The following is a 236,040-nucleotide window of genomic DNA, read 5'->3' as shown; positions in this document are numbered from 1 at the left end:
TAAATATGTTATGTAAGCTTCTTCTTTTCTTTATGTGTGATTTTATGTGTGCACTCTAGCAAGTTACCAGCTCACCATTTCCCTGAAACTAATGTATCATAATCCTTTTTTGAGTGTGTTGAACTCGAAGCATGTGAACTGTCACGAACTGCGGAAGGACAGGGACATTTATCAGGCTTGATTGCCTTTAGCCCATGCCGCTGCCGCGAGTTTTGCAATTTGCTCACTGTAAATAAAGCGCTTACCTATTAAAAAAAATTGAAACTGATCACAGCGTACGTTTATTTGCGACAGCTAGTTAAAATGCAACATTCACGCTAGTTCGTGACTTCTGTCTCGAGCCTCTTGTGCGTCATATGTGCCCCCCAAAAAGTACAAATCACCCCCACTCAACTTCTTTCACCCCCCCCCCAACCAAAAGAAAGGAAGAAAATCTGAGGCGAAAAAAGACGCGACGGCATACGTCAAAATATCGGAGGCTAAAACAATCATTCGCCGCGCACGCGCGGAATGTGCCTCAGTACCGCGATGCAGCTAACACAAAGGCTTCACCAAAATCAGAATCAGAATCAGAATCAGAATTTATTGTTAGAATTTGGGTCAAATTACATGTATTTAGTATGCAGGAGGAGGTCCCATAGTCAAAGACTGTATCGGGACCTCCTGTACAAAAATAGTTATGATAATTGACATCGCAAAGCAACAGTAGCATATAATAAGGTATTATACAAGCAACAGGAAATGAACGTGAACAGGAAAATGCGGATTATCTGCACCTTGGTCCAGTAGAGTTGGGCACATCATGTGACCCGTGAAACGAATAAACGCGTGGTCTATGGCTACTAGGAAAAGGGAAGTGCAGAGGAACTCAGGTGACAAATTGATGGAATGATGAGATTAGAAAATTCGTGGGCAATGACTTTGGTTGATGCAGTACAGAGGTAAACGAAGACCTTAATTCTTGAAGGAGGAGGGAATTTCGTCATGTGCTGGAATTAAATAGGCTGATTATTATAGTTAGCCCACGTGAAGGCAGCGTCTGGCAGCAAAGAAAAACACGTACGGAATCCCGCAAAAGAAAGTTCCGAAGTTGAAGAAAACTTGTTGGTCCGGAGATTGAAACCCGCACCTGTGCCATTCCAAGGCCGTCGCTGGCCGAGGAGGCATCGATCAACAACCTGACGTTTCGTAACATTAATCTATCAACGAAGTGAGTTTCCTGACCTCATGCAAGGTGTAGGAAGACTGAAAAAGCAAAACTGCAAAGCTTGCCACTCACCTGAATGCCTGCTTCTTCAGTTACTCCGGATATCGTGTAAGATTACCCCGCTGCTTCCTGTAATGCCTTCCGAGATTAGCTAAATAAATAACTGCAGATTTTAGATGCATCCTACCTTTCTCCTTCACGAAACTGCGCCTTCCACCTTTCGGACCTCCGTAGAATTCATCCGATAGGTGTTATGTCGGTAGCTACCGTAGGCTACGTTAATTATTTTTTGTATTCCTTAGGGCAAAAAGAGGTTTGCTGTAACAATAGCGTGTCTACTGTGTTTCCCTCTTTCCCCACGCACGTCACTCAGCCTGCACCGCCACCACCGCAGCGCCGGACCGTGGCCGTGTATCGGCCGCCACCCAGTCCGCCACCGCAGCGGGAGGTGTACGCCTTGAGGACGGTCACTGTCGCAACCGTGCAGCCCGCAGAGGAACCGGGACTGTCACGCGTGGCAACGTGTACGCTGCGACAAGTTGCCGTCGTGCACTGACGTCACGCGACGCGCTCGAAGCTCACTTGTGATGGACTTTTGGGATGGACTTTTGCGATGGATTAGTTCTCGCGGACGCTCCACCTCGTATACATGCTCTCGGTGTGTGATTATACACTCTAGGTGACGAGGTGTCGAAAAAAATGAAATTGAAAGAAATGAAAGAAAAGAAATGAAGCCGTCTAACTGTCACCGACAGATACGTTCAGTTTTAAACACGAGATCACTTACCGTCACTACAAAAAAGGGGAACAAATAGGCTAACATAGTATGAAAAGGCTTTTCATGAATTGGCTGCAGTAAGACTACAGCTTTCCGAAATCACAAAATGAATGGTTACCGAATACAGATCAGAAGTTGTGTAAAAAAAAAAGAAAAAGCTTCTGAAGAACTTGTGTGTGTCGTAGACACATGTTCGAAGTCCCGTTGTTAGGACGGCGTCATTGGCTGTAGCGTAGAGTATGAAACTGCTACATTACTATGCGGGCTGCCGAAAACACTAAATGATAAGCTAAAAGAAAAATTGCAGGTTGTCATGCAGGCTTCCGCCACAAAATCGGACATGAACGTTGCATCACCCATATTGTTTCTGGAGTGCTTCTAAAGTGTCTGTCGTTGTTTAAGTTAGAATTGGTGCATGTAACGCGACATATTTTTACGCTCATGTTGCCACGTACGCCAATGATTGGAATGAACTTCCTTCTCACATTTTTTTCATTAATAACAATGATAATTTTCGAAAAGCGCCAGCTAACACTGTATAATAGCAAACATTTGTACGAACTACTGTTGGTGTTTTCCTTTTTCCCTGTTTAATGTTACTTTTATGCCATGTTCTATTACTGTATTTATCATACTTCCAGCTAACATTGTATAATGAGCAAATATTGTGTATAAGCTCGTAATTTATTCCCTTTTTAGTTGTTGTATAACCCACTCCCCTCTCTAATGCCGAAAGGCCCTGAGGGTGAATAAATAAATAAATAAGTTGTCATCTGCGGTATTATTTGTTTTGAACACATATACACATATACACAGGTATTAGGAAAGGGAAAGCGAGGAGCAGGCTGGCAACTGCCACCGGACGAGGTACAACGCCTGCCTACTCTTCTGAAGGGAGGTGACAGCAACACAAAAATAGACGATAGGAAGGAAGGGAGGAAAAAGGAAAGAGGAAAGGAGAGCAACAGGACACTGCAACAGGACAAATCTAAAGACTAAAGTAGAACTCTGCAGCCGGAATTAAAGTGACGCCGCGTCGAACAGCCTCCACAATTATCAACCACATCCATGGCTAGTTCGCTATCCGGCTAATTGTGTTCTCCACGATGAGACGCCAAGTAAAGCTGCACGTAATCACCGTTTCACCGTTAGTCGGTTCACAATATACACCATAAGGTGTTTTAACCCGCCAACTCCCATCTTCGAAGGAAGAAGCGTTAGGGTACAGTACTAATCACACACAGTAGGGCCGGTCACTGAAGGTCACGCTACTACAGAATGTTCAATGTTCATGCTACAAACGTGAACCTAAGTTAGCTCTATAAAGGTTAGTTGGGCGCGATGGGCCTGATCACGTTTAGATGCACAGCCACTGGGGTATAAACATTCCTCGAGTGTCGCACACCGCAGGCCAAGGAGATGATAGTTTCTCACTAGCGACATGCGCTGCGCACTGAAAGCGGGACACTCAAGTATAAGGTGCTGAAGTGTCTCGCAGCAGCCACAAGACGTACACAATGGACTTTCCGCACGCCCTTGTCTGTATAAACGTTCGTGCACGTTCACGCAACCAACCCTTAGCTTGGGCAGTTGTGCTCTAGCGCGACGAGGCAAGCCTCGACCACGAACACGGGGCGAGAACGTTCCATTTGCGACGCGCTGATGCTGCTGAAGCTGAAGCATATGCTGAAGCATATGCTGCTTGAGTAGGTGGCGACGAATCAGCAGACGAGCGTCATCAAGCTTGCACGTAATTTCTGGGCAGTCACAGTTGTTATGAACGCAACTTGAAGCGAGCCGATCAGCCTCTTCATTTCCGGTGATTCCTACGTGTGGAGGTATCCATTGAGCAACGAGAGATACCCCACGTGATGTAATTTTGCTCGCAGAGTCATTAATGCTGCGCACAAGTGGACAATCAAGCTCACTGCGTTGTAACCTGCTAAGGGCAGCACGGGAGTCCGTAAAGATGACAACCTTCGATGTAATTAACTCCTCTAGCACGTATTTCAATGCAACATTAATCGCTGCTAGTTCCGCATTTGTTGACGAAGTTGGATGAGGTATTTGAAAGATACGTCGTACTTTAGTTGAAGGGCAGTAAAAAGCTGCAGAGGCGCCTTGACCGTCGTTGTGTACAGATGAATCTGTGAAAACTTGAAGATAATCTGGAAACTTTTCGAACAAATGAGATTGAACCAATTGTAATATTGCCGAAACAGCCATATCAGACTTTTTGTGCATGTCAGGGATTGTGAGGAAAATGGGGAATACGTGTTTCGTGGTACCTTTTGGAGGCGGAGACGTATCTGAAGCAGCATGCCCAGAAATGGTAGTGATATCCACAAATAATGCCGCCATTTTTCCCATGCGAGATAATGGGCGGTGAATCAGACGATCAAGGAGCGATTGACCATTCGATGCGCGGTGCAGACGCTCAATATGATATAGAGCTCCCTGATCTGCTTGCAGCCTCAGGGGTAACTGATGCGCTTAAGTAATGCAATAGATTGCGCCTCACGAGGTAATCCAGGCATTAGTCGAAGGGCAACGCGATGATCTCGCTCCAGTTGGGCCATCAAACTAGGTGGTATGTTCAAAACGGGTAATGCGTACAACATGCCTGAGAGTGCAGATGACTGGTACACCTGAAGAGCCGTTGTTTGGTCGCAGCCAGCACCTCGAGCAGTGAAGGCGGCCACATACTTGGGAGTGCGATTTGCGTCGTACAGATTTAACGGCAGGACGCCAAGAGATGCGGTCATCCACAATTAACCCCAAATAACGGTGTTGTCGCACCCAGTTTATAGGCGTTTCGTCAAGATACAGTCGGCTCATTGTTCGACGAGCGCGTTGTTTAGGGTGATATGCTATTGCAGCCGACTTAGCAGGTGATATGAGCAGGCCAACTTCACCCAAGTACTCCGAAGTAGCGTTGAGAGCTCTTTGCAAGCTTGCACGAAGCCGCGGACCAAGGTGCGAAGGGCCGCTTATCCACAGAGCAATGTCATCTGCGTAGACAGCTATGCTCACAGGGAAGTCAGTGTCTCGAGGCAAACGACTTGGAAGCGCGGCGAGTACCGCGTTAAACAAAAGCGGCGATAATACGCTGCCCTGTGGAACACCGCACTTCACATTTCGGTATTCACTGGTTACTCCTCCGACACGCACTTTCATCCGGCGCTCCGATAGAAAATTATGCACAAACTGGAGTAGACGACCCGAAATTCCCGCGGTTGCAAGTGCGAAAATAATCGCCTTATGCGGAACTGAATCGAAAGCTTACTGTATGTCCAGGAAGAGCATGCAGGCGGAATGCTTGTTTCCTTTAGCAAATTCGAGTGCTGAGACAAGGTCTGATATGCTGTCCAGAGCCGAACGGCGGCGACGAAAGCCACTCATGACATCAGGGAAAAAATTCAGCTCCTCTAGCCTGACATCTAAGCGAAACAAGACCATTCGCTCCATTAACTTGATGATGTTGGAAGTTAGGGATATTGGTCGGTAGGACTTGAGGTGTCTTGCCGGACGCCCGGGCTTTAAAATTGGTATTACAACGGACGATTTCCACTCAGCAGGGATTACACCGGTTCTCCATACTTCATTATACTCGTCCAATATACGGTCATGAAAACTCTTATCAACGTTCCGCAATGCTTGGTACGTCACACCATCTGCGCCTGGAGCAGTGCGGCGTTTGGAGAGGCTCAGAGCGTGTCGCAGCTCCTCAAGAGTGAAATCTGCCTCGTCCATCTGGCAAGCTGGACCGTAGGAAGCGGTTACGGTGCTGTGAGTTGTCAAAGAAGGAATGCCGCTAATTGTGGTGTCTCTGGATGCAGGAGAGACGAAAATGTCTGTAAATGCCTCTGCTATTAATTTTGGTGACTGGTCAGTCGCTATGCTCAATGTAGCCGTAGGATTCTTGCAGATTTCATGAGTGCGGAGAGCCTTCAGTATGCGCCATACATTTCCAAAACCACTTCCAGTATGCAACGAACTGCACAAAGCTTCCCAGCTCTTGCGACGAAGCTGTTTTGTATGCCGCCGTATGGCTGCATCAAGGCGATTGTATGTAGTCCAGTCGGTGCGTCGTTTAGAGCGCTGCGCCCGTCTATAAGCGCGCCGTCGACATGCGCGGAGCCGCAAAAGCTTTAGATCGGGATTTGGTTTGCCGATATTCCGTCTTCGTTGTACTGTAGCTTTTTGTAAACACTCACTCATAAATTTAAATACGGAGAACAGTAACAAGAATTTAACAGCCGGTTGTCGCGATATGTTTGGTAGGTTTGCATATTCGAAAATACCGAATTGTTCATTTTCGAATACAGATTCAAATAGATAGTGCCTAATATTTGATTCCTATTTGAAACTTCGAATATTCGCCTGCCTCTGCTCATGATATATTGTCTCGCTACGCTCCCGCCATCACTGCGACTGTCGCACGGAGTAGCAGCCAGAAGAAAGGCACGTAGCTTTCATTATTATTATTATTATTATTATTATTATTATTATTATTATTATTATTATTATTATTATTATTATTATTATTATTATTATTATTATTATTATTATTATTATTATTATTATTATTATTATTATTATTATTATTATTATATCAAAGCGTACGCCTTCTAGTTCTTGGGTACGCCTCCGTGGTTTGGGGTGGCACTTGAAGGTCAAATTGTGAACTTCTCGAAAGTGTGCAAAAAAAGTTCACATCTATATTTAAACACCGATTCTGTCAAAAGCCTTCCATCTCCATAGAGCTAACACAGGCATCCACGTTACCTACCCTCACCTGTAGACGCAACAGATCGGACGTCCATTTTTTTTTTCACAAATTAATACATAAAAAAATCTGCTGCCCGCACTTGGTGTCTAATGTGAGCTTTTACATTCCGCAAAAAAGGCACAAGGAAACAGCGCTCCTTTCAGCCTTCAGATTTTTGTGACCCTCTATCTTGAATGGAGGCGACATATAATGCCCATTCAGAGTGATTGGATATCTCCGTGCCTAATTTTAATACTTTACTGAAAGGAGTTGCAGAGGAATTTCAATAACTGAACAAGAACTCTCATGTCTGTTGTGTGTTCCGTCATTCTGTAATCCTTTTTTTCTGTTTCTCCACTATTGCTTTGTATTCTCTTCGTGTACGTATTTTATTTTCTGTTAAGATCTGTGTTCGCGAAATTATTACTTTTTTTATGTGTGCGTGCGTTTGTATGTACGTGCCTGAGCGTGCATTGTTGTTCCTGTGCATTGTTTTGCCGAGCGCGCCAGTACCATGACCCTTGAGATTGTTTCTTGGCACTTTATTAAACGCCTTTGATTGACTGTGTTATTGATTTATTGATTGACTGATTATTATTATTAGTAGTAGTAGTAGTAGTAGTAGTAGTAGTAGTACCACTGCTACTATCACTACTACTGCTAATTACGTGCGCCAATACCAAGGCCACCAAGTTGTTTCTGCGCACGTTATTAAATTGATTGATTGATTGATTGATTGATTGATTGATTGATTGATTGATTGATTGATTGATTGATTGATTGATTGATTGATTGATTGATTGATTGATTGATTGATTGATTGATTGATTGATTGATTGATTGATTGGTTGATTGATTGATTGATTGATTGCACCGTCATAATAACTATAGGCTTATTCCTACATGATGTAAGCAAGTTCTGATTTGTGTCATGACGTCAGGATAACGTCGATGACGCCATGCCTTGTATTTTGAGACCAATTTTCCTATCTATTTAACATATATTTCAACATATCTCCATTTTCATGTTTCTCAGTGCAATCTTTTCAGGTGCGATGAGCTTGTACAAAAAGTTTGCGCATGTTTCTGTACTTGCTTATGCAGGGTATCCCAGCTAACTCCAGCCAGAGCTTAAAAATATGCCAGAGTTAACCAGAGTTAAAACCTCCGGTTTGCTACCCTGAGCTGGGGGAAGGGAAAGGGGAAGTAAAGACGGAAAGAAGAGCGTGACAAAAATAAAAGCGTGAGAAAAAAATTATGAAAGGGGACGGAATGGGGTCATTACAGACTTTCTCATAGGCCGCAGTTGTCACGTAAAAAGGTCAACAAAGCCTTGACCGACTTTCGCTGCGACGACAGTTCATGTCGGCATTCCAAAACTGACTGTTCTTAAAGTGGCCTGTCGTCAAGGCGTGCCAACGCGGTCGCTAGTTCCGCGTACAAACGAACGTAGCACTTAGCAGGGTGCGCTGCCGCTTAAAGGGCGACAGGGCAGCGATGCAGGCGCTGCCTGTGTGATTACGCCACCGACATGCTTCCCTTGCGGCGGTTCATGATAGCGATAAGCAGACGCCGCGGCAGCATACGCGGCTAAATGCTACGTTCGTTTGTACGCGGAGCGTTTGGGAGCGATGAAATCACGGCGCGCAAGCGGACATGTCACGTGGCACTTTTTTTTTTATTTCACGGGCATCTGCAGTAAGCGGTAAAGCACTGATGCCTAATGGAAAGTTAGAAACTGTTTAACATGGATGTTTTGCAAACCGCTCTACAACTTTCTAACTGGATTTTTTGCCTCGTTGCCTCAGAAGTTGGCTCATTCATCTTGACCAATTATGCAATTTAGCAGAGTGAAAAAAAAAAAGAGTGTGGCTTACATCATGCAATAGTCAGCAACATGCATTCGCTCGCGTCGTCTTAGAGTGCATCGGCATATATTTAAACTCTGGCTAAAGTTAACTGGGACATCCTGTATAGGCAGAAGTGGGTCACCGTGCAATCTCTGCCTGATTATATACAGTGTGTTTCGCGTAACATGAACCAAGGATTTTAAGAAGGGGGTTAACCGCAGCTGGGTGAAACCAACGAAATAAGGTTTGCCGGCATGTGGCGCTCTTCAACATACATATATTTTTTTGTATTCCGCCTAATTAGTGGGTAACTGAGTTCAATTATTCAAAAATTTTAATATTCCCTCTCGGGCGAAGCGCGTTTCCTTTCGTTGTATAGAGGGTTCAGAAACGAGCGATCCAATTTTTTTATGGCAACGTACAGTCGCGGACAGAATAAGATGGACCACGGGATCTCCGAAAACGTTCAATCCCCGAGCAGCCTGTAGCAGTAACCAGTAAAACTGCCCACGACAGCGCTGTTAGCATATTCTAGTCGAGGTCGAAAATGCAAATACCAGATTGCGTTGTGAGGTTGCGGAGATATTCAGCTTTTTCTTAGATTTCATGGTCCGTAATATTCTGTCCGCGACTGTACATGCTTCGTGGTGATCTTCTTGGCGTTTAAAGAAAGCCCTCGTAGTATGATATAAAACCACGTGACTGCGTTCATGCGCTATCGCATTGCAGCGCTCTTCATACGTGCTTCGAGGCAATCGCTTTTCAGTTACGTCGGCGCTTCCTCTCCGTGCGCCACCGTCCGAGATGCTGACTCATTGTGAAGCCGATGGCCAGAGCCGGGCCCGCTCACTTCGCCGGGGTGAGCGCGAATGGTTATTTCGCACGAACCGCAATTGAGAGCGCAAGGGCGACAGCGCATGAGCGCAGTCACGTGGTCTTATTTCGCATTTCGCTGGCTTTCTTTAAACGCCGAAAAAAAAGTAGCCACGCAGCACGTATGCCTTGCCACAAAAAAAAAAAAAGAAAACTGGATCGGTCGTTTCTGAATCCCCCTCCTCTGCAACGTAACGAAACGCATTTGGCCCAAACGCGAATATTCAAAAGTTTTCATATTCGATCTTAGTTAATTGCCTAATTAAGTGGATTATAAAGAAATACTCTAAGCAGCGCCACATGACAGCAAACCACACGTCCTTGGTTTCATTCAGCTACAGGTGACCATTTCTTTTTTTTTTTTTCGTAATCCTTAGTTCAAGTTACGTGACACACACTGCATCCGCCAATCCGCTCGTTTCTCCGCGGTTGCATAGTGCATTGCGCGCGTACGCCTATAGCACGCGTAGCGTCGACGCACAGGTGCGACGTAAAATTGCGTAAAAGCGGTCGCATTGTGGCGACAGTAACAGCTTTGAGTGCGATCGACGGCGGTCAGACTAACGTGGATACAGAGTGCCTATTGTTACGGTATCCTATCTCGCTTTCCTCGCAGATCGCAGGAAGCCTGGCCGCAGCGGCGTGTTACGTCCCCCCTTTCTTTAAACCCGGACTCCACGTAGCTACACGTGTATGGGCTATAAAAAAATAACGCGTTCTAACTTGTTTAGTAATAAGGCGAGAGGTCAGCCCTGTCGTGAGCGCGCGGCTTCAAAATCCCACGACGTGAAAACGGCGCAAATGAAACGAGCAGAAAGTATAAAGTGGAACAATAAAGGCTTGGAAATTGAGAGCAGCGGAACGGGTGGCTTATAGCATCCAAGGTATCAGGCTGAATAGAAGGATTAGGTCCGCAAATGGTAGGAGTATTGTAGGCTGTTGTTTACATGCTTATCGGCAGATAGTGAGCTTAATTTTTATTTTTTTGTAGATATTCGTTTCCTTTTCTTTTTCAGGCATGTGTTTTATTGTTTGCGTCCCTATCAGCACCCTTCATAGATGCTAGCGAAATGAGGGTGCTAGCACACGCCACTATAAGCCCGTGCGACGAATGGCGGGCGTACGGGACGGCATGCTGTAAAAAGGCACTGCAGCGCTATTATGTCCTAAACTGTCTGCTCTCACACTCATATACTGAACTCTGCTGCCGCAAATTATCCCGTGTTCCTCATGGCATCGAGAATGCTTGTCATTGTCACTGCGCTTGCGATAGCTGAGCACAATTGCAGAGTGTTTTCCTCGAGTTGTCGGTCCTAAGTTAACCTTCATGTGTGTTGTTCTCTAATTTTCCGCCCTACAGGTGTATTCCGCTATCTTACCTTTTCAGTGATGTACCAGACGGCCCAGCTATCTACCCTTCCAAAGCTGTCTCCCTGTAAGAGACCCGGTTTGATCACTGCAGTGATATCAGTTGAAAAGAAACGCACATAGAAACGCGAGAGCGCCTTATCGCGACACGGCCCACAGTTAGGAGACATTGCGGAATAATAATAATATATGGGGTTTTACGTGCCAAAACCACTTTCTGATTATGAGGCACGCCGTAGTGGATGACTCCGGAAATTTCGACCACCTGGGGTTCTTTGACGTGCAGCTAAATCTAAGTACACGGGTGTTTTCGCATTTCGCCCCCATCGAAATGCGGCCGCCGTGGCCGGGATTCGATCCCGCGACCTCGTGCTCAGCAGCCCAACAGCATAGCCACTGAGCAACCACGGCGGGTGTACATTGCGAAATGCTGAACCGGTCGCTGTCCCCGCTCGCGTGCAGCTTCAGCGCGACGCGCACGCGCAAGAGCGTTTGTGCCGAGCGGGGGTGTAGCTCAGTGGTAGAGCGTTCGCTTTGCATGTGAAAGGCCCCGGGTTCGATCCCCGGCACCTCCATACGAATTTTTTTAAATTTCTTTTCAGTAAATTTTTATTTAAGAGTAGCATGTGTGTTCAGGAGAGCACGTTGTTGGGCGAGTCGGTCGTACATACTTAAAGAAGGGAATTGCGCTAAAAAAAGACACGGACGAGTATAAGGACATGGACAGGCGCAAACTCGCGACTGATTTTATTCGGAAAGAACATAACTATATATATACCTAGATTCTTATTCAATCATTGCCTAAGCGCACATGCCAAGAACATTTCCTCTTTCTTATACAAATTGATACTAGAATCGCTTACGCATTCATCACCTGACTTATCAATGTAAAAAGCCTCTGCGAGTTCACGTGCTACCTGGTAACGGTTCTTTCTGAATAAAATCAGTCGCGAGTTTGCGCCCGTCCATGTCCTTACTCGTCCGTGTCTTTTTTAGCGCAATTCCCTTCTTTAAGCATGTGTGTGTGTGTGTGTGTCGTTTAGAGGTGGCAGTCTATGTATGTATCTCTCTGAGTGTTAAAGAAATAACACGGAGAGGCGCCAAGTCACTTCAGACAGGTAAAGCATCCTTTCAAAAAATTCTAATTTTCGTTTATTCATATCTTAATCACGAGAAGAGAAAATGAAAGCAACAATCTTTCTTTTTCTTTTTTTTTTCAAATTTCGCGTCTAAAGTGCAGCGCCAGTACGTCCGTGTGAGGTCCCTGATAACAAGGTATTTTCTCGTATTTGGGGCGCATTGGCTCAGTAAAAGGTTCCCCAAAGTCGGCAAGTTCAGTTTTTCGGCTCCTTAAGAACACAAGGTAGTTACACCTCTGCCTTTCAGTCACGCCCTAATAGAGGCCACCGACATCTATGACGTCACGGATGGCTGGTGCGGGAATGGCGACGTCGCCATCTGTATTTAGTTTTTTGCGCATTTTTCCAGTTTATGAAGCCTCGCTTTCATGGAACGGTCGAGTTGTTTCGGTGATGTAGATGCAAAAGCAACAAGCGCAGTCTCACTTTTTCTTTTTCCTTTTAGCGTCCCGTGAACGTCTGCGTAGGCTTTTGAAATTTTTGCGTCTGTTTAACTACATGAAACCGTCCTACACCCGCTCCGTTTTAGACAGTAGTACGTTGTGAATGAAAGGAGGAGTAATGTAATTACTCCTTGGAAAACACGTGCGTACGCCGGTGACGCTCTCCGCGTCGTCTAGGCGAAGGGGAAGCGTGCGGACGGACGTGCATGCCTGCGGGGGGTGTAGCTCAGTGGTAGAGCGTTCGCTTTGCATGTGAAAGGCCCCGGGTTCGATCCCCGGCACCTCCAAGTTTTTGTTTCGTCAGTTCTTCCTTTTTTTTTACGTTACGTTGTGTTTGGAAATCCATGTTCTTCATTCAAATGTAATTATAATTTTCGCTCATCGCTGTCCGTCGTCCGGTATGTCTACAGAGGCGCTGCTTGTAAGCTTGCCGATCCCAGCGGTGACGTAGAAAGTTTGATTCTGGGAATTCTTTGTGCGTGTTTCTTTTTTTCTCTCTCTCAGAAAGATAGGTAGGACATCAGGCAAAATAAGAACAAGAGCTTGGCGGCGCAAGACAGGCACCGCGTGAAGGAAAGTAAATGGTCATCGTCACCTATTTCAGTCGTCAAGCCGCACTGTCGCAATATCGAAGGGTCTGACGGCTTAGTCGAACAGATAAAATAATAAATACGATATAGTAAATATGTTGAAAAAGTATATATATGAGAAAATGCGAGAACCTAAGAAACATGGTGCGGCTACAAAAATTTGTCTGAACTTCCCCGAAGAGTTATCAATGTTGAAAGAAAAAGAAGGTGTGAGTTGTTTTAATATCAGCCATGGACAGGGGTACTTTAAGTACGCTGTAAGGGTTGAAGGGACGGACGTCGGGATGAAAAACAAACTTGGGAGGATTTATTTTACATTATGTACAGGGAGGTGGCGTCAATTAACAGTCGTACAGACATTACGGGCCGGCAGCAACTCGGACGCTGCTGCCCGCGGCAAGACGTTCGAGAGAGGTGAATCAGGGAATCAGGGCATGTCCCAGCATGCTCAGGTCTCTCTGGAGGGCTTCTTATAAACCCTTCGAGCACTGTAAGTCACGTCATGTTTGACCAAAGGGAGAGTCCGCTCCGATGACGCCACTTTCAGCCAATGGTAGGCGCCCGTGTCGCGGTGTCACACCTGGCGGCTCCCTGCGGTCTTGCCTCGCAGACTGGCAATGCACTTCTTCTAACGAGGAGAAGGGGAGGGCTGCTCATGCTCCATTGTCCGAGCCCCCTTCTAATCCCGGCGGCGTACGAACTTGTTGGCACGTGAACTTGTTGCCTTAAACTTGTTTGCTCGGCCGCTCCTCTGGAATGTGCTTTCCTGCTTCGGCATTCCTCAATTAGCTGTGCTGCGACTCGAAGTGGTTTGGGGAACTCGAAGTAGCCTCAGGAAACGGCGCCATATCTAACAGCTCGTCCGCGCCCCGGTAGTTCTGAATGGCCGGTGAACTCAATTCGCTGGCCATGAGGAACGCTGAAAGAAGCTGCAGGGTACTGGGGTCGAGCCTCGTTTGACAACCCTCGGGATCCTGGGCCCTGGAGAACATACGTCAAACAAACCAAACAACACAGCGCTGCACCACGCGTAAGCGCAGGCTCTTCACCCCTGACTCTCCAGGCTATTACTGAGTCAAAATCAACCCTGATCTTTTAGTTCCCCAATTTTGACAACAGTTCCAACCACCCTTCCAAACAGCTATCCATTTCTCCTCGATTGCCGACAAGACCAGACCACTATTGTTGTTGCAAAACAAAAAGGTCGCCGACGATGCGAACAACAAATGAAAACAGCCGAACATAACTTAAGTGGCCTAACTACACGAACAGCATGTTTCCAATCTATCGCAGTGGCGTACTTATCGCACGTATTGGTGCCGCTGAACAATCTGGTCAACCTCACAAGTACATAATCACAAGCCCACTAGCCTTGTGGTCACTAAACAGAACGCGTAATTGCGTTGTAGGCAAACTTTTCACTTACGCTTACTCACGTTTCTTCCCTGAAAGTCCTACAGGACACGTGACGTAAACGAACAATTAAACTCGCGGGACTTACACACTCCGCAGAACTCTTAAAATGATGCGTCTTCTACTAACTCTTTCCACGCACGTTCACTAAAGAAGTCAGAATACGGCTGCCCTCACACACACTAGCAACCCAGTCATAAAGTCTGCTTCCTTCCGTCCACACAGGACACGCGCTAATGGAACTAAGAACGCTTCTCCGTGCAAATCATGCACTTACTAGAAACCTACGCGCTTAACCTTACAAAATTCAAAAACACTTAAAAAGAAAGAAGGTTAAATAAAACACACGCGCGTTACGATAGGCCTCTCAACAGTAACCTTGACCCTCAGGTTACTCACACACACAAAAAAAAAACCTATCTACTTATTAATGAGCATCTCGCGAGACTACATGTTTACATAAACCTTATCTTTCAAATCACGGAGCTTCTCAAACGAAAACACAAAACAAAGCTCAAACCTTACACATTCAAAGAAATCCTAGTCTCAAATCGCGAAAAACTTTCCGATGCTCAAAATAAAAAAACAAGACACTCCATTTCTACGGAAGGGCTCTTCGCCTCCCTTTCCAAACGCTTATGTCTGACTCATACTCTGAGCCGTCCTCGCGGTGGTCGCGGCTTGAAAGCTACTCTGGCTGCCGAGAGACAACAAAAGGGCTGACTAACTATCAGCTCCCCCAAGACGTTACGGTCTCCTGCCAATTTGCGTCCTCGCGCCCCGCTTTCAACACAAACTCGATTGACCGCGTCGCTACTCCCCACCTGGTCTCGTCCTGCCACCTTGCGTTTCTTCGAACTGCACGCTGAGCTGTGAAAAGAACTACGGAACGACGAGGAGATTATCTGCCCCGTGCCCTTTGTCCGCGTCCGTGCAGAACATGCTTCGCGGTCCCCTTTTGACCTGTGGCTCGAACGTTCTGGATGCGTCAACATCGTCCTAGACGACCGCACCTTCTTCCTCGCGCCCTGCCCTTTTGGGTTTCTCGCCATTTTTGGCGGCGCTACATTATTTACCGACTTTCGGTCTTTACCGCGCTTCTTTTTACGGCGCTTTCTCTTTGCACTCGCCTTCATGTCGCCTTCTCGTGCCTCGTGCTGGCCGGTACACATTTCGTCGGCCCGGATCGGTCTCTTACCCGCACAGTCTGAGTGATTCTCACTTAAATCAACACTCTCTCTGCCTCGACTGGCGGACAGCTCAACCGACTCTGGCACAATGCAGCAGGCTTTACTCGAGTTAGACAACTCGCACTCTTGCGAACTGCCCTCTACTACATTGCCCAGCTCACGCTGTGCATCGGCACACAGCCCGTCGGTATCGATCGCTGTCTCACGCGCACAGTCCGAATGATTAACCACGGAATCATCCCTATCTAGGCTATCTTGACTGGCGGAGAGCCGCACCGATCCCTGAACAATGCAGTTGTTCTCTCGTGGACTACGGAGCTCGCCATCCCGAGAACTACTCTCAACTGCATCGCTCAGTTCGCACCTCACTTCTGCACGCAGATCTGACCTGACATGGGTGCTCGCGTCTGTCGGGTCAGCAGTACCCTTTCCTTCGCTAGCAACCTCGCTAACATTACCAGCGACGCACACGCTCGGTAACTGTGCCAATTTGTTCGCAGCTGGCCTAGCTGTCTCCACAGTCATCTGTTGGCACAGCACCTCGTCGCTCTCCTTGCGGCCTTTAACGGCCTCTGTTGCCACTAAGGCATCGTTAGCAGCTAGCCTTTTCCCTTCGCTTATGAATCGGCAGCCAATCTCACAGGCACTACTCTTCTCGTCGGCTTCTGGCGAAACTCCGCTAGACACTTCCCCATTCTTTCGCTCTGTACTACCTACAGAATTCTCAGACAGCCGTTCTCTCTGTGCCAATAACTGATCACAATACTGTATCTCTTTGATCAGTGCTGCCTTCTCTCTCTCATACTTTTCCTCTCGCTCAAGCTTACGTTCCTGATACTCCCGTTCGCGTTCATTCTCACGTACGTGAAGCTCACACCCAAGAGTAAGTTCTTGAAGCTCCTGCTTCCGTTCATTCTCGCGTTTTCCACGCCTACTCTTACTCTTAAGTTCACGACGCTCCCGCAAACGTACACGACGCACACGCTCCCGTGGCTCCTGTATCACCTCCCAAGCAAGCCTAATGCTTTCATCATCATTGCCACTATCAATAATCGCCTTTATGATAGCTGGCGTTTCCATCCGTTCGTCCGCCTCAACTCCCAAATCTTCGCACACCAACAACAAGTCTAACCTCGTCAACCTTCTAAGATCCATGGCAGCTGCCCCGACAGGTGGTTAAAACTGTTTTCCTTAATTAATTTGTGCAAACACACAATGCAACAAACTCCCGATTCCCAGAACTATCAAAATGAACACACAACATTTGAGTCTGGCGAATCATAAGGAAAAAACCACGCGCTCACTTACGGTTGCAGCACCCTGCCATCCGGTTCATTCGTCCGCTGTTCCCGGTTCCTCCGGAATCCCTGGGTCGAAGGCTCGCTCCTTCTTCGCTACTCCCAGTTTCTTCGGACCTCTTTCGACGAAGGCTCTCTCTTCTTCGCTCTTCCCGGTTCCTTAGGATCTCTCTCGACGAAGGTTTCTCTGTAGCGCTGCCACCAGCTGATGCATTCGGAGGCGATCCCACCGCTGCCACCAGATGTAAGGGTTGAAGGGACGGACGTCGGGATGAAAAACAAACTTGGGAGGATTTATTTTACATTATGTACAGGGAGGTGGCGTCAATTAACAGTCGTACAGACATTACGGGCCGGCAGCAACTCGGACGCTGCTGCCCGCGGCAAGACGTTCGAGAGAGGTGAATCAGGGAATCAGGGCATGTCCCAGCATGCTCAGGTCTCTCTGGAAGGCTTCTTATAAACCCTTCGAGCACTGTAAGTCACGTCATGTTTGACCAAAGGGAGAGTCCGCTCCGATGACGCCACTTTCAGCCAATGGTAGGCGCCCGTGTCGCGGTGTCACACCTGGCGGCTCCCTGCGGTCTTGCCTCGCAGACTGGCAATGCACTTCTTCTAACGAGGAGAAGGGGAGGGCTGCTCATGCTCCATTGTCCGAGCCCCCTTCTAATCCCGGCGGCGTACGAACTTGTTGGCACGTGAACTTGTTGCCTTAAACTTGTTTGCTCGGCCGCTCCTCTGGAATGTGCTTTCCTGCTTCGGCATTCCTCAATTAGCTGTGCTGCGACTCGAAGTGGTTTGGGGAACTCGAAGTAGCCTCAGGAAACGGCGCCATATCTAACAACGCACATATAAGGTTTGACCATATAACAGGTTGATAGAAAGTCTAAAAATTATATTGTGGGGTTAGGATTTTGTCCTAATTAATCACTACTCTCCACCTTGCGGATTTCCGCACAACTATTGCGTCAAACTATTGCCTTCACTTCGAGTTAAATTTGACTTCGCCCTGCTATCTGCTAGCCGCCTGGTTTGCTCAGATGGTAGAGGGGCGGCTGCCCCGGAAAGGTGGTGGTCTCTGGTTCGAGTGCCGCACCAGGACGAAGTTTTCTACAACTGCGAGGCTTTTCTTTCAAGGAACCCGTATGGTTTACCTTCGTAGCAATTGCTATGGACGGGTGGATGCATAATTTTCCATTACTTAATATTACGCGGTTTTTCGTGCCCGAACCACCATCTGATTATGAGGCACGACCGTAGTGGAGGACTTCGGAATAATTTCGACAACCTGGGGTTCTTCACCGTGCACCTAAATCTAAGTGCACGAGTTGGTTTCGCATTTCGCCCCCATCGAAATGCTGCCGCCGTGGCCACGGGATCCTATCCCGCGACATAGATTCGACACCCAACAACGTAGCCACTAAGCAACCACGGCGGGTAAAGCTTGAAATTCTCGGAACTGCGGAGTAGTTGTGGCGTAGACAGCTAAAACAATATTTTGAAAAAACACGCAGATCGTACAGGTGCACAATGTACGGCAGTGGTTTCATATGTCGGTCGGGACCCGTTTTCCACGAAAACGCATCAAAGGTATGCGGCTTTTACCCGCGACTGTTTGATCGGTAAGTCAACGAGCCGACGTGGCATATTTCATGCCATGCGGTATCAAACTGTCGTCCTCGTGCGTATCGTTCAACGGCGCATTACTCCGTCGATAACCGAGCTTTATTGGGTCTCTCCAAGATGCCAAGTGCCCGACACCGCAACCTCAGCTATATAGAGAGATATCGCTAGCGGTGCTCCGCAGCAGCCGAAACCTCGGCACAGGCAATGCGATATGTGCGATACGTGAAACATGCCACTTATAAAATTACAGAGGCCATTGTTGGCACAGCTGATTGCGCAGCGCTTGCGCGAGTCTAAAAAAGCGCAGTTTGCATCTCCAGCGATCTACGCTCACTCCGGTCTCCCCACGTTGCCAGCCCTTCGAGAAGAAAACGAGTGGCGGGAGCCCTCCACGCTCAATCTCGTTCCAGGTAAGATTCTAGCTACGAGCCGAAAATTATTTTCCGCTTGCCTAAATGGAACGGCCTTTCACATAAAATCGCAAAATGTGCCGAACGGCGATTTAAAAAAAAAAGGAAGTCCCTGGTTTTACGTGCGGACACCGCGATCTGATTGCGAGCCCCGCCGTAGTCGGGAAAGGAGCTCCGGATTCATTTTGATCGCTTACCTGGGGGTTCGTTAACGTGTACCTAGTCTTAAGTACGCGACTGCTTTTGTTCTCTTTCTTCTTTTTTTTTTTCACTTCGAACCCTACCGAAATGCGGCCGCCAGGGTCAGGATCGAGCCCAGGACCTCGAGCTCATACGCACAACACTATATGTAGCCGCCGAGCAACGGCGGGCATGAAACAGCGAGCCACGTATTTGAAGTGCTTGCTTTGTTGTTGTTGTTGTTGTTGTTGTTGTTGTTGTTGTTGTTGTTGTTGTTGTTGTTGTTGTTGTTGTTGTTGTTGTTGTTGTTGTTGTTGTTGTTCTTGTTGTTGTTGTATCCCCAATTTTAACATATTGTCTACGTCAGATAGCACTATTCCAATCTTTGAACTGAATTGTTGGAAGAGGCGGACGCAACGCTCTTCCATAGCGAATCACATTGTAAGCAAACATTAAGAAACATTTGTTAATTATGTAATGAGTAATTTCTGTGTACCACACATTGCAATAGGTCTTAACAAAACTTGGTATCGTCAGTATACGCACATTACAGCACATGAGCAATGACACAGCATAAAATCGCTATCCAATGAAACAACTGGTGAAATATGGACAAAATGATTGCGTCACCGCAACATGGCCGCGCAAGAACCTCTCCTCGCTACCAAACGAACAAATTGACGCATCGCCGACGCATCTATAACCTTGGGAGGCGATACGAAAAATTCGGCAGAGGCACTTAAAACTGCTTACGCGTAGGAACGTGGAGGTATCTGATACGTTTGTAGACCTCGGAACGTCATGAATGCGCTCATTTTATGCACCTCACGACGTGGCGTCACCTCCTCTTCATTGACCGCGCTGTCACGTGCTCAATGACGCACACACTATAGGTCACAGCCTTTAGTTAGCCAGATAACTGCGACGTGGCGCATGCAATGGCGTACACACTAGGGCACACCTTCAACGAGAACCGTGGAGCCGCCGTGGTGTCTGGGAATCGTGCCGGTCTCGCACCCAGACCGGAATGTACCGAGTTATCTTTTCAAAGCCATTAATGTACTTTGCTTACAGGAACCTCCTTGAGAAATGTGAGGTCAATCCGAGCATTTGTTGTACGTTTCTTTATGGTCCTTGGGGCGGCGGCCATTTTTGGTACCATCTTTCGGTCACGCCGACGGATTCTCGCGTAATGGCCGTACAATGCTTTCGCGTTGTGAACTCGAAAGGCAACGTATGCGTATTTTGTCGCACTCTTCAGGAATCTTACTGCCTTTATTATTTACCGTGTCGATGCAGAGCACTGCACCAAGGAGCGATGTACACGTACCCTTACACGTACCGTCACGTGACTACGCCGGCCCCGACTGCAGAGACCGATGTCGGAGTGGTCGGGACCATCTACAATATCACCTCCGTCGTCCTCCCAGTCATCATCGTTGTCGTTGTCGTGTGCTGCTTCCTATGGTGGTTCAAGCGCACTTTGCAAAGCTGCTGTCAGCGCTGCCGCAAGAAGGTATTCAGTTAGTTAGTTAGTTAGTTAGTTAGTTAGTTAGTTAGTTAGTTAGTTAGTTAGTTAGTTAGTTAGTTAGTTAGTTAGTTAGTTAGTTAGTTAGTTAGTTAGTTAGTTAGTTAATCAGTTAGGTAGTTAATCAGTTAGTTAGCTGGCTAGTTAGTTAGTATGTTAGTTAGTTAGTTGGTTGGTTAGTTAGTTAGTTAGTTAGTTAGTTAGTTAATTAGTTAGTTAGTTAGTTAGTTAGTTAGTTAGTTAGTTAGTTAGTTAGTTAGTTAGTTAGTTAGTTAGTTAGTTAGTTAGTTAGTTAGTTAGTTAGTTAGTTAGTTAGTTAGTTAGTTAGTTAGTTAGTTAGTTAGTTAGTTAGTTAGTTAGTTAGTTAGTTAGTTAGTTAGTTAGTTAGTTAGTTAGTTAGTTAGTTAGTATTGTGCATCACAAGGTGTGTGTATCGATGGGGGCATGGAGGGGCCGGGTAGAGGGAATGGTTAAATCATAAGCTCGAACTCAGCCTTACCCACTGTACTCATCGCTACTTACCGCTCGCCCCGACTTTCCCGTGCCCACACACACGTTCTCTCTGACTGCTCATTTTGCCAGAATGAATGCGCATAAATTCTCGTTCTTGCGGTAAACACATTTAGTGTCCGGAATAATATGTCCCCCACTGGCCTCTCATCAATTGGATGCCTGGGCGCTGTGCTTCTAAAACCTCTTCCCGCCCCCTACTTTTTTAAAATCGTTCCTGAAGGTTTTTTTTTAATATTTTGTTTCCACCAAATATGTTATTGTGTGCAGTGTCTATGTGTTTGCATATACAGGTTGTCAAACTGGCATTCATTATTCCACTGGCATTGTTATTATTCTGTTGCACTAGATCCCCATCTCTTGCAGGCAGTTTGTCATTCTGACTTCTTTTATTATCCTTATTGCATACGTCCCCGCGTAGTCTCTGTGGCCTGCAGCATCTTTATAATTAAATGAATAAATAAATAAATAAATAAATAAATAAATAAATAAATAAATAAATAAATAAATAGCCAGGTCACCTCTCACGTAATCGATAGCAGAGAGAGAGAAAGAGAGAGTAAAACTTTATTAATGTAAATAAAACAAGGCACGATGGTTGGAGCCCCTATTCCAGGGCCCCACTGGCACGAGCGGCTCGCTGGCCTTGGTCCAGAAGAGCCAACTGGCTCTCCCGACCCTCGTCCGCAAGCAATGCCTACCACTGCCTATTCCTCATTAGTGGATGTTGGTGTAATATGGGACTGTCTATGTGCGGAGGCCTCCTGGGGCACTCCCATGTGATGTGTTTTAGTGTGGGTGTGTCTGTGCACCAAGGGAACTCGTCAGTGAACCTCGTGGGGTGTATTCTGTGTAGGTGGTGCAGGTTGGGGTATGTATTCGTCTGAAGTGTATATATCTTATTGTTCCAGCAAGCGGAACAAGGATTGGCTTGTCCACATTGAGGTTTGCTGTAACAACGTTTTTACGCATACGTGGAGTCCCCGTGAGAAGTGTCACAAGTGGGTGAGGAAATCGGCTTTAGTCGTGTGGTATAAAGTTAGCGTCTAAAACAGCGCGAAACATTGAAGCAGCACAGCTACATCAACAAATTCACCTCTCGTGTATATTTTCTCAGAACACGGCGTTCACTATAACAGGCCGCGGAAACAAAACTCATCATCCGCTGTCAGTGCGCCGAAAAGCATTTTTGTACCTTTCCTGCCTCGAGTATTCAGGCCCCAGGTTTGTAATGGTTGCGATAAATGCATTGTTTTATATAAGTACTTGTCCATGAGCAACTGATTCATTTTAAGCTAGGAAAAAGAGTAGTAAATGTGCCGTGTACATGTAAACAAGCACAAAAGCCATGCAGAGCTGCTCTTTCTACTTTTGTCACTTGCAACGAAGCGAAAGAGCAGACGACAGGAAGCATTGTGGAACGCACAGGGTTATTTTTTGTCGCGATCCGGCATGTGCTGTAGTACATGAGAGCTCTACTAAACCAGTGATCAAAATACAAAAGTATTTGTTTATACCGAGAATTGCGCGTATCAGAAGCACGATTTTTTTAGCGGGATTATTTTAGTCGCGGAGGCAATCGGCTGTCGCGCTTCGGTCGTCTGGGCGGTGCCAGTGGGGCCTCCCCTTTTTTCTAAAGTTGTATCCGACTACAGTCAGCTTTGCGAAATAGGGAACGTGACTCCGTTGAACCGAAGAATGCGTGAACCGCAGTGTGAGTTTTGTTCCGTTCGTGTCTGCGACCAGATTTGAATGCCGGGTGCATTCGATTGACCCTGCACTTCGTCAACTAGTTCCGCAGGTCCGGTGCCAGTTCTTCCTCGTTGCGGAACCGGCACGGCACCTGGTGCACTAAAACTGCACTATCTCTTCGACGAGTGCAGGGAATGCTTCGAACTCGTCGTAAACGAAGCCTGCACGTAAGTGAAACGAAGGGCGACGCGCAGACTCCACCGTGTGGAGCCGGGGAAACGAACAACGACGTGTGCAGCTCCTCTTCCCCCACCCCCCTCTCCCCTGAACCAGTTCGCATAATGCTGGCGAGTCGAATGGAACCGTTAATCACTGCGGTAAATCGATAAGTTCGACGAATAAAAAAATACACTTCAAAGACTCTTGCGAAGAACGTTTATTCGCGAGGGAAACGTTAATTTTTGCTTGTGTGGACTTTGTGCGGCTACAAATTCGCGGTATATTATCGCAATGAGAATAAAATTGATAAATTTTAGTGCCCGCTACGTACCTTAATGTCCACGGTGATGTTGGGCACCGAGTCATGGTAAGATTCTTTTGCATTTGATTCTGAAATTTTCCCGGCAAGCTACCACTCTTTTCGGCACGATCCGAATTCTCACGGTGGAGGTGTTTTTATTCTTGTAAAAAATAGTATGCTTTGCGTTCGCCTGGCAAGCCCCCTTCTTGTGATCGAGGCAGTTTTTTGTAGGACTCGGCTGGCAAACGGAAAGCTTGATGTTTGGTGTTTGGCATGGTGTTTGGGAAAGCATGGTGTTTGGCTCCTACTATCGTACACCATGCAAGCGCGTCGTATGAGCACTTCATCAAGCTTTCCGACTTTCTGGAGTGCTTGAAAAATGACCGTGTCTTGGTTGGAGGTGACTTTGAACTACCGGAAATTGACTGGTCACGTGCGATTTCCAGGAATTCTGTTTGTGGTCGTTTGTACTCCTCATTTTTTTTTTAAGTCTAATGGACACTCACGCATTTGAACAATAGGTCCCCAGTGCGTCGCGTGACGATGCTTGTGGCCGTGTCTTAGACTCGCTGTTGCGTAATGGGTCTAGTACCGTATCAGACGTTCATGCACAACCCGGGTTGAGCGACCATAACATTTTTGTTGCTGACGTTAGTGCTAAAAATGTACCCGTGGTGAAGAAACCACCTAGAATAGTGTTCTTGTATTGTAAGGCTGATTATCATTCTATAAATCATTCGTTAGATTCATACTTCTCAACGTTTGACACATTAGCGGATGATTTGAGCGTTGAACAGTTGTGGGGAAAGCTTTAAAGAAAAGCTTTTCTATCTTTGAGACAAATTCGTTCCGACGCGGATTCTTTGACCTAAACTTGATAAAGATAAACCGTGGTTTCATCAGGAACAGCGCATCTTGCTGCGGAGGGTATACTTAAAGTATAAAAAGCAAAGGTGCCTGGAAAACTTATTCGAACTAAAGAGGCTGAAGTTTGATTTTGAGAATTCAACCAAATCGGCTAATGAATCTTACTTTGCTCGTCTTGGGGAACGCATGGTAGAAGATTCCAAAGAATTTTTTGAGGTATGGCGTAATGGACAGAACGACAATTCTGTCCCTCCTATTGAAGATTAGGCACGTTAGTCGATGATGACAAGTGCAAAGTTGACGTATTTAGCAGTTATTTTTCTTCCGTGTTTAGTAATCGCCAATTTCGGGTTGCGAGTGTGGATTTTTCGCTATGCATTGAAGAAATGCCGGAAGCTGAGTTCGCTTTGGAAGGCGTACGTAAGCTCTTAGCAAATGTTTCTCCCAGAAAGGCAAATGGGCCAGACGATATAGCAGTAGCAATGCTTAGTAGTTGTTGTGAATTGTTATGCCGGTATCTAAGCCGTCTTTTCCAAAAGTGTTTAGGTATGGGTGCCGTACCTACCGACTGGAAATTGGCAAATGTTGTGCCTTATACAAAAGTAGACCTAAAAACGGCGTTGAGAACTACAGGCCAGTGTTCTTGACTAGTATTACATGTGAAATAATGGAACACGTTGTATATAGTTGTATTATGTCGCATCTAGTTGAACACAATCTACTAAATGCAAACCAACATGGATTTCGGCAGGGTTTTTCTTGTACTACGCAGCTAGTAAAATTCACTCATGATTTGGCCCTAGCAATAGACGAAAGGCCGATAATTGATTGCATCTTTCTGGATTTTCGTAAAGCTTTTGGCGTTTGTGGCTGATGACCTACTTATTAGCAAATTACACGCCTACAAATTGCACGAAAAGGTAATTGCATGGATGTTTGAATATTTTTCACATAGACAACAGTCAGTGGTTCTCAATGGCATCTCCTCTGATCTTGCTGCAGGGACCTCTGGAGTACCCCAAGGCTCTGTCTTGGGGCCTCTCTTATTTTTATTGTACATAAATTATATCACTAGTGGTATTACGTCATCTTTCAGGATGTTTGCAGACGACTGCATAGTGTATATGGTTATGATAGTGATTGTTATTTTTATGCACTTCAGAGGGATTTAGATAGTTTTAGCTTGGTGTGCGAAATCAGAAATGTCGCTTAACGTTTCAAAATTTGTAAACATCACCTTTACATGGAAACATTCATACAAGACATGTGAGTACAAATTAGATAGCGTTACTCTACGCAGGGTTACGGTATGCAAATACTTAGGAGTTTTGTTTACCTCGCGTTTAAGGTGGAACAGTGCATGTACAGAAGGTAAGAAGAAAGGTGGCACGATTATTCGGTTTCCTACGTCGAAATTTTGGCCAATTACCTAGTAAATTGAAAGAACGGCGGTATTTCACTCACGATGTTGAGTACTTGAGTACGCGTGTACCTGCTGGGATCCTTATACGTGTCAGTCAGTCGATTTACTTGAAAAAAATCATTCTGATTCGTTCTGGGAAATTACGACCAAAAACCTCATTATCGCTAAAAGCAAGCGCAGACTTCATTGGCAGGATCTAAAGGACCGAAGAAAGGGCCTTAGTCTCAAATATTTTTTGTATCGTTTACCATTCTAAAACATTGACAGAAACAAATATATTACATTACCATCATATATCTCGCGTAGAAGGGACCATGCCTTGAAACTTCATGAATTTCCTTTTAAGGGTGACACCTTGCCTTATGCATTTTTTATAGGACCACGAGGGAGTGAAATGCTCTCCCGTCAAATATTGTAGGTATACAGTGCAATGAAAACTTTTACCGCGCTTTGTGTGTTGACATGAGTGACAATTGATGTAGGTATGTATATACCCCCCTGCTGTAATGCCTTTCAAGGCGATGCAGGTACTGAATGAAGAAATAAAGAAAGGACACAGATTTCAACTCAGCTGTGACAGAGCAGCTGGCGCCATCTGGTAAGCAAACGCAGAGCTTGCAGTGGTGACGCTGCGAGGGGCAGTTTCGTAAATGAAAAAAAAACGGCCTCCTTCAAACCAGCCGGGCCATTGGACAATCTAAAATTCCGCGTGATTGTCAGGTTTTGTGATGCCGGCATCTTTAGCCAATCAGAGAAACTGTATAGCAGCCCTCTGGACCAATGAGAGATTACAAAATGGCTAATTCGGCAATGTGGCCTTACTCTGACGCTTCCCGCAGCTGGCCATATTCGGTGGCGGCGTTCAGGGGAGCTAACCTTCAATGCCTCGTTTACAGATGGTTTGGGCACTTCTTTTACTTATTACCCGCCATGGTGGCGTAGTGGCTAAGACGTTGCGCTGCTAAGGTCGAGGGTGCGGTATCAAATCTAGGTCACGACGGCCGTATTTCGATTTGGGTGAAATGCAAAACCGCCGATGTAACTTGTGTTGATCGCACGTTAAAGAAACCCAGGTGGTCAAAATTAATCGGGAGTCCTCCACTACGGCGTGCCTCATGATCATATCGTGGTTTTTGCAAGTAAAACCTCTAAATTTATTTTTTCTGTTGCTTACTGTAAACGTATTAATAAACGCTTAGCGTTCGTTGCTTCTAACAGAAAAGAAACTTGATACATTCAACTGAACAAGATACATTCAACTGAACTACATCAAATAACAACAGCGCGATAACTGCAAACAGAGAACAGACGGCACCGGCTAAATCTGTGACTACGGCCGCTCTACACTCCATTGCCTTTCTGTATGACGATTACGACGCCGGCGGCGTGCTTTTGGGTTTCATCTCAGTTTCACTATCGAGGCAGCGCCAACGCAAGGGGCCGTCCGTTTCCGTGCTTTATTTGGCGCAGTCTGCACGGTTGTTCAGCCATTGTAGCATGGATCCCCACTAGTATGACGCTAAGGATTCAGATGCTTCTTCCGTATATTTATCTCGTGTGTATGCATTCAAGTATATTTTTTGTGCATTTGCGATAGGCAGGCTAACAAGGTGAACATTAAAATTCTGACAATAACGTCCGAGGACGTAGCCCGCCACGTGCTTCTGTCAGAGAGCATATTACTAGCCGCAGCGGCGCGTATGGTCATCCATATATTTTGGCTGCGTAGCGAAAATACGCTTGGGCGGACCAACTCGAATCGAGGCGCTTGTTTTTTTTTTTTTTAATCTCCAACTCGAGCTGCCAAGTTGACGGTACGGCTGTTGCGCGGGAGCGTGAGTGCATTCTAAATACAATTTAAATACACCTCAGTAGCGGCACGCAAAGTTGAGCACCTCTCTCTCTCATGTCGCGGCATGGACGGAGCTTACAATACCAAAGTAAGAAAAAAAAAGGTGCAAATATATGTATATATATGCTTTCCCCTCTACCTCACCGCACCATATGTAAAACACCCGACCTTTCCTTCGGCAGCCACCGCCACCTCGACCGCAGCGCCCGCCGGCGTCCGTGGTGGTCTACCGCGCTCCGCCCAGCCCGAAGCCGGTGCAGATGTGCGCAGTGAGGACTGTCACGGTCACCACTCTCCAGCCCGTGGCGCAGCCGCAGGTTGCGCGAGTCGCGGCATGCACCGTGCGAGAGGTGGCCGTCGTCAACTGACGACTCCGTGCTCGAGCCGTCTCCAGCAGTGTATCCCCCTTTCTCGCCTTTGTCGTTCCGCTGAACCGGCAGCTTCTTACCCGAATAAATTTTCAACACCTATTTGTTGACCAGGCGGCGCCTGAGTCGCGACGACGAACCGTAGAGTTTCCTACAGTAGTTACCAGGGGGAACTCTGGCGCTGCGATCGTTAGCGATCGTTAAGCCACCGCGGGAATGACGGGTAAGTGCATGGACTCGTCTGCTCGTCGTGCTTCGGACTTCGGACGTTCTTGTGGCTTCGTTTATTGTGCGTCGTCTGCTTTCAGTTGCCTAAATTACAAAGCGATCTATGCATTTTTTTTAATTGCAGAAGGCACCGAGACGCTGCGAACAAGCCTAATCGCTGCTAATTGCAGTGGTTCCGCTTGTTCATGCGTGCGTGGAGTAATCGTTTCAAGGTGTGCTGTTCAAATCCTGCCGTCGAACAATTTTAATAATGGTTATTTATAATTACTGTATTAATCATTTTTCTTTTTCCTTGAACAGCTTGGGTAAAGCTATAGCTTTACCCAAGTTGTAAAGCTATAGCTGTACCCAAGTTGTAAAGCTATAGCTTTACCCTGCGTTAGCATATAGAGGTCCCCAGCTATAGCTGGGACCTCTATATGCTAACGCTGCAGTAATCGATGAAAGGCGGGCTATAGTCTGGTACTGCATCTATAAAATGACACAATAAAGGCAGGGCTCCTTCATGGGCGACCTACTACAAGAGACGCGGAGCTAAGACCGATCAAAGCAGCCCCCAGAGAAGCATTCCTTGGAACTGAACGACCGACACAAATCTATATGTGCTCGTACACAGACTCGCAGGAGGTCGTCAGGGCTTGCGCATCTCGCAGGACAGAGAGCCGGACAGTAAGAAAGATTAGGTTACTGACGCGCGAGCTGCAAGCACGCGGACACGTGCTAACCTTACACTGGATTCCGGACCGTACCGAGACTCCGGGATACCAGCGGTCCCACGATGCCGCGCGGGAAAACACATTGGACACCCCCGCGCAAGGCTATAACCGCGCAAACATTACAGATATAACGCCACCCGAAGAAGAGTACGACCATGAAGAATACAGAAGAAATCGGAAAGCACGACGCAAGGCTCCGCTTAGAAGTCTGCTGCCGGAAGAACCTGACCCCATCCGTCAAGGGTACGTACGAACGACGAAAGACTCCCTGCGCGAAGCGCGAACTATTATAGCACAAGTAAAACTCTTGCTTGGGCTAGTTGGTTCATGCTTGAAGTAGTAAAGGCAGGGCGTCTTCTGCGCCTTGCCTTTAGTACTATTATTGCACGGCCCTTGCGCCGGCGAGATTAGCGCTCTTCCACAAAAGAAACTCCAGTACAACTGCGACGCGGATTATTACAGACTGCTGTTTAAGAATGCAGCAGAAGAGCACAAGCAGACATCGTCCATCTTGTGTGTGATTGCCCAGAACTTGCGAGGCACGCGGATGCAAGGCCAGGTGGGAAACCACAGATCACAGAAAACGCATCTTGGACTCCTTCATAAACTACTTCCAACAAGCACAGTTGCTCACGAACTTATGACCGTACACCCTCCTTAGAACCCCGTTCTTTTTCCCTTCCTCCCCAGATGTTAACTACCAAGAGGGGAGGTCGCACTCATGTAAAAGAAATAAAGCGTTTTAACACCACTACAATGCGATCTGCAGGTAGCCCGCATTAAACATCACTACGCCCAGCCAAATTCACTCACCACCAAAACCAAGCACTCGATCGGCTGGACTTCAACAGCGTAAGGGATAATGAACGAGAAAAAGGGGTACTGAGGGGCCAGATTATATATATATATATATATATATATATATATATATATATATATATATATATATATATATATATATATATATATATATATATATATATATATATATATATATATATATATACGTGTGTGTGTGTGCGTGTGTGTGTGTGTGTGTGTGTGTGTGTGTGTGTGTGTGTGTGTGTGTGTGTGTGTGTGTGTGTGTGTGTGTCCAAATATTATGTAATTAAGTTAAGAAAGAAAAAGAACAGTAGGATGTCACTGCATTGCGAAGCCGAGGCCTACTTGCGTTGAGAGTCGATCCGTGAAGCATGTGCGGTATCCCACTCCCAAGAGTCGATGCACCGGCAGACCCCGAAGGGAGGTTTCACGTGGAAGGAGAGCGGCGACGGCGTTAGAGGAGGATGCCTGGCCGATACCGGAGGCCTGTTCATCTGACGCTCCATAACAAGGGCTTTCTTCGTTTCTCTCTTTCTTTCTTTCTTTCTTTCTTTCTTTCTTTCTTTTTCGTATGCGGAATAACCGCAGTCAGCCTGCTCGCCAACAGAAGGAGCGCAAAGGGAAAACACGCAATGCTACACCGGCGTCGCTGCGAGACGTAGCAGGCGTGAGAACGCAGAGTGAGAGACCAGAAGCCCTGTTGTCTGGGGATGGCGCGCGCGTGAGACAGAACACGATCGTGCAGACGGAAGTGGAACCCGTCTGGTTCACTCCGTTCAAGGTACCCTGGGAAGAGCACCAGCATAGGTAGTGACAAGCTTTTGCAGAAGGTGCGTAGCCCAAGGCGAGGGCGAAGACGAGGGAAGAGAAACGAGAACGCAAACTTCCAACTCAGATTCCTTGCGAGACGCGCTTGTGAGACGCGTTAACGAAAGGAAAGAAGGCGTCGCCCAGTGAGATAGCAAGACATCGTTCGGAAGTTGTGACGCACTTGTTTGTTCTTTGACCTGTTCATCCCCGCCTTTCAGTAGATACAATTACGACAAGATGTTATCAACTAACCCGAATATGCCGCATTGAAGGGACATTAAAGAGAGGAACAGTTTAAGCCATATTAATAAATATATCCTTCTACGTACAATACCAAACGAGCCACTATTACCTTGAGGTGCTTCATAAGCCACAAATGACAGAACGACTATTGAGGCAGGTGGCGACGCCGCCTTGAACTTCGCGCACCACTTGGCAGTGACGTCATGGTTTTTTCACTGCGTCTGGTAGGGCCGAGTTAAAATCTTTTTTTCTTTTTTTGGTAAAGAAGGAATACGTTGTAACAAACCAAACACTGCACTTAGCAAGCTTCTATATTTTTTTTCCTACGTCGCAACGCTCCAAAACGACAGAGAAATGCATTGAAATATGAGGTGTTACACGGCAGCTGGTGCCATCTAGCTGAGTCGACGCTCAGCTCAGCTTTCAAAGCTAATACCATGCAACGTGCGGTTTCGCGAAAGGAAAATGGCCGGCCTCAAACATTTTTTTTTCTTTTTCTTTATTCATTCGCTCGTTCAGACATACAAACTGTCTTTTACACGGTGGTTGTGTGAGGAAGTGCGAGTGGCAAAAATGCAACTAACTATAAATGCCTGACAATGTACCTAAAACCGGCATGGTCCTGCGGTTACTGTAGCAATACTTGAATCAATTTCGAGGTGTTTTGTAAATAGCAGATTTCTTTGTGACCTCTCATTTATCCACATTTCCTGGCCAAAACTTTGTTAAGTCATGTGAGACATTGAGTTCACTTCGTTGCTTTGAAATTTTCAACCACTTGGGATTTGCTAATGCACCAGTATAGGGCGAATCAAAAAACACTTTGTTAAACAGAAGATTTGCTGAGATTACTTTCTGGTAAGTTCAGGAATAACTGTGCGTCATTCATTGTTAGCGATGTGGTCCAAATTGCGCCAAGATATTGCAGCAAAAGAAAAAGCACCATGAAAATAATGATATCCGAAAACGTGTCGAACACACATAGACTTCTGCTTAGAATATGCTGCAGGTTTCAATTATCAAGTGTAAATTGTTTCAGTAAAAACGAGTTTTAAGATAAATGACTGGGTGTTTTGCTCTTGGCGGTAACGTGTTATCACGTATAGCGGGATCACTCATTTTACTGCTGCTCGCAGTGTTTCGCATCACGTATGTCTCTTGCAAGCGGCTGTCCAGGCATTACAGTGTATGCTAGACGTGAAGTAGCTAACATTTTCGTATCGGTAATTCCTGTAGAGAGCATGGGGCACAAGTTCTGAAAGCTTGAGAGAACTCACCGAAAAAAAAATAATTCTTCAATTTGACTTGCCACTGCATGCTTTTTTTATGGTTCTGAAGGTGAAGGACAACACGAAACTATGGAGGAGGCGCTGCGCAAGAAATTCATTCAAACTAAATTTGGAATGAATATAATTTATTGGCGCCTGAAGAGGTTATATGGCAAAACGCTTACCAACTGTTCGACGCGCTCTTTTAAGTCGAGATCGATGTTCTATTTTCTTCCTTTCTTTCTTTTTCTTTTTTTTTCTTTTTTCATATCCAATTGCCAGCGGCGATACGTCAGTGTGACGACACAGATTTGAATGTATCTTTTCGTATTAAAGCCGTGTTGGACTCAGCGAAAGTTTCAATACCTTGCCAAGTTGCTCCATTTCAAATTCAATGCAGTCATTTTTTTTACCAATAAACAATTAACTGGCTCTAGTAGGCGCCATCAAAATCCGTGACGTCCCAACGACGTCATCCGCGAGCTTCGAGGTGGTGGCGCCCCCTGTCCTTCTATTTTTGCGTCTTGTCTAAGTTAACAGGCCTCTTCTCGCAGTAAAATCGCTTTCTTTTGGTATTGTAGAAGGGTAATTCACCTATTTATTTATTTATTTATTTATTTATTTATTTATTTATTTATTTATTTATTTGAAGATACCGTATGCCAATATGGCTCAAGCAGGAGGGGCAAGTACATGATAATAAAGAGGATGATAGATTGGTACACATAATGATACAATAGTTAAGTAATAGACAACAATACGCTATAAACACAATACATTAAGGATTGAACAAAAACTACAATAATACATAGTAATAAGGAGCTGTCATGTAGGTAATCAAACCCAACATCATCAGGAAAAACACTCCTGAAATCTAACGTAAAATGCGTTCTTCCAGAAACTGAACGAAATTTGGCGACATGATTACTGAATGTGGAAGTATATTCCAGTCCGCTATGCGTTCTCGGAGAAAAAACTGTCTTGGAATGCTTTAGTTTGGGCGAAAATTGGTTGCTAAATATGAGCTCTAGTGCTCTTGTTTGTGTTGTTGCTAAAGGGGAAGGTAGGTAACCAGCCACTATACTATGAATAAATTTTATGCGATGTAATTTCATTTCTAGAATGTAAGGAAGAAAAAAGGTTTGTTTTTATTGGTGAAATACAGGGGCAATAATTCTTTCTACTTAGAGTTTTTTTTTTTTTCGAACGCTATCCCAGAGGCTTGGTGAGAAGCGGTACACGCTTCTCCCCCTCGCGTCGGCGATCGTGGGGTTCACATTTTGCGCTCTCCGTTTGCACGCGTGCGACCGACGGGTGGACCGACCTGGTTGGTGTGCTAGGATGATCGAGCTCAGTCCCACGTTCGACGTCGTCGACGAGGCCGGGGGCAGCGACTCCTCGTCATCTCGAGCTGAGACAAGGGCGTAAAGCTTGGAGAAGCACACGTGAGTTGCGAGCTCTTCGGTAAAAACAGGTCGCGATTTTTATTTCAACTGCGCGAGGCCGTGTACGTTCTTAAGCCCGGACCACACGTACGCTGGCGGACGCGCGCAAGCTCGCGCTCAGGCGCCCGCGCATGCGCAGACGGTGCGGCGTGGCTCGCACGCGTCGAAACGCGGCGCCATCTCGGGGAACAGCGCCTCTCCGTTGTCGCGCGCTTGGGTTGCCTCGCGTCGGCGCGCCTGGCTACGCAGATACGGCGCGGAACGTTCAACTCTCAGTGAAGCAGATTTGAAATTGAGGACGACGCAACGAGCTATGGAAAGAACAATGATAGGTGTAACGTTAAGGGATAAGAAAAGAGCAGATTGGGTGAGGGAACAAACGCGAGTTAATGACATCTTAGTTGAAATCAAGAAAAAGAAATAGGCATATGGATAGGACATGTAATGAAGAGGGAATATAACCGATGGTCATTAAGGGTTACGGACTGGATTCCAAGGGAAGGGAAGCGTAGCAGGGGGCGGCAGAAAGTTAGGTGGGCGGATGAGATTAAGAAGTTTGCAGGGACGACATGGCCACAATTAGTACATGACCGGGGTTGTTGGAGAAGTATGGGAGAGGCCTTTGCCCTGCAGTGGGCGTAACCGGGCTGATGATGATGATGATGAAGCAGATTTATATCATGCAAGAAAGGGCTTCTTCTTTTCCTTTTTGCGTTGACCTAACACCTACAAATATATAAGAGTTACGTTTGTAGATATCGAAGCATGTTGAAATACTGTCGATAACAAAGTAAGAAGCGGCGGCGTCTGTGAGTGAGCCCAGTGAGCGCGCGTTGACGCGCGTCTTTGTGGTTGCAAACCGCCATTTCTCGCGAGGCGTGTCAGCCGCTAGGCGCGCGTCCGCAAGCGTACGTGTGGTCTCGGCTTTATATACGCTGTTAGCATTCCTAGACCTCTTGCAAGTTAATTTCAAAATGCCTTTAAGAGGAAGCTTTAGCTCGGGTGCTCCTATATATAAATGCATGTAAAAGGAGAATTCGTTCTTCTTGGCAACCACTGCACCAAATTTGACGAGGCTTGTTGCATTTAAAAGAAAAACTTAAAATCTAGTGACCGGATGGTTACGAAGTTTCGATTTGTGTCGTCAGCGGTTTATTAAAAATTGGCAAAAATCAAAAATTTCTGGAAAACGAAACTATCAAGTTTACAACTCTCTAACTCAGCAAAGAAAAATGGTATCATAATTCTGTGAAGTGCAACTAATCGTACATTTAAAGCGTACAAAAATTATATGTTACAGATTAATCTATTCAGTAATATGGAGATGCAGCTTTTGCGGAACTTTCTACACAACGTAACGAATTCACGTAAGACATAAATTGACATATCGAATTTCTCCGCTTTGAATGATCTAGTGGATGCGTTCACAGAACCAAGGTATCTCTTTTTGGTGCACAGCTATTAATTTATAAGCTTCGTGCGTCTACATATTTCGAACTTTTGAATATTTGAAAGTTCTTTTCACAAAATTAAAGCCTTGAATCTAAATTTCGCTCCCAACAGTCACTACAATTTAACTTTTTCCCTCAAATTCAATAAATTTCATTAAAATCAGTCCAGGGGTTATCTCAGAAAAGTGTTTTTGCGTTTTACATGTATTTGAATAGGCCGCGTTGGAGTTGGACCCGAGCTAAAGCTTCCTCTTGAGCCTTCCCAAAATAGCTGGAAAGTGATTAGGTAAAATGTTTATTCTTTTTCATCATTTATATATACTGTTCATCCCGATAGAAATTATTGCAGGAAGGGCAAAAGAAAGAAGAAAAAAGCACGCAGACGAAATACAAATGCAGGATACAGAATAAATCTAACAGGTAGGCTAGGTTTTAGTACGGCAATGTATCTATATACTAGTTTCGTGGATGCCTATAAGAGCATGCAGGGGCGCTATAACGTAAAACTATTCCAAACTTTTCTATTCTAATTCTGCAATCAGCCCACAGCGATTGGTCAAAAGCTTTTTTGGATCACCCCCACTTCACCTGTCTGTCACGCGACGTCACGAAAACCGCGATAGCTCCCCATCTGATATGACGTGTACACACTGTTTATGCATAATTTGACCGAATAAAACAAATATAGTTATTTCTGATTCGACGCCTTTTTGCCATTAGCCCTCGGAAATTGGCCAAAGTTTTGGGGCTGCATCTACTTCGCCTGCCTCTCACGCGACGTTACAAAACTGCAAAAACTTACCGCGTCAAAGTGACGCGACCGCGTTAAAGATGCATTAATATGCCCAACAAAACTGAATTTCCTTCTGAATAGCCGCAGGCTGCGCCGTTCCGAAAGGAATAAAAGATGGCTTCCGCCGATCGCTCCGGCACTGACCCTCTTCATCCGATATTCAGTGCAGTGGCTCGGCCCCATCGAATACCTTTCCACTTGAGCATGCTCCTCGCCTCTTGTGAGCCTATTAGATAAGTCAAGCCGCTCAGTGCAGGCAACGTTATTCGTTTTTCCGACTACTACAAAGTTCAACAGCACCCCCGTACACGTTCAATCCACCGTAGTTCAGCCACAAGAGGCGATACAGGCCTCGTGTACCTATTAAAAGGTGACCTCCATCAATCGCCAGGGTCAACACGCGTCAAGAGAGTGATCGGTTTTTAGAAGAAGCACAAGTATTTTACACTAATATATTTTTCTGGTCTATAAGTGGTACACATGTACTCATAAGAGAATAATTTTTTCCCCTCATCGTCATCCTTCGTGCCTCTATTGCTCGTGGGTTCTCATTCCTCAAGCTCAACGTAGCAGTCTAGAGGACCATAATGAAATTCCCGGCAGGATAGTGAAATGATCTTGTCGGTACATCCTAACGTTGCGTGGAAGCCACACAAAGAAGTGGACAAGACATTCTGGAGTTTCATATATGAAAACCACGATCTGATTATGATGCACATCGCTGTTGGGAGACTCCGGATTAATTTTGACCACCTAAGGCTCCTTATGGTGCACCCAACGCTTAATACGCAAGCGATCTCTTTTTTTTTTTGCATTCCGTCTGCGTTCCGGCTGCATTCCGTTTGCATTCCGTCGCTTCCAGAGTCGAACCCATGACGTCGTGCACTGCTGCGCAGGGCCAGAGCCACTGTGCTACCGCGGCGGATAAGAGGGCAAGAAGTTACACTTGTGCGTTGTCTGCGTTGTGCAAGCCACGTGTGCGTATGTGTGCGTGTGTGTGTGCGTGCGTGCGTGTGTGTGTGTGTGTGCGTGTGTGCGTGCGTGCGTGTGTGTGTGTGTGTGTGAGTGTGTGTGTGTGTGTGTGTGTGTGTGTGTGTGTGTGTGTGTGTGTGTGTGTGTGTGTGTGTGTGTGTGTGTGTGTACGCGCGCGCTTGGCGTACGTCTGTGCTAGATGGCGCCGAGTGTTCTTAACGAGAGAGAAAGAGAGAGAGAAAACGGTAAAGGCAGTGCGGTTAACAAGAGGGGAAGATACGGTTTGCTACCCTACGCTGGAGGAAAGAGTGGAAGGGGAGGTAAAGTGATAACAAAGTAGAGATAACGAAAGAAAGGAGCATAGACATACAATCACCGTCGACACTGTTGCCGCATAGCACAGCACAGTAGCACTTGCAGCACTATAAACATCAGTTCATGCTACAGCCGCTTGTCCAATTCTGTTGCCTTTCTTCTGTGCTTCTCTTGCGGAACACATCTCGCCCGTCTCTGTGCTTTTCTGGACTTCTCACTGCACCTGTGGGGTCTACCGCCCCCTCCATCGCGGTGATGGATGTACAACACCCCGAGGATCCTCCCGGTTCCCGTTCACCCGCGGACATCGGTTCGAGGAAGCGAGGAAATACATCGAGTGGTAGCGAAGACACAGAGCTGTACTCCGCATCAGGTGACGAGTCCTCGGAAGACAGCTTTCGACTTGTCCAGTACCGCAAGGCCAAACGAAGAATTATCAACTCATCTTCGGCGTCCAGCTCGAACACAGTGAAAACAGCGCCTCAACGATGGCCTCACTCCATCCTGTTTGTGCCACAGAACGCTACCGACAACCTGCGCGTCCTCAACAGGCAAGCACTCTCCGTGTATCTCGAAAACACTGTGCCAAACGAGATTAAGGATGTCAGGATAAACACTAGGCGAAACATCCTGGCAATTGATGTGATGAACCCGAGCGCGCTGACCATACTACAACATGTAACGCAGCTGGGAAACATCAAGGTCCGATCCATCATGCCAACGAATGGTGCCACAATAACAGGAGTCATCTATGACATTGACAATGAAATTCCTAATGCAGACCTCCCAGTTCTTATAAAACCAGCAAGTGAACGCAACGTCATTGTGCATGTTTGTCGCCTCGGCAACACACGTTGTGTGAGACTAACGTTCAAAGGCGACTGCCTTCCACCCTACGTGAAGGTCGGCCACTTTCGCCATCAGGTTCGCCCATTTATTCCAAGACCAATGCAATGCTACAATTGTCAGAAGATAGGCCATGTGAAGGGTGTCTGCAGAAATTCGGCCGTGTGCCCTCGATGTGCCGAACCCCACTCAGAAGACAACTGCAGCGCAATCAAGTTGAAGTGTCCTAACTGTCAGGGTGATCACTGCGCCTCCTCCAAAGACTGTCCCCAGATCAAGAAAGAGATCACCATTCTTAAACAAATGGTGAGAGACAACTCTACCCACAAAGAGGCTGCTGTGAAAGTACGGCGAAGACGACGTCACCGTCGAAGGTCTTCACGACGGAAAACATCAAGTTTTCAAGAACAGTCAACTCGTCAAGCAGCATCACCAGCGAAAGTTTCCAGCCCTCCGAACACCGATGTTGGAAGGGAGAAAACTGCCAGATCTCTCTCCACAAAGGAATGGCCGCCACTTCCACGTACACGACCGCCAGAGGAGCCGCAGCAGAAGCCGCCCCCAGTGCAGCAAGGTGCTGTACCCGAGCAGTCGCGGAACACAGATGAGCAAGTGATAGCACTTATTAGGCCTTTAATGAATGCCATTCGCGTGCTGCTAAGCAACATGCACACACCGTCTGCCAGAAGTGCGCTTCAAGTACTGGACGCTCTGAGTCCGGTGCTGGCAACCCTTGAGTAGATCATGGCTCCACAGCCACGGTCTTTTAGGGAAGAGGTCCGACAAGCAGCTATTTTCCAGTGGAATGCACGCGGACTCAGAGCGCGCCTTTCGGATTTCCGTCGCTTCGTGTACGCCAATATGTTTCCTATTATTGTCATTTGCGAGCCGAACTTAACGAACACAATCAGGCTTTCTGGATATGAATTATTTATGTCGTCAACCGTTTATGAAAACAGTAAGGTTTTGGTGTGTATTCGCCGTGACCTCACCTACACTCGTCAGCCTGTACCACCTAATGACAATAATCAATATATATGCCTAAACGTAAGGAAAAAGAATTTGGCCTTTACCTTTGTGGGCGCCTACCTATCTCCGTCAAGTCGATTTGATTACAAAAGACTGCAAGACATCCTTTCCTCAACCTCCAATCCCTGGGTCATCATTGGAGATTTCAACGCCCATCATACACTCTGGGGAAGTCCGATGATCAACGCAAGAGGCAGAGCTCTGGTATCTTTCGCCTCCAGTAATGAACTTTGGCTGCTGAATGATGGAAGTCCTACCTTCTTACGTGGCTCCACCTACAGCAGCTGTCTTGACTTGGCTTTCGTCTCACGAAGCCTTGTCAGACGTGCAGGGTGGTTTGCGGACATAGAGACGCACGGAAGTGACCATATCCCCACGTACATCAAGATCAGAGGATTGTCCCCTTCCAAAATACGGGATACGATCCAAAGAGTGGACTGGCCTAAATTTCAGTCTATAATGGAAGACCACTGCGACGCCAATCCATCTTTCGACTTGGAAGAGGCAATTAAGAGCGCGGTGCAAGACACTATGCGCACTCTCACATGCTCTTCGAAACTGAACGAATTTGACGTGGAACTAGAAAGACTTCGAGCAATCCGACGACGTGCTGAACGAAGGTACCGACGTACGAAAACAATGGACGATCTACGGACCGCCAGGCGCACGCAAAAGAAGATACAGCGCCGGTTAGACAAGCTCGAATCGCAACGTTGGGCTGCCTTCTGTGAGTCGCTAGATCCACGCAAGCCTTTATCGCAACTATGGAGAACGGTGCGCGGACTGCGGACACTTCCCGTACAGCGATTCCCATTCAAGGCACTTGCCCTCTCTCAAAAGAGATCGGAGATTGACGTGGCAGAGGATTTCTGCGCCAGATTATCCAGCCAACTCATAGCTACCAACACTTCGTCGCCTTCGATCAGCTGTCCGCCACCACGTGATCACCGGTTGGATCTACCATTCTCGATCCACGAACTTAAGGCAGCATTAGCTTTGTGTAGCCGCACATCAGCGCCAGGACCTGACGGAATTTCCTACCGAGCTCTGTGTCACCTGAGGGAGCGAGCGAGAGGTGTTCTTCTTGAGGTTTACAATGAATCTTGGAGAAATGGCACGCTACCAACAACCTGGAAGACAAGTCGCCTTGTTCCACTGCTGAAGCCTGGCAAGTCGCCGTTGGAGCTCTCATCATATCGCCCGATCGCGTTGGCGAGCTGTGTGGGCAAGGTAATGGAGAGGATGGTCCTAGGACGCCTGGAGTGGTACTTGGAGTACCACAACACCTACCCAGATGCCATGGCGGGCTTCCGACGCGGTCGATCATCGATCGATAACGTCGTCGACCTGGTCACCTACATTCAACATGAGAAATGCCGTAAGCGTCTCTGCGCGTCTTTATTCCTCGACGTTAAAGGGGCGTATGACAACGTTACGCATGAAGCCATCCTCTCTGCTCTCGCAGAGGTAGGAGTGGGTGGGCGGATGTTTCAATGGATACGGAGCTATCTATCCATGCGATCCTTCTTTGTAAGCACGGAGGAAGGCCATACGTCTCTACATTATAGCTACCGCGGCGTCCCCCAGGGCGGTGTACTTAGCCCCGTGTTATTCAATCTAACACTAATTGCTCTGCTTGAGCACGTGCCAGCCACAGTCAGGGTATCAATGTACGCGGATGACATCTGCATATGGGCATCTGCAGTAACACGCCTACAGCTGCGAGCGAGAATCCAGAAAGCCGCCACACAAACTGTTCTCTACCTTCGTAATCGAGGCCTGGAAATTTCCTCAGAGAAATGCGCACTAGTGCCATTTACGCGCAAACCCATGGCCAACTACAGTGTAATGATAAATGGCCAAATAATACGACGGGTCCGATCGTACAAGTTCCTAGGTGTAATAATCGACAGGGACTTGTCATGGAGCCCACACGTATCATACATGAAAAAACGGTTAACAGGCATCTGCCACCTGTTCAAGTTTTTCGCTGGCAAGACCTGGGGAATGTCGCCAAGTGCGATGTTGCAACTGTACAGGGTGCTTTTCCTAGGATTTCTGCGATACAGCTTGCCAGCAATAAACAACACTGGTAAAACAAATCTACGCACAATACAAAGTCTTCAGGGTCAAGTGCTCCGGATCTGTCTAGGCCTGCCTCAGAGTGCTTCAACAGTGGCTACGATAGCAATCGCTGGAGATCACCTTGTCAAGACCCACATTGAAATTGAAGTGCTCAGGACCCATATAAGGCATCTGACCAGGACTCCTCGTCACCACTTGGCCTCCCTAACAGCGGACAGACCACACACATCTTTCAGCCGGACGATAAACGCATATGACGAATCATTGCCAGCTTGTTTTACCCCGGCTGCGAGACCTTCGATTCCTCCATGGTGCCTCGCTCAACCAAAAATCAACCTCACAATACCTGGTATCTCGAAAAAAGCTGATCTATCATCGCCAGCACTCAGACAACTCACGCTACTACATTTGTACGAGAACTACCGTGATTCTACGCATATTTACACTGATGGATCTGTCCTTCCAAGTAGCACCGCGGCGGCAATCGTCATACCGGCGAAAGCTACAACAATCAAGTTTAAGACGACCCACGCGACAACATCGACGGCAGCAGAGCTCGCAGCGCTCTTTACTGCCCTTCATCACATTGGTGATGAACCACCACATAAATGGACAATATTCTGTGATTCGAAGGCGGCACTGCAGTCTCTACTGTCACCTCTACGACGTGGACCACACGAGCAACTAATATTCCATATTACAGAGACTTTGCAACATATAAGTGAAGCAGGCCATGAGATAACCTTTCAGTGGCTTCCAAGTCACTGCGGGATTATCGGCAATGAACGGGCGGATCACGCTGCCCGCTCAGCCCATACTGAGGAGCGCTGCGTCCCGATTCCTCATTCTAGACCTGACGCAGCACGGAAGCTCCGCCTACTTGCTCGGCAGTGCACCGCGTCGCAATGGAATGAGCCACATTTAAGAAACACGCGACTGTACTCACTTGACCCAACATTAAGTCTTCGAGCGCCATCACAGCTTCGCCGTAGAGACGCCACGCTTTTATATCGACTTTGGTTGGGCGTTGCCTTTACTCAAGCCTATGCATTCCGCATAGGGATGACCGACAGCCCAACCTGTGACCACTGCGGCCATGAAGAATCAATTGGCCATATTCTGTGTGCCTGCCCGCAGTACAGTACACAGAGGGCATGCCTTCGCCACGAACTTGACAAACTGGACGACCAAGCGCTATCCGAAAACAGAATTCTACAACATCGAAAGGACCTACCGTCACAGAAGAAGGCCGTGCAAGCGCTATTGCGCTTTTTGCGATCTACCGGCCTGAGTGAACGACTTTAACTGGAACGCCTTTTTGTGTGTGTGCCTCCATGTGTGCGTGTTTTTTTTTTTTCCTTTTTTTTTAGCGTTTTCCTCTCTGTCATCTTTCTAACCCCTATCCCCCATCCCCAGTGTAGGGTAGCAAACCGGAGACTCATATCTGGTTAACCTCCCTGCCTTTCCTCTTCATTCTCTCTCTCTGTTGCCTTTAAAAACTGTAACAGTACCTCGTAGCCCCCTGTTGCGATGGCTTGTGATGGCAGCATGTTAAAATAGGTTCCTCTGTTAGAGCGTTGAAATACAGTTATGTCAGTTATGACTGAACACGCTGAAATTCTGCTTGCAGAGCCAAGAAGGACCAGTGTGACGCCGTGATGAACTCGGCAGACGGTACCGGCGAACTGGCTGCGGGCATTGTGGTCACCATCATCACCGTCGTGGTGGCCGTGGCCCTAGGCCTCATCGCCTGCTGCGTGTGCTGCATCCGCGGCTGCTTCAGGCCCGAGAGGGTAGGGCTTTGCTGCTTCAACCACTTGCTTTGCTGCTTTAACCACTTGCTTTTGCTGCCTTAACCACTTGCTGCCCTTGTGTGAAGCACTACGGCACTGCGCCACGTTTACTACCGGTTAAGTGGCTAGGCTTTAGCACGAAGCAGATGACCCCAAGAGGAAAACACGTGGACGGGACGGCGCCTGTCCCGTCCGCGTGCGGATTCCAATTTTTTGTAGTCTTCTGTTTCGCGCAACAATCTGGCTGTTTGCCGGCGTGCACCAGCTGACCCAGGGACGTGTTCTTCCTAAAAGAAAAAAAGCTCGCATGACATTTTGGACTTCTAGCGTTAAATGGAGGTCATTGACCTCGAAACACCAGAAAACATACTGGTAAGCCTCGGAGCACCCTAAATAGTTTACTGCAGTAGCTTTTCTACGAACCGGTTTCGGTTTTGCTTCCCAGGATGTGTATGTGTCATGACGTCATGGCATTTTTTTTTTCCTGATCTCTCGAGGTCAATGAAACAATGAATGGCAATAATTTCGTGTCAGTACTCCTTTAAGTTTTCCACTGGCACATCTTCCAAACATCTACGATATTATAGTAAACTTCTCGAATTTCGGAGCTTGTTTACGCATGTCCTAGGGATATTAGGAATCTTACGAACCTTAAAATTTGCATCCAGCTTTCTGTAAAACTGGTTTCAGCAGAATGCAGATACAGCCGCCTGCCGATTTCTTCAGAGCCTGATATTTCGGACCCTAGCTGTTACCTATACCCCTTAGAACCATTTTATATCTCCTCCCCATCTTTCATCCCCCCCATCCCACTCCCATGTGAAGAGTAGCAAACCGGTTGAGCTAAACTGGTTACCCTCCCTGCCTTTCCTTCTCCACTTTTTCATTCCTTCCTTATATCAGCAAATAAAATTACGGCTTCCGTTACGCGAATATTTTATTAATAATCTTCATAAACATTTGCATTTGACTGTCCAGAATATGACAGACTCGGTCCGATAGATTCGTTACAGTCTAGAAACTTTGTAATCGGCCGTGCCATCTGCTTTTGGTATTGGTAGCTGAGACCCTGTTTAATCAATAATGGTAGTAATTCTATATTTATCAACTGCGTATATACCAAAGTAAGAAATGCTGTGACAACTATGTAGTAATTACAACGAAATTTTCTGTGAGAGCACAGGCCTAAAGGCCCGGCTTAGTCTCCGTCCCCTATATCAGAGAATGTTGGCCAGACACCATGATGTAAGAGAGGAGAAAATTCAAATTGGGGACCACGAAACCGCGCCCCGGATGAACGAAAAAGAAAGGTAAAGACAAGGGCAAATAGCCAGCCTATAATTTTGAAGCCTATCCATTAAAAATGGGAAGCGAGGAGTAGGGGAATAAAGGACCTTCACCACGCGACATGTCAGGGTTCAAGTTCTGTTTATTTGCATTTTTACAATGTGTGCGGGCTCGGGCGATACGTGCAAAACTATTTCACTTGAGGTCGTACCAGCCCCTTATGTACAAGGCACACAACAATGATTGCACCAAGAATACAACAAAGACACAACAGAACTGGTTAAAATTCTAAAAGTAACTTCGCATCTTAAGACAGCGTAATGCAAGATGAACAACATCACAGTAGAACGCAGAAGATCCAGCAGAAATACATAGTGACGAAAAATGTAATTACATCAAGAAGGGTTCTTGAATACCGCGTATGCTGCGTTTTCCAACCCAAATATTTGCGAGATTCGTTTGTTTAGCAACAACGTAAGTACATGACGTAAAGTCCATGTTCTGTGCAACAAAACAGAACGCACAATGATACTTTGTTGCGGAATAGATACAGTATGGCGTTCGCTTTCGGACAGGATATATTTAAACAAGTATGCTGCAATTATAGCTTGACTTTAACGCGAAAGCGTTAAGGAATCTGTGTCGCAGAAAATCCGGCGTCGGCGAAACGCGGCCTCTTGCGTGGGCCGAGCCCGGAGGTGGCGCACAGCCGAGCCAAATTAATTCAATCATTTCCGCGTTAATTGTTTTGCTTCGCACTTTTAATATTTCATTCTGTGAAGACTTAACATAAAAGTCATGCGCTGTGGGTGTTTTGTTTCATGACATTTGTTTGTGGCCTGTCATTCTCATAATTCCTAGGAATAACTTTTGTCAAGAATGTAAGCCAAGATATGAACAACTTTGGGGATAGAATGCTGTGCCAATATAAGCGGCATATACCGCATGTCACATATCAACCACATATCATGTCACATGTCAAACATACCAGCATGCCATATACCAGCATACATACCAGCATGCATGCAAACATACCAGCATGTCAACTATCAAATTCCGAGGAATCCCTTTTGTCAAGAATGTAAGCCAAGATATGAGCAACTTTAGGGATAGAATGCTATGCCAATAGAAGCCGCATATACCGCATGTCGCATATCAACCACATATGTCACATGTCAAACATACCAGCGTGCCATATACTAGCATACATACCAGCATGCATGCAAACATACCAGCATGTCACATATCAAACATACCTGTGGCATAGACATGAGCCTAATATATATACGGGAACATTTGCTCACGGAGACGCGGACGCCGGACACCGACACCTGATTTTCTGCAACGCGGGGCCCTTAACGCTATCGCGTTCAAATCTGATTGCAGACAGCCCGGCAAGTGTGTCCCACTACTTGCCGTGGCACGTGGGGCTCTCTCTGCCATTTCAACGCGTGGAAGACACTTATAGGAGTTAGTGCGACACGTGGTAGCTGCGAGTCGAGGCACTCACACACATTATCTGTGTATACCGGCGCTTTAGTGCCGAGATGCAAGTGGTCTGCACTGTTGCTGGACTGATTGGGTAATCGTCCTTACGTCTCAACACCACAAAGGCGTTAATTAGACGTTTTTCACGAGGCAAACCCCGCCAATCCATCAGCGCCTGCCAAGATGTCAACGCAGCGTTGACACCCACCCCACCACTACCTGACAGCCTGAACTAATGATGAAAAGGGCCAACTTCGAATGCTAACGAAAAATGACGCCGATCGTGGATTCCCAGGTTGCTATCATGTCCCCTATTCTATGCTTAGGGTGAGTGGAGGCTTCGGAGAGGGGGAGGCCGCGGAACTATGCGATAGTGTGGGCGTGGTATCGCAACCGATCCAACGATTGTGATTGGCTGCGATATACAGTCATCAGATTCCCTAGTCAAGTGGCCTAGGGAAGATGACGGTATTAAAAGCGGATACGTTTCGTGCAGTGAGCCCGACGTGTCCTGGTGTAAACTCGGACGTTCAACCTGCTCCTGCATGGAGTGTGCTTCCGTAACTGGAGCCGTGTAGCTAATGTCAAATAAACCCTTTTTCCTTCATTCCTACTACTGGACATATTCGTCGATAAGCTTAGAGGATTCCTTACCCTAACCCCCCGACGAGCCGCAACCTCGTCCACTGTCAGAAGTAATTGTTCTAGGCCCAGTGCTCCCGAAGAAACTCCGTGCCGAAGGCTTCATTCTCCCTACTCAGGTTCCTCAGGTTCTAAGGGTCTTTATTGTATGCTTTAAGAGCACCGTCTGCTAGCGCTCTGTAGTGTACACGGTTATTTTGTTTGTGTTTGTCTTTTCTTTCTTCTTCTTCTTTTATTCTTCTCGTTCCCCTTTCGCTCTCTTTCTCTTTTTATCCGCGTACTACTTGTTCCTGCCCCAGGTAGTAAACCAGAACTAGCTCTTAACCTCCCTGATTTTCTTACATCATCTATCTATCTATCTATCTATCTATCTATCTATCTATCTATCTATCTATCTATCTATCTATCTATCTATCTATCTATCTATCTATCTATCTATCTATCTATCTATCTATCTATCTATCTATCTATCTATCTATCTGTCTGTCTGTCTGTCTGTCTGTCTGTCTGTCTGTCTGTCTGTCTGTCTGTCTATCTATCTATCTATCTATCTATCTATCTATCTATCTATCTATCTATCTGTCTGTCTGTCTGTCTGTCTGTCTGTCTGTCTGTCTGTCTGTCTGTCTGTCTGTCTGTCTGTCTGTCTGTCTGTCTGTCTGTCTGTCTGTCTGTCTGTCTGTCTGTCTGTCTGTCTGTCTGTCTGTCTGTCTGTCTGTCTGTCTGTCTGTCTGCATACCTACCTATCTATCTCCCACGGCACTACGCAGGACATTCGCGCGGTAGTCGTCCAGCAGGGCGTCGCCCCGGACCATTTCATGCAGCAGCTCGGCCCGGTGAGCGGTCGTGCACCACTCGGGGCGGTGGCTCCGTCCTACTGCCAGATGTAGGCAGCCACGGAGAGCCCGCCGAGGATGACGCCGCACAACTGCTTCCGGTCGTGAAAAGCGAACCGAGAACCTCGCAGACCTCGGAAATGGGGAGCGGATCTCGGAAGCTCCACTTGCCGGGAGTGATAAAATTGAATTGCGGACGCGTGGCCATGGCGTCTCTTTCTAGCACTTCGTTTTTTCTTTCTTTCTTTTTGAGTGCAGTCGTCTACGCATCTATTTCATGCGTCAACCCTGTTTTCTGGAGCATCGTCACATACGTATGGACAACTACTATGGTGGGGCCCAATGCAGAAACAAAATAATAAAGGCGTAAGCTTTCAACACCCATTGAAGGCATTTCCCTGCGGTTGAGTCTTCAAGCATCCAGTCGACAGAATCATGATGGTCGACACCCTGCTATTAGTTAGTTAGTTAGTTAGTTAGTTAGTTATAGTTAGTTAGTTAGTTAGTTAGTTAGTTAGTTAGTTAGTTAGTTAGTTAGTTAGTTAGTTAGTTAGTTAGTTAGTTAGTTAGTTAGTTAGTTAGTTAGTTAGTTAGTTAGTTAGTTAGTTAGTTAGTTAGTTAGTTAGTTAGTTAGTTAGTTAGTTAGTTAGTTAGTTAGTTAGTTAGTTAGTTAGTTAGTTAGTTAGTTAGTTAGTTAGTTAGTTAGTTAGTTAGTTCTGGTGGCTGCCTCTTGGGGGCCAACGCAGGAGTGATTCGAAACAAGTGCATTCACTTGCACTGCATTGTGATAGGAAAACACAAGGAAGAACAACGTGAGAGCCAAGCAATAATTATCCCCGAAAATGTTCCCGAGCACAGAGCAGCAAGAACAAGAAATTGCGGTGCACAATGGAAAAGACAATCGTGCGAGACCACCTAATCAAGCTTACATAGAAAAGCGGACAAAATCACAATACGGATTTCACAATACGATCTATATTCCAGTACGACTTCCGATTTATTCCGGTTTTCACGGTATATGGAACCAGAGAAACCGCTTCTCTTGGAAGGCATTGCACCAACCATGGTGAAGTCTGTTGCGTTTAAAGAAAAAAAATTAAATCTATTGACGGTAGGAAGTGGATCATCAAGCTATATCATCAATTTGTTAGAAGAATTCTTGAAAATTGCAATATTTCAGAAAACTCAAGTATCCAGTTTGCAACTGTGCGACTCGACAATAAAAAGCAAAATCACAATTCTATACACCACACCTAATAATGTATCTAACACTGACAAAGATGCATAATTTGACACCCCTCTAAAATATACCCAGAACCTGTAAGTAAGATTTTCGCAATACCCTACGAAACACTGCGACAATTTCTCGTATGCCACGAACTTACATATCAACCTTGTCTGCTTAATGTGTTCTTGCAGTAAATCTTACAGTAGTGCTATATTTGCTCTTGGTGAAGTTTCATTTGTTAACTTTGGCACTTATGTTTTAATATCCAATTTTAATCAGTGTGGTTCTATTTTTTAATTTCGTCGTTCCAAATCAAGATTTCTTTTCTATATATGCAAGAATTTCTCTTCTTTTTCTTTCTGGCGTTCTACGTGCCAATACCACGACTTCATTATGAGGCACGCCGTAGTGGGAGACTCCGAATCAATTTTTTACCACCAGGGGCTCTTTAACATGCCTCCTAATGCATGAGACACGGGCGTTTTTCCATTTCGCCCCCATCGAAATGCTGGGCCGCGATTCGATCCCGCGACCTCGCGCTTAGCAGAGCAATACCATAGCCGCTAAGCCACCGCGCCTGTTTGCAAGAATTATGACTTTCTCTCTCAAGTGCCACATATTTCTTTCAAGCGGATTCAACGATTGTCCAGTGGTGGGGAACATTTTGTCATTTTACAAGTATTTCAAACAGGGAAAAAAGAAGGTGAGCCAGAGCTAAGAAAACCTTCGTCTTAAACCGTTAAAGGGTTCCACGTTCGCCTATAGTCGGTCCATCACAGTAAGCGTGGGAACAGCGCAAGAAACAAGGACTACGACGCGACACCAAAGCAGTACCACGCTTTCGTAAACCGGTGTCTGTTGCAAGCATACACAATGTGTACGCGCGCTCGTTGAAGCGATGCGCGCGCGTGATCGTTGCTCAGTGTTCCGTCAACACGCGTCGATTTACACATCCCCGCGAGCGACTCACCGCACGCTCACGTCCTCTGCCCACTGACGCCGGTGTATCACCGTCCGGGACGCGACACTGCTACGTCCCCCCTTTCCCGTCCCTCCTCTCTCCTTGCCACCGCTGCCACGGTTGTGTGCAGGCGCGCGGGACGCCCACAGCTGTTGTCTGCTTTCGCCGCCAAGGTCGACATTGAAACCCGGCTGCACGCTGCGTAGCCTACACCGCCCGTGTTTTTCCGACCTCGACTGGCGGGACGATCAGTCGCTGCGTGTTCAACTGCGCGGGAACGGTGAGCGTACGCGCCCTGGCGCGAAGAGAAACCCTTCGGACGCAACGCGCGCGACCCACGGTGTGGCCAATGGTGCGGCGAACGAAAAGCACCGGCCTAAGGTGATGGTCAGCGTATAGGCCTTCGCTCGACGAATTCGCGCGCGCGCTAGAAGTGCGACGAGCGTACTCGTCTTGTGAGCGCCCGTCGTGGGTTCCGTGTCTATGGGGCTGTCGCGTGCCCTGCTGGTGGTCTGCGTCGTCGCGCTGATCATCGTGTCCTGCCTGGTCGGCCTCTACGTGGCGGGCATCCTTCGGCGCCGCGGAATCTGGCCGCGAAGGAACGGCAACGTGCCGGTAAGGTTCCCGCGAACGATTTGTCTAGTTATGGCAGCGCGCGCGCGTGTGTGTGCGTGCGTGTGTTTGTGTGTTTGTGTGTTTGTGTGTGTGTGTGTGTGTGTGTGTGTGTTCTCTCTCTCTCTCTCCCTCTCATCTGCTGATACTTCGTCACATTCTCGGGTCGCTCTCGGATCAACGAGTTTCAGCCAGGATACCATTTGTTCCGTGTGTTCGTGGACGTGGTTTACCTCGTTACCGTAGAGCCAAATTACTTAATCCTTGCCACATCTCCATCAAATATTTCGCACATGCGCTGGAAGTTGTAAAGAACAGTCTCGGGAACGTTCTACTGCATTTTTTTTTTATAAGACGGTCTTTCTTGGCGAGTTAACCTCACTTTTTCGTATCGAGCATGTTTCTAACCTATGTTTCTAGTCGTATGTTTGATCCCGGAGATGGTGCGGTCTAAAAATGTGCACCGATGCCGAAGATTGACCCAGCGGTAACAGTGCTACTGCTGGTACCACTATGCAGTACCTATGGTATCGGTGCCACTGTTGCCACCGTACAATATACCACCGCACGGTGGCGGTACCGCCGTGACGTGGTCGACACTGGTGGTACAGGTGGTGAGGGGGAGCGTTCTCTCATTTCTCCCTTGTGTGCGCTAGTGTTTTCAGACGATGTCGTTGAGACGCTACTGGTTGAGGCGCTACTGGCCGAGAGGCATGGGTATAGTGTACTAGAACAATGTTATTATAACCCTATTCTCACCTCCGACCCGCTCAGAAAGACTTTCATCGACTTCACTAAGATGTTGAATCGACTTCAAACTTTTCCATTGTTAATGATCAGAGGATATAAGAGATAACACACACACCCTCCCGCTTTGCCTCGACTAGCGTCCGCAAAGGACGTTCCGTCGTCTTTTCCACACCGGAGCCGAGGCACACGTCACGCTTACGTCACAAGCCCCACCGCTTTTTCTTTCATAAGGCGAAAGCTTTATACGTCCTATGAGGCAGAAAATCCGGCGCGATCGTGATGGTACGAAATATCATCATCATCATCAGTGACGTCATCAGCGTCTTGTATGACGTCTTATACAGTATATAGTAACATGCTTGCTCCTTCTATGATGTCAGCTGTAATACAAAAGATAGTAAATTGTATAACAACGTTCATTAGCCGTAATTATAGCCACTTATGTGAATTAAAGTGAAGCAAAGTGAATTAAATTTAGAACAAGTTAGAGTAATTTAATAGTGTGGTTTGCTGGGCCAGTTGGTGCATGGTGAACGTATAAGGGGTTCCAGCAAGTACGGACGCGAGCACAAATAAGAAAAAACGGACAGGACAACGCTTTCCAGCGTTGTCTGTCCGTTTCTTTTTACTTGTAAGTTAACCTTACTTGTAAAGTAAGGTGACTTAAGGTGGAGTAAAGTGATTTAAGATGAAGAGAAGTGAATAAAGAATAATTGAAGGGAAATAAGGTGGATTAAGTGCATTAAAATGGATTAGGGTGGATTGACGTTGATACAAATTAGAGCAATGTGTATTAATGGGGAGTAAAGCAGATTAAGGTGAATTAATAAGGATTAAAGTGGATTAAGGTTCGTAAAGTTAGAGCCAGATGGATTAAGGTGGATTAAGGTTGGTGCAAATTGAAGTAAGTTGGGTCGAGGTGCAGCTGTAAAGGACAAGTCACAATGTATGACGTCATGTATAATGGACGTAACCAATTAGATAAGTTATAATGCTTTCGTGTTCAAATCACGTAAGGATGCCTAAGTGACTGTCAATATTCTTTCTATCTCTTTTTTTCATTCTTGCTGCGCGCCACGCTTTCAGTGGCGGTTTTCTTTGTTCTGCATGCCTAACAGTACTGGAGTGCGTGGCCGGGTGGAAAACTCGTTCAAGGAAGTCACTCCGCAAGCCAAGTGTGAATAGCCTAATTGCTTATATAGTCGATTTGGGGGAGGAGGAAGGGAATTCTGCAAGCGTCCACCTAGTGGACATGTCCATTTTGTCTGCAGCTAAACTGCTGATTGGCTGTCTTTTTCTGGCGTTTACCCCCTCCCAGTCATTTACACCTTCAGAAGCAGACGAAATGGACAAGTCCCCTGGGTGGACACTTACAGAATATCTTTCCCCCTGATGCCAATGCTATAATATTACTGAAACTTTGCAAAAGACCGCATTTTATGGTACGGATCATTCAATATAACATTTGTCACAGTAACTCGCCTGTAGTTTAAGAAAAGAAAATGAAGCTAGCATGCTGCCAAGGCGGCGCCAACATGAACTTCTGTCACCACCTCTTGGTAGCTGCCGAACGCAGCCGTTGCGAGAAAACCTGATTTAACGGTATTGACCTTTTATATGCATTTTTATTATTCAAGCATCATCTATATACATGTAGTCACACGCGTGAATTCCTGGCACAAAAAGTAAGCGCATATATATATATATATATATATATATATATATATATATATATATATATATATATATATATATATATATATATATATATATATATATATATATATATATATATATATATATCAGGGCTGTTCTTCGCTATATATGCAGCCGAAACTTTAAAAAGATAAAGAAAGAAAAAGAAACACATGAATTACTGCAAACGGTGTTTCACATTTTGTGCAGTTAATACATTCATAAGATGCCTCCAGTGCGCCAATCAAGTGGAACGCCAATGTATTCCCTAACATGCTAAGTGTACATGAACTTATCATATACCAGATTGAATTCGCCGTAACGGAATGCGTTCGTAACCTAAAAATAAAAAAAAGCATGGTTAGTGTCATTACCTAAATGGACATTGCGATTTTTCGCTGAAGTATTATCCGCCTTTCAATGTAATCTCTCTGAAGATATAGAAATTTTATATCTGCTAGGCGCATTTTCTACAATACTTCTACAACTTTTTAAAAAGGGTGACGCCTACAACATGGCAGCCCTGTAGTGCCTCCTTGATAATCTGAAGACTCGTTTCAGCAACGGTAATTTGAAAAATTAGTACATCTTTTTTCTTCTTTTTTTTTTCTTTCAGGGCGCGAACACTGGCTACCCCGGCGTCTCCGAACCCGGCTGGCCGCAAGCAGCGCAGTATGCGACGGGAACGCCTGTAGTCTACTCCTCTTGCGCGGCCGTGCCACTGGCTACCACGCGGCAGTATCCGGCGCCAAACGCGTACGGAGCGCCGCAAGGTTACTCTGGACAGCCGTGGACACCTCAACACCAAGGCTACCCGACACCGCAGTACGCGCCCGGCACTGTGTCTAAGAACGTTGCGCCGTTGTACCCCGTTTAGTGCGTGCCTATAGGACGAAATGCCCACATACCAAATCCCATCGTATGGACAGTAACCACATGACGGTGTCAATCACGCGCCATCGCTCGCCATCGCGCGTCCGCATGCGTCATCACGCGTCATCGCGTCTCATTGTGCGTCACCGCGCGTCATCGTGCGTCATCGCGCGTCTAACTGCATATACATTTTGCAGGCGACGCCTGCAAGATGGACAGGGTGGTAGTGGCTTCCGTGCATAAAGCGGATAACGCTATGGCGCACATCTAAGGCTATACCTACAATGGCCGAAACCCCCTCTTTGATGGTGCCGCCAAGCAGACGACTACTAATAAACACGCGCATTTTTGTTTTCTTTGTGACTATTTGCTTCTGAAAAGCTAATAAAATTGCGAATTAATACCATAGGTGCTATTTGGGAAGCTATGACAGATGAAGTCTGTAGGCAAGCGTAAACGCGAGTCAGAAAACGTAAGCGTAAAAACACTGTGAGTTAATCTTTTTTTTTCATTGTCACTGACAACAAAAATATTGATGTAATATAACTGTTCTTAGAAGTGCCCATCTTCCTATGAATTCAGGAATACCCGCAGCAATAGGTGGTGTTGAAATCCGCGCATCAGCTACGGCTACCCCTGAACAACAAGAACCGATCTCAAAGCCTTGCTGCAAGCGAGAAAAGTGACTGCAGGAGCCGAAAACGCGTCATGGTCGCAATGTTTCGAGCATCATCTGTGCAGTTTTTAATTTCATGAAGTTCCCGAACATATACATTATCTTCTCATAATTCTGATGGGTGTCGCTGTAAAATTCCTTTCGGGAAAGAAAGGTCGCTTCTGGCGCTTGACGATGGCTCCCTTCGATGACTACGATAATGAAGACGAAGATGAGGATCTATTGCCATCTCTTTCGAAATGGGGCCGTGAAAGAATAGTCACCTAGCCTGCTTGAGCTAATCGGGTAATCTATTCATAATTATCAGTCTAGGGGTTCTACTTATCTCTCCTTCGTCTTTTCTCTCTTCATTAAATCATATCCATGTAACGACCCCGCCTCCATCAAGCTATTCCTTGCTTTCTTTCCATCCACATACTCTAAGTGTATCTTGCTTATCTGGACTAATTGACCGGTTCATGCTTCCATCTCGCTTTCGATCCCAGCGATTCTGGAAAGCGGACGTTCCCATCGGTTCTAACTGAATAAATATATTGGCACTCCTTTAAAGTGCCCTGAACCTTCTCAGGAGTTTTGCTACAGCGGACACATGCCTTATCTATTTCCGAATATTTGTTCCGGTATGTGTTTGTCCTTGGGCAACCAGCTCGGGCCTCAAATATAGCAAGGCACTGCCCTTTGTGTTATCGCACAGATTTTTTCTTCTAATTTCTTTCTTCCCGCTTCTTGTAAATCTCAATACTATTTCTCGTTTCCCTTCGTTGCATTCGAATCGCTATTTCTGTTCCTCTCACTTACTTTCTTATGACTCTTGGTTGTCTATTTACACTTTCCGTAACCCTGTACTTGGTTTACAACTTTCTTGACCTCTTACTCCATTCTGTGTGCACGCTTTTCAGGTACAGATGATTGTGTACTTTAGCCACCCATTTCTTCTGATCCATTGTTCTGAGTATTTGTTCAAAACTAATTTTGCTTTGCGCTTCTTAGACGTCAGGAGAGGCCCAAACCATGTCGCCCTTCACTGCCTCATTTGTGGCTTTACCGTGGGCTCCCAAAGCCACCCGGCCTACCGGCCTTTGGCCAAGTTCCAACCCTGACAATAGACGCGGTTTTAGGCACAGAATGGCATTCGCAAACGCTAGCGTTGGCGCCGTTACTTCTTTCCACATTCCACGCATCACCTCATATTTATTGCGGCCCAAAATCACTAAGTTTCATTATTGCTGTATTCCGCTTCCCTTATATTTCCAAATTACCTTGGCGCGTGCTTGAGTAGGTCTTTCTTCGTTTATGTATACGCCGAGGTATTTATATTGCTTGACAATCGGCATGACTTGATGTTGAATTGACGCCACGTGGTTACTCGTCTCTTCATTGAAGATGATAATTCCCAATTTCTCTGTGCTAAACTTAAGGGATAGATTTGTCGCTGCGTTGCCACACATATTCAAAAATGCCCGTAGATTTCTCGCATTGTCCGCTAGTAGCACTGTGTCATCAGCACACATGAGTCCGGGGACCTTCTGTAGCACCATTTGTCCGTTTCGCACGTAGGATAAATCAAACCCTAATTCACTGTTTTCGAGTCGTCTTTCTGTGCCCCTAGCATAAAGCGTGAATTACAATGGAGACAGAAGACATCATTGCCGCAGTCATTGGTGAATTTCCACCCCTTCTTTGCGCGTTCGCCCTGCTTTAACTTTAACTTAGGAGGAGGAAACAACTTTATCAGCCGTGACCAGCGAAAGAACGCTTACGCCATCCATCGGCATTTGGGAAAGAAACAACGATTATACATTACGCTGTCACCGCAAAATGACGCCACTGTGGCGAAATCCGTAGTGTCGGACACGCTTTGCCATCTTGCGGAGGAAAACAGAGCCAAGCGACAAAAAGCGTGGCCTTCGAGACTTTATGCGTGGTGCCATCAATTCTCGGAGGTCCTACAAGATGTACAAAAGATACTAAGGATACTAGACAGTAGCTTGCGGCTGCTATCGTTAAGGTGCCTAGACAAAACAAATTGGTACATGTGATCATTCTGCAATTTCCTTTCCGATATTGCTTTTCCTCTCATTCTCAATTGGCACATCACCCTTTCTCTCATAGTACCGCCTCTCTTGCAACGTTATGCTTATGCTCCGCCGTGTTGTCGTATTTGGCTAAGACGCGCGGCTAAGACTGAGGACGCTGGATCAAACCCCAGCGGCGGCAGCCGCATTTCGATGGTATCAAAACGCACAAATGACCATGTGCATTTCTTGCGCGTTAAATAGCACCAGGTGGTCGAACTTATCGGGAGCCTCCTCGCTGCGGTGCGCCTCATAATCGTGCCGTGGCTTCGGTGATGAAAACTCCGGAATATATGTACATCTGTGATTTCCAGTTTCGTCGTTTACTGTTTTGTCCCATAAGTAAATACTGGATACGTGGCGGAAACCTGCTGCACCCCATGCTGCAACGTATGAAAAATAAACCACATGATTCATCTTTACACTTGTATTCACTAACGGGTTTCAAAACGAAACTTTCTCACGACTCCACTGAGCGGAGTGCATCATGATGACGATGATCATGATGATTATCGCTAGTCGCACCTCCGTTAAACGGAGTGGCGGCAAATTGCTACCTAGGTTGCGTGATTTGCCTATGCGTTACGATGTAACCACAGAACTTTAGTATTTTATGACTGTTTTAACATGCAACACTGCCTATGCCACTTGGCATTCCCGTCCGAAGTTTTCTGCTGTCTTTATCCACTGATATTCGAATCGTGTCCGGCTAGACTCCCACAGCCGCTTTCCAGTTACCTCCCCAGTCAGCTTTGAACTACGGCATTTCTGCGAAGGAGACGTCACCTGTACGCCTTCGGGCTGGTGTCGGCATTCCACGACACTAGGCCGAGTCGTGACCAGACTGTTTTTGTGCAGTAGACACATGCCTCAGCCTGTTGCACATATTTGTTCCTGTGTGTTATTCCAAGACAATTGTCTCAGACATAAAAAGTGAACGCCATACCTTACGGTGTTGTCAAATTCTTTTCCAGATTTCTTCTTCGCCAACCTTGTAAAGTTCCACTGAAAAGCTTGTTTGTTTGTTTGTTTGTTTGTTTGTTTGTTTGTTTGTTTGTTTGTTTGTTTGTTTGTTTGTTTGTTTGTTTGGTTGTTTGTTTGTTTGTTTGTTTGTTTGTTTGCATATCTTGCCGTAGACACAGTGCTTCACCAGTGGAACTTCCCGGCGATCACTGCAATGGGAATTTGATCGACAAACATGTCTTCATAACCATGCAGGCACTGAGAGTTCATAATCGGGAAGGCACTGAGAGTACAGGGTTACCATAATTCAGCTTAAAAAGCGCCGAGCGGAGCGAAGTGGCCGGGGCGACACATACACTGCAAACCGATTTACAGCCTGAAGGGTTCTCAAGGATGCAAATCAATCTATAGCCCACTCCCTTACACCCCCAAAAGGGAATAATCGTGCGATTAGTAGACAGGAAGCACCCTTAAGGGTGCTAGTCGGTTTACAGTGTAGATCACTCAGCGGAGGAGTCCGCCAGTTTCCAGTAAAACCTCTTCATTCTACAAGGTTAGGGTGCCTTAAGTTTGAAGATGCGAGGCACAGCGCCAGGTTGAGGAAAGAACGCATGAGCGTGCATTTGTGCTCACCGCGTGGTCATTCTGTCGAATTCACCATCAACTCGAGTTACAAACTAACTGTCGCGAGTAAAAGCGACCGACCTGGTCAAGTGCGTGCCTAATTTCCTTCTTTTATTAATAACGTCCCCGCACTGTTCTTCTTCATCTCCGTCATCAGCCTGGCTACGCCCACTTCAGGGCAAAGGCCTCTCCCATACTTTTACCCCGGTCATGTGCTAATTGTGGCCACGTTGTCCCTGCAAACTTCCTGATCTCATCCGCCCACCTAACTTTCTGCCGCGCCCTGCTACGCTTCCCTTCTCTTGGAATGCAGTCCGTAACCCTTAACAACCATCGGTTATTTTCCCTCCTCATTACATTCTCCCAGCCCATGCCCATTTCTTTTTCTTGATTTCAACTAAGATGTCATTAACTCGCGTTTGTTCCCTTACACAATCTACTCTCTTCTTATCTCTTAACGTTACACCCATCATTCTTCTTTCCATAGCTCGTTGCGCCTTCCTCAATTTAAGTCGAACCCTTTTCGTGAGTCTCCAGGTTTCTGTCCCGTAGGTGAGTACTGGTGAGACACAGCTGTTATACACTTTTCTCTTGAGGGATAATGGTAACCTGCTGTTCATGATCTGAGAATGCCTGCCAAATGCACCCCCGTATATATTCTTATTGCAATTTAAATTAACAACCTTTAACATCATTAGAAGCTACGACAAAGCGTTTTTTTTTTCTTAAATTATGCAAAACATGCACGTAAGGCAGTGGCTTCTAGTTTAATCAGGTGTCATCACGTGGTGAGACCATAAGCAGCGAAGTGAACGAGAAATGGCGGTGCCGCCACTTGCGTCGTGCGAACGTCCGCGTGTGACGCGCGCATTGCTATCAGTATTTTACCGTTATTTTACGCTTATATTGACGCTGATACTTACACCAGCTCTTACGCCAATATTCGAACGCTTCTCACACAGCAAAGAAGGGCTGAGTCAATTGCAATTCGCAAGATGATGCGGCCCAAAACGTGCGCTCTTCACCTCTGGTTGGTCGCTTATGTTGTCTGGATGTAAAAAAAAAAAAAAAACTTGCGTGTTGCGCGGTGGGACCAGTATACGATAAATCATTTCTCATCACGCCGTCTGGCTGATGTAGCAGACGATTATTCGTCAGCTTATTCTTATTATAGATTACTGTAGATTAGACGACAGCTTATTCAGGCGTCTCGTGCAGCGCTTACTGCGTCGAGGCAATGAAGTAGCCACCAAATTGCCAGCTTTCTTCAGCTGGCCACAAGTATCGGCGACATGGCAAGCGCATCGCGCGATTACGCCGAGTCCAGCTTCGAAGTAAAGCTCTACGTGTACGACCGGTCCAAAGGACCCGTCAAACAACTCTCTCCCGTTCTCCCCGGAAAGCATCAGGCCGGCAGGTGGCAGACGAGTATCGTCGTCCACGGCACGGAATGCTCCTACGGACCGTCGGGTATCGGCAGCTGCCCACTGCAGGAAAAGACCGCCCTCGGCAAACCGAGCCAAGTCATCAGCCTTGGTCGCACGGAGATACCTCGCGACACCTACTTGGAGTACGTTCGCAAACTGGGAGAGTCCAGCTACAAGGCAAGCTCGTACGACCTGTCCCGTCTCAACTGCAACCACTTCTCGCAAGACGTCGCCTTGTGCTTGACCGGCAAATCCATTCCGGCAGAGTTCCTGGAACTCTCCGATGAGTTGAAGTCACTTGGTAGCACTCCGGGGACTTCCTTTGAGTGCACCTCGAGCAGGGCTAGTAAGGGGCCGAGATCTCCATGCGCAGCACGTGAAAGAACGGAGACTTCGCCCTCCCTAAAACGCCGGCCCCGTCCGCAGCCCGGCTTGGCTCGCGGTGGAGCGCCACGAGAGACTAGTTCCGATGCAGCAAGGAGTGAAGAGAAAGAGGATGAAAGTGGCGTGGAACAACCCGTCTTCTACCCTCAGGTCGACGGCATCGCCGCTTTCAAGGAACTCGAAGGACACCTGAACACAACCGCAACCACCGAAAACGAGCGGTCGCAGCTGCACAAGCTCTGCGATTTCGTCGCCACTGGCGACAACGCTTGGGAGCTCGGCCCAGAGCTGCTCGACCTGCTAGAAAAACTGTTGACGTCGCGCGACGTCACGTGCGCGGCGCGACTGTCGCTACTGCGCATGCTCCAGGCGGCGGCTCTAGCTGATGACGTCGTCCTCCTCCTGCACCAGGACCGCAGGAAGCACGTCGTCATGAACCACGTCAACCGAATCGCGCAGCTTTCTCCCCAGGAGCAGGACGAAGTGCTCAAGTTGCTCTGTAACCTGTGCAGCCACGACGCCAGCTGCGAGTGGCTGCTGTACATAACCGAGTGGCGAGACAACAGCGACCGGGTGTGCAGCAACGCCAAAGCCACTGTACGCGCCGTAGTCCACGGGCTCCTCAGCGACCGGCCGATCGCGCAGGAGTTCGGCGCCGCGCTCGTCTTCAACCTCGCCACGCGGCAGCTGTTCGACGACGCTGCCGAGAGGCTGTCCGCAGCCATCGCGCAGTTTTTGCAGGGGGATCTCGGCGAAGAACAGGCTTACCGCTCTGTGACGGCTCTACGCCACCTTCTGCGGGTCAACTACGATTACGTGTCCGCAAAGATCCGGACGATCATGCCGTACCTACGGAAACTGTCCGGCTTTTCCGAGCGCGTCAAGAAGCAGGTCGGTCGTATCAGCAGTAGGATTTCGGCCTCCACATCAAGACGACATAAGTGATGGGACGTTTCCGTACACAGCGTTTATTCCGTGGTAAACAGAGAACTGAGTTGGCACTGTGTTCGATACGTCATCTACCACAGTGCAAGCTTTTTAGTCGCAGTGTTGTGTGTTTTATGTTGCTCTCACACACGAACAACTTCGGCCGTCCTTTGATTTCTGTAACGTCAGGTGCCAATCAACATAAACCGATAAAAAAAGGGATACTTTTGTTTTCTTTGCCGAGTTAGATTCTGCAGTTTGGAAAGTATGCTTCATGTAACCGCTGTTGACTGCGCATGTGCACAGTGACGTCAAGATGCCGCGCTCCCGAATGTCGTGGAAAACGAGCAACAAGGTATGCAGTGTTCTATCGTCTTATAAAATGCCCGATTCGGGCCATTTATCCTGTATCCATTCTGCACGCTAAAGTTCTCACGCATATGCAATCAATCCTTGTCGGCTGCGTAGTTCGGTTAAAGGTCGTGCGCTGTATTTGTTCTTAATTCCCGCACGCAGTTTTTAGCGCATGGTAGGAAGAGATGTAAACCTGCGGAAATCGCCAGCACCGGTTGTTTCGGCAGTGGCAAAAGCAGTTGCACTTAGCAGGGAACTCTGCAAAGGTACTCCGAACTACAAACAAATCGGAACTATGCATTCGGCGCCATCAGACATATATAAAAGATACTGCAGAAGACCCTTTTCTCCGATTTGTGAATGGCGCCACCTCGAAATACATAGGTAAAGGAAACAACCGGAAACTATGGACATGACGTAACCTTTACATAAGGAGATTTGTACCTTACTAACCGTTGCAAACTTTTTTTAACCGGAACGCGTGATCGTTGACCCCACGGCATCTCAGCGGCCCCGTCGGCGCCAGACACACCCGAAGCGAATAGCGCAGCAGATTATATTGGAACTGCAAGTGGCCTTGCGCGCCCGTGGATACAGTCGCCGTAGCTCGCCGCTACCGCGTCTTGCGGTTCACGCTCACACGTTCTGGTTTTAAAAAATTTCAAGGGTGTACGCACCACGTGTTGCGCTTCGATGCGCAGTTCTTCAACACTAAGAAACCTTCGCTTACATGGATAGAAATCGGGGATATGATCTGCGCATATTTATTTATTGTCGAAATTTGGTCCTGCATTGCTAATAAAACTGCAAGGGAATATCGTACACGTTATTTGTGAAGCTACGATGGAAGAAGGCCGGCACAAAAAAAAACGGAACGAAGAGGACCCAAAGAATGTCGCAGTTCTGCCGGAAAGTCGAAGCATCGATAGCGATAGCAAATGATCACAAGCGCAAAGCATTAGATTCGTACTTTTATCACCCGTATAAATATGCGGTGAAAATTCGCTTACTAATTCGCAAATATGGTGTCCGACGCGCACATGCAAATGTGAACACCTCTGCCTCGGTGGCCGCGAGCACTCGTTGACACAACGTTGTCGGGATGAAAAGCTGAGACAGAGCGGAGCGACTGCCTTTTCTGCCTCTCCGTTCGCAAAAGTTCGCAAGAACTCACACGCTCGGAACCATATCAAGGTTTACCTGCCCCAACATGGTGGCATAACTACTGCAGGGCAGTTGTGCATTTGTGCGTGGCGCTTCTAAAAATTTATTGCCTATAGAATGATTAAACCATGAAATTTATCTTTGCACGTGTAATCATTAACGAGCATTTACTCGAAACTCGTATTCAAAAGCACTGACAATATTACTGGTGCTGACGATGTATCGGTAATGACATCCGCTTCTAACAGTCGCCTAACCTGTCTGAGCTAAATGTGTGTTACCATAAATCCAGTAATCCAGCATTCTGCCTATCCCTGCTTTATCTTATGCCCATGGCGATCCAGTTGTCAACTTTTGCTAATCAATATTCGCGTCGAAACCTGGCTGATCTCTATCGCTACCCACTTAACGTTCCTATCAACTTTCTCATTAATGTTTCCTACAGTTCTGGCTCGCTGAATGTGTGTAATCCATTACAGTGAGCTGAGTCGTCTCCGCAGTTTTTGCGCACCAGACACATGCTTCACCCTCTTGCGCAAATTTGGTGTACTGTATATGCTGTACTGGCATAAAAAAAAATCTATAGGCACTCAGTGTAATCCAACTAACTATATTTCCTGATATTTTAACTGCCATGCTTGTAGAGCAATTAGTACATTTTGTGCCCATTCCTTGCATCCAATTTACCTCCTCCGTTTCTCTAACTTTCGTGTCACCGACGAATGACAGCGCCACCTTCCGGCCACGGTAGACGCCGCGCTTCAATAGCGGCTCCCAGCAGCCAACGCGATGAGGATTTATCGCGAGACGTGCCTCAAACTCTGCGCCTTCGAGTAGACGCTGACAGTGCTCGGTTATGAGATTTTAGCTTAGAAAGCGCCGCCGAGCAGAGTGAAATGGTTGAACATCTTGATGAGGCAGGCATCGTCGATTCTTCTAGACTTGGAAGTGGCCAGGGGGACGTGCGCCACTCAGTGGATGCGGTCCGCCACTTTCTGTAGAGCACAGCCTCTTCATTCTGCAAACTTAAGGGGCTCCAGTATTGAAAATTCGACGCAGAGTACCAAGTTGAGTTAAGAATGCGCGTGCATGTATTAGCCCACTGCGTACTCGTTCTCTCGAGTTAGCCAGCGTTGCCAATTCGAATCGCCGACTAACTGCACGTCGGGGGTAAAAAGCGACGGACTTCTGCGAGCGCGTGGCAAATTTCCATTTCCCCCATTAATTAAGGATGACCCCGCATTACCCGAGGATATCGTAGCAGGAAGTTTACTAAAGGTTACAACATAAATGCAAACACGTCTTCATTTTGATAGCCCACCATCGTTTCAGACAAAATTCTAGACAGAATTGCATCATCGCGCTACCTAACACCTCGGCGCAGCTAGCCTGACCTCGACACCCCCGCAGTGCGCATGTGCGACCAATATTACACGCCGCAGCGAATGTTCACTCTGTGTGATTTTCCGCAGCATCGTCTCGCGAGGTATGTGAGGGTCACCAATGCCTAGCAGGTATGACTGAGCGGTTTCTCGCAGTAGCATTCGCGTTATACGTCACGGGTCAGCCGCTCTAATCAGCTGTAACCACGGCTCCCGCATAACTGCAAAAGCGATGGGGCGAAGCATCGGATGAAAAATGAACAGTCATGCCAGCAAGTAACACACAACGTACACGCCCACTGCTCTGATCTTGACTCCAGGGGAGCCCCAGCGCTGGGGCACCAGGTGGCGCGATTGGCAAAACTGCGATATTTTCGCAGCAGAACCACCCACAAGCGCGTGACATTCTTCCAAGGGCCGTCATCGTGAGCAAAAGCAGACAGTGATGCGTGGCACCGAACGAACAAAGACGATGGCAATGGATGGTCCGCGTTGATCTGGAGGCATCGAGGCGCAGCCGTCCTCTTCACTGGGAGCCTGAGCTTTTGCCGTGCTCAAGACAGCCTAACTAGGCGTCTAGTGCAGTGTTTGTTGTACCACAACGCCGAAGCAGCCGCCGCAATTCTTCCGCTCGCCGGGAACGTCGGTGTCATGGCGAACGAATCGAGTGGTAACGCCGAGACCGGATTCGAAGCGCTCCTGTACGTGTACGACCTGTCCAAGGGACTGGCCAAGAAACTCTCTCCCGCTCTCCTCGGGAAGGAGCTGCCCGGCGTGTGGCACACGAGCATCGTCGTCCGCGGCACGGAATACTTCTTCGGCTCGGCGGGCATCGACAGCTGTCCGGCGGGAAGGACCGCCCTCCAGGAACCGGACCAGGTCGTGAGCCTCGGTCGCACGGAGCTGCCTCACGACGTCTTCTTGGACTACATGTGGCAGCTGGGAGAGTACGGCTTCAAGGCCAGCACGTACGACCTCTTCCGCCACAACTGCAACAACTTCTCGCAACACGTCGCCGTCTTCCTGACCGGCAGCTCCATCCCGCGAGATATCCTGGAACTCCCCGACGAGTTCTTGCGCACGCCGATGGGCAGCACGCTGGTGCCTCTGTTCGAGCGCCTTGCGATTACTGTCGATACGGCGCTAGGACAGGATTCTCTAGGCGGACAAAATTCGAAAAGGCTGAGCGCTAGGAGAGATGACTGTTGATGCAAGAACTGGTGATGATCCCTTATGACAATTTCTAGCAGAATTCAGTAGCATTTGTTTTTTTTTTTTGTTGACCGCGTTGTTACTTGAACCTACCAATAGCTCATTGAAATGTTTCGATTGTTCTTTATGCTTCCCAACAACTCGCTAATAAATCCCATCGATAATTGACAGCCAGCTCTCACTTGAAACGTGTTTCGCGAATAACAGCTGTGTTTCCCAAATAACCAGAAAAAAAAACTGTTAACATAAACAACTCTAGAGGAAAAGCTCCCCATATCGTTCATGCACTGAAATCAGCAACCGCAAGGGCGCCGCCATGTTGCTACTCTGTGTAGGCGCGCAGGCGCATGACGAGATGCGATTCAGACGAGAGGTGCAGTCACCGCGATCCCTGGGCCTTCATCAGTATGGTGGCACCATCTAGCTTATACGCTCCTGCAAACGCATCCTTTCGCGCACCGTTCATTTTACGACAAAATGTTATAAATAATTATGCGATCTTTCCGAAAAATATGGGGATGAACTTTACACCTGTTCCAAATGTACGTGCACCTATATATGCTTCTTCTTGCCTGACATTTTGAAAACTTTAGCGCTGCAGAAATTAGTCGTAGCAACAAGGCAGCACCTTTGCAGTTTCCGATTTTTTTGCCAGCTTTTCCTTTAGAGTTCGTACACTAACTCTATGAAAAGAGAGATACTCTGCACTACTGACCAATAATAAAGGGGCAGTTGAGGCCACCAGGCGTGTACAAAGGAGACGACAGAAGACCATTTTTCTCGGTCGTGAATGACACGCCCCCTCGAAAGATTCAGACAGCTGCGCAGCAAGAAGAAACGAATAGAAATCGTGCGCAACTGATAAACTGCAAATAAAGTGGCCTAAGCGCACATTGCATTAAAGTGCTCGGCGATTCAAACAGGATATTCGGATCGCATTGCAGCCGGAACTTGTTTTCGTCCCGGTTGAGTGCCGGCTGATCACTGGGAGTACAGATGCAGCCACAAATTCTTCCAATGTTTCGCAAAGGATCTCGCTTTCACCGTTTAGACCCTTTTCGCGGAACGGATTGTTCTAGACAAACGAGATGGTGCTTTCGGCTGCGCGCCGCACGTCAACTGCCTCGGCGATAGCACACATATACGAAACCATTAGCGCTTCTGCCCTGTTACTGCGCGATTAGCTGTCGGTAACGCAACTGGGCTTTCGCTAACGCACTGTGCTGCACTGTTGCTGCAAAACGTGGAATGGTAGAGGGAGAGAGAGGAAGCTTTGTAGAAAAGAGCACACGAGCGTAGGTCTCTCTTCTGCTCTGCAGTGGGTGGAGCCCTCAGTCTAGTTGTCCTGCGGCCTTAGCTGCCCTTCTCGCTCGATTGACCAGGTTGAGCTGGTCCGTCGAGTCTGAGCTGTACAGCGCCACCTCCCATTGCCGTGTGGTGGGGTGTGTTATGGGTGTGAGCTGTGGTGTGCTTGCGCAAGCCCATACCATGTGGCAAAGCGTTGCGCATTGATCGCTGTGTGGGCATTTGTAGGAATACAGCGCAGGGTGTACAGCGTGTTTTAGACCCACGTGAGGATATGTGACGGTAGAGGGAAGACGTGTGCTGTAGTTGGCTGTGAAAGTAATGACTTGCATATTAAGGAACGAAATAAATGACCTGGTACACGGACCTCTGCTGCGTAAGGAGTCTGCCCTTTTTTCGACCCTTCTCAATTGACGGCTTTCCTCGGGGATTAAAAAAAATTTCACTCTTCCACCGGCGTTGTACCGCTAACCTTCAGCGTAAGCACTTCAACTACAGAACGTCGGCAAGAGTTAGCACTGTCGGCAAGCGCCTCGCTTGCGTAGTATGAGGGATAACGCGACGCGCTCCTCATACATGTTTGGCTGTTGGCGCTCGATAATAACACCACGCGGGAGCCCTCCTGGGCATTTCTGTAAGTACTCTCGAAAGGACAGAAGTTTTTACTGTCAAAGTAATGATATCAGGCAAACAGAAAACGCAGAATGGTTTACAGAAGCTCTCTCTTTACTGAATACGTACAGTGAACGCCCACTCCGTGTGGTCGCCGCCATGGAGTCCCGCGAATCGGTTTCTTACTTGAAAGGTAGGCAGTCGCCGAAAGCAAAGAATGTGAAATATGTTCTTGTAGTGGGCTATCTGTATAGCGAAATGGAGTATAACAGAATGAAGCCGCAATGCAGCGATCGCCCGGGTTCGCAGTGAACGACTGCGCGTCTGCATGCATGCATGTCCGCGCACAATGTTTCGTGGTGCGAGCACGTCTTCGTACCGTGCCATGACGTTTAGACCGCTTGATATGAGCATTTGACCGTACACAAGCAACGCTATCAGAACTATTCAAAAATAATTTAACTATAACTAGAAACTTCGACGCCTACGGATGCTTTTGATATGGCGTCGGGACGATTCAATCTGTTATTTTTTTCTAAATTCTTGGACGTTTCAATATCATTATTTCTCAAGTTGCATCGCATTGTATGTTTATCGGTCTTCTCAGCAAGCAATTTGCCGCTTTTTTTCTTAATCAAGTGTATTGATTGTTTGGTGCTGAAACAAACATGAGCATATGCCATTTTTTGTGAGCTTCTTACCGTTCCCTTTCCATCCCAGTGAACGTGCCAGCTTCTAGTATCAACAAGGTCATTCATAAAAGAAAGCTTCATGACATTAGCCGGGGAACGCGCGCTGGCGAGCGTCTGAGTGAGCACTTTTTGCTGCTCACTGAACATCGCAGCCCCGACGCCGTAGCAGAAATCATCCTGGCGGAAGTGCTGGCTGCACGTCCGAGTTGTAGCCAATGGCTGCTTGCCGGTCGTAAGTTTCGCGAGGCTAGCTTCCCACAGCTTCTTGTCCTGTGAATACGTGAGAAGGCTGACACCGGGTTCCGTTGCGTACGTCCGGCACTGCTGCACCGAGCAGTAGCCTACGATGTTGCACGCCTTCAAAGACAACCACTACCTATTATAGCTACTGGTTTCAAGTGTTCTCAAGCAGGCACCGGAAGCAGGAAAAACTCCCCATTTAGTCAGAACCACAGCGCAGGTGGGACTTTAAACTTTCGTTTTCAGCCTGCTTCGGCGCTTCCGAAGCAGCGGATGCGGCTGCTGTGTCCACGTGATCCCTCATACCACGTCACGCCGACGGCAGCGCCAGCTTTTCCAGTGGTGGAGCTCGCCCTCGATACCGCTCGTTAAACAGTGAGAAAGGGTATAGCGCCGCTTCCTGGCACAGTTAGTTTCTCGTGCTTTATCTACACACATCCACTTCACCTCACACTCGAACATGCGCCCACTATATCGCCAATGTATCAAGAATTGGTGAATGGGATCCTACTTTAATCAATACACTGAAGCATGGTTGACGGGCGACTACAGCGACTACACACGAATGTTCGAACATAGGATGTGATGTGTTAACATGCACCGTTGTCGAAAACTTAAAGAAAGTTCCTCTTCAATCGATAGACACCAGGAATTTGTTCGGCCTCTTTTTTTTTCCTTTGTGAATATTTGATGATGTTTTGCAAACGAAACTGCCACGCGATACTTGAGAAGCTATGACTGACGAAGGCCAACATAAACGCGCGTAAAGAGAAAAGGTTAAATGTAAAAAAACAAGGTAAAATCATCGTTTTCGATGGAACTCACGGCACAAATCTGAAATATACGCTTTTAGAAGTCACATTTTATTCTGCTAATTTTGCAATGCATACAGCCTGTAGCTATGTGGTATGTGGTACAATAAATGTAAGCTATGTAAGGTATGTGGTACAATAAATGAAGAAGAAAATCGGTAGAGTCTCATGATCATGATGATCATGATCTTCAAATACTTTCAAATTCTTTTAAACTCGAAGGGGACTGAACCGTCAACTGAGCTTGCGCCACCTGTCGACAAGGCGAAAAAATAATAAAGATTATGCTTGACGACGTTCCGAAGAGAGGCGCCACCGTTGCGAAATCTATCGAGCCGTCGAGAGTTTGTTCTGCCCACGGTGTAAGAATAATAATGTATTCTTACACCGTGGTTCTGCCTGATCGATAGGAACGCGCGGAAAGTAAGGAGCCATGTAGGCAGAAAAGAATCGGGAGAGGATTTTACTTCCACCACGCGAGGGATTACGAGGTGTGGACTAGCTTTGCCATCTGGCGGAGGGCAATACAGCCAAGTGGAACAAAGAGCATGGCCTTCGAGATTACATTCGTGTCGAATTGTGTGCTCTCGGCGGCCGTAAAATGCCTTCTGCCACGAATACTAGACGGCAGCTCGAGGCTACGAACTTTTAGCCGTCATAAGGATCACCGTAAGGACGTAGTGGTATGCAATCATTGTAGAATTTCCTTTCTTATTCTGCTTTGCCTCTTAACCTACACAAGAATATCATTACCCGCTTTTATTGCTTTTATTCGCAGTGCTTTCTTCCCATCTCTGAACATATATGCCGACCTTTACCCGTTTCAGCTCTCATTGCGTTATATAACCTTTATTCTGCTTCCGTGCTGGCGTGTCTGCATTGTTTTGTTTTTCTTTTTTTTCAATTTATTTTTTTTACGTTGTCTTATAGGTCTTCTATCTAGGTAAATACTAAAAAAAATGGTGGAGGTCGCTATCATCCCCTGAAAGCGCGTTCACGATTCTATCAATGTTCAACTTCCTCAAAATGGCGGAAAAGCTTCCACAAGGCGGCTATGCATTTGTGCATATGTTTCCGAAAACCAATCGCCGACAAAATGAATAATCTATGAAATTTACTTTCCCGTTTGTAATGACCAACGAACTTTGACGAATAGCTCTTCAACACCTCTCGGAACTGTGTTGAAGATGGTGACGATCTCTAAAAGCCTCCACTTCGAACCAAACCTGCTTGAGGTAATTGTGTGTTACAATAGCTATGGATTTTTAGCATACTGGCCATCCCTGCTTTATCTATGTCACCCTATGGCTGTAACAATCCCATTCCCAACTCTTCAAGACTTATTTTTTCAGCAATATTCGCATCGTCCTTGGGCTGATCTTCACTGCTGTCCGCTTAACGTTCTCATCAACGTTCTGATTAACGTTCCTCGCGGTACAAACTTGCTGAGTATCTTGGCATTACATTACAAATAGCTGAGTCATCTCAGCATAAATATGACAATATTATGCCGCAGACACCCCAACCCTGTCGCAAAAACGTGATAACCTACGTTCTTCTCACGCAACTAGCGTTGACACCGTGAGTGACATCAAAGCACTTCGCGTTTTACAATTTATCTTTATTGGTTTCTTATTTCCTTCCTTTTAAAGCTCCACAAACGTCTTTTTATTCATTTTTTTTATCTTTTACGTCTAATTCACTGCCTACGTTTTTCTTAACATTCGTGTCACCGACGCATGACAGCGGCGCATTTCGAGCACGGCTAGACCCTGCGCTTCAGTGGTGATTCCCAGCGGCCACTATATATGGGAATTTGATTGAGAGACTTGCCGCCGAGTAAATGCCGGTTCTCTGTGCCGTCGAGTAAATGTCGGTTACGAGATTTCAGCTCAGAAAGGGCCCGGCAGAGGCATGAGGGCCAGGGTGACGTAAACAGTGGCGTAGCAACAGGGGAGGCCGGGGGGCCGTCGGCCCCGGGTGCAAGGGGCCAGTGAGGGGGAGGGGGGGGGGTGTCATATACGTCTGAAGACACCCAGAACTTGATATCCTCGCCTTCCTCGACTACAGCCGGGGGGGGGGGAGGAGGGGGTTGACAGAAGACTTATGGGCCCCGGGTGCCAGACGACCTAGCTACGCCACTGGACGTAAACCACTCATCGGATGGGCCCTGATCCCGCAAGATGAAGAAGCGTCGTCTTGGAAATTTGAGGCCGGTTGTCACATTGAGAAAAGAACGCGTATGCGCGCATTAACCCGCTGCGTATTGTTGGAACCTCAGTGCTGACGCCCGTTATTGCAACTGGGTCGCAAGCCCCAAGGGTAGCGTTGGCCTGGCGGCCTGGGGCACAACTGGAAGCATCCGAAGGTCCTGGCAAAGCATGAGTCGACTGCTAACAGAACAACTTGTTTATTCTAGCATCGCAAAAGAGCGGCCGGTCAGGTCGACCGAAGTGGAGAGACGGGAGAGCACGTTACTCAACAGAAGAAATCGGAGCCTCTCTCCTGGCGTCCGGGGGCAGCTGCTCTTATACTCTTGGCGTCGCGGGCAAGAAGGAAGGTCACGGGACGACACCACGTGACAGCGAGGCACGGACGGACTGAGACATGTAGAGACGAGTGTAGTGACGCATCAGCCGGGCCGGCGCCGGTCAGACCTCCTCGCTTCACACTTGGGGAGCTCCTCTCCCCGGCTGCCGCGCTTTGACAAGCGTGGGCACACACACACGCACACACAAAGACACGTGGCACTGAACATGCCGGGACGCGCTCGGCGGGGATGCGTCGCGGCCGCTCCGAACGGGCCAAAATGTCCGCCGCTTTGAACGAAGCTCCGGCGTACGTTGCATCCGCGCCGGCTTTACCGCGCGTCGTAGGCGAAACGTAACAGTATTCACTACGTAGAACTCGCCACATTTAGCAGTTCGTGTTGCTAACTAACTGCCGTAAGCGAAAGCGAGAAATCGCTAGGAGCACGTGTCGAATTTCCACTCACTCTATTATCGAAAACGGCTCCGGCATAACGCGAGGGCATTATAGCAAGGGGTTTACTGGAGCTTACGACATGAATACAAACGGGCCTTCATTTCAATAGCTTCGGACAGGATTGCATCATCGCGCCAACTACATCGCCGGCGCTTCGGCAAGCCTGGCCTCGAGACTCGCGAAGTGCTCATGTGCCTCCCATTTTGCGGGCTGCAATGATCGTTCGCTCCGTCGGACGCTTCACTGTATCGTCGGGCGAGTGGACCACCGCTGTGTGACAAGTATGGCTTAGCGGTATTTCGCATTAGTGCAGCCGCTTTACGTCACGGCTGATCCGCACTTATCAGCTTGCGGCGACTCGCGCATAACTGCAAAAGTGATAGGGCGAAGGCGTAGGATGATCGTTAAGTCTGTATTTTGAGTGTGTGTGTGTGTGTGTGTGTATGTGTGTGTGCGTGCGTGCGTGTGTGTGTGTGTGCGTGTGTGCGTGCGTGTGCGTGTGTGTGTGTGTGTGTGTGTGTCACCAAAGATCTCCCACAAAGCTATAATAGCACATCAGATGATGTCACTATAATGTAAAATGATAGTATTGGATATAACGCTTCCTGGTGGCACGCCATTTGCTGTAATTAACGCGTACTTGCCCGCTGGAGTGCAAGATACCCGTTATCTCGATACCTTTAATTGCTTGCAGTGAGAAGAACGCCATACTTGTGTGGCGTTCTTTACATGCATGAATACTTGGATACTCAGAATACTTGAATACTTGATATACTTTAATACTTCGTATACTTGATACTTGATATACTTGATACTTATATACTTGATACTTGGATACTTGGATGCATGCATGGATACTATTTACATGCATGCATACTTGTGTGGCGTTCTTTACATACATGCCGATATTAAATCTCGTCACGTATCCTGGAGTTTCCGAACGGACACTTGTGGCAAAAGCCTGTGGGATTTTGGTTTTATCAAATCATATATGGCCACGTCTCGACCACGTCCTTACATGGCGGGTGTTAGCGGCATGCCAGACAGCAGCAGCCCACAGCAGCAGTAGCAGTGGGAAAGTCTTATAAAGAGGCAAAGAAAGCTTCGTTTTAATATCATGAGCCATTACACTCTGGATGACCAACGAAGCTGTGTGGCACACGACAAATAGTATCATAAGAAGCCATCAAAAAGTGACACCACGGACCACGTAGGGGAAATTACTTGTGCTTACTAATTGAATTAAAAGATGATAAATCAATGGAAATGGAAGTGGATGAAAAAAAGAACATGCCGCAGTGGGGAACGATCCCACGCCTTCGCATTACGCGTGCGATGCTCTACCAATTGAGCTACCACCGGCGCCGTTCTCCCATCCCCTTTTTTGGGGTATTTATGTTTTACTGCTAGAAGTAACCCTGGGAGTGTTAGCCAGCGCCACCACTCACAAACCTTGGCGGCGGATGTGGAACATCCTCTCTGCCGCAGGCGTCACGTGTACGTGATTTTTTTGGGTGAAGGCTACTGGTCAATAAACTCACACACGCTACCTGAAAGCATCAGCGTTGATGTTGATGGTTGTTGATGGTGTTGATCGGCATGCCGCTAACGCCGGCTACGTCAAGACGTAGTTGAGACCAAGGCCAGTAGAGACGTGGTCGAGACGTGGCCATATCACAGAAACATAAAAGGCATGCGCTGTCGGTGTTTTGCTTCATGACATTTGTTTATGAGCTGTCATACTCAAAATTCCGTGGAATAACTTTGTAAAGCCCACTGGACCGCGAACGGGCCAGAGGGCTAGACCGGCCAGTCTCGAAGTGGGACTAGAAGTAAAATGCGCGTGAATGAATAGCTGCCTTTGTAAAAATTTCTTAATTGCTCAAAATCTTTACGCGCGGGCGTTTAATGTTCCAAACGAGCCATTCATATGCGAGCAACGCTTTGAGGTAAGTTATTTAATTACAAGCAACTGAAATTCTTACTGAAACCGATCGAGAGAAACATTGTGTTACATTTGGCAGCCTGAGGAGTGACAAATGACTCTTTAACGGCCTGGGTGCTTATCGCTACGACAAGCTGCAAAGATCGGTGCAACGTACCTACGAAGCAGCGTGATTTCTTTCTTTGATCTCTTGAAAGCAGCCGCAGAGGTGCAGCAGTATCGCTGTGACGTTCCTTGCTTTCGTCGTAAGTAGAGCCACGTTATTTTACAACAAAAAAAAAGAACATTTTTATATTCAGACACGTCCTTAGGATGTGCGTCATTTATCACAGCGTGATGGGCAATTTCAAATTCGTGGAAGCGCTGCACTTTTGCTGGAAATTGGATTGCTATACTGCAATGTCGCGCAGCACTGCTGTCTTTCTTTCTGTGTTTTTTTTTCTCCCTCCATGACAGCATACATATGGCCAAAACCAAATATAAGCGCGTGACTGTTTCTTACCAGCGTCGAAAGAGAAAGAAGAAGCAGGCAGCGCCGCGTGGCACCGAACAAAGAAAGAAGAAGGCCCATGCACTTTGTGGTCGGCGCCGAGCCTGTCGTCTTTTCTGAGTCATCGGAAGCAGGAGGCTTTACCGTGCCCAAGACAGCTCGTCTAGGCTTCTAGTGCAGCGTTTACTGCATCACAGCACCTAAGTAGCCACCAGATTTCTTCGGCTCACTGTGAGCCTGAGCGAAATGTCCGGATTCGAAGTTCAGCTCTACGTGTACGACCTGTCCAAGGGACTGGCCAAGAAACTCTCCCCCGCTCTCCTGGGAAGGCAGCTGCCCGGCGTGTGGCACACGAGCATCGTCGTCCGCGGCAGGGAATACTTCTTCGGCTCGACGGGCATCGACAGCTGTCCGGCGGGAAGGACCATCCTCCAGGAACCGGACAAGGTCATAAGCCTCGGTCGCACGGAGCTGCCTCACAGGGTGTTCTTGGACTACATCCGCGAACTAGGCGAGACCAGCTACAAGGGCAGCACGTACAACCTGTTCCGCCACAACTGCAACAACTTCTCGCAAGACGTCGCCCTGTTCCTGACCGGCAAGTCCATCCCGCGAGAGATCCTGGAACTCCCCGACGACTTCCTGCGCACGCCGATGGGCAGCACGCTGGTGCCTTTCTTCGAGCGCCTCGCCATTAGTGTCGACAAGGCGCCGGGACAGGATTCTCCAAGCGGAGCGCGACAAAGGTCGAAGAGGTCGCCCTCCCCAGGCCGTCAGAAACCTGGCTCCGCTCGCGGTAGTGCGCCTGGAGAAACGAGTCCAGATGCAGGGAGCGAGGAAGAGCGCGATGATGAGCGCGGTGGCGACCAACCGATCTTCTACCCTCGGGTGGACGGCATCGCCGCTTTCAAGGAGCTCGAAGGACACCTCAAAAGAACCGCCATCACCGAAAGCGAGCGCACGCAGCTGGACCACCTCCGCGAGTACCTCGTCGAGGGCCACGGCGCTTGGGCGCTCGGCCCGGAGCTGCTCGACCTGATCGAAAAGCTGCTGACGTCGCCCGACGTCAAGTGCGCGGCGCGGCTGTCGCTACTGCGAGTGCTGCAGGCGGCGGCGCTGATCAAGGACGTCATCCTCCTCCTGCACCAGGACCGCAGGACGCACGTCGTCATGAACCACGTCAACCGAATCGCGAAGCTTTCTCCCCAGGAGCAGGACGAAGTGCTCAAGTTGCTCTGCAACCTGTGCAGCCACGTCGCCAGCTGCGAGTGGCTGCTGTACGTAACCGAGTGGCGAGACAGCAGCGGCCGGGTGTGCAGCAACGCCAAAGCCACTGTCCGCGCTGTGGTCCACGGGCTCCTTAGCGACCGGCTGATCGCGCAGGAGTTCGCCGCCGCGCTCGTATTCAATCTCACCACGCGGGAGCTGTTCGACGACGCTGCCGAGGAGCTGTCCGCGGCCATCGCGCAGTTTTTGCAGGGCGACCTCGGCGAGGAACAGGTTTACCGCGCTTTGACGGCCCTGCATCGCCTTCTGCGGGTCAACTACAATGACGTGTCCGCAAAGATCCGGAGGATCACGCCGTACCTGCAGAAGTTGTCCGGCTCTTCCGAGCGTGTCCAGAAGCTGGTCAGTCGTATCCGCAGTAGGATTTCGGCCTCGACATCACCATCACGGAAGTGATTAGACGTTTCCGCGCACAGCGGATATTCTGCAACAGAAAATAAATAAACAAAAATAAACAGACGTAGCTACAGTTAATACCTATGTAATGCATTGATGGCTTGGTACAGAATGGTTCTGATGAGTCCTATAGGTGTTCTGCAGCGAATGGCTAAGGCTTTTGCGAAGTATTGATAATTGACGCGGATTGCAGCGCATGGTGTTTGTTTTTGTTATACGCAGTCACCCAGACTGACCTCAGAGTTTCATTGAAGAGTAGCACATACCAAGTGGACCCTGGGGCCCTTACGCAGTGGCAGATACCCAGTGACTCCACGGGCACATGCCCATAGAGGCACATACCCAAGTTGCCGCCAAGGAGGTCCATTGAAGAGTGGCTACTGGGGCAGGTATACTCAGTGCTAACATACCGAGTGACACATAAGTGACACACATGCAGTGTCACATACCCAGGTTGGCGTCAAAAGGGTTCATTGAAGAGCTTCGCATACCTATAGTGTCACATATCCACGGGAATGTCCCATATATTAAAGTTCGCTACCTTCGGGATCGGCCACACACTACCTTCGACACCACGATCGACACTACCTTCGATCAACACTACCTTCGGCCCACATATTTAGACGACACTGTCTTCACAACAGACCCACGAAAACATCGCCAGATAGCCGTAACAGAAAACTGGATTGAACTCGCCCAAGAGCGTTTCGCATTAGAGATTGTTCAGGCAACACATCGCGAACATTTCGCTAGCGGTTTTGTCTGTATTGCGTTGCTCTGATAAGATGTTGCATTTACGTTGTCTTTTGATTCGTTAGTGCGAGGAGTAAATCAACATGAGTCGACAAACGAATCGACAAGAAGCCAATATAAGCTATGTTGTGCTCGATATTTAGTGGTTAACTTCGTCAGAAGAAGCAGCGCCGACATGGCGTAAGTGGCGGCGAAACCTTCACTCTCAGGTTTTGAAAATTTGTAGTCATCATAGCCCACGGCATCTCAAGGAAAGCAGCTCGAGGGGGCGTTATTTGTTTATTTATTCATGCAAAGCTTTCTTAGCCAGTTTATGCGGTTTTGTAGGCATCTTTCATCTAAGCTCTATCGACTGCCCAGGTGCACGCTGACATCAAAATGCCGTGCTCCTACGACTTTTGGACATCGTGCTGCTTTAGTCCAGTATCGGTTTACATAGCACCTAATTCGGGAACACACATCCTGCACCATTTCCGCAGCCTTAAACTCTCACGGATTTCTCTTCACTCCGCGGTCACTTGTGGCGTTAGGCTAAAGGTCGGGCGCTACGCGAGTCCTTAGTTCACTCACGTGATTTATGACGCAAGTACAGCCACGGCCACTGCTAGTGGAAACACGGAGCCCATGGCATCACTCCGCGGAGCTCCCCACCGCCGGAGCCTCATGAAGTCTTGGGGCACAAGCGCTACCAAAGCGATTGGCGAAAAGTCGTCTTCCAAGACTTTACGAAGTGCCAGTGGTGGCTTTCCGCGAAGCAATGCGGCGGGCTCTCGTGTTCCCTCTAGCAGTGGCCGTGCCTGTACATACTAGCAAGTGATTTAAACGCATGGAAATCGCCATCACGGGGCCGTTCGGCATTAGCAAGAGCAGTGACATTTCGTAACTAACTGAAAAAATATAAGGTACTCTGCACTACTAACCAATCAGAAAGACGCAACTGACGTCGTCGAACGTATATAAAAGATACTGCATAAGACCATTTATCTCAGTCGTGAATGAAGACCTCTCGGAAGATCCACTCGGCTGCGCAACAACGAAAGAAACGATCGGAAACCACGGACATCTCGTAATCTGTAAAGAAACGGACCTGCACCTTGTAGTGCATGCCATGTGTTTTGTTGCAATGTACCGCTCCCCAATACTAACAAACATTCAATACATTGACAGACATCAGGGACGTGATCCGCCAGAAATGAAGTGTATTAGGAATGAGCTGTGTTTAGAACAGTGATTCGAGAGCAGCATATATAATTCAGACCGTTGCAGTACCTTGCAGTTGCCACAAAACAATTGAACGTTAGATACATAAACAGAATGGCAAAATCGTTTAGGTAAATTAAGGGCGATGACATCAAGCTTGGCGTATGAAACGACGACAGCAAGTTTAATACAAGCACCTAAGCGCGGTCATCCAATCATACTCTAAATAGGAAACAGTCTTATTTCCTTTGCCGCGTTCCGAGACAATGCTTGGCCATAGTCCAAGTTCTTTTCCTGCAAGATGGCGAAGAGCTTCACCACTGAGAACCCTGCATGCCGGACGCCGCACTCTCGCAAACTTTTGGCACGAAACCCGTGAAAAGTTCCCACGCCTTTGACAGCACGACGGTAATTTACTGCCACCAGCAAAAAGTGAACGGCGTCGTGTAATTTTATCGGATAAGACGATTTTTTTCATTACTTTGGGATGCTCTCCGCTAAGCGTGCAGCGTCATGCCACGTCACACGTTGGGCGCAGGCCAGCGCACGTCAAGGGTGTTGGCGAAAGCATCTATAACATGCAGGTGGGTGTCCTCTTCCACGCTGAAGCGGTGCGGATCTCAGGACATATCATGCGTTCGCTGGGCATCAGTATAGTTTGTAGACACTTTCACGACCTGCACAGACATGACTCCCACCTACACGAACGATTGTAAAGTGACCTCGTCGTCCAGGAGAAGCGGTGACAACTTGTCGGTTTTGACATCCAGTATGCGGTAACTTGAGTCGCCAACGGAACCACATCATCACATACTTGGAGGAAATGACACTACCATTTTCTTGAAACGATTTTGAAGAGAACGCAGCAACTGGGCATGGGCCACCATGGTCAATTTAGCATTTGGAACGAACGGCAGCGGCTCTTCTTTGTCGTCTCATCGCACCTCTGCGGAACTTCGAGGTAACCAACCCCACGGCAAATGCACTCTTGTTTGCCTCGACCTTATTCTCTTCAGGCAAGATGGGAAGTCGCATACTGAACAGTACGTGGAAGAGTTGGCATCCATGACAAGAGCAAATCACCAGCACCGATCACCAGCCTAACGACGTCATTTTACAGTCGACGGCGAAAACCGCGCGCGACTCGGCGACGGATAAGCACATCGTCACGCATTAGGCTAAACAGCAGGCGTACGAGAAGTTTCGAGCGGCTGGACTTGTCAGAAGCTGCATCGGGCAGGGTGCCACGTGGAGATACCCGTTCTGCCACGTCGCAAGCGAAAACCACGTGCATGCGTCATCGATGACCTAGTCGCCTCGAAACGCCCGTCGACAGGCCACGCCCACAACAGTCACATGAGGAAGGCCAGCAGACAGTAGACGAGCATGTTGACCATGGACGCGACGATGACGCGATAGCGCACCGTCTCGCGGGCCATGCCGGCCTGATGCGTGACGAGGTAGACGAGCACGGTGAGGTAGGCCACCGAGGCGACGACGTAGTGCAGCCGGCACGCGTGACGGAAGGCGGACGACGACTCCAGGCCCGGCGACGCGAGGTAGACGAAGGCCGTGAGCGGCGTGGTGTACGCCGCGATCAGCACGAAGGCGAGCGAGTAGACGCTGAAGATGCACACGCCGAACCCGCGGGCGTAGTGGAAGTTGAGCGTGTCCGCCAGGGACACCACGCCCAGCAGGACGGCCAGGAGCTCGACCTTGGCGACCGACGGCGCCAGCCGGGACCACATGGTGGGCTCGCGTCCGCTTCACGACAACGGCGGAGGACCGGGGCCCATAGCTGAAGCTGCGGTTGACGATGATGATGATGATGATGATGATGATGATGATGATGATGATTGTGGTGGTGGACCTTTGTCGTGGCTTGCACCCACTAAGGGGGATGGGCCAAGAATCGGGCGGCAGGAGGTAGTTGAAGGAAATTCCTATTTCCCAGCTGCTTGTCGACCTGCGTGGTGCGTCCTCTCTCCGCCGTCCTCGTCATCGGCTGCATAGGGGATGTTTTAGTCCCAGCCACGAGTGAGCAAGCCAATCCGCTCGATGTAGGTGCGAGTGCACGAGGTGAGAATACACGTTTGTTCGTTACTTGTATAGGAGAAGTCATCTCGCAGGTGCGTCGGTTCGAAGTTTTGCCTGACTGAGCCTAACTCTCTGGTTACCATTTTTCTCGAGGTGTAAGCCTTAAGTCTGATCAAGCCTGTCTTTGGTTATCGCTTTCCTTGACGCCTAGGCTACAGAAATGTTTGTTACACTCATTTCTGTGCTATCAACTCATTCACTTGCATGCTGCAAGCATTAGGCATTCCATTCCTTTATTCGGATTCACTTTGTTTCTGTAGCATTTCTTTTGTTACATCGCCTGTTTGCTGGCGTACTGCACATAGACGTACAGAGAGCTAAAATTATAATTATATATAGCTCACTGTAATCGAGTGATTGGCCTACGATACTGCGCGGTAAGTCGGTCATTCCCAAGTGGCCCTTATTGGGCAAGCGTCATATAAGCTTTATTCGATTCGCCTGCACTATACCTCAGCTAGCTATAAAGGAGTGCTGCAATTCGTCATTCGTTTCACCAGTTCGATACAGCGTCACCTGCACGTCGTCCTTCAGTGCACGCTTCGTGCAGGGCGAGTTCACACCATTCCCTGCACTCGTCAGAGAGGCAGTGCAGCGTTCGTGCAGCAGGTTCCCTGTCGGTTCCACACGAGCAGGAACTGGCACCAAACTGGCGGGAAGTAGTTCACGATGTTCAGGGGAAGATCAAATGAATCTATAGCATTTGCGATCATCATCATCATCGTAATCGTCATCATCATTGTAGTGGTCGTCGTTGTCGTCGTAATCTGTATGGTCCGTGCTGGATATGTTGATAGGAATTGTCGGGGCAACTGGTGAACTCTCGGATGGGGCTGATGTCGTCGATGAAAGAAATCTGCAGAGACCGCGGAAGTGCAAGGCAAAAACAGGGAAAAAAAATATCTGACGCTGGCATTGGCATGCGCTTCGAAGACTGAAAAATAATGCTCTAAGAAGGCGAGTCTGGCATTACGCTTACTCTGTTTTTATCTCCTTTGGACTTTCAGGAAATATGTACCGGGTATTTCAGCGGACACATTCAATTTCTTTTTATAGTTGCCTATGGCAGACAGCACAATTCTAGTACATGAGCGAGCTGGTCCTCTCGAAGAGGCGGGCATTCCTTGCGCAAAAAAATGAAATGCATAATTGTCTAATTAGCAAAAACTCACAAAATAGATTTCTAACGAATTGCCTTATGGCACATATTGCAATTTACAAATTCTAGCCGAGGAGTTCGCAAGGCGGACCCAATTGGAACGAACTCTCGATGACACCAGTTTCGAGGTATTACTTCCCCAGATTTGTAGAGAAATGCTTTGGCGTTCCGGTTACTTTTGTGTTTCAATGCATAAAACGACGCTTTGTTAAGAAAGGAAGTGGAACGACAGTGCATTCTTACCACAAGCTTGATGGCGCCTATCTCGTAAATGATGTCATACACACACTTCTCTTCAAGTGGATATGTCTTTCAGTCTCACCCCCTTGAATTTGTAAATTGCAATACGTGCCAAAAGGTAATTAGTCGAGAACTTAATAAGTAAATTTTTGCTAATTAGTCGATTGTTCATTTCAATCTTTGTGCATGCCCGCCTCCTCAAGTGGACCAGCTCATCGACTAGAATTGTGCTATCCGCCACATGCAATTCCCACAATTTCTTAAAAGTGTTCGCTGAAACAGCCTGTATATGCCCTCCAATTCAGTTTATTCTTCCCATGGAATCCGAACCTCTAGGTATGATCAAGACACTGCTGAGTGAGTTGACCCAAAACAATCTTTCTACACGCCAGTGCGTCACGAGATGAAGAAAGGACGCACAGCACGAAGTGCTGACTATTAATCGGATTTTAGTCAGGTGAACGCGCTCACGTTGTACGTTAATTAAATTATATGCCTCGTATGAGTACTAAAACTGAGAGATACGAGACAAAATTAAAATTTTTACCGCCCAAGCCAGTTTCATAGCAGCGGTGGACACCAGAACTCACGCAATAATCGCTGCTATACGGCGTGGTAATTTTCAATTTCCACAGGATTTAAAAAAACCCGCCTGTGGCAGATAGCATGATTGCATTCCTTGAGCTGGAATGTTCGTAGAGGCTTAACAGTACTCGCACGAGAAATCGAAACAAATAATCAACTATTCGTGGAAAATGTACTAATTATTGGTTAATTACGTTACAGCACAAATTGCAATTTATTCATTGTAGCCGGTCAGTTTGCAAGGAATATTCAGTGGGAAAAAAAAATTTGAGGATGACCCGGCTTTCGAGATATGCGCCATAAAACTTTCGGTAAGGATGCGCTGTTGTTCCACTTGCCTCTTAATTTTAACAAAATGCATTTTTGTACATTAAAGCAGAGAAGTAACTGGAACGGCCTTGTGCTTCGTCGCACACCTTGGCAATGAATATCTCGAAACTGGTGTTATCCTGGAGATTCATTCTAAGTGCATACGTCTCGCAATCTCACCGGCTACAATTCGCAAATTGCATTGTGCCGTGAACTAATATTTAGAAGACTTACATTAGTGAGTTTCCGTTAACTAGTCGAACACGTGCTTCGATTTCTGGTGCAACTAATGTCCACTTCTTTGAATATTCCAGCTCGGGGAATGCAATTATGCTGTCTACGACAGGACTTTTTCGTTTTTCTTTATTCCGTAACGCTTAAGAACGATCAACTCGGTATTTGAATTACCGAACGTTTACCAATGAACTTTCAATCGATGATTTTAGAGGTAATGTTGCAATTACAGAATTTGGGAGGTACATCCGGTGGTCAAAGCATATACCTTCGCAGTGGATATATGCCACGGCGTTGCTGAGCGCGAGATCGTAAAGCACGAGGTTGCGGGTTCAAGACCCTACCGTACTCAATCTGGGCCAAAGCGCCCCCCCCCAAAAAAAAAAAATAAAACGCACGTGTATGCTTGGATTTAAGCCCACGTTCAACAACCCCAGGTGGAGAAAATTTATGCGGACTCGCCCGCTGCTGCGTGCCTCGTAATCGAATCGTCATCTTGGCAATTAGCGTACTATAATTTAATCATTTCTTTTTCTCATTAAAGCATAACCTTTCGATAGAAATTCCGCCTGGCGGTAGTTTCGAGAAATAAGCTATCACTCAGTATCTGCATCAAGACGCATTGCTCTTCGAGTTTACACGTTTCTATACACTGTGCCAAAAATGTATTACGGAAAACTGTAAACTGGAATCGTAATTTGTTTCACGACATAATTTGAGGCCGTCTCTGTCTTATTCTACCACGCTTCCAAATTTGTTTAAAAAATAAAAAGAAAGCAGAAATTGGACTTCGTATTCAATATGTATGTATGCATAGAGTTTCTCACTATAACACCTAGAGGAGTAATCTGGCGCCACCGTCTATGGGAGTTTCTTAAGGAGGCACCGTGCCGTCATGGGAATGACGGGATATGTGTCTGCGAGGCTCGTGTTGGCTGGTGTTGTGAGAAGCTTCGTCTAAAACGTGGATATGGCTACGCAAATAACGCGTTCTCAAAGTAAAATCTTCATAAAATGTTTCCGTTCACGCATATTACATCTTTAATCACCCACGATGCATGACCAAGCGAAGAAAAGCAAGAACAGACGACCAACTGTTTCAAAGCGAGCGCGAACTTTGTCGTCTGTCCTCCAACTTTAGCGGCCCGCTGATACTTCTTACGTAACACGTAGTTGTACACACAATAACAAGCTCTCATAGTTAAACAAAACATGTTTTCGCGTAATAATAAAGCCAAAAGAGCTTTTCACGTGCTGTTCTAGTAGAAAATGAATCATTGTGACAGACGGAACGGTACTTGCCAAGCGCGTCTTCAAGGTGTCCTGTCTCTACGAGAACGATGCCAATCCGAATCCACAATATACCGGCATTCGCATGCATACCACAGCGCAGCAGCGCCAGATTTTCCTCTAGGTAATGTAGTGAGAAACTCTATGTATGTATGTATGTATGTATGTATGTATGTATGTATGTATGTATGTATGTATGTATGTATGTATGTATGTATGTATGTATGTATGTATGTATGTATGTATGTATGTATGTATGTATGTATGTATGTATGTATGTATGTTCGTGAATTAACAAATCTGTGCTTTACTAACTCTGAGGCTGACCCCACTTTTGTGGTGACGTTGAAGCGCAAAGTGCTGGACAGCGGCTTCGATCGATCGAGTTAACTACATGATGTTTGGCCAAATAATCTAGCCGCAAAATTCACGTAGTAATCATCGGTACGCTTTTTTTTCCTTTTTTCCTTCGCGCATAACAAATCAGAACGCCAGTCCTATTTGTCCGGTACTTGTAAGGACGCATACATATACGGGACATCTCCACAAGATCACGTCGGCCAGAGCGCAATTAGCATACGCGTGGTGCGCGCCGCACACCGCGGGCCCGTCATATTACCGATTTAGCATACAGGTCCCCGCCGTCCATCTGAATTTCATTACATCCATGTTCAGCCGCGGACGTGCTTGTTTGCGATACGCGTCTTGTTGTATCGTTATTCTCTGCGCGCATACTGCTATCCCGGCATCACGTTCGTATACCGAACGTAGCCGCGGGATCCCGTCATTTCTCGTGGCTTACAAATAATTCATTACCGGCGAGCCACCAGGTCAAACGAAAGACGAAGAACCGAAAAAAAAGGGGGGAGGGGGGCGGGCGGAGGGGGGCGCCGTAAAAACCAAGAGAAGCGAAGTGACCCGAAATCGTTCGTATGGATTATGCACACACGCTCTCTCGCCTGCAACGAAAGCGCACGTGTCGCCAATAGCTCCCCCTGGCGGCAAGCCCGAGCAACAGTATCGCGTTTCAATAGCCTGCCATTTCTTGGTTCGTTCCACTTGCCTCTCTCATCTTTTTTTGTTAGCTCTTCATTCCTTGCCTTTCTGTTTACTTTTCTTTTTCTCTTTTTTTACGGCGAGCTTTGCGAAGTTGCGAAAGTCGTAAAAACCCCGGAGCTCTCTCTCTCTCTCTCTCTCACACACACACACACACACACACACACACACACACACACACACACACACACACACACACCATATTATGCTCATTGCGAAAACGAGAACGGGAAAGGCTTAGGCTTCAGTACATTCTATAGCTGAGGGACGAGAAAACCGGACGAGATCAAGAGAAGTGATGGATATAAAAATAAAAAGAAAGGATTGAGTTCCGCAAAGCCCTTACCGCAAGCCTAGTATAACGACTATTGCCTACCAAAGCCAAACATTTTTGTTCGAAAAGCAGCACAAGCGAAAAGCGATGTGTGACTGTCTTGCAAAATTAGGGACACTAAAAGAAAAATTACACACGCAAATAGAAGAACATAGAATGACCGAATCCGAGAGGTAAGGGAAAGAAGGATTGAAGGGGGATCAGTTTGGCGAAGAAGTGGCGCATAATGATTATTTTTAGGTCCGCGGTTGGTTGGCGAGGCTTTGAGAAGGAAAAGTAAGGAGCAAGATAAAAAAAAAAGCAACGATTGAAATGCCGTCGCCACGAGGCGATCATTTTCGCGAAGCAGCAGACGGCGGACGGCACACGGTGCCAGACGAATAAGTTATTCCTTCCCTTTTCCGGCACATTCACGTGTTTTCTTTCTTCTTTATTTTCTTTTCTCGCATTTTTTGCGTGTTCTGTATTTACTTGAGCCCGGCTAGCCAACAAGCCCCGCCAGCCACTATTCTGTATTTACGCCGTCGTTTCTTTCAACCGCCAACTTCATTCTCCGTCTTCCTTCCTTTCTTTCTTTATTTATTTCTTCCCGTCGCTCTATCCCTTTTTTTTTCTAGTGTCAATCATTCCTTCCAAGATTTTCATTTTCACACGTCTTTCTTCGTATCTTTCTTTCTTTCTTTCTTTCTTTCTTTCTTTCTTTCTTTCTTTCTTTCTTTCTTTCTTTCTTTCTTTCTTTCTTTCTTTCTTTTATTTCCTTCTTTCGTCCATCTCATTCTCCGTCTCCTTTTCTTCCTTTTCGTCCCTTTTCCCCGCATAACTTTTTTTTAACATCAGTCTTTCCCTCCAACATTTACCCTTTCCGCATTTTCCCCCCTCACTTTCCTCTTTCATTTCCTTCCAATCTATCTTGTTTCTTTCCCGTCATCATCAAAAGGTTCCGGCATTTCCCACTTCCTCCTCCTGCTTCCTATGAAGGCCCAAACACCTCTTTCACCTTCTTCTTCGTCCCTTCCCCTCCCTCCCCCTCTCTCTCTCTCCGTAGTTCGTCGTCCTTCATTTGCGCGGGACTATATATGCCCTCTACATAGCATCTCTACTCTTTATGGCTACGGCTACGGCTTTCTCTCCGAACGACCAAGGGTGATGACTCACCTCGGGTCACCCTCATCTTGACCGCGGGTGCGCGGGCGGCTGCAGCCGTCGAGGCCGGAAAGAGCGGTCGTTCTTATTTATCGACCTGCCTGGCCTCCTCAACACCCCTCCTGCCAGCCACCCCCCTCCCCCAGTCAGTGCCCTTTCTGTACCGAACACCATCAGTGGGCGCCATCAGGAGTTGGCACGGGCTGGACTTACACGTAGGGCCTCTAATAACGCCGTTACAGCAACTGTGGAACCTGAAAGTGAAAAAAAAAAAACACTAATGGTGGGGGCGAACATCCTACACTTTCGAACAACCAATCGATCATTGCCCTGTTCGATTCGGTATTCGGTATTCGGTATTCGGTATTCGATTCGGTATTCGAATCGAATAGTCGGTACTCGTAAATATGAACATCCTTCGAATAGTTTTCCGATGTTTCGAATCAGCAAGTGAGCGCGATCGAGTCTAAATGTGGAGCAAAAATACCCGTTTCAAACCGGCGGTCATAGCAGACATGATACGATAGGCTTTATAGGTAGTGGAGCAGACTATGTCGTTCGGGGAGGCAGACATTTCCGGCTCGCGGACAACTTTCTGTGGCAACGAAGGGAAAGCCACAGAGTCGAAGCGTGCACAAGAGAGAGCACTTCTGGAAAGAGTCCCGCGTTTTTAGTCCACGTCAGTTAGGCTGGGGAAGACAGAACATAAACACCTTATTGGCAGCGGTAAAAGAAGACGGAACACACCACCGAGTGTAAAGGTTTACTTATTTTGCGGCTCTTCCCTTCCGCGTCTATAGGGAAACGCGAAACCGTCGCACGTGGCAGCGGCAGCCAGCGGCAGCGTCATTACTGACCCTTTTCGCGGAGCAGTTTGTTCTAGAGAAATGAGATGGCGCTTAATGAGGAGAACAAAGGCCCTCCTCATTAAAATTTTGTCACTAGCACTAAACCACTCGTTAAGAAAGTATCATAGGATTGTATTATAAAGTGAATCAAGATACTACTTGTCCAGTTCTGTGTCATCTTTAGAAAAAATAATTAATTGATATTAGCCTTTAAAACGACGCGGGCGGTCGCAATGTTTCGTTTTCGTTCGACTCTGCGCCGCCCGCGCCTTCGTATTTCAGTAGTTTCGTTATCGCATATTGCTCCGCTCGTTTTGCTGACTCGCAAAACTCGCACAAACTGGAAATAGCAGAGAATTCCACTTCCGTGCGGTGTCGCGGGATGCCTGAACGGTCCGCACCACTTGACCAAAAGCAGCTGCAGCGGTGAATCCACCCTTTGGCTCTTGGCTCGGCTTCCCCAGGACCGCACGTTTGCGTTTTGCCCAACAAACCGCACCGCCGTCGGTCGGGCGCCGTTTTACTCACCAACGGCAGCAAAGGGTGGCTATGGCGTATGCAACGTCACCACTCCCCGGTTGGATGGCGGGTAATTTGAATTGCGATAGAGGTATTAAGAACCTTCAGATGCGATGTTCTCGTTAATTAAGTCTTTTGTTGGCACGAAACAGACGTTGCGAGCTAGGTTTCTAGAATGGTATTTTCAAAGTCCACGTCGACTTAGCATTTGCCTTCAGTGTCCGTTTAAGCGAAGTATGCAGTGCTTTGTATAGAGTACGGCCGCACTCCTCGCTTTGTGATATTCCGGATCATTTACAGTTGGAAGTTACAGTTGGAAGTTGGATCATTAAGTTGGAAGTTTGGCTTTCAATTTTTCTTCTAGTAATAAACCTCTTCCCACAACACTAACACATATTATCTTTTTTAAAGTGTACTTTGAGTCTAGAGCTAGACGGGTTTAGCGTTTTTTTTTCTTTGATGTCCCTCGTGGACAAAAACATTCACGAGGCTCTACACCGGCTGGAGCGGCGCCCGACTGCTGTACGAAGGTTCACTGCAATTATCTTAATTAATTACGTGCTAAGAAAGGCAGGGTAAACATTTAGTCACGGCCACCAAAAGTATCCTTCTCAATGCAGACAGTTAAATTACATCACTGTAGACAGGTATGCAAATATGAAAGTGCGCTTCTCCACACATTTATCTGACCTAACCAGTAGTGTGTGCCCCGAACTCAAATCGGGAATAATGAATACCAGAGGGTGCGAGTTTGGTAACACATATGAATAAAATATGCGTTCGCGACAGGCTTTCGCATATCTGCAAAAATACCGATTTTGCAGGCGACAAGCCTGCGTGCGGTACTTCTATGATTTACCGTATGTGTCTCAAAGGCTCACGCATGCCTGTCCTCGAAAGCCTAGCAATTTCGTATGCTAGAAACGAGCACGGACAAACGTGGACAAGGAAGGACGCGGGACAGATGTTTAATGACAAATGTGGCGAGCGCTCCTCGAAGGTTGCTTCTCCACACTAAGACACTTTATAAGAAGAAGCCCACTTCCGAAATTCCGTTCATGGAGATCACAGTCTGCGTGTGAAACTGGAAGAATAGTAATTCTGTGGACGTTGACCGAGTCCGTCGCCCAATCAAGCGACTCAAACCGCCGCAGTATGTAGTGCAGCTTTTAAGTAGTGACAGTGATATCCAGTGCATTTGTCTATAGAACTGTTGCCCTCCGTTTAACCTCGCGCGACTTGGTAACAACGGAACTGGACGGACTTTTTGCCAACCGCTGCAGTTTACATAGGCAGCAAACTATTGCGCATCGGCACTATAGTTAGGCCTAAAGCGGCACACCCACAACCGGTCCCCGCTGAGTATATTTGACGTTGGTGGACCTCCAGACTTTATCGATGCTTAACGATTGCTCTGTTCATGCGTCGTAAATCACGCTAATTGACTGCAGCACACATGTGTGGCACACATCGCTTACGCAAGCACTATAAACGCCACGTGGTTATTGATGACGCGAAAGCCGCGGCGCAAAGGTGTACGCTTATCATCGACAGTGCTGGAGGTGCACTGCAGGATCGATCGTTTCCGGGTGTATCGCTTTCTGCGCGCGCTCTGATTGACTAAAGGCACGCGGGAAGAAAGCCCGTCACTCCGTAAGTCGTCGCGCCGGACGCTGTCGTTATCGTTAGGCAGTTAAATCTCGATTTATGGTATACTGGATAACTTTTTTCGTTAAATTTAGAACTTCGTTAAAACGAAAGGAGCCAGAACACTTACGCGAATAACATTCCATTTAGTCAAGAAAAAGAAAAGAGGTGTAATCGTTCCCTTCGTGCGCGCTTATCATAGCACACCCGCCGAGCGCGTCTTATGTTCCCTCGTGGTAAATCTGGAATCTCCATACTTTTCACTCCATGTATTTCGCCCGAAAACTTCCTTGAATAAAAAATCGTAAAATCTGGGTTCGTGAAATCGATGTTGGACTGTAAAGCGAATAGCCTTCTTTAGCTCCCTCCCTCCCCCCCTTTTTCTACTCGATGGCCGGAATTTCTCCGTGCATAGAATGAGGAAAGGGTAGCTCCATATATTGAGCAGGAGAGGGCCTCCACGGAGGCGGAGATATCGCTGAGAAAGTAGGTCGACGCGACAAGCGAGAAAGGCGCCGATGTTTCCGGACTTCGCTGCTTCGTCGAAGAGGCGCTGACGTCACGCCGGAGGCTGGTGAAACAATTGCATCGGCGAAGGCGGCGGCTCAGCGTGCTGCTGTGGTGACTGTGAGGAACAGAAGTCGGAAAGGCGACGCGAAGCTAGGCGTCGGTCAGCATGGAGTTGCCATGACAACCGAGGAGGCTAGAAGAAACGTTGCAACCACGACTTTCGCTGATAATTCAGTAGAGCCAGAAAGATACTCGCTCACTTTGATAATCCTGTTCATTTGTTTCTGCTTTTCTTTTATTATTATTATTATTATTATTGCTGAGTGCGAGTTGCAAGTTTCATGCTTCATGTAGCTAAAATGTTTTGTACTGAACTCGACAGGAAGGAGTGATCGCTGTAGCGTAGACGACGAGGATGATGGCGTCGTTCTACGTGCGAGCTGTCCACCATTTTGTTGACAGCCTTGAATCTCAATGTTAAATCATCATCATCATCATCATCATCATCATCATCATCATCATCCTGGCAACGCCCACTGCAGGACAAAGACCTCGCCCACACTTCTCCAACTACCCCGGTCAATGTTAAATACGCCCTGCAAATATTTCTGAAATATGGCGATTTTCGTAATTTTTGTTTTAAAGTATTGATGGCCTATAAATCGAAACTCTGTTTCCAGGAATCCGTAGAATTTGGCGTTCTCCATGAAATGTAAATATATATATATATCATTCATTTTCTTTTTTCGTAAGTTGTCTAGCGAGAGCGTTCCTGCGTTTATGTGTTCACTTGAGCTAGAAAATTGGAGTCGTCCCTGAGCCAAAGCTTTCTCTCAATCCGCCTCACAAGTCAGCGGCATCTGACGGAACGGTTGCACGACAGAATGACGTCAGAATGGTTCGGACGTCGATGACCTGCAGATTTCGAATTCAGATTGAGGATAAGTGGAGTACCTTCGCGGCCGACTCTTTGAGCCGCAAGAAAAAAAAAAACATTGTCTTTCGTCCTAGCGCCGAGTTTTGTTTGCTACCATGAATCTAGTCCAACAAGTCTAATTTGCAGTCTGAACAATATGGCTTGTAAGTACTCCGTGAGAGCTAAAAGGAGGGCATTTAAAAGGAAGCTTTTAGTTCGAGGCCAAATACGATTTCCCAATTCAAAATTAATGGATGGGAAACACAGAAATGCTCGCATTAGGGAACCATCGAATCGATGTGTACGAAATGTACTGCATCTAAGAAAGAAATATTAATTGAACCGACTATAAGAAGCAGAACTTTGGTTCAGGGCCTCGAAAGAGATCGCAAGAAGGTCCCAAAAATTGGTAAGCAAGAAGAAAAAAATGATGCACAATGTTTTGGTTGTCAAAGAAATACCTCAAAGAGGTGCGACCTAATGCTAACGCATTTCCCTCTCATTTAACATTAAATCGCCAACGAATTCTCGTTTTTCTTTCGCGATATCTCGCTGATGTTACTTGATGCAGACTGTTCCAATACTCGCTGCAGATGGCTAAATAACTAAAGGGACAGCGGCCATCTTAAGTCTCGTTCCAGGTCTGACGAAAGGCGAGAAAGGCAGTTTCGCGACGACGTCGTCAAAGTCAAAAATTAGGCAGGCTAGTCTGCTGTACAGACAAAATGGCAGTGAGCAAAGGCTTGAATACGCGTCTGGTAGGTCCTCTGGCTCACAGGAAAACGTAATCACGTTTTTCTACCCGCTTTGTGCAAACCGCAGTGTGTTATTACATAATATAGAACTACGATATGTGGTTTTCTTAGCTTTTCCTTGACGCGAAGGGGCGTCGCGTCGCAGAGACGTCTTCCAAACAGTTCCAGCTGCGTTTCATTGGTTGGAGTTGAAGCTGTCTTCTTAGCTGTGAACGCATAGACTGTCTCCAACAATGGCCCCGATTGGAGCACATTCTAAGCATGCTTCTTTCCTAGACTACATATTACGTCATCGTTTGGTTTACCGCGCTGGCTTTCCGCGCAAGAGACAATACCAAGAGGGACGAGGCCGAATGACGACGCAGTTTTTCTTACACCAATTTAGGCGAAAACTTTGTCACTGAACTTCGCTAAGTTCCAACGAAGTATAATACCCGAAAACTTGTGGCTTCCAATGCTGAATCAAATGCATTCTGCATTTGATTCAGCATTCGAAGCCACATGTTTTCAGGTATTTGCGCGTGATTCGATCGATTCGAAAATCTCGCTGTTCTGTAACACCCGTATGTGTATAACGTAACTGGCCGCATCCAGCTCCCGTAGCTTCTACAACGCTGCGCCGTTTTAGTGAGGCGCCGCCTAGTGGTGTTTTTCACTCTCCCTGACACCTTCTCTCTCTCTCTCTCTCCCCCTCTCCCTCTCACATTCTGTAACGCGCCGAAGCTCCCTGATCACACCGCGAGCCTCGATCGATCGGTTGGTCACTCTCGTAGACCCTCCCGCTTTCGCATGACGTGTACAACTTCCAGAGTGTCATGCGTCACCGTACGGTGACGAAGCGCGTTCTCTTGAAGTCACAACGTCTCCCCTCGGCTGGCAAGCCCCTGACTGATCCCTCGATATATAGGACCCCACTTTCTGGTCTACTATTACTATTATTAGTAGCAATTATGCAACGTGAACTATTTTTTTTTTACCAAGGAGACCATAGGACGAAGACTGTTGCGACTGTTGCGATAATGCGAAGACTGCTGTAAGCGCGTCACCCGAGGAACTCGTAAATGTTTCCATAAAAGAAAAACCGGCTGACGCCACTTTCTCTTTTTCTCTCTTTCGATATTTTCTTTCGTTCGCTCGTTCGAGAGCTTGCAGAGAACGCTCACGTTACACCAGTTCTGAGGGTGCAAACCGATGGCAAAAATGTGCTGTGTAAAGCAGGTCCTACGGTCCGCAATGCCTGCAGGGAATCGCGGGTTTTGTAGTTGTCTGCGGCTGCCGTGTTGTGATGGGCGCGTATTTGCAGTGAAACGTTCCTGTACCTAAATTTAGTGTGCATTAAAGAAAGGAAGAAAGAAAACTATCACGCGGCTAAAGTTGATCGAGGGGACACCACTATGTGGAGTCCTTTGCGTAAACCATTGCGTCACTTTACGGTGTTGAACGTACCACTATGGTTAAGATCAGATTATACCGATAACTTAACGCGGGCAACATCCTGACCGTAGGTATACTATAGATAAATAGGCTTAAGACTAAAACGGCAGGTGCCACAGTTAAGGGCTTTCACTGCCATACATGTACGGCTCAAATTGAAATTGTGATAAACTAATGCGGGATCAATCAATAAATCAAATTCTAATGGTGCCGTACTCTTGGGGAATGCCGACACAACTTCCTTGTCGGTAACCGCTGATCCTCTTTGAGTCGAATTTGCCGCTTTTGAAAGAAAATGCGTTATTATACTGACCACATGAATCATAGGTTTGATTCAGGCGCCGAAATATTTGTGAAAGCACCGCCATTTCGAAGTTTTCAAGACACTTGTTTGCATGATCATACGTATCGCATCATGACGAAAAGAGCCGTCGATGTTCCGCTTGCCGTGTTCGCTTAATTTTTTTGTTAATACTTCATTCATGATTACATCCCACACTTTTTCAATATATGTTTCTTTTTTTGCAGTTTTAACGTTCTTGCGCTGTTTATTTTTCGCAACTACATAGCTCAATTTCATCCCTTTGCACGCTTTCGCTTTAAAGATTCCAATTACCGATATTCTTGTCATGGCGCTCTATGACCTCAGACGCCATTACGTCATCATTTCCTATCAATCAGCCTTTACCATCAGAAAACATTTGACCCAAATATGCGAGCGCAGTGTTTAACTGACGAGGGCCGTTCAACGCAGTCAACCCTGAGCACGCTTATGGGCCGGCCGGGAACAAATCACCGGCCGGAGTGGCCTAGCCGGATATTTTCTTTGTTCGGGGTGCTGCCGCAAAAGAAGGAAAAATAAGAAAATCTAAATTTTAAAATGTGACAACACGTCCTATCGCTGCAACCGAATGAGCGACAGAATACAAAGAAAGCGCAGGGCTTAGTCCACAGAGCATACTTGCCATAGTGTCGGCCGTCGGCGAGATGACGATGTATAGAGGCGCGAATATGTTTCACCAGAAGCGGAGACCGCAACCATTCCTTGGGGACGTGGAGACGGAGAAAAAAAGAGAAAAAAAAAAGGAGGCAAGCGAGGAGTGAGAGAGAAGCGTAAATAGTTGGAGGGGGCCCCGGGACCACACTTGTGTCCAAGTTCGCAAGCGGCAAGTCAGTGTGTGGGTCAAGCATGAAGAGGTATCTCTGGCTATGCGCTGTGGTGACACGTTTCCGAACAGTTTGTGCTTGTGCGGTACGTGATAAGGTCAGCGACTTGACGTTGCCGCCATGTTGCAGATGGAGGCGCCGAACTGTTTCCAACGCGTCAAAAGGCGTTCTATAGACAAAATCCCGCGATACTTTCCGGTGTGGGTGGTTGTCTTGGTCGCTGTGAATGACAGCGTGACGAAATTTTGGGAAGGCTATGCCCCCCTCCCTCCTTTGGTTGCGCCTCTCACGGCTTAATCGAGTTCATATTGTGTAACTGATATCTTCATGCAGCGCTTATATACAAAGCCTCTCTTGGGTGCCCTGTCGCGGAGCTAGATGAACCCGCAATATTTTCTCGTACTCTTTAAAAAGTTTGCACCCTTTGAGGCTTATCTTGTCCAACAACGATAATTGTCATCTATCTTGCCCCATTTCCGTTCTTTAACGCTGCGAGACCGGTACTTCCAGGTCACGAACGGCGTGCGCATTATCGGCGTGGCATAGCACTTTAGACAGAAAAGTAGGGAGAGCACAGAGTTTTCAAGAAAGAAAACGCAAACGGGGCAGATGGTGATTATCGTTGTCGGACAAGATAAGCCCCAAGGGGTGCAAACTTTTTTAAGAGTGTACACAAGGGTGTAACGTCTGCAACAACGTCCCTTCGACGCCATCTTTCTGTTATCCTCTGTCAGCCTGTTCCCGCCCCGAGATCGCGTCTTTTTTTTTTTTTCTTTCTTACTTCGGCAGCATCCGAACCCAGTCGTAATGGCTTATCTTGAACATGAAACAATAAAATTTTTAAAGAAATATAGCTGAAATGTGCCATTTGTACGCCGTTAATAATTTTCCGCGGATAACAGGGGAACAAGAGAAAAAAAATGCAATTGATTTCACAGACTTCTCTTTGCAGCACTGACCTTGATGCCTTGAATTCCAACTTCGCTCATAAACACCGGCTATGACACCTGGTGTCTTGGTATAGTGGCGTTAAATTCGTTACCCAAAAAACTCGTCCAACTGAAAACTTCGGTTAAAGTATGCATCCGTCGCTAAACTTTCCCATTTGCGAAACTGTTGGTGTGTTTGGCTCCACTGGCAAATGTGCTCCACCACTTCGTTCGGTACAAAAGACCTGGAATAGAAACCATTCTGCCCAACTGTGTGCGTGCTTCTGTTGTTTTATTCCTTGTAAAGACGTTGCCAATATGTTTCTTCCCGAAAGCACGTTCTTCTTGCTAGTCAAACTCCATCAGGCTACATGAGGCAGGAAACTAACGACAATGGAAGAAACAGCTAAGCCTTAAAAAAAAAAAAAACGGTAGGGAAACTGCTCTACTTTCTTACACCAGTAAAACCTCACGTGAGTCAATACTCGCGGCGGCGCGCGTCTTAAGTCTATTATTGATCACCCGTCCAACTGAAAGCAAAGGCGAAGTGCAACAAGGAGCAGCGCCGCATTTTGATGGCTCTGTTCTGTGTCGAGCGAGCGCACGCACAGGAATCTGCGACGTGCGTCCATCCGACGAGCGAAAGTGCCGCTCTGCCTTCTTTCTGAGTACGAAGGAAAAGGAGCCGTGAACGATGACGCCAGCCGGCCAGGTCCCGGGATTCGCTCGAAAAAGCCAGACACCGCCAAAGGCGCAACACTGTTCGATGCATGGCGACCCCCGCAGGCCTGACCGATAAATGAAACACTCCCAGGACCACCCCGTACCGAGCAGAGCCTGCGAGCCCTTAGGGCCACTGAAAAACACAGCGTCAGAAGAGGGAAGGGTAGGAAGGATCACGTTCTACGCAAAATCGGCAGCAGCTTCGTCTCATTACTTTACCGAGTGCTTCCAGGGCTAGAGAACGCTGTTACTCTCTCGCGCTCGCGAACAGAGGGCGCCACATGTCCAGATAGCGGTCCCTTCGGCGGCCTGCGTGCGATACACGCCTGGAAGGAGGCTTTTGCCGGTCGAAGGACGGGCAGCGGGGAAGTGCTGGTGGAGTTCGCGCACTGCAGTTCGAGTTTACGCCCTTCTGAAAAAGAGACGCGGAAGCCAGTTCCCTTATCTCCCACTTTTTTTTTTTTGCGGATAACGCGCCTCGAGTGCCAAACCGGCGACGGGATATCGCGATGTGAGCTAAGTGGAGCGCAGTGCGCGGGTCTCTATCGCCCCGTTCGTGATGTGCTGTAGCAGCAGCGGAGGCGACGGTGTGGTGGCAGCGGCGCGAGCGGTTTGTTTTCATGCCAACCCTTCGTTCGATGCGTCGAAGAAGCAACGCTACCGTGACGAATAACGGCCAGGATTGAACGGCGAAGGTCGTCGCGGCAACGTGTTCTGTGTCCGCAGATACCTCTCCTGGGGCGAGCTCGGTGCTATCGCTCGTTGCAGTCGTTGTGGGACGCCGGCCGCTGGAGCAGCGTACTCGTATGGCGATTTCGGGCCCAGGGTTCTGAGCTCTCAGTGGGTTAGGGTTAGGGCTCTCAGAAGGATCTTGCCTGCACTTCATCGCTGTTCTTTTTTTTTTCTACTTCACTCCGCGTTCGAGAGCCTGCACACTGCGTATAACTGAAGCGAGCTGGGAAACTCGAGTGCGCGCTCATCAAGCGGCTCATCTTGTGAAACCAGTGCCGTGTCGACTCCCTGCCACACTGCTTTTGCTGCTTTCTGGTGCGAACTTTCGGGAGGGGAATGCGTGTTGTGCCAGTGTTTTGTTGTGATCGCTTTGCCTACCCGGGTGCGTCGGCTTTGAACACAGCAATCGGATCTCGGAGGGGCTCTTCGTTCGATGCCCGCACTGCAGAGACAGCGAACTACCACCCGAAATGAGTTTGCGGAGAGCACCGACGCAACCTGGGAAAATGGAAGGTAATTACGCATGCAAAGTTTCTCCGGTACTAGGTTAACGCCTTTTTCATTGTGGTGGCTAGCCATTTAATTCAGCTGGCTCAGTTGTATAAAGTTCGTTTGTTTTATTATTTGTGCTCTGCCTTTATTTGCACTAACTAAACAAATTCTTAATGACTTCCCTGCCATATGAACCCACAATTATGCAACATAACAGCCCGTCAGTCCTTATTTTAGGAGTCATATCACGGAGAAAACGAAGCAAAAAAAAAAGCGAGAAAAGAAAGAGCGCGCTAGTTTTAAAAGGAGGAAAAACCCGTCATTTATATCATTGTCTGTCGGTATATTCCTTGTTATCTCAGCGATGTTTTTGATATGTGTATAGAAGTGAACCAATGTAAACCACGCAAGTGATGGCAGAACTTTGCCATAAAAGATGACTTGGCCGTTCTTTCGCGATCGGAGCGCACAACATGCCCAGCTGCTTGACTTGGAAATCATTCTTAGATACTGCGATATCCGTGCGCGCAAGGAGGCCAGCGGAAAGTAACGGCATTCCTCACGACAGCGGCGATATTTCATGATGTGATTTAGTTCCATGTTTATTTTTTTCCACTCGTACAGCCCTGTATACCGCACGTGCTTGTGAGACCGGCGGCCTGCCTCGGCTCGTCATGTTTTATTAAAATCACGCTCACCGGATTCCTCGCAGCTCTCTTCTCAAATTTCTCATGCCAGCGCGGGCGATCGAGTTTCGGACGCTCATGCCGGACCCCCTCCCCACCTCCTTTTTTTTGTTTTTGTGCTGGTGCATCTGCGCACTACTTGGACTCATGCCAACATTCTTGACTGGCTTCTTACGCTTTTCTTTCTCTATAATTTGAGCAGCGAGCGACTGTGCTCTGTTCGGTACGTCAGCTGCAAGTAACCGAATCTGCCTCCTCACGGCAATATCAACGCACACAGCATAACTGGCATGACGCCGCGGTGGGACCCGCAACTGTCGCCAAATGAGCGAGCCTCAACACAAAAGCGCAACCCGCGACGTCCGTCCCATATGGCCTTTTCGGAGAGGGCAGCAGCTTTTGCGGTAGTCGGGACGGTGGGAAAGGGAGACTACTCTTTGAGGTAAACTTCTTTAGATGCTCTTCATTCTTCTTTTGTGTCGCCGCTTTGCTTTTGTTGTGTAGGTGCCGCGCGAGTCGCCGTCCGCAGCCAGCAAGGCCGCAGGTCACTCACCGCCCGCCGCCAACCACCACCGCTGTTTCGAATAATGCAACGCCGTTCTTATACGGCCCCTCGAAGCGGCCGCCGCCAGCTAGCCCCCCCTCACCCACGCCTCCTTCCTACAGTCGTCCCCTCTAGGGACAGTTTGGAGAACCACGACAATGCCGCTTTCGAAGTTGTTTGCTTGATTTCTAGTTTCATTCCTGTTCCGCGCAAGTGTCAACTGTGCTTGTGGATGCTACGAAGCCGTGTTTCGGACGTCGTTGAGTGACGGGTTTGCTCGAGTTAGAGCTCCGTGTGACCACGCGCGCTGTGTCGGCGGCTCGTCCGGTCGATTGCAGCATTGGCGGCCAGCGCACGAATTCCTCACTGACCAGTGCGCGGAGACGTTGAGCTTTTGTGCGGGGCCGCGGACCTCTTAGGCCTAGCGCGTCTCGTACGGACGGACTCGCAACGACTTCACTTCGAAGCAGACGCCGCATTCCAACGAAAGACGCCGCAGGTTTGGTCTTGCTTTGGGTGCCGACGCCTCGAAGGCGGCGCATTCGTGCCAGTGATGCGGCCGCCACGGACTAAGTTCACGCGTACGGCTGGGTAAGTTCTCCGGCCCCGTTTTGTTGTCGCCGTCGAACCGGCTTCTCTCCGTACGTGACACACGATGACGTTGCGTGGCGCGGTGAAAAAAACTAGGGATTCCTGTCGCTACGAGTCAGAAGGCTTTTTTTGTTTGGTCTGACCTCAAAAAACCGCAGCCCCAGAGGACGCCGATTTCATCTCCGTGTCCTCGGGGCTAGTACGCGGTTTCGTGCTTCATCGTACTCCGACTCGTTTGTCGTGGGAAATAAATAAATAAATATAAATCTCGCTCGAGCGTGGCTTCGGCCCGTGCGTTTCAGCTGACAGCACCTGTAGCGTGCGTCGTTGTATCACTGCAGGTGCATGGGAAATTAGCGTTCAGCTGATTTAGAATGGTGACTTCAGCACGTAAGTTGTGTGCAGCCCGTATAATTTGAATTTGTGGCCAATTCCTAAGGAAGTATCCGTCGTCACCATGGGCAGGTTTTCGGTGGATTGTCGCACACTGTTCGTAGAAATAATGGTTGGCATCATCGTTGTGTAAGGTTTGTTGAAACGAACAGATGTTTGCCAGCTTCTTCGCAGATCACATGCTGAAGAGTCGAAAGCTGGACGAGTTGGTGCATTTTGGAAACTAGTAACAAAAGGCACAGCGCCTGTGTTGCGTCTTTAACCGACCTTTGTGCGCTGTTAATAGTTATCAGTCGCATGACTGATGCACAAAATTAACACCTTTCACGAAAAGCAGCTTTCCTGGCCGGGCTACCTGAATGCTCTGAACATTTTCCATCACAAAGTGCAGCAAAGTCTGTGAGCTATACATAGTGCTTTTTTAGATAGGTGCATTTGCACTGTTAGGTGTTTGCTCGCTGGATCACCATTTGTTTCTCAACTCGCAGGGTCAATTTTAATAGTAAGTCGTTTGAGGGGTCAGCTTTGGTGAATCCCATAGGGTGGTGGCTTTTCATTACAATGTGTCGGCAAACTCGTGCATTGGTAGTTTGAATCTATCCTCTCCACTGTTTCCACTTCCGAAAGACCACTGGCTCTGGCTGTCCTCTTGGCATTGCGAAGTGTGTGACTGGCTGAATGGAGACAATGTCTTGTGCCGCAGTTGAATGGGATCCCCATCAGCTCCACTTGGAGAGCACAGCACCATGCCGGCGAGCCAGGACGCTCCACCGCCGGAGCCGCCGTTAATGCACACCTACCCAAATAGCTCAGCAGCCAGCATACTCCAGTCCGTGAAAGAACAGGTGAGGGCTGCAGCCCATTGCCGGGATAAGTGGTACAGTCATCCACACTTCTTTCCGAAGCGCTTGAGCGTATGTCACTGCGGAAGAAAGAGTAATGACGTAGCAGCTGCAAGTTCAAGATGCAGTCAAACTTCGTAACAAAGTTGCATCTGGTGCGAGAATACCTTCGTTATACCTAATGTTTGTTAGACGTGTATATTTGTTACATGCTGATATCAACTAGATGCATTCTATATTTACTATGTAATATCCGTTAATTCGTTATATCGATGTTCAACTGTGCCGAGCTAAATACTGTGCTCGGGTGCTCATTCGGAGTGTGCTGGTCTTAAGTGTCGTCTCTGGAAACAGCCAGCAATGCACAGATTTTGTTTTCTTTTCAATGCAGCATACTTATTAAGCATTCTAGATCGAAGTGTCAATGACGGTGCTGCATTTAATGCAAACGTGATGGAACTGATACTCGTGCATATTCGCGCACCGATATGTGGCCATTCTTTATTTAGCAGAAGCAAGAAAAAAGGCACTTAAGTAAATGACACCTTTTTGAGTTTGTGAGGAAACTGCTATGCGTCAATTTCTGCAGTGTAGAATTATGTGATGGCCAGCAACACAGTAGACATTGCAGGAAGGTTTTCTTTTCTTCTTTTTTTTTCCATTTCTTTTTTTCTTTTTGCAAGCAGTCTTCAGGATATTACCACTACAGCTGGGAAACATAAAACTGGGTCTTTTGAGAGCAAACAGCCCTCAACATGGGACGCTTTGTAGCATCCTGTGTCTTCATTTTCTTTGTCTCATGCTTAGTGCTGTTTACTTCCAAGACATGTTGCATCATTGCAAAAACCATGATGTCATCCCTCACTTCCCTGACAGCTCAACTGTTTTCTTTGAGCCTTGCGCTGTGGGTCTGCAAGGAGGATTTATCTGGGATTTGTCTACGAAACAGCTGCATGAAAACCTGATGAATTGGTGTCCTGGTTATAGCTCCTTACTCCTACTCGTAAGGCGCTGAATGCTCAATTTCAGTAAGCTCTATTTTGTTAAGGGCAAGAAAGCCTTTGGCCTTGCTATGACACCAGTAATGTTGCTTCCTTTGCATTTCTTGATGTGAACAGCACGACAGCAGACATAAGATGGAAAGCCACGGCTGAGACAAGCGCTGTCCTATGTCTGCTGTAATGCTGTGCACATCATGGATTGCTAACTAGCCCGATCGCACACTTTGCGTTTTGCTTGGATTGACCTAGTTTGCTCTTTCCTCCGTGCTTTTCTTGCTGCAGTTTTTCTCTCTGCATTTTTCTCTTTCATTGTTCTGGTCAGAATAGATGACGGGGCTTATGACCTGAGGGACATTTCCTATATTTGGCATTGTACCAAGGGTGACCCATAACATGTCTCCTACTTCAACGAAATATAAACAACGGGGCTGCTGAAGAGACCGGCAAAAACAGCGACACGCCTCCTAGAACCAAGGAAAATTGGGAGAAAATGAGTAATTATATGCAACCCAAATAATTAATCTACACCCTTCAAACTTTCTTCACTCGTCACCCATAGCGTGGCCACAATTTTTTCCAAATATGAAATCACCGTGTTTCTTCTCACAGCAGCAGAGAATCTTTGTAAGTGTTATATGAAACGCTTCAAAACATGTCACAAACAAGGGTTCCAAAATTTTCGTTTATCCCCTACTTAATCCATTAATGACAGCATGTATAAATAAAAGAAAATGTTATTTGCCATGTAAGTCTGCAATGCACATCGAGAATAAGCATAATCAACAAAACGGGGAAAAAAATATATATATATATATATATTTGGGGGGGGGGGGGGGGGCAGGTGTTATTAGTAATAGGGGGTAAACCTTAGGCACAACTTAGAAGTGGGGCTTCACCTTAAACCACCTATAGCTTCGCTTGGCATTTGTACAGACAGCTATAGTCATATGTAAGACATGCGTGTTCATTTGCTTTGCTCGCAACCACTTGTGTGACACCACGGCAGCCGCAGATCTTGCATCGCTCTGTCTCCTCCGACTGCTCTTTCGAGAGAAAGCGAGTCGTGTGCCGAATTTCTCCTATTTCATCCTGTGCTCCTGCTCTACACCAACAAAGGATGCTTGCCGCCTGTTGTTCTCGTTCATTGTTGGCTGAACATTTAGCCAAGAACTTTGTACTCAATATGAAAACTCAGACAGAAAAAAAAAAACTTTCTGGTGTGTTGCCTCTAGGCAACATTCATCAGTAAAGGGTTAACCCAGATGGCGGTGTGCCAGATGTCTTTTGAAGGCTCAGGAGGGAGGGGATCATGGCCTTTGGGCAGAAGGTCCTGCAGAGCAAGCTTTCTAAGCTGTTAGATCCCCAGGTGAACATCAACAGTGCCGACATCAGGTTGACATTTATGCAATGTAAATTCATGCTGCATTCGCTGCCACAAGCCATAAGCTGCAGATAACTGGCTAGCAGTAAATACATGGCATTACAAATGCCACCTTGGTCGAACTTGCAAAAAATGGGGTACAGCCATGGCAGATCAGTATGCAAAGTTTGCGTATCAATTACAGCTTTTGTAGAAAGTTACCTATTCAAGCATTAGACTTTCATGCAGCTGTTATTCACAATGTTTTGCAGAGTTCACATACCATGGAAATGGGAAGCATATTAAGTGTAATATCTGGGGAAACTAAACATTCCTAGGTTAATTAGCAGCTTTGCAAATAATTGCCGACCTCAAATTTCTTTAGCTTTCTTCATGCATTATATAAGGTTGCCCCAGTGTCGTCAGTGATCTAAATGAGGCACATTGTTTATATGGCGTGAAATTAAGGGAGGTGGTTACAGGTATATGTAGGCAAAGTTCAAAGTTCGAGGCTTCTTTGGGGCATTTGCAATATAGTAAGTATGCAAGTGCAGCTGGGGCATTATGAGTGCATTAATGAGTGCCACAAGATTTTTCTTGTTGCCCTTGTGGAACTATACGTGCCACCGTGATACAGGTTAGTGAAAATTAGGGAAACACTTTGGTAAATTTGTGTGGGAAGTTAAATGCATGTGGATGAAATGCAATCCTTGCAAAATTCCTTTACTAATTACACAGAAGTATTTTTAGGCTGTTTTATGCTACGTTATTGTGTGTCTCAGAAATGTTTGTTACAAGAGCTTAGATATCATGAAAGTGGGTAGAATAGCATGCATAATGTGTGGTGACTAATAATACAGCTGCCCTGGGCAGACTGTAAACACTGCTGTAACCTAACATAGTGAAATGAAGGGAACACTGTAGCGAATCTGTATTTGCAATGTCAAATGCATTTTGATCAAATGCAGCCTTCCTAAAGAATTTGCTTAAAAGTTAAGGGCTTGAAAGCATTGTATGTCGGCAAGGTTTCAAACAGGCGAGTCATACACAGCCAATCTCTTAAAGTGTGTAGTTCAATTTAATATACTTTAGAAGAGCGAACTGCTGGGCTACTTGGTTATCCGACATAATAAACGCGTTTTGCACCAAAACCACATACACAAGAAAGGAGACAACATGGGTGCTCGTGTTTGCTTTCTTGTGTGTGTGGTTTTGGCGCAAAGCTCGTTCATTAGGTTCAGTTTGAGCAACTGAAATTCTTAACAGAACTGCTCAAATGAAACAGGTTTGCTGGAAATTGAGTTCCTATTCCCCAAGGCTGCACGAGTCTGCTCTTCTTTCAATTGTGCATGCGCTGCATGCATTACTTGGACCCACACCTACATATTTACTCATTTCTTTTGCTTTTGTTTCTCCATAACTTGAGCAGCAAGTAACTAAGCTCTGTTTGTCCATCTTACGTCAGCTGCAAGTAACTGAATCTGCCTCCTTTCAAATATTGATGCACTCAACAAGTCGTAATGCCATTCTTTTTGCTTTTCCAGCACTTACCGTCATCATATGCTTTAGGTCAAAACGGGTGTTTTGGTTTGATGCATGAAGAGCTCTCTGTACTTATTGCCTAAATTACATTGGTGCATCAATTCGTATTTCTTGGCAATACAGTTTGCATAGTTCATACTGGAGTCATTTGCGACTGCCCCAGATTGTCCCCAAGGGCAGACAGAGATAGTTGGCATTCATAATCACACAGTAAAGCTGCTTTACTTGCATTGTAGTGTAGTGCTCCTCAGGTTGGCGCAACCATTGCAAACAGGCAATGTATAATTAAATATGGAAAGCCATTGCATACTGCTCATCTGGGATTTTCGCTACTGGTACAAGAGTGTGCTTTATAGCATGTAGCCTTTTTTCAGTGAAGGCATTTGAAAAAAAATAAAGGTGGGGGGGAAATGAACCCAGCTCGTAGGTCCGAAATTTCCCAAGAGAATTCGGGTGATAGTGGCATGCAAATTTAGTTTCTGACTCATCTCTTTGTTGGCGAGTCTAGGGTGGATCACGAATGAAGCAAGCAATGCCACCTTGCTCAATACCCTTTCTTTTTCTCTTTTAAAATTAGATTTTTTATTATTTTTTCTCTTTTCCGTTGTCATTTTTCTTACTTCTTTTCAAAGCAAGCTGTTTCCACAGGCAGTGACCTTAATACAGATGTGGGCTCCGTGCAGAGCTGAATCTCATTTGAATTCATTTTGCATTTCAGAGGCCCACAGTATCGCTAGCCACCAAAGAAAAGGAAGATGACTTTTTAAAACTTCAAATTTATTTTGCTTTCTGTCATTTGTCGAGGCTGTAGAGGAAGGAGAAGCACCAAGGTGTGCAGCGTGCTTGCATTCCATTTCTGAATTTTGCGAGCAGCTTCATTTGTTTGCATGTTCTCTATTTATTGAACCGCTGGGAGGAGGATTACATTTTGCCGATGTCCATTGTTTCAGCTGAGCTCAGCAAGAATTGGAGCTATTCTACCATTACTTTTTTCACCTGTGGCCCCTGCTCAACCAGTGTTCTGCTTTTAGATTGACTTTTTAACAGTTTGGTGCCTGCCTAATTTTTCCATAATGCTTGCTGCGGCGACAAGACGTTTAGTCTCTGAAAGAAATACGGACATATTTCGTAGATAGCTTAAGGAAAAGATCTTTATGCTACTGTCTGGTGCATACCAATTTCAGTAATTGGCTGTTTCTTTTGATGACAGTTCTTCAGGGTCATTTGGTGAAGTGTAATACAAATTGAATGCACAAACTACAGAATGCGAAGTGGATGTCGTTTTGTACAGCATGTACCACCTGCTGCTATTCTTGTGGGTCTGACTTTTTCACTTTGTATTGTTGGTTATGTGTCATTTGCCGGTCAGTTCCTGCCTCTGGGATGTGGTCTACGCATTTAGTGATTGACCAAAGAAAGAAAACTTAGGCTCCAATCCACGTTGTGGAAGTGGTTGGACAGCAGAGCTGTAAACGACATCTATAACGATTACCGTTTGCAACGTGGCTCGAAATTATTCGCATGGCAACATTCACAAGCACTTTGCCTAACTATTAACCAAAGACGTTTCAACGGCCTGCAACTTGGCTTGTTCTGCTACTTCATGCACCTTCAAAAGTGGACCACAGACAAGCGAAATGTACTTAATTTGGAACCACAGTCCGATCACACAGAGCAACTAAATCCAAATTCTGCGTTAAGAAATTTCTTCTTAAATTTAGAATTTGCACCCTTGAAGTGAGTTATTGTAGTGTAGCTTCATTGTTTGGCTGCGTTTTTGGCTTCACGACATTCATCGTCATCCTGCTGTGCTTGGCGCTTGCGCTGGGTGTCCTGGACACTTATGTTCATCCATGGGACGAGCATGACGCCGTTGTTCACATTGTCTTCTCTATTCTCTTTGCCATTCCTCATATCCACGCTGCTCTTCAGGAGTCCTCATTATACGTGGCCTTCCCATAGCACTGTCACAAACCTGCACTTTATATTTTATGCGGGTATTGAAGTAATGCCCCCTGTTACAAGCAGTGGATGTCGTTGTCAATCATTCTATGCCTCCCGTTGTTAACAACCACCTTGTCTTCCATCATGTTGACATGAGTCGTGTTTATGCTTTTCTCTATCGAAATAATTTATGTGGTATGCACTGTATGTGTGACTTGAAAAAATATGCACACTTTTTGCTTCAATTCTAGCCTACAATTCCACTACCTCTGGAATCGGTCCACAGAAGAGGTTATTTTTGTGCACGGACACAACAAATGCATTAGGTGGTAGAGGTACGCCGCTTCGCCTTAAAGGAGAAGGCAGAGGGGAGAAAATGAAGACTTAGGAGCAATGATTGATGCAAATACTGCATTTCTGCAACATATTCAGAAGTAACGCATTATTTAGGCTTAATGAGCTTGTCAGGTTCACTTGCTGAAAGCTTTAGTTAAGGTGTGTCCAAAGCCACTTGTAAGAATTTTACTAAGTGTGAGGAAAATCTACTAACCTATGTGCTGTTATGTATGTCGCAGTTCTTGATGTATTCTTATTCAGTCTATTATATACAAATTCTTGTCTCATGTTCTTTGGCTTTAATGGCCATCCTCGGTGGCATCTACTGTCACCTTTTTATTGGGCTGGCTACGCTTCTTGCTCAAGATTTTGGTGTTGCGATTACCCCACTGGAAAAAAAAAAAGAAAGCAAAGCTTGTATGCCCTGCTCTTGCACAGTGATCTGGTAACATCGCTTGGGATCACATACAAAGCAGGTGTGATCACATTGCTCACCCAGGGATGAGCAGGTGTCGGAGAAATTCGGGTTTCTCTAGTGTTCGGGTCGCGATGTTCTCCACATTGAAGCAACTCGACATTTCCGAAAGGTCGACGAGGGTTTCCTCGCGTATCCGGTCACGCACACTTATCTCATTGGCTCCAGCTTACGGTGCGTGCCACAGTCGTCTCGGTGAATACGAACGAGCCGCTCCCCTCCCCCTCTCCCCCCTTCCTCTCCTTTCCTGTCGTCATCGCTTGCTACTGTGCTCGCGTGCTTTTACACGCCGTGTGGACGGTAATCGCCATCAGTTTCACCCCCATGCCTGCCTTGCGATAAGCCAGAGATACTTTCTTTTAAGCGTTGCATATTGCAATCACTCAGTTCAGCCCTTGGGCGCGGCCGGGCAGCCACCATTGACCTTTCGCGCAACCACGTGACGTGACGTCACCACAGCCGGAGGAAAAGCTGGGCTCGCAACTCGCGCAATATGCAACGCATTCTTGGCTTAACCAAGCTAGGCCTGGCCATTTTTTCTCGATATCGGGGGATGCGATCAAGGGTGTCGAATCGTCGTCGCTACGCGTAGACGTTTGTCATTCGTCGACTCTCTCTCTCTCTCTCTCTCGCTCGCTCGCTCGCTGCTTGACACGCAAAATCGAGGCCACGCAACAAACCGCATTCGCCGCTCTCGTTTAGTAGTTTCATTTCTCGAAGTGCTTCTGTGCGAGGCCCGTCGTCTTATGTGGAACGAGGCGCGTGTCGGTAGCGAGGCGTCGGTCCTTGGCGCTGTAAAGAACGGCGGGTTGCACAACAAGATTGTCACCTTGCCACCCGATTACGACAAGGGGTGCAAGACGCGCACCTCCCGCTCTCCGCCGCTGCAGCTGCGAGGCGTTCAAAGAAGCGACCTTTGCGCTGGAATCCGCCGCCTTCCTCCAGCCCGCTTCGACATTGTGACAAGACGAGTTTGGTGTGTGGACAATGATTCCAGAGTTCCTCAACGCGGCGCTGATCTGACACGCCTGAAGAAGCTACCGCGGGAACGTCTTATTTTTGCGCTCTCACGGTTCAGCATGTTGCAAAACAACGAGCGTCCCTCGAGCGGCGTCGATTTTCCGGAACGGCACCACCTTCAACGCCGTCGCTTGGGCTTCGGAATGTGTGTGCCTTTGTGTCTGAAAACTGGTCTTCAGAGCAGCTGCGAGTTGGTGGTGTGTAAACGAACAGCCGCCGCGTCGTAGGACCAGCGGATCGAGTGTATAAAAACTGTGGTTGTGCGATTGTTGGACACACTTCTCTTGAGCAGTCATGTTAGACTGGTTCACTTCTCTTGAGCAGTCATGTTAGACTGGTTCACTTCTCTCATGCAGTCCTGTTGGACTAATACTATTTTTCTCAAGCAGTCATGTTAGACTGAGTTAATTTCTGTAAATAAACCCCTTTTTCCTCGTTCTCGATGAGAAGCAGTTCTTCACTTCATCAACGATCTCAGCGTAAATAAGTTGGACGACGGCATGGGCCAGCTACCTTCGAATTCATGCCGTACTCCAATCTTGGCAAAGGACCACGGACGAAGGGATTGAGCCCCCAGTCCTGACAACTGGCTGACAGCGGTGAGATGGACTTTGCGACATGGTGCTGTATCTGTGGTGAGTGCTTGGTTTTTGCTTTGACTCTCTAGGCTTCATTTTGTGGTTGTTCTGTTTAGAACAGTAGGGAAGCTAGATTGTTGTGTGTTAGCTAGGTTGTGTTTTCCTAGCTAGATTTAGAGAGCAGAATCAAGGCAGTAAAGCAGCAGTCATGGAGTTAAGGACACTGCTGAGAGACGAGTTGTTGATTGTTGGTGAGGAACTGGGCCTAGATGTACGCAAGGAAATGCTCAAATCGGAATTATTGGAGCTAATTTCCAATCAGGCCAGTGAGCAAGATATTGAAATGGGATTGGAACTTCTCAAAAAGAGAGAGAAACGGGAAAAAGAAAGAGAAGAACGAGACAGAGAAAAACGAGAGAGAGAGGAACGCGATAAAGATCGCGAGATAACAAAAATGCAACTTGAACTTGAAAACAGACGTTTGGAGTTGTCTCAAGGAAGTGAAGGAGCTCTGGGTCGATCAAGTGAGGCAGAATCGTACCGCATGGACAGGCTATTAAAGCCATATGAGGTCGGGACCGACATAGGCTTGTTCCTATGCAATTTTGAAAGGACTTGCGAAAAGATGAACTTCGGCCCGAGTACATGGCCACAGCGGTTGCTGTCTATGTTGCCGTGTGAGGCGGCGGAAGTAATCGCCAGATTGAGTGTGCAGGATGCATATGATTATGCAAAAGTTAAGGCTAGTCTCCTGAAGAAATACCGCCTTTCAGCCGAAGCTTTTCGGCAAAGGTTTAGGAGCACAGGCAAGAAAGATAGCGAGGGCTATCCGGAGTTTGCATATAGCTTAAAGGCCAACCTAGTCGAGTGGCTTAAAAGCGCGGAAGCGTACGACAGCAGAGACATGATCATTGAATGCATGTGTCTAGAGCAGTTTTACAAAACCATTCCCCAAGCTGTGAAACTGTGGGTGCAAGATAGAGGTAATGTAAACACTGTGGAAAGGGCGGCTGAATTAGCCGAAGAGTACGCAACCCGTAGAAAGTTGAACGCCGAGGAGGGAAACTGGGACGGTCGAAATGGACCGCGGAAGCCATTTCCGTTCAAAAAGGGTGCGCAAGCTAGACGATCCGAGCCTGTAGACATGGCGAAAAAGCCCGCAGAAAAGAGCGAGGAGAAAGTTAACGGAGAAACCGCACAAGAACAGAAAAGAAAGTTCGGATCTTTTAGACCAATTCGCTGTTACAAATGCCACAAGCTGGGACATATAGCTGTAAACTGCGAGAAGCCTAGCGTAGTTTTTTCCTACGTGGAGGAAAAGGATGAGAATATGGAACTTTTAAGTCCATATCTCCACGACCTGCAAGTTAATGGAAAACCATGCCGAGTGCTAAGAGACAGTGCCGCCACACTAGACATTGTCCATCCGTCTTACGTGATGGTAGAGCACTTCACCGGAGAAGTAGCATGGATAAAACAGGTTGTAGAAGAAAACAGCGTGTGTCTGCCCATGGCCAAAGTCAAGATCAGTGGACCATTCGGGGAGCTAGAGACTGAGGCTGCAGTTTCCAAATTTTTGTCACTGCAGTATCCCTACATCTTTTCGAATCGCTCGAATCAGTTACTGCGTGACAGAGGGCTCAAACTGGGAGAGGGCATAGTACAGGCATTGACCCGAGGCCAAGCTCGTAAGATCGCGGCGCTTTCGGCTGAAAATGCTCAAGCTCCTCCAGCTGAAGCAGAAAAGGGGATAGCTTCAATACCCGAATCCGAGCTAGGCCCGAGGGACAAAAGAACCGTTGAGGAGAGCCTGCCAGTTGACCAGCTCAATGAGAGCGTAGCACTAGAGTGTCAGAGTTCTAGCCTGCAGGAAGAGCATGCAGACGCGCTCCCAAGCGAGACAGGGTCGTTGTTATCACCGGCCTCAAAGAACTTTGATCAACTCTTACGCGTGGATAGAGAGTCACTGGCAGCTGAGCAAAAGAATGATGAGAGCTTAGCTAAATTACGTAACACAGCTAAAGAAGGCATTGCTAGGCGCAACGTAACGATACATGAGAAAGGAGGATTGTTGTATCGGCATTACAGAGATCGAAAGGGTAGGATTTTAGATCAGTTAGTCATACCTACTAAGTATAGGGAGGACCTTTTGAGTCTTTGTCATGGAAATGGGTGGTCCGGCCACCTAGGCATAAACAAATCAAAGGAAAGATTGCTTATGGAATACTACTGGCCTGGCTGTTTCAAAGATGTAGAAAACTTTGTAAGATCATGCGACGCCTGCCAGCGTTCTGGTAAACCAGGAGAGACTTGGAAAGCTCCACTGAAGGTAGTGCCCTTAATAACAGAGCCTTTCAGACGGCTTGTAATAGACACGGTAGGGCCTCTTCCAAAAACAAAATCAGGCTACAGGTACTTGTTTACCATGCTGTGTCCGGCTACCAAGTTTCCAGAAGCAATCCCTTTGAAAGAGCTCAGCTCCACTGAAGTAGTAGACGCGCTTTTGACAGTGTTTGCACGAGTTGGGTTTCCAGCCGAAATTCAGGCAGATCAAGGGTCAGTATTCACGAGCGCACTGACTTCCACATTCTTGCAAAAGTGCGGGGTAAAGTTAATACACAGTTCTGTCTATCACCCTCAGTCAAACAGTGTAGAGAGGTGGCATTCGGTGCTTAAGCGAGTTTTGCGTGCGCTCTGTTACGAGCACAAGGAGGACTGGGAGAACTGTCTGCCGGCAACTTTGTTTGCTTTGCGAACGGTTCCGCATGAAGCGACAGGGTTCTCACCAGCAGAACTAGTGTATGGGAGGACACTCCGTTCTCCACTGAGAATGTTAAGAGAGATGTGGGAGGAAAGAGGGGAGAGTCCACCCGTGGTTGAATACGTGCTAAATTTACTGGAACGGCTAAGCGCAACCCGAGAACTAGTCGGAAAGAACATGGAAATAGCTCAAAGGAACGCCAAATTCTATTACGACAAGAATGCGAGGCTTCGTACGTTTAAAGTTGACTTAACGATGAAAGCGGAAAAGTGTAGGTTTGGATGTTCGCAGGTTACTTATCTGGGCCATGTTGTCGGTCAGGACATGAGACGGCCGGCTGAGCTGAAAATAGCTACGATTGGAGATTTTTCTCAGCCGCGCACGAAAACGGACGTTCGTTCATTTTTGGGACTTGTGGGGTACTATCAACGGTACATTCCGAATTACTCGCAATTGGCAAGTCCATTAACAGACGCCCTCCGAAAGGGAGCTCCGAGTAACGTACACTGGGATAAGGACAAAGAGAACGCTTTTCAAAGTTTGAAAACGCTATTGGTTTCTCGCCCTGTGCTTCGCGCGCCAGACTACACAAAGGAATTCATAGTTCAATGCGACGCAAGCGACAGAGGTATGGGCGTGGTACTTAGTCAGGTCGGCGACGATAACGAGGAGCATCCTATCCTCTACGCCAGCCGTAAACTAAATGTAAGAGAGGAAGCCTACAGCGCTTCAGAGAAGGAATGCGCTTGTTTGGTTTGGGCCGCCCAGAAGTTGTCGTGTTACTTGTACGGAGCGAAGTTCATCTTCGAGACCGACCACTGTCCTCTGACGTGGCTCAATCAAATGTCACACAAAAACGGCCGCTTGCTCCGATGGAGCCTCACTCTCCAAGAGTACAACTTCTCCGTTAGATATAAGAAGGGAAAGTTGCATAGCAATGCGGATGGTTTGAGCAGGCTAATTTGAATTCTGCGTTTGAGGGTCCCGCCTAAATTTTAGGGTTACTAGTGTTAAATTTATTAAGCGAAGAAGATCCCCTCTCATTTAGCAGGATTCCCTCCATGATTGCTGAATTTGTCAGCAGGAATTTGCTTCAGAAATTGGCATAGTGAAATGCAGCATTTTTTTTGTTTCTGCACTTATGTTGTTGTTGTTCTTTTTGAAGCCTAGCGAGTCTAAAGTGAGAGCCAATGCACGTCATCTCGGCGCAGAGCCGTGTTGTGGGGTTCATTTTGCAGTTGCCTGTCCTTGTTGGATGTTTTGGGGCGGTGACATCAATGCACAAGTGGTCGCTGCGAGCCAAGACATCAATCCCCCCCTGACCAGCAGCCGTTCTCTTCCTGCCTAGCGGTTGTCAGCGCTAGACAGTCGAGACTTTTGGGGCCATGGAGGCGCTGTAAAGAACGGCGGGTTGCACAACAAGATTGTCACCTTGCCACCCGATTACGACAAGGGGTGCAAGACGCGCACCTCCCGCTCTCCGCCGCTGCAGCTGCGAGGCGTTCAAAGAAGCGACCTTTGCGCTGGAATCCGCCGCCTTCCTCCAGCCCGCTTCGACATTGTGACAAGACGAGTTTGGTGTGTGGACAATGATTCCAGAGTTCCTCAACGCGGCGCTGATCTGACACGCCTGAAGAAGCTACCGCGGGAACGTCTTATTTTTGCGCTCTCACGGTTCAGCATGTTGCAAAACAACGAGCGTCCCTCGAGCGGCGTCGATTTTCCGGAACGGCACCACCTTCAACGCCGTCGCTTGGGCTTCGGAATGTGTGTGCCTTTGTGTCTGAAAACTGGTCTTCAGAGCAGCTGCGAGTTGGTGGTGTGTAAACGAACAGCCGCCGCGTCGTAGGACCAGCGGATCGAGTGTATAAAAACTGTGGTTGTGCGATTGTTGGACACACTTCTCTTGAGCAGTCATGTTAGACTGGTTCACTTCTCTCATGCAGTCCTGTTGGACTAATACTATTTTTCTCAAGCAGTCATGTTAGACTGAGTTAATTTCTGTAAATAAACCCCTTTTTCCTCGTTCTCGATGAGAAGCAGTTCTTCACTTCATCAACGATCTCAGCGTAAATAAGTTGGACGACGGCATGGGCCAGCTACCTTCGAATTCATGCCGTACTCCAATCTTGGCAAAGGACCACGGACGAAGGGATTGAGCCCCCAGTCCTGACAGCGCTGGCTGCACCCCGCTCTTAATAAGTGAGCCGTGGCGGCCTCTACCCAGGCATCTGTGCACACACACACGCCTTAGCTTTTCTGTAGGTGCGTCGGGTGGTTTCGACGTTGAAGGTGCTCGCGCGTGTGTACGCGAGAAAAATATATATTCTACAAAGACGACTAGACTGAGAAAGTATCGTTTGAAGGCTCCATTAATTTCGCGGTGAGAAGTTATTCGTTAGAAGAAAACGTTCGGTTCTCTTGAATATTGCGCTGGAACCCAAGTGCCCGTAGGTCAGTGTGACGTCACAGATTACACCCGTGTGTGTGCGCTTGGGCCGTTGTGGATCAGTATAAGTTCACTTCTCTTTTGTTTCTTTTAGAAAACTGTGTACTCCTTACCAGCAAAAAAAGTTAACTAGTCCCGGACCGACCGTTTCAAGATTCATGACATTACTTGCGAGCTGGCGCGGGAACTTCAATGGGGCGTCGCCACCTGTCGTAGTTCTGGAGTCTTTTATGACCCTGTCAAGCCTCTTCTAGCGACAACAAAGGTTTTTCTCTTTTTTTTGTATTCTAGAAGTATATGATTTACTAATACAGCTGCAATATTTCTTTCTCTTTGGTGTCCCTTTAAAGGCAGTAGGTACCCTAAGTGGTGACACAATGCATATGGCGTTGCTCTGCTGAGCACGAGGTCGCGGGTTCGTTTCCCCTACGCGGCAACCGCATTCCAATGTCAGCGGAAAGGAAAAAAAAAGGGGGGGGGTGGAAGCCGCTTGTGCACCGCACTTTGGGTGCACGTCTCAAAGAACCTCGAGTGGTCAAGATTAATCCATAACCCTTCCTCTGCAGCGTTTCACATAGCAAACTGTTACAGTTTTGGAACGTTGAACACCCCGAATCGAATTGTGTTTCGAATGCGAGTCTTGCACTACGCGACACGGAGGAGATCGAGAAACACGAGGTACCACGAAAGGTGCAGAGTGAACTAGATAGTATGTTAAGAATGTCGTGGGTGGGCGTGTGTGTGTGTGTGTGCGTGCGTGTGTGTGTTTGGGCGGACGGGGGGGGGGTGCGCGTCGGAACAGCTGCCGTCCAGCTGAAGCGGCGCAACTAGGTTCGAGGGCGAGGCCCCGGTTCTCCGTCGCGTCTCGGCTGCTCTTTGTTTGGAGACATAAACAAAAACGTGTCTCGTTGTACGAGAGCGCTTGGGGGGGGGGAGGGGGGAGGGGGCGAGGGGGTGCACGCGGCGCCGGTATACGGGAGGACACACCGTTGTGCGAGTGTGCCTATATGTGCTACGCCCCTCCTGGACGGCCAGCTTCCGTACCGGGAATAAGCGTTCCGCGGGAGGCTGTCGGTGCGGGAGGGTGTGGCGGTTTCGAGGAAACGATTTCTTTTTTTTTTTTCTTCTCCCGCCACCAAGCCTGTCGCGAACGTAAAGAAGACTACCGTATTTTTATGCACGTAAGGCGCACGCACTCCTCGAGATGGAGCTCGATATTTGGTAACCTTGTTTCACTCGTATGGGCCACTGCAGTATCAACTCGAGCGGGCTCATTTAGCGACGGCGTCACCGAAAGCCCGAAGGGTACCGAACGTTTTAGTTGTTTGTTTTACATACTGCGTGCCTGCAAGGGCTAAACCGGATGTGAGTGCAATCTAAAATACATATCAGCGGGAATGTAAGCATGAAGAAAAGCGCTGTTGGGTCTCATCTGCAGTGGTGGCATGTTCTTGCAGTCGCCGTCCTTTGTGCGCTGCCAGCACGCAGTCGTAATTCCAACTCGTACAAGACCCAAATCCTGCCAACAACAACAACAAAAAAAAAAATAACTGGGGTTATTCGGCTACCACATACGGTACCCTATTTGTTTCAGTTTCTGCTGGGCGTCTGGTTGGGTGGCCTCCTTTTCTGCGGGTTTCCTCTAAAGGACCGACGCTGCGAGACAACTTCGCATTCTAGCACGCACGCTCTCCCTAGCAGAGTGGAATACCGCACATGAAAGGTGCACCAGACTGCACAGACTAAACCCTTAGCTGCAACTCGGACCTCCGACTGGATTGCACCGACGCGAAGCGTCTCTTCTGTGTGGCTGACAGTATACCCTTCACGAAAGCTTATTCAATACTAATTGGGATGGCTGATAGTTCTGCATGTGATGTTTGCGGATGCGAGGAGAACATTGACCACTTATTGTGCCAGTGTTCCCAATTCGAAGCGCAAAGGCAATCTTTGTCCAACACATTGACGAAACTAGGTGATCGTCCTCGTGAGTGAACAGACAGTGCTGGAGCACCGTCCCCACCGGTCGTCGGCTCAGAAGGCAGTGAAGGCGCTTTTGTGCTTTCTGAGAAGGTCTGGTTTGTACCAGCGGGTGTGACTACAGTGGTGCCGGTGCACGCCTATTTACCCTCTCTTTTCCTTCTCTCTCTTCCCCCTGCAAAGGGTAGCCAACCAAGCTCTTGATTGGTTAACATCCCTGCCTTCCTCTTATCTCTCTCTCTCTCTCCTAGAGTTGCAAACGCTGCTCTTTTCTATCCGGCGTGCTTCTTATAAAAAGTGCTTCTCCCAGCGAGAGTTGGTACGCGACTGCTATAGATTTCACTTCAGTGCATAGCCGTTATTTTTACCGCGCTTATTGCCGCCGGGCTTGCTTGAAGGAAGGGAAGCCAGGTTGTTTGGCAGGGGTGTTCCACATGTAAAGTTTCCAGAGCAAACTTCACTACGTGAAACATATGGCCTTGGTATGTCGAGTGGTGTACCGAATACTTTACTGTCGCCATAAGTGGGACATCGGACGCGCAGAACGCTGTTGTTGAAACGGCAATTCGAGTTGCTTGTTCCGGTACACGCAGTGATTGTCGCGAAGCCTGTTTTGACTGGACAATTCATAAGCGGGCAGAAAGTTAGAAACTTCCTCCAGTTCGTGGTTGCTTGACAACTTGCCGTCGAAGTGCGCGTTGGGCGTTAAGCGCACGTCATTTTCGTGCCAGGCGGGGTCAAGCAATCGCGTTAGCCCCGTAGTCGTAATACTAGCGAACGTAGTCGGCAACGTCGCTGGTGCTAGCGACATCTGGTGACGTAGCGCTAAACCAATGTTCTCGCTACGCGTATCGCACTGGTGAATGGAACGTCGTGTTCCGATTAGAGCGGTGGCGTTAGAGTGAGACTGAACGAGAATATAAATATCAGCTTTAGTGGTAGTTAACGTCTCGGAAATATCCAGAAAGCCCATTTTGAAACGCCTTCTACAAACCGGCAGCATTTAGCATAGCCTTCCCGTCACTACGGTCAGGAGTGCGTCGTTTTTGCGACAAGTCGTAATAGAAGCCATCTTTCATGGCCGGACAAATACGTGTAGTGAGTACAACTCTGGAGCAACAAAGGACTGCCAAGAGTACGTTAACGCTTTTTAACGCTAACGCATGTCTGACGGTGTAAACGGTCGCGGCAGCTCGACTCTCTACACTCTTAAAAAAATATACACCCTTTGGGGTTTATCTTGTCCCACAACAATAATCGTCATCTGCCTTGCCCGTGTTTCCTTCCTATAACGCTGCGAGTCCGGTACTAGTCCCAGTCACGAACGGCATGCGCGTTATCAGCGTGACGCACCATTCTCGACAGGAAAGTAGCGAGCGCCTGAGTTTTCAGGAAAGGAAACGCAAGCCAGCCAGGTGACGATTATTGTTGTGGGACAAATATACACCCCAAAGGGTGCAACCGTTTTAAGAGTGTAGTGAAACGCAATCGTACGCTTTGCGTACACCCTGTTGTTTGCAACGCTTCGTCGTGCCATCTCCGTCTGGTAAAAATCGTACAATCAACAGCAACGAAAAACCTAAACTAGTTAGTTGCGCGCGTCCTGTTTACAGCGGGGTGCGGGCGGGCGGGCGCGAAGTTGCTGACGCAGTTTCATGGCAGGCGCGCAGCTACCTCGTCGGTGTTGTTTGGCAGCGCGTGCGCTTGGCTCGCGTGAGCGCAATGGCCGTCAGATTCGTTGTCACCTTCTGTTTCCGCGTCGCGCGAGGATACGACGCGTGTGGTTTATGTATAGGTGCCGCGAATGCTATACGCGGTACCCAGGTGCGGGCGTTTCGCGGTAATGATACGTTGCGTTACGTCCTTGTTGTTGTTCCTTCTTTTGCTGACTCGCATATTGTTGGCGAGACTTGTAGCGCCCATTTCCAGCTTTCCGTGCGTCGGCCGCGCGCGCCTTTGTGTTGAGCAACGCGCCCAACGATCGATCTCGCTCTGTTGAGGAAGGCCAGGTGGGAAGTTCTTGGTGGTGTCGGGAAGGCGCTCTTACGCGAAGGGTGTGATGGGAGTGTATGTTGGGGGGGGGGGGGTGCGTTTGTGCAGCGCCCGAAGATATGTAAGGGCTCTGCAACGACGTCGTTCATTTTCTCTTTCGCCTACTTTTCTAATTTCAGGTGCCGCTTTAAATACCTATTAGGCAATGGCAAACTATTGCTTATCCTTAATGAAATTATAGGCAGCCTTTTGAGAGACAGAGGAGGAGGAGGACGTTTACCTTTATTCTAACGAAACAAAGGCGCGATAACTGGACAAGATAAGTAATTAATAAAAAAAAAAGAGAGAATAACCACCACACGTTTGTGGCTGTTATGACGCAAATGTAAAAAATGAAGCGCCACAGTCGGACGTGTATAAGCTATTTCAGTTTTGCGTTCACTTTGCTGTCTTGCTTTCTGTAAAAGCCTGAATGCATCTCCTGTTCATGCCTCGGCGAACACGTTTTTGTCCCGCCACTTTTCTGTTTGAAGCCATCGCTGCCCTACAGGCCTTCCTGTGTTCTCTCTGTATCTTTATCCTTGTTCTCACGGCGCAAGCTATTGCCACCCGGTCCTACTACCCCTGCGATAGTGTGTATAGCGAGAAGCGCAGGCTTTCAGAAAGGCCCGTCGCTTCGCTCGCACATTCCTTCCTTCTAGTTTCGCCGTCGCCGTCTTCTCGGTGCTCGCGCACGCGGGTAGGCTGGGTGTCTTTCGTGTGTCCTGCTCGCACCCGCCGCGGTTGCTCAGTGGCCATGGTGTTGGGCTGCTGAGCACGAGGTCGCGGGATCGAATCCCGGCCACGGCGGCCGCATTTCGATGGGGGCGAAATGCGAAAACACCCGTGGTACTTAAATTTAGGTGCACGTTAAGGAACCCCAGGTGGTCGTCGAAATTTATCCGGAGTCCCCCACTACGGCGTGCCTCATAATCAGAAAGTGGTTTTCGCACGTAAAACCCCATAATTTAATGAATTTTTGTGTCAGCTGCTCGCGCTTTGGCTCTGCATTGCAGTCCCGGGCGGGCGGGCGGGCGGGCTCGCATTTCGCGGTGTCCTCCTCCAAACTCCCGCGACCGACCCCGGCGGAGCCGGTCCCTCCGATATCGGCCTCGGTCGTCGTCGTGTGCCTTCCAGATTCCGGCCAGCATTCTTAAGCCCGTTCCGAGCGCGTCCTTCTTGTCGTGTGGAGAAACAAGGGCACGCGCATGCACGGCCGCCTGTCTCCTCGCGGTCTTGCGCAAGGAGAGATGCCGCCGCTGTTCGGTCTTTCGAAGCGCCCGGGACCCCGCTCGTCATGGCGCCGCTCTGCGCCGTAGTTCCGTGCACGGCGCTGAGGGGCCAGTTCGTGGTTAACAGAGCCTGTCGGTGCCGCATAACTAAAGAGACCAGAATGAATTCATATGTTCTACAAGGACGATCTCTTTCTGCGCTTGCGCAGCTCCACTGGCGCTTCGTTCTCGGATACGCATAAGGTCTGTCTGTTTAGTGTATACGCAAGTGGCGACCTCTTGGGCGAGACCCGATGATGGCCGGAAAGTCCAGTCTTATTTTAGGTTACAATAAGACAAGATTCGGATTTAAGTCTAGGCTTAGAGGCTGGCGTTTGTGCAAGCGGGCCCCGATATTATGATGCGATACGGCGCCCGCACATTTCTTTCTTTCTTTTTTTGTTCGCTGAACGCACGCGGCGCTATGGGGTCGCTGTGCGTGCCGGGAGTCGAGCCCGCGACCTCTTGATGCTTTGCAGTGGACGCCATAACCGCTTGCTATACCATTTCGATGGGGGCGAAATTCGAGGACGGTCGTGTGTCTGGCGTTGGGTGCGCGTTAACGAACCGCGGACGGTCAGAATTGATCCGGAATCGTCCACTACGACGTGCCTCGTATAATCAGATGACGGTTCTGGCTCGTAAAAAACCCAGAATCTAGTTTAATTTGTGACTAAAACTCAAGCAATCATTCGGAAACCATGGACGGTTTCGGGGGCCTTTTGAACGCAGGCGAATTACAGCTAGGATTGATTAATCGAGCGTTAAATAAAGAATGGACGACTCGATTACGTTGAACTATAGGCGAAGTATACGAAGAACTTCTATTCTTCCGGTCTCGTCCAAGATAAAATGCGACCGACCTGAAAGGACAGCGCAATATATTTGAGATCAGCGACAGAGGTGGTGTGACCACCGCTCGGGATGCCTATGTGTCTCCTTCCATCCCGGATGGACCGCGGCGGCACTGCACGGAACTGTAACGAGACGACAGACGCAGCTGGCAGGGCCTCCCTTCTTAGCGAGCGAGCTTCAGATAACCGCGATTTATTCGTTGCATGAGCAGCTTTATCTGAACACGCGCAGCACGTGAAGCTGGCCGAGTTCTCGGCGCCCCCCTCCCCCCCCCACCCTTACCCACTCACTCCATGTCGGCTGTGCGGCGCAAAGAGACAGATGTAGGCACCCTAGCTATCCGATCGGCGCGGTGTTCGAGTGTGGTTTTGGGTTTTGATTGCACACGCTGGGCACGCGCGACTTTCTGGAGACGGGGAGGAGGAAAGATACATAGGCAAGGAGCCGGTCGCCCGTACGTCTCTTATAGCGGCGGTCCTCCCAAGGGCTACGTGTCCCATGCCTATAGTTTGCAGGCTTGGCGTAGAGATTGCCGGGAGACGCAGCGATAAGTCTTCGGTCGTGTACAGCGTGCGACGATAGTCAGTGCACATACTTTTTTTCTCTTTTTTTGCGATTCAAGCAGCTGGTAATTTAAGTCTGTGTAAGCATCTAAGTTTAGATCTCAGAAATTCGTATGTCTACTGGGTAAGGTCTGTCTGTGTATGTGTGTTCGCGATGGTAAGTGGTTTGCTCCACGACTGCGCGTTGCAACGAAGTCGCGTTATCGGAATGTCGGTTATAGCGAACTTTTTAAAAATGGTTCACAATATACTGCGAGCCCTTTACGTAGTAGGTTCGTGCAGAATGTGGTTTTTTTATTTCAATGAATACGCGCGAGCGCCAAACATAGAATCTCTCTAAAAGAAGTGCAGAGTCAACGAGCAAGATTTCGTGCCATGAAATACTCGTGTTGAGTGCTTCACGCCAAGTGCAACACAGAAAGAACTGCAGCAGGCGTAAGCACTCACGGCGTGGCCACGGGCAATCATCACTTTATTTGTCGCCAACCGGCCTATTTTCTGTTGCATTGAACGTTTACTGCCCGAAGAGAATTGGTGCAATCGAAGGGAAGCGAATGTGTGCGCGCCTGAGTTAGTGAGTTGCGTGAATTTATTTCCGTGGCACACAATCCCTTAGTAGAACGCGTTGCCGGGCTTGTTGGTTCGCACTTACAGGTTAAACATGCGCGCACACCTTGAACGGGACAGAGGAAGGTAGCCACGTGACAAGCGCTACCCCACGACTAAAGTTTGTTCGAACTGGCCCAAACCAAGAAGTTGCGCGGACCGCACTGCGCACAACTGGCAAGGAACGTCGACGTCATGCTGCAATGCACAAGAACAGTCAAATCACGGAGTACTTGATCGAAAACATTTATAGTTTCTATGCGAACTGTGCTGCACAGAAATTGATGTACTCCTGACACGGCTTATAAGTCCGGAAAAGAGGCAGAGAGAAAGAGAGAAATAAATAAAAAAAAAATGTTACGAGACATCACGGACACGCAACGTCCCTGCACCCGGGGCCCTTTTGCCCGTCCTATATAACCGCCGCGGGCCCGGCGTATAGCATGGCAATCCCTCTGTTGATCGGCTTCGTATCGACAGTATTGGGGGAGGCGAGATCGATGCCGAATCGATAGCCGACGGGCGATGTCGCAAGACCCGACAACCTTTCCTCCTTCTTTTTCCTCTCTCGCTCGTAAAAGTTCAACTCGCGTCGTCTCCGGTGGTGCACGATTCTGTTCGAATCTTTGTGTTCTCGTCGTCGTCGTCGTTGGAAGGTATATATATATATATGCCGCCGCGTGGCTGCTGTCAATGCTTACGCGCCGCTGGTGACAAACTGCTCGACCCGTGCTGTGCTCGTCGATTATTGGCGGTCAAACAAACTGCGAGACGGACGGGAGCACCGGGCTGCTCGGCAGACGCGGGGGCTCCGAACGAATCAATCACGTCCGGCGTGTGCACCAGCTCTGCACACTCCCACCCACCTTCACCCACCCACCCCGATCCCCTATCTCGGAGGGGCCCCAGCCCGAATGACTAGCGTGGCAGCCTGATCAGATCTGACGCGGCGACCACGGCCACTATAGCACGCCAAGACGTGTGTGTGTGCGTGCGCGCGTGTGTAACTAAGCAAGACTATAAGCAAGACGGCTTTCGCAACGATCTCTCCCCAGTCCCTAACGATCACTACTGCGAACCTAACCGGATAGTCTCTGTCCGCGTCCCAGGGCTGCTCGTTTGCTCTTGTAAACGTCGTTTATTTAGCGGCGGTAGGCTTCTGAGCAGTTTTCGGATCTGCGCATTGTGATGGTGGGAAGGGGAGGCCCCGCGATCCGAAGAGATATGGAGTATCTATGTTTCGTATACTCCAATACCCCGTGTGTCCCTGTACTTACGTGTGAGCTTAGTAATTATTTCTTATAAACTTCAGTTAAGACAGTCTGTATGTATCTTATACTAGTGTGCCTACCTATAGAGCTCTAGGTTACTGTGCAGCATGTATACGCTTCCATTAGAAGATATATGCTTACATGTAGGATTGGTGACGCAATTTGATTGCCTTACCTTTGAACTCTTACTTTTTGTGCACTTATAGTAACTATATGCTCTCAGTAGAGACAGTCCAGGGGCTTTAGACAGCAGTTAGGTCTTGCCTGTGTACAGGGTGTATCAGCGAACACTTTCAATTTTTTTTTTTATTATTGCCTATGGCAAAGAGCACAATTCTAGTCCATGAGCTGGTCTGACCGAAGAGGCGTACATGCACAAGAATTGAAATGCAAAATCAACTAATTAGCGAAATTTCTGTAAGTAAGTTTCTGACATAACTTTTTGGGACATACTGCAATTAATAAATTCTAGCCGGTAAAATTCCATGTCATATCCACTTGAAAAGAATTGTGTGGATGACACCATTTACGAGACATGCGCCGTGAAACGCGGTTAAATGCACTGTCGTTTGACTTTAAGAAAACGTCGTTTTAGGCATTGAAGGACAAAAGTAACTGGAACATCTATGCAATTCTCCGCAAAGTTCGGGGATTATTATATCGAAACTGGTGTCATCCTGAGCATTCGTTCGAAGTGGGTCCGCCTTGCGACGAACTCGACGGCTAGAATTTGTAAATTGCAATACGTTCAATTTTTGTCGACCATTCACAGAACGACAAAATGAGTTTGTAAGGAAGGTTGCCTAATTCGATGGAAACGGCAGTTCTTGAACAGGCAGGCTTCCACTCGCCGCCAGCATCGAGTGGAATCTGTTTTTTTGTTTCCTGCTTAGTCTTTTCTTGGTCTCGATCGATGGAAGCGTTCGATGAAGCGTTTGATCTTATCGCGGAATCATGTTAGTACACGGTTCTTAGCGCCTGGTTAGTTCACCCCCACCCGCCCCCAGTGGCTCTCTAGCTTGCAGCGCTCCTTTTTTTTTTTTTTTTTTTCCAATGGAGGGAACATCGCGCACTGATCCCCGTGATCCACATGTAGTTTCGCGGATCGAAGCTCTGCAACTTCCCGCTGACTGAGAAGAAAAAAAAAAGTGCCGCTTGTTGCTTTCGAACGGCACACCGTGACTGAAAGAAAACTGCAGAACGCGCTTGGAAATACGCGCCAACAAAGATAAAATGGCCTCAGTCGACGTTACCTTCAATCAATGTTAGTGGGATGTAAGAAAAGGAAAGGGGCTGGGCTGAGAGAGGGAGAGAGAGAGATCGATACCGTCAGAACAAAGCGTGTCTGGTGGCGAAGCCGCCCTTTATCCGGTGATTGGTAACTACGGGATCGCCGAGTTTTTTCAGCGCCTTCGGAAGTGAGGCTGGCGGCACGATTGACACACTTCACCGCTGCATTCCGAATGAGTGAGATGAAGATGTAATTACGGGACGTTTTCCGGCTCGCAGTGTAATGATTCGGGATAAAAGAATGTAGTAATGAGCTCAGAATGTAGTATGAGCGAAGTTCAGCGTTATCATACCTGGGGAGGGGGGGGGGAGAGGGTTATTGCGATGATAATGGCGTTCCGGTGCCTTCGAATGCGATGTGTACTATAACTTGCATTAGCGAAATGAGGGGTTCTGTCTCGCAGCTTTGTGTTCGCCTTCGCTCAGCCTAACGGAACCGTTCCCGTTTTGCCAGAAGCGATTGCTCTTCCTTAATTATCAGCTCGTTACATTAAGTACCATCTCCGCGCCGGTACCACGACTGTTTTGCTACACTTATTATAAGCGCACTCGGGCCCTTTGACGCGCGAAGTTGTCCCGCAGGCCGGAGAATTAATTTCCGAGAGGAAACGTTCGTCCAGGTGCTTGGGTCCCCACGTCGTGCTCTTTTTCTTGCCCCTGCCATTGTTCTTTATGTACGCGAACCTATAGTAACCCTTTACTGCACATAATACAGCTATCGTCGGAAGTACAGCAATGGGCTTGAGGTGTATAGCGTCCTATCGATTAATAACAAGTCTTTAACCGTTTATTTCCGATTTCTTTCTCTTGAATTCAACCATTTAACAAAACGTGCATGAAATTATTACCCTACTCCGCGAAGTTCGTTTTTCATTCGAACGAGACAAACTTTCGCATAATTATTGTTTTAACGAACTATCCGCGTAGTTTCGGCTCCAGTCGTTCGGGTTGCTTCTGGAAGAGTATCAGCTATGGTGGCCATATTGGACACTCTGATTGGCTCGCAGGGCGGACGCGCCCTCTCCGTTTGGCTCAGGACGCGAACATGGCGGGATTCGACACTGTGCATGTACAGCGCATCCATGGTCACCCAGGCTGCCGCGATTAGATTAGAAGTTTCGACGGATCGATGATCCTTCTTTTGAAAGCACGGTCAAAGCGCAGTCGACCGTATACGGGCTCCGTGTGCTAGAATAATGCGGGCGACGAGCGCGGCATGGACCAGGGCTTTTCTTGACCGACCTCGATTCCTTATCGCGCGTCCCTCGACGACCGCGCGATGGGCGCGAACATCTGGAGAGCCCCCCTCACCTCTTATCGCTGACCAGTTGTTGCGTCCGTGCGTCCGCTTTCCCGTCCGACACAGCCGCATGCACTGAAAGTCAAGGACAGCCGGTCACTCGCCGCCGTCTATATCAGCGGACGGCTTTACAACTTTTGAACCTGTATTACGTGAATTCGGTTTCACGCTGCGACAGCTGTGCCCCGATACGAGTTGAACGAAGAAAAGAAAAACACTTGCGCGGAGATTTAGGCGAACCTTAAAGAATTCCAAGTAGCGCCAACTCATCCCGGATTGACGGTGTATTTCATCATCATCAGCAGCATCAGCCTGGTTGCGCCCACTGCAGGGCAAAGGCCTCACCCATACTTCTCCAACTACCCCGGTCATGTACTAATTGTGGCCACGTTGTCCCTGCAAACTTCTTAATCTCATCCGCCTACCTAACTTTCTGCCTCCCCCTGCTACGCTTGCTTTCCCTTGGAATCCAGTCCGTAAACCTTAATGACGATCGGTTATCTTCCATCCTCATTACATGTCCTGCCCATGCCCATTTCTTTTTCTTGATTTCAACTAAGATGTCATTGACTCGCGTTTGTTCCCTCACCCAATCTGCTCTTTTCTTATCCCTTGACGTTACACCCATTATTCTTCTTTCCATAGCTCGTTGCGTCGTCCTCAATTTGAGTAGAACCCTTTTTGTAAGCCCCCGTATTTCATATATGCAGTCAACTCCAAAGGGTTACGGACCGTGCGGTCTGTAGGAAAAGCGCAGCCTTGGGACGCATGCCTGGTGTTCGCAGTTCCAGCGTGTACAAGCGTACGCGAACGACATAACGTTGTACGATTCTGCTAAGTACGACCACGAGGTACTCGGACATTCAATGTTTTTCCTAAATCTCGCGGGGCCTCTTAAACTTTTTGTCGCTGACTGTGTACGCGCGGCTCTGCAGAACGCCTAACAGAGCCCGTTAACCAAAGGCCATCATCAGTGAAGCAAGTGCTAACGACGCTTGGACCTGCAGTGCAGTCTTACTCGATGCGGAGCGTTAATCGGCGTATTTCCTGAAATAGCGTGCACATTATTGCACGAAACAACTTGCAATACGAGTACCGAGATTACAAGAGAGAGAGAGAGAGATGTAGTTATAGGCGCACACCACAGTGCCTGCCTTTATGTCTTGCCACGTTCCCTAGGTTTAGCATTGTTGCTGTCGGAATTATTGCTGGCTTGCTCATATGCCATGCGCAGCGCAAGAAAAGAAGCAGAGAAAGGAAAGAACAGAAATCGCGTGTACCAAACAAGCAGTATAAGTAAGTGCGGCAGAGAGGGGTTGGGCGAGTCCTGAGTACGAAACGTAATTAAACCTTCCATGACCATGCGTTTGCGAAAGCATCCCTTTCTTCTAAGGCTTGTTTACTTTCTCTCTCGCTATCTGCTCAGTGCTTGCGTTAATGATTTTCATTGTCCCACTCGGGCACTTTCGCCGTGACCTCGTTCTCGTTCTGCTGGGAGAAACCTGCTTCGGTTCTGCAACGTTATAACATGCTCCTTTTCGAAGCCGCTAGAGAATGGAAAGGGTGTGGTAAGTCCTGCCCTTATTTGCCATCGCACTTAACTGAGGTCCTGACCCCCTCATCCCTTTGCCTAGGGAAAGGGCAAGCGCCAGCGTTGTATGTGTGTGGAGCGCAGCGAAGTGCGACCGACCGCCTCTGTTCCCGAGGTCGCAAAGAGGTGGGGGAATCCTGGAATGGTCGTGGCGTTCCCTAATAAGGAACGCCAGCTAGCGCTGCCCCGTTCCTTTCTTTGCCTTACGCACTTAACCCTACGGCGATGGGGACCTATAGGCTACTCTACTTTGGCTGCCGGGCTTTCCCCGTATGACCCACCAGGCTGCGACGGCGGGCCGTAATCGAGTTTCCGCAGACTCCTCGCGGCAGAGAGAGAAGGCCGGGGGGAAAACTGGGGAAATAAAGGGAAAAAAGCGCGTGTATATAACTGCGGAGTCCGGTAATTGCGCACAGCGTTAGGGAAGCGACGCATGCGCGTAGGACGCGTTGTCCACACTCGGGACAAACGGCGAACACGTTCGGTCACTTTGTAGTGCACCCCTCGTCGTAGAGAAGTGTGGCCAGTTGGGGAAGGGGACGGGGAATAAAGGAATGGTGCGTCTATAGTATACACACTCTCTCCTCCCCAATTACGTGCAGCTTTTAGATGAGCACGCGACTGCGGTTGCTGTGCATTAGGGACGCCGGGAGCACGTCTACCGAGCGGCCGCGCATTGTACCTTCACGCGTGCGCACGTATGGTGTGGCCTGTTGGGAAAGTTGAGGGGAATTGGGGAATGACGCGGGTATACGTCGTTCCGCAAAATTGCGTGCACCGTTGCGAAAGGGTCTCGTCGTCGCGGACAATGTCCACTCTAGGAGGAGGGCGGAACACGTCCGAGCACTTTGTGTGTCTCCGCTGCAGCTTGCGTATAGAGCCGTGCGAACCACTGTTCGTCCAGCTGGCGAGGCTGTGGACATTTCGCTTTGTGTGCGTGTGCAGCCCATCGTCATGCTCGCTACTTGGTAATATCGGCTGTTTACGATACTGCCCGCGCGTTATATCGGCTTGGAGATTACGATAGCGCGCCGCCCGTGTTTAGCGCCCAAGAATGGAGTATCGGTGTTTTTTCCTTTTTTTTTCGGCACGCTTGACTTAATTCAGGTACTGTACGTGCCTTTTCTCGGGGCATACCGCACATACAGTATTCGTGAGTGCTAAGATGAAGTTGGCATCCTTCAGGGCTTATCTTGTGCCTAAGTGATAGTCTTCATCTAACTTGCGCGTCTTTCCTTTCTTTAACGCTTCGCGCCCGCTACTTCCAGATCACGAAACCTGCAAGAAATAAGCTGTAATAGCTTTTTCTATCGCTATGTAATCATAAGAAAAGCCAGCGGTGCAGTTCTGTCAGCCAGTCGGAACGCGCAGGCAGACGCCGGCGTCGGTAGAGTCTTCGCAGCGCGCAGGAACATGGCATCGGATATAACGCAGATTGTAGGCGCTACGCTCGGATTTAGCGAAGCATCTGAAAAGGCTCGGGTGTAGCGAAGTAGTTGTACCGGATGCAGTGATGGCGTTAGCGAAGTCCTTGATAGATTTCGGGCAGCGTCGAAATGGGTCTTCCATCGGGCTTCCGAAGAGCGTGAAAGGCTCCCTTTTATGCAGCTTCGCTGTCTTTGATGTGCCAGTTGCTCGAGTTGGCGTATACATCTGAGAATTTCAGAAAGTAAGTGATTTTTTCTTTCTTTCGTACTCGCTCTTCGAGTGTGATCGATTTCATGTTCACTTGTAGCGAATAAGTGAAAAGCTGGTCGGTGATAACCGCATTGCAGTCGCTTTACTTTGGTAGTTGACGCACTATTGCATTCATCATCCGAGAAACCTATTTCTCCAACGTGTCGTTACTAAATAAAATATAATAATAGTGCGTGGCGGGCTGCATGGTGGTGAGGTTGGGAGAACGGGATCATTTCAGAACCTCGCCGGCTGCGCGTAAGAAATCGACACGCGCCTTGCGGGCCTAACCTGCCGGGGAGGAGCCGCCCAGTTGTAAGCCGCTTGTTTGCGACGTAGGAGGAAAGGGGGAAGTAAGGTTTGTTTACCGAGACTCCCCCCCCCCTCCCCCGCGCTGGGGAAACGGGCACCGGGTGGGTGCCTGTTTAAACACGAGTATGGATGCAACGTCGCGAGCCTATCAATTTTCCCGTCCCCGCATCTCGCCTTTCTTTTCAGTGTTCTCTTTTTTTTTTTTTTTGCTCACGGCTGTGTGAGCGCACCTTTAATCCGACCGGTCTACCCCCATCAACAAGGGCCCTTGTTCGTTTCATGTGTGTACACTGTGCACTTCATCGCAGAGCACAGAGGAGATTTGGGGACGGTGGTTGTATCATTTGTCCAGCACCGCCACCCCGACCCGTGCCTCTCCCCCACGTCTTCCCTCCGTTTGGTTTCTCGCTGTTCCCTTTCTTTCTTTTTTTTCCTCGAGTAAAGCTGGAAGCAGGAGAGAGGGAGAGAGAGAGAGAGAGAATGCGTGATGACGGCGGTGAAGCTCTCATTCAGTCATTGTGCAACGTCTAGATGGGGACGGGTTGGCGCCCCCCTCATAACGGGACGCTTACGTCATTCTCGATTACTCCCCTCTTTTGTGCGCCGATCCGACGGGAGGTGCTGCCCTAATTCCTATTTACTGTGGTTTCTTTCGTTCTTTATTTATTTCTCTCGTCATTTCTTTACCTGCGCCCTCTTCTTTTATCTGAGAAGTCGAGGAGCGCTCCGCGAACGGTTCATTTTCTGCGGTTGGGGCTGCGATGAACCTGAGAAATGTGCCTTTAGAAAAAAAAGAGGCAAAGAAGAAACTGGTCCAAGTTTACCTGCCTTCTTCTCTTCCTTTCGCAGTTATGTCGACCTGAGTGCCGAGGTCAACCGACGTGGGCCGCCCTTCTCCTCTGTATCGTACATAACGGGCAGGTTCGGGAGGCTTTCTTTCTTTCTTTCTTTCTTTCTTTCTTTCTTTCTTTCTTTCTTTCTTTCTTTCTTTCTTTCTTTCTTTCTTTCTTTCTTTCTTTTCTGCGGGATCGGCGACAAAGAGTCGCCAAGTATGAGGAGGAAAACGACGGCGCGAACATTCCCGACTCTGGCGACCGCTGTGCGTTGCAGGTGTGCGTGGATTTCGAGATTGCAGGAAACGCAAAAAATAATAGTAAAAAGAAAAGGCGCTTTAAAAATGGGGCGGTCTTGTCCCCGTCTCCATTCTCATTCGTTGTCTGGTGTTCCAGTTTGGAGTGCTAGCTTTGCCTCTTTTAATTTCTTTCTTTCTTTCTTTCTTTCCTTCTTTCTTTCTTTCTTTCTTTCTTTCTTTCTTTCTTTCTTTCTTTCTTTCTTTCTTTCTTTCTTTCTTTCTTTCGTCTGCGCTTGCGCTGGTTTAGTTGCGCCTATACGCGTCGTCTGCACGATATGCAGACGGCACGCACGCGAACAGCCGATGCGGGGCGCGCCTTCTGTTCCTGTTCTAACCCTTCTTTCCTTTTTCTTTTTTTCGTTTGCAGTTTTCTCGCAACTTGTGGTTGCCGTGCGAAGCGGATATGCATTCGCTTCCTATAGGTCAAACTTGGGAATCTCTCGACTTGGGGTGGAAAAAAGAAAAAGAAAGATACTTCGGCTTCCACGAGCAAAGCAATTTAAGTCTGTCTCTTGAAATGTTGTGAACCGGCCGCGGAAACGCCCCAGCTATGGCCAGGTATTGAAGGACTCTGCTATGCGTTGCGCTGTCGAGTACGAGGTGGCGGCCGCATTTCGGTGAGGGCAGAATGAAAGAAAGAAAAAAAAACCGCTCGTCTACTGTGCACTGAGTGTATGTTAAAGAACCCCAAGTGCGCAAAATTATTCCGGAGTCCATTATACTACGACTGGCTCTTAAAGTGGAAAGGAAGGCGAAGGTTTTACTACGGTTATTCGACAGTTAGCATACGGCCGGAAAAAAAAAAAGGAACCTGAAATTGGATAGTAACAGTAGAGGGTAGTGCTGCGAAACGTGACCAAATCGCGCACGGCGTGAATCGTGTGGTGTCTGCGAGCCAGGATGTTGCCGGTTACACACGCGTGGCCCTTTGGTCGAACGCCCCCGCTCTCGCACGTCGCCGTCCAAGGAGCCTCTGTGTGTGCGGCTGTCAATCGGCGCTGTTATAGCGGGTGCACGACTTTCGACTCGCTCTGTATATACGCCACCGCGCACTGGTGGTCGAGGCTCTGAGGTTTTTATGTCGCCCGCTGAGAATACGACGAGGTCTTACAGCAGCGGTTCATTGCTGCGTCCTGTGCTGTCGAAAACAGGAAACACACACACAGAGAGAGAGAGAGAGAGAGAGAGAGAGAGAGAGAGAGAAAGCAGAACCTCTGGCTGAAAACAAATCTCCGCTTCCTTCGTGCCTCGCTTGTGCTGCGTGCCTTTCGGGTGTTTCAGCGACGGTTGACTCGCCTAACTCCCGATTGCGAGGCACGTTGCTGCGGTTTTGCCTTACCATTGTGCAAGCTCGTCTCGTCGGAAGCTCACGTTGACTTAAATTATAGGGCCTTGCCGTGACGCGCGTGCTTGCTTAGTCATCTGTCCACATGTTTTTTTCGCAATCTAGAATTACCCTATCGCCTGTCGCTGTGTTGCTGGAAAGTACTACATTGATTACAAAAAAAAAAAAGCTCGAGCGAAATTTTTGGTATGTGCAGTTGAAATCCGGACTCCTTTCGGCGGGATGTTTGTATACGTGCTTGGTTCCAGCCAAAATTTGTACCCCGTACGTACGTCGCTAGACCCATCGGCACCGTAAAAAAAGAAAAAGGTAAATAAAAAGGCAGTAATCGTTGGTGGTAGCGAAAGTCAATCACCGACGCGCTAAGGTGACAAGCGCGTCGTCACAATCCCTGCTTTTTAGGATGCTAGCACTTCGAACTCATTGTGAAAAGTTCCGAATCTGGGGTTTTGCTAGAAATATAACACCGCAACGAATTTCTTTCTGTGTGGGGTTTAACTATCACTCAGGATAATTTTCAAAAGTCCGCAACATTCGGGAAAGTCCGAACCGTCCGGCTTAGCATCCCTTGTCCGTATGCGGGCGATGCGTAGTGTGACATTAAATAATAGCACGTGTAAATGGCGCAGAGACCATCGCGCATGTCCCGCTTGAATTTCAACGTATTCATCCAGCAATAAACGTGGATCTAGTATCCTGGGCAGGGCGTAGCATTTGGAGAATAGCAGAGGAAACGTTACTGAATCTGGCGGTGGAGACAGATCGAGGCAACTGGAACATTGGTGGCGCCCAGGAAGGGAAAACACGCGTATTGAAAGCGACTGCAGATGCAACATTTGTCGTGTTCGAGGAATTCCGACAGGGATCCGTATGGTCTGCGGGGCCATAGGTAGACAGGTTGAAGCTGCCGTCGGTGTTTCAGCCCCAAGGATCCTTCTGAGCGATTGGGAGCCCGAATTCCCAAACGAGACGGAACGTTTTCAATAGGTGAAGCGCCAATAGTGACGGCACACAAGAAGAAATACAGACTGGACAAGGACACTATTGGCGCTTCACCTATTGAAAGCTATGCACCAACTAGCGCCACAACGTGTTTTACTGAGACGGAACGTCCAATTGGTCACATGGCGGGCGAAGCGAAATGTCCGGCCAAACCGAATGTCCAACGAGACGGAATGTCCAGTGGGTCACGTGACCGCCGCAGCCTTCTCGACGCAACCTCCTCGCGGTGAGAGCGCTTCGGTGTCATCAGCGCACGGGCGGAGCAATACGAAACGTGGCCAAAACATGGCACTACATTTTTACTTGCGCACTTTGGTGCCACTTTCTGGCACTCTCCGTAGTTGTCACGCGGCCTCGAGACGTTTGATGAGACGGAGGAAGGCAGTCGATCAACTCGCCTCTCGCGAAGCGGCAAGCACGAGACGCTGATGAGAACGGAGCGGCGACCGGCAAACCCTGTGGCGATGATCGATCGTTCATTGTGCTCGCTCAGTGCACTTAGGCTGCGCAGCTTCTTTTTCTTCTTCGTCATTATTTCGTAATCTAAGCCGAAAAGAACTACAGGTAAAAGAAAAAAAACTTGAGGGATGGCGCAGTCATATCTGAATGGAAGGAGAACATAGGTGAGATTATTGTGAAAGGTAGTCTCGCCGTAACGATGTACTTATGGATTACAGTTTAACTTGTAGCTCAGTGTGTTTGTTCCTTGCCTCCGTAGGACATCACTGGCGAAAATAAGTCGCGTACGCAATTGTGTACAACATGACTGAACGGGGTAAAGTGAGCTTCGATAAACGTTTTTTTTTTTTCTTTGTGCTGGTCAGCGGGAATGCTCAGAAATTCGCGACGTCACATGAACGTACCGGCACTGCGTGGTACGCGCTCTGAAATGAACAAGGAAAACTTCGACCTTTAGTTTCGTTGCTATAGAAACCAACCTTTTTCTTTCTTTCTTTTTTGTAAAATACATGCAAATAGTGTGTTTGATGTAATCAAAATGCTTCACCTGGCTAAGGTTGGTGCTGCTCCATAGTGTCCCGTTAATAATTGAGTTTTCTCCATTTGCGCTTAATTCTGCGCCCTCCGTGATTTCTCGCGAGGCACGGAACGGCGTCGCAGGTGGGAAGCCCGGCGCATTCCGATGGGTGGCGGAACGCAGAATACTCTCGTGTACCATGCTTTCGGGCACATACATGTTAATGAACCTCATGTGTTCAATATAAGCCTGAGCCCTCCAACACTATGATTCTTCTCGTAAGTCTTGTTTCTTTTGGACGTTAATTAAATCCTCGTTAAAGCACATCGCGGCAGAGTATATACTGAAAGGTGAAACAGCGATTTGCTTTGTGGGACTCTTTAATCACTGACGCTTTGTTCGGTCTCCTGTTCCTTTGCATTTCTTCCCCAAGAGAAGTGTTTACTGGACCCGAGGAAATAATCATGAAAGAAATATTCACGCGTCATATTTTTTTTCTTTTTCTCCGGTGTTCGATTTCATAGGATCTTATCGCCAGTAACAAGTTGTCGCTCGTCGCAAGACGCGCCTACCCAGTATCAGAAATTTCGTTATTTCTGTCACCAATTCTATTGCGAAGGGATCGAGCCTGATCAGATCGCGCTGTCACCAGCGAATAATCTGGAATATGCGGTATATATGCGTGCATTAATAGTCAGCCAACTCGACCCGCGCCTGGGACTATAGTTTCGCATTCGTTGTGGGTTTGAGTGTACCCGGCCTTTCTTGCCATAAGTTACCCCAAATAGGGAGTTAGTTTCATAACTAGCGTTTCTTTTTTGGGGGGGCAGGTTTTTTTTGTTGTTCTAATTCACCGTCAGTATGTACGGTCACTGCACAGAGTGGCAGACCCAACTCGTCCCGTTCTCGCTGCCTTCAGCAACGCGACGGCGTAAAGAAAGCGCGTAGGTGTGTACACGGTGACTGCGCCTCTGGAATTCGCTCGTCCTCTTTGCTCCCGTATACGTTCGCTGCGTCTCGCCTTGTTGGCACATGCAGGCTTCCCTGAGCGGCGCGGCGAGTGCCGCTTTTTCGCAACATCCTGCACTGCCGGCCCCCGTCTTCCTCGGCGTCCTTGAGTGCCGGTTCTCTCCCTAGCGCGTCTCTTGCGTCGCATGCGGAGTAGATTGACGGAAGCCGAGCGTTTTAGCCATTGTTCTCTCGCTGTGTATGCAAACTCGCCCTGGCCCGTGACCAGTGGCGTTGGTTCCATTTCTTTATGCGAAGCATACTAGCCGCACAACCGCGCTCTTGCTGCGCCGCGCGCGGCCGCGTAGCTACCATATGACGTCATAACAGCTGCAAAAGCGGAGGCTCAACTGCGCTCGCTTGCAGCCGCGTAGCTACATAGCCGGGTCTCAGCTCGTGCACTCGCCTGCATGGGTTGTTTCTTCGTCTAGCCGAACCAAATATAGCCAAGCAACAGCAGTTCACCAGGCTAAACAGTGGTTCAACAACTAAAATAAAGGCTAGTATGCTTCGCATCCTGGGCTTAACCTTAGCTAAGCCACAGCCATTTTGCCCCACCGCCGGACAGATCCATCACTGGGAGGGAGAGCCCGCATTGTTTTAACTCCCTGAGGTCACCGTCGGGTACGTCTGGCGTTTAATTGTAGCCCATGTTTCCATTGTCGTGGTCTTAATACCGGACCTCTAAACGATGTGCCCCCCCCCCCCATTTTTTTTTTTTTAGCTGCAGATGCTGCAATTAGAGTTCAAAATGTGCTGCTGCTGAATCTCGGCATTGACATCTCTTTTCATTCGGTTGTGGTGATCACTTTTCGTAGCGAGCGTGTCGGTCACGTTAGCGCGCGTGTGTTACGCCATACTTAGCCTTCTATCCTCTGTCTCCTAGTTGGACGCGAACGTTCATCTTTAAATACATATGCTTATCTATGTGTAGAAACGCTGGGGGAACTTGAAAGTGCAAGGGTGGGGGGGGTTAGGGCGGAGGGGGAGCGTCTTCGAGCTACAGCCGTATAATCAGACTTTCCCTGAGCACAATCCAAGAGCCTACTCGCTTCGCATACATGTAAAGCAGACCTCCCCTGCAAGTAGCTGCTTCGCAAGCGTGCTGGGAGACTACAGCGTCTTCCTTCGAGAACCACGTTAGAGCCCCTCCCCTAGTTAAGACCGCTCGAATCGCTTCTCTCGCGCGTACGGTTTAAGTCTTAAAGGCGGCTTTGTAACCTTACTTGACTTCCAACCCTAGCGTGGTAGCATCCTTTAATTCTCATCACTTTGAGCCAGGGGTAATCCTCGCTGTGTTAGGATTCCCAAGTCTCCCTCTCTCCCTCCAGTGAAGTTTGCGCCCTCTCTGTTCAGATCACGTGGGCGTGCGTTAGCAGGCGTTCTTTGCAGACGTCGTTCGGGGCTTGTTCCCATTCTTAACCGTTACGCGGCGAGAGGCCAAGTTAGCTCGCAGAGCTATTATTCCCCGCCACTTTCTCAAGCACGTGAACGCGATCAACTTACTGCCTTATATATACTAGACGTAGCCATCCGGCATGGAACTGCTGCCGCTACGCAGCGAGATATAATGAGATTCCTCCGTCGGGTTCCGCGAGCTAAAGGTGGCGAACGATCGACTGACGGCCTCCTTCACTAAACGCAGCCAACTAGTAGTGATAGTTACTTCCAGACCTGCGTGTGCGCGCGCGAAGTATAGCGACGTGCCATCGCGCGAGAAGCATCTTTCTCTCATTAGCCGCGCCGAGTTCGCTCGTCGCACCGGAGGGCGTAATTTCTTCCGGCGTCAAAGCGGAAGGCGGTGGGGAAGGGGAAGTGGGGGAAGGGGAGTGGAAGAGCTGGGCTGATCTCGGTTGCAATTTGCACGCGAGCGCGCTTGCTTCTTTGCATACCCGCCACTGCCTTGAGCGCGGCGGTGGGCCGCGTATAATACTTCGTCTCGGCCTCGACAAATCCACGCAGTGCGGCGGAAGCTGTGGATCGCATCAAAACACACGAGCCAAGTCTGCTCGTGCTCGTCGCCAGGTCGCGCGCTTGCTCGGTATTCGGCGTACTTTGTGGTGATTTGCAACTTTGTGTCGAGTTCTTAGTAAATTGGCTCGGTGTTGCATGTAGTGCGTTCCTTTCAGCCTAAGCGACTGGGAAAGCTTTTGATTATTTATGTATATTTTTTTTCTATTTATGTTCTCTCGTCTGGTGTGTTCTTTTCTTTGTTTTCTTAAGCTACGATTTTAGTGTAACTGGCTCTTCGTACTCTTCGCATACCGTACCAGTTAATAAACAACAAAAACGAATGGGTTCGGCCAATCGTAGTAAGATAAGGGCCGGGTTAATGTAACGGTATTGAACGTAATATTCTTTGGGTAATGGAACAATTATTAATGTGGCCTGGATGATGTAACAGTAGACCTCTTCGCGCTTCACCTCAATTGTCCGAACTGCGCGCTCCGCCTGCGTTAATCAACAGGATTGGCCGGTCCTGAGCGGTGTACGAGAAAGGCGTACAAACGAGCGAAAGGGAATCGCTGCGTCATACCGGCCGGACATCGCCCAATGTCCGTCCCACTGTTCGCCGCTAATCCATCCGTGCGAACCTTGCCGCGTTCAACCGGTATCGCGAACGGCACGATTAGCGCCGGACAGCGGAGTGTTCCATGAATAGCTCTTCATCCCAAGCTCTCTCTCCCGATTGGCTGACGCGATTGCGCCGTCTTGTCACAGCACTGCACGGATTTTTTCTCGCGGCGAGCTCTCTTCCCTGTATGAATATATCGACGAGCCGCTGCCGGAAGCCGAGGGCTCGCACGCTGGGTCGGCGACGTAGTCGCCGCGTTTTCCTTTCTTTCTTTTTCTTTGTTTGCCTTTATTGGTTTTCGCGGTATTTTGATGGGAATCGGGCGGTGCGTGGAGTCGTCACCGGGTTGTTCGGGAAGGAGCAGAGCGTGGCGAAAGGGAGGGAGAACGGGAGAGGAGGCATGGTGTGCATAGCGGCAGCGATCTCCATCGAAGAGGCGTTTGAGAAGCCGAAGGTATGTACTCGAGCGAAAAAAGGAAAAAGGGGTTAGTAAGGGGGGGGGGGGTGAGGGGAGGAGACGCCGCCAAATAACAGAACAGTCTCCCAAGAGATCGACCTGCGCTGTGTGTGTGTGTGCGTGCGCGCACCTTTCCGGAGAGGCAGTATGAAAAACAGATCGGAAGGTAAGAAGGAAAGAACGGGCGACGATTGGTTTGAGTTATGCGGCTATGGGCTAAAGAGAGAAGTGGGGGAAACGGCGAAATCGAAGAGGACGTGTAAGGACCAGAAAGCGAGGGAGGCGGGAGAGAGGGGGAGGGGAGTTAAAGGGAACATAACGCTATCTTTCCTCCATTAGCCGTCGTCGGTCGTCGATTGCCGCGGGCATGCCGACGTTGGGCGAACGGGCGGGCGGCTGCAGGGCGATGATGGTATCGCTTCCACAACTGAAGAAACGGAGAGGGCGATTCCTCTTCTTTCTTTTTTTTTTTTTGTCGGCGGGCGGTAGATGTTTATTTCCCTTTTCGTTCTTGTTTTGGGCCTCTGCAGATGCCGTTGCTCTACACCCCGCCTCCAGCGTGATCTCTAACTCCCCGCCTCCACCCCTCGAGGCATTCGCTCTTGTCATTCTACTTTACGATGATGGCTTTACTGTCGTCTTTCTCTTTCCCTCTTCCATCGAGCACCGTTGCCGCTTCCGCCTTTATACTCCCTCGGGCCATTCCGCTTCCGCGCTTGGTTTATAAGGGGGCTGTTATTTTTTTTCGTGACTACCCCCTCAATTCCCTGGAATGTCCTTTTCTTTTCGTCTTTTTCTTTCGGATCGACCCCTTCCTCTCTCGCTTACTTCCCAGCCCTTTCGTCCACCGTCGCTTGGCTCAGAGATCCTGCCTGGCGTATATAACAGGGTGTCTACCAACCGGGAAAACCGGGAAAACCGGGAATTCTCAGGGAATTTGAACAGTCTGGAAAAACTCAGGGAAAACTCAGGGAATTTGTGCTTCCATCAGGGAAAATTAGCTGTAACTTTATTGAAAGGGAACGAAAGTCGTGTTAATGCTGGCTCCAGTAACAGAGGAATCGCAACGAATCGTCATTGACGCCGTGTCATCGGCACGATGTATTGCCAGAGTAGTTAACGACCGATTTTCTAGACGCCCGATTTTTCGGACATGCCCGATAATTTGCATGGTTTTGCGGCACCACCACGTACTCCATATAGTCAATGTATATTGCCCCGACTGCAGGTCTGAAATGGCATTAATCAAAGCCGCCACCGCCGCTATTTTGATTATCTCGCCGCCTCGAACCGGCACTCTCGCAGGCAAATCCGCAAATCCGTAACCACCACCGCGGCAACGTCAGGCCTAGCTGCTTCTATGTTCGCTATTAAGCTTCTTGCCGTGCGGTGCCGTGTTTTTCATTGAAAAAATTCGCCGCTATCACCAATGGCACCGACTCCGCCTTTGTATTCCTAGCGATTGGCTTTGAAGCTCGCAGAGCACAGCGCGTTGCGTAATGCCAGTCTGCGAAAGTTAGCTTCGCCTCAGTACACTAGTGTTAGGCGGTGAAGCATAACAAGCGTGGGAAGGGGGCAATTGTCGCGGGACACAGTATACATTACTTAATTACACATGCGTGCACGTCGTCTTCTGTCACAGTACAAGCCCTGATATGCCTAAAAAGCATACTGGCAGGCCTTCAGAGCTTTTTGAGACGTGCCTGTGGTAATTTTAGCCCTTAAAGGCAGTTAAAGACATGCATTAATTTTTTTTCAGACTGCCCGTTTTTCTCAATTTTTTTTTTTGCGGCCCCTCGGAAGTCCAAGAAATCAAATGTTGACTGTACAACTGACCAAGAGGATGCTTCAGATGATTCATGTGGTGAAAGTGTGGTAGAAGGAGGATGAGAACAGAAAGGACCGACGCACTGAGGAATTAACGGGAAAGGAAGGGTGCCGCCACCTTTTTGAAGGAGCTTGAGCTAGAAAAACTAAGTGATGGCTGATGCTGAGACACAGGTTTCCCTCATCCAAACCAAAATAAATTGTTTACGCAGTGAAATCCAACACTGAGATGTTGTGTACGGGCTGAGAGTATGTCAGGACAGTTGAGGTTGACTTCCCAGCTGCTGAGAGAAAACCTTAGTTGTGACAAAGTTCAGGACCTCATACAGATGAGCTTGCTATCAGTTGATAGAAATAGCTGATATTAAAAAAATATTTACTTATGTATGCATCTCCTTTTCATTCGTATTTGAAAATGTTCGACTTAATTTGGAATGGGCTTTACCATTTCTTTCGCTGTGCATTTTACTAACACCTTCCTTCTGTTTTCTTTTTAAATAAAATATATATTACTCCTTACTATTCAAACTGGATTAAGTCATTTTTTTGTTTCAGCATGCTTACTAGAGAGTGACAGCATCGGGCAACGTGGTGTCAGCCTGTCTTGACATAAAACAAAGATCTGACTCATTCAGGGAATTTCGCAAAGGTGCTCAGGGAAAACCTGGAAAACTCAGGGAATTTGGAAATGTCAACTTGGTAGACACCCTGTATAAGTACTGTTTGCGTAGCGTGACACTGGCGTTTACCTGCCCGCCGGTGACTTAGTGGCTGTGACGCTGGGGTGCGCCGGCGCGATCTAGCGTGCTGGATTCTCTCTAGTCCGCGGCTTGGGCTTTCTGATCAGGACGCACAGCAAAAGGGGTTTTGTGTGTACATTCATGAACATTTGCCGGTCAAAATTTAGTCTGCAGTCTCCTCCTCGTCTCTCTCGGCCTTAAAGCTGGTCAAGGCAGAAAGCTGGGCTAGTTGGTGTGTCATCATTATTCAAAAGACTAGCGCGAAATAGCAGGGACAAAGACAGAGAAGACGACAGGACGAGCGCTGTCTCTGTCTTTGTCATTGTCTCTGTCTTTGTCCCTGCTATTTTCCGCGCTAGTCTTTTGAATAATCATAAAGCTGGCTTTGGGGACGTGAAGGCCCGCAACTTAAGCTTAACGCCGACGTTCGTTTAAAGCGTCCGCATATGTTTACACGCATGTTCACGGCGTGCATAGTGGGCGGCGAGCGCTGGCCTTTTTTTGTGCGTTGCGTTTAGCTGAAAACTTAATGGAGGCGCGCTCTAGGAACCACAGGTGCCCGAACGTGATCCGGCGCACCTGCCAGCTTTTTACGATTTTCTTTTTCATTTTTTAGCGTTCGCTTGTGATTGTTGTGCTGACACAAATATTTTACGATTTTTCATTTGCGTATAGCTTAGAGCAAAGACAACACACACAAAAAGAAGGACGAGCACAGTCGCCTAGCGATATTTTTATGGCCCAATTTTTCGGATCCATTGATTATGCGGGCGTACCCCTGCGTACCCCTACGTCAACAGATAGAACCAATGTATAACGGCAGCTGAATATTCTACAGCCCTTATACTTGAATATTACATTAATATTTTCAAAAACATTTCTTGCCTGCGGCGCAGGTCATTGTTGCTGAGACTGTGTAGAGCAGAGTGTATTCACGCCATCGCTGCATGCAGAACACAATCTGTGAATATTTATAGTAAGCAGTAAACATATCGAGTTATCAAATAACTTTTAGCGTTACCCAACGAACTTTGGTAGTCCTTGCTCTCCACTGTAGTGTTCTTCGAATTCCAAAATTGGCAAGTCTGAATCCCGGATTCTCCTTTGAGTCCTATGTTATAGCCTCCGTGCTTCGCCTTGGAACGTGATTGGTAGATCACTCATGTGACGTAACACAGCGGGTACGTTGCCGGTGCGTTGATTCTCAGCCTTATTTTTTTTAACCCCCTCCTAATGTGGTGGTGTCAGACGCGAACAGATGGTACTTGCACGATTTCTTGCTGGCACTGCTGTCGTGGATTTCATGGATTCCATGCGGCCGTACAGTCTGGTAACGCCAGCATTGTTGGTACATTCGCGTTGCACAGCGCCTTAATGGCAAACTGACACGTACGCTTGCCGGCGTGCGAAAGCTCGCGCTCGCGCGCCTCGCGAGGAATGGAGGTTTGAACCCATATAGTTTCTCACTATATCACCTAGAGGGAAATCTGGCGCTGCTGCGCTGTGGTATGCATGGGAATGCCGGTATATTGTGACTTCGGATTGGCATCGTTCTCGCCTTGAAGACGCGCTTGGCAAGTACCGTTCCGTCTGTCACAATGATTCATTTTCTACTAGAACAGCACGTGAAAAGCTGTTTTAGCTTTATTATTACGCGAAAACATGTTTTGTTTAACTATGAGAACTTGTTATTGTGTGTACGACTACTTGTTACGTAAAAAGTATCAGCGCGCCGCTAAAGTTGGAGGACAGACGACAAGGTTCGCGCTCGCTTTAAAACAATTGGTCGTCTGTTCTTGTTTTTCTTCGCTTGGTCGTGCATTGTGGGTGTGTAAAGATGTAATATGCGTGAATGGAAACATTTTATGAAGATTTTACTTTTAGAACGCGTTATTTGCGTTGCCATATCCACGTTTTAGACGAAGCCTCTTACAACACCGGCCAACACGAGCCTCGCAGACACATATACCGTCACTCCCATGACGGCACGGTGCCCCCTTAAGAAACTCCCATAGACGGTGGCGCCAGATTACCCTCTAGGTGTTGTAGTGAGAAACTCTATGTTTGAACCTACAAGAGGCGCGCCCACTTTACTCACTATTTTCGCCTCGGTAGACACCGTTTCGTATTTTGGCGAGGCAGCAAGAGCACCGGCATTCGTCTGGAGAAGATGTATGTGCTCGCGCCGCGCTTCGACGCGTGCGATCTGTTCTGCACCATCTGCGCATGCGATGCGACGCGTGGGTGCGTGCTTTCGCGCGCAGTCGCGCGTACGCTACAGTTTAGCCATTAGGCTGACGAAAATTATGCATTTAAATTAGTCTAGGCCTCAAAAGGTGTCGGCACAGCTGAAAAATGAACTCCTCTTCGCTGTATTTTTTTAAAGCTGAAAGCCTTAAATCTCTGTTTCAAGGTCGCGTTGTGAGGTACAAAAAATAGCACGTCACTCAAGGAAGGCCAGATGCCAACGAAAGCACGTCCAGCCGTGTAAAAGAGGTGATTAATGATTAGCCAAGGTAATGCATGATTGATTATGATTGTATTAAGGAGGATTGATTAAGGTGGATTAAGCTTGATTAAAGAAGATCAAGGTGGATTCGGGTAAATTACAATAGCCTTTACGAGGCTTTCGCCTTCGCATCTCTTAAGCGATTGCTATAAGGACACCCGGGAATGTTTTTTCCTTTTGTCTCTTCCTTTCTGTTATTTTTTTTTATGAGCCGGTCGAAATGCAGGTCTCGCAAGTCGCAGAAATTTGGACGTCCCGACTTAGGCTATGTGCCGCATCCAGTGCGCCTGCGACCGTTATGTGGCAGTGTTTCAGAAGCGTCGGAACTCGGCGTTCCGTCACATCGAGGGTTCCTCGTGTGCTGGTACGTGCGGTTCACTTACTCAGCTGGCCGCTAAGAGATTCCCGCGCCGCTGCTCGGTGAGAGGAACTCGCTCTCCTCCTGATCGGAAGCCGGCGACTTCCGTGACCAGAGGATTCGCGCGTTTCCAGCTTCGATTACCGCCGGAAGGGCCGCGGCAAAGGGTATCTCACCGCGAGCCTCGGTCAAGTCGAGAGCTGATGGCAGGGAGGGACCGGCACGAACTCGATGCCGCTTTGAAGAAGGAGCGGCACTTCTTTTTTTTATTTCTAACTGCACTAGAGTCCATCTTCGCCCCCACTCGCACCTCTTTCTGCTTAACCGTTGCTGCTAACGTGTCTTTTATTTTTTCTTCTCCTTTGCTCCGCCTTCGAAAACGATCGAATGGCAAGTTTTCTTTTGACTTCCTCTTCCTCCGTGAGGCCGTCTCCGTCTCTGCATTTTTTTTTTTTCTCTCGCAGTCTTTTCTCTGTTTGGCCCACGATATTTGCGTCTTCAAGACGCGATTCTGAAGTCTTTGTCGTTCTTGGCCTCGCTCCCGTATACGTTCTCCACCCCTCTGTAATATCAACCCCTAAGCCTCCGCCTCAACCTTGCCCTAACCTCTCTCTCCCTCTCTCTCTATATATATATTTTGCTTTCTGTTTTTCTTGAGAGCTGGGAGGAATTGCTTGCGGGTCTATGGTGAGGGTAAAGGAGGGGGAGGGGTGGGGGGTCTTTTATCGTGATCGTGCCGCCGCTCTTGCGGTTTTGGCAGGCTATAGCCACATAGCCCAGGCGCTGAGTCGAAGCTGCGCATTGGTGTCGTCGATCTATATGCGAGGCTTCTGTCTCTTTGTGGGGGTCGTACCCCATCTCCCCGCTTCCGTCTTGGCCCACCCGCTGTTCTTGCCGAGGAGGCGGCTTTGACTTTTTGCGAAGCATTCGCCTCCCACCCCCCCTTGCCGCCGCCTTTCTCGGTTTCTTTCTTAGCTGGCCTGATGCCTTCTTGATTGTCGAACCCTCCCGAAAAGTTTCGCTGTGTGTGTGTGTGTGTGTGTGTGTGTGTCCTATCTCCTATTGCTCCTACGGAGGGAGAGTCACTACTCCGTTATTTCCCCCTCATTCATCATTCCGCGGTTTCTTTCCTTCGCGTCCGTCTCCGGCGCGGTTTTGTGTGCACACAAACACGCGCGCGCGCGCGTGTTTGTAAGAAAGAAGTTGTGTGTTTGTCGTTCGATGGTGTTGGGGCTGCGCGGGCACATCGCGTTGAACTCGCCTCGGCTCGAGGTGTAGGCGGCGTCTCTTTCGAGCCGCCTCTAATGACTCCATTGTAAGGCGCTTTGGTCGCGTCAACAACGCCACTGCGCTTCGCGAAGTGCGAATTCGTCGTTGCCTCTCTCCGGCGAGAAAGACCATTACCACCGCTGCGACCGCAAATGGTTTCCCCGCGTTGTAGTCGTTTGTTTCGTCGGGTGCGGTGCTCTCGCGTCTTCACGTCTCTGAGGTGCGCGCCCGCGAGTCGTTCCGCTGCTGTGACGACTTGTTGGTTGTCTCTATAGGTGCTTGTGGTGTAGTTAGTTCCCCGTGCGACTGCGTGTGAATGTCAAGTTGCGTGCAGCGAGCAGCACACAACACGATCTGAAGATTTTTTTTTTCCCCTCCTATATCGCGTGTCAAGTCGGCTTTTTTTTCTGCGACCCCGTTGCCGAATATGCATCGCCGGCAGTTGTCGTCGGCGAGCCATTCTCAGTCGGACTGTTGTCTCCTTGCTTAGGTAATGAAGTCCCGAGCAATTAGTTTTCGTCAACGCACGCGAACTCTACGGACCTTTATGTGATCACCAGTGTGTACTACGTTTCGTAGATGTAGCTCTTGTCATAACCTGTGTTATTCGTTATTTCCTCTTTCTCTTTCCACCCCCCCCCCCCCCACCCCTTGTTCTCCCTATTCGTTCGTATACAGACGTGCAGTAGTGTGCAGCACATGAACGTTCCGCCCAATGAAAGACAGTTCTGCAGGTTCATTTGCATGAACTCGGCGCGAGGTGTTTCTGCAGATCGACCCGACACCGTTTACATGCACTTTTTTCAAGTGGGTCGGGTGAGTCTACATCTCCACCCTTCGCCGAACTGAACTCGCTTAACTGAACTCACCTCGACGCTCGCTCGGTCCCACCCGCTAGCGTGTACGTGAACTCGACGTCATCAGGTTCACGTATAACCTTAGCTTGCGCGGATCTCTTCTCCCTTTTGGAATTTGCAGAGGGAAACCTTGGTGTCGCGTAGATTGAACGAAGAGAAGTGCTTGTGGCCTGGAATCTCAACGAGAAACGACAAAGTTATGCGTCGATTGAGAGAGAGAGAGACCTTTGAGCTTGGCAGCGTACAGTACATGCGCAGAAAGACCGCTCTACGGGCACGGCGACTGGCACACCCGGCGTAATAAACGACTCATTGTGGCCCGCAAGCGCTCGCCACGAACGCATTCGTCGTGTGCTGCTCGGCGGCGCGTGCTGAGGTGGAGAAAGTCCTCCGGGCACGTTTTGCTCGCGATGGGCGAGCGATTTGCAAATTGCGCGGTGAGGTTATGCGCATTCTCGGCTTGCCGCGCTCTCTCTCTCTGCCTCGCGTGGCCGAGTGGGTCACACTGCGGGGGCGGCGACCTTGTGCCCGCGCCGGAGCCTTGTGGGAGTCTCCGCTTTGTTGGGTCATCCGGCGGGCCGTCGCAGATGAGTTCTCGGGGGGTCTTGAGGTTACCCTTCCGGGCCAGTAGTGGTACTGGGCTGACGAGTTCTGCAGTTTCTTTTTTTTTTTCGTTTTTTTTATGCGAAGCATACTAGCCGCACAACCACGCTCTTCCTTGCTGCGCCGCGCGCGGCCGCGTAGCTACCATATGACGTCATAACAGCTGCTAAAGCGGAATCTCAACTCGTGCGCTTGCTTGCGGCCGCGTAGCTACATAGCCGGGTCTCAGCTCGTGCGCTCGCCTGCATGGGTTGTTTCTTCGTCTAGCCGAACCAAATATAGCCAAGCAACAGCAGTTCACCAGGCTAAACAGTGGTTCAACAACTAAAATAAAGGCTAGTATGTTTCGCATCCTGGGCTTAACCTTAGCTAAGCCACAGCCATTTTTTTTTATACCGACTCCATCCTTAATTTTGTCGGGTCATTGTCGTAGGAGAGTAGATATTAAGTGCGCTTTAGAAATAAAGGACGCATGCGGCCCAGCGCATGAGCAAGAGTAGGGCCAGCGTCACTGCGCATGCGCAGAACGCGAACTCGTCTGGTGTTCTTTTCGTACGCAGAGTGGACGGAGTACATTCTGTTCGGGTACCTGATGGTTTAAAACCATAGTCCCCACTTTATGCTGGTACTTAACGCAAAATACCGGCACGGGGCCGCGTCCTGCCAGGTGGCGACACCTTGTGTTTGCTCAGCCAAATGTGGTGGGCCTCTGGTTGCATTTTGTGGCTTTGTAAGCACATCTGCTATCGTAAACGTTCTCGTGGCGGCGCTCGAACTTGCTGACAGTGTGTTGCTGTTGTTTTCTTCTTCGCCAAGAACTGCCACACTGCAGAAGAAGGCTCTAGCTTATTGCGGCTACGGGGCGACCTTCCTCAGAGAAAATAATTTAGACTGTGCGTTGTTGGACTTCCCGTGTTTGTCTATAGAAAGTAAACAGGCCGCATGATATACAAACGAAATTCGTTAATAAGTGCAGGTATATATATATATATATATATATATATATATATATATATATATATATATATATAATTTCGTTGTCTAGAGACTTCCAAACGAGTTATTTACGTATATAAAGCGCACGCACGAAAGTCGGCAGCAGGTATCAAGGGGCGTTCTTATATCGACTGTTCAACGAATTGCCGCAAGCAGTAAACGTTCATGTGTTCCACATTTTAAAATGTTTGCACGCCAGTAACGGCGCGCACGCAGCTCCACCCCGAGCAAGCAACGCCAGTAAATAACGAACGACGTGGTTTCACGTACACCGACACCGCAGCGCTTTGATATAGGCTTTCTCTCTTTGCACTTTTGCGCGCGCGCGTTTTTTCCGGCGGGAGAAACCAGGACGCCGGCTCTCTTCCGGCAGCCGGTGCCGGCGTTAGTTTTACAAAGCGCAAGGAACACCGCGTGCGTTCGCCTTTGACTACAGAGACGCTGCCTATGTACGCCGCACGGCGAAAGCCCGCCGGAGTTCGACGACGGAGAGAGAAACGGCAAGGCGCTTGCGCTAGGAAAGAGGCTTTCCCATCCGAAGTCGACGCCTGGCTTGCTGGATCGATAAGTATAATCCGCGCCTGCGCTGGGTGCTCGGTTCCGGTGGCTCGTCTCTGCACAGCTGCGCCTTCTCTTACACAACGCCGTCTGCCCTCGTCTCGCCGTGCTGTGCCCCGCGTTTTCCTGCTTCTTCGCTATACGATCTCTTTCGTATAAAACGAGCGCGGGAAAGACGCGGCCGCTTCCTCTCGCTTTCAACGGTGCGCAGGTATACATCGACGGCGGCGGGAGGGATCCCTTTGAAGTTGCGCGATATCTCTGCGCGCGCTTGCGGTGGCGCGTCTGCGGTGCCCGCGCAAGGCCGCCGGATGCGCTCCGAGGAAGTTTAGTCTGACTCTCTCTCTCTCTCTCTCTCTCTCTCTCTCTCTCTCTCTATGCGTTACGTTATTTATTCGCGGTTTCGCTCTCTCTCTCTCTTTATTTTGTTTTTGGAGGGGATCCGCTTGTTAGAGTGCAATGCCTCTGCCGCTCGCCGTTGTAACATATACGGTTGTGGGATCGGTGGTGGCTCTACGTGGGCTAGCAGTCCTTACGCCTGGCTTCCCCTATCCTATTGGTGGAGGGCGGGTGACGTCGGCGCCTTCTTTCGGCCAATGGTGTAGCGCTTGTCTAGCTTTCCTTCCAAGTCGATTCGCTAGCGGAGCGAGGAATTCGACTGCGGCTCGGTATGCGAACTCCGGTTCGTGATGCGTTGGAGTTCTTAACTCTGCAGTCATATAGTACGCTCCGAATGCCGTTCCCCATAAGTTCCAAGGTGGACAATTTTAGAGCGCAGCTCTCAAGCGCCCGTTCCCGCGTTGAGCGACCACGTGGCTCGGCGTCGTCGGCGTAACCGAGCGGACGACCAGAGCGAAGGATGGAAGAGTGAACGCGGAGTGCCGCGGAGAAGGAAAAACGAATAGAACGCGAGGGCGAAAGCGGAGGAGGAGGCTATATTGGGAAAGCATGGGGCGGAAAGTGGGAGAGGAGGCTATATTGGGAAAGCATGGGGCGGAAAGTGGGGGAAGAGGCTATATTGGGAAAGCATGGGGCGGAAAGTGGGGGAGGAGGCTATATTGGGAAAGCATGGGGCGGAAAGTGGGGGAGGAGGCTATATTGGGAAAGCACGAGGCGGAAAGTGGAGGAGGAGGAGGGTATGGCGAAAGTGGCGAGAAGAAAAGCGTAGCTGCTCTGCGACGACGATGGCTACGAGATGACGCCCAGGGTAGCTCGCGTCGTCTGGTCATCGATGGCATGCGGCGAGTGCCTCCAACGATAGTACACATGAAAACAAAGCGCTGCATTAGCGGAAGTCTGTTTGCGGTGGGGAGGAGGAGGGTATGGCGGAAATGCGAGAAGAAAAGCGTAGCTGCTCTGTGACGACAGTGGCTACGAGATGACGCCAGGGTAGCTCGCGTCGTCTGGTCATCGATGGCATGCGGCGAGTGCGTCCAACGAAAGTACATATGGAAACAAAGCGCTGCATGAGCGGAGGTCTGTTTGCGGCGGCTGCTGTAGTGAATCGCGCCCACGCGTCACCCTCGCGCTGCCTCTCGCGATCTCCCGATTAGCGAGGCAGTCGCGCCACACTTCGCTCCGTTTCCAACGTTCCGCACGAGACAGATTGTACGCGCCAGCCAATATATATCGCAAATGAAAACACGCATGGAGCTGCGCTCACATTTTGCATTAGGCAGTATCCTAATCGTCGGTGAATTTTTTGCTGATAAATTAAATACATTCCACTTACTTAATAAAACTTATGACCCGCCGTGGTTGCTCAGTGGCTATGGTGTTGGGCTGCTGAGCACGAGGTCGCGGGATCGAATCCCGGCCACGGCGGCCGCATTTCGATGGGGGCGAAATGCGAAAACACCCGTGTACTTAGATTTAGGTGCACGTTAAAGAACCCCAGGTGGTCAAAATTTCCGGAGTCCCCCACTACGGCGTGCCTCATAATCAGAAAGTGGTTTTGGCACGTCAAACCCAAAATATTATTATTAATAAAACTTATGTGGAATGATATTGAGAGTACAGTGACAGTAGCTATAAGCTCGACCGAAGGAAGACCCGACGCCAAGGACCGATCGTTGAAAAAAAGTTCGTCCTACTCCGCCGATCGAATCCTTGAGGAAAGCCTTTCTGCGGATGTCGCTCAACCATCCCAGCTAATCAGGAGTCTGCAGCAGATTGCAGGACGAGGTAGAAGTCACCGGCGAGTCGAACCCCGGAGACAATTGATGAATATGTCAATCTGTTCCGCGGAAATCCGCTAGGTGGAGGAAGCTTTATGAAAGGGGAAAAAAAAAAGTCATCTATCAGACAGTATAGCACGAAGCTATACGAAGCTGTATACTCCTTTGCAACATTGTTACTGCATTTCCCCCCTATTATCGTTTTATCGTATAATATAGCGTTCACCAACGTCAGACTCTGTGGTTCTCTTTTTTGACTCGGAAATTAGATATTTTTAAACGATTCTCTCTTTTTTTTCAGCTTTTCGCTGGCTGAGCCCTAAATAGGTTTGCATTACTGTGCGGGACAAGCCGTCTCTGGCAGGGTTGCGATGTGGGCGACACCTGTTGTATTTGTGACACTCAAAAGAAGGCTCAAATGCTACACAAAACCACTGGTTGCTGACTTATTGACGACAGCGCGACAACGACGACGACGACGCAGATGACCGCGGCACCACGGTTCACGAGATCGTGCGTTCGGTACCGAATTCTGGGGTCCATATGCCAGAACACACTGCACATTGTTTTGTGGCGTTTCCTTGGGTAGCGTTTCTTTGTGTTTTCCACAAGTTTTCCTTACCCAGGATCGCATCTTGGGTGCACGGGGCAGCAAAAGTACTCCCCTAAATGAAAGTATACGGATCAAGGGTTCCGCGATGAAGCCGATATCCCTATGTATTCGGCTGTGAATGTAACTGAAAATTGGGGACTGCGGTCCAAATGTGGCATTGCGAACTTTCCAATGCACTTGTCAGTTTGAGTTTGTACGTCTGTATTACGAATAAGTTCAGCTTCTTTTTCTTTCATCGAGCCCGTGGTCCGTATACCGTTGCTCACGGGTGTATAGGTTGTGGTATGGAAGAGGCTGCGTGCGCGCGTGGAAGCAATTGCACGTTGTGGGGGCTGTGTTGGAAGAAATTTCAATTCTTGACCATGATGTCGGGGTGTCGAAACTATTCTTCGGTACTTTGCATATTCTAGCCACTACAACACTGAAATACGCGACGCACCGTGTAACTACTGTTTCTGTTAGCCATCCATGTCGTGGATGGCTAACGTAAAACCCGCTTTCTTTCTTTCTTTCTTTCTTTCTTTCTTTCTTTCTTTCTTTCTTTCTTTCTTTCTTTCTTTCTTTCTTTCTTTCTTTCTTTCTTTCTTTCTTTCTTTCTTTCTTTCTGTTCATATATACACATTCCGAGTTCTTGGCGAAATCTTGTTCGTGCATGATGAAAAACCAGACACTGTAACATTCTGTGCAGGATTCTCGACTGCGCGAGCATCCACATGCGTCGCTACAATTGATTTCAGGAAATCATTTCTACCAGTTTGAGTCAATGTTTTCCTTTGGAACCGCGGATGAAAAAAAAAATGCTTTGCAACATGAAATAACAGAGAGAAACAAAATACAGAGGAAGAAAAACGTTTCGGTCACTACTTTCTCTCTTTCTCTCTCTTTGTGTCTCTCTCTCTCTGTCGCTCTCTCTCTTTGGCTTCAAACGGACCCTGGGAGAGCGTCGTTCTGAGGCAGCCAAGAGCGCCGTCGTGTCTTTTGAAAGCGGCGCGCATTCGAAGCAACTGAACGCAAAACTGTGCGTGTGCTTGAAACGAAAGCGCTGTAAACTTTCTCAGAGCTTCTATGCGTTCCGCGTGTGTACACTCACATGGGCCGCGCCTGTCGCGAAAATCAAATTGAGCCGTTCAGCGTTTCTTGCTTGTTTTGCCCCGGGCCGCTGTAAGGAAGACAGAGCGCGGACCGAAAAAAAAAACACAAAAAAAATGCCCGGCGAAGTTTGCGCGTGCTTGCCCCCGAGGGGCTCACCAGCTTTCAACCGGAGCGCCGGGCTCTGAAGGCGGTTTGGGGGAGGCGTGTGAGGGGGGGGGGGGCGAGGGGGGGCGAGGGGGGGGGGCGCAGTAAGCTACGCGCCTTCCCAGTGACGTATGGGACGCCCTCATCAATAAGTAAAGTGGACCCGGCGCGTCCGACGCAGCCGCTGTCTCCCGAGGCCGACGGCATGCTAGGACGGCCCGATATACAAACAAAACAAAACGTTATGCAGCCCGAGCGGTTTGTTGGGCCGTCTGTATGTGCGATTGTGCGGACGTGTGTTTGAATATGTGTGTGCGGTAGTCTGCACGCGGGTGTGTTATGCCTTCGGGCGTCCGTGTGTCTGTGTCTGTCTTTTTGTGCGTGCGTGCGTGCGTTCGCTTTATACAAGGCTGTAGCTTGAGCGCCGAGCTGGTTTCGGGAACGCGCTCGCTCGCTTGTACTGGCGTGCGGCTCCTCCGAGCGAGCGATATCTTTGGCAGCCGAAAACCACTGGGTGCTGACGTTCCCTCCCAAATACCCTTTCTCTCGGAAGCATGAACGGATTGAAAGAGGGGGGGGGGGGGACGCGATAGAGCAGCGAGTGCATGTTATCGCGTGTGTCAAACGCTCGTGCCGACCGATGAGATCGGCTTCGTTTCGAGTTCGTTCCATTTGCTCCCCATTTTCTCTCTCATTTGTTGCCGTGCGTTTGTCGTGTTTGCATCCGCGGCCTCCTTTCCCTCTCGATGGCTCCCCGCTCCGCTGCGCGCCCTCCTTTGTGCTCGAAGGTGGAACTGCTTTGCCGCGACGACGTTCGCGTCAGGCTAACCGGGTAAACTGATAGCACGCGACGCCGGCTGCTGACTCGACGCGTTTCTTTCTCTTCGCTGTTTTCGGAGTCGCGGAAGAATTTTCGCGACGACTCCAGGGGTTGAATGTGGATTCTTTTACCAGTTACTCTGCATTCTAGCTATCTTGAAGCTCTCTCTCTATTTGTTCAGTTCGTTCATGTATACTTGCGAATGGTCACTGTTATCTCTCTCTCTCTTTCTTTCTTTTTTCTCGCGAAGCAAGGTTTCTGATGCTGCGAAAGGTGCCAACGTTACTGTTGCTTGTGGCAGTCTCTGGCAAAGTGCTTGGTGTGCGGCGGTTGGGAACCGTACTCTCCGCGGCGCATCAAGAACGACGAAGTGAAGAAGATAGGCCCGCGACCTGCGGGCTGCGCGTGCTGGGCTTCCCCGTCGTGAGATGAGCCATACCGATAGGCACCAAGCCAAGCCAAACTTGGAACGTTGCGTTCGCCGTGTTTGCACGGCTTAGCGCTCTGCGCGAATAAACGCTGCAGAATTGTCTTTTTCTTTTTATGCGTTGCATATTGCAATCACTCAGTTCAGCCCTTGGGCGCGGCCGGGCAGCCACCATTGACCTTTAGCGCAACCACGTGACGTGACGTCACGACAGCCGGAGGAAAAGCTGGGCCCCAACTCGCGCAATATGCAACGCATTCTTGGCTTAACCAAGCTAAACCTGTTGTCGTTTTTTTCTTTTTTTCCTGTAGCAGTAACTGCGAATAAGCTCCAATACTCTCGGAGCTGTGTACCCATCTATACTGCGTCTGCATGTTTGCAGATCGCCACATTTTTCCTTTTTTTTTTCCCCCGTGCACTTTCCGCATTGTGGAAGCCTTCTTCACGTAATGCCTCTGTTCGCTTTCTGCATGTAAGCGTCGGGTTATCTTACATACGGGCACGTGCCCGCCAATCTCATTACCATCGTGCCGTCCGCGACGAGCGGCGACGGCGTTTCTCAGCCGTCTCATTTTACGACCTTTACGTAACGCCAATCTCGTGCCGCGTACATGATACATATATATATATAACCGAGGGGAACTGGGAATGTAGCGCGATGCTCGATGGTATCAAGCACTGTTGCGTGCCGACGGTCCCCCATGTATAAGGAAGGCGCACACGTGTGTTCCGCCGCGTGGGACAGAAATAAATGGTGACATTCTATACCGGCGGGGCAACGAGATAACCGGCGGGAGAGAGAGAGGCCTGCCGGAGTTGGGAGGGTACGAAACGCCCTCTGTGGAGGAGCTTAGGAAACGCGTGTTGGCCTGCGACAGTTCCTGCTAGCGAGTCTTTCTTTTTTTTTTTTTCTTTTTAAGTATTCTTTCTCGGTGCCAGCTCTGTAGTCGGCGCCCCCGCGCGCCTATCGGCTCTGGGCGTAGCCCCGGACAGGCCCCTCTCTGATAAATTGCTGCTGGGATCAACTGTGCCGGAGGAAAGAGCGAGTCGCGCGCTGGAAACGATGTTATATTATACCTGCATGCGTCGACGAGGGATGACGGGCGAGCGATCTGTCGCCTATCTCGAAGTAGCAACAGCAAAAAACGCGTCAGACGAAGAAAAAAAAAGAAGAGAAAGCGTGCAGAGAGGGGATGCCGGTTGGCAGTTGGGAATGGGGTCTTGCGTCGCTGTTTTGCAAATTCGGTTCACCTGTGCGTCCCGAGAGTGCGCTCCGAACGTAGCCGCTGTTGGTTCAACTGAGCGCACGTCTGGTTGCCCGCTTGCGTGTCGTCAACACTGATGACGTCACGCGCATCGTCAGTGCGGAGGTGAGGTGAGATTGGGGATAATTATCTTGTTTTATCACACGGCGTATCTAAGCGAATAAGTTCGAATAGCTTCAAGATTTTTCATGTAGGAGCTGTCGACTCGGCGACGTTTTATTACGTACGTTGGCACACGATAGTTTTGTGGTGGTTGAAGCACAACCTCAATTTGTGGTGCAATCGGTCTTCGATGTAGTTTCGAGTAGCCGATGCATGCAGGCTTCGGTCTTTTGTTAAAGCGTTGTGCGTGCTGCCGCTTTTCCGAAGGGCGTGTGCGCGTGCTTCTTCTTTCCGTTGCATATCCGTTCTTTTTTTAACCTACACAGTCTAAAACAAAACAAGAACGGTTTTTCCTTTTGCATCATCTGGGGCTTATCTCGTCCCTAAACAATAATCGTCGTCTATCTTCTGTGCAGATCCTTACTGTAGCACTGGGCGCTCGATGCGTTCCTGTCGCGAACATTGCAACACCTGATGCATTTACATCGGTGAATGCGCGCTACGAATGCGTTGCAGACGAACGCGCCTTCGCTGGCTGCCCTTTCACCCTTGGCAATGCTGATGGGCGTGTCCGGCTTCTGAGCTCAGAGCGCGCGCGCGCGTCGTTCGAATGACGTCATTCCGAAAACGGGGGCATCAAGAATATAAAAATAAAAAGGGAGAAAAGAGGAGCTGGATCGGAGCTCCCAACTTGGCCCCCCCCCAGTGGAAAAGGTCGGGCGCACTGACTGCAACGGAGCAGGGAAGGAGGAGCATTATATGTGTGTGCGTGTGTGTGTGTGTGTTTGAGACGGGGCCACTGACCAGCTAGGCGCGGCGTAAACACCCCTGGACATTATAGAACGGGCCCCGCCGTCGCCGTCGTCGTGTCCCCCTCCCCACTGCCTCCCCCCCCGTTCCCGGGTTCCCGGCCGGCGGTGCCCGGCAGACTCCTCTTTCCCCAGTGACGCTTTCTCCTCCCTATACATCGGAGCGGGGAACTACCGTGTTCACTCAAATGTAATCCCGCACTTACTTTTTTTTCATCCCGATGGCTATCGTGAGTTGGGGCGCTAAATTCCGCGGCTAATATGGTAGCATTACAGCGCGAGAGGGAAACAAAGGAAAGCTAACAAAATTGATTTGCTACCCTGCACGAGGGAAAAGGGATTTAAAGAGTAACTTCGGTATAAGGCCAAGATACCTGAAGCTACGGCAAGTTGTAGTCTGTAGTATTTACGGTAGATTACTTCAGTTATGGTTAAGAGGATGCTTTAGCTCGGGCCCAACTCTGATTCCACCTCTTGCAAATGCATTTAAAACACAGAAACGCTTTCTGTGAGATAATTACTGGGCCACGGAGTAGGAATAAACGTTTATTTTTGAAACAGGATCCCGGAGTAAGCCCCGCTTCATCTCTAGGTGGGAGGTCTCCTCATTCCAGGAACCCTCTGGCCTTCGCTGCCTCCTTGGCCCTGGCGACGAGGCGTCGTTGTTGTTCCAGGTCCTGGGAGACGAGCTTGGCCTCCCACTTTCACTGGACCGATTTTAATGGAGTTTGTTGCATTTGAAACAGAACGTTAAATTTTAGTGACTGTCATTTCATCTTCATTTTGGGCCTGAATTCTTCAAAAGGAACTTTCAAAACGTGGATAACATTGAAGAAAATGAAAGCATAATGTTTGCAAATTCGTAGTTCTGCACTAAGAACAGATATCGTAGCTCTGTAAAACTGCACCCATTATAGAGCATACAAAGGGGAGAAATTTGATTGATCAATTTACAACTAACATGCACTTCTTACATTGTTTGCAAGGGTTTTGCAAAAGTCCTGCCCACGTATTAGTGGTCTATTTGAGAGCCACACTCACACGCACGCACACGCACGCACACGCACGCATGCACGCACACGCACGCATGCACACACACGCACGCACACACACGCACGCACACACATACACACACACACACGCACACACACACAAATTATGTTCGCTGTAGACGTACATTAGATACAATTTACAATATTGCGAGATTGTTTTTCATTGCTGAGTTAGAGTTGTAATGTTCACTTTACTGAAAATGTGCCATCTTCAACAATTCTTATAAAAATATTGACGGCCTAAATAAAGAATTCTCTACGAGCAGCGACTAGATTTAACCCTTTTTCTTTTAAATGCAACAAAGCTCATCAAAGTTGGTGCAGTGTTAGTCGATAAAAACGATTTCTTTTTTCCCACGTGTTTAGATGGGAGCCCCCAAGCTAAAGCTCGGGGGCTCCCATCTAAACACGTGGATCATGACTATTGAATCATGGCTATTCATTAAAGTTTGGTTGGAAATGACACGTAGATGGAATATGGGGAAGAAAAAAAGTATACAGCAATAAGTTAAACAGTTGTAGGTACAACCTATCGCCGGCAAATCAACCATTGTCTTCCTTTTTTGGTGGGATGTACACCGACCCAACTACGATCATTGACACGATGTCTAACTGTTATGCAACGTGGATAATAAAGTGTGGGAACCAGTGACAAGTTGCGGAAGAAGGTACGCGAAGTATACAGATGATGCGTACATAAGCGGCGAGGGCGCTGTAAGCGCGAAAGCTACGCATAAAGGACGCGAGAAAATGCGGTACGCTGGTCGCCTCTGCATTTGTCCCTTTCCTGTCCGCGCGAAGGGGGAGAGTTAGGCGCGCCTGCAGTGGGCTAGCGGTCCCGAAAGGGAAGACCTCGTTTGGAGAGGAGGTTAGCGGGAAAGGACGTTGAAGGGAGGTTCGGGAAGGGCCGTTGAGGGCGGCGAGGAGGAGTGGCGGCTGGCGGGCTTCCTTTGTCCCCATCGGACGGGTCGATATTTCACCGCGCGCGCGCGCTTCCGCATCGGGTTTCCGAAGTCGTCGCGGGCCGCTCGGAAAGCCTTTCCCATCGGGAAGATTGGGAGAGGGGGACGAGGGGTGGGGGAGAGTTCGGGAATTACTGGGGACGCGCGTGTGTGTGTGTGCAGTGCGCGGGCGCTTGTGCTCGCTCAAAAAGCGTGCACCGTTCTTCTGTGCAGACGGAGCTTTACTGTGATGCAGCGCAGCCACATGGGGCGGCGTGTTTTCGACGCGTTTTCGGCGCGTCTTCGTCTGCACCGCGCCGCGCGGCGTCCGATTTACGAAGACGCCAGACGGCGCTGTTCGCAGCTGAAACGTGGCACGGAACTATAGGGACGTGCCGGCGGGGCGATGAAACGCGGGCGGCTGTATTATTCATTCACGTGTATTATTCAAATGAAGTGGCGCTGCACGGCTGGAACGGGACACAAAAGTAAGAACGCTCGCGCGCACACAATACGGCGCCTCAAACTGCATGACGTTTGTATTATTCATTTAGCTTTTTAGTCAAATGAAGTTGCACTGCCATAGCTGGACTGAGACAAAGAACTACTACAAGTGCGCGCGCACACACACGCTTTGAAGCGGGAGCTACCAAGTGCATTTATCCACAGCGACGATTTTTCTTCGTTTATTAAACGAAATAGCTGTTAGTTCACGCTTCGTTCGGCTTTGTAACGTCGGCTTTTTTTATTGGTTCCATCCTGGCCCCAGCTCGCTTCCCTCTTAGCTCTGAAAGTTTGGCCAAACCTTCTGGCCTCTGTAATGCAGGGCTGCCAGCGAGAACTATGGGTAGGGTTGCGTCAAGCAACTAGAACACCGAAACACGACAACGGTTTCTCTATTCTCCTCCTCCTCTTATCGTCCTCCGCGCGACGCCTACTGAATGGAATGCATTGTAGGATCCGTAGCGCTCAGTGGACGGGCCGTCCCACTTCACTCTGGAACCTTCTCTGTTCCTCCTCTCTTCGCCGATTTTCGCACACGAGCCTTAACTTTCGAAGCATGCACTGCACTTGGCTGGTGCATGGCCTCCGTGATGGCAATCCGGCAACGTGCGATCTCGGAGTCCACGTTTGGTGAGGCGATCTTGCTCCCGACTTCCACAGTGATGCGCACACTTGATAAGAGCGTGTGTATAAGGAGGGCCACCCGGGGAAGGCGCGTCACTGCGTGCCGGCGTCTCTATACGAGACGGAAGGTCCGTATACACGCACGCTATAGTGTGCATAATGTACATCATCATCATCATCATCAGCCTGGTTACGCCCGCTGCAGGGCAAAGGCCTCTCCCATGCTTCTCCAACAACCCCGGTCATGTACTAATTGTGGCCATGCCGTCCCTGCAAACTTCTTAATCTCATTCGCCCACCTAACTTTCTGCCGCCCCCTTGTAGGGGTTGGAGGACGGACGTCGGGATGTAAACCCAAAACTTGGGAGGATTTATTCTACATTATATACAAGAGGTGAGCGTCAATTAACGGTCGTACAGTCATTACGGGCCCGCAGCAACTCGGACGCTTCTCTGGAATGCACTTTCCTGCTTCTGCATTCCTCAATTAGCTGTGCTGCAATCCGATGTGGTCTGGGGAACTCGAAGTAATCGCAGGAAACAGCTCCATATCTAACACCCTGCTACGCTTCCCTTCCCTTGGGATCCAGTCCGTAACCCTTAATGACCATCGGTTATCTTCCCTCCTCATTACATGTCCTGCCCATGCCCATTTCCTTTTCTTGATTTCTTGATTGATTTTCTTTCTTGAATGTACATACACGCACGCTATAGTGTGCATAACGTGTGCCGTTTGTGGTTAGAAACGACGACCAGGTACGAACGAAAGACGTCTGTGTGAAAGATGGAAGATGAGGAGCGGCTCTGTTCAAGAAAGATGTAGACAGAAAGAAATGGAACGAGAGAGATTGAAAACGATGCCTGTCAAGAAGCGTTAAAGGAAGAGGGGGGAGGGGCGTGGCCGGCGGGGTTTCGTGTAGTTTAGTGTGGGCTGTCGTGGTCGAATCTCCTGACAGATCGTTGACAGATATCGCAAAGTGGGAGCATTGTCGTAGAGCGAATTTTTTTATCGCTTGTCTCGCCGCCGAGGGGTATTGCACGGAGTTAGTAGTGCCTGCGGCGATGTTCTGTGCCGAGGGGTCTCGGATCGTTGCGGGAGCGTCTCTTCTTTCGTTTCTTTATTCCTTTCCGCCTTTCTTTCTTTGTTTCTTTCTTTCTCTCCAGCAGACTACTATGGAATTTGTTTTTCTTTTTCTGACGCTCCATATGCTGCGTCGAAAAGCAATTATCACCGGGTCATCGTGGCTGGCATAAAATAACGCGTATGCGTTGAAAATGTGTGGCTTGTATTCGCTTTAATAACCACTACTGGGCCGATCGATCGACTCATTCGTTCGTTCAATTTTATTTTCTCTTGTCAACATTCACGAAATGCAAACACTTAGTTATTGCACCAATAGCCGGGGGGGGGGGAGGGGGGGTCGATGGCACTGTCTTGACATGAAACAGAACAACTCTGTTCCTGCTACCGCAGGAAAGTGCGATTGAATACTTGTTGGACATTCGCGCAGGAAAATCAGTCACTATATTAAAGGCAGCGACGAAAACAACTTACACAATGTTGTGTAGAGGTTAACAGTGAATATAAAGTTCTTTAATGCTCAGATTACAAACAACGACAGGCGCGAGGAACAGAACATACAAATATTTATTCGTTTTAGTTGTGTGTGCTTATTTATTTATTTATTTATTTATTTATTTATTTATTTATTTATTTATTTATTTATTTATTTATTTATCAGGTACACTGTTTCCTCCATTTCCTTATGGAACAACCAACCCACCAGTTTGAAGAACGTGGAGCTTAATTCACGAAGCTCTTATAATAAGTGTCATTTGCTATTGAGCGGCTTCCTTCGCTAATGATATGTCTATCACGAAATGCTGGCATCTGTTCTTACGAATAGTTCCAGCATAAGAACATCTCTGCGAATGGTACGGGGGTGCTCACTTTCGTATCCCAGCTTTTTTTCTCTCTTCCGTTCCATCTAAATGTCAGGGTTCGTACCTTGAAATCCTTGAAAACCCCTGAATTTGGACAGAGCGATTGAAGGGCCCGTAAAACTACTCGAAAGTAAATGTTCTCCTTGAATTTCGTGAAAACTTTGGTTTGGGGGCGACTTTGGAACGTTCAAAGTAACAAACTTCCCATGGAGCTATCACTCCTAAACAGTTTTACTCCGTTAAGGGCTACTGAAGGGTGCAACTCGGTCTATAACTTACAACCTTACACCCGTAAAGGGTTTAAGGGCTTGGACACTGTCTGTCGGGAAGCTATCCTATATATTTGCCTTTGGGAGTGTCGGTAAACGATTACAATGTGGCGTGTCCATAGGCACAATGAACAGGCTTGTTTTAATCACTCGTTATTATCGTGGCACTAGACAAACATATACATCCAAGCCGTGGCATACCATGTTGTCGTTTTGCTATAGTTGGTTCGCAATGCGCCTATCACGGCACTATTCTTGAGCCCTATAGGCTCCATAAATGCCTGCCGGAAAGTAATTTTCAGTCACGTGGCATGCTTTATACCATCTTTGGCTGAAGTCGGGCACAACTAACCATCATGCTAGAAGGCGACTGACATCGTTACAATTGGAACGTCAGCTTAGAAAAGCGACCCGGAAAAGCTTGAACGCGTGTGTCCAACTCTTAGCTGCGAAAAAAAAAAATTGCATCTAAGAAGGGAGAGTTCACTATATTTCCAGTATACGTGTACGACTAACCCCCGAATTCAGAAATTGATCCTAACTTGAAGCCCATGCTAGACTTTGTTTAAATGACGCCTGTCGTGAAGGAACCAGAAACGCAATGAGGCGTGGTGTATATCAAGTCAAGCATGAACTTCAAGTTAAGATGCATTTCTGAATACGGCGGTAAGGTTCGTTTCCCGCCTTCCTTGATTTTGGGCCATCGGCATATATGTGAAGTCCATGTGTGGTCCTTGAAAATTTGAGTCATGTGTTCTGTAGGCACCCTGGAAAGAAAGAATGAAGTATGTCTTCCTTCCTTCCTTCCTTCCTTCCTTCCTTCCTTCCTTCCTTCCTTCCTTCCTTCCTTCCTTCCTTCCTTCCTTTATTTCTTTTTCTTTCTTTCTTGCTTGCTTTCTTTCTTTCTTTCTTTCTTTCTTTCTTTGTCTTACTTTGTCTTACTTTCGGTTCTCTGGTTACGCGCGCCCGACGCTTTCGCGCGTGTTGCAATAAATAGAGGGGATGTGTGGTGCGGGAGTCACAACAAACATGGCCTCTGTGAGCGTTGGTGTATATGCGCCACGACTGTGAGACGCCCCGAGCGGCGCCGCGGTCGTTTGCGTCGTCGCACCACTTCCGCAACCATTATTCCGCCAACTAAATATGCCGAGTACGTACGAGCTCCGTTTCCGTCGTTTTGTCACGCGCCGGTGCTTCGCCGGGAAAAAAGAAAGAAGAGTCCCCGGAAATATAATCTCGAATACACAGACAGAGACTAATATATCGTCGCGTACTTGTTCAGCGTGGGAGGTGGTTAACGTTTTAACTCGAACCCGGTAGCGCCGCTGTTTTATAAAAGAGCTGGTGTTCCGTAATGAACCTCGCCGCTTCGACGTTATCGCGTGAGTGCTGCTGTTACTTGCGTGAGCTGAAAGAAAGCTTAAGTCGGTTAAGTACTCGTTTGGTTGCTGACTGTTTGTCTAGTCCTTTTGATTTTTCAAAGTTTTAGGTTGTCCGTTAATTTCTCGCACCGTTTCGGATATTGCCGTATAGCCGGGGATGGCGGTGGCAAAGCTGGCGGTGACATCTAGTGACACTTTCTTCAACTTCAATGCGTTTCAAACATTTTCGTACTTCTTTTTTTTTTTCGTGAGTGCTCTCGTAGAAGAAAAATGATAAATGTACAGCATGTTAACGATTATGCCGCACCAACGCTTTAGACTAGCAGTTTAGTAGAATATACCGTAAACTCTCAGTTGTACGAACGTCAGTTTAACGAATATTTCAGAATAACGAATTTTTAGGAAATGCCGGCGGTTTTCCTGTGCATTCAATTCAAAAAAAAATCTTTCAGTTGGACGAATTTTTTAATAGCGAACATTTCGGTTGAACGAACTTGATCAGTGGACCCGGGCTCATCTTTGAACGAAGTTGTGCGCTCTGCAGCGCTGGCGTAGCCAATGCCCGCCACCCCCAAATCGCCCCCCCCCCAGCAGCAGTTGTGTGCAGTGTGACAGTGAGCTGGTTACATGTGCCGAACTATCAGATCTGGTAATTGTTTACAGTGTTCGTCCCGAAAAAGAAGAGGCAGATTCAAATCCCGTAGTTCTAGCCGAGGCTGTAGGATGCCTTGGAAAGTCGAGACTTAGTGTCTCAGCGACAAGCTGTGCCAGAGAAAGGGCGTAAAAACATAGTCTCTGGACAGCTGTATTGCTATATATATATATATATATATATAATTTATGTGAAAGCGAGATAGGCATAACGTAACTGTTATGCACTTCGTATATATATATATATATATATTGATGTACAGTCAACCGCAAAAGTTTACGGGACGCAGGATCTGCCAAGAAGCTGAATTCTCGCGAAGCGTGGTCACAAAGCCTCGAATTAAATGTTCCAGCATGTAGTAGCCTTCGCCACCTACGCAGTGATTCATTAAATACGAAGTGCCGTGCCTTAACAGTGTAGGAATTCACATTTGAAGGGGAGACTGCATCCCGTAAACTTTTGCTGTTGACTGTACATAACTCCATAAATTGCATTCCACACTTGTGTGACTCGGATGTGTGCTGTGCCCTACGCGGTTCCATATTCCAGTGAATATTCAGTTTAATGAACTCACAGTTAAGTGAACTATTTTTTTCTGTCCTTTGAAGTCCACTCAAGTGAGAGTTCACTGTAAATACGTGTTCCTGCATGGCTCCCTCATTGAACTCTGCGCCTGAGGATACCGCTACTATAGCTCTATATAGCTGCCTTACGCCCCTGTGGCAACGCGCTAATTCCGCAAACGGCAATACGTTAACGGAAATGCTAAAACTTCATGTCGTCGCGTGTTCTGGGTTAGCGGTAACGATTTGACTCGACCCAGAGCCGCTTTGTCGAACCGGCGGATTTTTCCCTAATGAACCTCGCCGCTTCGTCGTTCACGCAGGCAGGGGTGTCGGTTGCATAAGTTTAGGGAAAAGCCTGTAGTTCGGTTCAGTACTCGTTCGGTCGCCGGCTGTTTGTGTGTCGGTCCCTTGACTTTGCAGCTCGCGAAGGCTCCTATAATCGCTGCGGTGTAGTCCCCGCCGTCGTTCTGTAAATTCGAAGCGCGCGCGCTGGTTTTACGTATACGGCGTTACGATATATAGCCACACGGACGGTGCTTGTTAAGATCGTTGCCCCGCATGGCGGACTCGAATCGTTCTCTTCCGCTCCGACAAGTTCGCTAAGCAGAGACCCTGCCGCTTTCGTTTCAACTGGCGGGAAAAAAAAAAACTGCAGAGTCGTGGCGGTAAACGAGGCCTAAGAAGCCATCTACTGTGTATGCCTCAAGCGGTCAGGCGTAAACAGGCCAGCGCAAGTTTCGTATATAGCGCGGTTCTTGAAACGCCTGAAAAACCCTTGAATGTCGACCTGGCCTTTTTTCCCGAGGTTTCGAAAGACCTCAAGTTTCACGGATTGCCGAAGAATGCTTGAATTTTGGTTTCGGCATGACCTTATCGTCGACTTTGTGCGTTTGACTACGATATATTCTTGTTCTCAAGTTCATGCTGCAAACGCAAGGACGCCTTCAGGACCTTTTCGACTCGTCCATCTTGAATCTGTGCTGACAGTAGAGTACACATCGCACGCAACTCGCTGTGGTGGCTATGACGTTGCACTGCATGCTAAGTCCGAGGTCGCGGGATCAAATCCTTGCCGCGGCGGCCGCATCTCGATGGGGGGTTCACAATGCGAGAACGCCCGTGCACCGTTCACTTGGTGCACGCAAAAGAACACCGTGTGGTGAAAATGTAATCCGGAGTTCCCCACTATGCGGCGTACGTGCCTCCTAACCATAACGTAGTTTAAGTTCGTAAGACCCAAGAACTTAATTTAGTACGTAGCACGGCACCGAAAGCAGACCGCATAGCATGTTTACCGTGCTACCGATAGGTCGGTGTATAGTGCTGGCTGTTAACAGAAAATGACAAAAGAAACGCAACATAAGTTAAACTTAAGCACATTAACCTAAGTCTTGCGTGCCTTGTATATTTTGTTATCTATAGGTATGTTACGGCACGTATACGAGGTCGAAGTACCTTTTATCGATGTACCTCGCGGGTTTTGCTATGACTTTTTTAGGCTTGTAGCGCAGCTTAGAAAGAGCTAGAAAGGAAGGAGGTAGGGGTAATGAAAGTAATCATTTTCCTTCTTTTTTTTCTCTCTAAGAAAATGTCTTTGTTATCATGAGCGTGCTATCACGAGTGCGAGATTTTCCGCTTTTTTTTTTTTTAAGGTTCACCCCTTCCATCAAGCTGTACTGATGGAAATCGACATATATTACCACGATACATATCCTCCGTGCGCGAAGCGACGCTGACGGCTTATTAATAGCGACGACGCCCCAGACACGCCGCTATCTGCGGTGGGACAGGAATTTGGGTCACGGCGAAGAAAAAAAAGTGTGCAAAAAAAAATTGAATAACGCGGCAACCGCACTTATACTATAAGCTGGAAGGGGGAAAGAAAAAAAAAAAGGCCTCGCTTCTTTTTCACCCCCTCTCTTGTTTTTTTTTTTTCTTATTGTCTCGTGTCTCCACGCTCGGCTAGTCCGCTATTCGCTTACAAAAGCGCCCACTATAGATACATGGTCGTGTTACGGATCGTTTACGTAATTTACGCGCGAAGCGACGCCCCCTGGTGTGAACAACGATAACCGCACGAGTGTGCGTGTGTGGTCGTTGCTATAACAGTCTGTGCGTTCGTTCGCGCTCCGTTGGAGCGGTGGAGCTTTTATTTTTTATTTTTTTCCAGGCGAGGGGGATGCGTATAAAATAATGCCCCGTTTGAGACGAGATACATGCGTGGCGCGCAGTCGACCCGGCTCTGTGTCAAAAGGGGAAAGATAGCCGAGAATTTGACGCGCCCTCTGGCCATGGGAAGAGCGTAGTCGAAAGAAGCGCGCAGTCGGCCGCAGAACACTACGGAACGCGGAATTCGCAAGAAAAAAAAAAAATAGAATATCAAATTTCCGCTGTGCGATCGCGCGTAGCATGCTGGACCTTCGCACATTCGAACGGTTTCACTATGTGTTATAGTTCTTGCTTAAATCGCTTAAATCAAAATTCAAGGTTAACTAAATTAAGGGGTTTTGCGTGCCACAACCACGATCTGAATATGGCACGCTGTACTTGGGTGAGTGGGGGGGTGGGGGGGGCTATCCGGATTAATTTTGGTCCCCTGGCGTTCCTTAGCGTGTACGTAATTCAAAGTATACACGAGTGTTTTTTTTTTTTTTTTTCTTGCGCGTCGCCCCCATCGACATGCGGCCGCGGGAATCGAACCAGCGATATCGCGAGCTCGGCGGCGCAACGACACACACTCGCCGAACTATGACGACGGGTCACGATCCGTGAATTAGAAGCGTCGTTCCGTAACGGAGCAGAAGTTCGCAGTTCCGTCAAACCCGCGGTGTCTCATAAACTTTTCTGGCCGACTGTATGCGCGCACTTGCTGCGTCACTGTCTTCTGCGTTAGGTAGAGCGCGGTATATGGCTGTCGTGTGCGTTTGTGTGTGTTGTATTTATTACATGTACAGACGTCCTTACGATCGCGAAAAACGGGAGATGCGTGAAAAAACGGTACGGCAGGCGAGGCTGCTTTCTTTTGCGGGTCTTTAGAAGAAGCGCAAAGCGACACACAGGACGACGCGTCGGTATATACGGTGTCGGACTGAACGTGCCTCGGAAATCCCGCGTCACGGCTCGGCGAAGTCTGTGCGTCCCGCCGGATATCCGGCGGAAAGAAAGGGCCGAGATATTTTGCCGCCGCCTCTCTCTCTGTCTTTCGGCGCCGTGTCTCGTTGACGGACGGGCTTTTCATACACACGTCTCGTTTCCACGGCCTGTCACTTTTTCGTCTCGCCGGCTCGTTCTCCTTTCGCGTCACAGCGCGGTCCCCCGCACCGCCGCTCGATGTGCGCGAGCTCTTTTTCGCTCAGCCGCATGCGCGGACGTATTGCAGGCGTTACGAACCGCATTAGAGGTTGACGAAAAGGGAAAGTGTCATTTACCGGAATGGGAAGCGCGAGCTGTACGTTAGAATAGATGACAGTCTTCCCGTTCGCGCGACTTCCCCTGGTGCTCGTTAACGCTCCCAGAGCTTAACATAAACGAATATGCGTGCTCTCTCTCTCTCTGTCACTCACTCACTCACTCACTCACTCACTCACTCACTCACTCACTCACTCACTCACTCACTCACTCACTCACTCACACACGCACGCATTCACACACACACACACGCACGCACGCACACAAACACACACACGCACGCACACACACGCGCGCACACACACACACACACGCACACACACACACACACACACACACTCACACACACACTCACACACACACACACACACACACACACGCACACAACACGAATACCAAAGAAAGAGCGCGGGAAGGTGGCCGCCGCGGTAGCTTGATCGGTAAGGCACAGCACGCATAATGGTGATGTGGATCCTTGTCTCACCTGCGGCAAATGTTCTATTCATCCGCTCGCGTTAGTCTGAAGATGTCGCTACCAGCGCTGCTATGCGGCCGTGCACGGCTCCGATAACCCCGTATTCCGTAAACGGTGGCACATGTTACTGACAAAGCGTGGCTCTCTCATTAATATACACGCCGGTCCGGACTTAGATCCTTAAACCGCATTAAAGTTTATTCCTCCTCCTGTTATACACATCCGCGCTGTTCGGCCCGGACACTGGTGGAGACGTCAGTAAGCTCCAGACCCGCCGGGGTTGCTTAGTGGCTGTGGTGTCGGGCTGCTAAGCACGAGGTCGCGGGATCGAATCCCGGCCACGGCGGCCTCATTTCGATGGGGGGCGAAATGCGAAAACACCCGTGCGCATAGATTTAGGTACACGTTAAAGAACCTCAGGTAGTCCACATTTCTGGAGCCCTCCCCCACAACAGCGTGCCTCATAATCAGATCATGGTTCTGGCACGTAAAACTACATAACGTTTAGTAAGCTCTCCAGCGCGCCAGTGGAGCGAGGCTCTCCACCACCGAAAACTAGAAGAATGGCCGGTTCTGCTCGTCGACTTGGTTATCCGGGGCCTGGTGGTTGTTGTCTTCGACCTCTGCCTGTTCTTTCTCTCCCTCCTTCCCTTGAATTGGGCCATAGACCGCCGTCCTAGTATACATGCAAGGCAGGCGGGAGCGGGCCGGCGTCCGCGCTCGCTCCTTTTTACGGTCGTGCCCGACGTGCACGCGCCGCCAGGGCGGCGCGCAGGTCGCTCTGCCCGAGCCCGCGAGCACGGAATGGAAGAATGTGAATGCACGTGCGGTGCAGGCCGGAGACGGCGTCACTCGCTTGCTCGCTCGGCCGCCCGCCCGCCTTGCAGGCGCGTGCCTTCTTCGTTTACGGTTTCTTGTACGCTAAAAGCCACGGGTGTGCATGCTATCGAGCGGAGACGCGGCGGCCGGCTGTTGTTGCGGCGCCGCAGAGGTGACGTCTGGTGGTTGTTGCGTTGTTTCCCCTTCCTTTCCCGAGACTAGACGGATGCTAGAGTGCGAGGCAACGAGAAAGGGGTGAATAACGTGATTAACCGCCGTATTCAGAAATGCATCTTGACTTGAAGCTCATGCTTGACTTCATATAAATGACGCCTGTTGTAAACGCGCCAAAGATGCATATTCCGTTTTTTTTTTTCGGTGTGTTCGCGACAGGCGTCATTAAAATCAAGTCAAGCATGGGCTTCAAGTTGAGATGCATTTCTGAATACGGGGGTAAGGCCTCGAATACCGACCGGAAAGGAGCTAGCTGGCGGTGGAGATCGAAGAGAGAAGCTTTTGCGAGAAAAAGGAGACGGGGGTGGTGCGAGGTCGAGGTCTTTTCTGTCGCTTGAGCGACGCATCGCGAGCGTGCGAGCAGATATAGGAAGCATGAGAAGGGCCGTCGCTCTTGGAGATGGGGCTGTCCCCTAAGAGCGCGTGTCCGCGTGTGGTAGGGGGCGGCGGGGCAGGGGGGGGGGGCGCAATAAAACAACCGGTCGAGCAGCCAGCCCGTCGTCGTCGTCGATGGAGCGGAAATCAATTTGTCTCTGGTCCCCCCATACGTCCTGGAGAATCGTTCCTTACGCTGTATGGGGCTATTCAAGGAGTATCCATGTACCTAGCCCTTGACTACTACTTTCGGGGGAAAAAGAAAGAAGAGGAAGACATATCAGGTTGATATGGATCGAGTGCGACCTATACGAGCCTATAAAAGACACGTAGAAGCGCTCCGTGACGGCTCGTTCTACTGTGTGCTCTGTAAGCTTCGTGTGTATGCCGTTCGGGCCCATAAATCATGCCGCGTAGCAGACGGTCACTGCGTATTGCGCATATTTATTAAAGGCGTTTTCGGTTCGTTCCCCTGCCTTCGTAGTCGATCGATGATGACATGAAAGCGTAGGAAGAAGAAAGTTATATACAAGAAAGCAGTATACTGTTCGTTGAACGTGGCCCGTGTATATCATTGCCCATTCGGAAGCAGGGCGGGGAAGCGTGGCAAAATAACAAATAAAATAAAAATAAGAATCAAGAAAAGAAAACGGAAGACGCTTAAGCTTCGATTTTAACCGCCGTATGCAGAAATGCAACTTAAGTCGAAGCACATGCTTGACTTGATTTAGATGACGCCTGGAGTTAACGTGCCCAAAGACGCTCACTGCATTCCTTCGGCGCGTTCCCGATAGGCGTCACTCGGATCAAGTCAAGCATGGGCTTCAACTTAAGTTGCATTTCTGAATACAGGGGTTAGAGTGGAACGCATTAACATTCAAAGATCCTTGACTGCTTGTCCCGCTTCCAGGCAAATGCAGCTTTCTTGCCGATGCGAGCGCCATCTGGGTGGTGTCGTTGCAAGGAGCCGAGCGGGCCGCGCCGGTCTATGAATGGCAGAAACGCTGGAAAAGGGGGTTTGTGTTCGGGTTTTCGCGCAGCAGAATTGTGTTTTCTGGCATATTCAAATTACAATCCGACGCTATCGTGTCTGTAAGTTGTCTTTTGGTCGTACTTTGCGATTTCTCTGACGCATTTTGTTTTTGAGGAATTCAATTCGCTCATTATAACGCCTCTGCGCCACGCGGAGAGCCTGCGTCGTTGTTGTTCGGAATGATTTTACGCGTAACGGCGTCCGACGTCGACACCGGATGTTTTGCGACATGGGGCCCTTAGTGCTATCGCGTTGATAACTCCGACAGAAATCATCTCAGTATGACCGTCGGCTTTAATGCGAATAGCATGAAAGCATATAGCGACACACCGTAATGCCACCGTCGAAGCGCGTCATGTGCGCGCCACTGCAGCCGGGCTCCTCTACGGCGCTTCCCTCTGAGCATAGCGCACGTACCATCTAGCGGCACGTACATTCCGGTACACTACGCGCAGCTTTGTTGTCCCCTTTGACTCGCTAATGAACGTTCTGTGCTCTAGCCACAGTGTCAAGCTCGCCAGCTACAGCCTACGTCATGCCTGGCGGAATTGCGTGTGGAACCCGCCGTGGTTGCTCGGTGGCTATGGTGTTAGGCTGCTGAGCACGAGGTAGCGGGATCGAATCCCGGCTACGGCGGCCGCATTTCGATGGGGGCTAAATGCGAAAACACCCCTGTACTTAAATTTAGGTGCACGTTAAAGAACCCCAGGTGGTCGAAATTTCCGGAGTCCCCCAACTACGGCGTGCCTCATAATCAGACAGTGGTTTTGGCACGTAAACCCCCATAATTTAATTTTTTAATTGCGTGTGTCAAGTCCGCGGTAACGTCTGCGCGGTACTTGTCGGAAGTGGATTCGAAGCTTCTCTTCCACTGCGCGTGTTCACTTTTCGACTCAGTCCGATTCCTACGGTTCCCCATCTGACACTTGTTTCAAACCCACTGCAGCTATACTTAGGGCGAGAATTAGGGCTACCACGACCACCGGGACCTTCCGCAAGTTGTGGTGGTAGGGCCCAGCCCTCTCTCTCAATCTCTCGCGAGGTTCCTATTCACTTGTAAGCCCTGCATAACATGTAAAGCCGTCTTTCGAGAAGCGTCTTGGTCAAACGCAGACACCGTAACTGCGCGATATCGAAGCCACGGTGCTACGGCGTTGCGCTGCTGAACTAGAGGTCGCTGGTTCGACTCTCCCGTCCGCGACTGCCAAACTTGGAAGTGCAGAAAAACGCTCGTGCACTCGCATTTAGATGCACGTTGAGAACCCCGGGTGGTCTAAATTAATCTGGAGTGCACCCCCCCCCCATCCCCCATTACGGCCTGCCTCATTTTTGCACCTAAAACGGCATAATTTTGCTTTAAATTACATTAATTTCGAATTCATGGTGGCTCGAAGCTTCGAAACGCGAGCGCGCCATCACCCGCCGTCACCCGCCGTGGTTGCTCAGTGGCTGTGGTGTTGGGCTGCTGAGCACGAGGTCGCGGGATCGAATCCCGGCCACGGCGGCCGCATTTCGATGGGGGCGAAATGCGAAAACACCCGTGTGCTTAGATTTAGGTGCACCTTAAAGAACCCCAGGTGGTCAAAATTTCCGGAGTCCTCCACTACGGCGTGCCTCATAATCAGAAAGTGGTTTTGGCACGTAAAACCCCAAATATTATTATTACTATATCACCCGCCGTCGCTTCTCTCCCTTCGGCGACGGGGCTACCTAACTGATAGCTGTTGGCTTCCGCTTGTCTCTCGTCCGTACGGCGGCGGCACCGGCAGATAGCAGCCTCGCCGAACGACGTCGGAAACCAGCGTGTTTCCGACCCCCGCCGTTCGTGTATTCAGTACACGCGGCTCGTTTCACGGTCGCGCGCAATTGCGGTCGGAGGACGAGAACGGGCGAGAAGGCGAGGGAGGGAGAGCGACGCAGCGAAGCGTGGCTTCGCAAACGCAACCGCGACGCCGTTGTACGTGTAGAGGCTCAGCGCAGGTTTCAGAAAATGCAGAAAGCTGTAACGAGCAGAGGAGGAAGACAAGGAACCAGTTTCGAGAGCGTCGCGATGGCGATTCCTCGAAGACTGCCGTAAAGCTTTTGATTATTTGTTTTCTTGTCCCACGCACGCGCTCGTGTTTGTATTTCTTTGTTCGTCTTCTTCTTCTTCTGTTTTTTTATTCTCACATTTTTGCACTCGCCGTTACGGCCCGGGATGAAGTCGTGCCAAAGTCGACGCAGTGTTTGCTGCGACAGCTAGTCTTCCGCTCTACTTAAATCCCCCTCTTGATTCATTGTTTCATATTGCTTCTTTCTTTTTTCTTTCTGTTTGCACTTTCCGGTTCGTTCTATAGAACCGTGCGCTTCCCTAGCGCGTTCGGCTCGCATTGGTGCCATCGGAAGCCGAAATTGCTACGCCCACGTATTGGCAGAGCAAGCGGGTCTTCTTGCCAGCCGCGTTGATCGGCTTCGTTGTGAGCGTCGAGGTCCCGCTTTCGGAGCAAAAATCGGTTTCACGGAGCGAACGGCGCACATTAGTCACTATAGAAAAACAAGTTTCTTTCTCTCTCTCTCTCTCTCTCTCTCTCTCTAATGACCTGACCGCACACTAGGGTGTCTCCATGCGTTCCCTCTCCCCCCGCACGGAGAGAGGGAGGAGGAGCGCATGGAGGCATCCTCAAGTTTGTATGCTGTGCAGTAACTCTATACCGCACACTGCGTCCCAGCATCGCACACGGTACCTCCGGGAAGTATCTTGCAGCAGACTGTGCTGTTCGTGAAGATATATTCCTCCCAGAAGTCGTTTCCAAATGGGTCTCGATTCTCTTCCATCCTGAGGGCCTTGATCTCTACATAGCTAAGAGAGCGCACGTACTGGCATCGTCTTGGCGCCGTTGTTTTTTTTTTTTTTTTTTTATTGTCAGGAGGATGGGGGATAAATGATGTTACCCTACCGGGTCCAACGTTTTGGTTGCCAATCACACAGTGACTAAAAGCTTGAAGAAGGCGAACTCGATAAGCGATGCGGCTGCTTATCGCGTCGCACACACTTCAGTAATTGGCTGCATTGGGAGGTATAATCTGAGCTTGTTGCTGTGATGTGTTATCGAACGACTTCTGCTTATACTCACATGCTGAAGTCGGAAACAGGCAAGCTGACTGAGGGTCCGTCGCTCTTGGCTTTGTGACCTTGTGGTTGCGTTCTGTGCCATTTGCGACGCGATTGTCTCCGCTGCCCCTCAGCCGTCTTTGACCCCAGGGGCCGTGTTATTCTCGTCGTAGTTTTGCTTTGGAAGCCTAGCGTCCCATTCAACTACAAGCTTTGTTTGGTAGGGTTGCTTGCTTGTCCTGTTGGCGTATGACAAACATGGTCAACCATCGAAGGAACGCATAGGCATGAAGTGGACGGGATCGGAATTAAGTATTTTGAAGACTCTATGAGAAACTTGGACGAGGCCAGCCGCAATTTCTAGATTTGCTTGAAGTTCGATCTATAAAGCGGGGTTTCGAGTCATCCGAGCGAATTAATTACTGCTTTCGAAGGGATAGCGATTCGGTCTAAAGGCTGGAACAAAGGTTGGTTTCGTTAAAGCAGTGCACTTGAATAAGAAAAAAAAAGGGGGGGGGGGGGGGCAGGTTGACGCAAATATGAATGAACAATGAGGGCATACACAGGCGGGCATTCAGAGCCCATGTGTTTCAGCATTCATGTTTGAGTGTACGTCCTTTTTTCCCCCCTAAGTGCGCTGCTTTACCAAAACCATGGATCACCAACTGACCCGCCAGTATCTATTAATGATTTGTATAGGCGAGGCAAGGGAAAGGTCGCCCGATTTGGCCAGATTCTAGGCCGAAGTCCCGATAGAGGCCATATTGTAGTACGGTGCAAATCTGCGCTTTATCTAGTTTCCGCTGATCTACAGCAGCACAGTGGAAGCTGAATATATAGACTTCGAAAGGGCGTGCCCCCGTGATGTCGTCTCAATACTCCCGCCTCCCGATAAGGAGACAAATCGTCCGCGCCTGCGAAGAAGCTCACTCTCGGCCGTCTTCCTCCGAAGATTAACTCGGGAGTCCCCGTGCTAACTATCGCGCTATCAGTACGCGCTTGTCTATACCAATGGCGGCAGTGTCTGCGCCTCCCCCCCCCCCCCAAATCTCCCTCTCGGTCAAGTTCGCCATCCGCGAGCGTCCCGCACCACTGTGGGAACTCTCCCGCAAGCGCGCATTGAAACGAAGCTGCATGGTCCGGGTCTTCGACGTTACAGTGTGGATTCTCGCGAGTCCTACAGCCAAGCTAGTCGAAGAATGTACCGACGACCGGTGTTTCTGAGAGGTACCGAGAGGGCGCCTCCGTTACTGCTCCGCCTGACAGCCCGTTGCAAGGTACGTGAGCGCTAAAGTCTTGCGCTGACAAACGCGGGGTATGTGCTTCTTTTCCGACGATCACTGCTTGCGGAGACATGCGCACGCTGACGTCTTCGAACTTGTCCCCCGCTGTAACTCGGTGGTAGCGGCGCGCAGCGTGAGGTCGTGGGCTCGATTCACGATTGGGAGAGAACGCATCCCTCTTTACGTCGATTTAGATTGATGTCAGAGAAGAGTAGGTGGTCAAATGATTGCGGAGCCGTCCGTCGCGGCGTCTCTCGTTGCGTCACATGCTTGCTTGCAGAAGTTCTGTCCCATCACTGTCAAGAGATGCCTTCGAACGAACTGTTCGTTTGGGAGAGCTCTTCATGTCAACATGGACCTGACAGGGTTAGCTGGAGTTTGAGTATGTATACGTTTACGGAAAGGCGATATTCAACTTGGACTTGCTTGGACTTTGTATGCTGTGGTAGTTTAGTGTTTTATGCCGATAATGGTTTTACTTGAACCCTGGGTGGTCTTGTCGATGCCATCGTAAAGTTTTAACCTCAAGGAAAAAAAAAAAGATGAAGCAGAGGATAGGGGGACGAGGAGGTAGACGTTACGTTCTGAAAAGGGGTTCCGTTTTGCACAGGCACGACTGTTATGCGTTTTGACAGTGTCCGTGTGCTTTTCGTGGCACTCATTAGTTGAGAATGAGTCACTCGTTTTACGCATTTCGAGGCGCGATACAGCGCTGGTGCTTTGTGTGCGGAGAAAGCTCAGTGGGCAAACGCGAACGTGCTGCATCGAATACTGTGCAACTCGCTCCTTCCATTTATCTTTTCTGGCCGGCTGCGTCCCATGCTTCTCTCCAATCGGTTGTTGTCTCTCGTAGGTTTCCTCCACCCTACTGTTATCGCACGTGCTGTGTTTCTTCGTGTTAGATAAGCCCTTTTTCTAAGTGGAGGAAGATTTCATGTCTAAAAACTGAAATTTTCCTCCAGATGCAGACGTTTGTCTTTGTTATTGTCTTTGCTCGATCAGTGGAAAGTCTCTTTGGTTGAAAGTGCGACGCTTAGTCTACAGCTGTTGAACTCGTCAGCCACCATTGTATAAATGCTGCGGATAAACGTTTTGACACTTTGTTATGTGTGGCATAAGAATTACTCTAAGGACAGGCCTTCTGCAGAAGCGTACCTCGTAACTCCTTCCGGTACCAAGACCTCGCTCCCGTGCTTATGAAACGCGCCCGTTTCGCCATCTTTGTAACCGTGTTTTCGCACGACATGCAACACTCGATGAATGTCGTTGGGCAAAAATATGAAATTTTAAAAGAAGAAAGTTTTTGTTTTTTTTCTCAGTATAATTCGCTGTGTAATTCACGCTGGCTCGCACCGAACTCGTGCGCCGGGACGCCAGCGCGTCGTCCTTATAGCGCGGGCGCTGTTATTTTAACCGCTCTGTCGTGTCCGTATATACTATGAGCGCCGCCCAGACAGAACACAAGCTCACGCAAGAAGAATAAGCAAAAAAATAAAGAAACAATAAAGTTAAAGCGGCGGTGAGTGCTGTCGGCGGCAAACGGAAACCCAGCACCCACATCCGCGACGATGGAATGGCGACGATCCGGAGGACGCTGACAGCCGCGGAGCTGCTCTTCCTTTTTGTGCGTTCATTGTACCTTAGCGCGCTGCGTCTCTCTCCCTCTCTCTCTCGCTGTGGGGGGGGGGCGCACTGTGGTTTCCGAGAGGCTATTGATGCGGCCAACACTGGAATCGGGTTGCCTCACTCGTACCGGGGAGCGCGCGGGGTTGTTTCTTTACCGAGCAGACGCTCCCTCTCCCGCCCACGTCCTTTTCCATCCCGTGAGAACCACCGGTGCGTTAACTGCATGCCTCCTCGGCCTTGGGCCTACACTTACTCAATTGCCTCCGAGATCGGGTGGCGCGCGCTGTCCGATCTCGGAGGCAACGTTGGCGCTACAGAGCTTCCCGCAAGAATTGCCGGGGACGAACTCTGGTGCTGCGATCGTTAAACTACCATGGGAGTGAGGGGTGGTATGGCATGTGCGTTGGAGAAAACGAAATGCGCGGTTCGTTTAGATAAGGATAACGAAACTATACCCGCCGCGGTGGCGCACGCCGTGGCAGACGGCGTTCAGCTACTGCGCGCGACGGTCGCAGGTCCGATTCCCTGTCGCATTTCTACGGGGGCTGAGCGCAGAAACCCTCGTGTAGTTAAACTTAAGGTGCACGTTAATGGGCCATGGATAACGGATACACAGCCATGTATCGTTGCAAAACGCGGCACGACACCTTTTACTAACGAATTCCGGCCCGTAGAACCTGGCGGGTCCAAATTAATTCTGAGGATTCCACTACGACGTCTGCGCTGGCGCGGGTCCCTTGTCTGGGAGCAGCACGCGCCGTTTCCCTCGCAGTCTCGCTCGGTTTCCATGGCGCGAGCCCCGCAATTTTGTCGTCGACGCTCTCTGCTCAGCCCAGCTGCAGGTATACCGGCAGGCGCCGCGCGGCTTTTTACGGGAGACGAGATGAAAAGAAGCCGAAAGCGGATCAACTGCGGCTAAAGATAAACGCACGAGCTCTCCGCGGCCCCTGCATACGCAGTGCTTGCGCTTCGGTGCGTGCTCCAGCAGCGAGCGGTAAACTTGAGACGGGTTTTCTCTCTTGCGCAGGCTAGGCTTTCACCCTATATTAGCATCTGGCACCCCCCCCCCTCACCCACACCCCTCCTCTTCCTTATTATTTATTTAAAGCAGACACTTGTCCCCTCCTCCCAAATGCCCAGACGAGCCTCCCGTATTACACTCTCCCATACAGCAGCGGGCTGCCCTGCCCGTCCTGTTGCGCGCATCTGGCAAAATGCAAGACACAAAGCCGTTACGGTCGCGTGTGTGTTTCGTTTAAGTTCTGGACGCGTCCATTCCGGCAAAGTCGGCTGCGGTCGTGCGCTAGGTGGCTTAGTTTCCTTTGAGGAAGACTATATGCAAGTCGGGCTTTAAATTGCGTTTGCCCTTTCTCTTTTTTTTTTTTTTTTTTTTTTTGCAGTCGTGCAAGCAGAGCGCTAGCTATATGAAATGCTCCGGGAGCGTCGCCTGCCGTTTAGAACGGTTATAGGTATTCTGGTGTAGTGAAACATACGAAGCTGCAGTACCGGGCGCTTATGTGTAGAGTCGGTTCGAGTCGAATTGTTGGACCTGAAATCGGTCGACTGGTTCATGTGAGCGCTGGCGTGTTGCGCCTTGCAGTGCCTCGACCGAGCGATTGTCGGAATTCGGTCAACCTAAAGCACCCCCCTTCCCGTCCACGCGCCAGCGCGTTGGAGAAAAAGGATATGGCGAGGCTTTAGGTCAACCCGCTTGGCAAGATGCATGCAAGCATGGTCGGTGCGGCATGGATCGGCTCGACTTCTGACTCTACCTGCTCTCGTCGAGCTCACGTGTACGAAGCAAATTATTTCTTCTTCGTAGTGGTCGCCCTGGCGACATTTTATTACATTTCACCGGGAGGAAGTGCATGAGACTGCTAGAAAAAAAAAATTAGTGCCATTCCACTCTGTGAAGGTGGATGACCAGCCAAGCTGTGTGTGTAGGCTTCTCAATGGCGAACTGCCCATTGCCGTGCGTCAAACGCCGTATGCACATAAATGGAAGGCGAGGCGTGACTAATCGCTCCTCCACAGTGTTGAGCCTCAAAAGATGATGAGGCGCCGGGGGTATACACATCCATGTATTGTTGCAAAACGCGGCACGACACCTTTCACTAACGAATCCCGGCACGTAGAACAGACACGCACCTCGCCGCACTCCGAGGCCACACACTGCTTCACCGTATCCAAGGCGATCGTGCGTTGGTCGATGTCCCGCAATGTAGCAATGGTTGTGAAGTACGTCACTCGAAAACGACGAGCGGTCACACACAACCACACCTAATTGGTTCCCCACAAACTCCCTCTTTTGGGGTTATATTCGTATGTAGATTCGGTTATATTTGTATTCACATTCGCGTGGACGGCGGGACCGCCCCTCTGAGGAGCCGGAGGAAACTAGACATGCGTGACGTTTCAACGGGACCGCCACCACGGGAAAGCGGAAGGAAATGAAATACGCAACCGCTTGGAACGCCGACAAAAAGAGGGTGGTGCGAACGTAGATATGGCTGACGCCGGTCAAAGTGTATCTCTTCTTATCAGCTCAATATGTGACACGTCTTCTATTGGGACCCGAGACATTAAACTTACTTTTGCAAGTTGGCGGAGCGCTTGAAGCCTGCTTCACCTCTGGCAGCCGCCGGTCGGCCCGGTATTCACTATCTTCGGGATCGGCCCACTTTTTGGGGCTATGGACATCGATTCGCTGGAAACTAGCCACACACTGCTTCGCTGTAAAAAATATCCCGAGGCTAACCTTTCTACCGCGAAGTGGTGTTCTTCGGCGCTTTTCGGTTAAGACCGAACTGGTAGCCTAAGGGCTCATTCACACCGGCGACTGACAGTGGTCGCGCGACCAAGTTGGTCGCAAAGCGACCAGTCGCAAATGGTCGCAAACGGTCGCCTTTCTTGAAAAGCGGCCATTTTGGGCCAGTCGCTCTCTGCGCGATTTTTCAGTCGCGCGACCGTGGTCGCAAAACTGATAAACCAATCAGCGGCGCACCGGAAGTGATCTTTCGTGTGTCTACATCCGGCCTCCTCCGGCGTCGCGTTCAAATTCCGCGTAGATTCCGCGAGTTCTCGCTGAGAACGATAATCTCCGGGATTGCGACTTGCGGGTCGCGCTCAGCCGGGCTTGCCGGTGTGAACATCAATCGCCTTCGGTCGCTTTTTGATTGCGAGTCGCAAATGGTCGCGCGACCTCCTCAAGTCGCCGGTGTGAATGAGCCCTAAAGCTTACAACTCGCTAGCTTAGTTTACATGAACTTCGTTTACCTAACCCCTTGCAGGAGGTGAACTCACTTCGTTCGCTTGAGTCGACCCGTCTTTACGGCGTTCACGTAAACGTAGCTACCGATCTGGTTCCGGTATACTCGTGCAGCCGGTTCCGAGACTCCCGGTCGCGCGCAGTGCTGGCTTATGTAACCGACGCCTTATATACCGGGATGACGAAGTCTCGCGCGTTTCTTTTCTTCGTGCCAAGTTTCCTCCTGTGGCTCGCATTTTCTCTCTCTTACTGCCCTTGCGGGTGTCAACGACCCCGAGTCCCCTCTCGCACGCAACGCCGTAGTATATAAAGGTGCGCTGGCGCAACACTCATTTACGCGTCGACTCCGACGGTCTCTCTCTCTCTCTCCCCCCCTCTCTCTCTCCAGAGAGCGCCGCTTTTACTTCGTCGCCCGCAGCAATTTCGGAGTCCTCCCGGGGCCGTTGAAGTCTCTCTCGACGCACAGCTTGCGGCTTCTCTCTCGCGCATGCCATCCCGTTTTCCGCGCCGTGTGACGACAGCCCGATGGGTTGCCCACCGCCGACGTCAAAACACGCACGCACACACGCACGCACAGGCGCTTGTGTTTATTGCGTGACGGCGTCGGCTTCGACCCTCGGTCGCGGAAGTGGTCCCTTCTGCCTCACCTCCCGTCAACACCGTCGCCGGCGCGGCGCGTTGAACGTCCGGCCAAACGGTTTCTTTGTTTGTTTGTTTGTTTTTTTCTTGTTGGCTGTTTCCACATTGGCATTTTGCTTCGTCTGCTTCCTTTGTAAATCGTTTATCTTCTTTTTATTATTATATCTCGCTCATTGTCACTTCCTTGGATATATAAGTAACCGCGGAGAGGCGGGAACCGACGTCACCGCTCCTTTTCTGGGGATAGAGAGAGAGGGAGAGAGAGAAAGGGCGCAAGACGATGAATGATCGATAGCGCCGCCGATTTGACGCGACCGGGAAGCTTCTGCGACAAGCCGCGCCGCTGCGGGAGGTGGAACCGCGTTTTCGTTAATTGCGTGCAGCGTTGGCTGTGCTGCGGGGGACGTGGCGCGGGCAGCTTTGAAGCGCTTGTTCTCTCACGCGCCGTCATATAGTGCCAACTTAAACTGTCTTGAAAGAGCTGAAGGCGTGGGATCTCGACTCATTCTTCTTTCTTTTTTTAATTGTTTTGCGTTGTGGTAGGAGCGGGAGCATTCAATTTGCCTATATTGTGTGGCGTGCCGGCAGCTGCGTAATAACGTCATTTTTTTTACTTTTTTTTGGCAAGCTTCTCGATTTTACAAATACTCCAGCATACGTCGCCCACGTAACTTTCGCGCATTTTCCGTTTCTGAGTGCCATCGAAATAGGAAAAGGAAAGGAAGCGCAGACCTGCACTTCGCCTTTGAATGAGGTCTTCGAGGCTCTGCGCAGGTTCGCACATACACATTATGTACACAATTGGAGATCGTCTCGGCCACTGAGACTAGATGTATACGAACAGTGATTGTGTATGTTTACGACGGAAGTTAGTTGACGTCGCCGTTCTGTCTTGGGCGGGAGTACATCTGGCATTATGTTTTGCCCACTTTGGTCGTTGCGCGAAAATGCGCCATCTTTGCGACCCCGCAGCGGCGGTGTGCACTTGCAGTGGCTGGTAACTCGGGCGGCGGGTCCTGGAAAGCATTTTTTTTTTTTCATTTCGAAAATAATTTGCACACGGGCATCTTCAAGGTTGCACGGTGTTTGTAATGTATAGCGTGTGGCCTGTGTATCCTCTTCTCCATGTGTCCCGATAAGACAAGGATGCCTAATAGTGGTTACGATCTCATAGTATGTTGCACTCCTGCTCAAAACTCCGAGCAACTAAATATGCTGGGTGTCTCAATTGACACCGGCCGAGAAACGTGTCGGCTCAAAACGGGTAGTCGCTTAGAAAATAAATTACGTACATGTGAGAGGGACAAAAAGAGAGATATATATATAGAAACAAAACGCGAAATATGCGTGAAATGGCTTACCTCTCTGGGTGACCGAGTCCACTTGATCCTACATACGGTGCTCCGAACTCTCGTTAGTGGCCATCGATCTAGGAAAACTTGGGCATCGGGGCATTGCGGTGGTGGTCATGCGCCGCGCGATGTCTCCTCGTTCAAGATCCACAAAAGAGCTTGCCACAACTGGATCAAATTTGGATCGTCGTGTTCCGTTTGGTCACTTGGACACATGGGCGCACTGAATCAATGCAGCGAGATATCCTGAAGATTTTGAGCGTTTATAACTCCGCTTTAATCAGGCAGTTAGCTCTTAGAGAAGCTTTGAAATCTTGCCTCGATGCTCCGATTTCTACAAACATTAGGCGGATGGAAACCGGAGCTATAGCTCCGGGACTGCTATTCTGGGCGCTCAGATTCCGCCATATTGTCGGAAGCCGCCACCTTGTCAGCGCTGATTGGCTCACGGGGCTGCTACGGTCTCTCTGATTGGCTCAAAACGCCAACGTGGCGGAATTTGACAATATGGTGGAATTGCACTGTGCGGCTGGCGCCATGATGTCTTACTATAACTGCATCATCATATAGCGCAGGCCATTGGAAATGAACCTTTTGTTGCTTCCTACTTTTTTTCTTCTTCTTTTCGTGCCAGGGCGTTCGTGCTGACCTAAATGCTCGAGAAGCGCGTCACTTACAGCCGTACTTACTGATGCTCGAGTATCGGCGGCAACACTACTGGCAGCAGTGCACCGAACTAACGATGAACCGTTGAGCGAAGCCACGAAACTATTCTCCGGCTGTCTTGTTTCCTTTGCGCGGATGGGTCCCTGTCGCATATGTGGCGTGCGTTTCGGTCTCCCCAAACGAAACAACCGGCAAGGCTTGTCTAGTTCTCTTCGTTTTTATTTATTTATTGTTTTTAACTCGCCACTTCTTTTGGTAGTGTTCAGTCTTTCTGCGGGCGCGTTCTTTTTTCGTCCCTCTAGGGGAGTATGGCTTTGCCGCAACACTCCCTTGTTGTGCCGCATCTCTTCCTTCCGAAGCATCGGCCGTACATTTCTTGATAATTTGCTTTTCCCCCGCTCTCTATCTCCTACATCGTTTTATGCCGTGCCTTCTGCGTCTGTCTTGTCGAGTACTGTTACTGCAACAGTTGTTCGACCGTCTCGGTTGTTTTACCCCTGTAATACCCCTGTCATGCCGGGCCTGTTCGCGGTGTTGTCATCTTGCGAGACTTGGTGCGCATTTCCGGCGCCCTGTTTTTTCTTGACGCGACTTTGCAAGCCGCGATGGCGTTCCTCTCTGTCGTCCTTGTGGACAAATTCGGTCCCGCCTGGTGTTCCCCCGGGGCTTGGCGTGCCCCGAATCTTTGCGTTTTTGTCGCTAAACCCCCACTGCGTTGTTTTTTGTTGGCTAAGAACATCCGTCTGGGCCGCGTCATTCTTTTTTTTTCTTATTGAATATTTTGCTGGCTTATTCTTCCTTTTCTTCTCAATTCTCTTGAAAATGTTAAAAAAGAATGTAAAAATCGGTTTTCCACCACGTTGGTCCCTGGATCAGTTCGTTTCCGCCGCTGCAGGCCGTTTCTGCAATGAGCCATTTGCACGAATACACTGCGCGTACGCGAGAAAAACTGCTTTCCAAGAAAAAAAAATCTCGTCACTAGGCTAGTGCAGCAAATTGTTCTTGTTAAATGCTTTCAATTTACCAACACGCCCAACAAATGGCAATGCTACAATTTGTTAAATGCCCTCGTTTTCATCACCTCCGATGCCTCGATGTCCTCCTCGCCCGCCGCTTGGGAGAGGAGGACTGTTGGGCGAGGAGGATACGGCCTCCCTCTCGATCGGGCGTGGAGGACATAGAGGCACCCTACCAAACCAACCGAACCCGCGCACACTCGCTGTACTCCGCGGAGGTAAATCTTTATCGAATGGTAACAATATGTTTCCTGTCGCCGTGGGCCGGGCTTAGAGGCAGGAATGTAGTCTGTGGGCCACACTTTCTCGGTGCCAAATCGCGCGAGCGCCTGGCAACGCCGGTGTTGCACGGCATCGTTTCTTGCACGGTCTTGCGCAGCCTGCCGGCACTGGGGAATTCCTTTCCGCTACCGGTGCGCTGGGAGTTCACGTCAGTAACCACTACCCGTTCAGACACTTTGTTTTGCTAAGCTGCTGGCGATGAGTTTCTTTGTTTTTGTAGTCTTTCGTTGGTAACTGCTGCGAGTGCCTTCGTTTCGGTTTTGTAGTACGGTTGCGTGAGTATTCGAAACTAACCAATTATTTCAAAACGACCTAATGTGAAACTCAGGATATTGATTCTCCATCTACTAAACAGTGTAGCAAATTATCGGAAGCAAGACAACAGTAATGGTTTCGATGCAGTGTGGAAACGAAATGGGTAATGGGAGCTTTGTTTTTGGTTATACAGTGGAAACATGCATTAGAACCTGAAATTTTCCTGTGTAGTCTGTCATTCTTTTTTTTTTCTTTTTTTCCCCCCAATGAATCATGTCGAAACGGACATCTTTGCAGTTTTTCTCATTCCACAACTAATCTTTTTTTTTTTTTCACAACCGTTTGTTTTGAAATGCTTCTTTGCAAGCAGGCTCTGAAGTTGCTGTGCTTCTATTAGTGCAGTTTCATTTTAATGACAGTTAGTGATGTGTTTAAAATTGATCCTTTGTAAAATTCATCCTTTGTTCCTGATAGTCTACCTGTCCTGTTTGCATTGCTCATCCAGGCAATGTACCGAATTATACTGTAATATTCTTGCTGTAAATGTATGTGTCTTGATTTGACCTTTCAGTATTCGATTTATACTTGGAAAAGTTAATATTTGTACACTTCTAGGTTTTAGGCTTGCATGGACGACAGTGGGCACTGACAGCCCCTGAACACGTATCTTTGTAGATGTTTATTGTACAGAATTTTTTAAAATTGGCTATAGCAGTGGCATAATTGTAGTCCTTGAGTGAGTTTACTTGAAGTGGCAGACATTATTCGCACGAGAAATGAAAATACATAACTGACTAATAAAAGGAATTCGCTGATTAACATTATAATAATTTATTTTATGCCACATATTGCAGTTTACAAATTGTAGCCAGTTAGTTTGCAAAGCATATTCACTTGGAACAAATTTTCAGGATGACACCAGTTTCGAGGAATTCATATTCATTACGACAAAATACATGAGGGTTCCTTTAGCGCCTCAATTTATAAAAAAAGCGTTTTGTTAAAAAAGTACGTAAAGTAACAGCACATTTTTTACCGTAAGTTTCATGGTGCTTATCTCGAAACCTCATGCCATCCTTAGAATTTTTTCTAGGTGGATATGCCTTGCAATCTCACCAGATACAATTTGTTGGTTACAAGATGTGCTGTAGAGCAATTAATGAAAAGCCCAGTTAGTGAATTTTTATTAATTATTCAGTTATGTATTTAGATACCTCATGTAAGTAGTGTCCACCTCTTTGAGTAGTCCAGCTTAATAACCAGAACTACGCAATGTGTCACAGGCAGTCTTTAAAAATTCTTTGTAGTCTTAAAGGAAACACCCAGTATTGTGGATCAATAAGATGGACAGTTTTCTAGATACCATTGCATGTTCTGGTAGTGCAAATGGGAAGCGTAATGGTGATGCTGACGAATGCGAGAAAAATATATACATTTCTTTGGCTATGGCCTCTAGGACAAGAGACATGCCGCTCTGACAGTCTTGGAGGCCATGCCTCTTTGACTAGACCACGCTTCTAGGTTCTAAAGCAGTAAGTTTCAATGAGGTTCGATGGCTTGTTAACATGAACCATAGCCATAAGCTAAGCTTGTGGCAGGGAGGGCCAATTTAGTTGTTTGTCTGTTTTGCAAATAGCTATTCGCACAGTGTTTGACACTTGTCTGTGCCTTTACCATACATGTATGTTACACAAGGGTTAGGTTTGTTTCATTTTTTTTGCCATTACATTCTTCAGACATAGCAGTATTTCTAATGCCGCATGGTGTGTTGAATATCATACCGACCACTGTAGTTGTGCATAAAAAGTTCGTTTGATGTATTGTCAAGGCCTTTTGCTTTGTTTTCATTTCTGCTTTACCTATGTGCATCCTGATCAGTTGCTCCAGCTTGGTCAGATTCCAAGTACAGCGGTAAAGTATTTTGCTGTAGCAACCATTCTATACCTTAGTCTGCAAACTCTTGTAGTGCTGTCGTCTGTCTCTAGCTTAGCGTTCGTGCTTGCTTAGCAACAAATGCTTAGCATGTGTGCTCCCTACGGCTTCTAGTGTAAGCCACTGAATGGATGCATTGAGCAGTGTCCTAAATTTAGCATTCCCTTTTTTTGTCCTTTCATGGTGCAGGAGGCCCAGTTTGAGTTGCTCACAAGGCAGCTGGAAGCGGAGCGCCAGACTGTTGCCACACAACTCGAAAAAGTGAGCCCACATCACCTTCATCTGCATTGATAGTTGCATTCCGTCACGTTCATTACTGTGATGCTTGTGTTACCGTGAACGATGGTATGAAGCAGGTGTCTGTATTCTCTTTCGGTAACTTTGGATGCTGTCACATGGGCCATCTGTAACCATGCGGTTTTGTTGAGAGGAAGCATCACCATTTCATTAAATTTATTTTCTCCTTAAGGCCCCGAGGCATTACATAGTTGAGGGACTTCACTTCATGTGACAACGCCAAGACAAATAACAGAACAGCAAAAATAGATAAAGACAATTGCAAGAAGGGTGAACTTGTGATGGTGGGGTTAAAAAAAAAAAGAAAAGAAAATGTTTGTTAGAGTAGAGGAGGAGTATGTTTTGGAACTTTAGGCAAGATGGTGAGTTAACATTTCCTGGAATTATTTATGGTCAGTAAGTCAAATAAGGACATGATCTGCTCATACACCAGCATAGTTATTTAGATGGGTGTACTTATATTTCGAATTGCACTTCATGTGACAAGATGGGAGACATCGAATGCTTTTTTGGTTGTACCCACAATACCATTAGGAGAGATTTTCTTGAAAACCTGCAAAAGAAGGATCCTCTGCAGGTGTGCCTGCAACAACTTGTGTTCCTAAAGGTCAGCTGTATAGCCTGCAAGGAAGCTTCACATATTCTTCTTGCATTTAAAAGATAATTATTTGCTGTTGCGGTGACAATGTAAAAGATGCTCACGTAGAGAAATTGTCAGCCTCGGTCTCAATGCTAAACAAGTTTAGCATGTTGCCATATTACAACCAACAGTGAGAGATGTATACCATGAATTATGACTTTAGAATAAAACAAACTGGGCCTGAAATATGAAGCTCAATGCAATGAGAATGCCAGAAAGAATGAAAAACTGTACAGGACATGGCATCATACTCTCATCTGAAGTTTTTTTAGAAGACAATGGCTTGTATGTATGAGCAGGTGACAAAAAGCAACGAATCCACAAAAACTAACAAACTATGAGCAGCGATACTTTTCATATATGAATATAAGTACTGTGATGGAACTTTATGATGTGTTGATTGAACACACATGCTTTTGAAATACCGATACTCTTTGAATGATAAGCGCTAAAGGGACACGAATGCATTCACAATTAGGTCTTGCAATATGAAATGTTTCAGTAGTGAGCTTTGTAATACAGTCTCTATGATGCATGATCTCCATGTTTTGCCAAAAGACAGGAGGATCTTGTATATCACTCTCGTAGTTTCTAAGAAATTAACATGGACAATCTGAGAGAGACATAATGAGGTGAGGGATTCTTTTAGCATAACCCTGCAGAACTTAATTGTAGATGCGATTCAATGAAGTGTTATAGCTGTCAAGTGTGTTGGGGATTGCTACACATCTGTTGATGTTTACGCTAACCTTGTACAATTTGATTTATATGCACCACGATGTTATCAGCAAAACAAGGATAATGAAAAGTATACTAGCAACCTTTTCTTAATAAATAGCCAGGATGTGAACAGTTGTTGTAGCAACCTTTCTTAATAAATAGCCAGGCTGTGAAGGTGTTTTAAACAATTTATAATTTTTTTGTAATCAATTCTTGTATACAGGTTCAACATTTTTTTGTTCAGCTGTAATGCTTGGTGATTGTTGAATGCATAGCATATACAAGTCATCCCAATTCGTAGCTTCACAATGACTGTGTTAACATAAATAATTTACAGCACCTGTACATACGAACACTAAATATATTTCAGAGCAGACTTTCTTGAAGCAAGGTATAACATTGGAAAGGTAGACAATCAAATGATGTTGCATTGTTGTACAGTGTGTAGCTAATATTTTACCCTTTATAAACACGCATATCAAAGCTTCTCACCAGCTATCTAAAAGCTCTGTCCCATTTTCATATAAAGTTGCTGTTGTCGGGGTTCCTTGCACTGCGCCATATGACATGTGCAGTGGTATATTGCGTGTTTTTTTGTCTTGCTTTTAGGTCTGCCTTAATGGTATCTAAAGCTAACCATGGCAAAAAAAAATTGACTAATACATGCTATTGAAGTTTCAAAATTGCAGGATTACGGTATAAGAGGAGTGGCATCAGAACTAATAAAAACTTACCTCACCAATAGGAAACAATGTGTTAAGGTTGGCAGTGAGGTCTCTCCTATGTCTATTATAAAACATGGTGTACCACAAGGCTCAATCCTAGGCCCACACTTCTTTATAATTTATATCAGTGATCTTTGTAACATTCCAGACTCCTGTAAGCTAATCATTTACGCATATGATACTAACATATTTTTATAGGTAGGTCACTCATACACCTTGAGGTTTAGGTAAATGACTACCTATGAAAATTGGAGAAATGGCTGCTTCAAAACAGGCTCATGCTTAACGTAGCTAAGAGTAAGTATGTACATAGTTTTTAAGCCTATCAACAAGCTGTGCAGAGACGATATTAGCATCGTGTTTAGGAACCAGGAGCTGCAGCAGGTTGAAACACTAAAATTTCTTAGGGTATGGTTCTAAGGAAATATGCCCTGGAATGCTTATGTCGACAGACTAACATCAGAACTTGGCAATATTGTTGTGTGCATATTTAAATTAAATCCATTCATACCACTTTGCCTGAGAAAAAAAAATATATCATGCTCTTTTTTACTCGCACATGTCCTATAACATGCTTGCAGGGTGTAAGAGTGAAAAGAACTTGAACAAATTAGAAGTTCTACAGAAAATAAATTGCTCCACCTATTTGAAAACTATTACGGTGACCTGAGGGAAATGTCTAGCAACCTTCTGCTTAAAAAACACTGTATACAAATATACAAAAAGTCTACAAATATAAACTAGTACTACAGTAAAACCTCGTTAAACCGTACCCGCTTAAACAGTAGTTTCGGTTTAAAAGTAGTAAAGTCAATTCCCCGACTCAGCGGCCATTGAACATAATGTATTTTGTATCCGCATAAACCGTACCAGCTTATTGCGTACGCATCGGTTAAAACGTAGCGTTTCCACTTTTCGTCGCGCAAACACGGCGGTGCGTCGTCTCCATCGGGCGGCCCGGCAGAACAACAAGCCTCCGAGATCGGTACAACGGCCTCCAAGCGCCCTGTGCGTTTGCACGTGAAGCCGCATCAACATCAACATCATTTCGACGCCGCATGGACGTCGTGCCAGAGAGCGTTGCGGCGTCGTGCAAGCGAGGACTCGCGTCATGCCGAAGCTAGGATAAAAAAGACGCCGGGTGCTCAGCATAGACGAAAAATTAGACATCGTCCGTGATACCGAACGTGACACGAAGAAGTCGGCGCGGGCCCGCGACATGGATCTGCTGTTGACTACAGTGTGTGGCATGTGGAATGCGAAGTTGCTCGGCAGCGCTGCTGCGACCGCGAAGAGATGTCGGCTACGAGGTTCGACTTTTCACCATCGTTGCCGCTGTTGTTGCCGAAGTGTCAACTAGCGACAGTGATGAGGACGACACGGAAAGCGACAGCACGGGCTATTCGGGCCCGACAGTGGCAGAAGCTGCGCGTTACGTCAGCCTCATGAATGCGATCGTCGCAAGGAGAACAGGGGCGCGATAACGTAACTATTCCAAACGAAAAGTTTTCCGAACTCCGGCACCCGGCAATGAAAAAGGCGCCCCGGGACTTATGCAGAACTACTGCGCGCGTGCACGGAGAATACGTAACGCCAACGAGGAATCTGCCGTGCGAGTGTTTGCCGAGTGGAGGGGGGCTGGCTGAGAAGCTGGCACGCAGCTTCAGCAAGTTTGAGGCCGCCGCTGTCGTCGTGCTAGGCCGCTGCGACATCAAACGAAAATAACACTTACGTCCCGCGAAGTGAATAAATACTGCACGTTTTTTTCCCCTTTCATCGCACTCACTCCGAGTTCCGTTTTCGGGAGGTAAGTGGGCGATCTCATGCTATTTCGCTTAAACAGTACTACCGTTTAGTACGTACTTTTTCCGAGCTCCGGCCGACTACGGTTTAACGAGGTTTCACTGTACTTCACATTCACAAAGGCAAGCTTAACTTTTCTCCAACACATGAAATTACGTTCAGATATTCACTGCGTAAACAGCGACTTCAGGTACCTGCCACAAGGACAGGGTATGATAGAGCCCTGACTAAATATTGCATGTCTCTGCTTTTAAATCCTTTTGGTGAAAAAATAAATGTTTACCTCTCGATAACGAAATTCAAGCACCACATCAAAGAACTCTTTGTGGATGGACTAATGTAGGCAGTCGATATTACTTTGTATGCGCTACTATTGATGTCTATTGGCTTATGCGTATACTCATGCAAATCATGTATATAATACTTTCAAATTCTTACATCTTTGGATTTATAAGCCTGGTCTTCCTTTTGTCTTTCTTTTATTACTTTTTCACTTCTTTTGTATGTATATGTCGCACACAGAGATGTTACCAGTAACTTTTGTGTATGTGTATGTATTTTTGCTGCTCCTTGTATTTGTATCATGTTGCATTGAATATCACTGTTTTCTAAATTTCCTTCTTGTGTTCTAATGTCACCTAAGGCGTGTTACCTCGTAGTGAAGTCCCATCAGGCCAAATTGGCCTTTAGCTTTACTTCGTTTCTCTGTACGTATCTAAAGAAAATATACAGTTCAGTCACTATAAAACCCATTTTCTTCCTGCCATCAAATTCAGATTTTATTGCCCTCCTGCTGCTGTGGTATACTCAACTCTTCTCATTTTGAGGCAAAACCATATCAGCGTCTCTTTGTTTAACTTGACTGCAATGCATGTGGCCTTGTGTGCTGTTGTTCTGAACTGTGTCATTTCTCATATTTTCATACATTCACTTGAGCACATCTGTTTTGCAATTTCAATCTCTTGAATTTAAGGCATCATAGAAAATAATTCCATTTCCTTGCAACACTGAAGGTTGATGCAATAAACTGGAATGATTCCTGTGATTGAGGTTGTGGTGTCATGTCAATATGCTGTCTAAAAAGATCTGCAGAATCGCTAGGCAGCATGTATTGATCTCGGATGTTCATGCTATTTGCATTTGGTGTAAGCCAACTTCCTCAGTTAGTTATTTTTACTACTGTACTGACGCATACTTCGTTTCACTTTCAGTGCTTGTATGTTGTTTTATTTTTGTTTATTTGCATTCTTCTTATTTATTGAGTTTGGTGTATTTCTTTCTGTGCCTAGCATGCACTTGCTGTCTTATTGAAGCATTTGCTGCCAAGAAGTTTAGGGCTCAGTAACCTGTCAAGCTCTCTTGAGTTTTTCCCCTTGATGCCCCTCTGCTGTTCCGAGCAGTTAAGAACTCTCATTCATGTATATAGTACTGTTGGCCTTTCATCTATGCTGGATACTTAAGTTGGACAGAACTCCCGAAATCTCTTTTGCGTGCATTTCTGCCGTCTGTTTTCAGCTGACAACGTCGTCTTCTGCTTCCATATTTTCGCTTCCCTGCTGCAGATCAAACTTAGGGACCGGGACGACGCAGTGAGCGTGTCTAGCGTCTCGGTGAGTGGGTCTGCCGAGGAGCCCCCGTACGCTTGGAGGCCCCCGCCTTCCCAGGTTGGCAACTTTGGAGGTGACGACCGGGAGACACGGCCCAAGATGACTGACTCACACCTGTGAGTTGTGCTGTGGCGTCCACTCTTGCAGTGGGACCAGCATTCCCGCTCCACTTAGTAGTAACTGCTTGTTGCCTGGGAAACTTGTTTGCATGCCCGTGTGCATGGAAGTTGAAAGACGTAGAGGAGTGCGTAGCAGTGGCTTTGCATTAAGCACCTGAGTAGTCTCGCTAAGTCTTTATTGTGGGGAAGCACCTGCTTCCTTTAATTTTTCATTTTGCTTGAACATCCGCAGCAAAAGTGATTCCACCTTGTTTAAAAGCTCAAGGGCAAGAAAATAAGAGGTGGATGGGGACAGAGAGGACACACACCAGGGCTTACTCCAGCAGATACCTTTATCTGAAATGAGGCACCAGCGTATGAGCCTTAATGGGTGCTTGTGGGAACAAGCAGAGATGCCTGCCTTGCCTTACTTAATCAGATTCAGTAATGAGCATTCTTTTCCAGCTAGGAAAAGGGATGTAATGCTCTCGTCACTTGGGATACCTTGTCATTCTTTAGTTACTGCTTCAATATTCTGCAGTATAAGAGTATCTCTATAATGGCATGATTGCCCTTCCTCATATTTCCTGCACTTGTGCTTTTTAAACATGTCTAGCCTAAAAGGTTGAATGTCAACATTTGTTGACTCGGGCAGGGAGAACATGGAGAAGGGCGTGCAAATTGTTATTTCACAGTTGATGACAGAGGCATTTTAACGAAAGTATCAAGCTTCCAAGCCTACTGTTGTTATAGTTCATTTATGGCATCAGCTATTTAATATCTACCCACTGTACATTTGTTCAGTCATCATTCCTGCCTTTGCATCTCCAGCACACCATGTCGTAATTTCGAAAGCAAAGGGTGTCCTTGACTTAAGGAACACGACAGGATCCTTTGCACTAGAGGCATTCGCTGCTCTGGAACATCAGAACACCTAATTGCTGTCATTTGCAATGCTTGCGCAGGCTTGGTTTCCTTAGTGTCAGGTATATGTGTAACACTCAGTCTTTCTGAGTTTACTGTCTTTGAAGCCTGACTTTCAGTTTCTGCCATGGCAACAGCTTGTGCAAACACTTAGCTTTGGAATCAATTTTTGTCTTTTCATTGATATTTTTTGTGGCGTATGCAAGCTTGTGCTCGCTAAGCAGTGCCCAGCATATGGATAGTAAAATGACAATGATGTGTGAAAGTGGCATATGACTGAGAATCACTCACTGGATATTGCTCACATAGAGATGCCTTTTTTCATATGTTAATCTCTAATTTTGTGAATGCCAGTAGGGAACTGATGGTATGTTACTTTTGAGCTAACAGGGCGGCCATGTCAGCATTCAACATAGCTTGGGCATTTGTTGGCAGGTAAAATTGGCAACATTTCTGTTAAAGTACACTAGGGGGAAGTGACTGACTGAGCTTTCAACTTGCCATACATATTGCTAGATGATGGGTTATGTTTTTCTACAACCCATTTCACACTTCACAGGCAATGTTGTGGAGGACACCCAAGTAGTGTGGTCATAGAAGTGTCCCTCTGTGCCTTTCGCAGTGCACTTGCTTTTGGTTTGCAGTTCCTTCTACAGAATAACTACTTCACATATTATAACTATGACTTCTGGACATAATGTTGCATCGAATCACATTTGTGCACGTTTGTGCTTGCAGTAGGCAACCTACTGTGTTTTGGTCGCTAGCGGTGCACTGTAGCTGCCGGTTGCAGAAGTAGGCGAGTCTGCTTGTTCGGCGGTAAACAGGTTCACATCTGTGATGTCTTCCGTGTAATAATTACATCATATTTTTTAACATAATTAAGTATGCAAGCAGCAAGATAAGTCACTCTAGCCTTCGTAGCATTGCCTGCTGTGTATGGAATGGAGTGTAGCTTGTACAGCTTTTGTGTGGCTGGTGTGAATTGACTCTGAGGTGACTGGAAGGCCACAGTGTAGACCCAGTGGCAGAACAGTGGTGGTGCAGTATATGTGTGGCATCTACTAGTTGCAAGAGGGAATAGCCTGGTGTTAAACCAGAGCTGTGAGCAGTATCAGGGGCAGCTATCAGTCAACGCCTTTTTGTGACTGTCAGCCACAGCAGTTAATTGCTTGTGGCTTTGCATGCAAGGCTAAGGTGTAGGCTGCCCTAATTTCACTGACAGCTTACTGTGGAAGCCTGCAAGAAAAAGAGAGTCATAGAGGGCATACTCAAACAATTCTCTAGCAATCGGCACCACAGAGAATACGACAGTGCTACCCCCCTCAACTGTAGTAATTTTATTAACATTCCACAATTCCTCTAATCATGATGCATTAAGGTCTTTACTGCAGTGCTTTCGAGTAGATGCTGAGAGTGCTTGGTCATGAGATATAAGTCGGTATTACAGAGTAATGGTATCAAAGAGTGGTGACTACTTCAGTGAATGAGCAGCATTGCTGTTTGCTTTCTAGAATCACTGCACAATGTCAAATGAATTTGAAGGCTTACTTTCATGTTCTCAAACAAGCCTTGACTCAAAACTTTTCTTTGACTTTCCACCAAGCAGTAGAGCACAGTGCCACCCCTTTACCAAACAAGATGCTGCGCTTCAGAAACGCTCCTCGATGACTCCTACAATGCCCAGTTGTCTGAGAAGCACATCACCAGCCTGGTGCTTTGTGTTTACCACAAAGGCGAGGCTACAAAAGTATTGCTCTAAAGCTGCCGGGAAGTGCCACTGAAATCAGTAACCACTTTAGAAGAGGGGGAGCACTCTCTTGTGTCTACTTGGAGTGTTGAGTGTTGAAATGTTCTAGAATATGGGGCCCAGCTCCCATCATGGTAATAGCCATTAAGCCATAAAAAAATATCGAACAGAGTTGGCACAGCTCACGCTTCTCACTCTGCAACCTTGCTTCTTCTTGTGTGCCGCCACCTGATCGCTCCTCTTTGTCACTTTCCTGGTTGTGACATCGCTCACGCTTTCACACCTCCTTCCTCCTGCCCTCTGCTTTGCTCTCCTGCCCCGTTACCATCGTCTCCTGCAATCACCCCCTGCCTTGTCTTTCCTGGCCACAGCATCATTAACCGAAAGACGGAATCCAAAGAGGAAGAGCACCTTGTGCGCACTGAGCTCGTCGAGAAAGTGCAGAGGTTGGTGTCGTCACTGCCGAACCCGCAACCTCTCGCGGTCCGTGAGAGTGTCTTCGCTCTTGCCTAAGACAAGGTCTCTATTGAGTCAGCAAGTTTCTCATCCATGTGATGGGTTTTACCTGTAGTAAAAAATTAAGGCAGATTAACAGTGCAAGCAAAATACTGCATCGAAGCTAAGCGCCGGCCAACTTTCTACATGGGCACCTAAGACAAAATCGATTGAAAAACATGCACATGCCAGATAAGATGCAAGGCATACACAGGACGAAAGCTGCACTAGCAGCTGAACTTTATTGTTGACATAAAGTCGCATGTACAAGCACAAAGGAACAGTTAGCATGGGATAAAAGAAAACGGGAAGAGGAATGGGGACCATTCATTTAGGGAACTTGTCTGCATATCTCTTGGGTTTGTTGTAGTCCAATTCGGAAACCAAATACTCAATGCGGAAACAACTTTGTATGTTGTAGATTCTTTTAAAGCAAAGTAATAGTAAAGAGCACAATAGGTAGCCAACAGCTTGTCTTTTTACTGACAGTAACAAGAAGGCAGGCAATGAGGTGTGCCCCGGAGCTTTAGCTACACTTGCAAAAGTTTCGGCAGAGTTTTCTCATTTGGGCTTACCAGGCATTGTGGCAGCTGAGAGCATCTGATTGTACAGGTTTTGTCTGCTGCTCTTCTGTTTATGAACTTGCTTCAGTTCTTTTAGATATATCTTTATGCTAGCATTAAACGATTTGCGTGCCACATTGGACACCCACCAAGTTTTAAATGCATTCCGGCTTGTGAGACAGTTGCAAACCGGAATAGCGTGGCACGGCTGGAGAGGCACTGAAAATCAGAGTCTCTTTCACATTACTTTGTTTTAGGCAAGAGTGAAGACACTGTCACCTGACTCTGCGTGCATGTTCCTTTGCTTTTGTGCTTTTGCTCTTCTTGCATGCGCAAACACACACCTCAGTGGCTGCCTATGTCTCTCCTACATGGTGTTGTACGTATATAAAAGAGCCCTGGCATGAAGTTAAGCTATGGTGTTCTCGTTATTAAATGACTTGTGGGCTCTAATTCATTGCACAGTATATCGAGAGCAGTGTTGCCTAAAGCGTAACAATTTGTGTCTAAAATTGCGTGGCTGCCTAATGTTATCAAGGTCAACCACAGTGGCCTGGCATTGCACAGAGGTCTCCTAAACGATGTAATGTTGCATGCGTTTATGTGTCATTTTTCATTCTGTAAGTTGCGAAACAAAAGTGAGCGTTATACTACAATGACAACGCTATTGAGGTGTCCCTTGGAGGTTATGTTAGACTGCATTCTTCTAGCAGCTAAAAATGAAACGTACTGTTGCAAGTGACATCATAACTAAGTATCTAATACAGTTTTCTTACTCTGTGCTAACATACTGAATTAGTGAGCACTTGTCGAAGAAAGAAAGCAAATAGCAAAGAGAACATCAAAAAACGTTGGCGTCAGGGACCCTTGCTACATTACATCTCGTGCCTGCGTGTTAGCAGTCGCATTTTCACTATCTGGCAGCCAATCAGCAGCATTTTGAGTGGTGCACTTGTTCTAAATCTTATTTGAGTTTGGAAAAAGATAGCTGACGTAAATGTGTCGGTGCAGAGAGCATTTGAAGGACACCTTTGAAAATGGTTCATTTTGTGTTAAGACATTTTGACCCATAACACTCAACATTCCTCATGAATGCACATTGCGGTACCCTCATAAAACAGTTGGCTAGCTCACCCATTGTGAAACTTAAGTTGCACTTAAATTTACATTTGCAGTTGAAGTGTGTTTACAGAGGCAACTCTGAATTTACTGTGTTTTCTTTTGCTATTGCATTAATATGGTATTCATCTTTAGCCTGCAGTTACCATGATTGAATTTAGAGGCATCTGGTCTAATAACTGTCAGAATTGATGTTACCGTCAGATTTGCAGTGCGGTGTTTTTTTGCTCATGACTTCAAATAGCGTGTTCCCAGAATGTGTGTTTGGTAAAAAGTGTCTGTTACATAATGTTTCTGTCAAATTTTACTCTATGTAGGCGCTACTATCCTGATCAAACAACTACAGAGTATCATCGCTACATGTAAGTTTGAAACAGTTGGAGTGTACCTGTTTGTGTATGTGTCTGTGGTGAATGTACTTTTGAAGCTTGAGTCATTGCTCACGCGCTTGGCAGTGGGCATACCTGCATGTATGATCGTGTGTTGCTCTTAATTCTCATACCACACTTTAGTGCCTGATGGTGCATCCAATGGTTTTGTTAAATACTTCAGTACTTCTATTGTAATTTATGAATGTACGTTTAATAGAAGAGGCATGCTTGCACATAGCTGTCATGTTGCCTGTTACCGTGCTGCACTTGATAGTTTCGGTGAAAAGTTGTGGCTGCTGAACATTTGAAAATTTGTGCGGTGTTCTGACTAACAGTGTGCTTTGTGCGCGCAGTGGAGTATGGTAAATATTTGTTGTTTCTTGTCAAGAACTTGAGGGCACGAACTGCTGTTATTGCAGCAAAATCTTGTCATTTATGCACTTACCGACACCATATGGTTAATGAGATGAACTGTATGTGTTCTTGATTTACATATGTACATGTCAGGGCAGTTGCATTACATTTGAACTTCATCGAGAACAGAATGAGCAAGATATGCACTGTGAGCATCCTTGTTCTCTGTGCAGTTCCCACGTGACATTAACGTGTACTTCTTGGCTCAATTCTGTGCCCTGCACAATCTGTTCCTTTATTTCTAAAGTGTACGCGGGGCAGATGACGGCTGCAAGAAGTTATAGTTAGTTAGGTTAGCTAAGTAGAACAGACTGAACCAGGTAAAGAATCTGTAATATGCTGTGCAGAAAGAAAGAGTCATTGTACCTCGTTACCATGGAAGGAAACCCAGACAGAAGCTGTGTGCACACTACTGCTGTGTTCATTTATGAGAGGAAAGTACTGCAGCTTTATGGAATTATGCCATTGTTATAAGGTCACAGCAGATGTTGATGAGTGCAGTGTATAGCCAAATCAAGCTTGGGTGCGCAGTCCCCTGCAAATTGTCTCGTGACTCGGCACCTTTAGACTTTTGCCTGCCTCTTACAAACATCCTTGTCTCAACACTGAAATAAGCGACCAAAAGGAATTCGGTTTCCTGCGCTGCAGTCTGCCTAGTGTAAAATAAGCAACTTGTTGTTTGCTTCCTTTCCAGGCAAGATGGCAGCTCACCGCAGGTGCAGGAGTCCTACTCGATGAACTACCACAGTACAACGTCGACCAACGGTCACCAAGTGGGCGATGGCGAGCACTCGCCAAACTCATCCAAGCTGGCGGTGCCGGGCGAGAATTCCCAGCTCGTCAGCCGAACAACGCAGCAGACCAAGACGCAACAGGTGCCGTACACTGCATTGCGTTGTCTAAACCATTAAGTGCCACGACGAAGTGTGCTCAGGTGCACTCCAGTCTAACGAATGCATCAAGCTGCCATATTTACTCACAAAGGCCCACCTTTGTCTAAGAGCAAAAAAATATATATATATTTCACTAAGCGTCATGGGCATACTTGCGTACTGGTCAATTTCTTCAAACCACCACTTTACGACGCTAGTTACTGACCTGCCAACAATTGCACCTCTAACTTTAAAAGTACAATTCTAACCGCTTGCCAGGGCACAGTTTTTTTACTCAGTGCTGTGGATTATGTGGGTGGTTGCTATGTTGGGGAATCCATTGCAGGAAGAACCTAGACAGCTAATGCTGTGAGATGCGTTCATGTCTAAATGTGCGACATTGGTGCTGGAAGGCACGCAACCATGCAAGTCCTTTTTTTTTTTCCCCCCCCTCAGTGAAGGATTTTACACCTTGGGACTGTCTGCATAATCTGTTTTTCTCACAGAGTGAAACAAGCTGTCCTTCTGCTTTCTTTGCAGGTCAAGACGGTCACAAAGGTCATAAAGACGAGGGAAGTCCGCCACGTGGGTCCTGACGGTCAACCGCTGGACTACAACCCGTACGGAACGCACGGCATGCCCATGGCAGGCTCCGACTACGTCACATATCCCTACACAGGCGCCACTGACAACTCCCATGGCTACGGCAGCTACGATACGGGTAGGTTGTCCTCTTTGAGGCATGGTTTTCTTTGGTCTGTGATTAGCCTACCTTGATTGTTGTTTTCAGCAGCTTGACTGTTGATGTTGTTCGAGTCATGTGTCATAGGAAAGTAGTTCGGAGGAGGTCCCTAAAAAATTGCATTTTTGTGGTACACTGCCCTGTTGTAGCGTATTAAGGTATCTGCTGCCATGCCATAATGACTATTTAAGCTTTCTTCTTTCCTTTGAAGATTGGTTTGTCCACATGTTTGTGGTAAAAATGGCCGAAGCCAAAGCTAACCAACTAATTAACGAAGTTATCTAACTAAACAAAGAATATTATTCACTGAATAATAACTTGCCTGACTAAAGTAACTAAGCAAGTATTAACAAGAAGGAAAGGGATTAACTGAGGGGCCCGCTTTCTTTAGTAGTCGTATCATAAGAAGCCAACAAACACTGACACCAAAGACAACATAGGGGAAATTACTTGTGCTGAATAAATGAAACAATGAAACGATAAATTAATGGAAATGAAAGTGGATGAAAAAACAACTTGTCACTGGTGGGGACCGAACCGACAACCTTCACATTTCGCATGTGATGCTCTACCACTTGAGCTACCCCGGACCCGCCGTGGTTGCTCAGTGGCTATGGTGTTGGGCTGCTGAGCACGAGGTCGCGGGATCGAATCCCGGCCACGGCGGCCGCATTTCGATGGGGGCGAAATGCGAAAAAACACCCATGTGCTTAGATTTAGGTGCACGTTAAAGAACCCCAGGTGGTCAAAATTTCCGGAGTCCTCCACTACGGCGTGCCTCATAATCAGAAAGTGGTTTTGGCACGTAAAACCCCAAATATTCAATTTGAGCTACCCCGGCACCGTTCCCCCATCCGCTTTCTTGGGTATTTGTGTTACTACTAGAACTAAACCCAGTTTTTCCGAACGTGAGAGAAGCCCGCAAATGCACACAAAATTGGCACACGACTAGTCACTCGAGGCACTTTGCATGTATTTGCAGGCTTCTTTCATGCTTGGAAAAACACTTTCATGTAGCACGTATTGAGCAACGGAAAGCTGTATTGGAAGTTTTTCATGTTTCTCTACAATTCTCTCATTGACACCTTTCATCTAATTATAATGTTTGAGAAGTTGATTAATTAATTGACTAATTACCTAATGATGTGGAATAAACAAAATTTTGTATCTCCACTCAACGGCAAACAACATTACCTTGGTTCTGTCCAGCTACGTGGCATCTGCATATTTTTAAATTCTGGCTAAAGTTAGTTGGCACAACCTGTATAGTAAGTGCAAATAGAGGCAGCTACAAGCATACAAAGCATACAAGGACCCCTGAGAGAGAGAGAGAGGGCTCTTTATTAGAAAAACAGAGAATTTCGCCGGCGCGTATATAACCGCTGGCATGCTACTCTGTATAGGGATGGGGAATGGGATTAAAAGATTCTAGAAAAGAGCGGGAGAAAAAAAAAGGATAAAAATATGAAATGTCCAAGTGGACCTGATACTAATTTTTACAGGTGGCATGGCGGGTAAATTTAGGCTTTTGTATAGGAAGGATGCAATTTTTAAAGCTTTCCTATTTGACCAATTTCTGTCAGGTATTTGAACAATAAATCCAAAACCAAGGACCCCTGAGTATACTATTGTGTGTACTTCTCTTTGTATAATAAATCAAAATTATGTTTTGGTCCATACTTTATCAACCTCAGCCAATTAAAACATGTGAAAAATCACAAAGGTTTGTGCCCTGAACTAACATGCTGAGTGTATTTTGTTTCTTTTTCATTCGTGTGTGTGTGTGTGTGTGTTGAGGGGGCGATGGGGTCATCTTATTCCCTCTTACGTACAGGTGGTGTCAAAAGCTTATGGACTGAGGAATCTGAGAGAAAAGCTGAATATATATCCGTAGCCTGGGCATACAATGTAATATCAGGATTCCTTGCCTGTACCAGTATGGACAAACAAAATCACATTGTGTAATTTCACTGGCTACAGTAAAAAAAATTGAGGGTATTCACAGATCTTGTAGTCCGTTAACATTTGGTGATGACTGTACTCACGTGTGGGCTGGAGTGCCTGCCCCAAAGGCTTTATGGGTACCACCATTTGTCTTATTACTGTAAATTATCTGAGAGGTGGCTGTGGCTTCGTGCAGCTAAGGAAACGCCAATACTTCGCTTGTTATTGCAGGCGAGCCCCCTAGTCCAGCCAGTCAGGTAGCGCCTCCACACGCCGCCTATCCCCAGGACTATGCCACATACGGCTCCTATTTGCGCGACTACGACTATGGCGGCTACCCCGGACAAGCGCCAACCCCTCCTTCGGTCACGTCGGAGTCACCCCTGCCTCCCTCGCATATGGCTGTGCCCCAGGCCGCATCGTCTCGAAGTATGATGTCGCCCCTCATGGTCGCCCCTGACGGTTACACCCATGGACATTCGGGTTATGATGAACTTGACCCTCAGCCTCCGAGGGGCGGCGTGGATTACGCACCGGACTGCTACAGGAGTACACCTTCACCGGCGCCTCATCCGGATCGCTACGGTGAGAAGCGCTTTACTCTTCAGGCGGAACATTGTTAATATGTTTCCAGCTAATAAGGCTTCCCAGTTTGGCCACTCTAGTGGAAATCATCAAAAATCTTCCAATTTGATGGCATTCGGTTTATATCATTTTCTTGGACAGCAATTCTTTTGCGTCTTTTTGCCAAGAGATATCTGCCATCACTTGTACACTTTAGGCGCTAAGGAAAATGCAGGGATGAAAGCAAGGACACCGTGTCCGTCCTTTTGTCCCTGTTTTTTTTTCTTCGTGTTTCAAGTCTTCCAGTAAAAGAACACTACTTGTCCAGCTCTCAAGCCTTGTTTAAATACCTGAAAGGCACGCACATGGCACACAGGCCTTTACTTTCTTTTTAAGAAAAGGACGATGTGCGCAAAAATGTCTTGTGTATTTTGCACCTATTTTTGTTGAAGCATGCACAATCAAGTAGACATAATCGAGGCCTACAAACATTGATGTTGCAAGAGCATGGCAAGCGATATGGTCAATCCTTTCAACTTGTAGCTTTAATGGTAATATATATGTCACTTTGAAGCTTTTAGAAACATTGTTTTGTCTCTACAAACATTCAATGCTGCCTAACAGTTTCATGAATGAACTGTGGTTGCAATGAAACAAAAGAAACAACGGCTTTGCACTGATTAATTCTGGACTTGCATTTCCATGTATGAATTGTTTTTGCTGGCTCCAATGGTATCTGTTTGGTATGTTTCTCATACTGATATAGTTTAGTAATTTTGCATCATTGCACACAGTGTCACGCTCGCATGATTGTGCAAGTCTTCCACATATATTGACGGTTGCATACCACAGCCTCGCGATGACGTGATACTACTGCGGTCACTACTTGAAGGCTTTTCAAAAGCAGGCAAAAAGTTTGGTGAGAAAATGCTTGATTTCACAGCGCTGCTGCACCTGATGTAGTCCGTGACGCAAATGGTTAATTTTGGCTACAAAGCATAGGAAAGAAGGAAAAGCGTGGCTATATATGTTGTTGCTATTCTCTTGACAGTAGCAAAGACTTCGTGCAGCCATAGACGCATCGCACGCTATTCCACCAACAATGACAAATTGGCACCACCTGTCATTAATAATTCCCTGTGTTGAATGAAGTGCTGCGAAACGCCCTACAGATGCCTGCACTGCATTCCTTTCTATGTCATCACCCTGCAGTTTAGCATCTTCTGGCTAGCAGTGATAACCACGACAATAACCAACCTGTGCAGGCACCTATGGCTACTTGGGTGCGCCCGGTGCGAGCTCCCCCGGCTACAGCCCGGGCTACGAAGGTGCACCCCCGCCGCAGGGGTATCTCGACCGCCGGCCAAGCTATGACGAACACCAGGCGGGTCCCCCAGGTGGAGCGAGGGGCCCCTACGGGGCAGCTCCCCCGCGAGCCCTCTTCGAGGAGGAGGAGGAAGAGGCCAGCCCTGCACCCCCACCCCTGGAGGGGCAGCTTCCCCCCAGGCCACCTTACGTGGGACCCCCTCTTGATGGTTCTGACCCCAGAGGTCTGCATTCCCGTTCACCATTGATGTTTTCTCACCACATGCAAAGTACATGCTCTTTGCATGACCTTTACATGTCCTGGGCACTTAGTCCTCATTTTGTGTGAGTGCTAGATGTACAGAAAGTTGGATAGGGGCACGGTTGGGCGAGGAGGAAATTCAGTTTTCGTCACAGCATGTCAGATGACGTGGCAAGCATGTGTCCATCATTTACATGCTCGATTATGGGGGTAGTGCAGAAAAATAGCGATCCCATATTTTGTAAATTTACATTTCGTTCAATAATGTCAAGGAACAGAAGTGACGGACATTTTTGCAGCAGTAATTGCTCAATACTGGTCGAATTACATGCCGTGCTGCCCCTTAAACAAGCTACAACGGTATCCTTGAGCAGACGACGTCTGCCGACACCACAGATTCACTTGCTCGAATGTGGTGTGTGTGCATGTGTGTGCATTGGAAGGGTGACCTCGGAAGGCAAATCTCTGATTAGAGTTGGGATACGGTGTGCTCCAACAAGCAGACTGTCATGGTTCTTTCCTCTGTTTGCAGTTTTTCTGTCTCTCTTGTTATCCATAATGTAACCGCGCAAACAACAATGGATGGAAAAGGAAACAGTGCGTTTCCTACTTCGTCCGTTGTCGTTTGCGCGGTTTCATTATGCATTCAACTATTGACCACCAACTAGCCCACCTTTCTCAGTTTCTCATGTTATCGCGGGCTCCTGCTTTGTGCAGTAGGCACCCGTTTCTCAGACATTCCGTATGCATTTTTCACCTTGCCACAGAGACAAGCACTTTCCAACTGTGCTATTTACGGATGTGGTGGAAATGTGTCATGCCAAATTGCAGCGTTGGTTACACATCCATTCACGCATGGTTGTTCACTGCAAGTACAACTTCGTTTGACTGCACATGGATTTGTGTAATATTTGTGCTCGTGAATTCAAACGTTCTTGTGGCTTTGTTTATAATGCTTTATCTTTCTGAATTTCCAAGCAGTCATACACTTCTAAATGTATGAGAGCAATAAGTTTCTGCACGCATGCATATAATCATTGCAACTTGTCGCACGCATAAGGCACATTTTGTTAAAAAGTTGCTTGAAGCCAGAAGAACAAAGTTTAGACAGATTCATGTATGAGGGTTGATCAAATGAAACCTGTTTGCTGACAGCATCTGAGAAAGGAAGAATTGTATTTAAAGAGACTAAATTCTGTGCTGGTTCATCTACAGGTAGGGCACCATTATTGCTCACAGAGATCAGCATTATTGCTCTACTTTGTGAAGCAGTGAATAGGGAAATATGAAAATCTGGAGGTCACGTGGTGATCATGTCAGCTCGTCCGTTTTGGCTCGCACAGTTAAAATTAAAGAGCAGGTACAGGACCTCCAGCAGCAATTTTTTTATGTAACGAATTGATATACAGTTTACTCTCTTCAAAGGGAACCTCAAGCAACCAGGGAAATTGGTTCCGTTTATCAGGAGTTCCATTTACTGAGAGACGCTGCAGAGATTATTGCATGAATTCAAAACCGACCAACCATGAGGATGGTTTCCATTTAAGCAGCAGTTCCATTTAAGTAATTTTCGCTTGTGGAGGTTCCACTGTACGACATTTTTTCGTGTATAACGGGCACCGAAATTTCAGTAAAGTGGATGGTATAGTTGGGGTGTGAGTTATATGTGAATTTCGCCTTTTAGTGTGGCAGCACACACCACGCGGTCATGAAGCCACTCCTCAAGGCGAGGTTCTCTGCCATTCAAAGTTTCGTTATTTCCTAGGGAACCCCACCCTCTCTCTCCGCTTCTCTGTGTACAAGCTCCCTTCTTCCCTTCTTCATGGTCACCCTTTCTCCCCCCTTTTATGGACTGCCATTTTACGTTTAGTAGGTAGTTAGCGAAGTGTGCATGCGGCGCCGGAAAAATCGTATGTCACCTGTTCCCATGGCACTACCCCTGTTCATGCAAAGCAGTTCGCGATACGGCAATGAGCCAAATCATTGGCAGGATTTTCAGTTCGGTCGCGTTTGCTCCATCACCGCTGCCCATGTGAGGGTTGCTCCGTCTACGCTGTCATCCGCTGTTGTGTGAATTCCAGCTGGGAAGTGATCCGATTCACGACACATTCACGACTGATTCATCCGCAACAAAGTCCAGCGTGAGAATACAGCTTTGTCAGCATCGCCGAAGATACGATGTGAATGAGTCATGCATCTGCAAATGGAGACTGTTTTTGCAAACATCTGGGCGTTGTTGTACACAGTTATTTCCACGGATTATATGAGCGGATTTTTTTTTTCTCTTTCCAGGCTGTTGTAATTGGGGGTGCAGCTTATATGCAGTGATGGGTTAAATGGGAAAAAATACAGTGTATTGGCACACAGAAAACAATAGACTTCTAGTTGAGTGGTCTATCAGTCTAGTACGACTTAATATATTTCTTTAGCTTCCCTTTAACTGCACTAAATACAATATATACAGGCATCCACGATGGGTATCACGGAATTCTTCTTTCTTTAGAAGTCTCTATGTATGGTCAGACATTTGTCTTATTGTGCGAATCAATCTACAAATGCCGTCCATGTAAGATTTCAAAGGTTGGCTTTCAGAAAACACTGACAGATGGCGACCTTCACCTGAATGTCTGAATGACACCTCTGAACCTATCAACACCTTCTTGAGAGGCCTAGAGATGTGAAAGTCCTTGTCCAGTGGCTGTTTTTCTTGTACCTGATTGTCTCTCCACATTCTCAGGTGGCGGGGACGTGCGGTGGCGAGACCCTGACCTGCACGAGGTCATAGAGTTCCTGGGCCACCCCAACAGTGTGGTGCGTGCCAATGCGGCTGCCTACCTCCAGCACCTCTGTTACATGGACAATGGCATGAAGCAGAAAACGAGGTACGTACTTTTGTGATTGTCTGCACCAAAGGGCACATGAAGCCCTCGTAGGACTGTACGTTCTTTCTCGCAGCATTCGGGTCTGCATTCTGGAACGGTCGCTTTCAGCAAGCGCAGGTTGAAGCCAGCAGGCCAAATGTTGATTGCTCTAATGAGGTGTCATGCCACATTTCATGCTACGAAAGGGGGAAAGTGATCATCCGCACAGTAATGTCCACTCCACTCTTGGTCACACAGAAATGAAACTACCCCTGAATAATGAAACCTCAATCCCTCGATCAATCAACTCTAGGCCTCCGTCAAGCTTGCAGGTTACTATGAAAGGCAGACAAATCAAAAGTCTCATGTTTTTGTGTGTTTGAATTAACAAACTCGATCCTGGGAAGTATGCCTAACTTGTAGGCATCTCTTTGTGTGCAGAAATCCGTCCCAGTGGTTTTTTACTAAACAGTAGAATTATAAGACTAGAGAGTACTAGTACAAAAGGATATACAGAATCGTTCTTACACTTTTTAGGTGCCATGATTTTAACAAAACGAGACCTGACATTTTTTTTTCGTCTATATTACAGAGCTTTGGGAGGCATCCCACTCTTGATAGAACTTCTGAACCAAGACTTCCCAGAAATTCAAAGGAATGCCTGCGGTGCTCTTAGGAACCTCTCCTATGGCCGACAAAACGACGAAAACAAGGTAAGCCTTGCCTAATCTTGCGATCATTGCTTATGTGTTAACTGTGTTAGGGCAACAGCTTTAATTTCTTCAGAGTGTACTAGCATGTTCAAATCGTTCAACCCACCTCTTCCACCAGCACATCACCGACAGGTGTATGTCATACACAACAATAATTTATTATAGCTTATTCACTTCCAAGAACTTGAGCGTTCAGTTTTGTTCTTGTGCTGCAAATATGAAATTGGAGTGCATATTTATTTTGCTTTCCCCAACATCTTATGCAGGCAATGAAACACATCCTGACGAAAGAACCAGCTCTCAAAAGAACACTGAATTAGAAAAAGAGAACTTTTGTTAGCAATCTTTTGAGACTCTGTAGCATTGCAAAAATTTCTGCTACGAAAGAACTTGGCTCGAGGTAGCATCTAAAAGGATGCCTTTAGTCATCCCAGCAAGGATGGACACCTTGCAAAGGGCAGTTCAATTATGTAAACTAAACTTTTTACATTGTGATTATCTTTGTAGTTCTACTTTCGTCATTACTTCTGTGTGCTGTCATGCTACTCATGCTTCTTCAAAAATTTTAAAAACTGCTTAACACAAAAGTTTGTTTACCTAAATTAACAACATGTTACTACATTTGTAAACATGCATGCTTTGCTTTTCACCAATCTTATAAATTATCTTAATGATGTTCCTGTTTGTGCTGACAGCTTCAAATTCATTTATTTCAGATAACTAACTTTTCACTCAAATATTACATTGAGGAAAAGCATTTAGTGAAACCCGTGAACTCGCTATACATTTCTGTTCTCATGAAAAACTTTCTTGTTGAAAATTTTCGTGCTTGTAATGTCTTGTGACCCAACCATAAACTATACCGTATTTACTCTATTCTAACACGCCCTCGATTGTAACGCGCACCTGTTTTCCGTGACAAAAGCAAAGGAAAGAAAACCGCCCTCGATTTTAACGCGCACCCGTTTGCCGCGACCTAAAAAAAAGAAATGTCCTTTACAGTACCGCGCACCTCATTCTTTCATACAGGAATACGACTTTCTGTCATTTTGAAAAACAAAGATTTACTCCCAATACACTAAAGTTGCGATAAATAAAAAAAAAGTTGCAGTTTCGTCCGAAAAGCGAAGCATCGTTTACGACAGCAAATTAGTAGACAGCTATACGAAAAGTAAGGGTAGCAGTTTTATCGGCCGTATGAACTTATAAACATTCGCTTACTAACTAAATTAACAAGCATGGTGTCATGTGCACACAAGAACACATGAACATGTCTCGCACAATGACCGCGGAAACTCTTTTATCAAAACGCTGGAGTGGGGTAGTGTGGTAGCAGGAGCGAGCGAATTAACCTTTGTGTGGCCTCTCGCTTCAACGCAAACTAAGCAACAAGAACACAGCACGGTGCGCCTAATATGCGTAGACTATTGCCTCCATCACAGGTTGCTTGTAAGATAGGGGCCGCATGGCCGCGCCGTACGTAGCAGCCACTGGAGTAGAAAGCTTCTCCTGTTTGCCCAGTCGTGCACGCAAATTTCGGGAACTCCGAATGCCTGTGATGCGGCCCGATCTCCGTCCGTCTTCGCACACGTGGTCACTTTCCTTGTGATTGCGGCATTGTGGTGAACTCGGCATGTCTTTGCAGTCGGCACTTCCATGCTGATGGAGCAAATGCAGAAAACGGGAAGTCTGCGAAGACGGACAGTGCACTAACCTAAGCGCACATACTACAGCACACGGAGGAAGCTACGGCAGCTAGGCTCAGAGCGCGTGCGACGTGCCCATTTCGAAATGTCGATGGAGATATGGTAACGCAGATTTAGGGTCGTACTTAATTCTAATGCGCAAGCTATTTTTGGACCCGTTCTAACGGAGAACAAGTGCGTGTTAGATTCGAGTAAATACGGTAAATGTCAACTTGTGGCCTATAATGTCATTTGATTAATGTCATGTATAATGGGATGACAATGTCAACCTATAAACGCTGACATTGTGCGTCATTTTCTCTTCCGCGATGCAGCGAGCCATCCGCAATGCGGGTGGCATACCGGCCCTCGTGCGTCTACTGCGAAAGACGCCCGACAATGAAATCCGCGAGCTGGTGACCGGGGTCTTGTGGAACCTTTCTTCATGCGAGGTGAGTCAATTTGTAAGTTTCACGAGTTACAACTGATGGCCTGTGTCGTCATGCAGCCTAAAAATGTTGTTGTCTGTAAAAGCCACTTGTACAATTTACAGGGTATCCCAGCTAACTTTAGCCAGAGCTTAAAGATATGCGAGTGCCGCATAGCTAGACAGAACCAAGTTAATGTTGTTTGCTGTCGCTTGGAGATAATCAAAAGGCATTCGCATATTTTTAAACTCTGGCTAAGGTTAGCTGACACACCCTTGACCGGTTGGCATTAAAACTTTGGTGATGTCATGATACGGAAGTATGAAGGGTAACACAACACAAACAACATTTGAAATTTCGAAAATTGTCCTTACCGTATTTACTCGCATAATGATCGCACTTTTTTTGTCAGAAAAATTGAAGCAAATTCAGGGGTGCGATCATTACGCGGGTTAAATTTCCCGGGAAAAAAAAAATTTTTTTTTTCGTCCGCGTTTGCTGCGGGATGCGAGATTGCGGGTGCGGGACACCAAAACAAAAATGGCGGCTAGCGGAGCGAGCCGAACGCGCCGAACGCGATTTTTTTTTTTCTTCTCGTGAGTACATTACGTGCATTGAAACAGTTTCTTCCGTATTAGTGATGAATAATATCGTTAATATCGGCAAGTTTGCGGCAATAACGTAGCCATGTCCACTTTGAGGGGACAGAAATAGGTGGGCGCGCTTAGCTGCCAGTGACAGAAACACATGACGGGCATGCTGCGGAAACTGCGGCATCTGTCTTCACTACTTTCCGCTAAGGGTGGGCGAATATCTTAGCTGTGTTACAAGCGTCGGCGTATGAATAGGGTACACGTTTAACGTATCAGAGTAAACGTGGCTACTATCATTGCCGCGCGCAATTTGTTGCGTGCTCACGAGTGCAAAAGCAGATGAAAAGAATCGAAATGCGCCTTTATTGTTTTTGTTGACATCAGCCATTATAAAGCCAACCCATAATAAAGGCAAGTTTGGTTGTACCTCATTTTGTCATGGAAGTGCGGAAAGTGATGAAAGTAATGAAATGAGGCATCTACTTAAGAATGTTTAGTGCGTGCAGACCGCTTGGCTTGTCTTGAAGAGTCGTTCGCGTAGCATTCGACAGGTGGTAAGCGCGATCATTATTCGCTAGACTTAGCACACGACATATCGCTGCGGCAAGTTCGGGGTGCGATCATTACGCGGGAAATAAAAAAAATCAAATTTTGACGACAAATTTTAGGGGTGCGATCATTACGCGAGTGCGATCATTATGCGAGTAAATACGGTACTTCCCATTCAACATAGGGGATAAATTCTGCAGACTAAAGCTAGAAAACTGTAGCTCGATTGCATGTGAGACAAAGCATACACGAATACATGGCAGATAAATAAAGATTCAACCAACTGCCAAACAACAACAGAACTCATCAATAAAAAATTGTACTCGATTGAAGTAGCAGCCGCAGAGTAAATGTTCACTTGTACAGGTTTGAAATGCTTCAACTGTCTGAAGACGGCATCGGAAAACTGAAAATTGCGCAGAAATAAGGTGTAAAAGATATTAAAGGTGAACAAACATCAATACCATCTTTTTGCATGCGACTGTACGAACTGCTGAGTCGTACTACTACCCCCGCGCCTACAGTTCACAGCCTATCAACTCGCACAATTTGCCACGTCTCTTTGTGCTGGTATAACAGTCCGCTGAGCCGTGTGACAAGCCAGCTGATCTCTTGTGCAGGAGCTGAAGAGGCCGATCATTGACGATGCCCTCCAAGTGCTGGTGAACCACGTGATCATCCCCTTGTCCGGCTGGGACCGCAACCGCGACAGGGGCGACCACACGAAGCCCCAGGAGATCTACTGGACCATCGTCTTTCGCAATGCCAACGGAGTCTTGCGGTGAGCACGGCAGTTAACGGCACTCCCCGCTGGCACGCTGCGTTGCCATACAATGACTGCTGGAGCAGCTGTTTCAGCAGGCATTTTTATCTGGTTGCAGGGTGCAAGTGACACATACAGAAACAAAAATTTTCTAGCTGCCGATGGCGTGTCGTGCGATTGGCATTCTTTGCCTACTTTAGGCATGTTGAGCCGATCTATCGTCTCTGTAGCCTCTTGGGCCAACGCAGTTGTCTGTGTTGTCTACTAACTCGGGCAACTAGGTATGTGCTCATGCTCGTGATGCCACTGTGGTTGTTGCATCGTCATCATTCCAGCTTCAACATCAGACTCTCGTCCTGCAGTCGTCATCATGCCGTTGTCGTCATACAGTTGCCACGCATTCATTGTCATGCTGTCGTTGAAATACCGTTGGGGTTGTTCCATCATCATCGATCCAGCTTCATTATCCGATTCTGCTCATGCTGTCATTGTCATGCCGTCGTTATCATACCTTCACCATCATCTCATTGTCATCGTCAGGCTGTCGCTTTACCATCGTCATCACCTCACAAACAGTCACTCCGTTGTCGTCATACCACCTTCGTTGTTCCATCGTCATCATTCCTTGTTCGTCATTGTATTGCAATCATGCTGTCATAATTCAATCGTGATTATGCTGCTGTCATGATGCCATCGTCGTCAGACAGTAGTCGTCATGCATTCATTGTCATACTGTCATCGTCGTGTTGTCATGGTCATTTCATTGTCGTCAGTCCAGTCTAGCATTGTCATCAGGTTGTTGTCATACCCTTGTCATCAGCCATTGTCATCTTACAGTTGTTGACGTGCTATTGTCATGCACTCGTCATCATCTTATCCTCATGCCATCGTCCTCTTGCTGTAGACGTTATGCCATATTCATCAGTTTAGAATCATTATCTCACATCTTCATACTGCCTTCATCGTTCCATCTGCATCATTCACTCCTTATCGTTTCATCGTCACCATTGCATCATCATCATACAGGCATGATGCCTTGATGCTCACTGCCAACCTTGGCAAGCGAGTGCCATGGCAAAATGGGCCGATACCGGAGGCGTCTGTGTCGCATTTAGCCGAAGCCACAGAAGTCTCAGAATGTCCACTGCAGGGTTTAAATGAACGTCACTTCAGCAATACAGTGTGTCGCTACAGTGCTTGAATGCTAATTGCATTACTGGCGACAGTCATCATGGATGCGTTCTGCTGGAATTTATTTTGTTCTGTTTTTGTCTGTATGATTCTGACCAAATGAGGCCAGTGCAAACAAGGGCCACCCTGGTTTTTTTTTTTGCATGCTGTTTCTCATTCGCAATTCTGAACCGTTGAAATCAGTTTATGGGAAACGTGTTTGCAAATAGATTCACATCTCACAACATGCGTCTCACTGCGTCATCTTTCCCTCGCCAGAAATGTGAGCTCTGCTGGGGAGTATGCGCGGCGGAAGCTTCGAGAGTGCGAGGGCCTCTGCGATGCCCTTCTCCACCTGATGCGGACGGCGGTGCGCAAGAACGACATGGACAACAAGAGCGTGGAAAACTGCGTCTGCACGTTGCGTAACCTGTCCTACCGGCTGCAGGAAGTTGAGGACCCCGAGTACGACAAGCACGCACCGGCGCCGACACCGTCGCGTGCCACGGGCGCAGCCATAAAAGGTGTGTTGCTGAGCGTTTCCCGCTGCCGAACAGAAACTTCTGTGTGTTCCAGTCACCATTGTTACAGAATCGATAAGGATTCCATGTTGATTCCTGTTATGTAATAATGGTAGTATGGAGAGCATGTGTAATTGTGGGACTACATGCAGGGCACTTCTGCAATGGCGTCATGTATTGTACTTCTTATAAAAGCCACATATGCTGTCGGAACACGCAAGAACTTGGTAAGAAGCATTGAGTGACTGGAAGTCAGTTTAGGAACCAACTTGAGCACAGCACTTTTTGTTCTGCTTGTGGCACAAGTCTGGTATAGTCCTTGAAGTTCAAATCGCACGTCTCTCATTGAGCAGTGATTTGTTGAGCCGCAAATTCCATAGTACCGCACTTTTTTTCTTCACATGTAAATATAGTTATCTTCACATGTCAGTAAACCCTAAGACAACAAAACTGACAACATGGCTAATCTCGGAACAAGCATTTATGGGTCAGCACATGCATAGGCATTGCAGTAAGGATACAGAACCATCGTTCATGGTTTCCACAGGCGCGATGCACGTGTCATATGAGAGTTTTAGTTTAGGTGGCCCAAACGTTGGCAACACAAGCCATCGGACATACAACAAAAATTCAGACTGGGCACAAAAGAGCACGAAGGGCCCACAAAGGAGCTTGGGTCACCCGACGCTGGGGTGTGGCTTGGGTACCCTATTCTAAAACTCTATAAAGGGTGAACTTCCTATTCAAGTTCAAGGCCAAGAGTGTTATGCATTCAATAACAAATGATTACTAGACAAACATAAATCGTGGCTCGTGTGTTAGGTGATATGTCGTGGTGTTCCTTTGCTAAACTCATCTGTGGCTGTCTTACCTGCCTAACGCAGTGGGCGACAGCTTGGGCTGCTTTGGGGCCAAGAAGAAGAAAGAAGCCCTGGAGAAGCAAAAGAAGGAGTCCTCCGGATCGGCTCTGGCATCGGCTTCGGCCAGTACATCTCCACGGCCACAGTCGGATCCCCCGTCTGGCATGGAACTCCTCTGGCAGCCGGAGGTTGTGCAGCCATATTTGGCGCTGCTGTCTGAGTGCTCTAATCCAGAGACGCTAGAGGCAGCAGCGGGTGCCATCCAGAACCTGGCCGCCTGCTACTGGCAGGTAGGCTTTCGAGGCATGGAAGTTTGAAGCTGTGGGGCCCCCGTGACTCAGTCTCCATGCATGTGTTGATGGCTTCCAATATTTCGACATAATTACCTGTCTAGTTGCGACAATTAATTGGGAATAAGGAAATAACTCCAACCGAAAGGTGGACCTTTCGGTTAGGGTCATTCCTGAATTCTTAATCAGCGAATAGTGAAGAATTTTCTTACTGGGCAAATAAGTTAGTATTCCAGTCACGCAGCTTGTAGAATAGTGGATATTGTGTTGCCTTGGTGAAAGTTGTTGAAGCAACATTAAGGTACCGTGCATACTTATCACGACTTGTTCATTTGCACTGCCTCTGTCGTGCATTGAATACAGGTTAGACCACTTATAACATACCTGTGTGTGAGAGAGAGAACTTTATTTGCCACTGCAGGGTTGGAAGTTAGGGCAGGTAGGCCTAGTGTGGCTCCCAGGTGGGGGCGACGTCTTGGGCCCACAAGACGCGGGGGAGAAGCGACAAGAGTGATGCGTAGGAGGACGAGACACGGAGCGAACGAACAAAGAAATAAAAAATAAAACGGTGGCCGTGCGATGCAGGCGTGTGGGGCTTGCCTAGGCTACGAAGCCGCCCTTGCAGCTGCACTCCCTCCTTACTGTATGTGTGCGCATTGCCGGTCTTTGGTCCTTCAGTTTTTGTGCACCTGTAGTGATGCTCATCGTCGTGAAGTACACATCTCACGCATGGTACTTTGGCTACTGTCAGTTTAAGCGGTGGTCCACAAATTTAGTTCGGAGTTTTTAGGCTTTATGTGTTCACATGCGAGCTTCTGCATTCCTACCAGTCCGCACACATACATACAAACTTTGTAGGCATTCGCACGAATTGCCACGGCTGATCGCCCGAGAAACCAAAATGAGCTTCACACGTGCTGCTGTCAGTTCAGCCTATGTGTGTGATCACATGCCCAATCTCTATGTAGTCATGCACAGGTATGAACATATTGTTACGGGGAGGTCAACGGCGAGCTTTCCACAACGGCATGCCACCCCACACCACCGCCGGTTGGGGCCATTCAGCATGCCTCGTCAGGGTGTCTCTGACCAAAGTCGCAGTTTGGCGCTGAACTAACGAAACGTGTCGCAGTGGCTGTGTGGCAGTTGCAAAGCAAAAGAATCACCTCAACAGTGAAAGTGAGGGCGCAGATGGCGCGGACAACACTTGCATGGCGGAAACATTGTTTACATCATGTTTTAAACATTGCACGCTCATGAATCAGTTCGAGAAATTACTGAGACACTGTATGGCATCCGAAATTTTGATTGCCGTTCTGTATTAGTTCTGTGGTGTTGGCGGCAGCACTGCAGGGAATTTCAAATAATCTAGCAGGTCTGTAAATTTAGTCGGCGAGTTTCCTTTATGTTACCTTTCCTTCTATTCTTTTTCTTCCTTTCTTTTTTTTTTCTTTCTTTTTTATGCGAGGACTACAGGTCCCCTGACATTAACCTTCCAACGTTTGTAAATTTAAACGCATGAAAACATTCAAGCCGCATGCTACGATCCTCAGATACTCGCAACTGCTTGGTCTCCTTGTTTTGCACAAATTCAGCCTTTGAAAAATGTTGTTTTGGTTATAGTGTGGTACCATTTATAGTGTGAACATTTGTGACTCCGGCAACTTGCACTATAAGTGGTCTATGCTGTAAATGCACTAAAATGTATCCTGCTTTGAAACACGTCTGAAAGGGCTGATTTTCCCCCCACGTGCTTCTTAACCATGTTTCCCAGAGTTTAACTTGGGCAGGAAAATATACTAGCGCACTGTTCATTTGGGTGTTGTCTCCCAAGTGTGAAAAATACTTGTGCTTGCTTGCAGCCAAGCATAGACATCAGGGCAGCTGTGAGGAAAGATCGGGGCCTGCCCGTCTTGGTGGAACTGCTCCGGATGGAAGTGGACAGGGTGGTCTGTGCGGTGGCCACGGCACTGCGAAATCTAGCCATGGATCAGCGGAACAAGGAGCTGATCGGTGAGTTGCAGAGCCACATAACTGCAGGGCGACAAGCGTTTATTTAATATATATTTGCTTACGATACCAAAAATGCACCAATAAGTGGGATTTTACTTGGGCAGTGGTGCATCTGCGATATACTGTATACTCGTGTAAGGAACGCGTTTGCATAGTAAACGCGCCCTCAACTGCGCTCTTGTACAGTCCCACGATCGAAAGACCTTGCTGTAGTTTTTCGGAGAGTCTAGCATCTTTTACACTGTACATGCGTTTAGGACAAGCGCACTTACTCTCACTACTCGTTACTGTGTTGGAAGTACGTAATAATGCTATGTGAGAAAGGCTGAGATTGCGTAAACGAAATTCTACAGCTAACTTATGTAAGCTGCGCGTCCACCCTAGTGCCAAACATGCCGTGACGGCACACCGGCAGGGGTGGTGGGCCTGATGGCGGGGAAGCTAACAGCAAAGCAGACGCCAGAACACTGGTGGCAAGCGTGCGGTAAAAACAGGCTGTGCATTATCGCAGTCGCTCAAGGCCTGACAGAAAGAATGACTGGGATAACGCTCAGCCTGCTTTAAATGCATAAGCATTTCTATGCCGACCCAACAAGGAAACCTGTCCATCATGTAAAATGAATCGCTATAACAAAAATAATGTATAAAACAAGTTTCTTTAAAGGCTCCTTGAAAGATTTGGTGATGGTGGAATAAACGCCATCTCTCGAACCACATGTAGAGCTGATTCTATTGTAGCAAATGCACTGGTAGCAATTCAGGGCTATTTCTGACGTTGCTATGGTCCCCCCCCCCCATACACGCGCGCGTGCAATAGAAAGAAAGTTATTATTATTTCTTTCTTTTGCCTATTCTTCCCTTCTTGGTCAAACTCCTTTATTTTTGAGGTGATCAGGTTTCCAGGTATAGGTGTGTTTACGACCTCTAAACAGCTTTTGTACATGATAATTAGAATAAAAATATTTGTTTATTTAATGATGTTCCTGTATCTCGCAGTGGGAACAAACTTTGGCGAACGAAATAGTGATCCACAGCCTCGTTTAGTCTTTTAACGTTTGCACCATTTGCCTAATGCGCCGCCGTCTTCTGCTGCAGGCAAGTACGCCATGAGCGATCTGGTCCAGAAGCTGCCCAACGGCAACCCGCAGCACGACGTGGGCACCTCCGACGACACCATCGCGGCTGTGCTTGCTACGCTCAACGAAGTGATTGTGCGAAACAGTGACTTTGCACGCTCACTTTTAGAGGCCGGCGGTGTCACGCGGCTAACCTACATCACCAAGCAGAAGGGCCGCTTCTCAGCACGCGTTGTCAAGTTCACGTCTCAGGTGCGTGCGATTTCGTCCAGGCTCCATAGCTTCGTATGCGGGCGTACCTTGACCCCTTCATGCATGGAGTTTCCAAAAAAGAACGCCAGGGGGAACTCTGGCGCTAGTGTCCATGGTAGCTGCAAGCATGGCAGCTCAGCCAGTGTGGGATTGATGATGGGCAGTGTACAGGGATTTGCCTAAACTTCGACCTTCTGGCTTCAAATGGTTTTGTAACTTCGTAAATTGCTCATTCGCAACAAAAATATTGCTTTTAAGTGCAACAATTTGCAGTGATTATGCACGTGCAGGGAGACCAATTGCCTTCCTGTGCTCAGAAAACTGAGGGCTTGGAAATTTAGTAAGATAAAGCATTAATGTCGCAAGGATGTTTGAATCCATAAGCATGAAGCTTTAGACACATGTACTATCTATCATTCCCATGGTAGCCGGATGATCACAGCAGCAGAGTTTATGCTCCAGTAAGGCTTGAAGGAAACCTTATGCCTTCGATCGTGTTCCCCGAATTACAACCTCTATGAATGAATAAAAATAGCATCACCCCCTACAGTATGTCTTTAGCAATGGTGTCATGCATTTAGTTTTTGGTTTAGCAAGACGGAATCATCAAAAAGCCCCGTAATGAGTTTGAAATTAATTTGACTTCACACCTCAATACTTTTTTAACTGCTACAGCTATCAAAAATTTAATTACAGATTTGAAATCAGCACGAAAGATTACCCCAGACAGTGGAATGTGTAAAGATTCACCCAAAAATAAAAATAAAAATTTCTGGGACCCATGTTCCCCCTTAAGTAAAGTGATGCTAGGCAGGTATTGAGGCATGGATACAGAGTAAATGGGATCAGAAGTGAGCACAGCACAGACAGCTGTGCTGTGCTATACGTCAAACATATCCAGACTGTTGTAAGGACAAGTAAGAAAACTGGCACACAGAACAGGCACTAGACTTTATTGTGTTCATGTCGTTTCTCTGGTCTTTTGAGCGTCATCTAGATGCCTTGCTGTTGCAGTAGCCACTTTGCCCACGTAGCCATAGTCACTGTATGTATGCTACGCTGTTCATTTATGACACACAGCAGAGTTCTAGAGACAATTTTTTGTTTTGTTTGTTTAGTTGTCACGCTGCTGTGTTTACTCATCGTGCTGTAGTGTGGTGCGGCTTCACAGCAATGCATTCTGCAGTGCGGAAAAGCCACATCACAAGGCTCATGTTACATTTCAAGCACTTGCCCCATTTCAGGCTCAAATTTCTTAGTTTTTCGTGTGGATTACGTAAGCACAAGTATGGTGTCGGTTTTTGCCAAATCTTTTGTGTCCAGTTTGCAGTGTAATTCAATACTAGGCTTCGGTTTAGCTTATCGAATGCGCATCGTTTCACTGTAATTGCCCTCAAGAATCAGTGAGAATGACGCAAGTTCTATAAGGACAGCACTTCTCTGGAGCATACTTAACAAGGGAGCATATTTTAACATGCAGAAAGCATGAGTGCAATGCAAGAGGCCTGGTCCATCATACAGTAGCTTTACGCTGCTTTGTTCATGCCACCGTAGAATTGACTTTCCACTGACTGACCCATATTTTTATGCGATAGCAATTATACTCAACTACTAGAGGCACTTATGCGTCTCTGCTGTTGTCATGCTGTCCTGGTTTCGACAGCACATGTGTAGCCCATGGGTGGAGGGTTAGAATGCTTCTAGGTATGCACTGTGTGTTTAGCTGCAGAAATGACGAAGCCAATTGGACACGTTGTCACGCTTCGCTTAGTAGGCTCTACCAAAGCCAGGCCAGCGTTTTGGATTCCACTGCTGCCAGAAGTGCTGCGGACACTCACATGCATTAGCGCTTTTTTCTGAGCAGCTGTGCACCTGCCTACCACGTGATGGTGCATGCACTGGTCTGAGCGAAATGGATAGTAAATGTCAAGCTAAATCTTAATTCTTGCAGTGGGCGCTGACAAATACCAACTGTTCCCGTCTGTCTCATCTCGTGCACCAATTAAGGTTCGAGGTCTGCAACGCCTTGTCGTCATTGCTCATTGCACCAACGTTGCAACACGCCTGCAGAAGCAGTTGCCTCGAATACTGCACCACGCCATATCGCTGCCACGTGTTGTTAAAACGCTGTGCAAGGAGCTCGAGCACAAGGCTGCCAGTTTTTACTCTTTCCCCGAGTTAGAAATTCTCTCAGCGTTATTGAGTTATTACACTGTTGAAGATGCCATTTCTGCATTGAGGTCTTAAATATAGGCCTGTTACTTGGTTCTTTTAGCGTTGGCTGACATGCAAAAGTATGTAATTATTGCTTAAATGGTCATGTTTAGGCACCTCTTTTCTCCAGCGCAATTTGCCAACATTCGGTTTCACCCGCCTGACAAAATTTGCTCATAAATATCATTGTCAATCTCTGATGCTATAACAGGCCAGTTAGAGATTATTGACAAATTGTCTGCTGTGAAAAGTGCATTGTGAGCTTGACATTTGGAAGGCACACGTTTTGGCAGCTGTTTGGCACATGTATTTATCTGAAGTGACCTTTGCAATGCTATGCTTCACTTTTTTTTTTTTCCCCACGTTTTCCTTATTCAATCTTTTCTAGCTTCTGTACAACTTGTGGCAGCACGTTGAGCTGCGGGAAGTCTACAAGAACGCCGGCTGGCGCGAGTACCACTTCCTCACACGGACGCTCGTGGCACGCAACTCCTCGTCATCGCCCCCGTCAAGCGCCAACAACACGCTGAGCCGGCCAATCAGCTCGCAAGGTGGCACCCGCTACGAGGACCGCACCCTGCCGCGTGTGGCCCGAGAGCTTAACAGCGGGCAGCCCCCTGGTGAGCATCGCTTGCATGATTGACTGTGTGGGCAGTGAATGTGAGAACAGTTTTTCCTTCACTACCACTTGCTCAAAACAGGGCATGGCTTTGCTGTGTTGTTTTTGTTTTCTCTATTTTCATCATGTTTGTCGCATATCTGCAGATATGCAGATTCCTTAAGCTGGATTTCTTGAAGAGGCAGGCATTACAGTCAAATCCTAGCGCAGCGAAGTCCGCTTTGTTGAAATTTTCGCAACAACAAAGATTTCTTCATACCCTGTCGACACCCCATAGAACATACCGTGTTTACTCGATTGTAACGCGCCCTCGATTGTAACATGCACCCGTTTTCCGTGACCAAAAAGAGGGAAGAAAAGAACACACTCGATTGTAACGTGCACCTGTTTGCCGTAACCTAAAGAAAGAAGAGTCCTTTACAGTACCGCGCACCTCGTTCTTTCATACAGAAATACTACTTTCTCTCATTTGGAAAAGACAAAGATATATTCCCGATGCACTAAAGTTGCAATAAATAAAAAAAGTCGCACTTACGCCCAAAAGGCGGAGCCTTGATTACGATAGCAAATTAGTAAACAGCTATACGCTAAGTAAGGATAGTAGTTTTATTGGCCGTATAAACATTTAAACATTCGTTTACTAGCTAAATTAATAAGCATGGTGTCACACGAACGCAAGCAAACATGAACACGTCTCGCTCAATGACTGTGGCAACTCTTTATCAAAACGCTGGAGTGAGGAAGTGCGCTAGCAGAAATGAGGGAATTCGCCTTTGTACAGTCTCACGCTTTGACGCGAAGCGACGAGAACACAGCACGGTGCGCCTAGGTGCGTAGACTCTTGTCTGTGTCGCAGATCGCTTTCAAAATAGGGGCTGTGCGGGCACGCCGTACGTAGCAGCCGCCGGTGTAGAACGCCTCTCCTGTGTGTGCCATTCACGTATGCATGTTTAGGGAACTCCGAACACCCGTGATGCCGCCCGACTTCCGTCCGGGTCCGCACATGTGATTGCTTTCCTTTTAATTGCGGCATCGTGTTGAACTCGGCATGTCTTTGAAGTCGGCACTTCCATGCTGATAGAGCAAACGCAGAAAACGCGAAGGCGGACGATGCACCTAAGCCAGAGGAAGCATTGCCTAAGCACGCGTACTGCAGCAACACAAAGGAAGCTACGGCAGCCAGGCTCGAAGAGCGTATGAGGTGGTCATTTTGAAATGCCGATGACGATATGGTGAATGTGAAGTGCACTCTTGGCCTCGGCTGATTTTTCTACCCTGCTGGAGCTTTCCAAAACAACATATTGAGATTTTATCATTGAAATTCGTTTTTCTGGCCTGGCCGATAATTCAGACATTTCTGCAACCCCGTCTGTATCCGAAAAAGATCATTTGGCGGCTCTATTTACTTTCCGCACACAAACTGAAGAACCAAAAGGCTGCATTGCACACGCATTGGATAAGGACCACGCATGGTTGGTGATTGGCCATAGCAGACAGCTACTCCATTGCCTAGGCAGCCCCTGCGTGCCCGCTAAACCATCACGCTGCCGCTGTGTCTTTCCTTTCTTTTTCTTTTCATTTTTTTTCTCTGCTGTTCCTTGTTCCTCGCGCCGCGTGTCTTGCTCTGCATCGGAATTGTTGCTCTCCCCATGGTCACCGTGCCTCGCGGAGAAGCGCACTTGCTGCCTTGCTTGTCTGCGGGATATTCCGGCAACCGCATTATAAACAGCATTCCGTCTCACACGGCTGCACTATAAGCCGTATGCATATACATTGAGTTCTATGGGAGTCAGAAAAAACCACATTATATGCAATCCAGCACTATAAGCGGTTATGTCACAAGTGCTCTGGGTTGTAATTGGCTTGCCCATGCTCAATTTTCACATGGTTGTACTACTCCACAATGTGTTTTGTTTATTGCCATGTTTGAGAGCAGTATTTGCGTGTTTCACCCTGAATAAAGAGAAGCCACATGTCTTCGTAGGTGATGCGCAACTACTCGGGTGATTGTCCCCGTAAAAGGAACGATGGTACATCTGTCATTGGGAGGATGAGGTGTAATAGTTCTTGCACTTCACCATAAAAGTGACAGGTGCCATCAACGTTTCGTTGCTGAGAAAGTCTGCATTTTCGGGCTTGGATTTTGGGGAAAAGCACCTTATGTTTCGGAATAACTTGCGTGCTCTCACAAAAAACACAAGCTACTTTTAAACTTCAGGTTGCTGTAATATTTTCCCCTCTCTTTCTCTTTTTCCAGTGAACATGCCATACAGTCGGGTAAGCACATTTTCTTCTTGTCTGTAGTTTTCTCTATAATGACATGATGAAATAGCATTTTGTAAACTGTAAGCAGCAGGCACTTTTGTCTTTGAAGGATTGTCATTATCACTAGTGCACTTAGGTATCTTGTGAAACTGTGTTCTGTATCTAGAAGTCATGATCCACTCCCACGAGTTCCTGTGTATTCACCATGACTTGCTCCGCCCACACATATTACAGCTCACGAGAATGGGTCGCCGAAGCACAATGCGCTGCTGAATCATTCTCTCGGCATTGTTTTTGAAAGAGACAGTTTTGGGTTCTAGTTTTGCACAGCCTTCCATCAACTACAGCGGAAGCTCGTAATTCGAACTTCTGGTTTGTTCGAACTGATGCCGCAGTTTTTCCCAAATGGTGTGAGTTTCAATGTGTGAAACCACCCAGTAATTCAAAGGTGTGTGTGCTTACGGTGGTTGATTCGAATGTAACGCTGCTCCGACCATGCCCTCAGCAGCGCGCCAACTTGTGCGGCAGCTCTTCTGGCCTCGCAGTGCGGACACATGTCGGCTGCGGCTCCCATCTCCCATTGCTAGTATTGTATTTCAGCGCATAAAACGCACATCAAAAAATTTTAAAAATTTATCTGTAAAGTCGGGGTTAAGGTTATATGCAAATTTTGCCTTGAGGTGCGGCTTCACGGCAGCACATTCTACGCTGTCCTGAAGCCACAATTCTGAACTCATCACTCATGTGTTAGTTCAGCACACATGTAACACAGCATTGTACATAAGTCTTTCATTCAGTGAGCTTCCTTTAATTTGAACTCCATTTAATTCAGACAAACTTTTCCAGCCTCTTTGAGTTTGAATTATCGAGATTCAACTGTATAAAGTGCCATTGAGACAAACCTGTCAATCACTGAAGTTTTTTCTAGCAGCAAGTTTTTTCAGAGCATTCTTAGTGCCCAAAACCAGCTCTATTTACTGTATTTAAGCCCTGTCCTCACTGCTGATCACAAGTTGATTATGGTCTTTTGTATATCAGGAAACAATGCCCGTTAACTTACAAATGTACTCTACTCTAGAATTAATGGGATTTTAACGTTCCTTATTGTGATTTACACATCATGCTTGTGCTAAAAGGAGAGTGACTATTAGAAGTATGGTGGTGTGGGTTGGCTTGATATATCATTATCAAGTAAATTGTTTGTGCCATCTAGGGTTCTTTTACTGTTTTCTTTTCCGAAGGAAATGCGGGCACCATTGTTGGGTGAGCACAGTTTGCGTAGATAGCACCTGGCCAGCTGTTGCAGAAGTAGATTAATAGGCTTCTCTGTTATGTTGAGAGCTATTCAGCATGGCATTTCATTGATGTTTGTCCAGTCGGAGGAACTTCCTCTGAGCGAACTCAGCCATGGTGGTGGCGCTGCCGAGGGTCAGCCGGGTTCTCCGCAGCCCGCACAGCCGCAGCAGCCAACAATGCACCGCCCGCCCGTTGGCGGCGTCCCGATTTTCCCACCAGGCCCCGTAAGCGTCCTTCCCGGCACTGCTTTTGCGATTTCTTCTTTGCTTGTTGTTGTTCGTTTTCTGTGCTCCGTTTCGCACTCGGCAGGCGGCGGCGAAGAAGTTACTCGTGCAATGCCGTGCTTGCGCATTTTGTGGTGTGTTTTTTTTTTTTCTTTTTTATGTGCAGTACTTTCTGTGGAATGATTACTTCGCATATTATGCGACTACCACTTGTGGTCATGGAGTTGCATCAAATCCAGCGTGATGTCATTTAATTTTTTTGTACGTACTGCTGCCGAGTGCTGGACTATAGTTGGAGTTGGTTACAAAATAACAAAAACAATGAATTGTACACACCCTTGCAAGTGTTAAATGGGTGCTAGAAATTCATTTGCAGGATATTTGCGAAATTTCTAGGCAAAACAATCTATAATTTACTGTTAATGGAAAGAAAACTGTATATTATAGGCATGTTTGTATGAGAAATATGTGGCATAATATTAAGATTGCGATACTGTCTAGTTGTTGGGGTGCTGAAGAAGTAATGTAGTCCAGTGAAGTGCATCACGGTGAATTTACAAAATTGTGCCAAAAATTTGAAACATTCAAAGTGACGACATTTCTGAAGTGTGGTTAGATACAGGTCTGGAAAACTCAGAGGGTCAGAAATTTTTGTGCGCTTAAACATCATAGGCAACATTTTATGTTTTTGGTAGAAAGGGCAGGAGGTGCTAACATATCATCCCATTTGTTGGTAAATAGGTTCAGGTCTGCAACATTTTCCATGTAATAATCGGGTCTTATTTGGTATTGTGAGCTACAACTTGCTCATTTCAAGATGCCCAACATTGTCTCGTATGACTTATTAACATACTGGAAATTATTTAGATTTGTCGTCGCAGATATTGTCTGAATGAAGGCCTCCCGCCAGCAATTTCCAGTCCGCCCTGTCTTGTGTAGGCAGGCTCCGTCCTATGCTTGCAAATCGCCAAATCTCATCAGTTCGTGTAATCCTTTGCCATCCTTGACTGTGCCTCCCTTACATTGAAATTCATACTGAACTTCCTAAGAGAATAGATCCCAAGTGAAGGAAAGCACAGCCAAAGGCAGCAAAGGATTAGTTAGGTGCAGTGATAAAAGGGCATTTGTGGCCATAGGCTTGCGTTAGCCTACGGCAATTTCCAGTAAGTTAAAATCACCGGTTGAGGCCTTCTTCTTCTAGCTGACGTCATACAGGTTATCCACAATGAAGATGATATGGGGAATGGGCTGAAGGCAGCTTAGTTCACAAGGACACATGCTTTGGAAAACGTAGAGAAAAAAAAATTGGTCTTGGGGCCTGTCCTATCTTGTCCTTCACTCTCTTGATTTTGCTGTTCTGCTTAGTAGCTGTGACTTAGATAGCTTTGTTGTACTGGTTGTTGCATGAATAGGAGCACGAGGTGTACATGACTCTTCTTGCTAAAGAGCTTCCTCGATTGTGCTCTAATTTCATGCTGATGTAGCATTTTGCAGCAAGTTTAGTTTAATATCATGTTTGCAGGCATTACGCACCAGTTTCATCCACATTAAATGTGAAATGCCCTCTGCAGTGACATCACTCGAAGCGCCAACTCCACTCCCAAGAAACAGTGGCTCCAGCTGTCATGGCTACAATGAACACAGTGTTTTCACTGTAGCCATGACAAGTGGTGCCGCCGTTCTGTTGCAGCAAACTAGAAGATTTTTGGGAGTGTTGCCGCAGCTTACCCCTGCTTCACATTCATTGTGGACTGAATGGGCATGTAATGCCTGCAGAATGCTAAAATGCTTTGTGCATAATTTAAGCGCAAATGAGCCAGCGCTTTAGCAGAATCAGTCATGTGTACAATGCACTCCTATTTCTGCAAACATCAATAGGTGTTCAGCATGACTGAGGCCTCCCTGTTGCCCTGCTCTTTGTCGTCTGTAATGTACTACTTGCAAAATATTGTTTGTCCCTCTGTCTAATGCTTCTTGTTGTGATGGCTAACACTAACACAAACTGAGAACCTAATTTCGTTGAGATCTAGTTCAGCATTGTAAATGAGAGTATGTTATCACATGACTAAGTGCACCAGTGCATAAAATCTGTTGCTACAACTTCACCGTGCAATAATCATATTGCAGTTCAGAAGTGTTCACTTAGAATATCCGGTTGTCTGATGAAGAATGTTTAGTGTAATATCCTAAGTTATCATCTCCACCCTTCTTTGAAAATATGAGATATGTCACCAATGTTTGAGAGAGCACAGTTCTCATTCATTATTGGTTCACATTCATTTGCAAGGGCTCATCAGTCAAGTGATATTTCATGGTCTATTTTAATTGGCCCTTGCACCACAAGACCCCATACATTTTCACCATGCCTAATTCATGTCACTCTGACAGTTTTGCTGGCATTGGTGATTTTCCAGTGTTCTGCTATCGCTTTTGGTACATTGTCAAAAGACAGGTGCAGGCACTCTATTGGTGATGGGTGATAACTCAAGATATTGCAGTCGTGTCATCTGCCATCTACCAATAACACGCACTTCTGTGTTCACGTTGCTGTCTGTCTGTGCCATGTCTGACTAACTTTGCTCTTTCCTTCAGCCGCCTGGTTTCTAACATCTTCCCGACCTGGTCTTACACTCCTTTAACTAAAATAAAACGTGGTGGGTTTTTCTTGCTATTTCTACTCTTGCATGGCTCTTTGTCTTAACCTGTGCATGTTGCTGTGTCGTTACTTGCCGAAAGTGTGCCTCGTACCTTCCGTGTCACTTCTTATTTTCGTCATGCCTGTCATTTTTGTCACTGCTAGAAAACGCAGAGGTCTTCGGCAGTTGCAGTCAACTTGCAATGTAGAGTTCTGGCTTGTTCATAAGCATAGTGCTGCTTGCGGAATACTGGCTTACAAGAGCCGCTAATAGTAGTAGCGACATTGATAATAACATCTTGTGATGATTTGACTACCTAAAACACGTTTGAACTGTTTTTGTCTTGCACAAGTGTTCTCAGCAAAGAACATAAAGAATGACGAAACGTTACTGCTATGTCACTACAGATGCTTCACAACATAGCAGCTTAGCAAATGTGGTAGGTCACTGCAATAGCAGCTCTGTGTGCTGTCTGGCTAAAATCTACCGTATTTACTCGCATAATGATCGCACTTTTTTGTCAGAAAAAATTGACGCAAATTCAGGGGTGCGATCATTACGCGGGTTAAATTTCCCGTGAGAAAAATTTTTTTTCGTCCCGCGTTTGCTGCGGGATGCGGGTGCGGGACAGCAAAACAAAAATGGCGGCCGGCGGAGCAAGCCGAACGCGCCGAATGCGATCTTTTTTTTTCTTCTCGTGAGTACATTACGTGCATTGAAACAGTTTCTTCCGTGTCAGTGATGAATAATATCCTTAATATCGGCAAGTTTGTGGCAATAACGTAGCCATGTCCACTTTGAGGGGACAGAAACAGATGGGCGCGCTTAGGTGCCAGTGACAGAAACCCATGGCCGGCCTGCTGCGGAAACTGCGGCACCTGTTTTCACTACTGTCCTAACACGGCACGTTTCCGCTAAGGGTGGGCGAATATCTTAGCTGTGTTACAAGCGTTGGCATATGAACAGGGTACACTTTAAACGTATCAGTGTAAACGACCATTTTCAGGGATGTCAATTTCACCCATATGATGCAAATAACCCATATTACGTCACATGGGAGAGCTATCTGATTGGCTGACTAGGGCGCGTGGCCGATAATTTTTCCAACTTTATGGTGAACAAATGATGCTCGCAATAGTTGGAATGTTAGTTACTTTGTTTTTGTAAAAAGAAAATAACTTAAAGAGAATACACAAGAATAGTTTTTTAGTACACTTCAGCACTTCCGGCACACAGCAAGTGTCGTCTGCTTGTGTTACAACGTACTCCATTTTGACGAGAGCTCCGCGGTCAGAGTCGGTCTCAGTCTTTTCGCGAGCACTGTGATTCGACTTTGTTGCCTTGTGGACTGCAAACCTAGCGACCTGCAAACCGCGAGTCCAGTATTAGGGCAAACGCAAGCGCAAGGGGACAGGGTCTGGCCGCTTGACTGTGCCGGGATGAGCCACGAGATGAGCAGAAGGGCAAATGTGAACGGTCTGCACGGTGCAGCCACCTGGTGGCACAGAGCTCAACGATACACAGTAGCAGCAACGAAGTGTATTCTTTGCTGCTGGTGTGTATTTTTCGCAGGAGTGTAATCATCAACACGTTGATTTAAAAATGTTTAAAATGCTTTACACTTGGTTAGAGCAATATTAGCGCTTTGTTTGACTGGTTAAGCGCTGCGCCAGCAAGTGTCTGGACCGTGCAGACTGATCAGGCTGCTCACGTACGTCTACGCTTAAGTTCCTTCATCAACTTGAATTTATGCCTCCAGTCATTTGCCGAAATGACCAGCTTACCTGTTTTTAGCGGAGTACCGGACACGTTCGGCGCTACGACAGAATGCTCGCAACGCACGCTGCTTCGATAGCTCTCGGTCGACGGCCAAGCGGCTAGCGGAGAGGTCTCGCGCGGGACGGGGTGTGCTCCTAAACAACCGGAAGTGAGCGATGTGACGTCGCATCGTGACGCTGAACCAGTGAAGGTGGAGCTTAGCGCCGCTCGCTCGGCGAGCGAGTTGAGGAGGAAAAGCATAGCTAGGGAGGAGGGTAACTTCTAATCGCTTGCAACTCCATTAATACGTAACGCTTCACTTAAATTGTGGTGCGAATGTTCTACTTAAGCTGTACCCTACGCGCCTACAAAATTTGTCCGAACCGTTTCAGGGGCCCTTTAAGCATGTTTGGTGCGTGCAGACGAGTCGATCGCGTAGCATTCGACAGATGGTAAGCGAGATCATTATTAGCTAGACTTGGCACACGACATATCGCTGTGGCAAGTTCAGGGTGCGATCATTATACGGGAAATAAAAAAAATCGAATTTTGACGACAAAATTCAGGGGTGCGATCATTACGCGAGTGCGATCATTATGCGAGTAAATACGGTACATCATAAGCTGGTGTGACCAACTCGGCTGCCCACAAAAATGTCTCCAGTAACCCAGTATTCTGTAAAGAGTAGTATGTTAATGGCCAAGGTAAGACTCTGTAATGACTCATACTCTTCAGCGGCACAGGCTTTAGTTTTAATTAATTATCAGAAGTTGGGTAACATGCGGTTAATAATAATACAATGTGTTAAACTACTAGGCATGTGTACTTGGTAACGCTATAGTAAGTATACGAACAGAACATGGATGTGAACAGAACATTCAGCCCTGTTGCTGCAAACGCACGAGCAGGACTGTTGGCGCTATTGGCCTCAAGGACCACCACTAGAGAGAATGGCGTTGCAATTGCTATGATGTAGAAAGTGAAATCACGTGACTCGCATTCGTGCCTTCTCTGCAGCCAATGTAGCTTGCTGGCTGGGCAATCGAAGCCTTTATTGTAAGGTTGTAGATAATGTATTTCATTTCCAAGGCAGCAGTTTAGCTGCCCTCTCTTACACCATGGTTTACCGCTCGGTGCCGCAGTGCTGCTCATATACAACCAAGACCGATGCGAGTTTTCATGCGTGTCCCAAGACGAAGCGGCAGGGAGCAAGCGATGCACATAAGGCTTGTAACTTGCTCGCTCAATATGACATCAGTCAAAATGCCCTGCACGGAGATGCATGCCACTCACATGTCCGCACACAGCGAAAGCGCAGATTGAGTAGACAAAGACAGAAGTGGTTGAAGTTCCACATATTATAATAGACCGGCGAAAAATCATCGTCCCGCAATAATTCTGGTGAAAGTGGTAAGCCGCACTCCTTGTGATGAATGCTGTGAACAGTACTGCTATTGCGGCAAAAGTTCATAGTTACTTTTATGAAAGATCTTGGGAATTGAATAACCAATATGAAAGCACCAGGTTGCTCACTGACTAAAAACTTTTGCTGCGCTACACGCCATACTGGCCATGTTGTTTTGCCGCGAAATTACCATGCATACGACGATTAAAACATGCGGACACTCGCGATTAACCATGGCTGAACTGCTGAGAGACCGAATACTCCGCAGCAAGTATCACATGATGTCGCCTTCTGCATCGCGAAGAAAGTTAAGCAGGTGGCACCATGGTATGTCCTCGAGGCCAATACAGTAGTGCTGCTCGTCAACAATCAAGCAGGCTGATTATTAAACGCAGACATTTTTGGACCATTTTTGTGGCTACATTTCCTTCTCTTTGGGGAAGCATAAAGAAAGTTTTACTGGCCTTTGAAATACATTAAAGATGTAGCCCAAATTTTTAAGATATTCTTGACTAAACCATGCCTTCAATTATCAGAGTTTTAATTATTGCAGGTCAACTGTGTCACCGTACACTTGTTCTGGGTTTTGCTGTATTGCCTGCTGAAGAGTGCTGAATACTTAAATTTTAGTTTATGAAAATGCTTCATTAGGGTTTCATGAAGTCCTTAAAGGCCCCTGAATTTTTCCCACCAGTAAACTGCCATGATTTCATTTGATCATTAGCCAATACATTCTGGTTTTGTTGTACTTAAGCACTTTAACAGGTAGTGCTTGCACTGAGTCAGTTGTTGCTAGGCGATCATAGCCTGACATTGCTTGATTTGCCAATACTTATTGCGTGAACTTTCTTTTTGTGTGTCACCCTTGACTCCCATCAGCCCTCTAACATTGTGGCAAAACATGCTTGCTTTTGCTTATAGCATATTTTATCCTTTCTTAACATAACTGCATTTAAGAGCTATCTCTCATGTTAATATGTTCCCAATCCATTCCTAATTCCTTGTTTCGATGATGAAATATTGGTCACAAATCTGGGACACTCCACAAACAAAGGAGTCATGCTGTTTTCCTAGTTTTGTCACAAGCGAAACTGGGAGAATGCTATTCATGAAGCTCTGTGTTAGCTCCGCATTTTAAGAATTGGAGCGGTTGGTTCAAAAATTTGAAGGCCTTTGAACCGTTGTGTGATATGTGTTATCCTAATAGGCTAATAGGATACACTGCTAAATGTTAATGCTAGCACAACAAATGCTGGTCCCTTTCTTGCTAACAGGCATGCATCTGGGGTTGTATTCTCAGTTCGTCACTTTCAGTGATACTTTTCACTTTTGCCTGACTTAATGATCAGCACAGTGTCTCATTGGAGTAATAGGCATACCATCCACTGGCTTATCCAATAAGTGCACGCTGAAATTGACATCCCTGAAAATGGTCGACTGATAATACTGCCTTACTCGCTAGCTCATTGGGGTTGAGTGCAGAAGATGGCTAGAAATAGAAAGATTTTACAACTTGTGTGGTTAACTCTTAACAGTTCATGACTACCCTATCTTATCGTGTACGCTCTTGTCATTTGCTTGGTTTATGACACTATAGCGTTCCTTAATGTTTTCCTTTGTCTGAAAGTCGATGAGCAACAGTCTGGAGCAAAAGAAAAAATCTGGCCATTTCGCTGGCCCACCTTATCGAGAACCATAGTTGAAAGCTCGAAGAACATTCGCACCTGCCTTGTCTGTTGCACATAGTTATACATGTGGGACCAACATGCTCCCTGTGGCCCACGAGCTTGTACAACTTAGGGTGTGAAAACAGTGGAATTGTTTTCTAGGAGCCGGTACTTTACGTAGTGTGACCGAAGGGTGCAGTCGGTTACCAGTGTTTAGTCGGTTATAGTCGGCTACTGTTGGTGTGTAGCTGGAACACTGCACTGCTCAATTTCAGCTTGTTTGAGCAAGCCACGAGCAAGCTTGAGTTGAAAGGACACTGATTGTAAATGCTTAATGAGGCTAGCTAGACGAGTACATCGGTGCTCCTGAACTCTCCCGCTGCGGTCACGTCCAAGGCCTCAAGGGCAGTTATGCTAGTTATCCAAAATTTCACTGTCGTTTTGTATATTCGTACCCTCTCTTGGCCGGATTCACTAGCCTTTGGTTGGTTGCTGCCACGTTTTTCTTTAACATGCAAGGAAGCTCCTTTCGGCAACTTGAAGGCAGCCTCATCAAAAGTTACGCACTTCTGTATCGTTTTGTGTAATGCCTCACTTTTTCCTATCAGTAAATGTTGCCAACCAGCTTGCTAGTTCAGTTATAATATAGGCTCATGCTTTATGGGCCTATGAGTCCAGTATGCAACAAGAACATAACAATTCCCTTTTCTTGTCCCAGACCTGCTTGCCATCCGTATTTGCTGTAAAGGATCGTCCATTTAGTCTAGCAAACCTAGCCTCATTTGGCATCTTACTCTCGTCACCTTTCAGCTTTTCTGCTGCTTCCATGCCCGAAATATAAACTATAATCTCCTTATAATGAAGTCCCATCTAACAAAAATTCCTTTGTTAAATTCAGTGTTCATTGCCTAAGCATACTTGCTGATATTAGCAAAAAGTCATTCAGGTCATTGCGTAAGAAAGGCAAGCACAAAGTCTCTGATGAGCCAGGAAAAACAGCTGGTCTGCTGTCGATTTTGATGACCTATCGGCAGCTTGCAGTGCATGTGCATGGCATGTGAGTGCTTAACTAAAAATGTGTTTCACATGGTTGTTAATGTGTGACTGTGTGGTTCTGTCATCACAGAGGATTGGCGCATTGGCTTGCCTAGGTCACGGGAATCTTAAAGCAGTAGGATATTCATCGAATTAAAGCATGTCCAACCAGATCTAACATTTACTTCATCACATCCTGTAATTTATTATGTCCAGTTTTTTTATATCACAGTTTGGCCGTGCAACCGGTAAAATCCTTAGCTAAGTCGCACAAGTGCCAATTTTTTCTGCTGCTGCCAGTGGCCTTACTGCATGAAGACTTTGTACGTCGATGGATGCCGAGCTCACACTGACAAAGCACATGCTTAGCATTGGTCTCGTCATAAGGCACTGGAGGATGGAAAACTTAACACTTGCATGGCCTAGCTAAACATTTTGCAGGCGTTGTACCTCGTCTGTAGCTGGTGACAACCTAAGAATGCAGTGGCAACCACACCGCTATACAACCAAAAGAGAATTTGTACAGATGTGCCAGTTAATTACACTCGCTCATTTCCTTTCCATGATAATGCACACAAACTTCCTTTAATATTGGCCCCTCTCAGAAACTATGTTTTGGTGTTTGGAAGCACCGAGGGCCAGAGTCAGTGCAGTTCTGTGGGCGTTGCTTGTACTGAATTCCTAGCCTGTCACCAAGACCTTAGTTCTAGCAATCCTTTGACGAGTGCTGAAATTTTATTGGTCTTCCCGGGTATTTGTTGTGCACCATTGAACAGCAGCAGCAGCAGCAGCAGCAGCCTATGAGGTCTCCGCCTGAGCCCGTGTACGCCCAGGTGAACAAGAAGAAGGACCGGTATCCGAGCGACCAGGGGCCCCAGTACCTCGCGCTCGACAGCCAGGCATCCCAGCCCGCCGGAGACTCCTGGGTGTGAGAGGCGATGCTGCGGCTACCGCGGCTCGGCGGCGGCTTCTCTTTTCTTGTTTCGCCGTGTTTTGGGACGTTTTCACACGCCAAGGACGACATGGGAGGGAAAAGGAGGGAGAGCAGAAGAAGATTGTGCACTAGCCTGAGGAAGCCAGCAGTGTGTGTTCCTTTTTTTTTTCTTTACTTGTTTGTTTTTTGTTTTTTTACTGCTGTGATTTCCGGTTTGTCTTTTCAATCATTATGAATTATATCGAATTTTATTAGAATTTTGTGCATGTGTATGCACAGGTCGGGGCAGCCAAGGTCTCCACCACACCCCCCTGGGTTTTCCAGGGCTGTGGTGCCCGCGTTTGTGTGTGGGAAAGCTCGAAGCCAAAGCCAGTTCCTCATTTTACTCTCTCGCTTGCCAGCGACAAATCGGCATCTCCGAAAGAGTGTGTGTGTGTGTTTATTTTTTATTTTTTTCTTCTATCACACGTCAAGGTTTCACATTGAGCAGCGTGCTGGGGTCTCTTGCAGAGAGGTGCGTGTTCTCCCTCCCTGTTCTGCCTTTTTACACAGGTAGCAGTTGTTGACGGGAACGAAAAGGAAAGGAAGACGGGAGAACGGACGCCATGGAGGTGCTCTCTGACTGTGTGCATACAGGCGGTGAAGTGGCATGACACGCCACTCGCCGAACCTGTTAGAGGAGCAGAAAAAGGAAAACACAGGACTGAATTGTGAAAAGGAAACAAGGAAGTCAAGACCAGGTCTCCCCATCTCTAGAAACATTGTTTTCTGCCCCCCACATGCTGCATGGGGAGGCGGGAAGTCCTAACGCCATCTCGTGAGCAGAAGCGAGTCGCTGTTCGCAATCAAGGCAACTATCTCGAATGTCAGCCGCGGCGAAAACACAGAGGACGTCGACACGAAAGCAAAAGAAAAAATAGCCGGTGCATTCCCCTCTGTTTATAGAGTACGAGGGGAGGGGGTCAGGTATATATACCAGGGAAATGGGAAAGCAATTTTTTCCCCATTGCCATTTACTACTCAAACGCTTACTACTACGAGTACGCTCTATCATCATTACTACACTGTACTACTCCTGATCCTGCCAGTGCCAACAAGAGTGTTTTTTGCCGTGGCTTGCGGCAATTTGACTTTTCGTTTATTTTTGGTGCACCACATCGTGTGTCTTGACACCTCGTCCCGTCCTGTCCCGTCCCATCCCATCCAGTTCTCTTGCTACCCGTTTCTCCGCTTCAACATTAGGTTTAACATTTTTTAAGAATTCGTTACCGTGGCAGCTCTCGGTTCTACTGTTTCAGTAATTGGGTCCTTCCATCGTTACACACGCCTGCACGTGTGTGCCTCTCTCTCTCTCTTTCTTCTGAACATGAACTTCACACGGAAACTTTGCTCAAGTGTCGCAGGGGTATCTTGCGTTGCATTTCTTGGGTTGTGCCGACGATCGAGGCAGGATGAATGGATGTCGTAGACGAAAAGCGGGCTTCTCTGTGCCGCTGCTGCGGCGACTCCCGTCGCAAACAAACAACGTACGGCATTATGGGGTCCACAGGGACAAATGGCTCGGGTAGCATTGCACTGTGTTTTAGGGTGCGACGTTGCGGGACGCTGGTGCTGAGTCGCGAAGCGAATGCGGCCCTGGTTGACAAGTCCATGACAAGCAAGCGGAGCAGCCAGCCGCTGCATTTGTCTGGTTGTCATCGTCTTTTGTGGCCCGGGCTGTGAGGAGCAAAATGAAACAAACAAAGCAAAAAAAAAGTACCACAACTTCCAGAGCCTGCACTCTGCCATTTTCGGAGCTGTTTTTGCCTCCGTCATTCCAGCAGCTGAGCTTTTTTGAGAAACAGTCCTCTCAATTTTTTTTTTTCTCCCCCCTCCACTTGTTGACGTTTGCTTTCCTGTCCTCATTGCCACATAGTACTTGCATTTGTTTGTTTCATAGGCAGCGCAGATCTACTTAAGCACCAGTCATGCGTTGTGCATTATACTTGCGTTCTTTGTTGCGGTGCGTTTGGCTAGCGTGCAAACAAGTCCTGTGTCATTATGTAGGTATACTCGTGCGCATTCTTTGGACAGTATTTAAATACTTTTTAGCAAGTTTTATTTTGGCAGAAAGAATAGTTTTCGTTTAGCCTTTTGTTATTATTATTATTATTATTGACATTATGCTAGGCACCACGTTTCCCCGCCATTCTGCCAATGTCTCATGCTGTACAGTTATGAACCTCACCACTGTTTTCTCGAGAACAGTTGTGTGCATTGCTTTGTCTCTGTATTCAGCCAGTGTGCTCGTCTGTGCAAAGGTTTTCACATTCCATTCTGAGTTTAGTGAGGTTGCTAAAGGGAGCTTTCTTTTATCAATGGATGAACTGTAATTGAGGCAGCCTTTCCTTGATTCTCGTGAACATAGGCAACTTTTTATAATGACGTATTGTGTAACTTTTACATTATATACCTTTTTTTTTTTCCAAGTGACTAGTGTACATTTTTTGGTTGTGTAAGATGTATCTGACGAACTGTAACATCTGAAATAAAGGTGATTTTGAGGACCAATGTGACATGTGCTTCAATTCGTACATCTTGTGTCCAGCTTGCGGTAAGGATTACTATAGAAACATAGAAAGATAGTTGGACCCTATTGCCTTGTTTGTTTGTTTCATGGCATAAATGGGACCAGGACTATGAAGTGACAGTCACAAGAGAGGATAAAAATTCTGATGTCAACTAATAAATAATCGATTATAGTTTCATCACTCGAGTTATTGTATAACCATTGTAGCTAATGTAGGGCAGCAAAATGCATTTTTCCTGCATTACATGGGCGGTACATCATTTGCGATAAAAATTATTTTTAAAAATGCTAACGATGCACGATAGTATACATTTATATATTCACTAAAAAGTCCATTACCACCACTAAAAAGTTGGTAGTAGCTTTAATTGTATTCAGAATTTCAGCACTATTTTAATTGGCATGCTGAAGTTATTACAGTGACGTGCATAGCAGAATAGCTAATTGACACTGCAGCAAAAAAAATAAACTATAGTCATCTGAGCTGCAAGGAACAAACGTCTACCGTACTAGTAATCGTAGTCTTCCTGTGTTAGAAAATGCATACTGGTGGTGTAATCGTGTTGGCTTAGAAATGGAAGTGCTTGTGCATGGTACTTTCATACATAGTATAGCAATACAGAAGTCTGAAAATAATGAGAAAATGCAGACAGATGCACTGTGAGCTTTACTTCATTGTCATGCTGCCTTTATTGATTTAGGCCAGCTGGCAACAGCCGGCATACTAAAGCATCCTTTTGGATCTGATAAAGGAACAGGTTTACTAATAAACAGTTTTGCCAACCTTGGGGTAATTGCCCTGCTGTAGGGTCAGTGCCTACTGTATTCTAATATAGGAGGCATTGGTATGGTACTTTGAGCATTTTGACATCTTGGTAGGGCCATATGGGCATCTGCCAGTTTTTCGAAAAAAATGTAGGGATTCTCGGATTCGCCTCGACATTTTTTGTATATATGGAAGTAAGCTATGGCAAAACTAAAAAAAATCAATATCTGGTCAGCTGCACACGCTCAAATTAAGGATGCAACATACGTATCATAATAGCTGTTTTTCTCTGATCGGCTCAAGAATTCACGTGATAATAGGAAGCGCTAGAGGTGAGTGAGGGCGAGATAAGTGGTCACACCTATTCCAGCGTAGTAGTGGTGATTTATAGCAGTGACAGAAGAAAAAATAAAAATTGGTTTGCAATTGTTCTCGTCGTTTGTTATCCGCATATATCAGTCCCCGGGCACGTGCAGAAGCCGTTTAACGCGATAAATGAACGATTAGGCAAAGAATAATTTTCCACCTAAAATTGAAAAAATGGTGGATTAGTGTGTAAACAAAAAGGGCGTTGATGCAAATGGTATATAAGAGTGTTTCTTTTATTGTTGTTTTTGTGCACTTTCTTGTTTGCTTGTCATGTTTATATAATCTTGTAAAACCATATTAGCCGGGCTTTACTAATGTGGCTAAGTTTAAAACTGGCACAGAGACTGTTTGTAGATAAGGTTGATCTTTATCTCTCTCTTCAAACACATAAAATCAATTGAGATTACCGATACCGGTCGTTTCGGCTATGTCTTGTAAAACGTGACGTTGGTACCCTACACTATCGATGAAATGTTCCAACACTGTGTGTGTTGCGTCAGAATGGTGTTGTTGCATTCTGGTCTTGCAAACATTGTGACGGCACTGAGCCATGATTAAAATATTTATTTCGTTTTTATCATCCAAAAGCGAAAACCGATTGAATATGGCAGTAGCAGGAAGTCCTTTTCCTTTCTTTGGTATTCTTTTTTTCTTTTGCGGTATATATACCAGTGAGACGGGAGGTCAGGCCATTACGAAGTTATAGGTTTCTATTTTAATTTTTTTTTCCGCAGAACTGGTTGCCCGTCGAGCCAAAAGCCCTGTTCGTTGCAACTGAGCATTAATAGGTAAAGCAACAAGAGCAGATCGATTCACTGAACATCCCTTCCTGGGTATTCCCCGCTGTGTATTGCATTAATCCACTCAGCAATACCTGATGACATGCACTCTTTCAATACAGCTCCTCCAACTGTCTTTGATTGCTTTAATGTAGCCTCTGTACATCTGATGCAGTGGGTTGGTCAACTTCCGTTGCCCATTCGCCAACACAGTTGGCGGCACATTAGCGCGTTCTCCATCTGCAGTACATGCGATATCGGGAGATCTACCCTGTGTAATCATGGTGAAGATCTCATCTGTGGGTTGGTGGATAATCATGATGACGATGCGACCGGTGGCGGCCCACTTTCGGACATAGTCGATGCGAAAGATGCTGTCGAGAATGTCAATGCCAGAGTGGGGTTGGTGTAGCTATGCCATATCTGCATTAAGAAATCAAAAATTCCTGCGTAAAGGTTTTAAACATCGCTGTCGTTGATAAGTGGGTTATGAGCAGCAGACATTATGAGTAGGCAACGTTCCGCCATGACTGGAAAAGCAACGCTTAACGCTGTGGCGAGTGCCGTGAGCAGTTAGACTATATGAGAACAGATGGTGCCAGTGAATGTACAGTAACGCCGGCATTTTTGCCCACAGCTCGTGGAATTGTCTTGCATGGAGTCCGCTTCTGTAGTGCCCATTGTACAGTAGATAGGTAGGTTGCATTTACTGCCCACAGGCGTCGTGCCTCTCGTGTACTACACTAGGGGCAAGGTGATTCATGCTGGTTATGCTATAGAACACTAATGACGACTGCAACTGTTTAGGATAATGATATGCAAGTCAAACGTAAATATGGAGCTCTCTTGCACCAATCATCATGTCGACCCATTCTGCACCGTTTGCCAGTCACTGTACTAACGTAGTGGTAAGTGATTGTTTGTTGAAACATATAAAGAAATGAATGACACAAAATTATTGCTGACTGCGCTTTAACGTGGCTGACCTGTTCAGCGCGGTGAATGACTCGATAAGCTCAGGAAGACACGTGGGCTGCGATTCTCACACTGGCCTCATCACTCCCAGGATCACCTAGCTCCTGGAGCAGCGAGGTGAACAGCATCCGCTGCCGCACGTTCGTGTCGGGCCACAGGTGTCAATGGCGAGCAACATAGTTGACGCAGTGCTGCAGCTTTGCCGGTCTCATGAACAATCTGTGATGTCTCCCCGTGCGCGGCTTCTCCAACTTGGATGTCGGTTGGCCAGGATGTCCAGCAGGGTGTAACCTTCTTTCTCTGCATGTTGAAGTGCAAACGTGTGTTGTTTAAGCGACTCGACCGCTCATATTTGCAGATACGTATGTTTTGCTACGTTTCGACATTATTATTTTTTTTTTCGGGGATGTACCGCTACCACGATATTTGAAGCTAACAAATAAAGAGCCTTGGCTGTAGATGTCGATGAAATACACCGCTTTGGGTAATCTGACCCGTAAGGCTGCGTTCTAAGGCTTATTCAATATGCGAAATGTCTAAAGATTGTGTAAAAGAAATACAAAAAGCTAGTTTCGTGTGCAGAAATTGGCGACAACAAACTCCAAGGCAGCCGTGTCTGTAGACGGAGCTCAGCGCTTCTTTCGCGGCCGCACAGTTGTCACAACGGCGCGCTTAGGCTTGCTCAACAAGTGGTCGGTGAGTGTGGCATGGCTTCCAGGTACAAGCGTCCCCGGATAAGCCAATCTCTTCCACGAAACGCATAATCGGCGCACACTCAGCATCCATGGGCCGAGGTGCGCAAATCAACGGGCGA

The 236,040-nt window shown here is 47.6% G+C and overlaps 4 protein-coding genes, 1 long non-coding RNA gene, 2 other non-coding genes and 1 pseudogene across 15 annotated transcripts; all 8 read left to right on the top strand.

Moving 5' to 3' along the window:
- Positions 1-11,350: 11,350 nt before the first annotated feature.
- On the top strand, positions 11,351-11,422 carry TRNAA-UGC (transfer RNA alanine (anticodon UGC)). Its single transcript has one exon. It is a non-coding gene; the product is annotated as a tRNA-Ala (tRNA).
- Positions 11,423-12,644: 1,222 nt separating this feature from the next.
- Positions 12,645-12,716, top strand: TRNAA-UGC (transfer RNA alanine (anticodon UGC)). The gene has a single exon. It is a non-coding gene; the product is annotated as a tRNA-Ala (tRNA).
- Positions 12,717-33,308: 20,592 nt separating this feature from the next.
- LOC139049846 (uncharacterized) lies at positions 33,309-47,321 on the top strand. The gene is made up of 3 exons (XR_011508615.1): positions 33,309-33,428; positions 42,550-42,712; positions 46,900-47,321. It is a non-coding gene; the product is annotated as an uncharacterized lncRNA (long non-coding RNA).
- Positions 47,322-49,303: 1,982 nt separating this feature from the next.
- Positions 49,304-56,778, top strand: LOC139049732 (uncharacterized). Its single transcript, XM_070525524.1, has 2 exons — positions 49,304-49,769; positions 52,828-56,778. The coding sequence occupies exons 1-2, from the start codon at positions 49,638-49,640 to the stop codon at positions 53,086-53,088; spliced, it is 393 nt and encodes a 130-aa protein (XP_070381625.1). The 5' UTR covers positions 49,304-49,637; the 3' UTR covers positions 53,089-56,778.
- A 1,936-nt stretch (positions 56,779-58,714) lies between these two features.
- LOC139049829 (uncharacterized) lies at positions 58,715-60,178 on the top strand. The gene has a single exon (XM_070525647.1). The coding sequence runs from the start codon at positions 58,715-58,717 to the stop codon at positions 60,176-60,178; it is 1,464 nt and encodes a 487-aa protein (XP_070381748.1).
- A 3,207-nt stretch (positions 60,179-63,385) lies between these two features.
- Positions 63,386-75,070, top strand: LOC139049828 (uncharacterized). The gene is made up of 2 exons (XM_070525646.1): positions 63,386-64,267; positions 73,559-75,070. The coding sequence occupies exons 1-2, from the start codon at positions 63,712-63,714 to the stop codon at positions 75,034-75,036; spliced, it is 2,034 nt and encodes a 677-aa protein (XP_070381747.1). The 5' UTR covers positions 63,386-63,711; the 3' UTR covers positions 75,037-75,070.
- Positions 75,071-95,200: 20,130 nt separating this feature from the next.
- Positions 95,201-232,318, top strand: LOC139049730 (splicing regulator ARVCF-like). 9 transcript variants are annotated; one of them, XM_070525517.1, is made up of 23 exons: positions 97,209-97,929; positions 99,026-99,167; positions 182,916-182,987; positions 188,474-188,634; positions 191,662-191,736; positions 193,785-193,829; positions 194,947-195,127; positions 195,665-195,845; positions 198,042-198,395; positions 199,640-199,924; positions 202,679-202,823; positions 203,395-203,515; positions 205,536-205,652; positions 207,391-207,551; positions 208,983-209,227; positions 210,109-210,374; positions 212,237-212,387; positions 213,483-213,715; positions 216,318-216,549; positions 218,806-218,825; positions 220,190-220,333; positions 222,926-222,987; positions 229,614-229,750. In XM_070525517.1, exons 2-22 carry the CDS (start codon positions 99,030-99,032, stop codon positions 222,938-222,940), a joined length of 3,342 nt encoding a protein of 1,113 aa, XP_070381618.1. In that variant the 5' UTR covers positions 97,209-97,929; positions 99,026-99,029; the 3' UTR covers positions 222,941-222,987; positions 229,614-229,750. The 9 variants fall into 9 exon arrangements, with proteins under 9 accessions (XP_070381613.1, XP_070381619.1, XP_070381618.1 ...); XM_070525516.1 differs by having other exon boundaries at positions 97,210-97,929; positions 229,611-229,745; XM_070525512.1 differs by lacking the exons at positions 97,209-97,929; positions 222,926-222,987 and adding an exon at positions 95,201-96,129 and having other exon boundaries at positions 229,611-232,318.
- On the top strand, positions 175,823-176,002 carry LOC139050227 (U2 spliceosomal RNA; annotated as a pseudogene).
- Positions 232,319-236,040: the final 3,722 nt, after the last annotated feature.

This window comes from Dermacentor albipictus, chromosome 9 (genome assembly GCF_038994185.2).
Source record: "Dermacentor albipictus isolate Rhodes 1998 colony chromosome 9, USDA_Dalb.pri_finalv2, whole genome shotgun sequence".
NCBI lineage: Eukaryota > Metazoa > Arthropoda > Arachnida > Ixodida > Ixodidae > Dermacentor > Dermacentor albipictus.
Note: the sequence above shows the minus strand (reverse complement) of the source record. Positions and strands in the feature narration are given on the sequence as shown.

Bases quoted from the DNA above. Each gene is read 5' to 3' on its own strand.
- LOC139049732 (XM_070525524.1), top strand. From the start codon at position 49,638: ATGGGGCTGTCGCGTGCCCTGCTGGTGGTCTGCGTCGTCGCGCTGATC. The intron at 49,770-52,827 runs GTAAGGTTCCCG...TTTTTCTTTCAG, and splicing joins GAAGGAACGGCAACGTGCCG to GGCGCGAACACTGGCTACCC.
- LOC139049829 (XM_070525647.1), top strand. From the start codon at position 58,715: ATGGCAAGCGCATCGCGCGATTACGCCGAGTCCAGCTTCGAAGTAAAG.
- LOC139049828 (XM_070525646.1), top strand. From the start codon at position 63,712: ATGGCGAACGAATCGAGTGGTAACGCCGAGACCGGATTCGAAGCGCTC. The intron at 64,268-73,558 runs GATGCAAGAACT...ACAGCACCTAAG, and splicing joins CGCTAGGAGAGATGACTGTT to TAGCCACCAGATTTCTTCGG.
- LOC139049730 (XM_070525512.1), top strand. From the start codon at position 99,030: ATGGGATCCCCATCAGCTCCACTTGGAGAGCACAGCACCATGCCGGCG. The intron at 195,846-198,041 runs GTAGGTTGTCCT...TTGTTATTGCAG, and splicing joins CTACGGCAGCTACGATACGG to GCGAGCCCCCTAGTCCAGCC. The intron at 198,396-199,639 runs GTGAGAAGCGCT...CAACCTGTGCAG, and splicing joins GCCTCATCCGGATCGCTACG to GCACCTATGGCTACTTGGGT.